The sequence below is a fragment of the Bos javanicus genome, chromosome 4, assembly GCF_032452875.1.
Source record: "Bos javanicus breed banteng chromosome 4, ARS-OSU_banteng_1.0, whole genome shotgun sequence".
In the NCBI taxonomy this organism is placed as follows: domain Eukaryota; kingdom Metazoa; phylum Chordata; class Mammalia; order Artiodactyla; family Bovidae; genus Bos; species Bos javanicus.
Window position 1 is genome coordinate 15,650,442 of NC_083871.1, and position 288,358 is coordinate 15,938,799.

General features: G+C 41.1%; 2 protein-coding genes across 6 annotated transcripts; one reads left to right on the forward strand and one right to left on the reverse strand.

The window, feature by feature from the left end:
- Nucleotides 1-48,509: 48,509 nt before the first annotated feature.
- On the reverse strand, nt 48,510-198,102 carry ASNS (asparagine synthetase (glutamine-hydrolyzing)). 2 transcript variants are annotated; one of them, XM_061413520.1, is made up of 13 exons: nt 197,805-198,102; nt 196,930-197,007; nt 64,974-65,243; nt 58,934-59,171; nt 55,669-55,854; nt 55,309-55,410; nt 54,295-54,422; nt 52,979-53,105; nt 51,579-51,685; nt 50,994-51,094; nt 49,615-49,696; nt 49,371-49,526; nt 48,510-48,846 (listed from the first exon to the last, which is right to left on the reverse strand). In XM_061413520.1, the coding sequence occupies exons 3-13, from the start codon at nt 65,220-65,222 to the stop codon at nt 48,637-48,639; spliced, it is 1,686 nt and encodes a 561-aa protein (XP_061269504.1). In that variant the 5' UTR covers nt 65,223-65,243; nt 196,930-197,007; nt 197,805-198,102; the 3' UTR covers nt 48,510-48,636. The 2 variants fall into 2 exon arrangements, with proteins under 2 accessions (XP_061269504.1, XP_061269503.1); XM_061413519.1 differs by lacking the exons at nt 196,930-197,007; nt 197,805-198,102 and adding an exon at nt 70,205-70,350 and having other exon boundaries at nt 64,974-65,245.
- Nucleotides 198,103-198,193: 91 nt separating this feature from the next.
- Nucleotides 198,194-242,563, forward strand: C1GALT1 (core 1 synthase, glycoprotein-N-acetylgalactosamine 3-beta-galactosyltransferase 1). Of its 4 annotated transcripts, none has more exons than XM_061413521.1 (5): nt 198,349-198,559; nt 199,015-199,109; nt 230,393-230,629; nt 234,220-234,887; nt 241,737-242,563. In XM_061413521.1, exons 3-5 carry the CDS (start codon nt 230,410-230,412, stop codon nt 241,953-241,955), a joined length of 1,107 nt encoding a protein of 368 aa, XP_061269505.1. In that variant the 5' UTR covers nt 198,349-198,559; nt 199,015-199,109; nt 230,393-230,409; the 3' UTR covers nt 241,956-242,563. The 4 variants fall into 4 exon arrangements, with proteins under 4 accessions (XP_061269508.1, XP_061269505.1, XP_061269506.1 ...); XM_061413523.1 differs by lacking the exon at nt 198,349-198,559 and adding an exon at nt 201,850-201,928 and having other exon boundaries at nt 199,094-199,109; XM_061413522.1 differs by lacking the exon at nt 199,015-199,109 and having other exon boundaries at nt 198,466-198,559.
- The last annotated feature ends 45,795 nt before the right edge of the window (nt 242,564-288,358 follow it).

Here is a 288,358-nt window from a genome sequence, read left to right on the forward strand (position 1 = left end):
CCTGTGAGATGAGTGCAATTGTGAGGTAGTCTGAGCATTCTTTGGCATTTCATTTCTTTGGGATTGGAATGAAAACTGACCTTTTCCAGTCCTGTGCCTACTGCTGAGTGAAAACGTTGCTGACATATTGAGTTAGCACTTTCACAGCATCATCTTTCAGGATTTGAAACAGCTCAACTGGAATTCCATCACCTCCACTGGCTTTGTTCGTAGTGATGCTTCCTGAGGCTCACTGAACTTCACATTCCAGGATGTCCGGCTCTAGGTGAGTGATCACACCATCGTGATTATCTGGGTCGTGAAGATCTTTTTTGTACAATTCATCTGTGTATTCTTGCCACCTCTTCTTAATATCTTCTGCTTCTGTTAGGTCCATACCATTTCTGTCCTTTATCGAGCCCATCTTTGCATGAAATGTTCCCTTGGTATCTCTAATTTTCTTGAAGACATCTCTAGTCTTTCCCATTCTGTTGTTTTCCTCTATTTCTTTGCACTGATCACTGAGGAAGGCTTTCTTATCTCTCCTTGCTATTCTTTGGAACTCTGCATTCAGATGCCTATATCTTTCCTTTTCTCCTTTGCTTTTGGCTTCTCTTCTTTTCACAGCTATTTGTAAGGCCTCCCCAGACAGCCATTTTGCTTTTTTGCATTTCTTTTCTATGGGGATTGGTCTTGATCTCTGTCTCCTGTACAGTGTCACGAACCTCAGTCCATAGTTCATCAGGCACTCTTATCTATCAGATCTAGTCCCTTAAATCGATTTCTCATTTCCACTGTATAATCATAAGGGATTTGATTTAGGTCATACCTGAATGGTCTAGTGGTTTTCCCTACTTTCTTCAATTTAAGTCTGAATTTGGCAGTAAGGAGTTCATGATCTGAGCCACAGACAGCTCCTGGTCTTGTTTTAGCATATTCAAAAGCAGAGACACTATTTTGCCAACAAAAGTCCGTCTAGTCAAGGCTATGGTTTTTCCAGTGATCATGTACGGATGTGAGAGTTGGACTGTGAAGAAGGCTGAGCGCCGAAGAATTGATGCTTTTGAACTGTGGTGTTGGAGAAGACTCTTGAGAGTCCCTTGGACTGCCAGGAGATCCAACCAGTCCATTCTGAAGGAGATCAGCCCTGGGATTTCTTTGGAAGGACTGATGCTAAAGCTGAAACTCCAGTACTTTGGTGAAGAGTTGACTCATTGGAAAAGACTCTGATGCTGGGAAGGATTGGGGGCAGGAGGAGAAGGGGATGACAGAGGATGAGATGGCTGGATGGCATCACTGACTCGATGGAGTCAGTCTGAGTGAACTCCGGGTGTTGGTGATGGACAGGGAGGCCTGGTGTGCTGCGATTCATGGGGTCACAAAGAGTCAGACAGGACTGAGCGACTGAACTGAACTGAACTGATACATAAGGGAAACATGCTTATAATTTGTTTTTCTTTTATTACAAAAGATCTCAAGCAAGAACTTAGAAGTATAGAGGAAAAATTATTTTTCCTCCCTTACACTATTAATTCAGTTAAAATGTCAACAAAACTTCATGTGTTAAAGATGCATCAGTTCAGTCACTCAGTCCTGTACAATTCTTTGCGACCCCATGGACTGCACGCCAGGCTTCCCTGTCCATCACCAACTCCCTAAGCTTGCTCAAACTCATGTCCATCAAGTCAGTGATGCCATAATGATGATGCATAATGAAACATTTAAAGATTGTTAAATGGAAGCATATTGTATTTTGAGATTTTATTTGAGCAAAAATTGATGGGCATCAGGCAAAGCCGAACCAAAAGTTGTTAGGAGCACTCCACAAACAGGCCATCAGGGGGACTTTTATAGAGAAAAGGTGGAAGCAAAGTAGGAAAATTATTGCTTGGCTACAGCCTAAAGCCTCATTGGCTGCCTGTGATTGGTTGTCCTTCAGTTTCAATGTTGTAACTTGAGGCTCTGACAGACTTACACTTTGGTTTGCTTATTTAGACCTCCACAGCCTTAAAGTCACCTCAGTCTACTGGTCTCACTTAATTAATTCTACCTGGTGAAACAATACGATGTCATGGACTTGTTTTAGAAACTTAAGAGAGGGAAAGTGAAAGTAAAGTCACTCAGTCGTGTCCGACTCTGTGACCCCATGGACTGTAGCCTACCAGGCTTCTCTGTCCATGAGATTTTCCAGGCAAGGGTACTGGAGTGGGTTGCCATTTCCTTCTCCAGGGGATCTTCTCAACCCAGGGATCGAACCCAGGCCTCCCGCATTGTAGGCAGACGCTTTACCATCTGAGCAAGGGGAAATAAATGAAATAAAATGAGCAAATTTTGATGAAACTGCACTTAAATTTTTCCAGGGCTTTTTGATTTTGTTTTTATTTGATTTTTTGCATTCTTCAGTTACCATCAACTGGCCTGGCCAGTCCTCTGGGTGTTACTGTAGGTATTACTGAAGAGTAAGCATAATTGACTCAGCCAAGCTGTAGGCTACTGGCTTAGGAACAAAGTTTGGCTCTCCTTGGGTTTACTCTCCACTTGCCTTGAATGCAAGGGGCTGGGAGGAGTGATTTATAAGGCAGAGAGTCTGAGCACTGTGGCCTGCCCCTTGGGGGCGGGGGCAGGTTTTGAAGACTAAGGCACCTTCAGGGAGGAGATGCAGCTGAGGGGAAGCTAACACACTGATTAGCAACTTCAGGGCTACCTTCGTAAGTGTGGGAGGAGCCAATCTTTGAAGGGTCAGCTTTGCATACTCTATTTCAATTTCGAAAATAACATATTTTTGACACATAAACCTGTACTAATAAGTTCCAAATCTATCTGGCTACCGTCTCCTTTGCCAGCTCATTGTGACAGGGAGTGAATGGGGATCAGGAGTTACTATCATTTCTTTATAGCTGAGGCAAGTGGCAGTGATACACACAAGGCACAGAGCAGATGGTTCTGGGAGAAGTAAGTAAATTGCTGTTGATTTCTGTAAATTAACTAGACTGCATCTTTGGGGAATTGTGTTACATTGGAGGCAATTTTCAAAATAACTAATAATCATCTCTTAAGACCATGCCCCCGTCTAAAAAATTTTCTTTTACGACTCTTCTATGGAAAATCTGGACTTCCCTGGTGGCTCAGCAGTAAAGAATCTGCCTGCCAATGCAGGAGACACAGGTTTGATCTCTGGGATGGGCACATCCCATGGAGAAGGAAATGGCAATCTATTCTAGTATTCTTGCCTAGGAAATAATACCATGGACAGAGGAGCCTTGCAGAGTATAATCTATAGAGTAGGACATGACTTAGCGACTGAACAACATGGAACATCTACACCATCAGCATCTGTGGATATTGGAATAGTAAGAAATAGGTTGGAAAGTCAGAGAATATCCTCCCTACATAGGCCCTAAGAAGCAGGCTGAGGAGTTGGTGACTTTGCTGAAATGGTGGACCAAGAAGGCAAAGTTCATAAAAGAGAAAGATGAATTGAGAAAGATTGCTGAAAGCTGGGACATCAACCAGAAGGTTCAGCAATAAAGGCCTGATCTTCAAAAGCAGCAGTGAAAACACAGGGGAGGCAAAATATCTGACAGATATTCCAAAGTGAGAAATTATTATTTTGATGACCCTGGAGTTAAGCAGTGAGGGAGAATTAAAAAATCAAAGATGGCCTGGAAGTTTCTGATTTGGAAAAACTAAATTGTAATGATACTCCATACAGATGTGGAATTAAGAAGGGGAGCCACAGTGGAGGGAACGCAGTCACTCGGTCTCTGATCAGCAAGAGTTGAAAGTAGAGTAAGACAGACACCTTGAAGGAACAACTCTGTACATATCATATCTATGTGTCCAATTCTCTAATTCCTTTATATACATGTATTGAATTTTGGAAAATGTAGAATTCTAGAAGTTCAGACAATTTTCACCCTTTTAAGAGGATAATTCTGGGCCCAGAAAACTAATATTGAAGTGAATTTATTAATAGAGGGTTAGACACTGGGTGGGCTGAGAGTTTAAAATCTCTTGAAAAAGTGAAAATGTTAGTTGCTTAGTTGTATCTGACTCTTTGCAACCCCATGAACTGTAGCCTGCCAGGTTCCTCTGTCCATGAAATTCTCCAGGCAAGAATACTGGAGTGGGTTGCCATTCCCTTCTCCAGGAGATTTTCCAGACCCAGGGATCAAACCCAGATCTGCATTGCTGGCAGATTCTTTACCATCTGAGCCACTAGGGAAGTCCTTACTATCTCTTTAAGGCTATTGAATCATTCTTGCATTTATTTCATATCACTGACTATGAAAGCTTTACCAGCTGTCTAATAATCTGAGCCATAAGAAATTTAATAAAATTTATTTTGCTTTAAATTATAGTCATCGTGAAGTGTTTTAATTACCCATGGATAAAATTCAACTGGTAATGAGAGGTTTGGAATATACAAATTTGACAGTCAAGTGATTACCATAGTTGGTGCTATCGCCTTCAGAGAAAATAGCAATCTCATTTCATTTGGAAGCCGGTGCATCATATTTCAGCGTGTCAGTATCTTCAATCAGTGATCATCCAAGCCAACTGTAGGCTATTTCCCAAAAGAAATGGCTCTAAATGTACACCTAGCTCTCTAATTTTGTAAACATATATATCTTGTTGCAATTTGACCATCATGTAAAAGTTAACTCCTTAAAATGGAGAATGGAGCCCTCCTTAACCTAGTAGTTTTTAATCTTGCTGTACAGTGGAATGACTTGAAGAACATTTTTAAAAAGCATATTGATTTATAGCTCCTACCTCCTCATTTCATGCTAACTGGTCTGGAGTATGATCTGAAGAACAAGTTTTAGATTCTCTTCAGGTAATTCTAATGTACATTTGAAAACATCTGCTGTTTTCCTAAATATCCTTGAAAGTTAAGTTTTCTTTATACTTTTTAAACAATTTCTTGAAATTATGAAAGCATTAATTAGAATATACACTGATGGGAGGAGGAAAAATTCCAGAGAGAATAAAAAACCATTGCAAAGACCAAAAAAGGTAGTTTTCTAGGAAGCAGGAGGGCACTTTAGGGAGAAAATTGTTATTTGGGGAAATTGTTTAAAGACTTTTAGAAGGGCAAGGTGAGAACCAATGACTTTGTGTAGGAAATGAGTCATTCCAAAAAATGGAATTTTTTGGTATCTAATATGGTGGGGGGAAAAAAAAAAGACATTTCCTTTTGACAGATTGTCTATTTCCTATTGTTTCGTCATTTGATTGACTGGCAAATAGGTTTGATTTTCTTAAAATGATCATTTTGTTGATTCTTCTGGCAACTGAAAAATGGTTGGCTGGTTGGTTGGTTTGGGGAGGAGCAAAAGAAGAAACTGGGAGACAGTTTTATGCCCTTCATATGATGCCATTAGGCTAGATCCTAGGATCCAGAGAGAAATAACCAAGGAACAGCTTCTTTGGTAGGGTTTGGTTACTGGAGCTTTCAAGCAGCAATGTCAAGTAACTTTCTTTTCCATGTTGGGATTTCCCTCTTGATTCTCCACCTAAGTCTTTGTAATGCTTTGCTAATAATCACAAATACTAGCTCTCTATTGGTGTGATCTTAAAGAATGAAGAAAGAAAGCTGTGTTCATATTTATCATGAACTGGAACAACCTGTACCAGCAGAAATGAACCATCAAGTCAGGAAAAAAGCTGTTGGATGATAGGTGACAAGCAGGAATCCTATAGGGACTTCATTGCAATTTTCTGCAATTACACAGGAAGAAATACTGAGATGTTTTATTTAGAGATGAAAGGAGTAAACAACTTCAGAAAGCTTAGGAAACTGAGAGATGTATGCCTTCATCTAAGGTGACCTAGTTCCGGATAATTCTAAATGTATTGCAGTGGAGAATTCTGGCACTGTTCAATATCCATGTTTTTTCTCCTCTTCTTGAGAACATCTCTAACCAGTATTTCTTGCCCTCCTTACTATTAGGTTGGGTCATGTGACAGAGTTCCAGATGATGGAAAGTGAGTAGAAATAATTAAAGCACTTACAGGCTTGACTTCTTGAACTTCTCATAGAATCTTCCATATTCTTTCTCTTTACTTACTAAGTAGCTGAAAGCAGAGGAGAAGGCAATGGCACCCCACTCCAGTACTCTTGCCTGGAAACTCCCATGGACCGAGGAGCCTGGTAGGCGGCAGCCCACGGGGTCGCGAAGAGTCGGACACGACTGAGCAACTTCACTTTCACTTTTCACTTTCATGCACTGGAGAAGGAAATGGCAACCCACTCCAGTGTTCTTGCCTGGAGAATCTCAGGGATGAAGGAGCCTGGTGGGCTGCCGTCTGTGGGGTCGCACAGAGTCGAACACGACTGAAGCGACTTAGCAGCAGCAGCAGCAGCTGAAAGCAGAATTTTTTTTTTTTAAGACATTTTTTTTTAATTTTATTTTATTTTTAAACTTTACATAATTGTATTAGTTTTGCAAAATATCAAAATGAATCCATCACAGGTATACATGTGCTCCCCATCCTGAACCCTCCTCCCTCCTCCCTCCCCATACCATCCCTCTGGGTCGTCCCAGTGCACTAGCCCCAAGCATCCAGTATCGTGCATTGAACCTGGACTGGCATCTCGTTTCTTACATGATATTTTACATGTTTCAATGCCATTCTCCCAAATCTTCCCACCCTCTCCCTCTCCCACAGAGTCCATAAGACTGTTCCATACATCAGTGTCTCTTTTGCTGTCTCATACACAGGGTTATTGTTAGCATCTTTCTAAATTCCATATATATGCCTTAGTATACTGTATTGGTGTTTTTCCTTCTGGCTTACTTCACTCTGTATAATAGGCTCCAGTTTCATCCACCTCATTAGAACTGATTCAAATGAATTCTTTTTAATGGCTGAGTAATACTCCATTGTGTATATGTACCACAGCTTTCTTATCCATTCCTCTGCTGATGGACATCTAGGTTGCTTCCATGTCCTGGCTATTATAAACAGTGCTGCAATGAACATTGGGGTACACGTGTCTCTTTCCCTTCTGGTTTCCTCAGTGTGTATGCCCAGCAGTGGGATTGCTGGATCATAAGGCAGTTCTATTTCCAGTTTTTTAAGGAATCTCCACACTATTCTCCATAGTGGCTGTACTAGTTTGCATTCCCACCAACAGGGTAAGAGGGTTCACTTTTCTCCACACCCTTTCCAACATTTATTATTTGTAGACTTTTGGATCGCAGCCATTCTGACTGGTGTGAAATGGTACCTCATAGTGGTTTTGATTTGCATTTCTCTGATAATGAGTGATGTTGAGCATCTTTTCATGTGTTTGTTAGCCATCTGTATGTCTTCTTTGGAGAAATGTCTATTTAGTTCTTTGGCCCATTTTTTGATTGGGTCATTTATTTTTCTGGAGTTGAGCTGTAGGAGTTGCTTGTATATTTTTGAGATTAGTTGTTTGTCGGTTGCTTCATTTGCTATTATTTTCTCCCATTCTGAAGGCTGTCTTTTCACCTTGCTAATAGTTTCCTTTGATGTGCAGAAGCTTTTAAGGTTAATTAGGTCCCATTTGTTTATTTTTGCTTTTATTTCCGATATTCTGGGAGGTGGGTCATAGAGGATCCTGCTGTGATGTATGTCAGAGAGTGTTTTGCCTATGTTCTCCTCTAGGAGTTTTATAGTTTCTGGTCTTATGTTTAGATCTTTAATCCATTTTGAGTTTATTTTTGTGTATGGTGTTAGAAAGTGTTCTAGTTTCATTCTTTTACAAGTGGTTGACCAGTTTTCCCAGCACCACTTGTTAAAGAGATTGTCTTTAATCCATTGTATATTCTTGCCTCCTTTGTCAAAGATGAGGTGTCCATATGTGCATGGATTTATCTCTGGGCTTTCTATTTTGTTCCATTGATCTATATTTCTGTCTTTGTGCCAGTACCATACTGTCTTGATAACTGTGGCTTTGTAGTAGAGCCTGAAGTCAGGTAGGTTGATTCCTCCAGTTCCATTCTTCTTTCTCAAGATTGCTTTGGCTATTCGAGGTTGGTATAGAAATTTGAGAATACCTTGGAGGATAACAGAACCACCAAATAAAACAGTCTAGGTACCTGAATCATCACAGGAAAAGCTGCCCATCAAACACTCTTTGGACTGTGAAAAAGATCAAAACATTTATTTTGTTAAGCCACAGACATCTGAGTGTTTGTTTGTTACAACAGCTAGCAACTAGTTGTACTTAACTTGACAACATACTGAGTAACTATCCAAGGTCAAAGAACCACATTCTGGGACTTCCCTGGTGGTCCAGTGGTTGGGAGTCTGCCTTCCAACGCAGAGGACAGATCTAATCCTGTATTAGTTCCTGGACACCTATTAGTCCCTGGTCAGGAAACTAAGATTCCACATTGCTACTGGGCAAGTGTGCGCACGCTGCAACTAAAGAATCTGTGAGCCGAACTACTGAGCCTGTGCACTTGAGAGCCCAGCACCGCAGCAAGAAACCCTTGCACCACAACTGGAGAAAGCCCACGTGCCCTAGTGAAGACCTAGCACAGTTACAATTTTAAAATAAGAATAATAAAACCTACATTAAAAAAAGAAAAAGAATTCCATTCTGTACAGTCATCCACCAAAACAAACACACCCTCAATATGTTTAAAAGAATTCAAACCATAAGAAGTATTACTCTCGAAAAACAAAAGTGTGTTTTCTGACCACAATGGAATTAAATTAGGAAGTCAACAACAGAAAGAAATCTGGAAAACTACTAAATATTTGAAAGCTAAATAACACCCATCTAAAAAACCCATGGTCAAAGAAGAAATCGAAAGCAAAATTCAAAAGTATTTTGAACAGACTGAAAATGAAGACACAGGATTTCCAAGTTTATGTATTAATATTAAAGCAAAACTTTGGGAAATTTGTGGTCTATTATGATTCATTCTTTAGTAGATCTATATCCCATCTCTTCAGTTCTATCCCTTTTTTCCTCGTTTTCTTTCTGCCCATATGAAGATGGAAACTATGATTTCATCTTATATGCATATTCCATGACTGTACATAACTGAAACCAGCCCTTCTGTTTAAATTCCCTATATTATACTTTCAAAAGTCAAGTTATAGTCACTGACCATGAAAAAATAATTCTGGTCACGTTCCCACTCCTCCTTTATCATTTTGATGAAGATCTGCCTTTTGAGCCGACCTGCACATGATTCCTACTCATTTCCCTTGACCATTTTAGTCGACTCTTTTTCAGACTTCCGTAGCTCCATTGTGTCCTCCTCATGACCTTAGAATTGCATATATTATCCAAAAGATTATGTAAGAGGAAGATTATATGTTCAGATTTTTTTCCGTTGCCTTTTGGTAATTCCTTCTATTTGGACAGCACTGCTGTCCGCATTTCAGAATGTGACTTGCCAATATCATCAAGGTACAATCAACTGTTACTGCTATATCTTGTTCTGGAGATAAAACAGAGTGCAAAGTTTATCATGTTTTGCATATCTTTGGAATCAAATTTTCCAAGATACATTACTGGATTTGGCCACAATAATCAAATCCTGCTCTGAAACGCTTTTGTCACTGTTCAATGTTTTGCATAATCCAGTGAAATATGTTAATTTAATGTCTTTTGTGTTTCATGTCTAGTCACCTAATATTTTAAATGACATCACGTTAAATATATAAATCAACTCTCTTCTTCAAAGGCAGCATGTAAATCTTACTAATTTTTATTAGAACACAATAAACTGCCATTAATATAGCACTTTAGAACTGCTAAGTAAAACCAACACCTTTTATTTAGAATGACAAGTTAATAATCACTGCCATCTGCAGGCAACCAAAAAAATCTGGTTTATACCAACCTGTTTGATCAAAAGCAATTTTAAATGAACAAAATAATTATATTTCCAGGGAATAATACACTTACAGATAAAAACAGACTTGGTTATTTACTGCCCTCCACTTTTGCATTGGAACAAACAGCACCCAGAGGAAACAGAAGACTAACCTTGAGCAAAAAGCAATTGCACTGGCCACTCTGAGGTCACAGTCCTTACTGGCAAACATAGAATGAGAGACAAGATGAGATATGAAGGGGAATAGACGTGTCCTTTAATAGCATTCTTTTGCAGCATCACTACTCTCAGTTGACAAATTCAGTTCATTTGTCTCAGCTTCCTCTGCAACTCTTTCTGAGCAAATCAGCAGTATAACTTCCTTGATAAGCCCAAATGATAAGCAGTCTTATGCAGAATATCTGCATGCCCATACTCAACACAAACCTGTGTTACTTATTATTAGAGCATGAAATTGATGTGCTCCAATTCATTAAGCTTGCATATATAAACATAGTGTGGAGAAAATACATCAACTGAAAACATGTTTTTGTATAGTGTTTTCTTCAAGTATTTTTATGAAGTATTTTAATCAGTATTTTTGTTTAAGACAGTTGGGTGATAGTCTAACTCTGTGATTCTCAATGGCAGCTGCTATTGGCATTCAGGAAGAACAAGTCTTCGTTATGCTGTGCATTGCAGGATGTTTAGTACTTCTGGGCCCCATCCACTGAGTGTCAGTAGAATGTTCCCGTCATATGAGAATCAAAATGTTCCCACATATTTCAAAATGGGCCCTAGGGCAACAACAACCTTGCCATCTTTCCCAATAAAGAACATTTTGGAAATGTTTCTCACTACAGTTGATGGACTTCGTAAGTACTTTCCCTGTTGTATGGTCAATGATTCTTTAGAGAAATTTTAAACCAAAGATAAAAAGGAAAGTTAAATCTGGAGGATAATTTGTACAGGAACCTAAGAATACTCATCTCTGCTTCTACCTTTTGTTAAATAATGCCTAAGAGAGGGTCTAAATTTAGGAATCTTAAAATGTTAAATTTTATATGACCTAAAAAGAAGAAGAAAACAAATGACAATCCAGAAGCATATGCAAGGCATAATAACTGTAATACATAAAGATCCCCTGTCGTGAATGAAAGCCTTGTCATGGAGAAGGGGCTTGCATAACTCAATGAAGCTATGAGCCATGCCGTGCAGGGCCACCCAAGACAGATGGGTCACTGTGAAGAGTTCTGACAAAACGTGGTCCACTGGAAAAGGAAATGGCAACTCACTCCAGTATTCTTGCCTGGAGAACTTCATTAACCGTATAAAACGGCAAAAATATATGAAACTAGAAGATGACCCCCATGTTGGAAGGTATGCTACTGGGAAAGAGCAGAGGCCAATTACTAATAGCTCCAGAAAGAATGAAGCAGCTGGGCAAAAGTGGAAACAGCAATCAGTTTTGGATGTGTCTGGTGGTGAAAATGAAGTCCGATGCTGTAAAGAATATTGCATAGAAACTTGGAATGTTAGGTCCATGAATCAAGGTAAATTGGATGTGGTCAATCAGGAGATGGCAAGAGTAAACTTCAACATCTTAGGAATCAGTGAACTAAAATGGACAGGAGTGGGCAAATTTAACTCCAGTGACCATTATATCTACTACTGTGAGCAAGAACCCCTTAGAAGAAATGGCATAGCCCTCATAGTCAACAAAAGAGTCCAAAATGCAGTACTTGGATGCAACTTCAAAAACAACACAACAATCTCCATTTGTTTCCAAGGCAAACCATTCAACATCACAGTAATCCTTTGTCTATACCTCAACCTCTTCTTAATATCTTCTGCTTCCGTTAGGTCCATACCATTTCTGTCCTTTATCGAGCCCATCTTTGCATGAAATGATCCCTTGGTATCTCTAATTTTCTTGAAGAGATCTCTAGACTTTCCCATTCTGTTGTTTTCCTCTATTTCTTTGCATTGATCACTGAGGAAGGCTTTCTTATCTCTTCTTGCTATTCTTTGGAACTCTGCATTCAGATGCTTGTATCTTTCCTTTTCTCCTTTGCTTTTCACTTCTCTTCTTTTCACAGATATTTGTAAGGCATCCCCAGACAGCCATTTTGCTTTTTAGCATTTCTTTTCCATGGGGTTGGTCTTGATCCCTGTCTCCTGTACAATGTCATGAACCTCCATCCATAGTTCATCAGGCACTCTATCAGATCTAGGCCCTTAAATCTATTTCTCACTTCCACTGTATAATCATAAGGGATTTGATTGAGGTCATACCTGAATGGTCTAGTGGTTTTCCCTACTTTCTTCAATTTCAGTCTGAATTTGGCAATAAGGAGTTCATGATCTGAGCCACAGTCAGCTCCTGGTCTTGTTTTTGTTGACTGTATAGAGCTTCTCCATCTTTGGCTGCAAAGAATATAATCAATCTGATTTTGGTGTTGACCATCTGGTGATGTCCATGAGTAGCGTCTTCTCTTGTGTTGTTGGAAGAGGGTGTTTGCTATGACCAGTACATTTTCTTGGCAAAACTCTATCAGTCTTTGCCCTGCTTCATTCCGTATTCCAAGGCCAAATTTGCCTGTTACTCCAGGTATTTCTTGACTTCCTACTTTTGCATTCCAGTCCCCTATAATGAAAAGGACATCTTTTTTGGGTGTTAGTTCTAAAAGGTCTTGTAGGTCTTCATAGAACCATTCAACTTCAGCTTCTTCAGCATTACTGGTTGGGGCATAGACTTGGATTACTGTGATATTGAATGGTTTGCCTTGGAAATGAACAGAGATCATTCTGTCATTTTTGAGATTGCATCCAAGTACTGCATTTCAGACCCTTTTGTTGACCATGATGGCTACTCCATTTCTTCTAAAGGATTCCTGCCCGCAGTAGTAGATATAATGGTCATCTGAGTTAAATTCATCCATTCCAGTCCATTTTAGTTCACTGATTCCTAGAATGTCCATGTTCACTCTTGCCATCTCCTATTTGACTACTTCCAATTTGCCTTGATTCATGGACCTGACATTCCAGGTTCCTATGCAATATTGCTCTTTACAGCATTGGACCTTGCTTCTATCACCAGTCACATCCACAGCTGGGTATTCTTTTTGCTTTGGCTCCATCCCTTCATTCTTTCTGGAGTTATTTCTCCACTGATCTCCAGTAGCATATTGAGCATCTACTGACCTGGGGAGTTCCTCTTTCAGTATCCTATCATTTTGCCTTTTCATACTGTTCATGGGGTTCTCAAGGCAAGAATACTGAAGTGGTTTGTCATTCCCTTCTCCAGTGGACCACATTCTGTCAGACATCTCCACCATGATCCACCCATCTTGGGTGGCCCCACGAGCATGGCTTAGTTTCATTGAGTTAGACAAGGCTGTGGTCGGTGTGATTAGATTGACTAGTTTTCTGTGATTATGGTTTCAGTGTGTCTGCCCTCTGATGCCCTCTTGCAACACCTACCGTCTTACTTAGGTTTCTCTTACCTTGGGCATGGGGTATCTCTTCACAGCTGCTCCAGCGAAGCGCAGCTGTTGCTCCTTACCTTGGATGAGGGGTATCTCCTCACCGCCGCCCTTCCTGACCTTCAATGTGGGATAGCTCCTCTAGGCCCTCCTGCGCCCATGCAGCCACCGCTCCTTGGACATGGGGTTGCTCCTTCCGGCTGCTGTCCCTGGCCTCAGGCATGGGGTGGCAAGAATACACAGAAGAACTGTACAAAAAAAGATCTTCAAGACCAAGATAATCTCGATGTGATCACTCACCTAGAGCCAGACATCCTGGAATGTGAAGTCAAGTGGGCCTTAGAAAGCATCACTATGAACAAAGCTAGTGGAGGTGATGGAATTCCAGTTGAGCTATTTCAAATCCTGAAAGGTGATGCTGTGAAAGTGCTAACTCAATATGCCAGCAAATTTGGAAAACTCAGCAGTGGTCATAGGACTGGAAAAGGTCAGTTTTCATTCCAATCCTAAAGAAAGGCAATGCCAAAGAATGCTCCAACTACCGCACAATTGCACTCATCTCACATGCTAGTAAAGTAATGCTCAAAATTCTCCAAGCCAGGCTTCAGCAATACGTGAACCGTGAACTTCCAGATGTTCGAGCTTGTTTTAGAAAAGGCAGAGGAACCAGAGATCAAATTGCCAACATCTGCTGCATCATCGAAAAAACAAGAGAGTTCCAGAAAAACATCTACTTCTTATTTATTGACTATGCCAAAGCCTTTGACTGTGTGGATCACAGTGAACTGTGGAAAATTCTGAAAAAGATGGGAATCCCAGACCACCTGACCTGCCTCTTGAGAAACCTGTATGCAGGTCAGGAAGCAACAGTTAGAACTGGACATGGAACAACAGACTGGTTACAAATAGGAGAGTACGTCAAGGCTGTATATTGTCACCCTGCTTATTTAACTTCTATGCAGAGTATATCATGAGAAACACTGGGCTGGAAGAAGCACAAGCTGGAATCAAGTTTGCCGGGAGAAATATCAATAACCTCAGATATGCAGATGACACCACCATTATGGCAGAAAGTGAAGAGGAACTAAAAAGCCTCTTGATGAAAGTGAAAGATGAGAATGACAAAGTTGGCTTAAAGCTCAACATTCAGAAAACGAAGATCATGGCATCTGGTCCCATCACTTCATGGGAAATAGATGGAGAAACAGTGGAAATGGTGTCAGACTTTATTTTTGGGGGCTCCAAAATCACTTCAGATGGTGGCTGCAGCCATGAAATTAAAAGACGCTTACTCCTTGGAAGAAAAGTTATGACCAACCTGGATAGCATAGTGAAAAGCAGAGACATTACTTTGCCAACAAAAGTCCGTCTAGTCAAGGCTATGGTTTTTCCAGGGGTCATGTATGGATGTGAGAGTTGGACTGTAAAGAAAGCTGAGTGCTGAAGAATTGATGCTTTTGAAGTGTGGTGTTGGAGAAGACTCTTGAGAGCCCCTTGGAGTACAAGGAGATCCAAACAGTCCATTCTGAAGGAGATCAGTCCTGGGATTTCTTTGGAAGGAATGATGCTGAAGCTGAAACTCCAGTACTTTGGCCACCTCATGCAAAGAGTTGACTCATTGGAAAAGACTCTGATGCTGGGAGGGATTGGGGGCAGGAGAAGAAGGGGACGACAGAGGATGAGATGGCTGGATGGCATCACTGACTCGATGGACGTGAGTCTGGGTGAACTCCGGGAGTTGGTGATGGACAGGGAGGCCTGGCGTGCTGCGATTCATGGGGTCGCAAAGAGTCGGACACAACTGAGCAACTGAACTGAACTAAACTGATACCTCAACCACTGATGCTAAAGAAGCTGAAGTTGACTGGTTCTATGAAGACCTACAACACGTTCTATAACTCACACACACACAAAAAAAAGATGTCCTTTTCATCATAGGGAATTGGAATACAAAAACAGAAATTCGAGAGATACCCAGAATAACTGGAAAGTTTGACCTTGGAGTACAATATGAAGCAGGGCAAAGGCTAAGAGAGTTTTGTTAAAATAACATGCTGGTCATGGTAAATACCCTTTCCAACAACCCAAGAGATGACCCTAAACATGGACATTACCAGATGGTCAACACTGAAATCAGATTGATGATGTTTTTTGCAGCCAAAAATGGAACATCTCTATATTGTCAGCAAAAACAAGATCTGGAACTGACTGTGGCTCAGACCATGAGCCCTGTATTGCAAAATTCAGGCTTGAATTGCAGAAAGCAGGGAAAACCACTAGGTCATTCAGGTATGACCTGAATCAAATCCCTTATGATTAGACAGTGGAAGTGACAAATACAGTCAAGGGATTTGATCTGGTAGACAGAGTGCCTGAATAACTATGAACAGAGGTCCATGACATTGTACAAAAGGCAGTGACAAAAATCATCCCAAAGAAAAAGAAATGCAAGAAGGCAAAGTTGTTATCTGAGGAAGCTTTACAAATAGCTGATAAAAGAAGAGAAGAGAAAGGCAAGGAAGAAAAGGAAAGATATACCCAACTGAATGCAGAGCTCCAGATAATAGTAAGGAGAGATGAGAAGGCCTTTTTAAATGAAAAATGCAAAGAAATAGAGGAAGACAGTAGAATGGGAAAGACTAGAGATCTCTTCAATAAAATTAGAGATATCAAGGGAACATTTCATGTGAGGAGGGGCACAATAAAGGACAGAAACTGTAAGAAGCAGTTTCTAACAGAAGCAGAAGAGATTAACAAGACTTGACAAGAATACACAGAAGAACTATATAAGAAAGGTCTCGATGCCCTGGATAACCATGATGGTGTGGTCACCTGGAGTGTGAAGTCAAGCAGGCCTTAGGTAGCATTACTATGAACAAAGCTAGTGGGTTGTCATGCCCTCCTCCAGTATATGCAGAGTGCATCATGCGAAATGCCAGGCTGGATGAATCACAAGCTGGAATCAAGACTGCTGGGGGAAATATCAACAATTCCAGATATGCAGATGATATCACTCTAACAGCAGAAAGTGAAGAACTAAAGAGCCTCTTGATGAAGGTGAAAGAGGAGAGTGAAAAAGCTGGCTTGAAACTCATCCTTAAAAAAAACTATGATCATGGCATCTAGTCACATAACTTCATGGAAAATAGAAGGGGAAAAAGTGAAAGCAGTGGCAGACTTTATTTTCTTGGGCCCCAAAACTACTGCAGACAGTGACTGCAGCCATAAAATTAAAATACCCTTTGCTCTTCGGAAGGAAAGCTATGACAAACAGTGTATTAAAAAAGCAGAGACATCACTTTGCCAACAAAGGTCCATATTAGTCAAAGCTATGGTTTTTCCAGTAGTCATGCAGGGATGTCCGAGTCTGACCATAAAGAAGGCTGAGTGCCTAAGAACTGATGCTTTCAAATCATGGTGCTGAAAAAGATTCTTGAGAGTCCCTTGGACTGCATGGAGATCAAACCAGTCCATCCTAAAGGAAATCAACTCTGAATATTCATTGGAAGGACTGATGCTGAAGCTGAAGCTCCAATACTTTGGCTACCTGATGTGAAGAGCTGACTGATTGGAAAAGACTCTGATGTTGTGAAAGACTGAAGGCAAAAGAAGAAGGGGACGGCACAGGATAAGATGGTTAGGTAGAATCATGGATTCAACGGACATGAATTTGAGCAAACTCCAGGGGATAGTGGAGGACAGAGGAGCCACAAAGAGTCCGACATGACTTAGCGACAGAACAACATGAAGAATCCCTACTTATCAATAAGAAAAAACTAATGCCCAATGGAAAACTGAACAGGAAAAATCAGCAAGCAAATTCAAATGTAAAAAACGGTTAACAATATAAAAAAAACATATTCAGCTTGTTAATAATCTAGTTAGCATAAGCCATATAAATTAAAACAAAAAGTATCATTTTAAAGTATTATTATTATAATGTTGAAAACTTTATTTAAATGAAAACAATATTGGAGGATTCAAAGGCATGCGCAAATAGAGACCAAAATTAATGTAGTCCCTATGGAGGAAATTTGTGATAGCTATGAAAACTTGAAAAATTTGCAGTTCATTTCATTTATCAATCCAAAGACACTGATGTATAGAATAGGCTTATGGACTCTGTGGGAGAGGGAGAGGGTGGGAAGATTTGGGAGAATGGCATTGAAACATGTGAAATGTCATGTATGAAACAAGATGCCAGTCCAGGTTCAATGCACGATGCTGGATGCTTGGGGCTGGTGCACTGAGACGACCCAGAGGGATGGTATGGGGAGGGAGGAGGGAGGAGGGTTCAGGATGGGGAACACATGTATAATTTTTTTTAATTAAAATTGAATAAAAAAATAATAATAATAATAAAAAAATAAATAAATAAATGAGGAATGCAACTGTGGTTATGAGTAAAGATTTGGCTACAGAGTTGCTTCTTGAATCATTATTTTTATAGTAACAAAGTAAATACAATTTACATTCTCAAAAGAAGGAAAATTAGATTAAAAGCTATTGAATAGCTAAAAATAAAATATGAACTAAAACTAATGCCTTTGAAAAACATTTAAAGTATGGAAAATAATCTTGGTACATTGTAAAGTAGAAATATTAGGATACAAAAAACGTATAATACCTTTTTTGGAAACATATAAGTGTGTGCATATACAAAATATAGAGACATATATATTTATAAGGAAGCATAAAGGCAGAGAAACAGAGGTGCTATATTTCCTTTGTAGAGAGAGATTTTCTATCTGGTTTTCTTTTGCAAACTCAAAACCTGGCATGGTGCCTGGAACATAGAGTATGTATTAAGTGTAGACCAAGTCAATAATATATATAAATGCATGATTAATAAGATTATGAAAACATTCACTAAAATGTTTATTAGTTATTGGGGCTGAGTGTCATAATTTTTTTCTTTTTTCTCTTTGCCTCTCCTTTTTTTCTCGGTTTTAGTCAATGAATATGTGTTTCTTTTAAGCTTAAAAAAAAAAGTGTAAAAAGTCACAGGGAAAGCCTTTCTTAGGAATAAATTTTTAGATTTGAAAAGGAAAGGTGTCCACATATTCTGTAGGAACTTGGCTTCTATTTATTGTGATCAGCTGTTTCTTAGCCATAATTTGAATTAATTCAGTAGGGATTCCCTGGTAGCTCAATTGGTAAAGAATCTGCCTGCAGTGCAGGAGACCTCAGTTTGATTCCTGGCAGAGAAGGGATAGGCTACCCACTCCAATATTCTTGGGCTTACCTTGCGACTTAGCTGGTAAAGAATCCACCTGCAATGCTGAAGACCTGGGTTCAATCCCTGGGTTGGGAAGATGCCCTGGAGAAGGGAAAGGCTACCCACTCCAGTAGTCTGGCCTGGAGAATTCCAAGGACTGGATATTTGGGGTCACAAAGAGTCAATTCAAGTGTATACACACCTGCTGTGGAAAAAAAAAAAAAGTTTCCCCACCCCTTCCTCCCCTGCTGCTCCACAGACTTTGGAAGTAAGACAGTAAATTTCCGAATCATCCCACCCAGCATGGGAGGAGGGACAGGGAAACTAGGGACACTTAAGGAGCAAGATTCTATTGCCAGCTGCATCCTAATTCTGAAGTGGTGAAAACACTACAGATAAGGATGTTAGTTAGGCTCTTCGATGTTTATGAAAGCTGGATGAGTTGCAAGCTAGAATCAAGGTAGGTGGGAGAATACCACTCTAAAGGCAGAAAGCACAGAGGAACTAAAGAGCCTCTTGGTGAGAGTGAAGGAAGAGAGTGAAAGAGCCGGCTTAAAACTAAATAATTAAAAAAAAAAAAAAAACTAAGATCATGGCATCTGGCCCATTACTTCATGGGAAAATGTGGAAGTACAGACAGATTTCCTCTTCTTGGGCTTTGAAATCACTGCAGATGGTGACTGCAACCATGAAATCAGAAGATGTCTGCTTCTTGGCAGGAAAGCTATGACAAACCTAGACAGCATGCTGAAGAGCAGAAACATTACTCTGCCGACAAAGGCCCAGGTAGTCAAGGCTATCATCTTCCCAGTGGTCACCTACAGCTGTGAGAGCAGAACTATAAAGAAGGTGGAAGACCAAAGAACTGATGCCTTTGAACTATGGTACAGGAGAAGACTCCCTAAGGAGATTAAATCAGTCAATCTTAAGGGAAATCAACCCTGAATACTCTTAGGAAGGAGTATTCAGCGAATACTGAAGTTGAAACTCCAGTATATTGGTCATCTGATGTGAACAGCTGACTCGTTGGAAAAGTCCCTGATGCTGGGAAAGACTGAGGGCAGAAGGAGGAAGAGGACATCAAAGGATGAGATGGTTGGATGGCATCACCGATGCAACGGACATGAACTTGTCAAACTTTGGGGGATGACGAGGGACAGAGAGGCCTTGCCTGTTGCAGTCCACGGGGTCGCAAAGAGTCGGACCCGACTGGGCAACTGAACAACATGGTCAATTTTGTAGTTATCATGTGAGGGACAGTTTTGTTGCTTTTAAAAAGTTGTAACACTCAATTCCTGTGTAATTTCTCTGTTACACTCGATTCCCTTGCCTAGAAAAGGCAATGACCTACTACCACAAAGAGGCAAGAGTGCCACCTAGTGGCACTTTATTAAACAAGCACATGGCTTTCAGGTACTGGAAGGAACTTGAGAAAATCAGAGTGTATTTAATAAGGTGGAGGATGGCTCTGTGACCTAACATCCCTTATCAGCTTCAGTGCACTGAACTGCAAAGCCTCCTTCCTGCTGAGAAATGGAATATTTCCTGCCGTATCAGTAAACAAGGATGTCACAGTCAGGGATTGCAGCCCTCCTATTTGAGCTGGTGACCCCTAAGGGAACTCAGGCAGGAAAAGAATACCTGCTGTCTAGCACCATCAGTAAGGACTGCAGCCACTTCCTACAGTGAGCCCTGAAGAAAGGAAGCTCAGGATATGAAAACACAGGATACTGACCCCAGAAAACACAGGATACTGACCCCATGAAAAGAATGATTTCAGTGACCCCAGACTCTTGCATCTTCTTATATATAGGAAAGTGCTAAATTCCTTAACTTGGGATATCTGACTTCCTTTAATTAACAATAATCTATTGATGTTCATACCACCACCCCTTTGTTACAAAACTTTTATATAACTTGCCTCCTCAGAGCAGTTCTCTCCCAGTTACTTGAGACACTGTATCTAGGGTTTAGAAATCTTAAAAATTTCCAGTGAATAATACATAACTCTGAACTTTTAGGTTGCATGTATTTTTTCTGTTGACATTACCTAGGATTTTAGGATTTTATATTTCGTAAATTTGACAGTTCTGGTCAGCATGGGAAAGATATCGTTCTGAATTGCCAATTATCACTACCATGAAGAGATATAAGGTTCAAATATAAGGTTCTTCTGGAGAGTGACCATTGATCTCTCACCAGTAAGCCTAAAGGAAATCAACCCTGAATCTTCACTGGAAGGACTGATGCTGAAGCTGAAGCTCCAATACTTTGGAGCTGATGCGAAGAGACAACTCACTGGAAAAGACCCTGATGCTGGGGAAGATTGAAAGCAAAAGGAGAAGAGGGTGGAAGAGGATGAGATGGTCCGATAGCATCACAGACCCAGTGGACATGAGTTTGAGCAAACTCCGGGAGATAGTGAAGGACAGGGAAGCCTGGCATGCTGCAGTCCATGGGGTCGCAAAGAGTCAGACACAATTTAGTGACTGAACCACAACAAAGCATGTTTTAGAAGAAACCAAAATCATCTGGTTTCAGGGAACTAGTCTCCTCTCTGCATTCACTTATTCAATCATGTAATGAACATTTATTGGGTACCTCTAATTTCCAGGAACTTCCAGCCACTAAGAAGATAAAGATGAATAAGGTACATTTTCCAGCTGGGAAGAAGCTCAAAATCTATCATGGGCTCCTAAGCTGGATGATGCTGTTCACTCAGGAGTACCACACCTTCCCCTTCACGGTCTACTCTCAGAATCCCCTACACTGGGATGAGGAGCTGCCTATCAGAGAAAAGTTGCAGGAGATTTGGAAGGTGAAAAGGGAAAAGAAGCTGTGTTCTGTACTGGCAGCTGCATCAGGACTCATGAGAGAATGAGAGGTTCACAGTAGCTCCCTAGGGTACTCTTGGGGACCACCTTGTGGCTGCTGCACCCTGAGATTGTGAGAGTGCTTCTGCAGCAGCTCCCTGGTGAGGTTCTAAGAACCATCTGCACTGATACTTCATGTGTAGCCCAATCATGCCAGGACTTCTTGAATGCCATGGGAAGGGAATTTGGACTTTACCTACTAGGACAATGGTCTTTACATTTTTGAATGTCCATACCATCCACAAAAAAAAAAAATAGAACATGCTACATGGATATATTTAATTAATGTACTGACATGTTGCACGTTTTGTAATGGTGTACAAAAACAGAAATTTTAAAGGGAAATTTTTGAATAGAAATCCTGTTCTCCTTGTATCCCAATAGGTCATCTTGGGCTTCCCTGGTGGCTCAGATGGTAAAGAATCAGCCTGCAATGCTGGAGACCCAGGTTCAATCCCTGAGTTGGAAAGATCCCCTTGGAGAAGGTAATGGCAACCCACTCCGGTATTCTTGCCTGGAAAATTCCATGGACAGAGGAGCCTGGAAGGTTACAATATAAGGGGTCACAAAGACTGGGATACAACTGAGTGACTAACATTAACTATAGGTCAAAGAATAGCAAGGAGAGATAAGAAAGCCTTCTTCAACAATCAATGCAAAGAAATAGAGGAAAACAACAGAATGGGAAAGACTAGAGATCTCTTCAAGAAAATTAGAGATACCAAGGGAACATTTCATGCAAAGATGGGCTCGATAAAGGACAGAAATGGTATGGACCTAACAGAAGCAGAAGATATTAAGAAGAGATGGCAAGAATACACAGAAGAGCTGTACAAAAAAGATCTTCAAGACAAAGATAATCACGATGGTGTGATCACTGACCTAGAGCCAGACATCCTGGAATGTGAAGTCAAGTGGGCCTTAGAAAGCATCACTACGAACAAAGCCAGTGGAGGTGATGGAATTCCAGTTGAGCTATTTCAAATCCTGAAAGATGATGCTGTGAAAGTGCTGCACTCAATATGTCAGCAAACCTGGAAAACTCAGCAGTGGCCACAGGACTGGAAAAGATCAGTTTTCATTCCAATCCCAAAGAAAGGAGATGCCAAAGAATGCTCAAACTACCGCACAATTGCACTCATCTCACACGCTAGTAACTGCTAAGTCACTTCAGTCGTGTCCGACTCTGTGCAACCCCATAGACGGCAGCCCACCAGGCTCCCCCATCCCTGGGATTCTCCAGGCAAGAACACTGGAGTGGGTTGCCCTTTCCTTCTCCAGTGCATGAAAGTGAAAAGTGAAAGTGAAGTCGCTCAGTCGTGTCCGAGTCTTAGCGACCCCATGGACTGCAGCCCACCAGGCTACTCCATCCATGGGATTTTCCAGGCAAGAGTACTGGAGTCAGGTGCCATTGCCTTCTCCAAGCCAGGCTTCAGCAATATGTGAACCGTGAACTTCCTGATGTTCAAGCTGGTTTTAGAAAAGGCAGAGGAACCAGAGATCAAATTGCCAACATCCGCTGGATCATGGAAAAAGCAAGAGAGTTCCAGAAAAAACATCTATTTCTGCTTTATTGACTATGCCAAAGCCTTTGACTGTGTGGATCACAATAAACTGGAAAATTCTGAAAGAGATGGGCATACCAGACCACCTGATCTGCCTCTTGAGAAATTTGTATGCAGGTCAGGAAGCAACAGTTAGAACTGGACATGGAACAACAGACTGGTTCCAAATAGGAAAAGGAGTATGTCAAGGCCGTATATTGTCACCCTGTTTATTTAACTCTGGACTGGAAGAAACACAAGCTGGAATCAAGATTGCCAGGAGAAATATCAATAACCTCAGATATGCAGATGACACCACCCTTACAGCAGAAAGGTGGAACTAAAAAGCCTCTTGATGAAGGTGAAAGAGGAGAGTGAAAAAGTTGGCTTAAAGCTCAACATTCAGAAAACAAAGACCATGGCATCTGGTCCCATCACTTCATGGGAAATAGATGGGGAAACAGTGGAAACAATGTCAGACTTTATTTTGGGGGGCTCCAAAATCACTACAGATGGTGACTGCAGCCATGAAATTAAAAGACACTTACTCCTTGGAAGGAAAGTTATGACCAACCTAAATAGCATATTCAAAAGCAGAGACATTACTTTGCCAACAAAGGTTCGTCTAGTCAAGGCTATGGTTTTCCCTGTGGTCATGTATGGATGTGAGATTTGGACTGTGAAGAAAGCTGAGCGCCAAAGAATTGATGCTTTTGAACTGTGGTGTTGGAGAAGACTCTTGAGAGTCCCTTGGACTGCAAGGAGATCCAACCAGTCCATTCTGAAGGAGATTAGCCCTGGGATTTCTTTGGAAGGAATGATGCTAAAGCTGAAACTCCAGTACTGTGGCCACCTCATGCGAAGAGTTGACTCACTGGAAAAGACTCTGATGCTGGGAGGGATTGGGGGCAGGAGGAGAAGGGGACGACAGAGGATGAGATGGCTGGATGGCATCACCGACTCAATGGACATGAGTCTGGGTAAACTCCGGGAGTTGGTGATGGACAGGGAGGCCTGGCGTGCTGTGATTCATGGGGTCGCAAAGAGTTGGAACACGACTGAGTGACTGAACTGAACCTTGCATCCTGCCTTAGGTGACATGTGCCACTTTGGGGCCAAGGAGGCAGAGAGGAAGGTTGGTCAGCTATGCATATCAGGCTTGTGATCCCATTAGACTTCTCCTCTCTTGGCCAATGATGTGCAGCAGTCCCTCTCTGCTAGCATGGCTCTCCAATGCCTGCCCTTGAGAAAGGAGGGGGCAGAGACTGCAGATGTACTCTGTCCCCTCTTTTGAGGGCATCTTGTCTATGACAATGCACATGTGTGCACATGTGTGCACATGCATGCGCACACACGTGCACAGACACACACACACACACACACACACACAGAGTCAAGCAGCTCTTTACCAGGATTTCCTGTGATAAAGCCTCAACAGTACTGTTGTAGGAGATAGGGATGGAAAAATTGATCTTTCAACCTACTCCCCCACCAATAAAACACGTAACACTCTTACAGCTTAAGAAAGCACTGACATCACCACCTAAACCTTCCGGACTGACTGTTCGAACATCCCCTCGACCACTGAAAACACCCTGTGTGCATTTGATTTCTGTGCTTCACGCTTCTCTTCCCTCCCCACTACCTCCAGGTCTCACCTCCCAGTGCCTCTGTTTTGCTAGACTGGTACTGTTTTCTCAAAAGTAAGCAAGTCCCAAATCTTGCTCCACTCCATGTGTGAGTGGAGACTCCACATGAGACTCCTACCTCACTCTTCTGCTCAGTTTTGCCACTAAGCAGAGGGGTGTGGGAAGACTTTGAACCTAAGAGAGAGCAGAAGATAATTAGGTAATTTAACTCCCATCTGCATTTTGTTTTCTCTGGTTATCCCGTCAAGTCTGAAAAAGAAAGTCTCAGACATCTCTCACAATAAGCATGAATCTGTTATCCATAGAGCCACGGGTTTCAGGTTGGAAATTGTCAGCTCCACAGCTAACATCACCTGGACCTTACTAACATGTGTGGGGACTGGGCAAGCATACAAATATTGTACAGAGATGCAGGGACTAAACGCAGAACATGTGGTGGTGGAGATGCCTAATAGTTAGATAGGGCTCTGAGATGGAACCTAGCGTCATCACTTTAAGAGTCACACCATCCAATGAGGCTTCAATTCTAGTAGCAAACAAGAAGGGCTGGAAAGGGCCTTCCCTGGAGGTCCAGTGGTTAAGACTCCATGCTCCCAATGCAGGTGTCCAGGTTCGATCCCTGGCAGAGAACTAGATCCTGTAACTCTAAGAACCAGAACAGCCAAATAAAATAGACAAACAGACAAAACAGAAGTGAGAATGAGACTGACCCTACCTCTTTTGCTCTGGTCCTTTATTCCACTAAAGTGTTCACGTTTCTGCAAAAGAGAGACATATGTCTTTTGAATGAACACACAATGATAGGTAAATCAGTCAATACCTGTACTGTTACCGAGTCCAAACTCACTCTGCTCACTGCAAGATAAGTCAATGAATCTGAGACGATATGTTGGGATCAGGAAGGAACTTTATTCAGGAGCTGGCTGATCACGAAGATGGCAGGCTAGAGCCTCAAAATAACCATCTTGTTGGGGCCTGGTTGCTGGGTTCTTTTATGGATCAGAGATGGTGGGGGAGGTGAGGAAACAAAGTAAAAAGACAATTCAATCCTTGCAAATGTCCCCTAGAATGGCAAGTCTCAGGCAGGGGAATGTGTTAGTTTCACTTCCTTACAGTCCTTCATAGTTGGTAGGCTCAGGCCATCTCCCTGAGGCAGACCATCCTGTATGCTTATAATAACAAAAGCAGAAAAATAAGGGCTAAAGTCACAGAAGCTAATCCAGTGTAAGTTCAAAATTAACCTTCCCGGTTGCACGAAGAGCCGACTATTTCCAAGATCCCAAATTAGGCTCCATACTGTGTTTACAGTTAAATAGCTATGGTGGCTGTCCACCGGGAATTTAAAATGTGCAGAAAGAGACAACAGAAGCAAGACACCTTATATTGCAGGGTCATATATTCATACAACCTTTATTCTCTACTGAGTAGACTAGGGGAGAGAAAACTTCCTTCTACCCCAGAACTTCTAGATTCTGTGGCTGGTCTAGGAACTGAACTGATGTAAGGCATGCATGCGTGCTAAGTCGCTTCAGTTGTGTCTGACTCTGGGAGACCCTATGGACTGCAGCCTGCCAGGCTCCTCTGTCCATGGGATTCTCCAGGCAAGAATACTGGAGTGGGCTGCCATACCCTTCTCCAGGGGATCTTCCTGAGATAGGGATCAAACCCACATCTCTTGTGATGTAAGGCAGATTAACAGAAAAAACATACAAATTTTATTTTACATGTTTAGGAGAGTCTCCACAAGAAAATGAAGACCCAAAAAGCAAATAGGCTCAAGTACCTTTTTAAAAAATTTTACTGAAATATAGTTGACTTACAATGGTGCATTAGTTTCTCTGTACAGCAAAATGACTCAGTTATACATATATGAACACTCTTTTTTCATATTCTTTTCCATTCTGGCTGTTAATATAGTTCCCTGTGCTATACAGTAGGACCTTGTTTATCCATCCTGTATATGCTAGCTTGCGTCTGCTAATCCCAAGCTCCCAAGTATTTATATATTAGGTTGAGAAGAGTAGTAATTGTGAAAAAAAAAAAAGAAGATGTATGAGGAGAGCAAAGAAGATGAGTTATTTTAACAGTGTGTTTCTACAGTCGACCCCCACCCCATATTTCTGGGGTCTGCCCACAGATTCAACCAACCATGGATTAAAATTCAGAACCCACAGATTTGGAAGGATAACTGTACCACACCATTGTATACAAGGGATTTGAGCATCCGCAGATCTTGTTAGCAGTGGGCGTTCTGGAACCAGTCTGCCAGGTGAGGGCAGAGACCAAGGTTTGACTGGGAGACTTCTCTTGCCTCACTCTGTCTCTGGTGATAGGACTGTTTCCTTCCTCCTGCTATGAGGAGGCCATCACCACAGGGGAGTTTTAGCTCCTGTTTCCAGGAAGAAAAGAGGAGGTCAGAGTGTCCTTGCTCTTGCTGTTTCTCAAGTGCACCGAATGCAAAATCATCCTCATACCGAAGTGACATATTTGGGGATGGCATGCTCTGCCACCCAGCACTCCCTCCCTTTGAAATTTCCCCAAGAAGCCTCACAGTCCAGAAGCTGAGTGGGAAGGTTGTTTCGTATCTCACTGAACTAGTCTCTTAGGCCTGTGTAGGTCAGTTCAGTTAAACAGTTGTGCGTTACTTCAGGAGGTAGTGGTTTGAGTGCAAGTTGGGGAGGTCCATCTAAATTAGGTCTTTCTCTAAAGGTAGAGTCCTGACAGGGGGACAGTCTTCTCACCCACTCCCTACTGCTCGGGTCACTTCCGGTGCTGCCTTCCATGCTTCAGCCCCCAAACTGAGGGGATGGGAATGGCAACCCACTCCAGTATTCCTGCCTGGAAAATTCCATGGACAGAGGCGCCTGGTGGGCTACAGTCCATGGAGTTGCAAGGAGTCAGACACGACTGAGCGATTTTCACGTTGAGTTCAGAGGAGAGAGAGCTGGTGCTCTGGAGCTGGCCAAACATAGGCAATGAGGCTTTAGTCCCAGGAGAGGGTGGCCAGGCTGCAGGAATGGGCACTACCCCAGAGATTTGAAGAGCTCAAGTGGAAGTACACTCTGACCAGCAGCACACTGTTTCAGGAAGACAGGGTTACACTCAGAATGCCCTGGGGTGGGGAGGCGCTTTCCCCCAACTTGATACCTCACGGGGCAATAGATGCTGGAGGGAGTGTGTCTTTCCCACCGGGGATGCAATGGAATAAAAAGAAAATAAAAATTCTAAGAAGAAAACAAAAATAAATCAGGCCTTTCTCTGGTGTGGGTAATCAGGCATTTAATGAGGGATATTTCTATGGAAAAAAAACAAGTCGCTCTGTCATGTCTGACTCTTAGCAGCCACAAGGACTAGCCTGCCAGGCTCCCCTGTCCATGAAATTTCCCAGGCAAGAAGATGGGAGTAAGTTGCCATTTCCTTCTCCAGGGGATCTTCCTGACCCAGGGATCGAACCTGGATCTCGTACATTGCAGGTGGATTCTTTACCATTTGAGCCACCAGGGAAGCCCATTTCTATGGAAACAAAAGTTTTCATGATTAGAAGAAACTATAAACTCTGTTTTGAGTTCAGAGCACAGCCAGTTGAGAAGATTTTTAGGTATTGGGCTTGAAGCTTCTTCAGATGTAGAGTGAGGACACAGGACAGGCAGCGTCAATTTGAAGAATTTTTTTTGTTTCAGTTTGAATGTTCCCAGTGATAGCATCAGGTGTTCTGGTGAACTTTCTGAGAGGCCTACACAGCAGGAAGCATGAAAGTTGTCCATGCATCACTGGCTTTAGCAATTTCTTTAAAGTTTATATCAAGCCATCCAGTATCACCTTGCTGGACTTCAGGAAAAAGGAAGTTTTTTTTTTTTTTTTAATTTTCAGTGATATCAAGTCTAGAAAGTACAAGGAAAATTGGAAACATTAACCACTGGCAAAATAGCAAAAGCCAGTTTAGCAAAAGGAAGAAAAGTTCTACAAGGGTATGCTATAGTTTCCATTGAAACATGAAATTTTGCCCTATAATTACTCCCATTTTTTCCAAAGATCTTCAGTGAGACTAATTTGTTTGCAAAGTAAGTCTAGTCTCATTAAAGCTGGCCTGATTATTTACAAAGTGCAGCAAGAATGGTGATTTATCACATAGGCTTTTTAAAAGTCTGCTTTGTGAAAACTTTAATAAGGAATCTCAGATTGAACTTTTATAAGGTTCTTAAGGCTAAGAAGCTACATCAGGACCAAGCCACCAGACTTTACCTTCAGCACCTACAGATTCATATGAATTTCTCTCTCTTCAAGGATCACATGATAACCTAAACTTCCTAGGTCTGCCAGGAAGAGACCTTGTTTACAAATCCATTAGGCTGGCACCCTGTAAGCCAAGTACCAGGCCAATATTCCAAGAGGGTTTTGTTAGCATTGGCTCCATGAAATCAATCTTAGTTTCTTATATCTGTATGGTCATATATGATTCTGTGCCCATCATTCTTAAATATGGCATTCCAGTCAAAGCCTTTGTAATATAACTGATGTTTCCAATTGTAAGCTGTGATAAGGAAAACATTCTTGTTGAACTTATGCAAATCACTATATTTCCATGAAAATGAGAATATTCAATAAGACTTTCTGATTTCTAAAGAAATCCCTAGGGAGAAAAATGTTTTATTTTGTTTACAAAGATATAACCTACCAAATTGTTGTAAGTTATAGATTGCTTAAGAGAAAAGAGAGAAAAGATTTCCGCAAACAGAAAATTAAAGAAATGACAATGTTTCAAATAAAATACCATTAAAAATTATAATCATCCTTATCAGTTCACTTTGTCCCATGTAATTAACTTGTTCTGCTTTACCTTAGATTAGATCCATTAGTTTATTAGTATTCTTAAAAAGTTAATCCAGTCTCAGTGGTATGATTTTAAGGTTATCAGAAACCTGTACTTAAAGGGCTTGTCAGAGTCCTTTCCATTCATCTCTCTGAAGATGGAGCGCTTTTGCCTATAGTTGATTGCAAAAGCTTTTGGATAAACCTTAGAGTAATCTGGTGGCTCAGTGGTAAAGAATCCGCCTGCAATGCAGAAGACGAAGTTTTGATCCCTGGGTCGGGAAGATTCCCTGGAGGAGAAAATGGCAACCCACTCCAATGTTCTTGCCTGAAGAATCCCATGGACAGAGGTGCCTGGCGGGCTACAGTCCATAGGGTCACAAAGAGTTAGACACGGCTGAGCAACTGAACACACATAACACACAGAGGAAAACAATAACTGTGAATGACAAAAGACACAAAAACAGGGATGGCTAAAGACCTAGTCAGAGAACTTGATATAATGCAATTGACAAAGCAATTTGATTCTTTCTTTGGCATACAACGTTATAACTGGAATTATGACTGATTAAAAAGAGAGTAAGGACATTGACAAAATTCTAGGAATTTACATACAGTTCAATTTATATAATTTATGAAACATTTATATTGGTAACATATACCCATTCAAATAGAAATACGTAATATCACTTCTTATTTGACAATATTTCTTACATATACCACTTCTTTAGCCAGTCATCTCTCTACTGATGGACATTTAGGTTGCTCTCGTACCATGGCAATTACAAAATATGCTGCTACGAACATTGGGGTGCATGAATCTTTGGGCATTTTTACTTTGGTTTTTTAACACATACCCAGGAGTGAAATTTCTGGGTCCTATGGTAGTTCTATTCTGGAAAGCTCCATATTGTTTTCTAGAGTGGCTACTCCAATTTACATACAACCCCACCAGCAACGTGTAAGGGTACCCTTTCCTCCATACCCTCTCTAGCATATTATTACTTACAGCCTTTTTATGATGGCCATTTTGACTTGTCCGAGGTGATACTCTATTGTAGTCTTGATCTGCATTTCTCTAATAATTAGCGGTGTTGAGCATCTTGTGCTTTTCTACCATCTGTATGTCTTCTTTGGAGAAGTGGCTATTTTTTTTTTATATTGAGCTGCATGAGCTGTTTATTTATTTATTAATCCTTTGTTGGTTGCTTCATTTACTCAGTCCCCTCAGTCCCCAGGAAGGATCTCTGCCCATGTCTGCCCATGTAATCCCCCTCACCTTCTGAGTCCCCTCCCAGGGGCACAAGTCCTGACCTAATCACTTCTCTTCCATTCCTGCCCAATTCCCTCTGCATCTTTCTTACAGCCTTGGTTTTATAGAAATCTTTCTGCCTGTCTCCAGTCAGTTTTCAGTGATCATCACTCCACATGTAGTGTTTTTTTTTTTTAATTTTTCTTAAAATTTATTTGGCTGTCCCTGGTCTTCGCTGCAGCATTCCAAGTCTTAGTTGCAGCGTGTGGGGTCTAGTTCCCCGACCAGGGATCGAATCCAGGTCTCCTGCATTGGGAGCACAATCTTAGTGACTGGACCTCCAGGGAAGTCCCACCACATGTAGATGTATTTTTGATGTGTTAATGGGGAAAGTGAGCTCCATGTCCTCCTACTCCACCATCTTGATCTCCCCTCAAGAAAACTTAATATAAGCATTTATTATTTTTAAACCAATTAACACAGAGCTGTTCTATGAACTAGTTTTAGCAAAACATCCAGAGGTAATATACATACATACATACCTACATGTACATGGTTAGTAAATTCTGTTTCTGTATTTTTACCTAACTCGTATAAGTTGGCCTCATCTTTGCATTATTATCATATAATCTGAATTTCAGTTTTTGGCAGATGTAACAAAGTTAAGGCTACCTATTCAACGATAAGAAGTTAAAACTTCTTACCAATGTTCATGGAGAAGATTTTTAGAATATTTATTTGCCTTTGACAGGTAATTTTATGGAGGCTGTGGACTAAGATTTCAGCAGGGGACCCTGTGAAATACTATGTACTAGTTTTTGTTTTTTTTTAATAGACTTTTCCCTCTCTTTCTTTTTTTTTAAAGTCTGGAATATTTACATTCAAAGATGAGGTAATATTTATATCTCCAAAGGACTAAGAAACGAGATACACAGTTTTTCTCTAAGAAAGAATTCAAAGGCATACCTGCCTATAATGAGAAATTTAGGGTAATTACTATTTTTTTTTCTTTTTTTTTTAAGTTTTAGTCCTGTGAATGTTTTGTGTGGTAGGGGCCCAGAATATGGAAAGGCCTAGAGTTGGTGGAGTTGTTTAGAGAAAGGGCATATTAATTAATGTTGTCGTTTTTGATTCTTGTTCTAAAGTCTGTTCTCTGCCTCCCAGTCTTAACAAGGGAGTCTTAAATCAGTCAAGGCATTCTCTTGTATCTTTTTCTCTTTTCAGTCCTTTTTTTGTTTTTCTTTTTCCTCCTCCCATAGGTACCGATAGTTATTTGTCTAGGATGAAAACTCTAAGAATCGTTTTAGATATAAAAGTCCAAATCTTCAAAGGCATATCTATCTCAGTGTGACTCCAAACCAATAAGCCTTTTTTTATGGCTTAAATATGGATTCACAAGACATCCCCAAAGTTGCAAAAGATGCAGCCCTACCCAAGATCCAGAATTACTCCCAAAGATAGTCTCAGGAAGTAAATGTCTTTGTTGTTTCAGGCAGTAAGAATAGTAGTTGTGAAAACTTCTCTCTGATTCTGCCATGATCATGAGATGCCTCCATTTACAGACCTGTTAATCTGTGATATCAGGTAGACAATACTGAGATGAGGCTTTCTAAGAACTAAAAAGGCAACTCAGACAGTAAAGAATCTGCCTGCAATGCAGGGGACCCAGGTTCAACCCCTGGGTCAGGAAGATCCTGTGGAGAAGGGAATGGGAACCCACTCAGTGTTCTTGCCTGGTGAATCGCGTGGACAGAGGAGCTTGGCAGGCTAGAGTCAAAGAGTCAAAGAATCAGACATTACTAAACAACTTTCACTTTACTTTTTCCCAAGAACTAACAAGGCAACTAAGGTAGAGAGAGTTGACATGACTAGACAAAGAAATTTTTGGTTATTTCGTGTCCAGGGCTCCTAGCCAGCTGTCTGATGACCTGATACAAGAATGACAACATATGCCACCAGAACTCAGAAAGAAAGAATATTTTCACCGGTCACAAAACCAACTTTTAGGTCAGTCCAATCTTGACACCAATTTCCAGTGTCAGGGTTTTATCCCCACACCTCCAACAAATTTTCCAGTTCCCTTCAGACATCAACTGGGTGTTCCACAAATTTAACTCAATTCTGACACTAGCTAGGTGTAGTCAGTACATCAGATCCTACCGATCATGAACTCAGTCCCACAGACTGCACCCCGAATCCAGGTTGTTATCTGTGCTTCTAACTGATCTGCTGTAATTCAGAAGTTCCAATAACTGGTTTCCTACTTCACAGAACTCAGGAAATCAGTTTACTTACTAGATTACCAGTTTATTACTTAGGATATCAAAGAATATGAATCAACAGCAAGATGAAGAGATACACATGGTGTGGTCTTGAAGGCAAGAACTCTCTCCCTGTGGAGTTTGGGGCCTGACATGTGGATGCATTCTGGCTCACCAGTGCAAAACCTCTGTGAACCTCGTCATCCTTTGGGGGTTTTCAGTTCAGTTCAGTCACTCAGTCATGTCCGACTCTTTGCGACCCCATGAATCGTAGCACGCCAGGCCTCCCTGTCCATTACCAACTCGTGGAGTTCACTCAAACTCATGTCCATCGAGTCAGTGATGCCATCCAGCCATCTCATCCTCTGTCGTCCCCTTCTCCTCATGCCCTCAATCCCTCCCAGCATCAGAGTCTTTTCCAATGAGTCCACTCTTCGCATCAGGTGACCAAAGTATTGGAGTTTCAGCTTTAGCATCAGTCCTTCCAATGAACACCCAGGACTGGTCTCCTTTAGGATGGACTGGTTGGATCTCCTTGCAGTTCAAGGGACTCTCAAGAGTCTTCTCCAGCACCACAGTTCAAAAGCATCAATTCTTGGGGGCTCAGCTTTCTTCACAGTCCAACTCTCACATCCGTACATGACCACTGGAAAAACCACAGCCTTGACTAGATGGACCTTTGTTGGCAAAGCAATGTCTCTGCTCTTTAATATGCTATCTAGGTTGGTCATAACTTTCCTTCCAAGGAGTAAGTGTCTTTTAATTTCATGGCTGCAGTCACCATCTGCAGAGATTTTGGAGCCCAAAAATAAAGTCTGACACTGTTTCCACTGTTTCCCCATCTATTTCCCATGAAGTGATGAGACTGGATGCCGTGATCTTTGTTTTCTGAATGTTGAGCTTTAAGCCAACTTTTTCACTCTCCTCTTTCATTTTCATCAAGAGACTTTTTAATTCCTCTTCACTTCTGCCATAAGGGTGGTGTCATCTGCATATCTGAGGTTATTGATATTTCTCCCGGCAAACTTTATTCCAGCTTGTGTTTCTTCCAGTCCAGCGTTTCTCATGATGTACTCTGCATATAAGTTAAATAAGCAGGGTGACAATATACAGCCTTGATGTACTCTTTTTCCTATTTGGAACCAGTCTGTTGTTCCATGTCCAGTTCTAACTGTTGCTTCCTGACCTGCATATAGGTTTCTCAAGAGGCAGATCAGGTGGTCTGGCGTTCCCATCTCTTTCAGAATTTTCCACAGTTTATTGTGATCCACACAGTCAAAGGCTTTGGCATAGTCAATAAAGCAGAAATAGATGTTTTTCTGGAACTCTCTTGCTTTTTCGATGGAGGCTTCATTCCATAGGCATGACTGATTAATCATCGGTCATTGACAGCTGATTCAACCACTGGCCCCTCTCCCATCCCTGGTGGTTGAGGGGTGGGACTGAAACTTCCAACCCTCAAATCACATGGTTGGTTCCTCTGGAAACCAGCTCCCTCCATTATGTGTTTTTTTAAAGTCACCTCATTAATGCAAACTCAGACATAGTTGAAAGGGGTATGTTATAAATACTGACACATTTATTACCCTTATTGATTGGGAAATTCCAAGGGTTTTAGGAGATCTGTACCAGAAACAAGGAAAAGACCAGCTACATATATTTGATTTCTGTATTATAAATCATATTATCACAGGCATTTAAATGAGAGAAAAGGAGACTGTCATGATTTTCTCATTTATGACAAAGATACAAAAGACAAAGACAAAGGAAAACAATGACTATTTCTGGGAGTCTAAGAATCAATAATCAATGGGTAGGTGCCTAAAAACAAATTCAAACGAGTCACAGTCCAAAGAACCAACTCTCAGAAATGTTTTCTCCTGCCAATATGAATTTGGGAAGGATGGAACAAAGAGAAATTTTTACCACCAAAGTAGAAAGACTCAGTGCTTACATACTTGGGTTGAGCAAAGTATGAAAGTGAAAGTGTTAGCCACTCTGTCCGACTCTTTGAGACCCCATGGACTGTAGCCTGCCAGGCCCCTGTGTCCATGGAATTCTCCACGCAAGGAAACTGGAGTGGGTAGCCCATCCCTTCTCCAGGGGATCTTCCTGATCCAGGAATCGAACTGGGGTCTCCTGCATTGTAGGTGGATTCTTTACCAGATGAGCTACCAGGGAAGCCCCAAAAGGGGATGCTATGTCTCCATGGACTGGGAAACGAACCTGGGCCTCCCACATGGCAGGTAAGAATTCTACCACTGAACCACCCGTGCACCAAAGGGTAGTAATTATGAAAAAAAAAAATAACAAAGATATAATGAGACTAAAAGAAGATGAATTATTTTAACAAAATCTGTACAGATTTCTCCTGACCTGGACTGTCACTGGTGATAAGACTTTTTCTCTTGATGTGTTACTGAAAGGCTTCCCTGGTGGTTCAATGGTAAAGAATCCACCCTATCAATGCAGGAGCCATGGGTTTGATCCCTGGGTCAGGAAGATTCCCTGGAGATGGAAACGGCTACCCACTCCAGTATTCTTGCCTGGAGAATCCCATAGACAGGGAGCCTGGTAGGCTGCAATCCATGCAATCAGACACATCAGACACGACTTAGTGACTAAACAACAAAGTGTTACCAAACGGCAAATCCATGTGCCCAACACACAGTGAGGCCAAACAACAAAACACCATTAATACTATTATTGGACTTTCAGTAACCACTGCCTGGTAAAGCATAGGGAATAACGGCCTGCAGCAATGGCCGCATGAAACAGAGAAAGGTATGCTGAGGCCCCTGCAAGGAGATGGGTTGCCTCATGCCTTAGAAACCCCAAATTCCCAGAAAGCTCTCAGTGAAGCCCTTTTCTAGGAAAGGTGAGGGTGGGTGTGGTGAGTTGCTGGAAATGTCTTGTCAGATCCTGTGTTCCTCAGGCCAGGTCATGGTCAGGTAACGTGTTCCTGTCAATCTCCATCAAACAAATGTTATTCTCTGTCCTGACAAGAAAGGGCCAAGTCCCCAGGCACAACTGTCACCCTCCAAGGTCCAGTCCTGGCTGAAAGGAGGCAGATCTCTGCTCCATCAGGGCCAAGTCCCCGGACCCCACCCAGCCATCATAACTGAGGGAGCCAGGCACCCAGGACCCAACTGCCCTTTGGTCCCCTCGGGCCACCAGAGTGCCAGGGCTGGGCCTGCAGACTGTGTCCCTGGCAGATGGCCACTGTCATTAGATCACAGGTGGGGACAGGGGAGAGGTTCACCACCACCTCAAGGCCTGGGCCCACCCAGTGGGCAGTTTTGGTGAGGGCTCTTGAGCCCAGCAGGACACAGCTCCAGACTGTTTCCCTGGGCCCCCCAGGTCAGCTGCCTGCCTGAGGCCATGTGAACAGGAAGGTCCGGGGGGAAAAGGCAGAGATCCACCTCTTATCTGACTCTCTGTCTGCCACCCACCATTCCGCTAACTGTTGCCTGAAATGGACCACAAACATCAACTGACTGAGAGTTGCTCGCCTCGGGGAGAGGTCAACTGCAGCGCTGACCAATGGTTGAGCAACACCATTAGTGCTGGCTCATTGACAGTTGCTCGCCTCGGGGAGGGGCCCATTGCGGTGCAGACTAATCGCTGACCGTTCGTGGTCTGTAGATAACTGTTGCCTGGTAACTGGGGCACAGTGGTAAGGGCACTCACCAAGGGCTGTGTGCTAAGGGATGCACAGGCTCTATTACATAGCTCTAATAGCTCTAATAGAGCTCTATGTGCTCTATTACAACCAACGTAAGAAAGCAGCTTTTAATAGGGAATATTATCTTGTAGGGGCTTCCCTGGTGGCTCAGACAGTAAAGAATCTGCCTTCAATGCTGCAGACCTGGGTTTGATCCCTGGGTGGGGAAGATCCCCTGGAGAAGGAAATAGCAACCCACTCCAGTATTTTTCCCTGGAGAATCCCATGGACAGAGGAGCTTGGTGGGCTACATTCCAGGGGGTCACAGAGCAGGACACAACATAATGACTAAAACAACAAGAACAATTATCTCTCATTGGGAAAGACCTTCATGCTGGGAAAGATTGAACGCAAAAGGAGAAGGGGGTGGCAGAGGAGGAGATGGTTAGATAGCACCACCGACTCAACGGACATAAATTTGAGCAAACTCCTGGAGATAGTGGAGGACGGAGGAGCCTGACGGGCTACAGTCCATGGGGTAACAAAGAGTCAGACACAGTTTAGTGACTGAACAACAACAACTCAGGAAGAATAAAGGGGTGTCAGAGTGTTCTTGTTCCTGATTTTTTTCAAGTACCTTTAGCTCAAAATATCCTTATGTCAAAGTGACATATTTTAAAGTTGCATGTTCCCCATCCTTCAGTAGCATGATCCTGGCACAAGGACGCCCTTAATACAGATTGTTGAAGAATGACTGAATGGATGAGTAAAATAAAGCTGAAAAAAATTCCTTCTTGTAGTCAACAATGTGCTGCCCTTTATATTAAGGAAAGGAGTTGGAGGGCCATTTGATTTGTTTTGCATTATTTTATATAGATTAAAGTACAGATTAATTTTTACAGATTCATAAAGTTTTTACAGATTACATATCCCATAGATAGGATATGTTTTGTTTGGGCTGAAATTATTAAACATTTTAATCAGCACTTTACGATGAAATTCCCTCCAGTTTATTGAGATACAATTTATATTGTATTAGTTCATAGTATACAACATAATGACCTGATATGCAGATATTTCTTGACTTACAATGGGGTTACATCCTGATAAATCTATTGTAAGTTGAAAATATTCAAAGCGAAAAATACATATAATACACCTAACCTACCGAACAGCACAGCTTATCCTGCATGTGTGAGCGCTAAGTTGCTTCAACTCTTTGTGACCCTATAGACTGAGGCCCACCGAGGTTCCTCTGTCCATGGGGATTCTACAGGCAAGAATACTGGAGTGGGTTGCCATGCCCTCCTCCAGACGATCTTCCCGATTCAGGAACTGAACTCAGGTCTCTTACATCTCTTGCACTGGCAGGCGGGTTCTTCACCACTAAGGCTACCTGGGAAGTCCCACAGTTTAGCCTCGCCTACATCAAACACTTACAGGGCATTTACATTAGCCTGCAGTTGGGCAAAATCATCTAATACAAAGCCTATTTTATGACTGTTGAATATCTCATGTAATTAATTGAATACTGTGCTGAGAGTGAAAAACAATTGTTATGGGTACAGAATCATTGTACCCTCATGGTTGTATAGCTAACTGCCAGCTTCTCACTGTATGAGAGAGTACCACGCTGCATGTTGTTAGTTTATGAAAAGAGCAAACTCCAAAATTTAAAGTATGGTTTCTACTGGATGATATGGCTTTTACACCATCATAAAGTTGAAAAATCGTTAAGTTGGAGCCATTTGTGTATATATTGCAAAACCATTACCACAATAAATTTGGGTAACATCAATAACTTCACATAGTAACAAAAGTTTTTCTTATTGTTGTGTTGAGGATTTTTAAGATCTACTCTTAGCAACTTTCAAATAAATGGTACACTATTGTTAATTATAGACATCATGCTGTACATTACACCCCTGGAATTTATTCACCTTATAACTGGAAATTTGTAGCCGTTGACTACCTTCATTCATTGTGTCCACTCCCAAGCCCTGCCTCTGGCAACCATCAACCTGTTTTCTGAGTTCAGTTTTTATTAAATTCCACATATAAGTGACAATGCAGTATTTGATTTTCCTGACTTGTTCCAGTTTACATAATGCTCTCAAGGCCCATCTATTTTGACATAAATGACAGGATTTCCCTTCCTTGTTATGGATGAGTAACAGTCCATTGTGTCTGTGTGTACATGTATGAATATGAACGGATGGATTAAAAACTGTGACATATACAGCTGTTTCTGTGCTTGACTATTATAAATAATGCTACAATGGACACAGAGGTGTGGCTGCTTCTTCCAGACAGTGATTTTATTTCCACTGGATGTCCAATTAGAAGTGGAATTGCTGGATCATATGGTAGTTCTTTTTAAATTTTTTAATGATTTTATTTATTTATTTTTGGCTGTGTTGGGTCTTCATTGCTACTCTGGCTTTTCTCTAGTAGCGGTGCATGGGTTTCTCATTGTGGTGGCTTCTCTTGTTGCAGAGCACAGGCTCTAGGGCGCTCAGACTTCAGTAGTTGTGGCACATGGGCTCCATAGTTGCAGCTCACCAGCTCTAGAGCACAGGCTTAAGAGTGGTGGCACACAGGCTTAGCTGCTCACACAGGCATGTGGGATCTTCCTGGACCAGGGATCAAACCCATGTCTCCTGCATTGGCAGGCAGAGTCTTTACCACTGAACCATCAGGGAAGCCCTTAAAAACCAATTTACAGCCCACCAACAGTGCACAGGGGTTTCCTTTTCTCCATATCTTTTCCAACACCTGTCTTTTGATGACAGTCATTCTAACAGGTATGAGGTGAGAGCTCATTGTGATTCCTACTTGCATTTCCTGGCTATTAGTGATGTTAAACACCTTCTTGTGCGCCTGTTGGCCATCTGTATATCTTCTTCGGAAAAATATCTATTCAGATTCTCACCCATTTTTAATTGGATTGCTTATTTGTTTGTTAATGCATTGTATGAGTTCCTCGCATATTTTGAATATTAACTTCTTATCATATATATGATTTGCAAATACTCATCCATTACACAGATAATACTTTGTTGATTTTTTTTTAACTCGGTAGAAGATTTTTAGTTAAATGTAGTCCTATGTATCTATTTATCCAAGAAATCATTGCAAGATCAATGTCAAAGATCTTTTTCCCTATGCTTTCTTCTAGTTTTACTGTTTCAAGAGATCTAACATTTAAGGCTTCAATTTAAGATCTTCATTGCCTCTCAAAGCTTTGTGATTGTCTAAGCAGACTCCTTTGTTCTTAGTGGCTCCCAATAGTAGATGGTGATCCAAGACCTGTCAGTGTCCCAAAGCGGGAGGATCTCAGTCAGCACCTCAGTTCAGGCAGATTGGATGTCAGACTTTCATGCAGCAAATTTTAAAGTATGCAAATATATCTCTTTCGGCGGGGAAGACTGGGTCTGTCTGATGCCTTTGTATCAAGCCCTGGGGGTATAGCTGGGTTAAGAACTATTTCTTTATTTGCTACAGTTCCACTAAACTCACAAATGCAGGACCCACTGGCTACCAGAGACAGGCAATCAAGGACAGCATCCCCTGGATCGCAGGCGCAGAAGCCTGGACACCAGACATGTGCACAAGTTCTTTTCAAGGAAACACCAGCTGCCTAGAGTGGGCAGAGGTGGCCTCCACGTTGTAGGATCCTAAATATGTGCTAAATTAGGAGCCTGACCTACAGGCTGCAGCTTTTTAAAAAATAGGCAAATATACTGCTTTCCAGGGCAAGACTGGAAGATGAGTGTTGTGTCTACTCTGTGTGCTGAGCCCTGGTAGGGGTACCCTTGAGGAGCCCTGTTGTTGTTTACTCATCAAGTCACATCCGACTCTCTGCAACCCCGTGGACTGTAGCCTGCCAGGCTCCTCTGTCCATGGGATTTTCCAGGCATGAATACTGGAGTGGGTTGCCATTTCCTTCTCCAGGGGATCTTCCTGACCCAGGGATTGAATCCAGGGATCACATCTCTCTTGCATTGGCAGGCTGGTTCTTTACCACTAGCACCACCTGGAAGCCTACCATCTTAAAACAAGAGATATGTTTAAACTGATCATTAAAAATAAAAAATTTCTGGATTCTCTTACAATGTGAATGCCAATGTTGCCCAGGCCTGCTCAGGCTGGCTCCACCAATTACACCTGCCTGGTTTCTATTTATTTCAGTTGTACTGTGATATAATTGACATACAACACTGTTTATGTTTAATATTTACAGCACAATGACTTGACATACATAATATTATAAAATAATTACCATAAAATTTTAGTTAACATCCATCACCTTACATAGTTACAAAGAAAAAATTTGTTTTCCTTACGATGAAAATTCCCAGGTTTTACTCTCTTAGCAACTTTTCCTCTCAGCTATTAAGTGTGCAATTTCTGGTTGGGTGATGGTATATGACATATATCACACGTACAGTATAACAAAGATGTTTACAAGGTTATCACCTGGGGTTGTGGATTTAATCTATGGCCACAGAAGATGCCTGCTGCATGTGTGAACATGCGCGCACACATACATACAATTCAGCAGCTGAAATTGAAGGAAAATCCACCCCGCCCCCCAAATCTTGTGGAACATTTTAGCTGAATATGGTCTTGCCCCATCTTGTGGCCATTTGAGAACCACACAACCCAGACCACCCCTGTACCTAATACAGCAGAATGTAGCTCGCTCTGGGGATAACAACTGGCATTCCTGTACCAAATACAGTAGAACATGGCTCCATCTGGGGATAACAACTGGATTGATATAATGTTGTGTTCAATGGGTTTCAGCAAAAATCCCAAATCAGTAGCCCATAAAATTTGATCTGATCAACTGATGCATAGCTTCAAAAAACCTGCCACTTAACCCAATTATGAGTCATTCTTTTATACTGTGTTTTCTTCCCACTCCTAGAAACAGACCAAGACAAATCCAGGGCTCTCCCCTAAACTTCCACTTTCAAATCTCTGGCTCCTGAACTTCTAACATCCTCACTAAAACCTCTGCTGATGAGCTTAACCCCATAAATTATAAAGGATGATGACCATTGTATTGGGGGGCTCATCAAGTTTCTATGGGTCATATATCCCCAAATAAAAATCGCCTTAAAAAAAAAAATCGCCTTGTTAGTATACAAGTCTGTTCTTTGGCATCCATTATAATCAACAGACAATTTCATTGGCCACGAGTTAACCACCTTCTCTTTCAATGTCTGTGCTGCTCGTACATTCCATTTCTTCATCCATAAAATCCAGCAGCAATAGTGGGTACCTCTCAGGGTTGTTATAGAGACCTACCATGGTTTTAGATCAGGGCTAGGCTCACAGTGAGTCACCAGTACAGGTCAGGTGGTGTTATGGGTAAAGAGTGCTCAGTACAAGGTTTTGTCTTTTAGCTGAATTAGAATAAACTGACATGAGGCAGAGCTCGCTAGTGTGGATGATCATACAAATGATGGTTTGTGTACATCTGATTGCTCAAAAGGCAGATAAAAGCAGATAGGGGTTGTCCACGTTCTTTCTTACCTTTGGATATGAGAGATCTTACCTTTTAAGAACACACTTTGTACAGGTATGTTTAGGATGGTGGATCAAAGAGGAGGGAGATAGAAGGTTTAGGGGAAAAAAATACATACATAGCTTATAATGGCCTGAAACTGCTCACTTATTACCTATAACAAACTATGGAGCTTCTGTGCTGGGGTTTATTTCATGAAAAGAAGCTGTCCTCTCTCAAATTTGGTATGAACGTCTGTCCACATCACTGCATCTGAGAAACTCATGAAACTGGAGAGAAAACTGTGTGTCTCGGCTGCCACCTTGTGGTTCCTGTGCTGTTAGCCTTCAGAAGGGAGGAGGAAACCGCAGCCCGCTCCAGCGTTCTAGCCTGGAGAGCCCCAGGGACAGAGGAGCCTGGTCTATGGGGTCGCACAGAGTCGGACACGACTGACGCGATTCAGCAGCAGCACCAGCAGCCTTCAGAAATGAAATATTTGATACAGCAACAACCAATTTCTAAAATAAACTAACGATCGAAGTACGAATTTTTCCTTAGCATTACTAAAGATTCTCCAAGTTGCAAAGAGGACTATAAATTAATTTCTGACCTCCATTTACTGGCTAGCTAGGGTCTGAGATTAGGTAAGAGTTCACATAAGACCTAAATCACATAAAATCTACATTGAACTAAGCAGTGTGTGTTTCTTTGTGTTCATTACAAAATTTCTTCAAATTTTTTAAAAAGAAATTCTCTCATGCTTAAATTAGTAGATATGTTAAATAACTTACAAGCTATCCATTAAATGGAATATATAATCCCATTTGAAATACAGAATTAGAGAACAATTATGGAAGTTTGCCATGCACACAATTATATTCTATACTCTAAGTCTTTGAAGGGTAACACAGACAAGGGGTTAAGCTCAAAGGTCCTAAAATTCTGGAACCTGGGATCAAATAAACTCACTCCGACTAGCAGTTAGCTACACTAACCGGGGCGTATAACCTAACACCTCAGCACCACTCTCATCTAGAGAACGTGGACGAGCTCCATAGCACACACCTCACAGGGCCGTAGTGAAGATTGATTATAGCTTTAAAAGCAGTCTCTGACATTCAGAAAAGATGACCTTTGGTTCTGGGTAAGCAAAATTAGGACAGCATGAGTTAATGTTATTGCTAGAAGTCAGCTTCCCCTCCTGAAAGCACTCCCCACCTGCACCTATACTCAGGCAGCAATTTCCTCAGCTCTCTCGCCCCTGCCTCCTTCTGCCAGCACACTGTTGTCTTGGCTGCTGATGATCCTTGAGGGGCAATTTTCTGCTGGAGCCTCTGGGTAAGAGCACTCAAAATGATGAGCAGAGGCTCAGAATTGCTGCCCACCAGGCTTTGCTGTATGTCTCCCATTACACCCTTTTCAAATAGTATATATGTTTTGCTATTCTGTTACTGCTCTTCTGTTATATACTGAACAGATGGGGAACAGGTAACTTTTCTTGTAAGTTCATGAGGAGGTGCCACCTTGCACTTCAGTCTGTCACCCAGTAATCCTCAACTCTGGGCTTGTGGCCAGGATAAGGTGGAATTTTTGGTTGTCACTCTTGAAAGAGGGATGAGTATATTTTGTGTGTAGTAATGACAGTGAACTGAGTATTTGGTGACTGAAGGGTGGATTTGAGGAGTTGTTAGTACTGTTCAAAAATATTTGACTTCCCTTTCTGGCAGGTGCAACCTTGAAGTTAGGAGTAGCCGCATAATTTGCTTTGACCTGTGAAAAAGCGATGTGTCCCTGCAGGGTGGAAGACCTAAGCTGTGGCCCATGATTCACCAGTCTTTATCCCCTGCTTTGCTGTTCATGGAAGTGTTAGTCTTATTGTGTTTCCATCAACTGGATCCCAGGGTGATATGACCCTTCAACACTGAGCAGAACCCACCAGAGGCCCAGATTAACATACAGTTTGAGCAATAAATAACATTTGTTATTGAAATGCACTGAAAATTTGGATTGTTTTCTCATCATCTAACCCTTTATAGAAAATGATTATCATCACTGTGCTGCCCTGGAAGTAACCCAGCTCTCCCTGCTCTTGCTCCCAACTCAAGCCCAAGGAGGCCCTCTCCCCTAGTTCCTAATTCACAACAGAGAGTCAGGCTGTAGTTCAAGCTGGCAATGGGAGGATCGTCAGGAAAGAACACCACAAAGCCTCTGGAGCCAATCTGTCTGGCTAACTTGGGACTTCATCACTTAGTAATTATCTGAATGATTTTGGCAAGTGACGTACGTGTGCGTGTGTGTGTGTGTGTGTGTACACACATGTGCACTCAGTTGCTTAGTTGTGTAAGACTCTTTGTGGTCCCATGGACTGTAGTTCACCAGGCTCCTCTGTCCATGGGATTTTCCAGGCAAGAGAACTGGAGTGGGTTTCCATTTCCTGCTCCAGGGGATCTTCCCTACCCAGGGATCAAATCCTCCTCTCCTGTCTCCGGCATTGCCAGGTGGATTCTTTACCACTAGCGCCACCTGGGAAGCCCTGGGGAAGTGACTTAACCTTTGTCAAATAGAGATAATGGGGCTTACCTGTTCCAGCTACTCTGTCTGTGTAGGAAAACTTCTCAAAATGTAATGGTGTCCAATGTCCATTTACTGGGCTCACGGACTGATCAGTCAGGAATTTGGACAGAGCACAGCATAGATGGCTTATTTCTGCTCCCCACAACTGAGGTCTCAGCTGGCAGGCTCAGACTAGGAGCCGAAATCATCTGGAGGTTCACTCACCCCACATCTGGTGGACTCTGACTGAGATGTTGGCTGGGACAGCCCTAACTCTTATACGCAGCCTCTCCATGTGGCCAGGATTGCTTACAACACACATCTAGAGAGAAAAAGCAGAGGCGAAATGCCTTGTGTGACCTCGCCTCAGAAGTCACTTACTAACTGGTTCCACTAGTCAAGGCACTCATAACATTTTGCCCAGGCTCATGATGATGGGAAAAAGACTGCCTCCTGAGAGGCACAGCAAGGCTCTGGCAGTCTGTGGGACTAGAATACTGCTGTGGCCACTTTCAGAAAATAAAATCTTCCCCACTTCCTCAGAGTGAAGGGTAACTCACTGAGCGAGTTAATGCAATCAAGTATTAATACTAGACCAGTTGGTAGGTATGTGTCTGATGTTGTGGTTTATCCACTGCACAGATTTGAGCCATATGAACTGCCTCCCTGTGGCTGCCTTTTCCTCCTATGAGGACCCTCCTCCAAGGACCCATCAGACTTCAGACCAAACTAAGGCAACCTCTCACATATGTATGTATGAGAATGTATATATATATTTACATTTTCATATATGCATACATATACACATATATGTGTGTGTGTGTGTGTATATATATATATATACACACACACACACACACAGAGAAATCTGTATGCAGGTTAAGAAGCTACAGTTAAAACTAGACATGGAACAATGGACTGGTTCCTAATTGGAAAAGGAGTATGTCAAGGCTGTATGTTGTCACCCTGCTTATTTAACTTATATGCAGAGTACATCATGAGAAATGCTGGGCTGGATGAAGCATAAGTTGGAATTAAGATTGCCGGGAGAAAAATCAATAACCTCAGATATGCAGATGACACCACCCTTATGGCAGAAAGCAAAGAAGAACTAAAAAGCCTCTTGATGAAAGTGAAAGAGGAGAGTGAAAAATTTGGCTTAAAACGCAACATTCAGAAAACTAATATCATGGCATCTGGTCCCATCACTTCATGGCAAAGCGATGGGGAAACATTGGAAACAGAGACAGACTTCATTTTCTTGGGCTCCAAAATCACTGCAGATGGTGACTGCAGTCATGAAATTACGAGGCTTGCTCCTTGGAAGTAAAGTTATGACCAACCTAGACAGTATATTCAAAAGCAGAGACATTACTTTTCTAACAAAGGTCCATCTAGTCAAAACTTTGGTTTTTCCAAAGGTCATGTATGGATGTGAGAGTTGGACTATAAAGAAAGCTGAGCGCTGAAGAATCGATGCTTTTGAACTGTGGTGTTGGAAAAGACTCTTGAGAGTCCCTTGGACTGCAAGGAGATCCAATTGGTCCATCGTAGAGGAAATCAGTCCTGAATATTCATTGGAAGGACTGAGGCTGAAGCTGAAACTCCAATACTTTGGCCACCTGATGCAAAGAGCTGACTCATTTGTAAAAACCCTGATGCTGGGAAAGACTGAAGGCAGGAGAAGGGGACGACAGAGGATGAGATGGTTCGATGGCATCACCGACTGGATGGACATGAGTTTGAGTAAGCTTTGGGAGTTGGTGATGGACAAGGAAGCCTGGTGTACCGCAGTCCACGGAATCATGAAGAGTTGGACACAACCGAGTGACTGAACTGAACTGCATAATCCAGTGTGTGTGTGTGTGTGTGTGTGTGTGTGTGTGTGTTATACCACGTCTTTATCCATTCATCTGTTGATGGGCATTTAGTTTGTCTCCATGTTTTGGCTATTGTAAATAGTGCTGCTTTGAACATTAGGATGCATGTATATTTTTGAATTAGAGTTTTCTTCAAATACATGCCCTGGAGTGGGATCGCTGGATCATATGGCAACTATTTTTCACTGAAGAACCTCCATACTGTTCTCCATAGTGGCTGTACCAATTTGCATTCCCACCAACCCACCAAAAGGGTTTCCTTTCCTTCACACTCTCTCTAGCATCTGTTATTTGTAGACTTTAACACTGGCCATTCTGACCAGTGTGAGGTGATATCTCATTGCAGTTTTAATTTGCATTTCTCTAATAATTAACAGTATTGCCCATTAGCCATCTGAATGTCTTCTTTGGAGAAATATCTATTTATATCTTCTGTGCATTTTTCAATTGGGTTGTTATTTTGGAAATTAGGCCATTGACCATTGCATCATTTGCAAACATTTTCTCCCATTCCATAGGTCATCTTTTCATTTTATGGTTTTCTTTGCTGTACGAAAAGCTTGTGTGTTTGATTAGGTCCCACTTGTTTCTTTTTGCTTTTACTTCTATTACCTTGGGAGACTGACCTAAGATGACATGGGTACGATTTATGTCAAAGTATATTTAAAGACTGTAAAATAAGCGAAGGTCTATAGCTCACCTTAAACAGTGTCCAGTTTCCAACTTACTGGCTAAACTCCTGGCCTACGCCCTCTTCCCATCAAGCATTCCTGTATATATGTGTGCACCAGGAGTTTCCCCTCCAAAAATTTCTAATAACTAAACTCATCTTTAAAATAGATTTCACAATCCTGTCCCTAAACAACCAATGAGCATTCAAATGAAAATCGACCTGTTCATTGTTACATTTTCTCTTCCTCCAACTGGGTTCAGAATGCTTTTCCCTTTTATGAGAAATACGTGGCTCTAGAACAGGGCTTGGTAAACTATGGCCTATGGGCTGAATCTAGCCCACTGCTTCTTTTTCTAAGTTTTAATAGAACACGGCCATGACCATATGTGTGCCTATCGTGGCCTTGCCCCCGAGTTTCCATACCATCTGTGGCTGCTTTTACACCATAATGGCAGAGCTGAACAGCTCCAACAGAGGTCTGTAAGTCCTAAAACATTTACTGTCTAGCCCTGAAAAAGCCTGCTGACTCCCAATTTACAATAGTTCCAGAAAAGATGTCCGATCAACAGAATAAGATGTAAATTACTATCCAAGGATGAAAAACGTTGCCTGATGTGTCAGCAAACAAAGGATATTGCAGCCATTAAGCTATCAGCCACCCACCACCCAACTGGACACCCTGAGGGGTTCAGGATGGAGAAAAGCAGGATACTGGCCCTTGACAGTTGAGGGGCACATCAAAGGAATCATTTCAATGAGGCCAGACTCTTGCATCTCCCCATACCTGGAAAAGTGCTAAATTCATTAACTTGAGATGCCTGGATTTCTCTACTCGTCATCTGTTGATATGTTAGACTACTTGGCCTTTGTGGCAAAAACTCCTGTATATCCCACCTCTTCCCTTACCTCTTTAGAGTGGTCACTCAGAGCCATCTGAGAGGCTGTCGTCTTAAGTCAGAGACTCCACCTAATAAAACATAATTCTCAACTTTTAGGCTGTGCAGTTTGCAGTCAACCTATTTTACAAAACAGAGCTGTCCAAGTCTTACAAGTTACTCACCTCTCCAGAGTGTAACTAGCCAGCTGTTGGGAATGCAGAGAGAACTAAGGGAGGAAGCCAGAGGAGGACCACACTCAGATGAGGCGAGGACCATAAGGATGCCCTACTGGCATGAGACCCAGAAGTCCTCTACAGGAGAGGGTGTGTGAGGTCTCCCAGCCATCAGATGGTTTCCCCTCTCCTATCTCACTCTCTACCTTCCTGTGATACAGTAAAAGCTGTTCAGTTTCTAGCTACCTCTGGTCACGGGGCTGTATGAATATAAATGACTACAGCAAAGTCTCGGATTTAAGACTTTTATTTTTTCACACCCAGGCAAGCCTGGGCGGTTGGCCCTTCCTGCCCTCAAGATCCCTACCCTTCACAAGGAGAAGAAATGATTACTTTGACTCCAGGGCTCAGTGAGTGCCTAAGCTTTGGCAGCGGCCTTGTAATGGGTCAGAGTGCGGGCAGAAGGGTCCGTGGCGTTGGTCCACCTGGGCATCCAGTAATGGGGCAGCCAGTCGGCACGGCCCGGGTAGTGGTTTTCAAAGATCTGACGGTAGTAATAGCCTTCTTTTGTTTTGGGGGTATTGATGGGAAATTTCTGGGCTGCGCTTGCCATCGCTGCATCATCAACCTGTAAGAGTAACAGGATAGAAGCGAAATGGCCTTACAATGGCACAGAAATGTATGTACTTAATCTGGTTTCACAAAAACAAAAATCAAACAAACAAAAAAAAAGAAAGAAAAGACATCTCTGAATACTGAGAGACTCTTAATCCTTCAGAAAATGTTAAAATACCCTAATGCACATAGCTGCAGTGACCTTTAAGGAACATTCACATGCATAGTTCTCCAAAGTGGTGGCTCTAAGTGTTTGATTCTTTTGTGCGTAAGTCTGGCACCCAACAGGCTCCCCAAAATGTGTAAGATACAAGCCAGAGAGGACCACTAAGTCTCCTCTCTCTATTCTAGATGCTACTTATAATCCTTCATACTACTTAATTTTTACAGAATTCTTGAAATTTAAAAGAAGTATTATTTATAGGGAATCCCTTCTACAGTCACAAAACATTTAAATTAAATACAAAATGAACAGTGATTACAACTTTGCATCCAATTGTCTTATTCCAGGAAATATACTTTTAAAAGATATGATACCTGATGTTCAATATAGTCCTGTAAAATCCTAAACCAGGAATTTTTAACTGAGGTTATTCCATCACTGAAGGCTTCTTTTGGTCGCCAGAGAATCTCTTTAGGTATCAGATTGGAGTCCTCAAATGTCTCTCTCAGGAGATGCTTTTCTATCCCATTCTGACATGAAAATGAAAGGAGTATCAGTAAAAGTTCTAAATATGACCAGTATCAATGGACCGTTTTTACCTTAAGTTGATTTACCCACCTTGGGAACTCTCATATCTGGTGGCAGAGACAAGTAGTAGGAAGAAAAGCGATGATCCAAGAAAGGGACTCTCAATTCAAGGCTTAAAAAGGAAAAGAAAATCTAAACCAAAATGGATCTTTAGTGCCTGTCAGTTTCGATTCTGATTTGGTTTCCTAGGAATTCATCCAGCCTCTAAATGATGTTAAGATCATAAAGTCATTTTTACAGTCCTACATAACTGCCCTACATTAAATGCACGAGTACAAAAACCTTCACTCAAAATATGTATTGTCTAGGGAGTGAACAAACTACTGGAGAATAATTACTTTCACTTTCCCTTCTGTAATCTATTAAATATCTCAAAAAGCAGAAAAAGAATTATGAGTGATCTGAACATTAAGAATGGACTTTGCCTAGACTTTACTGAGTTATAGTTTTCTCTAGGTGAGACTATCTATTGTAACGCCAATCTGTGGCTATTACCCTATCTACCTGTCCTAACCAGGGTTCAAAGAACAGATGATGTGACCTCTGATGAAAAACACCATGGACCACTGATTTATACTGAATATAAGTTATTAATCAATTAGTAATAAAAATGTCTGAATTCAGTTCACTCTCCAACCTCTTATTTTCTAACTAAGTGTGATTTGGTAGAAGCAACCAAAAAAGATTGTATCACATACAGTTGTTATTGCTGTTTAGTCACCAAGCTGTGCCTGACTCTTGCGACCCGTGGACTGTACCCAACCAAGCTTCTCTGTTCATGGGATTTCCCAGGCAAGAACGCCGGAGTAGCATGTTGCCATTTCCTTCTCCACAGATCTTTCTGACCCAGGGATTGAACCTGCCACTCCAGCACTGGGCAGGGGGATTCTTTACCACTGAGTCATCAGGGAAGTCCCATCACATATGGTTAAGAGTCTTTAAATGACCAGCTTTAAAGAGTGCTAACTCTCAATAATCAGAAATGATACCAAAGAGACCTACTTTATAAGCTAATCAAACCTCTTGCATCTTCACTTCCCTCTCCCCTACATGGTCCCCATAGCATCAAACAGACATGGCAAGCAAGCACTAAGGGCTCACTAAACTACATGAAGCTGTATAAGCCTTATTTCTCTTAAAAAGACCCAAAAGAGCTGCAAGCGCCTTTCCTCTCAGCTGCCCAGAAGAGGGCAGAATGTTCTGTTTTCAAGACAGAAACTCCACCTGAAACCACCTATCCGTGTACTCTCAGCCTGACAACAGCACTCTGATTCAGCTTACTCCCTCTGCACTGAGACAAGCTTCATCTTTTCTATAAAAGGCATACTTCACAGCATATACTAAATGAAAAGAAAGCCTTTTGTTTTTTGAGGTTATTTTTATAATCACTTCCTAAAACATCAAGATACCCATGGGCTGCAGTAGTTCGATCTGCTCGGAGAACATCAAACAAGTAGAGTTCCCTTAGAAGCCGCTCACTCTCCTCCTCAGCTTTCTCCGGGGAAGGAGCCTGTTTACAAACAGAGCTGAAGTTAAAAATACACCCTTCAAGCTTTGCTTTTGGAAATGAAATTTCTTATTTCTTATTCTTGCACACAACTCCAACTCTAAAGGTGGGTAAGACAAAAAACCACCAAAGCTTAGGGAAGAAAGTAAATGCTTTATAAAGCATGCCTTCCCTCACTCCAAGACTGCTAGAACCAATAGATAAAATGACAGGTTCACATTGTCCAAAGCCCATAAGACAACAGGGGACTAAGAAATACCAGAAATGTGATTCTTATGTTAACTAGTTTTTAAAAAATGGGTATTATCTGACACAATTAAGACTTCTTTCTTGCCCAAACAAATACAGACAGTATCAGATTTTCTCGAACACCTCACAAAATATTCCAAGTGTTACTGTTTTATCAAAAAAAAACAATAGAAAATGGTCAAATAATTCATACTTTTCTTCCCCTAGGACCAATATCCTTCCATTTGAGAATGCATACCTTGTGAAAATATATATAACCCTGAGTAAGTTCATCTGAACCTTCTCCAGAGAAGATCACCACGCTATCTGTGTTCTTCCGAATGTACTTAGAAATTAAGTACATACCTTAAACAAGAGACAGAAATTATTGTTAATGTCCACATAACCCTCTACCAAAAATGCCTCTTATTTGGTTTCTGAAAACGGCGGCAAGCTTTGCTACTAGATTAGACTCTGTTATGTGAAGTAGTTTGCAAAATAATGACTTTTATCTACAGTGCAACCCACTTATATGTATTTAATCTAAAAGTTGTACTGCTGTGATGACATAGCCCTGTCATAATTTTATATATAGGTTTTTAAATATTCCTGCTTTCAGACCAAGAATGTCTATCTGAAAATTTTGCTAAACAATGTTAAAAATGCTAAAAAAATTCTGCTGAACAATGACTCAAATGTCTTAAATTTGATAACTCTCACACTAGTATCACTACATGAAAATAATAAGTTGGGGTTTTGGTAGCTTAATTTTAATTTGGGGCTTCTTCCGTCATACTCCCCATTCAGCGTATTTCAAATACAGCAAAGCATGTTAAAAGATGCTGGTTGGTCCTGCTCCATGGCCCTGTAAACTAGTATTTTTCTTGGGTTTTTTCATTATCACCTTCCTAGTGATACTTTTTAGAGCTTTTCCCTAATCTCCTTCACCAATGAAATGTTAGTACCAGAAATACTGTATATCTGTCTAAGTACTTTGGAAAGCCAGAAACCACTGTAATAGCTAAGCTTTTTACCCTTCAAGAAATCATTTTTACTCCTTTGGGAGAGACAGCACCCCAGTGATGTTATTGCAAAGTTTAAAGCATGAGAATGCAGGCTCTAAACTTTGCAATGGAATCCTATTGGATTCTGAGTTCCTTAAGAGAGAGGTGTGTCTAAGCCAATAGCATTTAGAGGCTCAGCAATATTTGGCCAGTCCGATGTGGCGTACAATTATGATCTTAGTATGCACCCACAGGGTAAAGCAAGTATTTATTCCTAGACAATAATAGTTATTGATGGACTATTTACCAAAATCTATCTAAAACAAGGATTCTTTACAGAAACTAGTTAGAATGTATAGTCCAACAAACTTTTATACAGAAAAACAGGGGGTAAGAAGGTACAGAAAACTATGCATCAACTCTTGGAAGAAATATAAATAGTGATACCAAAATGTGGAGGTTTAACTATATATTCTTAATTCTTAAGGAATTAAGGAGTTCTTAAATCGTTTCGTCTTCAACAACTGCTGACACAGGAATTTGACCTGAGTTCATTCATGAGTATTGTTCTTTAAACAACTGCTTGAAATAGTAGTTTTTAAACCTTACACTCTTTTCAGTATTAAAATCTTTGGGGGATCATAAAATACCTTACCTACTGAAGCACGGACTGTTGTAATATCATAAGTTTCCAAGGAAAATATGACTTCATCCAGGACCTGAATGCCTTCCTCAGAGTTAAAGAGGACTTCATGGTGTTCGCTCCCAATATGATTTGCCACCTGATTACATAAAGAAATATGCATATGCCTGTTTTTTTAAGAAAAGGACTACTCTTTCAAGAAAAAGCTGTGGTTTTTTTCAGCCATTTCATATAGTATGTGGGATATTAGGTCCCCGACCAGGGACCAACCAAGCTCATGACCCTTGCACTGGAAGCTCAGTCTTAACTACTAGACCACCAGGGAAGTTCCAGAAAAGGAAAACTCTCGAAAATAAAACAGTAGTTCATAACACATCATGAATTAACAATGGTGGAAAACAAGTAAGACAAGCTAAGAGGAAATGATCTCACAGGCCACCACAGCACGGGGAAATGATTCTCCAGGCCACTGCATACAAGCCCCATTAGTCTGGCTCCCCGGTGTCCCCCAGTGTCTGCCCTCCACTGACCACAAGAGGTGGACATCCCATCTGCCCTTCTCACTCCGAGACTTCACCCTAACAAGCATGGCCTCCACTCCCCTCGTGCTGATTTTATCGCCTGTTGGCCCTCCTGCAATGCCTCATTTTACATCTAGAATGCTATTTCTAACTTAAGGCCCCTCCCCCTCATTCAGTTTTCTCTGGCTCTTGCGGATTCATTCAGCATCAGTCAACTGGCTTTCAGACAACTCTTGGTCTCTCTCATCTACTCTGGAAGTTCCATCAGAATGGGAACAAGGTCTACCACACACTGAATGTGTACAATGTTCTCTCTGCCCACAGTCCTAAACACAGTATCTTATAAAGAAAATGAAAAGCAACAAGAACAGCTAACATTCTAAGTACTTACTACACGCTAGGTTCTATCCCACACACTTTATATGAACTATGTAATTTTCACCTTGAAACTGTGCCACAGTAGATATGAGCACTCCCATTACATAAGTGTGGGATTGTGTGCTAAAGTGAAGATTTGAAACCAACAATCAGGCTCCAAAGCCTTCAGCCTTAACCACTCTACCCATGCCCTTACTCTTCAAAGGACAGGATTACCATCATTGGGTTTTATGAGGACTGTGTGGCCCATAGAAGATAAAAGTACCCAAAATACAGTGTACAGCACAAGTGATTTTCAATATGCGTTTCATTCCATTTAATATATTTAATTCAAAACAATTACCTAAGTCAATACAGCAACAAAGTATAGAACCATCAATAATTAACAAGTCTGTCTTAACTACCTAACAGGAAGAGGCAGTGTCTTACCTTTCTAGCAGCTAGTAAATCGGGACTGTCTTCCATGCCAATCGCAAATGTCTGGAGAGGGTACTGAACTTGGGCCTCTTTTAGCTGCTTCAACAGAGTGGCAGCAACCAAACTGGAATCCAAGCCACCTATGAGCAAGACAGAAAGTGTGGTGGTTATGGGCCTTACCTAAGAGAGGAGCAGAGATTATTTATATTCCTCCTAAGCACCAAGATTAGAGTTTTGCCTTTAAAATTCCCAAGTTTTATAAACTGAAAATCAACTTGAGTAAGAAAAATCTAACAGTTAACCTGTCATAATGGTAACAGTACTTAAATTGGTTAAAAGCCACTATGCCAAAGAATTGATGCTTTTGAACTGTGGTGCTAGAGAAGACTCTTCAGAGTCCCTTGGACAGGAAGGAAATCAAACTAGTCAATCCTAAAGGAAATCAACCCTGAATATTCACTGGAAGGACTGATGCTGAAGCTCCAATACTTTGGCCACCTGACGCAAAGAGCTGACTCACTGGAAAAGACCCTGATGCTGGGAAAGACTGAGGGCAAGAGGAGAAGAGGGTAACAAAGAATGAGATGGTTGGATGGCATCATGGACTCAATAGACATGAGTATGAGCAAACTCCGGGAGACAGTGAAGGACAGGGGAAGCCTGGTGCGCTGCAGTCTATGGGGCTGCAAAGAGTTGGACACCACTTAGTGAGTGACTGAACAACAAAAAACACTACACATCCTAGGGCTTACATCCAGACTGTGGAGTAGGAGGACATGAACTTTCTCAAACATGTTTACTAGCTCACTCATGCCAATACAATTATAGTATAACTTTATGTTCCTGTGTTATTTTGAATATTGAAAGCAACTTACAGAAAACGTTTTCATCCTATAATGGAGGAAAGGTTGAATCAATAGTAAGTATTTTAAGTAAGTATTTTATAGTCTAAGCCTCCAGGATAGTTATAAATCATTTAAATTACATATGCATGAAATGTAATTAGATTTTTTAAGCTGACTTCACCTGATAAAAGGCAGCCAATCCTTCTGTCCGTCATCAAACGTTTCTTAACGGCATTGTCAAAAAGAATCCGGAGGTTGCTCTTCACAGTTTCTATCTCAAAACCTATTAACACATAAAGGAAATGAAACAGCTGCAGAAAGGTCTGGGCTGAATTATTTATTGAAACAGGTATGCAACCATCCACCTCCATCACGATGGCATTTGCTCAACAGTGAAGCAGGCCAAATTTCAGTGTGTCATCACCTCCAAGTTAAAAAGGAAACAGATTTGCAAACTGATGTCATTTCAATGATGTGAGAGTACAGCTTTCCTTTAGGGGCGAGAGGTGGGGAACAGGTGGATGGGCATCTGCTCTCTCACCTGGGAAGAGTTTCTCCACGCCGTCATACAGGGCATGCAGAGGCTCGTCTCTACAGTGATGGTGCTTCACCATTTCCACCGACGCCACTTTGCCATTTGGCTTTAGGTCCAAAACTTCATAATGTCCTGGCAGAAAAGGCTCCACTTTTAAAAAAGGAGTCATGGAGTGCTTCAAGTTAACCAGTCCTACAAAACCAGAAAGATAAATTTATTCAAATGAGGATAATACTTCATAGTAACTTTCATGTCTAAATTCCTCTTTATTTTCTTTTTAATACAAATACAATGTCCACTGCATAAGCAAAATAGGAAAAATATAATTACCTCAAACCCTACTAGAAAGGTAATAGTGTACAGAGATGTACAGAAAAATTAAACTGATTTCTAATAATTTAAGGCAATAGGAAAACCTCCAATGTTTAATTTCTTCTCCCTAGCTGGAATTTCTGATTTTAAAAAATCTATTTTCTTTACTAAGCAAACAAAAGATACATTTATTAAACAAAAAGATGGACTTGAAATTTAATTTTATGATATCCTGGCAGTCATTTGTCATCCCTGAGGTATTTTTTAAAAAACAGCTATGGTTCTCAGTCCTTTAATAAGCAAAATGATCCACTGTTAAGGTACTTTAAATTCAGATATCCCTTATGTAGTTATTATAAACTGTGTGTGAGTTAAATGTTATAATTTAAATTTTCTAAGTTCTCACAGGAAGTAATCAACTTGACATCACGATTTTGATTTTAAAAAAAAGTTTTATTGTAAATAGTAACAGCCTATCCACACAGAATACTTACGATGTACAATTTGAGTTTGTTAACCCAAGAATCTACTGTGTAGTATGGAATTCAAACAGCAAATGAGATCCAGATCCTACCACCCACCAGCAGACCTCAAGTGAGGCACACGGCCCCTGCGGAAGTTGAGGAGCAATTACGATTTAAAGCACCGCAACCAAATGAGTTTTAGATAGTCTATTCTGGAAGCACTGAGAGAGGAAAACTGCTGTAGTACCCTAGATGAGACCTGTTGTTTAGAAAAGGGCAGTTAAAGATGTAAAAAAAACTTACAAGTCTAGAAATCTCAGAGGGTAAACTGGATGTGAGATTATATTCCGTATCAAGGTTATCAGAGACAAATGGAAGTAAGGAGTCTCCTTTTCCCTTGTGTTCTCTTTGCTGGGCTTCCCTAACAGCACTTTGGGTAAATAATGTGTGTACTTGTTCTTTCTCGTATGATTACATCAAGTGAGAAAGGATTTAAACAATGAAGCAAAAAAGCAGACGAGGAGGTAGATCACAGTTTAGCATGTCATTGCTGTCTAGCTAGGACATAAATGATGACTGTCTTCCTCAACTTTACTGTCAAAAAATGATAAATATGATGTACAAGTATTTTCTTCCATTCTGTGGGTTGAGTTTTCACTTTCCTGATGGTGTCCTTAGAAGTACAAGAATGTTTAATTTTGATGAAACCCAATGTATCTATTTTTCCCTTGTTGTTTGTGCTTTTGGTGTCATATCAAAGAACTCTTTGCAAAATTGAAAGTCATGAAGATTTACCCCATGCTTTCTCCTGAGTTTTATAGTTTTAGTGCTTACTAAAGTTTTAGTTTTACTATCAAGTTTCAGTGCTTACTTTAGTGATCAAATTTTAGAGTTTGATCTGCTTTGATTTTTATAAATGGTGTGAGGTAATGGTTTAACTGTTTTTTTTTGCATATGTCAACTTGTCCCAACATCATTTGTTGAAAAGACTATTCTTTGTCCACTGAATGGTCCTAGTACCCTCACTGACAATCAGTTGCCTGCAGATGTACGGATGCACTTCTGGACTCTCAGCTCTATGGTCTGTACGTCTCTCTTTCTGCTAGTACAATACTGTCCTGATTACCCTTGCTTTGCAGTACATTTTTAAGTCAGGAAGGGAGAGTCCTCCTACTTTATTCTTTTTCAAGATTGCTTTGGTTATTCTGAAGCCTTTGCAATTCCCTATGCATTTCAGAGTCAGCTTGTCAATTTCTACAAAGTAATCACCTGGGATACTGACAGAGATCATGTTGAATCTGTAGATCCATTAGGGGAGTCTGTGCCAACTTAACAATGCTAAGTTTTCAATCCGTGATCATGGGATGCTTTCCAATTTCTCTAGATCTTCTTTCAACAACGTTTTACAGTTTTCAGCATACAGTTTTGTACTTTTGTTACATTTATTCCAAGTATTTTATTCTTTTTAATGCTATTTATAAACATAGAGTAAATCATGTGATCCCTCCTAGGTATATGCCCAAGAAAAATGAAACCACACAACAACTTGTACCCAAATATGTAGAGAAACATTATTCATAAAAGCCAACTGTCCATCAACTGACAAAAGGATAAACATGGGATGAACAGAACGTGGTATATCCAGGTAATGGAATATCTTCAGGTCATAAAAAGTAAATAAAAAGACGTAAATACTGATAACATGCTACAACATAGGCAAACCTTGGAAACATTATGCCAAGTGAAAGAAGCCAGTAATGAAATACCAGGCCACACAGGGTATGACTCCACTGGTATGTAATGGCCAGAATAGGGAAATCCACAAAGACGGACTGACTGGCTGGAACTGGGGGTGCGGAAGGAGGAAGGAAGACGGGGACAGGAAGCTTAATGCTTAATGAATATAAAGGGATGGGGAGTGACAGCTTAAGAGTACAAGGCTTAGTTTTGAGATGACTTAAAAAAAAAAAAAATTCTAAATTGACTAGTTTTGGTTGCAGATATCTATGAACATACTAAAAACCACTGGTATCCTTCCAATGGATGAATTGTATGGCATGTAAATTATACCCCAATAAAGCTGTTTAAAAAGCGCTGAACAAAAATGACTTTGTGGGACAGCCTGGCACAGTACCACAGTGCAGTAACTACAGGGCTGGCCAACCTTACTGTCACCACATGACACAGGAAAACTCGAAAACACACACGGGATCAAACCAGACACAGAACCTATTAGCACAACAAAAATTACATGACTTTACTACAGACCTATCCTGTAAGGATTACAGAGTTTTAAGTGCCAAAAAGGAGACTCCAGCTCCGTGGTTTAAAAAAAAAAAGGAGGCCTAGAAAATCCATGACTAACACAGTCACTTGTAAAAAAATTGGGTTGCCCCATTTGTATATATGGATTGGATTAGATTTGTAAATACAGTCTAGAAGAAAACACAGAATCGGGACAATAATGAAAAACCACAGAAAAATTCTATCATTACCTTTAGCTTCTGAACACACGGCCAAAAATCCATCTTCTGTCATGGCTTTAAACAAAGGTCTCACCCCATAGGTATCTCTGCCCAAGAACACTTTCTTATTGGCAGTATCCAGTAAAATAAATGCAAATACTCCATCCAACATACAAACTGTTTGTTCAATTCCTCCTTTGTCATAAAGATGAAGGATTATTTCACCATCCACTTTGGTCTGGTATTCAAATTCAAAATGGTGTTGCAGCTTAAGGAAACAATAGCAAAATGAAAATGTTAGAATCCTGTGCTTTCACTAATTTTTTTTTATTGCAAAGTTGCTTCAGCATTTTTGTGCTCTATAATTTTGTGTATCTTAGTGATGTGATTTAAAAGAATCATGGCATTATCAAAATACAGCTTGTTTGAACTCAGAATCAAATTGTAACATAAAGCTAAGCCCATGAAAACTTTAGGTGCATTCTGATAAATAGAAGACATAGGTAATGTATCCCTGTATTATATGGAGGGATGGAAATGGATATTATGTACATACTATATATGTAATACATGCATGGTTGTTGTTGCTTAGTCTCTAAGTCATGTCCAACTCTTCTGTGACCCCATGGACTGTAGCCCACCAGGCTCATCTGTCCATGGGATTTCCAAGGCTAGAATAGTGGAGTGGGTTGCCATGCCCTTCTCGAGGGGATCTTCCTATCCCAGGGATTAAACCTGCATCTCCTGCATTGGCAGAATTCTTTATTGCTGAGCCACCAGGGAAGCCCAATACATGTGTATTTACATAAATAGGTAAGTTAAGTAAATAGATTGTCCAGGTGTCATGACACAAAAAATGTGTCCTCTGAAACACTTCCTATGAAAACAGAAAGCAAAAGGACAAACACATTTGACACTATTTCCTGATGGACAATTGTGCAACGATGATGGAGACAAATGGTCCAAAACAAAGTTGCTGGCCCTGGGGAGGTCTACAGCATCCCATTCTTCTGCATTAGGCATTAAAGCTACTTCTCAGGGACGGACAGAATGATGATACTGAAGCTTTATTGATCCACCTCCTCCTGGGGAACAACAAAGATACCATCACACCCACCACATGCAGAGAGGGTTTCATTAAATCAGGCCCAAACTCCCGCGGCTCTCCATTACCACTGGTAAATTGTGAGGCTGCAAAGTTCTCAGTGTGTCCCTCTTTGTACTTACTCATATTTTTGGCTGATAATAGAGAAGAGGTTCATATAAACAAAATCAAATGGAAATGCTGGGTAGATTTGAACACTTAAAACATGTTTTTAAAATTTAAGAAGTCTCTATGCTTGTATGACCTGAAAAGCAGGCTTCACAACCACACTCACTTTGTAATTTCTTAACCTTTTGCCTAAAAGCTCAGAACTGTCCAAAGATGGGCTCTGGCCACTTTCAGTGACCCCAGAGTCACCTCTTGGTCGCCTCTCCCCACTCTGAGAGACTGTCCGTGGTGATCTCTGTCACAAGGAGGTAGGGGTTGCAGAGGGTCTTCTGGTGACCCTTCTGGGCTTAAGTACCTGCAGGATAAATGAGCCTACAACACTCGACGACTTTTAGCCAGCAACAGCTTCCAACCTACCCTCCATGACCACCCCATCACCATGGCTCTTTGGCCTAAAGCTCACAGGTAGTTTTTTGGTTAATGATTCACATGTACACTGCCCACTCTCTTGAAGCTCCCAGTACCCTGCCACCATCCAGAAATCACACCGCCGTTTGACATGCTGGCTGCAGCTTTCTAAAGCGCTTCCCTCCACGACAGGGCCTCCTCTCTGCCCAGCCTGCACTCATATTCTTCTCTCTGATGGGTCTCCATCTACTCCCGACACACTCCTGGCTATATTTTGCAGTAAATTCTATTTTTATCAAAAAAGGGGGACTTTGAAGCTTACGCTGAAGAATTTTTCACATAAGCCTAAAATGTCGGTTCTACTCTTTAGACAGATTTTAGCTGTTTGCATTGGATAACCTGAACGATGGGTAGAAGCAATGGAACTCCTCTGCTTCTGAACATACAACATACTTGGCTAATTTAGAAGAAAAAATGTTTTCAAAATATTTAACTTTTTAACAACGTAGTCACAAAATACGCAAAAGCAGCTATGTTGTTCAAGGAAAACTAGGCATTTCCTATCTCATTTAAGGGGAAAGTCAGGCCACTACTGCTATGATACAACTTAGCATTCTTACATATATGGTACTAACTTGGCTTAGAAAGGAAGTTTTTTTTGGTTTTCGTTTGTTTGGTTTTGTGGCCACACCTCTCGCATGTGGGATCTTAGTTCCTGGACCAAGGACCAAACCCACAGCCCCTGCAGTGGAACCACGGAGTCTTAAACACTGGACCACCAGGGACTTCCCAGTAAGGAAGTTCTAACTGCCTCCTTCCTCTAGTCCCACTAGTTTGAAAGTCCATTTTTACCTTTCCTGTTCCATTTCACTTCCAAACACCAGGAAAATGATGTCTGGTGTACAGTAGGCCTTAATTAAATATAAGAGAAGAAAGTGAAAGTGAAAGTGAAGTCACTCAGTCGTGTCTGACTCTTTGCGACCCCATGAACTGTAAGCTACCACGCTCCTCCGTCCATGGGATTTTCCAGGCAAGAGTACTAGAGTGGGTTGCCATTGCCTTCTCCAGAGGATCTTCCCAACCCAGGGATCGAACCCAGGTCTCCCACACTGTAGGCGGACGCTTTACCATCTGAGCCACCAGGGAAGTCCAAATACAAGAAAGGAACTTGTTAAATAACTATCTGTGTGTGTGTTTGTATGTGCAGTGGGCAATAGCCCGTTGTGCTCAGCTGTTCAGTTGTGTCTGACTCTGTGCAACCCCATGGAATGCAGCCTGCCAGGATCCTCTGCCCATGGAATTTTCCAGGCAAGAATACTGGAGTTGGGTGCCATTTCCTACTCCAGGAGATCTTCCCAACCCAAGAATCAAACCCACATCTCTTGCGTCTCCTGCTTTGGCAGGTGGATTCTTTACCACTAGCGCCACCTGGGAAGCCTTGAATAATTGTAATGATTCTTCAAATGAGAAGCATTTTCCTTGAAGTATTCCTATAAGTGAACTAAGTGGACAATAAACAATGGCTAAAGCCATATGACCAGAGGATGACTAAAATATAAATCCCTACTCATGAATGAAAGTCCATCCTATAGGAAATCAGTCCTGAATATTCATTGGAGGGACTGATGCTGAAGCTGAAACCCCAATACTTTGGCCACCTGATTCAAAGAACTGGCTCATTTGAAAAGACCCTAATGCTGGAAAAGATTGAATGTGGGAAGAGAAGGGGACGACAGAGGATGAGATGGTTGGATGGCATCACCCACTCGATGGACATGAGTTTGAGTAAATTCCAGGACCTGGTGATGGACAGGGAGGCCTGGCATGCTGCAGTTCATGGGGTCGCAAAGAGTCAGCCACGACTAAGTGACTGAACTGACTGACTCATGAATGACAGGAACATACCAAGAAGGCTCAAAAAGTACCAAGAAACATCACAACCAAATGTATAAACCTTGAATGCAATCTGAATCAAACCAAAACACAGCTATAAATATCAATATATTCTTGGAACACCTGGTGAAATTTACTATGAACTAAATATTAGAGGGTATTATGGATTCTCAGGAGTTATATAATAGTATTGGTATAAAGTAGAAGAATGTCCTTCTTAGGAGATAAATGCTTACACATTTTAAAGTGCCACAGTATTTGTTGCTGTTGATGTTTAGTCTCTTAGTCATGTCTGAGTCTTTTGTGACCCTATGATCTGTAGTCCACCAGGTTCCTCTGTCTGTGGGGTATCCCAGGGAAGAATACTGGAGTGGGTTGCCATTCCCTTCTCCAGGGGATCTTCCTGACCCAGGGATTGAACCCACGTCACCTGCATTAGCAGGCAGATTCTATACCACCTATGCTATGCTAAGTCACTTCAGTCGTTTTCGACTCTGTGCAACCCCACAGACGGCAGCCCACCAGGCTCCCCCGTCCCTGGGATTCTCCAGGCAAGAACACTGGAGTGGGCTGCCATTTCCTTCTGCAGGGGATCTTCCTGACCCAGGGATTGAACCCATGTCACCTGCATTAGCGGCAGATTCTGTACCACCTAGGTATACTCTAAAGTGATTAAGCCCAGAATTGAACGTCTGTGTAGTACGGACAGAGAGATGAAGCCAAAAAGGCAAAGCGTTAGCAGTTATTCAATCCAGGTGCTCTATATTCTGTTATTTTCTATAAATGTGAAATTTTCAAAATTAACAGTTGCGGAGGCAAGCAACAAAAAATAACTTGCCCATTTTAGATCCAAAATTTTCTTATGAAACCCTAGCCCCAAATAATTCCATATTGCAATGCTCTTAGCAAATGTGGCTTCCTCGGGTCAGAATTTTCACACCCTCACCATTCTCATTCTAAGAGTACACTTTCACCAGATTAAAAGCTGTTCCAATTTTAGTGCTTCCTTCTTGCACTCTACTGCATCTGGCTACCTGTCTGACCCTTGGCTCTGATTACGACAATTACACAACAGCACTTTAAGGGCAATCTGAAATGAAATGTTTTCTGTTTTATGCTCACAGTAAACAAGCCTTTTCCACATGCAAATTTCCAAGCCCAGGTGAAACAAAGCCAGCTATTCGGGAGCCATCATCTACTTCCTCTCCAGGAAGTGCAGAGGAGCTGGGAGGATGGGTGAGTGGGCCACTGGCCACTTTTGCCATCTCTAATGGTAAACAAGGAATTAGTATGTGAGAGATAAAGAAAGCAGGATTGGCCCCAGAGAGCTAGATGCATACCGGAAGAAATGATTTCAGCAAGCCTGGACACTTGCATCTTCCCATACATAGAAGATCCCTAAATCTCCTCATGTGAGAGATTTTGTTTTCTCTTAACAGTAATCTTTTATTATTCAGATTACCTGCCTCTTTCTGCAAACTTTTATATAGCCTGGCTCCTCCCCCACCTCCTCAGGATTGGCTCTCTAGGGGTCACCAGAGATACTGTCCTAACATTCCCACAGAATAAAACATAACTCTCAACTTTTAGGTTGCGCGTATTTTTTTAGTCGACAGCAGGATCACCCACAAGATATTACATTCTATCCCTGCCTTAAAATCTTCAAATCTCATTGCTCTTAGAATTACGTTCTACCGTCTTACCAAGTCCTGCTTGCTCTGGTCCTGCCTGACCTCTCCAAGCCCATCTGGCCCACCTGCCCCTTGTTCACTTATGAACATCCCAGGGCTCTACACATGCTGTTCGCTCTGCACAAAATGCTCTTCCCAGCCCTGCTAGTTCATCCTTGTCCATTAGGTCTGAGTTTAAATGACAGTTCCTCAAGAGGCCTTCTCTGACAAACCTGTACTGAAACTGATCTCCCATACCCATCAACTCCAAATTCCTTTTTTCATAAAGCTTAGTATATGTATGGGGCTTTTCTGGTGGCTCAGCTGGTAAAGAACCCGCCAACCAATGCAGGACATGTGAGATTCGGGTTTAATCCCTGGGTCAGGACAATCCCCTGGAGAAGGAAATGGCAACCTGCTCCAGTATTCCTGCCTGGAAAATTCCATGGACAGAGGAACCTGGTGGGCTACCGCCCATGGGGTCACAAAGAGTTGGACATGACTGAACACACAAGAACACAAGTATATGCACAATGATTTTTTTTGTCTGCTCCTTAATAGGAATACACTCCAGTAGTATGCAGACCTACCTCTCATATTTATTACTGTAGCCCTGGTGCCTAACACAGGTATTCAAATTAATAATAGGGAAAAAAAAGATTTTTTAAGAGTTAAAAACCTGAAATGGAATCCTCATTTATTTTTTGGTGACCAAGTCATTCTACCTCTGTGCATCTGTGCCCTGTCTATATATAATTGGAGCAAGTGAGAATGAACATGGGAAGTGGTTGAAAAGTAAAAAACATTAAACAAAATAAAATTATTATAATCAACTATCTCTGAGGCTTAATCACATCCAGATACCTTCTGGTTTTATTCTGTTTACCTTCTTGTGGTTGTAGATTTCACCGTTGTAACAGAGCCACAAGTAAGGATATTTCTTCACTCGAATTGGCTGCATTCCAAACAGCTGGTCAACTACCGCCAACCGGTGAAATCCAAAGCAGCAATTGGTGTACCCATTAACATTTTCAAAACGGAATGCATCCGGACCCCTGTGTGCAATCTTCATAGCACTCAGACACTGAACAGAAAGGCAGTCATCGCTGCCAAAGAGCGCCCAAATGCCACACATGGTGCGATGAAGCTCCAGGCTCTCTATGGAGACAAAAGCAGATCAATTAAATAGTCAACATCCAACTCAAGTCTGCATTCAATCTCGATTCCCAAAACTTGCATAAGCCACTTCAAAGCGTGAAATGTTATCTTATCCAGAGCAATCTACCAGTAGATTGGCAGGCACAGAGGGTAAGAGAATGATTTTTAATCTACTTACAAGTATTCAGAAAAGATGAATGACCTTTACATCCAGCCGGCTATTAATATACAGCAGTTTAGCCCCTAGTCAAAGCCTGCTTCCCTCTGACATTTTGATTTGGTCAGCTAGAGCTAGCAGTGTTCAGGCCACGTTCTGTTTTCTATCCTAGGTTTACACCCAAGACACAGATACACATGCAGACTGGCTCCAGCCCACCCAGAGATCCTAGTCTACTCTCTTCATCCCAGAATCCCAAAAGCTCTGAAAAATCCAAGAGATGCTCCAGCATACTACAATTGCCTCTTAGGTCTTAAGAATAAATGCATCTCCTTTCTTTTATTTTTTATTCAATATTTTGGGCTGCGCCACAGGCATGCAGGATCTTGGTTCCCCCACTGCAGACTGCAGCCATGAAATTAAGAGACGCTTGTTCCTTCAAAGAATAGCTGACAAACCTAGAAAGCATATTAAAAAGCAGAAACATCAGTTTGCTGACAAAGGTCCGTATAATCAAAGTTTTTCCAGTAGTCATGTACAGAAGTGAGAGTTGGACCATAAAGAAGGCTGAATGCTGAAGAATTGATGCTTTTGAATTGTGGTGTTGGAGAAGACTCCTGAGAGTCCCTTGGACTGCAAGCAGATCCAACCAGTCCATCCTAAAGGAGATCAGTCCTGGGTGTTCATTGGAAGGACTGATGCTGAAGCTGAAGCTCTAATACTTCGGCCATCTGATGCAAAGAGCCAACTCACTGGAAAAGACTCTGATGCTGGGAAAGTTTGAGGGCAGGAGAAGAGGGCAACAGAGGATGAGATGGTTGGATGGCATCATCAACTCAATGGACATGAGTTTGAGCAAACTCCTAGAGACAGTGAAGGACCAGAAAGCCTGGTGTGCTGCAGTCCATGGGGTCACCAAGAGTTGGACAGGACTGAACACCTGAACAACAACTAAAACCAGAGATCAAACCCACACCCTGTGCAGTCAGTCTGGGAGTCTTAACTGCCAGGGACTGCCAGGCAAGTCCCCTAAATGCATCTCTTTACCTGTTCAGTTCAGTCGCTCAGTCGGGTCTGACTCTTTACGCCCCCATGGACCGCAGTACGCCAGGCTTCCCTGTCCATTACCAACTCCCAGAGCTTCCTCAAACTCATGTCCATCAAGACAGTGATGCCATCCAACCATCTCATCCCCTGTCATCCCCTTCTCCTCCCACCTTCAATCTTTCCCAGCATCAGGGTCTTTTCAAATGAGTCAGTTCTTCGCATCAGGTGGCCAAAGTATTGGAGTTTCCGCTTCAACATCAGTCCTTCCAATGAATATTCAGGATTGATTTCCTTTAGGATGGACTGGTTGGAGCTCTCCTTGCAGTCCAAGGGACTTAAGAGTCTTCTCCAACACCACAGTTCAAAAGCATCAGTTCTTTGTCCAACTCTCACATCCATACATGACTACTGGAAAAACCATAGCTTTGACTAGACGGACTTTTATTGGCAGAGTAATGTCTCTGCTTTTTAATATGCTGTCTAGGTTGGTCGTAACAGACATTTAATAGGTAGAAAAGATGACTGTACATACTGCCTAAGTGTAATATTAACATACCTAGATATTATAAACATTTCATTACTTCTACCTTACCGCCAAGTGATTTATTCAAATATTATCAAAGAAATTGTAAAAAGAGAAGAGAACGCACTATTATCTGATATCTCTCACATCCATACTCTCACATCCATACATGACTACTGGAAAAACCATAGCTTTGACTAGACGGACTTTTATTGGCAGAGTAATGTCTCTGCTTTTTAATATGCTGTCTAGGTTGGTCGTAACAGACATTTAATAGGTAGAAAAGATGACTGTACATACTGCCTAAGTGTAATATTAACATACCTAGATATTATAAACATTTCATTACTTCTACCTTACCGCCAAGTGATTTATTCAAATATTATCAAAGAAATTGTAAAAAGAGAAGAGAACGCACTATTATCTGATATCCTAGCTTAATGACAAAAGAAGCTTTTTTAAGTTGACAGAGATACAAAATGTTCACCATGAAAATGTTCTAAAGGACCAAAATGTTCTTAAACACTTCTGTCTGAAAGCCACCATGGTCAGAAAGAAAGCAAAGTAGCCCGGACAAATAGAGCAGTATCTCTGATAAACAGCGTGGCAGCCTGGACAAACAGAGCAGTATCTCTGATAAACAACATGGCTTGTCTTTGTAGGCCAAGAAGCAAGTAAGTACTTCCTATACAAATACAAATGTTAATTACTTTTCTATTCAAATTCAGTTCTTAGCTGTAAAAATAGAGACATTTTATTTGGATGCAGTCAACTCCAAACAGTTACTTTACTTAGGTAAAAATCTAGAACTCTTGGAAACTATTTTGGTATTTTTTTGATGCAAATTTGTAGCAAATGCCTTGATAAATGTCATCAAAAAGTATATAAATATTCAAGTTACATTAATCACTTGGAACAACCGTCTGAAGACATTTCATTCATGTTAAAATGAACCACAGTAGGTGGGACAAACAGAGCAGTATCTCTGAAAAACAACGCGGTTCATCTTCGCAAGGCCAGAAGAACCATGGCCTTGTTAGGTCCTTCTCATGAGACCAGACCAAATACATGGAAAGCTGTATTAAAACAACCTGGAAAGAAGTATCACACGTTCTATGTGGACCCTTCCAGGCATTTGACCAAATGCCCATAATCAGATACAGGAACACCTTTGAGACACTGTCAGTTTGGTTGTTGTAATAAAGCAAGTCACGTGAACCTTTTGGTTTCCCAGTGCATATAAAAGTTTTATTTACACTATACTGTAGTCTATTTATTAAATGTGCAATAGCATGATGTCTAGCAATGTACATACTATAATTTAAAAATATTGCTAAAAAAAATGCTAACCATCATCTGAATCTTCAGCAAGTAGCAAGCTTTTTGCAACAGAAACTTCAAAGATCACTTGTCACAGATTTCGGTAATAAAATTTGAAGTTACCAAAATGCGACAGACAACACGAGCAAATGCTGTTGGGAAACATGGTGCCTATGCAGACTTGCCATGCACCTTCAATTTGAAGAAAAAAAAGCAGTACCTGCAAAGCACAACTAACCAGGTATGCTTGGATTTATTTTGAGATTTACTGGGAAAATTCAGTGTGATTTAAGTGAGTTGACTATCAATAAGCCATCTACCTCTGACTCTATACCAATGAAAAATAGGCTCTGAAAGTGCTTTGAAAATCACATGAGGTCATTAGTGAATCATTTCCCTAAGTCTTCTTAACACTATTTGGTGAATCCCACTAATTGTGCTATAGCAATACACTTAAGCACTCAATTGGAGGGAAAAGAGGGATGACAAATGACTGCAAAGCACACGTTTCTTCAGCAGGAAAAGCAAATTAAAACTATCACCAATTATTGATATTGGGATCTGTTTTACTTGCAAACATCCTACTTGGCAAGGCTTTTTCCCACTGCTGTTACCTGTTTCCAGTAATTTTCCATATTTCCTCATAAAAGTCTAAAGCAGTGCTGTCCAATGGAAATGTAAGCCACATATGTAATGCTTAATAAACTAGTAGCTCCATTAAAAGAGAAAAAAATTAAATTTTAAATAGATTTTAATACAATGTACTGAAAATAGTATTACTATTACTGCAACATGTAAAATCAGTACAAAAATACTGACAGGATATTTTACATTGCTTTTCTCTATTAAACCTCAATCCGGATTAGCCAGCATTTCCCGTTTTCAATACTCACATGTGGCTAATTGTTACTGAATAGGAGTGTTGTTTCAGCACATTTACTTAAACCAATACTTTAAGTGCTATGGTGAAGTTTAAGATCTCAGCAACTAACTCCTGCCTTCAAGACCTACTAAGTTACCTCTAATGAATCTTACAATATTGCGATCAATCAATGAAAAAGCTGAGTTACTGGTGCTCTTAAATTATTTGTCAAGCACCATGGGCAACAGACGGTTAGGAAATAATGTAGGCCACAGGGTGGGGGGCGGCGGGTGGGGGGGAGTGTTCCTTCACTCAAAATAATAACATTAATTTGAAGCCGTTCCTATAAAACAGATAACCATTGAGCCATGCCAGATTTTTTTTTTTGTTTTTGTTTGCCTTTTCCCTGACCGCGCCACCTGTCATCCCAAACCGATCTCTTCTGGGCAGGATTTGCTTAGCAAGTCACTTGTTGAGTCTTGCAACAAGAGGTCGGGGGAGGGGTAGCTAAGAGAAACCGAGTGGAAACCGGAGGTAAGGAGTATCCGAGGCCGTGACAGCTCAGCAGACTCCATGCAGGATCAGAGCCTAGGGAACGCGTGGCCCCGCGACTCCCAGCTGCACTCGGACCACGTGCTCCCTCCAGCCCATCAAGGGCAGGACCCTGGAAATGCAGAAATTTCCGCAGGTTTCGACGCAATATAATAACAATAACTTTAAAAAAAAAAGAAAGAAAGAAAGAAAGAAATTTACAGGCGCCAACTTAAACCGCCGCCGCCGCCTCTCCGGAGCGGCAGGGCCGCGACTCTGAGGGTCACGCGACCCCTCTCTTCCAGACCAGCGGAGGTCTTCCCACCCCAGCTGGCTCCCAGGTGCGCAACAATCGGCCCCGCCTCCCCGGCCTGGCTGGAGCTGCAGCATCCCGGGGTGCCGGGATCCGCGTCTGCCCACCCTTCGGGCGGGCCATGCTGCCGCACATCTTCCTACCTCTCCCGGGGCGGCCCTGCGGCACGCTGCAAGGGCGCCGCGACCCGCGGCTGCCGGGCCTACCTGGGCTCCGGTGGGGCGGGTGGGCTGGAAGGGCCCAGCTGCGGCTTGCAGGTTGCGGGTTTTCCTCTCACCCCTCACTTTATACCCTCCCAGCTCCTGTAATGCTTGCGGGAAGTTTCATCACTTCTGGAAAGACCAACCAACGCGCAGGGGCGTGGCCCGCGGGGCGTGAAGACGCTGTAGCCTGGCCAGGACAGGATGCAGAGCGATGGAGGCGGAGGAACGGCTCCCGCGTCTTAAAGCGTTAGTGCCTCTGCTGAAGGATAACCTCAGAGGTCTGGCCAGGTACGCCACTGACACGTAGGATGGCCTTACCTGCTGTTCTGACAATTCATTAAACTTTCGTACCTGGTTTGTTCTTAGCGAAATCATCAGTAACTGATTGCAATATGCCTTCTGCAGCGTATCTTCCTCATGTCCTCAATTGCCAAATGTTTAACACTTTATTTCTTCCTTACTATAAGACAGCATCTGATACATAGCTGTGGATACACATATATTTGCTAAATTAATAAATACTGAGGCAGATGGCTGAAAGGGTCTCCACCTTTTATTAAATGCAAGTTAGATTTCTTTAGGTTCTTCTACCTCAGACAGAGTTACATTTCTCCTCCCTCTGAGCATATGCTCAGTGTATTTGTCTTGTGACGGATTGTCAGACGTCTTATGGGGTTGTATTGGCGCTCAACCAGATTGTCACCTTGTTGGCTATGTCGACTTCTTCACCTTTTGAGTCCCAGGACCGGCTCAGTGGATACGTGTACTCGATTTGATTCAATTACTCATTACATTTGATCGTCGACAAGTTACGCTTTCTGGAAAAAGACTGAGTTCCATTCCAGTCTGAATTTTATGACTTATATAGTAATATGATCATTAGATACCTTCTATAACCTCTTTACATTTCCATCTTTAAAATAAGCAAATGAGAGACTACTAGAGGTCCTTCCAAATCCTGAAATTTTTAAGTACTAAAGTGATGAGAGTTCTAAAGAGTTATAGAACCCAAGGAGGGAAATCAATTTTTTCATCCCCACATTATCAACTATCTCATCAAAAAAACCCCATAGCATTGCAATCTGGTTATTTTTACATTAGACCCAGTTAGAAGAATATTATCCAAATTTACACACCTAATAGTTGTGGATCCAGGCTGTGAAGCCATGTTTGTCTGGATCCCCATGCCTTTTTCTTTTCATCACATCTGCCTGTGGAACAGAATGACAAGAAGATCTGGGTTATACTGGAAATGCTGACAGAGGAGAAAAGGGCTAATATAGCCTCTGTTATTTTTGCTAAACATGAATGATTTCTGTTCAGGACAAAATATATTTTCTATATTTCATCCCCATTCCTATATTGGAGAATTACCCTAAAATTAGACTTTTTCCTATTTATTATCTGCATGGAGACTCGCCATTTTAAAGGCACTGTTGAACTTCTAACAGTACTGCCCTCAAATTTATTATGCAGAACCGGGAAAGACATTCCCTCAGAAAAATACATTTAAGGCCTAATATTTCTTTGTAAGATTCAAGTCATGTTGATACATAAAACCAAAATAGATGAGTGGTCCCTAAACCTTTTAAGTACAAAGATTCCTTATAGAATTTTGTTTAAAAAGGTGTTCTTGACCTGCCCCCACAAGAAGGTAGAGCACTTTCAGTGTCTCTTTGATAGAGAAAACGCGCTGTGATAAAAATAAACGAGGCCCCATGACTTCATAACACTCTATGGTACATGTGTGTTTTATTGGTCACATCAGCACCAAAATAAATTAAGAAATAGTAAACTTACATGTGCAGAGACATACTGAGATCAGACTACAGTCAATGCTTGTCGAGGATACAGGTTTGATATCCTCATGTAATACATTCCCAACTAGTTCAGTAATTGCCAAGGATATAAATTCCCTAAGAACAGAGCATGTAGTAGACACAAGTTGATGGCAAAGATGTTAGAGGACTAAGTTCTTTATTTCCCTAAACTTTTCAGCATCAAATAGACTTTGCTATGTCCTATTCTGTATACTACAGGTTTCTCAGGTGGCTTAGTGTAAAGAATCCTCCTGCCAATGCAGGAGACTTAAGAAACTCAGGTTCAATACCTGGGTTGGGAAGATCCCTTGGAGTAGGAAAAGGCAACCCACTCCAGTATTCTTGCCTAGAAAATCCCATGGACAGAGGAGCCTGGTGGGCTACAGTCCATGTGGTTGCAGAGTCAGACTGACTGAGCAACTGAGTACACACACATACCCTATATATTAGTACTATCTCAAACCTAAGGACAATTTGGAAAGTAGGTTTTCTACCCACATTTTACAATGTAAAAATATGAGAAATTGAGGGATTTAGCCACACACATACTGTTTGAATTGAATCATAAAGAATTGAATCATAATAGTATAAATCCCATTTCCCTTTCCACCTCATCTAGGTAGCAGAAGACAGATATCATTTGATATGTTACCTGGTGTGGTTGGTGGTACTGTACTGGATGTCTTTTGCTTGTCCCTTCAGAGCCACTTTCAAGCTTATGCCCTGGCTTCCCTGCCCTCCTCTTTCACTGGGAGTGGCTAAATGGTTCTACTTCAAGGAGCTGCAGAGGGTGGGAAGGAGAAGGTCATCTCTTTTCCTGCCTCACCCACCACAGAGCTCCTCTCCTGCAGCTCCTGTGTGCTGACCGCTTTTCCTCCTTACCGGCAGATTCCAGGCGCTGCTACCTCCTCACCTCCTTCAGGCCTAGCCCTGAGGTGCCGAGCCATCCTGCTTTCCCAAACCCTGTCCACACTTCTGATCAGTCCTAACTGGAGTGTGCCATCTGCTTCCTATCACAGCCTGACCCCACACATCGGTCTTAAGTCATAACACTGAGTTTGTGGTGGATTAGACTACAGTGGAAGCTTCCCAGATGGCTCAGCCATAAAGAACCCGCCTGCCAATGCAAGGGACATGGGTTCTATCCCTGGGTGGGGAAGATCCTCTGGAGAAGGAAATGGCAATCCACTCCAATATTCTGAGAAATCCCACGGACAGGGGAGCCTGGTGGGTTACAGTCCATAGGGTCACAAAGAGTTAGACTTAGCAACTAAACATCAACAACAAACTAGCGTGGAAAATGATTCATATTCTCTCAATTATCCAATGCAAATGAAAACTAAATTATGTTGGCCTGTTTTCCCATGTCTCATCTCATTCTGAGATAATGATCTTATCTCATTCTGAGATAATGATCTTATCTCATTCTGAGATAATGATCTTATCTCATTATCGAATACTGAAATCTCATGCTAAAAGCTGCCAGGGAGCATTTAAAATTATTTGACCTTCAGTCCCTAAGAAATCAGAATAAAAACCTCCTCTGTCAAGTAAAACCTGTATGCCTGTTCCCCATCCCCAAAATGTAATTGGCAACACAAGACTGTATTTGTTAAGCCTTGAGAGCATTAATTAAAATAAAGTCTTTAAATATCTTTTAAATATCTACTAAATTGTTTTTGCTCAATCTTTTTGTAGGTAGGTCCATTTTCTAGAATTTAAAAACTATATAATTGTTAGACAATTACATGATAGTACCTGTCCTTGAGTATGTAATTGACTAAGAAAAAGTACATGATAATAAAAAGCTTCATTGATGTTAATAACACCTTAAAGTAAATTCCTGTTGAATTTAGTAATGGTGAGTTGCAGTGGAATAAGTGAGAAGAATAGAATGTTCTCCACTCTCTATAATCAACCGGATGAAGCTTTCCTTGTGGTCCTCAGGAAAATGAATCCTTCCTTCCTATGGCTCGCACTTGACTTACAGTTGATGTTCCAGCCTTATAATGTTGGTAACTGAATAGAGGTATGAGTCTCCTAGCTAGCTGTGAGTTCCTAACAGTCCCATCAAAGCATGTTAATGATGCTAGGTTAGGAAACTAGAATATTGAAGTCTATTCACAAGTATACAAATAGTTTATGTCTCTTGATCTTCTTGGGTTTCCACATCTGTAAAATAATGATGCTGAAATAAACAAACTTTGGTGTTTCTTCTACTCTTACAATTCTGTTAAAATTAAACAGACATGAGCTATTTACAGCATTCCAGTGTAGGAGTTCAGATCAGTAAGTGTTAATTTTTCATCTAAGAAACCCTTACATTTACCTTTCAAATAAGATTTCCCCTTATTTAAAGATAATTGAGAATCAGAGATAGGACAGGACTTGGTATCACAGAGTTATCAGGATTTGAACTCAAAGGGATCCCAACCCAGAATCCCTTGTCCACAACCTTGGCCTCTTGTCTGGGAGACTGATCTATATAAGAAGATTATCCTTTTTATTTCAGGGTCCAAGTGAGATCCAGGTTGTGCTGTGTTAAAATATAGCATATTATCAAGTATAATCTCTTTTCCGATCTTCACATGCATTTTTTATTGGAAGCTAACGGCAACCCACTCCAGTACTCTTACCTGGAGAATCCCAGGGATGGAGGAGCCTGGTAGGCTGCCATCTATGGGGTCGGTCAGAGTCCGACACAACTGAAGCAACTTAGCAGCAGCAGCAGCAGCAGCAACAAAGGAGCAGAGTCACTTTTAAAATTGTTTTAGTTCAGCTATTAAGGCTGTAGAGATAGTTCCTTCTACTCCTGTTTTGAAAAGACTCTGGAATAGGTGTCCTCATCCTTCTCTGTTCCCACTTGCCCATCCCCACTCGGTCACTCACATTTTACCCAACTCTATGATGTAAAATCAATATCCCCTATATGCAGGATCCCCAGCCAGAGAACAGCTCTAGCTGAGAATATTAATCAAAACAAGAGTTTCACATGAGAATAATCTTGTTGTATGTAGTTCTAAACAAGAATGTCTTTTTTAATGTCAAAATATTGAGCAGTTTATACATATAACAATTGTTGTATGTCAGCCTTCCGTTGATTGAGAAATATGTGATAAGCCACTTAAAATTCAGTGAAGACTTTGAAACTCATTTTGTGTTCTTCAGCATGTAAGAGTGTCCTCATATATCATATATTAATAATTGATCATGTGCGTTCTTGATGCCTCTGATAGGCGAGAGTGGCAAGGGCAAGTATAGAGTGATGTTGTAAATAGAATGGAAAGGACAATGGAGGTGACAAGGGTCATGAGACGTTCATGAGTGCAATGAAATGATCAGATTGACTTTTTCAAGAGCTAACCTCAACAACTGTGGGGAGAACCAACTGCAATGGGGAGCCTACCAGCAGGAAGTCAATGAGAAAGCAGAGGAGAATGTCAGCGGCACTGGGATGCAGAACCTGATGGATGTGGAGACAGTGGGTATGAGGGAGAGGGAGAGGGAAAATCCAGAACAGTCTAAATTTGGGCACTTGATTGAAAGAGAAACCACAATAGGAAATAAGGAATATCAGAGGAGGAAATATTAGAACAGGTGCATCTACAGGGGAGGGAAGAGGTTGGGATATGTTTAGGTTAGTACCTATTAAGATAGAAATGCCTGCATGCATGCTAAGTTACTTTAGTCTTGTCCAACTCTTTGTGACCTAATGGACTGGAGCCCACCAGGCTTCTCTGTCCATGGGATTCTCCAGGCAAGAATACTGGAGCAGTGGCCTGAGCTATGTCCATTAGGCAGTTGGATGGATATGCCAGTTTAAAACTAGGGAGATCTGAGTTAGACTTTTAGATGACAATAAAGCATAGTAAAGTACAACAGCTTTAGAGTCAGACAGACAGTAAGTTCAATCAAAGCTCTGCCATTTGCTAACTCCCTGGGATTGGGGCAAGATTGAGCCTTATTGAGCAAAAACTTGCCCATTTGAAAATGAGGATAGTAATATTCAGAGGAGTTTTTAGTGTGGGTGGAAGGCAGACAAGGCAGATAAAGAAATTAGCAAAGTGCCTGACACATAATAGTGAAATCTCAGTAAATGTTAGATGCTATTATTATTACATAGGTTATTGAACCACGAATAGAGGTAAAAACTGAAACCAAAGGATTGGATGTGATAATTGTGGGAGGGAGTCCATGAGAGACAACGCTCAAAGGCAAGGCCTTGGAGATGCCAACACTGAAGAGGCGGGCAGGGCAGGAGCAGGCGAAACGGACTGAGAAGGTGTAGAGGTTAGGGAAAGGAGAGTCAGGAGAGAGTGCTGGCCTGAAGGCTGACGGAAGAGCTGCAACAAGTAGGAGGAGGGGTCAAAATCATCGCATTAAGGAGTTATGGAGCAGAAAATTAACCATTAGCTCTCTTAATGAGGACGTTGCTGTTGACCTGAACAAACAGTGCTTTGAAGGAAGGGTAGAGGCAGTTCACTGAAACAGCATTCAGCAGTCCTAGGAGTCTAAAGCTTAATGACTAAAAATAGACATGTAATTATAAGAATATGTAATCCAGCTTAAAACCAGGAAGGGGCTAAATAGTAGTATTAACACAGCTGAAATGGTTCTCTCCAGGAACTTTTCCCTCAGTGTGTGATCACGCTATTATTTCTCTCACCTTACAAACAGCAACAAATTCTTGACTCTGTAATTCTATTTCTCTGTCTACTGCTCCATCTCTCTTTTTAACCTCACAGCAAAATTCTTCCAATGGCTGAAATTGCCCATCTCCAACTTTCTTCTACACTCACTCCAAAAGGACTTCTCTCCCATATGCCACAAAAATTACTATTGTCTGAGAGTCACCAGTACCCTGACATTTCAAAGTCCAAGGGTCATTTCTTAGTCCTCACCTTAGTTGACCTTTTAGCAACATTTGAGAGTCAATCATTGTCCTTTAAATGCTTAGCTTTCAGGATTCATATTCTCTTCATTTCCCTCTCTTTTTACTAGGCACTATGTCTGCTTTGCTGGTTCTTTATCATCATCTTGATTCCTTAATACCAGAGAGCCCTACAGTTTAGTCCTTGGACACCCTTATTATTATTTTCTTAATCCACAGTCATTATTCACTCAGTAATCTAACCTAGTATCATGACTTTAAAAATATTTGCATGCTGATCCCCAAATTTATATTGTAAACTTAGATCTTTCCAGAAATTCCAGAGTACTATATCCATCTTCATTTCAGCATTTCCACTTGAAATATTTTAAAAACTGTACATTTTTGAGCTGTGTATCAACTAAATCAATGCTTGTTAACCCCTTCAAGCATGTGGAACTCTTCCTAACTTAAATTTTAAACAAGTCACATGAGAGTAGTTGTAATTGGCTATCCATTGACAGCAAAATGTATAAAGAAACAACCGACTATGACACATTAAGTTTATATTTCATTCACCATTATATTCACTTGAAAAACATTTTATAGATGTATCAATTACATTACTTGTAGACAATGAAACAGCGGCATCCACATTCACTAATTCCTTGCTATAAAATTACCGAACTCCCCAGATCTGTGCCCCACAAGTTGAAAAACACAACTGGATTACCAACTAATTCATAAACATATCCAAATGTGGATACCTTCAAGGCAGAGCTTACTACTTAAATCGTATCAACAGAAAGGTTGACACTTGGGTGTCCCAGGTGGTACAGTGGTAAAGAATCTGCCTGCCAATGCATGAGATGCAGGAGATGTGCGTGAGATCCCTGCGTTGGGAAGAGCCCCTGGTGAAGCAAATGACAACCCACTCCAGTATTCTTGCCTGGGAAATTCCATGGGACAAAGGAGCCTGGCAGGCTATATAGTTCATGGGTTCCAAAGAGTCAGACACAATTAAGCAACTAAGCACATAGCCTAGCTGTCTGATTCCTTGTTTCTCTTCATTTCAATACAACTACTTATAGGGATTCTCTTTACAAGCATTGGGGCTTCCCTGATAGCTCAGTTGGTAAAGAATCTGCCTGCAACACAGGAGACCCCAGTTCAATTCCTGGGTCAGGAATATCTGCTGGAGAACAGATAGGCTACCCACTCCAGTATTCTTGGCCTGGAAAATCCCCCTGTATAGTCCGTGGGGTCACAAAGAGTTGGACGCAACTGAGCGACTTTCATTTACAAGCATTACAATTCAGAATGCGAAAAACAGAAATCTTCCTGTTTAACCCTCTCATCTTCAGTCTTCTCTCATGATTTCCTGAAAGTATCACCAGCATCTGCTCACATCCGAAATACAGTTCAAAGGTCAAATAGCAGAAGATAAAATTTGAAAATACCCAATACACCATTAAATTGCCATGGTTTTGCTTTGTGATATTTTGACTGCAATTTAAAACTCACTTCCCTTTGTGTAAGTCAATAAAAGAATGATTAACATGGTAAAAGACACTTCTTAAAAAAATTAAGAAGGCAGTAAGATGTAGGATGGAACTGTAGTGTGGAGAGACTAAAAGCAAGGAGACTAGTTTGGAGGTGACAGGTAATGGAAGCAGCAGTACAAACATCTCCCAGCTAAATTCCACAGGATTTGGAGCCAAGAGGATAAGGAAAATGAAGGAGCAGAAGGATTCCAGGATGACTCCCAAATGTCTATCTTTGTGTGAATGGTGACATATTAACAATATCTGAAATACAAGAAGGGGAGATTTGAGAGAATGTAGGTTCAGTTTGTTCATGTCAAAGTCAAAGTTTCTGGTAGGCATCTAGGTGATGACCCAACAGAAAGCTGAACATAAGTATCAAGTTCATCATTGTATTAACAGCATGCATCAAAACCATCTACCAAGATTTTTTATTCAGTAACAGTGAAAAAGGACAAAGAGCATCTCTATTTAAAACACTTTCATTGATGTCTCTGTAGTGCCCTAAAGGTGAAAAGCCCTGGTCTCCAGTCTAAGACCAAAACTGGGGTTGGTATTATATTGGGTGGCGTATGGTAAGTTTAAAACGATAGTTTGTAGTCATATCTAAGACCAAATCCCAGATCTTTCAAGCTGTGATTTGAACGAAGAATGTAACATTTTGGAGTAAAACAGGAATACTATTAAGAGCCTTTCAAGGTTGTTATAAGATTTAAGTGAGATTAAAAAATATGAAGAAATAAAAACAGTTCTCAACATATAATTGCTCAAAAAATGGTACATTTTAAGAGTCGTAAGATTGCTTTGAGAACAGAATTAATCATCCTGGGAGGACAAAAGAGGTGGGAAATAAAGGGCAGGCCTTAGAAATGCCAACATTTTAGGAGTAAGGAGAAGAATGATCAAGCAAGAGGCGAGGCCAGAGGAAATCCATGCAGAGTAGTAAACTAGACGCAGTGGAGAAAACTGTTTCAATAGTCATGGGACAGGCCAATAGCATCAATTTCAGGAGTCAGGAAGACTAAAATAAAAAGTATATCGTAGGACTGGAAGAGGAGGAATTCACTGGGGACCGAACAACAATTCTGGTAGAACTGTGAATCTGATGAGTCCTCTTGACTACACCCTTAGAGATGGCACCTGAAGCTGATCTCTAAACAGGCTTGGGACCAGACTTTGGTTTTAGTTTCTGGTTGATTTTTCATGTAAGGTGGTTGTCAGAGCACCTAAGGGACAGAGGACTTGAACTTTATCAACCTAACAGAAAAGAGTGAATATATGATTCTATGTCTCTTGGTACACATGGTAGAATGTGACCTAAGGATACCTTTCATTAATACCCAGGTCAAGATTTTTCAGAAACTATAATTTTCTACCAAAACCATTCATTAGGGTAATCTTTGGGGCTTCCCTGGTGGCTCAGATGGTAAAGAATCTGCCTGCAATGCAAGAGACCTGGTTTGATCCCTAGGTTGAGAAGATCCCCTGGAGAAGGGAATCACTACCCACCCCACTGTTCTTGCCTGGAGAATCCCATGGACAAAGGAGCCTCGCAGGCTACAGTCCATGGGGTTGCAAAGAGTTACAGACAACTGAGCAACTAACACTTTCAGACTTTCAGGGTGATCTTTGGCTTTGGCCTGCTGTGTATTCCCTCCTTTTCTGTGGTGCAGTTTTGAGATGCAGCAAAAAGAAGAGAAGCAAAAGGCAAAGGAGAAAAGGAAAGATATACCCAACTGAATGCAGAGTTCCAAAGAATAGAAAGGAGAGATAAGAAAGCCTTCCTCAGTTATCAATGTGAAGAAACAGAGGAAAACAATAGAATGGGAAAGACTAGAGATCTCTTCAAGAAAATTAGAATACCAAGGGAATATTTCATGCAAAGATGGGCACATTAAAGGGCAGGAATGGTATGGACCTAACAGAAGCAGAAGATATGAAAAAGAGGTGGCAAGAATACACAGAACTACACAAAAAAGATCTTAATGACCCTGATAACCACGATGGTGTGATCACTCACCTAGAGACAGACATCCTGGAATGTGAAATCAAGTGGGCCTTAGGAAGCATCACTATTAAAAAAACTAGTGAAGGTGATGGAATTCCAGTTGAGCTATTTCAAATCCTAAAATACGATGCTGTGAAAGTGCTGCACTCAATATGCCAGCAAACCTGGAAAACTCAGCAGTGGCCACAGGATTGGAAAAGGTCAGTTTTCATTCCAATCCCAAACAAAGGCAATGCCAAGAATGTTCAAACTACCACACAATTGCACTCATCTCACATACTAGCAAAGTCAAAGTGAAAGTGACTGAGCCATGTCTGATTCTTTATGACCCCAGTCCATGGAATTCTTGAGGCCAGAATACTGGAATGGGTAGACTTTCCCTTCTCCAGGGGATCTCCCCAACCCAGGGATCAAACCCAGGTATCCTGCATTGCAGGCATATTCTTTACTACTAGCTGAGCCACAAGAGAAGGCCAAGAATACTGGAGTGGGTAGCCTACCCTTTCTCCAATGGATCTTCCCAACCCAGGAATTGAACTGGGGTCTCCTGCGTTGCAGGTGGATTCTTTACCAATTGAGCTATCAGGGAAGCCCCATGCCAGCAAAGTAATGCTCAAAATTCTCCAAGTGAAGCTTCAACAGTATGTGAACCGAGAACTTACAGATGTTTAAGCTGGATTTACAAAAGGCAGAGGAACCAGAGATCAAATTGCCAACATCTGCTGGATCACTGAAAAAGCAAGAGAATTCCATAAAAACATCTACTTCTGCTTTATTGACTATACCAAAGCCTTTGTGTGGATCATAACAAACTATGGACAATTCTTAAGAGATGGAAATACCAGACTATCTTACCTGCCTCATGAGAAATCTATATACAGATCAAGAAGCAACAGAACCAGACATAGAACAATGGACTGGTTGAAAATTGGGAAAGGAGTACATCGAGGCTGTATATTGTCACCCTGCTTATTTAACTTATATGCAGAGTATATCATGAGAAATGCCGGGCTGGATGAAGCACAAGCTGGAATCAAGATTGCCGGGAGAAATATCAATAACCTCAGATATGCAGATGACACCACTGTTACGGCAGAAAGCGAAGAGAAACTAAAGAGCCTCTTGATGAAAGTTAATGAAGAGAGTGAAAAAGTTGGCTTTAAACTCAACATTCATAAAACTAAGATCACGGCATCTGGTCCCATCACTTCATGGCGAATAGATGGGGAAACAATAGAAACAGTGACAGACTTTATTTTGGGGGGCTCCAAAATCACTGCAGATGGTGACTGCAGCCATGAAATTAAAAGATACTTGCTCCTTGGAGGAAAAGTTATGACCAACCTAGACAGCATATTAAAAAGCAGAGACATTACTTTGCTGTCTAGTCAAAGCTATGGTTTTTCCAGTAGTCATATATGGATGTGAGAGTTGAACTGTAAAGAAAGCTAAGTGCTGAAGAATTGATGCTTTTGAACTGTGGTGTTGGAGAAGACTCTTGAGAGTCCCTTGGACTGCAAGGAGATCCAACCAGTCCATCCTAAAGGAAAACAGTCCTGAATATTCATTGGAAGGACTGATGCTGAAACTGAAACTCCAATACTTTGGCCACCTGATACGAAGAGCTGACTCACTGGAAAAGACCCTGATGCTGGGAAAGATTGAAGCCAGGAGAAGGGGACGACAAAGGATAAGATGGTTGGATTGCATCACCAACTGGATGGACATGAGTTTGAGCAAGCTCTGTAAGTTGGGGATGAACAAGAAGCCTGGTGTGCTGCAGTCTGTGGGGGTCTCAAAGAGTCGGACCCGACTGAGCAACTGAACTGAACTGAAAGTCTGATTATAAATTCAGAGTGTGTGTTTTATTTTATACAATGTGCTAGCTTTATTCATGCCTGACTTTTTGTAACCCCATGGGACTGTACCCACCAAGCTCCTCTGTCCAGGGGATTCTCCACTGGAGTGGGTTGCCATTTCCTTCTCCAGGGTATCTTCCCAACCTAGAGATTGAACTCGCATCTCTTACATCTCCTGCATTAGCAAGTGGATTCTTTTCCACTAGGGCCACCTGGAAAGCCACAACAATTTGGTGTAATTTGGGAGGTGATGTGAGACAAAGGGGAGAAGGCAATGGCACCCACGCCAGTACTGCTGCCCGGAAAATGCCATGGATGGAGGAGCCTGGTAGGCTGCAGTCCATGGGGTCACTGAGAGTCAGACACGACTGAGCGACTTCACTTTCACTTTTGCCTTTCATGCATTGGAGAAGGAAATGGCAACCCACTCCAGTGTTCTTGCCTGGAGAATCCCAGGGATGGAAAAGCCTGGTAGGCTGCAGTCCATGGGGTGGCACAGAGTCAGACACGACTGAAGCAACTTAGCAGCAGCAGCAGCAGTGAGACAAAGACCTTGAAAATGGCAAAGGTGAAGCCCAGGGTGGGGACATGTGAGTTCAGGGTAGGATTTTTTGGCGCTTTACTTTAGGTTCTCTCCTAAGTCTCCTCTGCATGTCCCCTTAGCAATACTATGAGTAAACTCTATCCTTGCAGAGTTTTCTGTTCAAAAAGACTTTGTTTGGGGGGAGGATTATAAACTGAATCTGTCTAGTTATTCTTCCTGCTTCTTAGCTTTGCTATATGATCCCTTCAAAATGGGTGTTCTGTTTCTTGATGTTTATCTAGCTCAATTTTCTTCAGTTTTCTTCAATCCAAGGTTTAAGAAGGTCTCACCCCTGCCAGGTGCGTGTAAAATCATCATTGTCTCGGGATTATAGCAGAAACTCTCAAAATACAGTCTTCAATGAGATAAAAACTATTTTCTTAGTAATACTAAGACACAATCTGACTCATTCTCTCATCAATGTACAGAGTATGAACTATTTATTGATATAGTTTCAGATTCCACACTACAACCAACCTTTAGAAACTATATTTGTCAAGTCTGGTGTAGTATCAAAGAATAATTTCCACCAGTATCTCAAAAGGCCACTAAAATACTCCTCCCTTTCCATCTACATATCTGCATGATTCTCTTCATATACTTAGGCCAAACAACACGTCACAGTAGACTGAGAAGAGAAGCAGACATGAGAGTTCAACTGTCTCCTAAGCTAGATACAAAAGAGATTTGTAAAATATATAAACAATGCTGTTTTTAATCACTATTTTGTAGAGGGGAAATTAAAAGTATCTCTCATAAAATTATGATTTATGTTAATATATAAAATTTTATTGTCATTCTAAAATGAACCAAGAATCCATTTTTTAAAAATCCTCAGTTCTAACTTTTTATACCATAAATATTGATAGATATATTCCACCTAAAAAAAAAAAAATCACCTAAATAGATACACCTATATCTGTATCTTTGAGCCAAACTGTTAGAACACAGTTGCAAGTCAGAATTAATAAAAATCCAGGGCTAAAATTGATTTTTTTTTCCCCCAAAGATCTGCCACACTTGTTACTTGGAATTTGCCTGGCTTATTGCTCTTATAAAACAGGGAGCTTCTACATTGTTTACATCTCTTTTAGGAGGAATTATAAATTGTTGTTATTTGATTTCCAACCTTCTGCCCACCATGCTTTAACTGTATACTGTTTTTCTCTTCTTTTGCCCAGATGATGTCAAATACAATACCTGAAAAAGACATTTTACTCCAGATACATGTTAAATTAATGATGGGTAGGATAATTTTTAATCACTCCTCAGCAGGTTCTCTAAAGCCTTCTTTTTGATCCTCAGGCAAATCCCTGTTCCCTCTGTGTACCATAGACCAAAAGAACGTTTAAATCCTGAATTAAAAACTCTGGGTAAAGTCCAGGTATGAATAAGCTTGAAGACTTCCTCTAGATGACTGGTATGCAGCCAGTGCTATGAATTTCTGGCAGTCACTCCAGATAAAGAAAATATTTTTATTCATCATGGTATCCAGCAGTACCAGCCCAAAATCCAGAATTAAGAAGATTCTCACTTGTATGTTCCATTCAATCCCTTCAACATTTTATTACCATTTGATTGAACGTCAATTTTCTATTACTAGGGATAGACAATACTAAGCTAGGAGAAGACTCCTCAGGGTCATCCCAATTATATAACAATTGTATGATGTGTCCAATAGACCTAGCATGGCCTCTTGGTATTTTCATGTTTGTGGAATAATGGGCTAGGCTAAATAAGAGTTGGGGCTCTTCCTGGTGGCTCAGCGGTAAAGAATCTGCCTGCCAATGCCTGCCAATGCAGGAGACGTGGGTTCAATTCCTGGGTTGGGAAGATCATCTGGCTAAGGAAATGGCAACCCACTCCAGTATTCTGGCCTGGAAATCCCATGGACAGAGGAGCCTGGCAGGCTATAGTCCATGGGATCACAAGAAGTCAAACACAACTTAGTGACTAAACAACAACAACAAGTAAGGGTTAAGTTTCCTCCAGCCTTAGAATTTTGAGCACTAAATGGAAGTGCACTATTTGGGCACATGGTACCATAGAAAAATAAATCAATATTTGTTAATTTTTTCAAGTTTAATGCTATCTTATTTAAACTCCCAATAACCTTACAAAATAGGCTCTGTTCCCGTGTGGAAGGTAAGGAAACTGAGGTGTAATATTTGGTGAGTTTGTATACAATTTTTAATCCAAGTAAGTCCAAGTCCAGAGCTCAGTCTCCTCTCTCACCACCCTTTATCAACACTGGTGATCAATACTTGTCAATTTTAGGTAATGGACCTACAAATTGAAAGTCAAAGAAAAAAGTTTTATGTTCTTTTGTGGTTCACAGTCTTGGCTATGGATGAATACTATAAAGAAAGTGAAAGTGAAGTCGCTCAGTTGTATCCGACTCTTTGCTACCCCATAGAATGTAGCCCACCAGGCTCCTCTGTCCATGGGATTTTCCAGGCAAGGGCACTGGAGTGGGTTGCCATTTCCTTCTCCAGGGGATCTTCCCAACCCAGGGATCGAACTCTGGTCTCCTGCATTGCAAGCAGACGCTTTACCATCTGAGCCACTAGGGAAGCCCCTAGAACAGTAGATGCTGGGATCTTAACCTCAAACAATGAATCCAGAGTTCTAGAGAGGAGCCCAGACATGGGTAATTTCAAATTTTCTCTCCTGACACATATGGGTATTGAAGTGAGAATAACCGATCTGTGTTCAGAACATTTAGGAATAAGAACTTGCAAAGCACTACAAAAATGACAGCTGTTGCTCAATATGGTGGAATTCTGCACATTTTTTCCTTTCTGTTTTCATATGTTTTATTACAACATTCTTTGTATACTAAACTTGGAAAATATTAGCTATGCATGCATGGGTGCTCAGTCACTTAGGTCATGTCTGACTCTTTGAGACCCCATGGACTGCAGCCCATCAGATTCCTCTGTCCATGTGATTATCCTGGCAAGAATATTGGAGTGGGTTGCCATTTCCCCCTCCAGAAATATTAACTATAATTGCTTATAAGAAAAACAAATGCCTTCTGAATGGAGACCAAATAGCAAGAGAGACAGTGCCTGGACAGGGAGACGGAGAGGGAGCTGTGATGAATGTGGACAGAGAAATGTCATCACAGGGAAGCCCTTTGTCCTGCCACCCCTCCTCCAACTCTGTCCAATCCCAGCCCACAACCAAGCGTTCACCTTGGCACCTATGTGAGGAAGAGCAGTGGGGCTGTGAACTCTGCAAGGCCAAGTGTGCCCTTGACAGATATGGGCACTGTGTGTGATGAGAGGGAGCAGGAGGGATCCTGCTCCCTGCTCTCCCTTTTGAAACTCCCATCTCCTTTAAGCCACTCAACAACCTTACAAAGTCAATATTTATATTAAGGCAAGGATCTAGAAAAATTGGAACCTGCAGACATTTGGTGGGAATGTAAAATGGTTCAGCCACAGTGGAAAACATTTTGGTAGTTCTTCAAAAAGTTAATTATCGAGTTACCGTCTGACCCGGCTATGTACTCCCCCAAACTGAAAACAGGTACTCAGAGAAGTACATATACAAGAATGTTCATAGTAACATTGTTCACAGAAGCCAAAATGTGAAAACAGATCAAATGTCCTTCAATGGGTGAATGAATAAACAAACTGTGGTATATACATGCAACAGAATATAGGTGCAAATTTAGGTACAAATTGGAATGAAGTACTGATACACATTACAACATGAATGCACCTCAGAAGCACTATGCATAAGTGAAAGAAGCCAAACAAAGGTCACATACTATATCATCCAATTATATAAAATATTCTAAATAGACAAATTCACTTAGAATGCAGAAGAGTGATGGCCAGATATTCAGGAGAGGAGTGGGAAGAAACTGCTTAAAGGGTAAGAGGTCTAACTTTGGAGTGAGGGAAATATTTTAGAATCAATATGTGTGGGGGTTGCAAAACGTTGTAAAGAAAAATAATAAAAATAATTTAAATTAAAAAATAATAACTGTGGGAAAGAAAATACAAATTATAACAGTATGAAGTGTGGGATATTTGATCAATTAATTTGGCTATTATGAATGTAATATAATGATATTTTTTTAAAGAATCAATGTTTATTTTACAAATAAAATGAGTACATTTTCTATAGAGTTGAAACTGAAAACGTTATGCTCAGAGCTTCCCTGCTGGCTGAGTGGTAAAGAATCCACTGGCCACTGCAGAGGACATGGGTTCAGTTTCTGATTCAGGAGGATCCTGCATGCTGAGGAGCAACTGGGCCCATGCACCACAACTATTGAACTTATGCTCTAAGACTGGGAATCGCAACTACTGAGCACATGTGCCACAACTACTGAAGCTCAAGCACCCTAGAGCCTGTCCTCTGCAACAAGAGAAGCCACCGCGATGAGAAGCCCATGCACCACAGCTGGAGAGTAGCTCTCACTCGCCACAACTAGAGAAAAGCCCCTGCAGCAATAAAGACCCAGCACAGCCAAAAATCAATCAATCAATAAAATAAATGTTAAAAAAAATGTTATGCTCTACAGATTAAAGGAACAGAATAGAGAGCCCAGAAGTAAACACACACACCTACAGACAATTAATCTTTGATAAAAGAGGGAAGAATATACAATGGGGAAAAGACAGTCTGTTCAGTACATGGTGCTGGGAGAGTGGACAGCTGCATGTATCGTGCATTGAACCTGGACTGCATGTAAATTAATGAAGTTAGAACACTCCCTCAGACCATACAAACAATAAACTCAAAATGGCTTAAAGACTTAAATATAAACATGATACCATAAAACTCCTAGAAGAAAATATAGACAAAACATTCTCTGACATAAATTGTACCAATGCTTTCTTAGAGCAGTCTCCCAAGGCAATAGAGATGAAAACAAACAAATGGAACCTAAGCAAACTTACAAGTCTTTGTACAGCAAAGGAAATCACAAACAAAACAAAAAGACAGCCTACAGACTGAGATCAATTATTTGCAAATGATGTGACTGACAAGGGCTTAATTTCCAAAATATATAAACAGCTCCTACAATTCAACAACAACAAGAAAAAAACAACCCAATACAAAAATTGGCAGGAGACCGAAATAAACATTTCTCCAGAGAAGACATACAGATGATCAATAGGCATGAAAAGATGCTCAGCATTGCTAATTATTAGAGAAATGCAAATCAAAATGAGATACCACTTTACACAGTCATAATGGGCATCTTTTTTTTTTTTTTAATGAAACAAAGATGAATATTTTTAATGATAAAACAATTCACAAAGAAGATAGACATCATAATCCATTAGACACTTAATGACAAAGAAACAAAGATACATAAATCAAAAATCAGAAGAAATTATAATGGGCATCTTAAAAAGTCTAAAAATAATAAATGCTGGAGAGGGTGCAGACAAAAGAGAACCCTCCTATAGTATTGGTGGGAGTGCAAATTGGTGCAACCACTATGGAAAACAGTATGCAGGTTCCTCAAAAAATTAAAAGTAGAGCTGTCATATGACCTAACAATCTACTCCTGGGTATATATCCAGACAAAACTTAATTTGAAAAGCTATATGTACCCCTATGCTCATAGCTGGAGAAGGCAATGGCCACCCACTCCAGTACTCTTGCCTGGAGAATCCCAGGGATGGCGGAGCCTAGTGGGCTGCCGTCTATGGGGTTGCACAGAGTCGGACACAACTGAAGCGACTTAGCAGCAGCAGCAGCAGCAGCATGCTCATAGCAGGACTATTTACAATAGCCAAGACATTAAACAACCTAAAATGTCCATCAACAGATGAATAAACATACGGTGCACATAAACAATGGAATATTACTCAGTCATTAAAAAGAATGAAATAATGCCATTTGCAGCAACATGGATGGACCTAGAGATGATCGTACTAAGGGAAGTAAGTCCGAGAGCAAAAGACAACACCATATGATATCACTTATATATGTAATCTAAAATACAGCCAAAAAAAAAGAGCACAAATCAACCTATCTATGAAACAGACACAGAGTCTCAGATATAGATCACCAAGCCTTGTGGTTGCCAAGAGGAGAGAAGGTGGGAGAGGATGGACTGGGAGTTTGGAATTAGCAGATATAAATTATCACATATATTCACTAGAATGGATAAAAAACAAGGTTCTACTGTATAGCACAGGGAATTGTATTCAATATCCTGTGATAAACCATAATGGAAAAGAATATGAAAAATAACACATATATATATGTACAACTGAGTCACTTTGCTGTACAGCAGAAATTAAACAGCACTATAAATTAACGATACTTCAATAAAAATTTAAAAAAAACTAAAAATAGAGCCACCAATCAGCAAGCCCACTCCAGGACACATATCCAGAAGGGCCAAGAGCTCTACTTCGAAAAGATACATACACCTCAATGTTCAAAGCGGCACTATTTTCAATAGCCAAGATACAGAAACAGTCTATCAATAGATGAATGGGATAAAGAATGGATACATATACATGTATATACATACAGTGGAATACCACTCAGCCTTAAAAAAAAATGAAGTAATGCCATTTGAAGAAACTTGGATAGACTTCAGGATTATCATACTAAGTAAAGTAAGTCAGAGAAATACAAACATCATGACATCACTTATATGTGGAATCTAAAATATTATACAAATGAGCTTATTTATAAAACAGAAACAGGCTGACAGACATAAGACATAGTTATGGTTACCAAAGGGGAAGGGTGCGGGAAGTATAAATTAGGAGCTCGGGATTTGCAGACACAAACTAATATATATAAAACAGATAAATAACAAGGTCCTACTGTGTATCACAGGGAACTATATTTAATATCCTATAGTAAATCATAATGAGAAAGAATATAAAAATACATTTATATAAACTGAATCACTTTGCTGTTCACCAGAAACTCACACCACATCATAAATCAACTGTACTTTAACTAAAAAAAGAAAAAAAAATTTTTTTAATGCTATGCTGCTTTCTGGACAAAATTGTACTTACTTTCTCACCTCTCAATCTGGTGTTTGATATAACAAGAGGATAGTGAACCCAAAAGATGGCTCAATAAGAATGAGAAATGTCTGGGGAAAAAATACTCTATCTCTTTTTATAGGCAGAGAAAAACAACTGATGCTCAACAGAAATTAAATAGTCTTGCAAGGACATCAAACCAGAGAAAGTTCAATTTAGTTTTGTCCAAATCTGGAGCCCATTCTCCTTCTACCACAAGAAGCTTCTATGATGATGGAAGACTGGTATATTACCTACATCACTGATAACTTAGAGGTACTAATCAAAGACAGATGGCTTTAGTATAAAAACAATAAATACTCTGTCTTTTAAAAATTAAAAACAAAAGAAAACTATACATGCCTATCTTTTCCAAACTCAACTCCATTTACAATTTGGTGACCCAGCTAGAAGAATTTTTCAATATTTTTCGATACTTTAAGTGAGCCATGGAAGACTCAGAGAAGAATCCTTACCTTTCAAGTAAAGGCCAGGGCTAGTCATCCTCTTTCAGATTTACTGTGCGGTACTTGTTTGTCTAAACAAATGCACTCTGGCCCAGCCCAGAGAGTGTTAGGTATAATAATTAAGATTTTTTTTAAATGCTGATAAAGTTGCTACAGCTCTATGAAAGGTTGTTGCTGAACCACAAAAGACGCTGGGATTCTTGGCCTCCAGAGGAAAAGAGTTCAATCTGGGGCCAGAGACAAGGCTTGATCGCTCAGAGCTTTTGTGTAATAAAGTTTTACTAAAGTATAAAAGAGATAGAGAAAGCTTCTAACATAGAAACCAGAAGGGGGCAGAAAGAGTGCCCCCACACTAGTGTTAGCAATGGAGTTATATACTTTTTAATTACTTATTACAGTGAATCAAAAGAATGTCTGGAGGTTGTAGAGACCTTACTAGACCCACTCCCATAATTTACTTTTTAAGATTACAGGATTAGCCAGAAAGTTTTTTTCAGAAACTGTCCTCAAGCAGGATACATTATTGTTACATAATCCTAAGGAATGTAGACGGAAAAAAAATTTGTCCTTTCCCCTCCTTGAGAATTCCAGACCCTTCTCTCCTTGTGGACCTCCGGACTTCTTATCAATCTGCCTAGGAATTGACTCTCTCATCTATTGTATCAGTATTTCTCAGTCATGCCAGTTTATAGATCAATTTTCTAACAGCACAAAATTACAAGGACTCTTTCCAGATATAAATCATAGCAGCTATTTTCTTGGTAATCATTGCTGAGAATATATATGAAAGAGTGATGTTAGAAATACTTTAAATTCCTATCATACTCAACATAAAGGTACACAGTTGTTTTTCAGAGATTATTACTCAGTCTACAAACAATACGAGAGCAATAATCATGAGCCCATGATTCACAGATTAGAAAACAATGAACTAGATTCCCAGGGCAGGTCTGAGCCTCCAGATATGGGTCCATATAAAGATTTTCAAGTGCTCTAAGAGTCCCTTGGACTGCAAGGAGATCCAACCAGTCCATCCTAAAGGAGACCCTTTAGGATGAGTGTTCATCAGAAGGACTGATGTTGAAGCTGAAACTCCAATACTTTGGCCACCTGACGTGAAGAACTGACCCATTGGAAAAGACCTTGATTCTGGGAAAAATTGAAGGCAGGAGGAGAAGGGGACGACAGAGGATGAGATGGTTGGATGGCATCACCGACTCAACGGACATGAATTTGAGTAAACTCTGGGAGTTGCTGATGGACAGGGGGGCCTAGCGTGTTCGATCCATGGGGTCGCAAAGAGTTGAACACGACTGAGCAACTGAACTGGACTGAACTGAAGTACTTTTGCCTTCATGGATCCTTACCTTTATAAAAATATTGACATTTATATTTTCCAATTGTGTTGATGCACAGACAAGTCTATTAATACTACATGTTAAACTATTTTCTTTGTTACACCTGAACCTAACACAACATTATAAATCAATTGCCAAAAAAAAAAAAAAAACCAGAGCATCTCTCCAGAAGACCTAGGATACCTCAGTTAAGAAGTTGAACTGAAAATCAGAAAAGCGTTTAAAAAAAAATATTTTCTTTGAACTCAATGTTCACTTTTTCCTGACTGTAAAAGAAACGAAAACATTTTCATTGTGGGTTCCTTAGCACTGTGCCTCAAGGAGAAGGCAGACCTGCCCAGGTAGTGTCCATGGCAAGAACTCACAAATGATAGTCATATTTGTTATCTCACCTTTTCAATCTAGGGTCTAACAGAATTTCTTTTTTTAGTATTTGAAATGCAGGTTTGCGAATGTAAACTTCTGATCCTTAATTTTCCACTCTGTCGGTTGCCTCTCAACTCCTCAGTGTACTCATTGCTTTCAACCCATTTGACGGGTTAAAAAAAAACAAAACAGGATACAATATTCAAGAAGATACTTTCTAATTTCCAGATACAGTAGTATATTGCCATATTTATTTTCTGTCATTTTAGACAAATTAGGACAGTACCTCTTGGTCTCATGTGCATCCTATACAAGCTCATAGCAGAATTATAACACAGTCCTTCATAGATGCATTGTGTTTTAAGATAAATATCTCTGGAAGCAGTGGGAAGGAGAGCTAGAGTGTGAACTGTTGGGAAGCAGGGAACAATGAGAAGGCGGAGATGATGCTGCATCTGCAGGGATGATGCATTTACAGGGTAAGCTCTGTAGGAAGTGGTACCAACCGCATGAGAAGATGAGGGAAAGGGAGCAGGTGGGATGGTTCCCCTCAAATGGAACAAGTCTCATTCATGGGCTCACCCTCTAACACAGCTTCCAAGTTTACAAATACTCTCAGCCATGCCCTCTGGGCTTCCCAGGTGGTGCTAGTAGTGAAGAAAGAACCTGCCTGCCAATGCAGTAGACGTAAGAGACACAGGTTCTATCCCTGGCGGGGAAGATTCCCTGGAGGAGGGCAGAGTGACCCACTCCAGTATCTTTGCCTAAAAAATCCCATGGACAGAGTAGCATGGTGAGCTACAGTCCATGAGGTTGCAGAGTCAGACACGACTGAGCAATTTAGCATGCACGCAGCCACATGCCCTCTCTGGCATATGCCACACATAGCTGGCCCCCAAGTCCTCTGGTGCCCAGGTCAGAGTACCCATGTATCACTGTGGCTCCTGGTGCATTCTATCTCCTAACCAACCTTCTGCTACTCGTTTTCCCATATGCCATTTGGCTCTCTGCACTGCTCCCAAAATTATCTTTCAGAAAAAAAACAATCAATTGAACTCTGCCACTTTGCTTTGAAACTTCCTTGACTCCATTTTGCCTGAAGAATAAATTCCAAATCTTCTTGTTATATCCCCAAGGCCCTTAACAACTGGTCCAACCTCCCTGGAAGTTAGCTATTTCTCACACACATATGAGTGATTATTTTTCAGATGGATATAGATGCTGTTGATATGAAGAAAATAAAATCTCATTTCAAAGCTTTACTGAACTCATGTTGGTTTTATTCATGTACTTTTCAATCAATGGAATACAAAATCATATAACTGTTATCATGTGGAGTTGTAATTTTCTTATATTTAAAAAAAAATCATACTTTAAAAGTTGAGAGTCAACATATCTTATTTTTTTTAAGTCATTTTTCAACTTTCATCACTTATTCAACTTCAAGGGCAGGGCGTTCCAAGGATGTGGTCTTTGACAACAATGGTATATACGGGCTAAAAAATAAATTTGGTTTTGTATTTGTGTGAGCATATTCACTTTCACTTTTCCTTTTCATGCATTGGAGAAGGAAATGAAAACTCACTCCAGTGTTCTTGCCTGGAGAATCCCAGGGACGGGGGAGCCTGGTGGGCTGCCGTCTATGGGGTTGCACAGAGTCGGACACGACTGAAGTGACTTAGCAGCAGCAGCAGTAGCAGCAGCATACTTAATGTAATTGGAGAAGGAAATGGCAACCCACTCCAGTGTTCTTGCCTGAAGAATCCCAGGGACAGGGGAGCCTGGTGGGCTGCCGTCTATGGGGTCCCACAGAGTCGGACACGACTGAAGCGACTCAGCAGCAGCAGCAGCAGCATGTGTGTGTAGTGTGGGTGACAATGGGTGGTGGAAAGGAGATTAGTCTAGGGCTTACATAAATAGATCAGATATTGTACTTTATTTTCAGTAATTCAATTAAAACAAGCCTGGCTCCCTTGGTAGGCTTTGATAAGGGAACTGGAGTAAAGGCATCCCAATTATAGTATAGTACAATTTAAGCTTCCATAATGTCCTGTCATAAAAAGTAAAGATGAAAACTGTTATCCTCCTCACGAAGTCACTAGCTCTTCAGCATCATCAGGATGCCATCCTGTACGGAAGGATCTCTCATTCAGTTCAGTCGCCAGTCGTGTCCGACTCTTTGCGATCCCATGGACTGCAGCAGGCCAGGCTTCCCTGGGCATCACCAACTCCTAGAGCTCACTCAAACTCATGTCCATTGAGTCAGTGAGGCCATCCAACCATCTCATCCTCTGTCGTCCCCTTCTCCCACCTTCAATCTTTCCCAGCATCAGGGTCTTTTCAAATAAGTCAGTTCTTCACATCAAGTGGTCAAAGTGTTGGCGTTTCAGCTTCAGCATCAGTCCTTCCAATGAATATTCAGGACTGATTTCCTTTAGGATGGACCAGTTGGATCTCCTTGCAGTCCAAGGGACTCTCAAGAGTCTTCTCCAACACCACAGTTCAAAAGCATCAATTCTTCGGCGCTCAGTTTTCCTCACAGTCCAACTCTCACATCCATACATGACTATTGGAAAAACCATAGCTTTGACGAGATGGACTTTGTTGGCAAGGTAATGTCTCTGCTTTTTAATCTGCTGTCTACATTGGTCATGGCTTTTCTTCCAAGGAGCAAGCATCTTTTAATTTCATGGCTGCAGTCATCCTCTGCAGTGATTTTGGAGCCCCAAAAACAAAGTCTTTCACTGTTTTCATTGTTTCCCCATCTATTTGCCATGAAGTGATGGGGCTGGATGCCATGATCTTAGCTTTCTGAATGTTGAGTTCTAAGCCAACTTTTTTACTCTCCTCTTTCACGTTCATCAAGAGGCTCTTTATTTCTTCTTCACTTTCTGCCATAACGGTGGTGTCATCTGCATATCTGAGGTTATTGATATTTCTCCCAGCAATCTTGATTCCAGTTAGTGCTTCATCCAGCCCAGCATTTTACATGATGTACTCTGCATATAAGTTAAATAAGCAGGGGAACATACTCCTTGATGTACTCCTTTTCCTATTTGGAATCAGACTTCTGTTCCATGTCCAGTTCTAACTGTTACTTCCTGACCTGCATATAGATTTCTCAGGAGGTAGGTCAGGTGGTTTGGTATTCCCATCTCTTGAAGAATTTTCCATAGTTTGCTGTGATTCACCCAGTCAAAGGCTTTAGAGTAGTCAATAAGGCAGAAGTAGATGTTTTTCTGGAACTCTCTTGCTTTTTTGACAATTCAATGGATGTTGACAATTTGATTTCTGGTTCCTCTGCCTTTTCTAAATCCAGCTTGAACATCTGGAAGTTCATGGTTAACATACAGTTGAAGCCTGGCTTGGAGAATTTTGAGCATTACTTTGCTAGCATGTGAGATGAGTGCAATTGTGCCGTAGTTTGAACATTCTTTGTCATTGCCTTTCTTTGGGATTGGAATGAAAACTGACCTTTTCCAGTCCTGTAGCCACTGCTGAGTTTTCCAAATTTGCTGGCATATTGAGTGCAGCACTTTCACAGCATCATCTTTCAGGATTTGAAAGAGCTCAACTGGAATTCCATCACCTCCACTAGCTTTGTTCATAGTGATGCTTCCTAAGGCCCACTTGACTTTGCATTCCAGGATGTCTGGCTCTAGAATCAGAAAGTGGTGACTAGAAGTAGATTCCGGATTTAAACGGATTTAGCTTCAAATCCTGGCAACACTGTTGGTAGCTCCATGACCTTGAACAAGTGACTTAGAGCTCTGAGTCTAATTTCTTCCTCTATGACACAAATAACTGGTCCATTGTGCAACATTATGACTTTAAATGAAATTAAGTTGTTCTTGTAGATATTAATGTCTTCTTTTCTTTCCCTGTTGCTAAAATTACCATGCTCCCAAATATCTCATATATGTTTAAGTCTTCATCCTGTGTCTGGAAAGATCCTTAGAGCCTATTTAGACAACCTTACTTAGTCCTCAGATACAGAACCCAGGTCAAGAGGTCAAGTAAGTTTCCTGTCATAGTATGGTAAAGTGATAATATTTGGAATAACCACAAAGCTAAATAAGGATAAAGTAAATAAAAAGCTTTTGAGAGTTGCTAAAGTTATCAAGGCCATCAGAAGAGAAACAAACAAACAAAAACCCCACACATGTGTATCAGGGAAAGGATTTTCTCCAAAAATACATGTCAGAATCAGGAAGAAAGAAAGCAGACACCAAACATCCCCCTGCCCTTGTGCCTACTGTTGTCGGAGATGGTTATCTCAATGTCTCTCACTTTCTGCAGGTCTTGCAAACAGATTCACTGACTGCCTTTGCATTAGCTATCTTCAAAAACACTTGTGTAGTGAACAGTCTTGGGAAAGAAAGATTGTTCCTCCCTCTAGAGCAAAGGGAGATTTTGCTTGCTAACTTCCTTCCCACTATAAAATAAGACTCAGGTTCTCTAAGCCTGTGGCTCCTCTCTGTAACACAACTTACTCTATGCATGCGTAGCTGTCACCTAGCCCTCTTCACTACCCTGTGGGAATTTGGGTTTAGGGAACTGCTGCAAAAAAATGCTGAGAGTTGACTACTGCTAGTACCCGTAATTAAATCCTTTGTCTCTGATCCAGAGGCATCATATCTTCTGCCAGCATCCATGAAATTGTCTGGTGAACTTGTTAGTTTGCAAGTAGGGGCAAAATCGCAGACCCTTCATAGGTCTGGACATTCGCTAAGTATAATCAACAATCAGTGCTGTCTTTGAGTCCTTGAAGAAGAAACTTTATAATAGGCTCCCCTGACTACCTCATGCAGACCCCTAGCAACTATGGCAGACCCAGAAATAGTAATAATAACCACTCTTTTAGTGTATGGAAACTCTTAATGCTCTCATTAAAATCCCCTTGGGATCTCTTCTAGCAGCTCCATATTCTAATCCCCCAATTTCTGAGGGTCTTGCCACTAACAGCAGGTACCTGTCACCTCCAGAGGCTTGATTTGGGCACCAGAGCAACCTTGCCTGTGCAGAGCATAGAAAGTAGCTGGGCAGGGTGGTGGTGGGGAGTTATATTTATTCCTGGAAACCCTGAAGATAACAATTGACTGAAGAAGAAGTAGGGGAATCCTGATCATTTTCCTCACGGGTGGACAAACTGTGGGTATAATTTATGTTCCAGAACTTCCTGTGGGATCAGGAGGAGACTGATACTTACCCTGAAATAGCATCTTTGCCTGGCTTCTTTTCCTTCCCTGTCCTGCCTCCCCACTGCCTTCTTGGTTTCTCTTTGGAACACATCCTTTATAAATAAACAGCAAATGCTTGGTCTGAGGTCTGCTTCTAGGATAACCAATCTAAGATAGCTAGGATTCTCAACTCTGGCTGTATATTAGAATCAACGGGGGGAATTTTTAAACCATCGATATCCTGCCCTAGACAAAGATCCCCCAATGATTCTAAAGTTCAGCACTGATTTAGGCCAGTTGATGGCCTTTGGGTAGTTTGATTTCACCCTTTGTTATATTCCCAGCATTCAAATAGGCCTAGCAGAAATCCCATCTAGGAAACTGCCCAGCCCAGGAAATCCTCCAATCTGAAAACTTGGCAGCAACAGACCTACTTCAGGCAGCAGAAAAATGATATTGCTCCTTGGCAACCCCACTGGCATCTGGGGGAGTTCTGAGATCAGAAGGGCCTAGAGGGCTTCTTGAGGAAAAGTTTATACAGCTGGCAAACAAAAGCAGGCCACTAGTTCCTGCCACCCTGAAAAGACCACTGCTGTCCATGTATGGCTGCAAATCCACTTTATAGGGCTACCATGACACCACAGCCATAGAGAGTCTCGTCTCAACAATACCCCTTGACTCCTATCAGCAGGCAGCCGAAGGGTGCTGTGGTAGTTAAATTTTATTTGTCAACTTGGCTAAACCATAACACCCAGTCATTTGATCAAACAGTCTAGAGATTTGATGTGAAGCAGTGTTGTAGGTGTAACTAATTTCTACAATCAGTTGACTAAGTAAAGCACATTACTTTTGATGATGTATTAATAGGTGGGCCTTGTCCAGTTAGTTGAAGGCCTTAGAAGCAAAAACAGATTTCTGGAGACTTCTGCCTCAAGATTCAAGATAGAAATCTTGCCTATTTTTAGGCAATATGAGTTTCTTGCACATTAGTCTGCCCCATCAATTTTAGACTTGTCATTCTCCCACATAATTGCATGAGCCAATACTTTAAGATAAATCTATTTACAATAAATACACAAATCTATTGGTTCTGTTTCTCTAGAGGACCCTGACTGATACATGATGTTCCACCATCTTCAGTATCAAAGGCTCCAGGAAAACATGACTATGGCCTTGATTTTAGCCAACTCTTCAGTCACATTCAACCTAGTTGAACTCAACCTAACCAAGTCAAGGATTCTACTTCCAGCTGCCAAGTATATCCCTACCATTCTCTCTCTCTCCAGTGCCCAACTGCAGCCAAGTTCTCTTCTACATTCTCTTTACACAGGTAGCTGATTACATAGCTTGGCTACCTATCTAGCCCCGCTGGAACACGCCTAGAGCCAATCTCCACCTTCCCTCACACAGAACAGCCACTAACCCCAAACTACATTTTCTCTCTGCCATCTCTTAACACCCCTTTCCTCCTGGAACCACTGACACAATCCAGTGCTTAGCAAACTTCCAGCCATATGCAGGTGCTCAAAAAAAAAAAAAAAAATCTAATGCAGGAAAGGTGGTCATTTACAAGCCCAGGAGCTCCAAGAGGATTTTTGAGAACTCTACTGGTGGACGAAAGAAAGTCAGAAAGTCCGTCTGCTTCCTCCCACAAGTGGTGGATCACTGGCATCTCAGTGGAATGCTGTACTGTTGGGCTCAACTCCTCCACACCTGGGTGTGCTCACTGGAGCACAGGTCAAGATTCACCTCCAGGCCAACTGTTTCTGCTAAGGGGAGAGGTGTCTAGGGCTTCCCTAATGGCTCAGTGGTAAATGACTGCCAATGCAGGAGACACAGGTTCGATCCCTAGTCCAGGAAGATGCCACATGCTGAGGAGCAGCTGAGCCTGCACGCCACAACTACTGAGCCTGCGCTCCAGAGCCCAGGAGCCTCAACTACTGAAGCCAGAGTACCCTAGAATCCGTGTTCTGCAACAAGAGAAGCCGTGCACTGCAACTACAGAGTAGCCCCCTCTCATCACAACTAGAAAAAAGTCCATGTAGCATTGAAGACCCAGGGAAGCCAAAAGTAAATAAATAAATAAATATATATATATATATATATATATATATATATATATATATATATATATTTTTAACGAAGGGGAAAGGAGTCTTAATCTAGAACAGGTAAATGGGCAAGAACACTCATACCTTGTCTTGGCCATCATCCCATCCACCTCCTGTCCCTGTTCTGGTCTCCTTAGTACCAGACATCTTTGGTCTACATACACAAGGATTCTCACTTTTGTCTCCTGTTTGGCCAGCCTTCTGCACCCAGCTTTGTTCTCTCACAAGTTCTCGCTTTGAGATTCTTGACTCTGGAATCAGAGATACACATTTTGGAATCCTGACTTTATCACTTACAAACTAGGTGACAGTAAACCTTGCTTGGTTCCTCACCTGTCAGGTGGAAGCCACCTAACAACCTTCCAGACTGCTGTAGGTTTAGAGGTCATCAAAGAACTAGTGAGATCTAGCAGAACATCTGACATGGCAAGAGCTTTTAAAACGTCAGCCATTATTACCACCACTGGGGCTTCCCAGGTGGCGCTAGTGGTAAAGAACTCGGCTGCCAATGCAGAAGACATAAGATATGGGTTCGATCCCTGGGTCCGGAAGATCTCCTAGAGGAGGGCCTGGCAACCCACTCCAGTATTCTTGCCTGGAGAATCCCATGGAGAGAGGAACCTGGCAGGCTGCAGTCCATAGGGTCACAAAGAGTGGGACATGACTGAAGTGACTTAGCACACATTATTATCATTATTGGGCAAAAGTTAATATTTAACATCCAGGCACCACCACAATTATTTTTTTAAAGACATTTTACACGTGGGTCAGAATAGCCTGCCCACCCTCCAGACTAGAGAACATAAGCAAAAGACTTTCCAACTACTCCCATAAGTTTGCACAAACTTAAGAGGGGAAATATTAAAAAATAAAACCCACTACTTAAGCTCCTTATATTTTGAAATTTCAATTTTCCTAGCCATTTATTATCTGTAAGCTTCACTCCATATGTGAAAGGAGCTGGTTTTTCAGCTTCCCCTTTTGGTAGCTCAAAAAATAACATTTCATGAGAACTGTTTTTTCATAGAAAACTGAATTAATTTCTGTGACTCTCAGCCCTAAATCTACATTATAAGTAATTTGTATACAGCTTTATAAAATGTTCTCACACTTGATCTCCAACCAAAGAGTTCCACTTCTATGGATCTCTGTGTGGCCCGGATGATTACATCTTTTAAAAGCCCTGCTGCAGATTCTGACGACTAACTGACTTTGGACACCACTGACCTACTCTCTGATTACATTAATAGATAACTCAAAGCTGTACAGAGGATGTGATGCATAAATAGATGCGGGCTTGTACCAAAGGGGCTGAGGGCAGCCCTCAGCTGTTCTCAGCCTGCTCTCTGCCCGTCCCTCCTGCTCCAGGTTCTGCTTGTCTGGATACCTTAGTGCTGACTGCAAATTATCCCATTCCTGCAAGATCCTGGCAGACCGACCTTAAAGAGGCGGAGCCTCTGCAGCCACTAGATAGATGCTCCCTCAGACCAGCAGTCCAGAGAAAAAAGGGGCTGGGGAGGAGGGAGCTGTGTGCAGAAAAGAAGAAAGGAGCAGAGGAAAAGGGAGAGGGTGAGGGGTAAAGCTGCATCTATGCATCTGGCCATAGGAAAAGAAACGTGACCAAACAAGACGGGTTTCCACAGACAACAACAAGCCCCTCCCAGCCATTCAGAGATTGCCTGGTTCTCTGCACCGTACATAATGCTGCTTTTGCTTTTGTTCACATCTATTTTAGAGGAAATTATTGCCTAGCATTGTCATTTCCCCTGCATCTTATATATGTCCTCACTCCATGATTGGACATTATTAGTAGGTTCTCTCTCCTGTTCTCAGATGTGGTAGCAGGACGCAGCAGCTCACTGGAGCAGATGTGTTGCTCCGCAGATCTGTGTCGCATTAATGACTGGTGCACTGGCGGACTGCCCTCCCCGTTACCGCCCCCACACTCTACTTCGTCTCCAGGCAGAAATGCATCTCTCCTTCCTCTGGGTCCGCAGCACTTGGTATTATTCTAGTCTAATCTGTCCTACAGATGTTGGATTATGTCTGTGTCACCGCTGCCAGGCCATGAGCACCTCAGGAAAGCTGGCTGCTTTGTCCACCAGCTCTCAGCACAGCACTGGCATTAAGTAGGCTCTTGAATGCCTGCTACATCCACTCCAATTTTCTACCTCCATCTTATTTCATTGGCATCTGGTTTCTTCATCACTTGGAATGAAATCAATGAACGGGTAAAAATACAGGGCAGGGACCCATCGTGCAGCTCCTTTCTGATGTCACTGCAGACAACCTATAGGACCTGTCTTGAATTTCCGTATCTGTTCATCAACTGGCCACAGGCAGCTCCAAGGACACTTCCAGAGGTTGAAGCACTAAACACAGGAGACAGCTAGAAGCATGGCACTGAAGAAAGCAAATGGACCTGTATAATTCCCTGCAGATCAATCCTAGTTCACAGAAACCTTGCCATTGTGTATTTCATTCCCATTTGAAGAACAAAAAAGAGCATCTCGGGGCTTTGATTTGTTCAAGGTCAGAGGGCATGCTTAGGACTGGAACTCAAACATGTTTGAAGCCTCAGGCCACTCTCCCCACACGGTTTCATCACTGGGAGACTGACCACACAAGACAGTGTCTTGGGGGCATTGCTGAAGAACTATGACTTCATTAGGATGGAAAATAGCTTCTATCCTCCCTTTTATCACAGGTTGTAATAGAAGACAGAGTTTCACAGTATTACATTTCTCACTAAATCATGCCCTTTTCCAACTCTGCCTTTATTCCCCTATTGGAGCAAGGTCATTTAAAATTTTTTATTTGAATTATTGAGAAGAAAAAAATCATTCCCTGCTTTTTATAGGCTTTAGGGCATGTATTCCTTCACCATCCTAACTTATAATCTTTCCCAGTACTCCCTTTCAATACACAGAAAAATAAAATTTTCAGTCCAAGTATACCCTTGAAATTTAGAGTCCATATCTTTCTAATAACTTAGCCTAAAAGAGTTTCTTGAAATAAACTCTGAATCCTGGAAGACATATTTCATGAGAATTTATCTAGTTGGTTTCCCAATATTTATAATATGAGAATATCTTCCCTACCAAATATAAAAATACATCTCTGCCTGATAATAGTTGTGTTTAAAGTATTCATTGATTGAAAAAACAGTCAAAATGATAAAAATTCAAAATGAATTCAGTCAAGTTGGGAAATGTTTGTATTTTCTGCATCTCTATGGCATCTATAATCCATCTGCAAAGTAATCACTAGTACATGCGTGAAAAATAGCTGACTGCAAGATAGGCCAGGCCAATCATCAAGGGCCTTGTGTGGCATACCAAGGAGATTAAGATTTATTTTGCAGGCAAAATGGAATCAAAAGAAGTTTTAAAGCAAACTGACAGGACCAGATCGATTTTTTTCAGAAGATAATTTTGGCAGCAGTGCATGTACATGTGTGTTCAGTTGCTTCAGTCATGTCCAGCTCTTTGCAACTTTAAGATGGACTGTAGCCCGCCAGGCTCCTCTGTCCATGGGATTTTCCAGGCAAGAATGCTGGACTGGGTTGCCTTTCCCTCCTCCAGGGACTCTTCCCAACCCAGGGATTGAACCCACGTCACCTGCTTTACAGGTGGATTCTTTACCACTGAACCACCAGGGATGCCCTTTTGGCAGCAGTACAGACAGCCAATTATGAAATGGCAAGAACAGTGCCAGGAGTTCAGGGAGGAAGTGGAAAATGACATTGGAGCCACAGTGATGGGAGATGCCTCTGACCTCAACATTAGAGGACTTAGTAAGCCAGTAATGCAGGAGATGGAGGTCTTTAGAATAAAAATCTTTGAGATTTTTTTTACCTGGAAAATAATAAGGAATACCAGAGGAGGTGTGTACTTTTTGAATGGGGTTGGGGTTGGAATTGGTGGAATGGCACATGAGATTGAATGGAGTTATATGTATTAAGCTTGAAATAATAGGGTACATTTAAGTAATGGCTCTCCTGCATGCCACTGGATATTCAAGTCTTATAATGAGGAGATCTGAGCTGGATCTTTAGGCAGCTATAAATGGTAGTTGTTATGACAGTAACTTATAAGTCAGATAGCCCTTGGTTCAAATCCACTTATTTACGGGCTTGAGCAAAATCTTAAACTTCTGAGCCTTAGCTTCCTCACTGGAAAATTGGGATAATGCCCATATCAAGGGTTTCTTACCAGAGATTGTAGGATCATAATTTTTTAAATTAAAGACTACATATATTAGTAACTCTTGTAGGCTTCCCTGGTGGCTCAGACAGTAAAGAATCCACCTACAATGCAGGAGACCCGGGTTCGATCCCTGGGTTGGGAAGATCCCCTGGAGGAGGGCATGGCAACCCACTCCACTATTCTTGCCTGGAGAATTCCATGGACAGAGTGGGCTACAGTCCATAGGGGTCACAAAGAATTGGACACGAGTGAACAACTAACACACACACTTGAATGGCATATGGTAGCAGTATATGCCAACTATACTATTGTTATGCATACAGTATATACATTTATATACTGTATATATATATTATATATACAGTATTATATATACAGTATATATTGTTATGTATACAGTATACATAATGATACTGGCTCAACATGTAGCCAGTATTGTTATGTAGATTGCAAGTCACCAGACGAGTGGCACTATCTCCTGAAATAGTGGAATTTTTCTTGCAGAGCAAGAGAGAAAAATAAAAAGGAGGGCCCTAGTGATACCACGCTAGAGAAAAAACCAAAGGAAGGCACTGACAAAAAGGCTGAGAAAGCAAGAAGGAAATCAGGAAAGAGGGTGGCTCAGCAATCATCGGAGGAAAGAGCTTCAACAAGAAGGAGGTGGTCTGATTCCTGAAGATTAGGACCAAATGTTCATCTTGAATTAATAAGGAAACCACAGTGCCCTGAAGAGTGATGTGAAGAATGGCAACTGACTGGGACAGTATTCAAGTGCTTCTAGAACTATGAGAGGTGAATTATCAAAGCCATTATATAACTGCGAGACAGAGAACATAATCTGGATTAAAAATGAGAGCATAACTAACAGAATAGACATTGCCTAAAAAATGATGCATCTATTTGACAAACTGGGAGCAGTTAATGTCTGCTGCTAAAGTTTCCACTATGGATGCAAGAGAAAAAGTAATTCTTGTGAATTATTATACTGTACAGCTGTAATTTTTATAATGTCGTATGTCAACTACATGTCAATAAAAATAAACAACTGAAATAAGTTTTAGAAAAGAATCTTGTAAAGAGTAAAGAGCCTGTTTTACTCCAAAAAAGGAATAAAAATTTTGAGTTAAAGAAAACCGTTCCAACAAAAAATGTCCAAATAATCCCCTCATTCATCTAACAAATACAATCCATCAATAACTGCTATTAGCTCTATTTTCAAAATCAACCCCAAATTCAACCTCTTCTATGGTGGCTAACTCCTTTGTTAATTCAGCTAAATCAGAGCTGCATTTCCCAGAATTCTCTTCCCTGTGTGGATGTGGGTTAATTTTGATGTAAGAGAAAACTGCATGAGATTTCACCCTTCAAAGCAAAACAGCATCACTGAGATCTAAGGTCACTATAGGGCACCCTGCAGCAGTTCACTTTGTTGCTACTGACTTGTCAGTGTACCTTGTTGGAGCCTGAAGCTCCTCTAGCTCCCTTCATTATGTCCTCTTCTGTCTTCTCCATGCCTTGGACCTGCTGAAGGAAGGTCACCTGCATCATAAAGTTGGAAGCACTGAGAGACAGATGTGATCCCAGTTTGTTCCCAGTCTCCCCTGCTTCACAGTCAGCTTTTGTTCCCAACTCCTGGACCTACTGATTTCAGTGGCCTCAGGCCTCCACCAGACACAAAGGCACCAGTTTTCCAGAAAGTGCTCCGTCCCTTACCACAACTGCATAAGGTCTAAGCCCGGCTTCCCAGGTGGCACTAGTAGTAAAGAATCACCTCCCAAAGCAGGAGACATAAGAGACATTGGTTTGATCCCTGGGTCAGAAGATTCCCCTGGAGAAGGGAATGGTTATCTACTCCAGTATTCTTGCCTGAAGAATCCTATGGACACGGAGCCTGGTGGGCTATAGTCCATGGGGTCGCAGAGTCAGACACAACTGAGTGACTAACACTTTCACTTTTTCACTTTCAAATCCTATAATAGATCCCATATTTCATACTATTCACAGTGGTTGTTTCCCTGATTGAACCCTCACTGATACAGAAATTGATGCTAAAAGTGATTCCAGGAAACAGAAACTTAAGGATGGTTCTCTAAGTTAGCTTTGGGTTATCTGGAACTGATTTCCTAATACAGTTAGGCAGGCAACAGTAGAGGAGACAGTAGTAGCTTATGATATGCAAAAGAATTACTTGAAGTATCACCTGGAGACATCAAAGTGATAATGTGTAATCAACTGTTAATAGAAGGCAAGGATTTGAGTGAATTCATTGCTACCAATGAAGATTTTTAGTGAAAGTAAAAATATTTGTGAGTCAATGAGTGCTTCTAAGTGTACTGAAGAATGTGTGGGGAAAAAACTGATGCACTTAAGGATTTATAACTGTCCTGAAAGATAAGGATATCCTGGACGATAAGACCAAGGTTTCCAAAAACCAAACATGAAATTTAATCCTGTGGGTGGCTGAATTACAACACAAGTTGAATTCTCAATTTTGCAGGGTTTCTTATGTTAAGGTTAGGACATCGATTGAGAAGAAATATGACTTCAAATTTGGGACAGGAATATGGGAGCAGATTTCAATGAATCTGGGGACCTTGGAACCCCTAAATTCTTACTGATCCTCATTTGCCAGTAGAAGCAGCCCTTCCTCCTACCACAGTCTGAGGACATCAGTTATCTCCCATCAGAAGAACCCATGTCTTCCTGTGAGGTGGTCACCTAGCATCAAACAGTTGATCTTCTTCGAAGATCATGCCTCTCATTACTTCTAGACCAGTATCCAGACTCAGTCCCAGCAGGGCCCAGGAGGTAAGCCGCGAAGCGTGATTCACAAGAAGGTCAATGCACACCTCAAGAGCTGCAATACTTTGTCAGTATATACTGAAAGAGCCTCAGTAATGTGCAAAAGAGTGGATTTTAAATTGTACAGGATCTGGGAAGAAGAAATGCAGTGTTGGACCCACTGAAATTAGTTAAGTGCGCTAAGCAGAGATTCTGAAATTAGTGTGTTAGCTTGAGCAGTTACAAATGATCCTAAACCTGGAGTGAAAAGGACTTTACAGTAAATGAACCTGAAGTTTCATAAGCTTCTTGGTATAATGATCAAGGGATCCAAAGGCTTTGGAAAAAATGACATGCTTAAGTGGATTTATTATGCACTACTTGTTCAGATATCTCTAACTATGTCCCCAGAATGGTTCAGAGGATACTCCTTCCACTACAGCTTTGAGAAAGGCACTGGGGAAGGAATTACAGCTTCTATAAGGAGTGCTATGGTGGCTGTTCTCTAAAGGTTAGAAATGAGATGGGGAAGTGCTGCTATTAGACTGGAGTCTCTGAATTCAACAAGGATAATAAGATTCTGGGGTGGTAGGAGCCAACTGGTAGCATTTAATCACATTGTTTATTTCAAATCCTAAAAGATAATGTTGTTAAAGTGCTCAATATGTCAGCAAGTTTGGAAAACTCAGCAGTGGCCACAGGACTGGAAAGGGTCAGTTTTCATCCCAATCCCAAAGAAAGACAATGTCAAAGAATGTTAAAACTACCGCACAGTTGCACTCATCTCACATGCTAGCAAAGTAATGCTCAAAATTCTCCAAGCTAGGCTTTGACAGTATGTGAACCGAGAACTTCCAGATGTTCAAGCTGGATTTAGAAAAGGCAGAGGAACCAGAGATGAAATTGCTAACATCCGCTGGATCACAGAAAAAGCAAGAGAATTTCAGAAAAACATCTACTTCTGCTTCACTGACTATGCTAAAGCCTTAGACTTTACTCAAAAGTAGTCATGTATGGATAACCTTTTTTTTTTCACCAGTACTCATGCATGGATGTGAGACTTGGACTATAGAAAAATGAACACTGAAGAATTGATGCTTTTGAACTCTGATGTTGGAGAAGACTCTTGAGAGTGCCTTAGACTACAAGGAGATCCAACCAGTTCATCCTAAAGGAATTCAACCCTGAATATTCATTGGAAGGACTGATGCTGAAGCTGAAGTTCCAATATTTTGGCCACCTGATATGAAAAACTGACTCACTAGAAAGGACCCTGATGCTGGAAAAGATTGAAGGCAGGAGGAAAAGGGGATGACAGAGGATGAGATGGTTGGATGGCATCACTGATGTGATGGACATGAGTCTGAATAGGCTCCGGGAGTTGGTGATGGACAAGGAAGCCTGGCCTGCTGCAGTCCATGGGGTCGCAAAGAGTCAAACATGACTGAGTGACTGAACTGAACTTAAAGCCTTTCACTGTGTGAATCACAACAAACTATGGAAAGTTCTTAAAGAGATGGGAATACCAAACGACCTTACCTGCCTCCTGAGAAACCTGTATACAGGTCCAGATGTAACAGTTAGAACCGGACGTGGAACAACAAATTGGTTCCAAATTGGGAAAGGAGTACGTCAAGGCTGTATATTGTCACCCTGCTTATTTAACTTATATGCAGAGTATGTCATGCAAAATGCCAGGCTGGATGAAGTACAAGCTGGAATCAAGATGCCAGGAGAAATATCAATAACCTCAGATATGCAGATGACACCATCCTTATTGCAGAAAGTGAAGAAGAACTAAAGAGCCTCCTGATGAAAGTAAAAAAAGGAAAATGAAAAAGCCAGCTTAAAATTCAACATTAAAAAAGCTAAGATCATGGCATCCAGTCCCATCACTTCATGGCAAATAGATGGGGAAGCAATGGAAACAGTGACCGACTTTATTTTCTGGGCCTCCAAAATCATTGTAGATGGTGACTGCAGCCATGAAATTAAAAGACACTAGCTCCTTGGAAGAAAAGCTGTGACCAACCTAGACAGCATATTAAAAAGCAGAGACATTACTTTGCCAACAAAGGTCCATATAGTCAAAGCTATGGTTTTTCCAGTAGTCATGTATGGATGTGAGAGTTGGACCATGAAGAAGGCTGAGTGCTGAAGAATTGATGCTTTTGAACTGTGGTGTTGGAGAAGACTCTTGAGAGTTCCTTGAACAGCAAGGAGATCAAACCAGTCAATTTCTAAAGGAAATCAGTCCTGAATATTCATTGGAAGGACTGACGCTGAAGCTGAAGCTCCAATACTTTGGCCACCTCAAGCGAAGAGGCGACTCATTAGAAAAGACCCTGACACTAGAAAAGATTGAGACAGGAGGAGAAGGGGACAACAGAGGACGGAATGGTTGGATGGTATCACCAGCTCAATGGACATGAGTTTGAGCAAACTCTGGGAGATGGTGAAGCACCAGGAAGCCTGGTGTGCTGCACTTCATGCGGTCGCAAAGAGTCAGACACAACTGAGCAACTGAACAACAACAAAATCACAGAAGACAAGTAAGATATAGGCAAAGAATTGAAAGAAATCAAAAGAGTCTGAGCCATGGAGACCTTTGACTTTTGATAGTTGATCGTAATGTCCATAGGACTGAAATAGGTGATGGCCCTTTTAATGTCCAATTTGTTTAGAGTAAGTATTGGTGGCAAAAAGAAGTCATACCTGAGTCAGAAATAAAGAATTGTGGACCCTCAACCAATTACCAGACTTAAGCCAGTTCATGGGCCCAAAGCCCCTCGGAAGAAAGGAAGACAGGAGTCTCCTTGAGGAACACTTACTAGACAACCAAAAGACATACAATGCTCCTGAGCTTCACAGAGTGCAGCTGAGGATGTGAGATCATAGTGTGGGGAATGAAAGTGAGAACTTCTTCCTACCTTGAAAGAAAGCCCAGAGGTAGGAGGAAAGAAACGGTGTCCCAGGTGGTTCAGCGGTAAAGAATCTGCCTGCCAATCCAGGAGAGGTAGGAGACATGGGTTCAGTCCCTGGGTAGGGAAGATCCCCTACAGGAGGAAATGGCAACCCACTCCACTGTTCTTGCCTGGGAAATCCCATGGATAGAGAAGCCTAGTAGGGTACCCAGTCCATAGGGTCACAAAGAGTTGGACACACGACTGAGGGACTCCCTACCCCACCCCCAAGGAGCATTGTTAGACCTCTTTTTTTCTCCCTCCCCTACAAAATGTTAATAATCACACCTACTCCGGCCCTTGGTTAGGGCCACAAAACACTGTAATAGGTGCACTTTGCTGCCTCCTTGTGGACAATATCACCCTCAAGGAGTGCAGGATCTGAGATCTGTTCACTCATTCCAACCAAAGAGCTCCCAGGCCTGGTGTATAGACCACATGCTTAGACCCTTTTCTCCAGCCTGAAACGTGACAGCCCAAGTGTCAGTCAGAGAGAACACCGTCTTTAGAATCACACAAACGAAGTTAAGCCCAACCTCTGCTATTTACAGGTTTTGGGACCTCCAGCAAATTTTCCCCTCGTTTATCCTAAGCATCCCAACTGCTAAATGAAATTTAAATATTCACACTGAAAAATTGTTGTGAGGTATACAGGTAAAGAGAAATGACTGAAAAGCATAAATTATAATGTCCAGCACAGGGCAAGTGTTTGATAAATGGTCCTAACATGATTTGGCAGTTGCCCTTTGCAGCTTCATTGCTGTTGTTCAGTCGCTAAGTCCTGTCTGACTCTTTGCAACCCCAGGGACTGCAGAACATCAGGTTTCCCTGTCTTTCACTATCTCCCAGAGCTTGCTCACACTCATGTCCATTGAGTCGGTGATGCCATCCAACCATCTCATCCTCTGTCATCCCTTTTCCTCCTGCCCTCAATCTTTCCCAGCATCAGGGTCTTTTCAAATGAGTCAGGTGGCCAAAGTATTGGAACTTCAGCATCAGTCCTTCCAATCAATATTCAGGGTTGATTTCCTTTAGAGATTGACTGGTTTGATCCCCTGGGTGTTCAAGGAACTCGCAAGAGTCTTCTCCAACACCACAGTTCAAAAGCATCAGTTCTTCAGTGGTCAGCCTTCTTCACAGTCCAACTCTCACACCCATACATGACTACTGGAAAAACCACAGCTTTGACTAGACGGACCTTTGTCGGCAAAGAGATGTTCTCTGCTTTTTAATAATACATTGTCTAGGTTTGTCATAGCTTTCTTCCAAGGAGCATGAGTCTTTTAATTTCATGGTTGCAGTCACTGTCCACCGTGACTTTGGAGCCCAAGAAATAAAATCTGCCACTGTTTCCACTTTTTCCCTTTCTATTTGTTATGAAATGAGGGGAGTGTTGAGATCAGATCCTTTGCACTTGGCTCCAGTAGCACCTCAATGAGCTGACCAAAGATCAGATGTCTGTCATCAGGTCCTGGTGTGGGAAGGAGAAAGACACACCTTCTCTGGAGCATCTGCCTGAGAACCAGTCAGTTCTAAGAGTATTACTGGAGAGGGATGGGGAGCTGAGAGGGATTTATAAGTGGATCTTTAAGTGTAAAGCCTGCAGCCAAGGCCACTGCCATCAATTCAGAATACTGACCCAGAGTCTTCACCTCATCATTACCCTTGACATCTACCTCCGAGGATAGTTCTGGGTAACCCAGATCTACCCCCTACGCCCACCCCCTGACTTCTCAAGTCAATTCCCCACTGGAACCCCTGACTAGAGGTCCATTTATAGCAACATGTCCAACCTCCTCACCATACGGCTCCTCCCCATCCCACCAAACAATACTAGCCTCCACTCTCCTATTTATCAAAGAAATTCTCCATCTTCTCAGACTACTCATCACCTAGACTGCAACCTTTTCCCCCAGGGCACAATCCCTATTTTGAGGAGTCTCATTCAAGCTGGGTACGTTATTCGTCTCCTGTCCAGTGTCCAGACACAATCAGAAGGAGTAAATCAGTCCTTTTGCCTTCCACTCTACAGATATCATGGCTGCTATTCTCCAAAGAAAACAGCACCCTTTCAAAATCTCAATTTCCTCTTCTACCAATTCTCAGGTCTCTCCACTCCTCCGAGACACCCTGACTTAATCCACTGCTTAGCATAGTGATTTAAAAGGCCTAGATAAATATCTGTTGCCTCTTTCTCCATCGCAGGCATCAGAAACACCCACTTCCCAGAGTATGTGACTCTGTCACAAGGGGCTGTGTGACCTTCCTATAAGTGGTCTTGCCTCCCTGAGCCTAAACTCCTGCACCCATCAAATGGCAGTAACAGAAATACCTCTAGAGATAGTATTAATAAGAGGATTAGGGACTTCCCAGGTGGTGCAATGGTAAAGAATCCACCTGCCTATGCAGGAGACGCAAAGGCCACGGGTTCCATCCATCAGTTGGGAAGATCCCCTGGAGGAGGAAATGGCTGTCTACTCCAGTATTCTTGCCTGGGAAATCCCATGCACAGAGGAGCCTGGTGGGCTACAGTCCATCACGTCGCAAAGAGTTGGTTACGACTCAGCACACCTGCACACACAGACACCCAGTAGAGGGCCTGGCTCCCACTTGGGGCCTCTCTTGTGAGAGACTTCCCTGAAAAGATGGTTGCCCTGGTGATGTCCAAAGAACAGGTGGCTTCCCTGGGAGGGGAAATAGTTTCCAGCCTCCTTTTTTATCTCAAGATACAAGTGAGGGCTAAGCTGTATAAAAGAGACCCTCTAGTCTCTTCATCTCTCCAAACTATACTGAGAATACTTGGAAAATATATCATGTGTTATATCAAATATATATATATATATATATATATATATATATATATGTATCTGACTGAATCACTTTGCTGTACACCTGACACTAACACAATATTATGTCAACTATATTTTAATTAAAAAAAAGATTTTTTTAAGTAAAAAACAAAGTGTGTGCATGAATGCTAAGTTACTTCAGTCATGTTCGACTCTTCGAGACCCTATGAACAGAAGCCCACCAGGCTCCTCTCTACATGGAATTCTCCAGGCAAGAATACTGGAGTGGGTTGCCATGCCCTCTTTCAGGCGATCCTCCTGACCCTGGGATCAAACCCACGTCTCTTTTGTCCCCTGAATTGGCAGGCGGGTTCTTTACCACTAGTGCCTCCTGGGAAGCCCATTAGAGTACAGACTTGTTACTAAAGAATTATTATTACTTTTTCCTGACTTTAACCCCTTCCCATAGTTGATTCCACTATCAGGGTCAAAGGTTTCTTAAAGATTCTACCACATAAGAAAAAAATCCATCAAGCATTTAGTATTTTAACAACCGAAACAATATTTTATAATTATAAATAATATAATATATAATATAAATTATAAATTTATAAATTATTTTTAGCCATTTCCATCATTTCAGCTTATCCCTTGCAAAGAGAAAGGTAATGTCTTATAATTTTCCTACTAAGTCAGCATATGAAAATGAAAATGAAAATTCTATCAAAAGTGCATTTGATATTGCTATGGTTCTCAGCCTTAATGAGTTCTCAAAATCTACCTGTAGGTTATTTTAAACACAAAGATGCTTGTTTGGGGCCATAACAAATGTGCTGCTAAGAACATCTTATACTTGTCTTTGGGAGCACATATATATCCATCTCTGTAGAGTAATCTGAGACTAGAGTTGCTAAATCATTGGAGAACAGAATTGCTAAATCATTTGTAGATCTACCAAGTAAAGTGTTAGTTGCTCGGTTGTGCCTGACTCTTAGTGACCCCATGGACTGTAGCCCACCAGGCTCCTCCATCCATGGGATTTCCCAGGCAAGAGCACTGGAGTGGATTTCCATTTTCTTCTCCAGGGGATCTTCCTTACCCAGGAATTGAACCCAAGTCTCCCGCATTGCAGGCAGATTCTCTACCAGCTGAGCCACCAGGGATCCCAAAGAGTTCCTAAAATGGTTGTACAAATCGACACTCAGGTGAACAGTGTGTGAGAATCAAACTGTCCTGTATCCTCACCACCACTTGGTACTCTGTCCTTTACAGTTTAACCATTTCAGTGATTATTTTAATTTCCACATCCTGAACCACTCATGAAGTTGAGCATGTGTTTATTGGTTATTTGTGTATTTTCTTTTGAGATGTGTCAAGTATTTTTTCGAGTTGGCTTTCTACTAATTCATATGTATTATGCATGTATATATATTATATTCAGGGTACACATTTGTTTTCTGTGTGTGTGTGTGTGTGTATGGAGAATATTTTTCTTTACATCTCATTCTCTTAATGGTGACTTTTGTTGACTAGAAGTTCTTAAGTTTAATAGATCTCAATTGTTGCTGTTTTGTCGCTCAGTCATATTTGACTCTTCATGACTCTGTGGACTGTAGCATGCCAGGCTTCCCTGTCCTTCACCATCTCCTGGAGCTTGCTCAAACTCTTGTCTCAAATATAAGAGATATCAAATACCAGTTGTTAACTAGTTAGGTGCTCATCAATAGTAAAATGGATAAATAAACTGAGATTTATTCACAGAATGAAATACTATACAAGACTGAGAATGAATGAATCAGAACTATCTGCAGCAATATGGATGACTCTCACACAGCACTGAGGGAGAGAAGCTAAACACAAGAGTATGTATTTAGTTTGGTTTTTTTTTTTTTTAATTCCAAAAGCAAAATAATTCCATATGTTAGTCAGGATATTGATAACTTTGGCTGGACTTTAATAACTTTGGCTGGGGTACAAACGGCTCCCTTGAGCTGCTGGTGATAATCTGCTTCTTGATCCGAGTGCTGGTTACCCAAGTTTGGTCAATTCATAAAAATTCACGTTTATGACATGGTATGTTCACTTCAATAAAAAGTTAATAAAAATAGAGGTTCATGTGCCTGAGGCCTAGGCCTAGACGGCCCAGATGTCCATGTTTCTAGTGATTCAGGTGGCAGACAGGGCCAAGGACCTTTAATCAAAACTCTGACCACAAATGGGCTTCCCAGGTAGCTCAGTGGTAAAGAATCTGCCTGCCAATGCGGGAGCTGCAGGAGACAGTGGTTCATTCCCTGGGTCGGGAAGATCCCCTAGAGTAAGAAATGGCACCCCATTCCAGTACTCTTGCCTGGAAAATCCCATGGACGGAAGAGCCTGGTAGGCTACAGTCTGTGGGGTCGCAAAGAGTCAGACATGACTGAGCGACTTCACCTTCACCACCTTGCTGCAGATATAAGGACTAGAAGTCCCATTTCTTGAAAAATGTGTTTGTTGGACACATTTCAATGATAGGGTTATAGGGAGCATTTGAAATGCTAGTAATAGGAAAAAAATTCTTTAATATTTTGTTAATAATTTTTACATATATTTGTATCCATCCCTGGTGGCTCAGACAGGAATGCAGGAGACCAGGTTCAATCCCTGGGTCAGGAAGAGCCGCTGGAGAAGGGAATGACAAACCATTCCAGTATTCTTACCTGGAGAATTCCATGGGCAGAGAAGCCTGGTGGGCCACAGTCCATGGGGTTGCAGAGAGTTGGACATGACTGAGCAACTAACACTCAATATATTCATGGAACCACAAATGACTAGTGTGACTGAAAAGCTGAATTTTAGGTTTTATGTAATCTGCATTATCTTAAATTTAATAGCCACAGGCAGCTAGTGGTCGCCACAGTGTACAGCACAGATGTAGAACACTTCTTTCATCACAGTAAGCTCCACTGAACTGCCTGGTCTGGTCTGATCCCCTCCTATCTTCGTCCTTACTTCCTGGATTTCAGTGTTGCTGGCTGACCTTCTGTTCCTCACCCACTTTCAGCTCCTTTTTCCCCAAGAGTGTCTGCACAGGTTGGTCTTTCTGTCTAGGTCTTGTTGCTTGTTGATCTTCACATGGCAGCCTTGTCTCAGCTTCAATGTCACCTCTGCAGAAAGGCTTCCCCTTTCACCCAAATGAAAGATTCCCTTTTATGTTGTTGTCAAACAAAGCATTTCTAGTTAGATAAAAACATTTTCCATATGGTTTGTTTACTTCCTTATTGCCTGCGCCCCTTTTGGCATGTTATTTCCCCAAGTGCAGGAACCTTGAATGTCCAGTGTAGGTGGAGGACTTAAGCTTTAAACAGTAAGAGGCAGAAATCAACACAACACTGTAAAGCAATCATCCTCCAATAAAAATAAATAAATAAATAAGAGGCAAGGCTGGTAAATATGAACCTGCTGGGGATAAAGGGATTTGAGAACCTAGGAAACCTAGGAAGAAGCTGCTGAAGAGGATTTAACTATAACTAAGGGGGTCTCTCGGAGAAGGCAATGGCAACCCACTCTGGTACTCCTGCCTGGAGAATCCCGTGGATGGAGGAGCCTGGAAGGCTGTAGTCCATGGGGTCGCTGAGGGTCGGATACGACTGAGTGACTTTACTTTCACTTTTCCCTTTCATGCATTGGAGAAGGAAATGGCAACCCACTCCAGTGTTCTTGCCTAGAGAATCCCAGGGACGGCGGAGCCTGGTGGGCTGCTGTCTATGGGGTCACACAGAGTCAGACTAGCAGCAGCAGCAGCAGCAAGGGGGTCTCTGAGCACCACTGAGGATCCATGAGGGAGTGGAAATTATCAACATTTGCGGTGCAATCTGTAGTATGACTTTTCTCCAGTAAGAGGAACAGCCTAGATAGATATGCTTATCACATGTAACCCTCACAACAGCCTCTGAGGTGTGCTAAAGTGTCCCCACTTTACAATGATAAAACTAAAAGGCAGAGAGATTTAGTAACCTACCTAAGACCATGAAGCTAATAAGTGAAGAAGCTAGGATTTGAACACTGGCATTCAGAACCCAGAGCCAGCGCTCTTAGCCACATCATCAAACTGCCTCCTTCCTTATTAGAGTAGCATGTGGTGGGTATTTCATTAAAAATGTGATAAATGTCCATTGCAGGGCTACAGGATTTCCCATTCCATCCAAAATGGCAATTCAGGCATAAGAAACAAGATGAGACAGATAACAGTAACATTTGAATAAACTTATATAAGTCAAACTTTTGCCCACAAACAATACATATCATGTAAAGAAAGAAAGTGAAATTGTTCAGTCATGTCTGACTCTTTGTGACCCCATGGACTGTAGCCTACCAGGCTCCTCCGTCCATGGGATTTTCCAGGCAAGAGTACTGCAGTGAGGTGCCATTTCCTTCTCCAAGGGATCTTTCTGACCCAAGGATTGAACCCAGGTCTCCTGCATTGCAGGCAGACACTTCACCGTTTGAGCCACCAGGGAAGCCACCATATCATGTCAGAATGCATACAAAAAACAGACATTAAATACTTTAGAATGTTTAGATCAAAAAAAAGTTACAGAAAAACAGGGAGTAAATAAATAAAACAAGAGAAGAGCCTTGCATGGACATATAGAACTGGGCATTCTGCCTGAGGCTGGGGAGACCAGGGGCTGCCAGGGTCATCTCACCAGAGAGGAGGACCCAGGTCAAAAGCTTCCCCCTCCCCTCCACAGTCTCTCACAATTCTGACTTCAGAGGGCTTAGGGTGACATGGAGAAGATTTCAATACATACTGAACTGCTTATAAATATAGATATTTTTTACTATTACTAGCAGTTGTCACTCAAAAATATGAATGGCCTTCAAATCAAAAGATGATAAATAAAGATATTATATCCTTGATGGTTCTCATCTTTAGAAAAACTCAAATATGTTTTCATATTTTAGGAATCCACAGCTCTGAAGCATGGCCCAGCATTCCAACGTGTGTGTGTGTGTGTGTGTGTGTGGGAGGCGGGGGCGGTTAATATTAAAAGCAATCCTGAGATGATCTGCATGACCAGCCACACTTGGGAAGCATTGCACTGTGCCTGAGAAACTACCCATCTCTTAGTCAGAAAATAGAAGAGAGAGACATTCCAAGCATGAACAATGACAGTGCAGCATGGAAAGTCCTGGTAGCTTCTGGAAAAAGTCATCTACTAGAGCTCCAGTTTGTGGAGATAAGTGGTGGAAGCACAAGTGATGGGGTCAGATCCCACATGTGGGGGAAGATCCCACATGCCATTGAGCAACTAAGCCTGGCGCCATAGCTACTGAGCCTGCACTCTAGAGCCTGCAAGTTGTAACTACTGGAGCCCGAGTGCCTAGAGCCTGTGCTCTGCAACAAGAGAAGCCACTGCAGTGAGGAGTCCCTGCACCACAAAGAAGAGTGGTCCCCAATCTCCACAACTAGAGAAAAGCCCATGCAAGAATGAAGACCCAGCACCACCAAAAGTAAATAATTTTTTTTTTTTTTTTAAGGGAAGGCAGTCGTGTAGACTTGCTGTCTAACACATCAGGGAGGTGCAGGATAATGCTAATGTTTCTGCCATTAGAGACTGGGCAGGAGGTGGTCTCAGTGTACAAACTCTACATGGATAAGATCAGGAGGAACAGGCCACTGAGCCATCCCAGAAATAAATCAAACTCTTCCTGTTTTGAATCATGTAAACCAGAATGTGGATGTTTAAACTGTTGTGTTCATTTCATCCCAACTCCACACCTAGGCTGGAAGCCTGGGAGGAAGGAATAACAGTTGTGGCTTATTTATTCCAAATACAAACACTGTGTACAAGCAGCTGGGCTTGCTCAGTGTCTTGTGTTGGATAATCTAATTTCACCTTTGGGTTCCCTGGGTCTGTCTGGTTTCTGTGTAATTGTTTAGCGAATCTGCCACCCTCTTTAAGCCCTGAATCAGCTTGGTAAATATCACTGACCCACCAGATTACATCATTGGTCATGCTGGTTTTGAGCATCTATATCCCTTTATGTCTTAGTACTTTCTCCCTTCTGCCTAGATCATTCCCTTCTCATTGGCTTTTTTTTGCTACCTTTTTTTTTTTTTTTTTGCTACCCTTTTTTTTTTTTGCCTCAGTTTTGCTGGATATTATAAAAGCAACAGTTTTGATTTCTTGTATAAAGTACTGTTCTAATAAGCATGTTACAGTTCAGCTCAGCACCCTCTACAATGGTGCCTGAGGGAGCCTGCTGGGAAAATGTGTAATAAACCAGCAAAGAGATGATGAGACATTGGTAAGGAGGGGTCAGGAAATGAGAAAAAGGGAAGAGGCCCAAGAATTCACATGGAGACTGCAAATAAATGCATTGAGGGGAGAGGCCAAAGATATTTAAAAGACTGGAGATCACTATTCAGTGATTCAGATTCCCTGGTGGCTCAGGGGTAAAAATTCCACTTGCCAATGCAGGATATGCTGGTTCAATCCCTGGGTCAGGAAGATCCCCTGGAGGTGAAATGGTAACCCACTCCAGTATTCCTGCCTGAGAAATCTCACAGACAGAGGAGCCTGGCAGGCTACAGTCCACGGGGTTGCAAGAGTCAGACACAACTTAGTGACTGAACAACAAATTTAGGAAAGAAGATGTGACAGAATATTGAATAATTATCACTGGGAGCAGAGATGCGGGTCAAGCAAATATTTTCACTCAATTTTAGTATGGTAGAAATAGTCAACATGGCTGAAAACCTGAAAAGATTTCAAAAGAAACAGTTACTGGAGCACCTCTGCCTACCTTAACCTCTGTATAGAATTCTCTCTGGTTCAGTAACACACCAGACTTCAGAGAAGTTGCTCTTTGCTCTTAAGTTTAGGATCCCAAACTGTCCGGCCTCTCCTGCTAAGAATCCTACCTTCTCCTGAAAATAGCAGTACAAACCAATAGAGTATTTAATTTACATTATATGCAAAAAATACAGAGTCCAGAATACAGCAATGGAAGAAGGAAAATGAAATCAATGAGGGTTGATGCCATTAGGGTTAACATCAGACGCACAGAACTGTGTCCAAATCTAGCATAATTTTTTTGCTACCCTTTTATTTAAAAGGGTTTGATTTATGCACCCTTTTCCCCATCTGGGACATTGATTTGCACAGGCATATACTATATACTATTTTATCTTTGTGTCTCTAGTAACAAATGGTGTACCTAGCACAGAAAAGGCACTGAACACATATTTGATAAAGGAATGTGGTTATTTTCTTGACAAAATAATAATCATCGAAACTCTCAACTGAAAAAAAAAAAGGAAATCATTCTGAGAATCATCACCTTAGAGACTTAAAGACTTTGAGAGTCTGTACACTGTGTCCCTCGTATCCTACTACACCTGGCTTATAAATTGGCTTATAGGCTTTCTCTCCAGTTGCAGAGAGAAATTATTCCAGAAAATCTCTCTGGTATACTCCCCACTTACCCCAGATCCACTACTTCTGCTGCTACGTCCGGCTGTCCAGACTCAGAGCTCAGTACCTCTGACCTGGAGAGATGCTCTGCACGCCTTCAGGTTTCATGACTGAGAAAATTTCCCCTGTGGTTCATGAGACCTCTTCTTTCCACCTGGCTCTTATCCCTCCTGCTGCCCAGTGATTATGACTTTATTAGGATCCAGAAATATCCTCAGGATAATAAAATCAACTCTTAGAGTGCCAAGTCAAAATGGCAACAAATACAAGATGAACTGAATTAATAGAGACACTTACGGTCACTTGGGCTTCCCTGGTGGCTCAGACAGTAAAGAATCTGCCTGCAATGCAGGAGACTCTGGTTCAATCCCTGGGCCAGGAAGATCCCTGGAGAAGGGAATGGCTAACCACTCAAGTATTTTTGCCTGGAGAATTACATAGACAGAGGATGGTCACATGAGTAAATGTGATCCTTCAGGGGGTGGGTGGTCTCTGACATGGCTGTTCATGGCAATCCCCTGGGAAATCTATGACTCCTGACTCCTGGTTCCCATCTCCATGGATTCTGATGTGATTTTTCTGCAATGAGGCCTGGAAGTCAGAATATTTTTAAAGAATTCCAGGTGATTCCTGTGTACAATTTTTAAATCACTGCTTTGGGTTGAAAACCAAACCAGTGCCATTTCCCCGCCACATTGCAAAGAACAGGCATTACTAAATGAGAATCAAACAAATCCTTAGCAGTGTGTCCTAGTCTCTTGACCCAGTATATCATCGCATCTGTATAAGGGTTACTAAATGCCTGTGCACTGGCTTAGGTGACATGTTAGAAACGACCTTGCAGGACTTCCCTAATGGCCTGGTGGTTGACAGTACACCTTCCAACATGGGGAATGCCAGTTTGATCCCTGGTCAGGGAACGAGAATGCTGTGTGCCACAACCAGGACCCGATGCAGCCAAAAATAAATAACTAAATATAAATAAGAATTAAAATAAAACACTTTGCTGGTAAAATGAGCTAAGTTGGCTGGATAGGTTTCAGACTTGTTAACATAAACCAAAAATTGTAAAATGTTACTCCATAAGGATTGATTCTTCTCTCTAGTGTGAGAACCAGGGGTGAATTTTTTTCCCTTCTTTTTATCTTACCTGAAGGCTGAAAGCTGTCTCCTCAGGGTGTGGGCCAGGATGCCCCACTCCCCAGAATTAAGGCTTGGCATTCTCTGATCCTTACATCTGCCTGGCACTGGCTGTTTTCGGAGATGCTTATCTGGAGAGAGATGGGCTGCAGCCCTCAACTGATGGGACAAACGTTAGCCTCTGGGTCTGACTCATGCTTGAAACATGCAGAGGGAGCCCAGAAGCATGCAGGCCTCCTTCCTCAGCTGTTCCTTAAACAGCTGACAGGGAAGATCACAGACACAACAGCTGAGGAAGCGTGTGGACTCAGCTTCCATTCCTAAGGCCCAGGGCATGGCCCAGCCCTGGGGCTGGCATCTTCTGACTTAATTCCTGCGTGATCTGTCCCTCTCTCTAAACTCAAAGGGCCAGCTCATACTTGGTGCCAAAAGCAAAGCTTCAATTTCTGGGAGAAAACAGGGGGAGAGGGGATAAGAGCAGGTTATTAAACAGAGTGTTAACAATGTGGTGCAAACTCTACTGTGTGCAGTTTAAATAAGCTGCATGTGTATGGCTTTCTTTCATTAAGCCCATTATTCTAGTTCTCTTCGGAGGCTCCTCAGAATCTTCCACCTGGAGAGTCTTGGTCTGAGGCCCATCTCAGGGTGGAACTTGGAGAAGAATGCTCACTAACTGTCCACAACTTGAACCCTCCCTGACCTGTGATTCCAAATGGATTCTGCCACAGCGCCGGTCATACAGCCCCTATGGGGTGGGGCTGGGGGACTGTCATTTAAGAAGACTCCTGGCTCCTCTCCCTGGAACATTTGCAGAGATATTCTGATCTCCTGTCCACCTGCTGGTGAAAGGGGAGCGGACATCCATTATCGGCTGGAACTGCAGCTTGAATAGAGTCAGAGACAGGCCAAAATAAGCAGGCAGGCTGGGAAAGCCGACACATTCTCTAGTTTTTACAAATATTTATTTACTTGTTTATTTGGCTGGGTTGTGTCTTGGGATCTTTCCTTACTGCCATACTGACTCTCTAGTTGTGACTCATAGGCTTAGCTGCTCTGAGGAATGCGGGATCTTAGTTCCCCAACCAGGGATTGAACTCGGGTCCCCTGCATTGTCACAAGGTGGATTCTTAACCACTGGACCACCAGGGAGGTCCCACATATTCTCTATTGACAGGACTACATCACAGAAGTTTGAGAGAAAGCTCACGGTGGGGCTTGTAGGGACTTGTAAAAGGAGAGGGTAAGCCTGTGAGCAACGCACTCCTCCTCCACATCTTGAACAGGCCCCAGCCGGCCTGTGTAGAGATAGTGATGAATTGGTCTCCTTGGCAATGGAAAGTGCTGACCCCGCAGGGCTAAAACAGGCGCCTGCGAGCCTAGAAGGAGTTTATTGCTCCCACCTCTAGTGAATGCCCGTGCCAGACAGACACATGTCCTCCCACTCCTCCTCATTGCTGTCATCTGCTGCCTTCAGGTCACTCTCCATCTCTGAGTGAAAGCCTCTTCATTCCAAATTCTGAGAGATTTCAGCCTCTGTGAAGATAGCTAGTGAGCAACTTTACTTCCCGATACTGACTGTCCTTTGCTGCACTGCATTTCAACCCCCTAATAAAGGAGCCTGACCTGGATTTTAATATCCTGGAAATGCCCCAACACAGAAATTCTAAACCCCAATCATTTGTTCTCAAATCACTTCCTATATATTTTCTGCTCTCCATCTTTACACTTATCTTTTCTTTTGGAAGAAAAGTTATGACAAAAGTTATGAAAAGTTAAGACAGTGTGTTAAACAACAGAGCTATCACTTTGCTGACAAAGGTCTGTCTAGTCAAAGTTATGTTTTTTCCAGTAGTCATCTATGGATGTGAGAGTTGGACCAGAAAGAAGGCTGAGTGCTGAAGAATTGATGCTTTCAAACTGTGGTGTTGGAGAAGACTCTTGAGAGTCCCTTGGACAGCAAGGAGATCAAACCAGTCAATCCTAAAAGAAATCAATCCTGAATATTCATTGGAAGGACTGATGCTAAAACTAAAGCGCCAATACTTTGGCCACCTGATGTGAAGAGCTGACTCACTGGAAAAGACTCTGATGCTGGGAAAGATTGATGGCAGGAGAAGTGGGTGACAGAGGATGAGATGATTGGATGGCATCATTGACTCAATGGACATGAATTTGAGCAAACTCCAGGAGATAGTGAAGGACAGGGAAGCCTGGCATGCTACAGTCCATGGGGTCACAAAAGGTCAGACACAACTTACTGCCTGAACAACAATCTTCACCCTCTAGATCTGTTCACAAAACCCCTCTAATTCCTTGATGTGTTCTCTCCTTCCCATCTTGCAGGACCCTCTTGGCCTCATCTACAACGACTCAGCTGAGATCCACGTGTTCTGAATTACTATCTCAAAATTCACCATCTACATTCTCTGACTCGAAACTCTGGTGTTGCTGCTGCCATGCAGAATGGCAACAATGCGACAACACACTTACTTCTGGCTTCCAAGCTCAGCTGAGCCCTCAGCACGGTTTGCCAACTTTCTGTTGTTCCAGCATCTTCATCCCATCTTCTCAATGACTCTTCATTCCTACTTTATCCACAAAACTGGCACCAGCAGCAAAAGGGGCAATATCCGACTTCCTTTTACTCACACACTGCAAACTCGTTCTCCAGCTCTGCTCAGCTCTTGCCTTGGTTGGCATGGTCTTTCTCCCCTCACCCCCACTGAGTGCCTTGCCCTGTCTCCTTCCTGTTCCCTCTGGAAGTGGCCTCATCAATCATTCTCCTGTTTTTCTTTACCTTCAATGTCTCCTCTCTACCAACCCCTCCCCTTGTCTACAGACCTGTTGGCTTTCCTCTCAACCTAATGTCCTACCCCTGACCCAGTGTACGCCATCTGGGCAAGCTGTGGGCCACAGAAAGCCTATCTTTGCAAATAAAATCTGACTGGAATATAGCCATGCTTATCTGTTTATATATTATCCAAAGCTGCTTTTGTGCTGAACAATAGAATAGTTGAAGAGTCATGACAGAGATCATCTGGCCAGCCAAGCCAAAAAGATCTGCTCTGTGGCCCTTTAAAGAAAAGATCACTTACTCCTCTATCCTCACCATGCTCTTCCTTCCCTCCTGGCCACTCCTCAATCCATGGTAATTTTGTCTGCTTCTGTGGTTTACTTAATCTTCTTACTCTTCCCTTCCTCAGGTCACTCCAGTGACTCACCATCTACTCATTGAAAGGCAGGGGAGAGTCTCTCATTCCTTAGTCATTCCTCTGCTGCAGTGGACATTTGGAGATCACACCCTTCTTGAAATTCTAGGGAATGATCCCAGATATAAATGCCCAGAGAAGCCAGGCAGGACACCTTAATGAACGAAATGGCCACCTCAAGATATGAGCCTGTGGGGTCCTGGACAGCCCGTCACCACAGCAAAAGGGCTGCTTCTGTGCAGCTGTGAGGAATCTGGGCCCTACATAGCCAGATATTCCAGTGCTTCATGGACAGCTAAGCATGCAGATTTTACGAGGCATCACTCGACCCTTAGAAGTTGGCAACAATTAAAATATTACAAACCCTGAGGAGCCAAACAAAGTGAAACTTTTGGCCAATTTGGCCTCAAGGCTGTGGATGAGTTCCCCTGGTTCCATGATTGAACTTTCTTGTTCTCTTGGGGAATCTTGATTCTTTGCTTCTGGAGGTTCTCTGGGAGCCAGCATGCCTCTGCCCTCTCATATGGGAATGAGACCCTCATCCCCAGCTGTGGGTCTTTTCTTGCTACAGAGTTTCTTGGGTGAAATTCCAAATCTCTCTCTCACTCTCTATCCTGTGCACCTGCTTCTGACTCCCATCTCCAAATGGCAAGTGGACTGCTCCACCTGGAAGTCCTACAGACACTTCAAACTCCACTTTAGCCCCACACCACCCTCAACCCCTGCCCTCTGCCAAGCCAACACTTATTTGGAAATGGACTCGGGTTTCCCCCAACAAAGCTGTCCTCCCCTCCATCTTTCCATCAGGACTGAGGTGCCTCTCACTGTGTCTTCAGAATATTTTGGTAACTATACTTTATACAAAGTATTAACAGTATTACAATTAATACTGTCTCTGTATCTGTCTTACCTGCCTACAGTACAGCCTCTCAGTGGGCACCAGCTGTCACATTAATCTTTGTATTCCCAGCTTCTAGCTAAGTGCTAACATATAGTAAGTTCCTAGTAAATGTTTATGAGATTGTTAAAAATCCTTCAAGCTAGGTTTCAATAGTACATGACCTGAGAACTTCCATATGTACAAGTAGGATTTAGAAAAGGCAGAGGAAACAGACATCAAATTGCCAACATTCGTCGGATCACAGTGAAGGCAAGGGAATTCCAGAAAAACATCTACTTCTGCTTCCCTGACTACACGAAAGCCTTTGATTGTGTGGATCACAACAAACTGTGGAACATTCTTAAAGAGATGAGAATACCAGACCACCTGACCTGTCCCCTGAGAAACCTGTATGCAGGTCAAAAAACAATAGTTAGAACCTTACATGGAACAACTGACTGGTTCCAAATTGGGAAAGGAGTCCGACAAGGCTGTATATTGTCACCCTGTTTATTTAACTTATATGCAGAGTGTGTGCATGCTCAGTCACTTCAGTAGTGTCCAACTCTTTGCAACCCCATGGACTGTAGCCTTCCAGGCTCCTCTGTCCACATCATTCTCCAGGCAAGAATACTGGAGTGGGTTGCCATGCCCTCCTCCAGTATATGCAGAGTACATCATGCAAAATGCCAGGTTGGATGAATCACAAGCTGGAATCAAGACTGCTGGGAGAAATATCAACAAGTGGTATGTAGATGATACCACTCTAATGGCAGAAAGCAAAAAGGAACTAAAGAGTCTCTTGATGAAGTTGAAAGAGGAGAGTGAAAAAGGTGGCTTAAAACTCAACATTCAAAAAACTAAGATCATGGCATCCTGTCCCATCACTTCATGCCAAATAGATGGAGAAAAAGTGGAAACAGTGGCAGATTTTATTTTCTTGGGCTCCAAAATCACTTCAGATGATGACTGTAGACACGAAATAAAGATTCTTGCTCCTTGGGAAAAAAGCTATGACAAACCCAGACAGTGTATTAAAAAGCAAAGACATCACTTTACCAACAAAGGTCCATCTAGTCAAAGGTATGTTTTTTCCAGTAGTCATGTACAGATATGACAGTTGCACCATAAAGAAGGCTGAACCCCAAAGAATTGATGCTTTTGAACTGTGGTGCTGGAGAAGACTCTGGAGAGTCCCTTGGACTGCCAAGAGATCAAACCAGCCAATCCTAAAGGAAATCAACCCTGAATATTCATTGGAAGGACTGATGCTGAAGCTCCAATACTTTGGCCATCTGATGTGAAGAGCCGACTCGTTGGAAAAGACAATGATGCTGGGAAAGACTGCAGGCAAAAGGAGAAGGGAGCAGCAGAGGAGGAGATGGTTATATAGCATCACCGACTCAGTGGACATGAATCTGAGGAAACTCTGGGAGACAGTGAAGGACATGCTCAGTCCATGAGGTCACAGAGAGTCTAACATGATTTAGTGACCAAACAACAACAACCATAAATGTTTGGCAAATTAATACACAAACAAACAAAATACAAGAAAAAGATGCACTAAGAATTTAAATTGCCAAGTTTTCTATGTCTTCAGAACATTTTTACTAGTGCAATTTTTGTTTTATGGTGTCTTTGATATGCAACTAGTATTACTGTTGACATGTTAGTATTTTATCAGAGAAGAATGCAATTTTCCCCTAATTATGATTTTTAAAAGCATTCATTTTCATGCCAAGGGAAAACTTTGTTATATCCAGCAATTAAAAGAAAAATAGTAAAATGTAATAAATTGAAGTTAATAAAGTAGACTGCCAAATGTCTGTTAGGGAAATTAAATAAACAGTCTTGTTTAGGCTCAGAGACAAAGCAGAACAGTCCTCTGAACTTGCTTCTAATCTGCCTGGACACTGCCCTGATATGAGTGGCTTGAGTGGCTGCCTACTGTGAGTGCAAGCCTTGCAGCACCATAGATAAGATGGTGGAACATTCCTGAGATTGTTGAGCCCCTGGAGGGGAGCTGGCCAACCAAGCCCTAAGCTTAACAACATTTCAAGTTTTAAGACAAAATAAACAGCATTAACATGAAACCATCACAACAAACTATGGAGAATTCTTAAAGAGATGGGAATACCAGACCACCTGACCTGCCACCTGAGAAACCTATATGCAGGTCAGGAAGCAACATGAGAACTGGACATGGAACAACAGACTGGTTCCAAATAGGAAAAGGAGTACGTCAAGGCTGTATATTGTTACCCTGCTTATTTAACTTATATGCAGAGTACATCATGAGAAACGCTGGGCTGGAAGAAGCACAAGCTGGAATCAAGATTGCCGGGAGAAATATCAATAATCTCAGATATGTAGATGACACCATTCTTATGGCAGAAGGTAAAGAAGAACTAAAGAGCCTCTTGATGAAAGTAAAAGAGGAGAGTAGAAAATGTTGGCTTAAAACCCAACATTCAGAAAACAAAGATCATGGCATCTGGTCCCATCACTTCATGGCAAATAGATGGGGAAGCAATGGAAACAGTGACAGACTATTTTGGGGGCTCCAAAATCACTGCAGATGGTGACTGCAGCCATGAAATTAAAAGATGCTTGCTCCTTGGAAGGAAAGTTATGACCAACCTAGACAGCATATTAAAAAGCAGAGACATTACTTTGCCAACAAAGGCCCGTCTAGTCAAAGCTATGGTTTTTCCAGGAGTCATAGTTAGACTATAGTCTAACCCATAGTTAGACCATTGAGAGTTAGACTATAAAGAAAGACGAGTGCCAAAGAATTGATGCTTTAGAACTGTGATGTTGGAGAAGACTCTTGAGAGTCCCTTGGACTGCAAGGAGATCCAACCTGTCCATGCTAAAGGAAATCAGTCCTGAATATTCATTGGAAGGACTGATGCTGAAGCTGAAACTCCAATACTTTGGCCACCTGATGCAAAGAACTGACTCATTGGAAAAGATCCTGATGCTGGGAAAGATTGAAGGCAGGTGGAGAAGGGGACGACAGAGGATGAGATGGTTGGATGGCATCACCGATGCGATAGACAGGAGTTTGAGTAGGCTCTGGGAGTTGGTGATGGACAGGGAAGCCTGGCATGCTGCAGTTCATGGGGTTGCAAAGAGTTGGACATGACCGAGCGACTGAAGTGAACTGAACATGAAACCAGAGCTGCAATTTGCTCACAGATTGATGATGATATCAGTTTATATCCTAGGATTATAAGCAGGAACTCAGTCTTTGAAGTCCCACCCACAGAGCTGATGCACTGCCTGGAACCTTTTCCCAATTAGGACTCCAGATGTGCTGTGTCACGGACTTCCCAGTGCTGTTCAAGTCTGGATGTTGGTCAAAACCCAATTTGGTGATGTATCCTCTGCTGTTTCTATTTCTTTTTTCTTTTAGTATTAGTATACTGAAAGTAAGCCAGATAATCTTCTAATAAATACTGGTATTATTTATTTGTATATAACAAGTGGATCATTTTGTTAACAAATCCTTTGAATCTGAGACAAAAGTGAAAACTTTCAACAAAACAATATTGTAAACAAAACAGTGTGATGACAGATCTCTGCTAATAAGTGTGAGATTTACTGGGAGAATTTACTAACACACATGACAGAAAAAGTAGTTTCTTGATCTTAAAATATTGTTATATGGAATGATAGCTAACAATGAAACAACAAAAATTTCTCTCAAGCAAATATAGAAGGCAGTGATGCCAGCTCTCTGGAGGGATTCGTAATACCCTATCAAGTACTTGATTTTGTGACATTTAAGAATCCTGTGAGCTATATCTCTTGTGAAAGGTGGTGGGAGCAGGTCAGGGTGAAAATGTTGAATTAATACAGCTTATTTTCATCCATGGTCGTATCATTACTGCTTGCAATTAAAATATTGAAATAAAGTTCTCCTTTTCTACCAATAGGTGGCAATATTGTTTTGGGACAAAAAAAAAAAATGACACCTTACAGTTGTTTTTTTTAAAGACTTCTAGATCTATGCTTTCACGCATTGGAGAAGGCAATGGCAACCTACTCCAGTGCTCTTGCCTAGAGAATCCCAGGGACGGGGGAGCCTAGTGGGCTGCCGTCTATGGAGTCGCATAGAGTTGGACACGACTGAAGTGACTTAGCAGCAGCAGCAGCAGATCTATGCTTGATCTTTATTTTATTCCAGAACTCTAGGCTTCGGAGTGCCCAGTACAAATAGCAGTGGAGTAAACAAGGCGCAAACATGATATTTGAAGGAAGCTGAAGAGTTTACCAGTATCACCCCTTCATTTAGAACCAACTTGTCTTTGGAAGAAATGCACACTGATTCCTCTCCCCTTTTCCATCAAGTAAACTTAGAGTGACAATTGAGGCAGAAAAATAGGCACCATGTTGCAAGTGGTCAATCTGCTTCTCTGAGAACCTCCAGACTGGGTTACGTTCAAATCACTAACCTTCTCCCCAGCCTGGCAAGAACCTATTCTGAATATGTATTCACATAAGCCTCTTCTTTACACTGATCATTGGGATGGGACTGGAGAAAGGTATACAAATTTGTTGATGCTCTATTAGTTTTTTAATTCATTCATGTTTATGAGCTTAGGTAACCATCATACTGTTTAAGATATAGAACATTTCCAGCACATCAGAAGGTTTCCTATGCTCTCTTTAGTTTTTAAAATAAGGAAGAAATTTTATTTCTCAAATACTCGAAACAAAACAAACAAACAAACAAACAAAAAACGCCTCACAAGGCAGAGGAGCTGAAGGGAGGGAGGGGTTGTTCTACTTTATACATTGATCTGGGTCTCTTTGTAGCCTTGAATAGAAACTCTGCGGTAGACACACTTTGGAACGTGTATTCAGTGCATGGATGGGATGGAAGATATCAAGTCACAGTAAGGATGTGGAGCGACGAGAAGAGTGCATCAGTGGTGGGTGTGTACAGTGAGGCAATGACTTGTGTGTGTATCTGTGTATGTGCACCTATTACCAAAAGGTGTATACTAGAATGTTCAAAGTAGCAAATAGGCTATCAACAGTAGAATGCATGCTGACTTGTGGTATATTTTCACAATGAAACACTATACAGCCACAAGAATGAATCATCCACAAATACTATAACAACATGAATGAATCTCACAAACATAATATTAGGGGAAAGATATGAAAGATATGGATATGAAAGAGTATATACTCTTAAAAAGCAGTTGTGATCATGCTTTGATGACATTCAAAATTAATCTGTGTCCTGACCTGTTGACCGCTGTTAGCCTTGGATGGGAGTGGGGATGGGAGAAAGGGTTTCCTAGGTGCTGGTGACATTCTGGTTCTCGGCGTCACAAGTGTGTTCACCTTATGAAACTTCATCAACCTGTACACTTACTTTTAGGAAATATTGGGTTGACTAAAAAGTTCGTTCAGGTTTTTTGTACCATCTTACAGAAAAATCCAAACAAACTTTTTGGCCAATTCATGTAAATTATACTCTAATTAAAGTTTTAAAATATTAAACTCTAATCAAGTACAGATAAAAGGCACATCCACCTGGAATGACAATGCAATCGGATGAAGGAAATCACATTTCAGTTAGGTCCTCAAACATGATAAGCCTTCCCAGGTAGAGATGGAGAACAGGCATTCTGGGGGGAAAAAAAAAGGAATACTTTAATCAAAAACATGGAGGTTTAAAAGAGTAAGGAACATTTGCAAAATGACAAAATTGGCCAAAGAATAAGATTGGTATAAGAAAGAAGCAAGGTCTTAAATAGCAGATCTTGCTTCTTTCTTGTAATAACCCACTTGATTAGCATTTCTTCTCTTTTTTTCCCCTCTTTCTTATTTTTTAAATTATGAAACTATGGTAACACATTTACCAGACTTGGAAAATACAGACCAAGGTTACATATAGTTCCACTATATATTACAATTAATTTTTAAGTAGATAACATTTTTAGTTGGAGTTTCAATATCAAACTCTCAAAAGTTAATTGAATACACAGAGAAGTAAAAGGATATAGTAGATTTGAAAAGCACTATGAACCAATTCAACATGATTAAGATTTATACAATTTTCACACAACAGTAGGATACAAATTCTATTCAAGTTCCCATAGACTATAAACTAGGAGATGCTGGAGCATATCCAGGGACATAAAACAAAGTGCAAAACTTCCATGGTCTAAAGATACTGAAATACAGAGTCTGTTATTTTACCACTGTGGAATTATATTAGAAGTCAATATCAGAAGATATTTTAAGATAATCCACATGTTCTCAAGGGCAAGCATTACTTGACTCTTTAAGGGACTTAAACACTGAAGGACTTTTCAGGGATTCTCCCAAAGGCAAAATTCTTTGCAAAGTAATTTGACATGTTCAAGTCAAAGAGGCTGTGCAGTCCTGTGTGTGCAAAATAAATGGCCTTGGTTAGGTCACCTTGTGGAATGTCTCCCGGAACTCCAGTGCCTTCCTGCATTGTCCTTGGGTTTTTTTTGTGTGTGTGTTTTTGTTTTCTGTATTCTACACTTTGCCTTTAAATAAAGAAACAGGAAAAAAGTCTCACAACTAGACTGAGGGAGTCTAAAGAATTTGGTCTTACTGGAAAACATAGTGAAGTTTTTGTTTTATTTTTGTTTTTTAAGGGAAAAGCACAATGATCACATGGAGAAGGCGATGGCACCCCACTCCAGTACTCTTGCCTGGAAAATCCCATGGACGGAGGAGCTTGGTAGGCTGCAGACCATGGGGCCACTAAGAGTCAGACACGACTGAGTGACTTCACTTTCACTTTTCACTTTCATGCATTGGAGAAGGAAATGGCAACCCACTCCAGTGTTCTTGCCTGGAGAATCCAGGGATGGGGGAGCCTGGTGGGCTGCCGTCTATGGGGTCACACAGAGTCGGACACGACTGAAGTGACGTAGCAGCAGTTAGCAGCACAATGATCACATCTACACTTATCAATTTCCCTAATGGCTCAGATGGTAAAGAATCTGCCTGCAATGCAGGAAACCCAGGTTCAGTCCCTGGGTTGGGAAGATCCCCTGGAAAATGGAATGGCTACCCACTCCAGTATTCTTGCCTGGAAAAACCCATGAACAGAGGAGCCTGGTGGGCTATAGTCCAGGGCATTGAAAAGAGTTAGACACAACTGAGTGACTAACACTTCACTCTTTGGGAAGCTGGATGTGCAGGATGCAGAAGAGGAAGGCGTAATTACAGGCTGTAGAGATGTCACTTGAGTGCATGAGACCCCTGTGCCCACCCACCTCTTTATTCTAGCCTTTCACCTAACCTTAACCTTTTACAAGCCAGTCATCCCATCACTTGCAGCTCCTCCAACCAAATCCAGCCTCCTGGCTTTGCACCTGGGGCTCCAACCCCTTGCAAGAGCTTTTCTCTGCCCCCTCACTAAGCTCACCCTGAAAATGAGCCATTTCTCCTCCCAGCAGCACTTCCAGAAGCTTTGTGTGTGAAAGTTGTCAGTCGTGTGCGACTCTTTGTGATCCCATAGACTGTAGCCTGCGAGGCTCCTCTGTCCATGGAATTCTCCAGGCCAGAATACCAGAGTGGGGAGCTGTTCCCTTCCCCAGGGGATCTTCCCAACCCAGGGACTGAACCCAGGTTTCCTGCACTGCAGGCAGATTCTTTACCGTCTGAGCCACCAGGGAAGCCCCAAAATCATTATGGACCAGGCAGTGCCAACCGAGCACTGGGGAGAGACTGGTCAGTCGTGTCTGACTCTTTGTGACTGTGTGGACTGTAGCCCACCAGGTTCCTCTGTCCATGGAAGTTTCCAGGCAAGAATACTGGAGTAGGTTGCCATACCCTTCTCCAGAGGATCTTCCTGACTCAGGAATTGAACCCAGGTCTCCTGCATTGCAGGCAAATTATTTACTATCTGAGCCACTAGGGAAGATCCTCCAGAAGCTTTGCCATAGAACAAATCAAAGTCTCCAAGTACAAAATTTTGTCTTCAGGATCAAAGAATGTGTGTAGAAACCAAATACGGAAAGTAAGATGAAAACACTTTCAACTGTCAAATCATGTACAGATTCTGAAGGAAAATTAAAACCCTATTAATTTTTAAAATTAATTTTCCAACAATGAAGTTTCAGTCCTGGACCTCATCACTTTCAGTAGTTCCTCTGGGGTCCTGAGAAACCACAGACACTTGTAGTCATGTCCATACTGAAAAACCACCAGGGGTTACCCCAGAAGGTAACCACAGCCCAATTTTGCGTTGGTACACAATGTTGCACAACATGCTGCCCCTCTTCCCTGCCACACCACCAACCACAAGGCGCTTCCTGGTTATTGGCAAGAAATTAGAGATTGAGAATTGCGTCATTGGGTCTACTTTTACCGGCCCCAGTTGTGAAATGTTTGAAGAAAGTGAATAAGGGCTAAAGAGAACCATCTGGATGTTTTCCAAGGTTCAAAAGGAAACAGGAAAACTCAAGTAATTCACATCCTTTACACCTTTTATGCTGAACACACCATTAAGCATTAAGTATAGTCATCTACAAGTGTAAATATTGGCCGAGGTGACATACATGCCAGGCAGTGGCAGGTTAAAAGCACAAATATTTGTAGAAGGGTTTCAGTGCCAGGACCCAACCCTGGTGAAGAGGAATGGAAGCCAGCTGATGGCTCAGCCTTGAGCCGGCAGAGTGAGGTGACTGATAAGCCTGCGGTTTCCAGACAAAGGGCAGGAAGGGGACTGCTCATCTGGAAACTCATGGGACAATGGTGCTCACCGGAATATCGATATTTTAAAAGTTTAAAAATTCGGAGGCTCTATCCCTATCTTCACTTGTAGATAGATTTCACTGATCTAAGGAAAGTCCCCCATGTCAGGTTTTTAACACGTCATTCTAAGGTGCAGCAAAGTTTAAGAATTACTGAAAGAGCAGGAAGGCAGGGGAGTTAAACCTGTGGGGTGAGTTCAGGGTTGCAATTGTGAGCACTGCATTCTCACTGCAACCCACTCCTTTCCACCCCACCCACACTCACCCAACAACCACCAGCTGAGTCTGATGTCTCCTGAGTCGGGCCCCTGGAAGATTCATCTTTATGCTCTCCAACCCCAGCTCTCAACCCGGCACAACTCTCTAAATCAATCAATCACCAGGTTCTCTCTAGTCTGTATCTAAACTCTCAAATCTGCCTTCTTTCCACCTCCATTGCTGCTGCCTTATTCTGGGCAATTGTTGAGCGCCCACAACTCTTTAGGTGCAAGCTATACGCACTGCATTGGTGGATAAAACAGACACAGTCTTTGCCCTGTGCGGCTTACAGCCTAATGGGGGAGAAAGACTATAATCAGGTAAGTGATCAAAATAGTTTAAGAAGAGAAATCTAAGCACTGAGAAGGAAACAGGTAGGGTGCAATGACAGGGTAGGGGAGGTAGAGGAATGTGACTAGACAGGGTGGGTTGGAAGGGGCTTCCACGAGGGTCACATATATTCTTTCTAACCCCTCACATCATAAATAACCTTGATCCCATTCCCTTTCACTCCATCTCATACACAACCACCAGAGTAAATGCTGTAAAAGCCCAGACACTTTAGTTAGGTTTTGTAGCCTCTTTACAACCCATCTCCTACCTACCATGCCAGGATCACATGCCCCTGAGGCTCTAACCCCCTCACGCCACTAGCAGCTACAGGATCACCATGGTCTTTCTTTTTTAAAAAAATAATTTTATGTATTTATCTTTGACTGTGCTGGGTCCTCACTGATGCTCAGGCTTTTCTCTAGATGCAGTGAGTGGGGCTTCTCTCTAATTGCAGTGCGGGGCTTCTCACTGTGGTGCCTTCTCTGGTTGTGGAGCACAGGCTCTAGGGCGCATGGGCTCCATAGTTGCAGCCCCTGGGCTCCAGACTACAAGCTCAATAGTTGTGGCGCACGGGTTTAGTTGCTCCGCGGCATGTGGGATCTTCCTGGATCAGGGATCGAACCCGTGTCTCCTGCACTGGCAGGCGGATTCTTTACCACTGAGCCACCAGGGAAGCCCACCATGGTCTTTCCAACCCACAGTGTACACCACTGCCCTGCCAAGAATGCCCTTTCCATCTGGCTTGTTCCTATTTGCTTTTGAGAACACGTCTTACGTCATCTCCTACAAGAAGCTGCATGGGACCTTCCCTGGTTTGAGGGGAGCTTCCATTTTCCTGGGGTTCCAGGGCACTTCATGTTTACATGAAGCACAGCACTCTTCACTGTGTGACGTGACTGAAGTTTTCCTGGTCTGCTCCTTCTCTGACTTGGAGTATCTTCAGGACAGAGACTGTATCTCGCTCCTGTTTCCTGTGCCTGGCACAGCACTTGGCAATTTAAGACACAGTCAATTTGAACGTATGCACGGAGCGCCCTTTGGATACTTTTAGGCTCTTTGCTGGTCCTGCTAGGTCTCAACAGGACACAGGGTGACCAGTTGTCCCAGTTTGCTTACTGGCACTGAAGCCAGAAGTTGGAGTGTATTTTCTATCTCCGTTACATTTTTTCCACATAACAATAACACAATATTCTCTACATTGTTTTTAAAATCATTGATACCATCTAAATCAAACAGCTGACAGAGGATCATGTTAGAAAACTTTGAAAAAAAAAAAAAAGAAAACTTTGAAAAACACAGATAAACAAAAAGAAATCACTTAAATCCCATCTCCAACTACAATCGTTATTAACATCATAGCAGGCATCCTTCCAGACATGTTCCCACACAGTCATCACATATGAATACGTCCAGGCATGATGTGTACACAGGCACTGTACTCTCCCCTACAGTCCCACTGCCCTGACTGCAGTATTACACAAAAGGGACTACTTATTTGCTGCTTAGAGTGGTTTAAAACACAGTTGCTAAAAAACTGTGGTTTAAACACAGTTGAGGTCTTTTACACTTTATCAGTTACTTAAATCAGAACATGTTACTTTCACTTTGGACCGTGTGTTCTCTACCTTGGGCTTCCCTGGTGGCTCAGTGGTAAAGAATCCACTTGCCAGTGAAGGAAACACGGGTTTGATCCCTGGGCCAGGAAGATCCCCTGGAGAAGGAAATGGTAACCCACTTCAATATTCTTGCCTGGGAAATCCCACGGACAGAGGAGCCTGGGAGGCTACAGTCCATGGGGTGGCAAAAAGAGTCAGACATGACTGAGCGACTAAAGCACGCATGCACTCTGGACCTTTATTATAGCCTCAGTATTTTCAAGCCCTCTGTGAGCTAGTCCTATCCACCCTGAAGTCTTTCGAAACCATTTCTATCTGGAGTCCTCAATCTTCCCGCTCCAATGTGGGCTGGGTTCTCTGTGGGCTGCTGCCCAGCAACCATCCTGGGACTTTATGTCTCTGCTTCCTGTGTCCCCAATCTTCCTTTTCCTTAGATTACTCTCTCTTATTGCTGAAATCCACCTCAAGCAACTTTTTAAGGAAAGGTGTGTTAGAGGAAAAATTATAATTCTTGAATATTTGAAAATGCCCTTCCCTCTTTCCCCCAAATTCAATCGATAGTTTGGTAAAGCATAGCAATAATCTGGATTTTAAAATTTCCCCAGACAACTTTGAAAGCCTTTCTCCATATTTTCCTTAGCATCTCAAGCTGCTGGTAAGTTTGAAGGAGTTAATGATAATTATTCTTTGTAAGTCTTACATTTTCTCTGTCTTCCCACCCGCCTCACCTCAGGTTTTAAGGTGTCTCTTGCAGTTCTCTGGAGAAGGCAATGGCACCCCACTCCAGTATTCTTGCCTGGAAAATCCCATGGATGGAGGAGCCTGGAAGGCTGCAGTCCATGGGGTCGATGTGGGTCGGGCACGACTGAGCGACTTCACTTTCAATTTTCACTTTCCTGCATTGGAGAAGGAAATGACAACCCACTCCAATGTTTTTGCCTGGAGAATCCCAAGGACGGGGGAGCCTGGTGGGCTGCCGTCTATGGGGTTGCACAGAGTCGGACATGACTGAAGTGACTTAGCAGTAGCAGTTGCAGTTCTCTGTGTAATTTCTAGATACAACACAGTGTATACTTTATGGAGGTTGACAGAGTAATGCTTCCCACCCCCTCCCAAAAATGTCCATGTTCTAATCCTAGAACCTGAGAATTCATTCTCTCATATAGCAAAAGGGATTTGGCAGACATGATTAAGGTTATCTACCTAGAGATGGGGAGATTATCCTGGCTTATCTGGCTGGGCCCAATTTAATTACATGTGTCCTTAAAAGTAAAGAGACTTTCCCCACTGGGTCAGAGCTGGGACAGAAGAAGGAAGAGATGTGAAGTGTGAGAGGGACTTGAGCCATCATAGCTGGTTTGAGGACAGTGGATGAAGACCCTGAGCCAAAGACCACAAGTGGACTCTGGATCTGCCCTGGGCTGACAGACAGCAAGAAAATGAAGCCCTCAGACATACCTGAAAGGAACTGAATGTCCCGGAAATGGAGATAAACAGGAAACAGATTCTCCCTTAAAGCCTCTAGAAAGACACACAGACCAGAGGACACCTTGATTTTAATCCAGTGAGAGCCACACTAAACTATGACCTGTAGAGTTTAAAGTAATAAGTCTGTGTGTGCTTTAAATATATGTAAAGTCTCTAAAGTTTATGGTAATTTGTTATAGCAGCAACAGAAAACCAGTACATTCATATTTTGGTAAGTGCTGCCAAATTTTCCTTCGAAAAGGCTGACTTTATTTATACTTATGCCAATAGTTGAAGAGAAAACTCTTGTTCAAAACCTTCACCGACATAAGATATTTTCAATATCTTAATCTTTCCAAGCTGATTCTGAAAAAGTTCATTTTTATTTGTTATCCTCTAATTTTGTATACAAGGTTAAACATCTTTTATGTATTTGTTAAACATGTTTTGTTTTGCTTGGAATTACACTGTTCTTTTTTTTAGTCACTAGATTTCTGAAATTTCAAACTGTTATGACTATGTGTACAAAAACATATGCTGTTAGGTATGTACTAGTGGAGACAGAAATGGCAACCCATTCCAATATTCTTGCCCGGATAACCCCATGGATAGAGGAGCTTGGCGGGCTACAGCCCATGGGGTCACAAAGAGTCTGACATGACTGAGCACACTGGATAACCCCATGGATAGAGGAGCTTGGCGGGCTACAGTCCATGGGGTCACAAAAGTCTGACATGACTGAGCACACTGGATAACCCCATGGATAGAGGAGCTTGGCGGGCTACAGCCCATGGGTCACAAAGAGTCTGACATGACTGAGCACACTGATAACCCCATGGATAGAGGAGCTTGCGGGCTACAGCCCATGGGGTCACAAAGAGTCTGACATGACTGAGCACACTGGATAACCCCATGGATAGAGGAGCTTGGCGGGCTACAGTCCATGGGGTCACAAAGAGTCTGACATGACTGAGCACACTGATAACCCCATGGATAGAGGAGCTTGCGGGCTACAGCCCATGGGGTCACAAAGAGTCTGACATGACTGAGCACACTGGATAACCCCATGGATAGAGGAGCTTGGCGGGCTACAGCCCATGGGTCACAAAGAGTCTGACATGACTGAGCACACTGGATAACCCCATGATAGAGGAGCTTGGCGGGCTACAGCCCATGGGGTCACAAAGAGTCTGACATGACTGAGCACACTGGATAACCCCATGGATAGAGGAGCTTGGCGGGCTACAGCCCATGGGGTCACAAAGAGTCTGACATGACTGAGCACTGGATAACCCCATGGATAGAGGAGCTTGGCGGGCTACAGTCCATGGGGTCACAAGAGTCTGACATGACTGAGCACACTGGATAACCCCATGGATAGAGGAGCTTGGCGGGCTACAGCCCATGGGGTCACAAAGAGTCTGACATGACTGAGCACACTGATAACCCCATGGATAGAGGAGCTGGCGGGCTACAGCCCATGGGGTCACAAAGAGTCTGACATGACTGAGCACACTGATAACCCCATGGATAGAGGAGCTTGGCGGGCTACAGCCCATGGGTCACAAAGAGTCTGACATGACTGAGCACACTGGATAACCCCATGGATAGAGGAGCTTGGCGGGCTACAGCCCATGGGGTCACAAAGAGTCTGACATGACTGAGCACACTGGATAACCCCATGGATAGAGGAGCTTGGCGGGCTACAGCCCATGGGGTCACAAAGAGTCTGACATGACTGAGCACACTGGATAACCCCATGGATAGAGGAGCTTGGCGGGCTACAGCCCATGGGGTCACAAAGAGTCTGACATGACTGAGCACACTGGATAACCCCATGGATAGAGGAGCTTGGCGGGCTACAGCCCATGGGGTCACAAAGAGTCTGACATGACTGAGCACACTGGATAACCCCATGGATAGAGGAGCTTGGCGGGCTACAGCCCATGGGGTCACAAAGAGTCTGACATGACTGAGCACACTGGATAACCCCATGGATAGAGGAGCTTGGCGGGCTACAGCCCATGGGGTCACAAAGAGTCTGACATGACTGAGCACACATACAGCAGGTATGTACTAGATACTTAATGATTTGCATCTCCTTTCTGCTGTGGAAATTATGCTGCCTATTAAACTAGGTGCCAGAATCTGCTAGCTGCCTAAGTCAATACCAATATCCTCTTCCTTAGTAGGAGTACCGTAATTATTATGCGATCAGATTGCTGCCCAAAATAAAAGACTACATTTCTTAGCTTTCCTTGCAGGTAGGTTTGGCAAAAGAGATGTAAGCAAAAATATGGGAAAGCTGCTTAAAGATAGCTGACACTGCAACAACCCCCACTCCTTTAAAAAAAAAAAAAAATGGTTCTTGTTTGACTTTGATTCAGACACAATGGCTAAAGTTCCAGCAGCATCTTGGACTGTGAGGGGCCTTGAGAACAGAGAGAATCTACTAGATGGTAGAATAGGAAAGTAACACGCTAACATTCCTGGTGACCCACTGAAGTCACCAATCACCTCAGAGCTATCTACTTCTTTTATACAAGTGAGAAACTTCTACGTTGTCAATCTCTGACTTTTTAAGTGATTTTCTGTTGTTTGATACAGCAAATCTGATCCTAATACATGATCCCAGCACTCACTGATCTGCTATGTCTTTTATATTTTACCTCTTATGCCTTTTACCTTTTATGCCTTTTATATTTATCTTTTATAGTTTACCTTTTGTTTTTGACATCTCAGACGCTACCAACTGGAAAATCTCTCCTATTCTAAAGTGTACCTCTGTTCCCTGAATTTTTTTTTTTTTCTTCGTGTTAGTGATACCCGGGTTTTTCTTTTCATGTTAGAGACCTTCATCTGATATCTGTTGATCCTTGGTTGCTGTTCACATTAAGATTTAGGCAATAATGGGACAAACTAACAACAGATGCCTCCTGATTAGATGCACTGAGAAAAGTCTCTTCCTTTTGGGATTTGCTGCCAGTAGTGTAGAGCCTGAATTTAATCATAAGGAAACATTAGACAAACCAGAACTGAGTGACATTTTACAAAATAACTGAAGAGTAATCTTAGATGTCAATACCATGAAACACAAAGGCTATGAAGTTGGTCATCACTGAAAGAGATAAAAAGAGACATAGCAGCTGAATGCAATGTGATGGAAATTTCTATTGCTAATAGGAACATTTTTTTAATTGGCAAAATCTGAATAAGATCAACAACTAGATAATAGTATTTTGTCAGTGTTAACTTTCTGATTTTTAATCAATTTCCTGTACTTGTATAAGAATATTTTAAGGAAATACACATTGGAGTATTTAATATTTTAAGGAAATATACATTAATGGAAATACACCTTAAAAAATGAGGCATCATGTCTGACTAATTGAACAGTTCAGGGAAAAAACGAAATGTTTGTATGTCTATCTACCTATCTATTTGTCAAGAAAAAAGAAAGTAAAAAGTAAACATATTAACATATTAATACTACAGGAAACTGGATATAATGTATATGAGAATTATTTCCTCTAACTTTTCTGTAAATCTAAAATTATGCCAAAGTAAAAATTTTTTAAAATATATTACAGTAGAAAGACTCTAGGAGCTATTTATAGGTGGGCTAGTTAATGGGAGGTAAAGTTTGTGCAGGCATGAAGCCAGCTGTAACTGTACTTGTGCTAATTCACTTCAGTTGTGTCGACTCTTGGCGACCCCATGAACTGTAGCCCGCCAGGCTCCTCTGTCCATGGAATTCTCCAGGCAAGAATACTGGACTAGGTTGCTACACCCTCCTCCAGGAGATCTTCCAACCGAGGGATAGAACCCACGTCTCCTGCAGTGCAGGCAGATTCTTTACCTACTGAGTCCTGTAACTCTAGGAACATTTAAATGCCAGAATAAGGAGGCATTTACCCTGGGAATGTTTTCTAGTCATCTGCCCTAGTTTTTCCTAGGCAGTTTGTTAAGACTATTTGAACCCTCCAATTTTTCGCCTGGGGTTAATGGCTGTCTACAGACCCTTTCAGTCCAATTTCTCAGTCCCATCCCCTATTGTATCTGTTGTCAAGGTCTAGAGCCTGTCTGGGCTTCTTCCAGATGGTCGGCACCCTAGCGTGTTCTAGGCTATGGCCTCCTCTACTCAGCCTCATCAATCAACCCTCATTAATCCATTTTACATTTTCCAGAAAGTTCTTGAAATCTCTTGTCTACCAACAACTCCCCCCACCCCATTTCTCTCATTGTGCTATTTTTTTGTTTTCATTTTTTAATATATTTTTCTTCCTAGGCATGTGCTTCTTCAGCCATCTCAAATGAGAATTCTTTGGACAATTTAATGTTAATTTTAATCTAAAACTTATTACTCAAGGAACATACTGGGGATGAGGGATGGGGAGGAATATCTGGCAATCTCCTTTAGCTTTTCCACATCTGATATTGTTATAAGCTTTCTCCGATCACTACAGATCATGCTGAACTCTCAGCCCTTGGCATTTGTCATACTATTTACTTGATAATTTAGTCAAGTTACATTATTTATTTATTTCATATGAATTGTCTTCTATAATGTCATCTTATAGATTTAGGTTTGCTAAGGCCAAATACAATGTATTCCTTTCTATATACTTTGAGTGAAATAAGGATATGCCCAGAAGAACAAGGAAACCACCACATCACATGCAATCTCTCCACCTCCCAGTCATGGCTGACTGGACCAGGTTGTCAGCTCATCACAACAGGCAGCCAATCCACTGGTTGATCAGAGACTTGAACAGATGACCTGGACCAATCAGATTCCCTTCATCATGAATTCAAACCATAAAACACAGAAGTTGTTGCTAGTCCATGGTGAGTACTGGACTGACAAAGCCATGCCAGCTCAGTGACTGAGGCAGCCATTTGCAAAATGATGAGTAAGAAAATGAGAGATGAAAATGAGACAGATATGGAGAAGCTGAGACTAAGTGAGAGAGAATGTACCTGTTTTAAACAACTTTCTAGTTTATGTGAAGCCCATTTGTATAGAATTCTGTAACATTATATATTTCTATAACTTACAGAAATATCTGTACTATTGACTTATATCTTTCTTTCTAATAACGAAGCTTTTTTGAGTGGGAATCTCTTGTAACTAAAAAGCAAAAAGTGTTAATTTCCTGGTTTTGTTTTTTAAAATATGTTGTTCAGTTGCTCAGTCATGTCTGATTCTTTGTGACCCTATGGACTGCAGCACACCAGGCTTCCCTGTCCTTCACTATCTCCCAGAGTTTGCTCAAACTCATGTTCATTGAGTCCGTGATGCCATCCAACCATCTCATCCTCTGTCACCTATTTCTCCTGCCATCAATCTTTCGCAGCATCAGGTTCTTTTCCAGTGAGTTGGCTCTTCGCATCAGGTAGCCAAAGTAATGGAGCTTCAGCATCAGTCCTTCCAATGAATATTCAGGGTTGATTTCCTTCAGGATTAACTGGTATGATCTCCTTGCAGTCCAAGGGACTCTCAAGAGTCTTCTCTATCACCACAGTTTGAAAGCATCAATTCTTCAGTGCTCAGCCTTCTTATGATCCAACTCTCACATCCATACATGACTACTGGAAAAATTATCTTTGACTAGATGGACTTTTGTTGGAAAAGTGAAGTCTCTGCTTTTAAATACTCTTTCTAGGTTTGCTATAGCTTGTCTTCCAAGGAGCAAGCACCTTTTAATTTCATGGCTGCAGTCACCATCCACAGTGCTTTGGAGCCCAGGAAAATAATGTCTGTCATTGCTTCCCCATCTATTTGTCATGAAGTGATGGGACTGGATGCCATGACCTGAGTTCTTTGAATGCTGAGTTTTAAGCTGCTTTTTCACTTTCCTCTTTCATCAAGAGGCTCTTTAGTTCCTCTTCTCTTTCTGCCATTAGTGTGGGGGTTAAAATATAAAGAACAAGGCTATTGTTGGCTGAAAAAAAATGCACACCTAAACATTGGGAGCTATATTTTATCTGGGTGACAAAACTGAGAACTTATGACCAGAAGTAGCCTCTCAGATGGCTCTGATAGACTGCTCCAAAGAGTTAAGAGAGAAGCCAGGATATATAGGAGTTTTGCAATAGTCTGAACATCAAAAGATTACTGTTAATTAAAGAAAACCAGAGAGTTCCCTGGTGATCTAGTGGTTAAGACTCCGCACTTTCACTGCCGGGGGTGTGGGTCAGAACCCCAGTTAGGGAATTAAGATCCTGCACGCTGCGAGGCAAGGTCAAAAAAAATAAACTAGGTATCTCAAGTTAATGAATTTAGTGTTTTTCTGTGTATAGGAAGATGCGAGAATATGGGCTCACTCAAGTCATTCCTTTGATGTGCACCTTAACAATCTAGGGCTAGTATCCGGCTTTTCTCTATTCTGAATCCCTCAGGGCACATGCCTCTTAAGAAACCTGTATGCAGGTCAGGAAGCAACAGTTAGAACTGGACATGGAAAAACAGACTGGTTCCAAATAGGAAAAGGAGTACGCTAAGGCTGTATATTGTCACCCTGCTTATTTAACTTCTATGCAGAGTACATCATGAGAAACGCGGGACTGGAGGAAGCACAAGCTGGAATCAAGATTGCCGGGAGAAATATCAATAACTTCAGATATGCAGATGACACCACCCTTATGGCAGAAAGTGAAGAGGAACTCATAAGCCTGTTGATTAAAGTGAAAGTGGAGAGGGAAAAAGTTGGCTTAAAGCTCAACATTCAGAAAACGAAGATCATGGCATCCAGTCCCATCACTTCATGGCAAATAAATGGGAACAGTGGAAACAGTGTCAGACTTTATTTTTGGGGCTCCAAAATCACTGCAGATGGTGATTGCAGCCATGAAATTAAAAGACGCTGGCTCCTTGGAAGGAAACTTATGACCAACCTAGACAGCATATTCAAAAGCAGAGACATTACTTTGTCAACAAGGTCCGTCTAGTCAAGGCTATGGTTTTTCCAGTAGTCATGTATGGATGTGAGAATTGGGCTGTAAAGAAAGCTGAGCGCCTAAGAATTGATGCTTTTGAACTATGGTGTTGGAGAAGACTCTTGAGAGTCCCTTGGACTGCAAGGAGATCCAACCAATCCATCCTAAAGGAGATCAGTCCTGGATGTTCATTGGAAGGACTGATGTTGAAGCTGAAACTCCAATACTTTGGCCACCTGATGCAAAGAGCTGACTCATTGGAAAAGACCCCAATGCTGGGAAAGATTGAGAGCAGGAGGAGAGGGGGACGACAGAGGATGAGATGGTTGGATGGCATCACCGACTCAATGGACATGGGTTTGGGTGGACTCCGGCAGTTGGTGACGGACAGGGAGGCCTGGGATGCTGCGATTCATGGGGTCGCAAAGAGTCAGACACGACTGAGCGACTGAAATGAACTGAACTGAACTGACAATGATAGCTGGTTTGTTGGTTACAACATCCTTTATTTACTGATATGGCAGGCAATATTTTTTAATCATATTATACATAAAAATTTACATCTCAATCAGTACACAAATTAAAATGTCAGAGAATTAGATGCTTTATTTTTAAAAATCCTGATAGAATGTAGCATCTTTCTCATTAATCTTTGACAATCTAATTCCACCGCTGTAGTAAAAATTTCTTCTGGGGAAACTCAGTTTAACTGTTTCAAAAGTCAAGAGAACAGGCACGAAATTTCCATTGTAAGCTCTCCTGTAAGAGGTCTTGCCAAGAACTTATTAAGGAAACCCAGTGCTTTCTCTGCTCCCTTCATCTGCCCCTCTTCATCTTTCTTTAGAGGCAGCAGGAGAAAGACCTAGTACCTTCAATATGTTCCTACATTTGCTCTTGTGAAATTATTATCTTACTTCAGTACTATTCTCTATATGCATCTGACCTTTAAAGCTAGAGTTGATTCTTGTTTTCATATCACATGGATCAGATATATCATGGGCTTTTGAAAAAAAAAAATGTATATAGTTACAGGAATACCCATTCAGAAGGAAATTATTTCACACACTTAAATCCTAACTTCATGATAGTTCTGCAAAGTGAGTTCCCAAATGCAGGGACCATGTCTTTTGAGTCCTTTCTACCTTCCCTCCAAAAAGAAAAAAAAAAGTGATTTAGAGCTGTGTAACCTTCAGCTATCCAATACATGTTAGTTGAATTGAATCATTTCAATTACAAAAAGAAAATTTTATTAAACCTTTGTGCCAAGTTTCAAGATGAAAATACATTTAAAGCAAAGTTAGGAAATGACACTAAAATTTTGAGTTGCAGAAGTCAGCAATTAAGAGTAATGTTCCAAAATAAGCACTGCCCATCTCCTGTGAATAAGCAGTTTATTTTGGCAAGGGCAGAAGCTTGCCTTGGGTGGATACATAATGATCCCACGCCACGGCTGCTCTCTCCAGACCAGTTAGAGATTTATTTCTCAGGCAGCGACATAACTGATTGCTAAAGCTAAAACAAATCTGTTCCATATCATTCTCAAACACCCATTTTTTTCTACTTTAAAATAGTTTACGCTCATTAAAAAAATTTTAACAAGTATGACAAAGTTGGAAAAATAATTATCCAGAGCACCATCATTTATACAGATCCACACTTTTTTTTCCATGTGTAATGCAAAGAATTTTATTACATCTGTTATTTTCTCCCAGTTTTACTGAGATATAATTAACATACTGCTACTGCTAAGTCACTTCAGTCGTGTCTGACTCTGTGTGACCCCATAGACGGCAGCCCACCAGGCTCCCCCGTCCCTGGGATTCTCCAGGCAAGAACACTGGAATGAGTTGCCATTTCCTTCTCCAATGCATGAAAGTGAAAAGTGAAAGGGAAGTTGCTCAGTCATGTCCGACTCTGCGACCCCATGGACTGCAGCCCACCAAGGCTCCTCCATCCATGGGATTTTCCAGGCAAGAGTACTGGAGTGGGGTGCCATTGCCTTCTCCAATAATTAACATAGAGCACTGTATACGTCTAAGGTGTACAGCATAATGATTTGACTTACATATATCATGAAATGATGACTACAATAAGTTTAGTGAACATCCATCATCTCATATAGATGCAAAAGAAGAAAAAAAAATTTTTTTTATTTTTCTTGTGATGAGAGCTCAGGATTTACTCTTTTAACAACTTCTGTATATAACATGGGCTCCCCTGGTGGCTCGGACAATAAAGAATCTGCCTATAATGCAGGAGATAAGGGTTCAGTCCCTGGGTTGGGAAGATCCATGGAGAAAGGAATGGCAACCCATTCCAGTATTCTTGCCTAGAGAATCCCATGGATAGAGGAGCCTGGTGGGCTACAGTCCATGGGGTCACAATGAGTTAGACATGACTGAACCTGGGGTTTACTCCCTTAACAACTTTTGTGTATAACACACAGAAATATTAATTATATTTATCATGTTATATATTACCAAACAGATCCACTCCTAACATATTCTTCTTGCTACTTTCTTCTGATAGACCAAAAAACCATGTATGTTAATTGCTTTTTGCATAGAACAATAAGCCAATCTGTATAAAATATGAGTTATTTATGATCTAAGTGGTAATACACCAGTTGTCTGTGAGTTCTCCCAAACTTTCTTTTGTGCTCTAAGGAGTTCTGCTGAAGGAAACACATTATCCCCAATCACAGTGTGTTTGGGTACATCTATGTTGGATAAGCAGGAAGAAACATTTGAATTTCACTGTGCCTAGGAACCATCTGTAGGTCTTTTTAAAATGCAGAGTCAGAATTTTATTTTTAATTGAAGTATAGTTGATTTACAGTGTTGGACCCAACTCTGCTGTACAGCGAAGTGTAGAGTCAGCATTGTAAACAAGCTTCGAGGTGATTAGCAGAAGATGCTAATTCATGGACATACTTTTAGCAGCAAGATCCTAATATAACCTGGGACATAAGAGAACTGATGGAAGAAGAAATTTTTGCCTGCACACATCTATCCACCATTAAGCCATTGCCACATCCCCGATCCATTTCTGGGAAAACATGGGACTATTTCTCATACCTGGAAAGTTTCCCATAGGCTGAGGGTGGAGTAAGGACATTTATTGCCATGCAAGTTAAAATATTGAGCAACCATTGTGAATCCTCAGCACTGGAAGCCTTGCAGAGTTCACAAAGTATCTACTCATCTCTTTTCCCTTGGTAGTAACATATATGATATCTGGGCACAGGGCCTCCTAGAAAAAGGCTATACTTCTTAGCCTCCCTTGCAGCTGAATGTGACCACATTACCAACTCCCAGACAATGGTATCTAAACAGAAGGGTGTGTAATCCATGGTTTGAGAATGGCAACAAATCAAATGAAATTAAAAGATTTTATTTGTTCTAGTTATGATAATCTATAGCCCAGTTACAGTCAACTAAAATTTTAAAGGAAAGTGCATACTCCAGAGGTTGTTGCTAATGTTCCAACTGAAAAAACCATATCCTGGAAGTGACTACTCCAAGTGTTTCTGTCATCTAAATCTGGATCAACACCAGATTCTCTGGTAATGTTCTCCATGAATTTCAGAAATGGGGTTTTCACTTCAGTTCAGTTGCTCAGCCGTGTCCAACTCTTTGGGACCCCATGGACTGCAGCACACCAGGCTTCCCTGTCCATCACCAACTCCCGGAACTTGCTCAAACTCATGTCCATCGAGTTGGTGACACGATCCAATCATCTCATCCTTTGTTGTCCCCTTCTCCTCCTGCCCTCAATCTTTCCCAGAATCAGGGTCTTTTCCAATGAGTCAGTTCTTCGCATCAGATGGCCAAAGTATTGGAACGTTAGCTTCCAATGAATATTCAGGACCTATTTCCTTTAGGATTGACTGGTTTGATCTCCTTGCAGTCCAAGGGACTCTCAAGAGTCTTCTCCAACACCACAGTTCAAAAGCATCAATTCTTCAGCGCTAAGCTTTCTTTATGGTCCAACTCTCACATCCATATTTAACCACTGGAAAAACCATACTTTGACTAGATGGACCTTTGTGGGCAAAGGAATGTTTCTGCTTTTTAGTATGCTGTCTAGGTTTGCTATAGCTTTTCTTCCAAGGAGCAAGCATCTTTTAATTTCATGGCTGCAGTCACCATGTGCAGTGATTTTGGAGGCCAAGAAAATAAAGTTTGTAACTGTTTCCATTGTTTCTCCATCTATTTGCCATGAAGTGATGGAACCGATGCCATGATCCTCGTTTTCTGAATGTTGAGTTTTAAGCCAGCTTTTTCAATTACTTCCTCTTTCACCTTCATCAATAGGCTCTTTAGTTCATCTTTGCTTTCTGCCATAAGGGTGGTGTCATCTGCATATCTGAGGTTATTGACATTTCTCCTGACAACGTTGATTCCAGCTTGTGCTTCATCTAGTCCAGCATTTCGCATGATATTCTCTGCATATAAATTAAATAAGCAGAGTGACAATATACAGTCCTGATGTACTCCTTTCCCAATTTGGAACTAGTCCGTTGTTCCATGTCCGGTTCTAACTATTGCTTCTTAACCTGCATACAGGTTTCTCTGGAAGCAGGTAAGGTGGTCTGATATTCCCATCTCTTGAAGAATTTTCTGCAGTTTGTTGTGATCCACACAGTTAAAGGCTTTGGTATAGTCAATAAAAGCAGTAGATGTTTTTCTGGAACTCTCTTGCTTTTTCTATGATCCAACAGATATCAGCAATTTAAAAGTCTACTAACCAGTATACTGAATGCCAGAAAGGAATTCTCATTGGTTAACATAAAGATACTTAAAATATCAGCTTGGTCTCTAAAATCTTTTGGAGACCCTCTGCATCCTTGTAAGAATAAAGTAAAAGAATGCAATGTTTGAACCTTTAGAAATGGTGCCTAAGGCTTGATTTCTAAACAAGGTCAGGTTTTTGGTTTTAAAACTGTCTCATATCCGTGGCTGCATGGGTGCAGGAGGGCCGAGAGGAGCTACTCCAAGGTCAGGAGGGGCAGCCATGAGGAGATACCCCTCGTCCAAGGTAAAGAGCAGCGGCCGCGCTGTGCTGGAGCAGCCGTGGTTTCTTACGTCCAAGGTAAGAGAAACCTAAGTAAGACGGTAGGTGTTGCGAGAGGGCATCGGAGGGCAGACACACTGAAACCATAATCACAGAAAACTAGTCAATCTAATCATATGGACCACAGCCCTGTCTAACTAAATGAAACTAAGCCATGCTGTGAGGGGCCACACAAGATGGGTCATGGTGGAGAGGTCTGACAGAATGTGGTCCACTGGAGAAGGGAATGGCAAACCACTTCAGTATTCTTGCCTTGAGAACCCCATGATCAATATGAAAAGGCAAAATGATAGGATACTTAAAGAGGAACTCCCCAGGTCAGTAGATGCCCAATATGCTACTGGAGATCAGTGGAGAAATAACTCCAGAAAGAATGAAGGGATGGAGCCAAAGCAAAAATAATACCCAGTTGTGAATGTGACTGGTGATAGAAGCAAGATCCGATGCTGTAAAGAGCAATATTGCACAGGAACCTGGAATGTTAGGTCCATGAATCAAGTCAAATTGGAAGTGGTCAAACAGGAGATGGCAAGAGTGAATGTTGACATTCTAGAAATCAGCGAACTAAAATGGACTGGAATGGGTGATTTAACTCAGATGACCATTATATCTACTGCTGTGGGCAGGAATCCCTTAGAAGACATGGAGTAGCCTTCATGGGGAACAAAAGAGTCTGAAATGCAGTACTTGGATGCAATCTCAAAAACGACAGAATGATCTCTGTTCATTTCCAAGGCAATTCAATATCACAGTAATCCAAGTCTATGCCTCAACCAGTAATGCTGAAGAAGCTGAAGTTGAACAGTTCTATGAAGACCTACAAGACCTTTTAGAACTAACACCCAAAAAAGATGTCCTTTTCATTATAGGGGACTGGAATGCAAAAGTAAGAAGTCAAGAAATACCTGAGGTAACAGGCAAATTTGGCCTTGGAGTACAGAATGAAACAGGGAAAAGGCTAAGAGAGTTTTGCCAAGAGAATGCACTGGTCATAGCAAACACCCTCTTCCAACAACACAAGAGAAGACTCTATACATGGACATCACCAGATGGTCAACACCAAAATCAGATTGATTATATTCTTTGCAGTAAAAAATGGAGAAACTCTATACAGTCAGCAAAAACAAGACCTGGAGCTGACTGTGGCTCAGACCATGAACTCCTTATTGCCAAATTCAGACTTAAATTGAAGAAAGTAGGGAAAACACCAGACCATTCAGGTATGACCTAAATCAAATCCCTTATGATTATACAGTGGAAGTAAGAAATAGATTTAAGGGACCAGATCTGATAGACAGAGTGCCTGATGAACTATGGAATGAGGTTCGTGACATTGTACAGGAGACAGGCATCAAGACCATTCCCATGGAAAAGAAATGCAAAAAAGCAAAATGGCTGTCTGGGGAGGCCTTACAAATAGCTGTGAAAAGAAGAGAAGCGAAAAGCAAAGGAGAAAAGGAAAGATATAAGCATCTGAATGCAGAGTTCCAAAGAATAGCAAGGAGAGATAAGAAAGCCTTCTTTAGCGATCAATGCAAAGAAATAGAGGAAAACAACAGAATGGGAAAGACTAGAGATCTCTTCTAGAAAATGAGAGATACCCAGGGAACATTTCATGCAAAGATGGGCTCGATAAAGGACAGAAATGGTATGGACCTAACAGAAGCAGAAGATATTAAGAAGAGGTGGCAAGAATACACAGAAGAACTGTACAAAGAAGATCTTCACAACCAAGGTAATCACGATGGTGTGATGACTGACCTAGAGCCAGACATCCTGGAATGTGAAGTCAAGTGGGCCTTAGAAAGCATCACTACAAACAAAGCCAGTGGAGATGATGGAATTCCAGTTGAGCTATTTCAAATCCTGAAAGATGATGCTGTGAAAGTGCTGCACTCAATATGCCAGCAAATTTGGGAAACTCAGCAGTGGCCACAGGACTGGAAAAGGTCAGTTTTCATTCTAATCCCAAAGAAAGGCAATGCCAAAGAATGCTCAAACTACCACACAATTGCACTCATCTCACACGCTAGTAAAGTAATGCTCAAAATTCTCCAAGCCAGGCTTCAGCAGTACGTGAACCATGAACTTCCAGATGTTCAAGCTGATTTTAGAAAAGGCAGAGGAACCAGAGATCAAATTGCCAACATCGGCTGGATCATCGAAAAAGCAAGAGAGTTCCAGAAACACATCTATTTCTGCTTATTGACTATGCCAAAGCCTTTGACTGTGTGGATCACAATAAACTGTGGAAAATTCTGAAAGAGATGGGAATACCAGACCACCTGACCTGCCTCTTGAGAAACCAATACGCAGGTCAGGAAGCAACCGTTAGAACTGGACATGGAATAACAGACTGGTTCTAAATAGGAAAAGGAGTACATCAAGGCTGCATATTGTCACCCTGCTTATTTAACTTATATGCAGAGTACATCATGAGAAATGCTGCCCTGGAAGAAGCACAAGCTGGAATCAAAATTGCTGGGAGAAATATCAGTATTTCTCAGATATGCAGATGACACCACCCTTATGGCAGAAAGTGAAGAGGAACTAAAAAGCCTCTTGATGAAAGTGAAAGAGGAGAGTGAATAAGTTGGCGTAAAGCTCAACATTCAGAAAACTAAGATCATGGCATCCGGTCCCATCAGTTCATGGGAAATAGATGGGAAACAGTGGAAACAGTGGCTGACTTTATTTTTAGGGGCTCCAAAATCACTGTAGATGGTGATCCCAGCCATGAAATTAAAAGACGCTTACTCCTTGGAAGGAAAGTTATGACCAACCTAGATAGCATATTGGGCTTCCCTGGTGGCTCAGAGGTTAAAGCGTCTGCCTGCAATGCAGGAGACCTGGGTTTGATCCCTGGGTTGGGAAGATCCCCTGGAGAAGGAAATGGCAACTGACTCCAGTATTCTTGCCTGGAGAATCCCATGGATAGAGGAGCCTGATGGGCTACAGTCCATGGGCTTGCAAAGAGTCGGACACGACTGAGTGACTTCACTCATTTCACTCAGATAGAATATTAAGAAGCAGAGACATTACTTTGCCAACAAAGATCCATCTTGTCAAGGCTATAGTTTTTCCAGTGGTCATGTGTGGATGTGAGAGTGGACTGTGAAGAAAGCTGAGCGCCGGAAAATTGATGCTTTTGAACTGTGGTGTTGGAGAAGACTTCTGAGAGTCCCTTGGACTGCAAGGAGATCCAATCCATCCATTCTAAAGGAGATCAGTCCTGGGTGTTCTTTGGAAGGACTGATGCTAAAGCTGAAACTCCAGTACTTTGGCCACCTCATGCAAAGAGTTGACTCATTGGAAAAGACTCTGATGCTGGGAGGGATTGGGGGCAGGAGAAGAAGGGGACGACAGAGGATGAGATGGCTGGATGGCATCACCGACTCAATGGATGTGAGTTTGAGTGAACTCTGGGAGTTGGTGATGCACAGGCAGATCTGGTTTGCTGCAATTCATGGGGTCGCAAAGAGTCGGACAGGACCAAGGGACTGAACTGACTGATATCAGCTCTCTAGATAACATTCCAGCTTCTGGAATGTTGTCATGCTTGCCTTGATTGAACTTTTCACTATTGTTGAGATTGGAGATTAGAGGAGATATGAGTAGAGATTTAGTTGAATTGACTGTGCTGTCTTCAGTTGGTCAGTTGTGTCCAACTCTTTGCAACCCCATGGACTGTAGCCTGCCTGTCCATGGGATTATCCAGGCAGAATACTGGAGTGGGTGGCCATGCCTTCTCCAGGGGATCTTTTAATGCAGGGCTGGAACTCAGGTCTCCCGCACTGCAGGTGGATTCTTTACCATCTGAGTCACCAGGGAAGCTTAGATAACAGAAACTATTATGCTTGTTTATAAGTAAATGTTGTTAATAGATGTCTTTGTTTGTGGCAGAATTTGTTTTGAAACTTGCTTTCATAACATCTGGTAGGAAAGTTGACAAAGTGACCGTTTTTATTGTTCTCTACCAAGTTACTCTTTATCAAAAAGTCCATAAGTATCATGCAGAACTCAACTAGCTTGTGTCAATTTACGGTAAAGAGCAAGAAGGAGACAAAGAGCTGGATTTCCTTAAGTCCATGGAGCCACCATAGAACTCTGGACCTCTCTCCTCCAGCGGTGTTTTTATGCCAGAGAAATATATTTCCAACTTGTGTCAGACGCTAGCTATCAGCTTGTATTTTCTGCTAGTCATGTAAGAAACCTGTCCTGATAATCCTGTACATTCCAGTCACCATCCCAGGAAGACACTTCCCAGGACACCTTTCCTGATTTCCCTTCCCTTCCCCGTCCTTGTCTCTTCTGTATTTAGGATTAGCTCCAGCATCACCCTCCACCCTCTACTTTCAAATACTTTGTACTCCTCTTCAAGCTCTTCTGAGAATACTCAAGAAGGGTGCTTTGTGACATTGTTGCTTTGGTGGGGGCCTCACTCACCATTACTGTTTGAAGAAAAGAAGTTTCTAATCTTAACAGTTTCCTGATGACAGATATATCAGAAGGCAGGCATTTTGCCCTTAGACTCCATATCTTAGCACATATGATTTTAATACACTATTGATCAGGGGATTTTTGGAGAAACTAATACCTGTGGCCATCAATTTGTTATGCAAGTGAATATTGAAACGTCTCTGGTCAATAATGTTTGGGGAACAAAAGATATGGGCTTCCCTGATGGCACAGTGGTAAAGAATTTACCTGCCAATGCTGGAGATGTGGGTTCAGTCCCTGGGTAGGGAAGATCCCCGGAGAAGGGAATGGCAACCCACTCCAGTATTCTTGCCTGGGACATCCTACAGACAGAGGAGCCTGGAGGGTTACAGCTCATGCGGTCACAAAAGAATCAGACACGACTAAGCAACTAAACAACAACAAAAGATGTATTAATACATTCCTAGTTAATAATGTGTTAAAAATAAAAATGATCAATTGTTTGGGATCAAATTTAACCAAAAACTTGTATAACACAGTATGGAATATATTTCCATTTTTTTAACTTATTTTCTTTATTTCATGCTTTGTGTTTATACCATTTTTTTTAAAAGAGTGGTTTTTTAAGATTACAAATACCTCAAGACTAAATAATACTCAGATTACAGAACATGACTCAGTTAGAATGCCTTTTGTTCCTATTATTATTATTTATCCTTCTCTTCATTCTTCTCTCCCCACTTCTCCAATAAAATCAGAAAAGGAGCTAAATTAAAGGCTTCATACTCCTAAGACCTCTTTAACTTCCTACACAGCAGAATACCATAATTTGGATTCTTTGGAGACTTCCTCTTCATGCAAAGTCCCGTCTGTGATGGAACCAGTACAACACGATGATTTAGCCCACATTCTAGCATCAGTGTGAGTTTAAATTCTGGCACTAGTTATGTGCAGTTATGTGCCCTTAGGCAGACAACTTAACCATTCTATACCTCAGTTTCCTCATCTAAAAAATGGAAATAAAAATAATGCCTCTCAAGATTAACATAAAGATTAAACAAAACAATAAAGAACTTAGTATAGTGGTTGGCAAGTAGTAAACATTTAATAGTATTTATTTATTCAACAACTAATGTGTGCTATTTAAAATACTATTTAACATTGTATCAAATTGGACCCTGAGGCAGAGTGAGTCCCTAACATTAAGGAATTTGTAGGCTGGTGGGAGAAATGAAACATGCAAAGTAGCTAACTGTAACAGAAATGGATATTAAGATAACCAGATAAATTACTTATTGTAAATATTCATTAAAGATGGCTGCAAATCCTTTGTTATCCTGCTATTGGATCTAATTCACTTCTCTTTCAAGTCTGCATTGGTCTTAGTAATTTGCTTAAATAATAGTGTAACCAAAGCAATGCTGTAGGATCTTGCTCTGCTCTTTTAGAATGTTTGCCCCAAGGGAAGCCAGCCATTATGCAAGAAGCCCAAATGTCTGGAATCATCAAGCTGTAAGTCAGCCCAAGACAGTGATCTGGAACACGCACACAGAGCACCAGGCCTGGCTGTTCCAGCCATCTATAAATGAAAAATATTGCCTGCCATATAGCAAGCAAAGGGTGCTGCGGCCATCAAGCCATCACATTACAGCCACCCCTGACAGTGTACCCTGAAGAAACTCAAGATAAGTAAACACAGGCTACCAACCCCAGATAACTGAGGGGTGTGTCAAAGGAAAGATTTCAGTCAGCCCAGGCTTGCATCTTCCCATACATAGAAAAACAGTGAACTCATTAACTTGAGATATCTGTGTGCATGTGTGTTAATCGCTCAGTCATGTCTGACTCTGCAACCCCACAGACCGTAACCCACCAGGCTCCTCTGTCCGTGGGATTTTCTAGGCAAGAATACTGGAGTGGGTTGCCATTTCCTTCCCCATTAGATATTTGGTTTTCTTTAATTAACAGTAATTTTTTAATGTTCCAACTACCTGGTCTTTGCTGCAAAAACTCCTATATATCCTGATTCCACACCCCCTTGCCTCTTCAGAGCAGTCTCTCAGAGTGATCTGAGAGTTCTGTCTCTCAGGCTTGAAGTCCTCAAAGTAAAATATAATTCTCACCTTTTAGGTTGTGCTTTTCTTTTTTCAGTCAACACATCCCAGTCCAGGAATCAGACATGAGTACAAAAAAACCTGTCCTGGCAGCATCTTGGTAGCCCCAGGAAGGTCAATATGCAGAAGAACCCAGTAGTCAGATACCACCAGCCAGATTTGAGTCCTCCATCCTGTGGTCCCAGTAAAGTCCCCCAAGCGAACTAACCAGATACAGCGTTAGATAAGCCATATAAACTCTCTTTGCTACAGATGACTTACTTTTTATTTTTTTGAAGTGAATGTCTTCTTTTTTTATTTTCAATTGCTCTGGGTCTTGCTGTGTGCAAGCTTTCTTTAGCTGTCGGAAGCAGGGGCTACTCTTCACTGCAGTGCACGGGCTTCTCACTGTGGTGGCTTCTCTTGAGGAGCACAGGCTCTAGGGTGCATGGGCTTCAGGAGTTGCAGCACATGGGCTCAGGACAGTTCCTGGGCCCTAGTAGTTTTTGTTCAGTTGCTAAGTCGTGTTAAACTCTGCGACCCCAGGGATCGCAGCACGTCAGGCTTCCCTGTCCTTCACAATCTCCTGGAGTTTGCTCAAACCCATGTCCATTGAGTCAGTGATACCCTCCAACCATCCCATCCTCTGTCACCCCCTTCTCATCCTACCCTCAATCTTTCCCAGCATCAGGGTATTTTCCAATGAGTCAGCTCTTTGCATCAGGTGGCCAAAGGACTGGAGCCCTAGAGCTCGGGCTCAGGAGTTGGGATGCACAGGCTTAGTTGCCCTGTGGCATGTGAAATCTTCCTGGACCAGGGATTGAACCCATGTCCCCTGCATTGGTAGGCAGATTCTTATCCACTGTATCACCAGGGAAGTTCAGATGACTTATTTCTAATGGGATTACAAGAGTCACCTTTTTTATGCCTCTGTACATGTTTGAATGAGAAAAACAGTGTGTGCAGAGAAGAGTTAGCATAGCAGGCCTGAGACTGTTATCCTTAGAAAGGTCTGCTTGAAAGATCAGCCCTTCGCGGGCATCTGGGAACTTAGCCAGTAAACAGTTCCCTATACTGACAGAAAACTTTCCCTAAATGACAAAGGCAGCTCAGTAGGTCTAGACTGTGCAGTGATATGCTTTATACTAAATATCTGCCTTCATTCTAGGATCTGGAATTTGGGTATGCAGTGGGCAGAGAGTGCTTATTGACCAGCCCCCAGTAAAAACTTGAGCACCAAGTCACTAAAGAGCTGCCCCAGATGATACTTTGCACGTCTGGTCACAACTCACTGCTGAAGGAAGGAAGCCACTGCACTGGGAGAGGACTAAGAAGCTAACACCTGGTTTCCTCCCAACTTTATCCCAAGCACTTTTTCCTTTTTGTGATTTTACTTTGTATCTTTATTTTTTTATTTTTAAATTTGAATCCGCCACAGGTATACAATTTACATGTTTCATTGCCATTAAGACTGTTCTATACATCAGTGTCTCTATAGGCTCCAGTTTCATCCACCTCATTAGAACTGATTCAAATGTATTCTTTTTAATGGCTGAGTAATACTCCATTGTGTATATGTACCACAGCTTTCTTATCCATTCATCTGCTGATGGACATCTAGGTTGCTTCCACATCTTGGCTATTATAAACAGTGCGATTGCTGGATCATAAGGCAGTTCTATTTCCAGTTTTTTAAGGAATCTCCACACTGTTCTCCATAGTGGCTGTACTCCCCAATACATGGCGTTTTAGAAATTATGAAACACATATTGAAGAGTCATTCAACTTTTTCATAAAAGGCTAGGCATCCCTCCTAACTAGTTCATGTCCTCCTTCTTTCTCCCTCCTTCCAAGGATACACATATTGAATCTTCTTCCCACCCAAGTCCATAGCAGTATGTGGGCAGAAACACACTGCTGGAGGGGACAGTTTTAGCTCTTCGGCCCTAGAAAGCTGCTTAACTACTTATCTTGCACACAAATATAACAGTGGTTCACCTGACTTCCCTGGTGGCTCAGACGGTAAAGCGTCTGCCTGCAATACGGGAGACCGGGGTTCCATCCCTGGGTCAGGAAGATGTCCTGGAGAAGGAAATAGCACCCCACTCCAGTACTCTTGCCTGGAAAATCCCATGGACAGAGGAGCCCGGTAGGCTGTAGTCCATGGGGTCGCAAAAGTTGGACATGACTGAGAGACTTCACTTCTTCTTCTTCACCTGCCTTTTCCTTTTTATCCAATTGTGTTTGCCTTGTGTGGGTGGAGTATAAGAGCTTTTATCTTATTAGGCTGAAGATCCCATGGAAATTTCTTTTAAAATATTTACCCAAAGACTGAACTGGTGATAAAAAGCATTTTCTTTGCAGTTAGAGAGCAAGACTTCAATGGCAACCCACTCCAGTGTTCTTGCCTGGAGAATCCCAGGGATGGGGGAGCCTGGTCGGCTGCCGTCTATGGGGTCGCATAGAGTCGGACACGACTGAAGCGACTTAGTAGCAGCAGCAGCAGTCACTAAAGTACTGGCATTACAGCATCAGCAAGATTTTTATCTGCCACACAAAATCTATACAGTGTATCCTGCAATGCAGCATATCCATCTCACATTGTTATAATATGGGTGGCTTATTTTCAGATGATCTTTCTGGTAAACTTTCTGATTATATTTTGACAAGGCTGAGCATCATTTTTTTAATCGCAGAGAGTGACAAGAGCTTAGCCACTGTGACAACCAAAGTTATTGGATTTGGCTCTAGAAATCAACTAAGCATGGGAGAGTTGAAGAATTCAAATAAAAAGCCAGCAAACCACTGAATATTATGTGATAAGCCCTTTAAATCATGTGTAGACACAGGACTGAGAATTAGGAGCCCAAGTTCTAATCTGCTTTCTGTTCTAAAGCTGACCTTGATAAATAATTCATCTTTACTGGACCTCTATTATACCAGCTGTAAAATGAGAGGGTTCAAGTGAAACATTTTTTCAATCCCAAACATTCTACAGTTCAATGATAACATAAAGCCTGGGATACATGCCAGATGAGAGGGCACAAATGTATTTTGTAGGAAAGAGAGGTTCCTGGAGGCTAATATAGGACATTTTAATTAGTCAGAAAAAGAGAGTCACTTCTCTTGGTGGACAGAACTGGAGTGAAGGTACAGGGACAGAATCTACTGTGAGGGATCTTAGAGAAATTTCAATGTGAAATAACAATGTGATTAGTAATAGTTAGCCACTTGGAGTATTTACTAAGATGAAAAATATCATTTCATTTAATTCCCACAGAGGAGCCTGGTGGGCTGCAGTCCATGGGGTCGCTAGGAGTTGGGCATGACAGAGCGACTTCACTTTCACTTTTCACTTTCACTTTTCACTTTCCTGCATTGGGGAAGGAAATGGCAAGCCACTCCAGTGTTCTTGCCTGGAGAATCCCAGGGATGGGGGAGCCTGGTGGGCTGCCGTCTATGGGGTCGCACAGAGTCGGACACGACTGATGCAACTTAGCAGCAGCAGCAGCATAATAGTTCTAGGTATGATTATTCCCATTTTAGAGAAAAGAAAACTGAGGAAGATTCAGAGTTTTCATGAGGTCACACAGCAAGTGGCAGAATCAGAATGTGATGCAACCTGGTATTTCAAAGAAGAGCTTCTAATTGCTCTTAGGCAGTCACAGGTAGCAGTTGGCGACAAAACTCCCCACAGAAGCACTACAGTTTAAGTGCAATTGACTGGAAAATGAGCATAAAAAGAAAATAATAAGCCACCATCAAGAAGAATGATAACTACCGTTCCTGGAGCGCCATTTGTGTGTTGTTCCTTTATTAACTCTAACCTTTCCAGGGGGCTTCCCTGGTGGCTCAGTGGTAAAGAATCCACCTGCAATGCAGGAGACGTGGGTTTAATCCCTGGGTTGGGAAGATCCTCTGGAGAAGGAAATGGCAACCCACTCCAGTGTTCTTGCCTGGAGAATGCTATGGACGGAGGAGCCTGGTGGGCTACAGTCCACGGGGTCACAAAAGAGTCAGACACGACTGAACAACTAAACAAAAACGACAACGACCCTAATATGTGCCTTTTGTTTTTATTTCTGTTTTAAATGTCCATTTTACAATTAAGAAATCTGGGTTCATTTCAACTTGCAATAGCTTAAGAGCTGTTAGGTGGGTGGGTTGGGATTCAACCCTGAGTTTGTCTAACTTCAAGAATCCTACTTATTCCACTATGCCAGGCTGTATTATTGGCAAGAGAGAAAAAAATTGCAAATATTAAAAACAGCTGCATCCTACTGTATGCTTTCATTTATACGAAATTCTAGAACAGGGAAAACAGGTCTATGGAGACAGAAAGCAGGTCACTGGTTGCTTAGCAAAGGAAAGCAGGGGTTAACTGCAGAGACCAAAAGACATTTTTGGAATGCTGGCAAAATTTTACATCATGATTATGGTACTGATTACATATGTGCTATGTTTGTTAAAACTCATTGAACGTACACTTAAGTGCATTTTATGCAGATTGTACCTCAATAAAGTTGATTTTGTAAAAAAAAAAAAAAAAAAACCCAAGTGAATCTAGTACTGGGTACTCCAGACAAGCTGGGGCCGCTGGCCTCACCTGTCTTTTCACATGCATGGGATCACTGTTTGCATATGAAACCTGAGCTCCTTTTTCGTGGCTCTGCTGTGTCCTGCTGCTTTGGGTGGGCTCTTTAGTCACAGCACGTGGGGGCTACTCTCTGGTTGCGGTGCACAGGCTTCCCATCATGGTGGTTTCCTTGTGAAGTATGGGCTCTAAGGGATAGACTCAGTAGTTGCAGTGCCCAGGCTCTAGAGCACAGGCTCAGCAGTGGTGGCACGTGGGCTTAGCCGCTCCTCAGCATGCGGGATCTTCCCGACTAGGGGTCAGACTGGTGTCTTATGAATTGGCTGGCGGAGTCTTCACCACTGAGCCACCAGGGAAGCCTGAAACATGAGCTCTTAACATCCATTCCAACCACCTTCTGGATACCTTCTGGTATTGCAAAGGCTGAAAAGCTCAAAATTACATTTCTATGACTCCTTCACAGCTAATGTTCAGAGTGTGCGTTAAATATACTCAAAAGAGACTAGGAAGGCAGGAGTGAGTCCAGAGCCACCTGCCTGCTCTGTTTGTTTCTGCTACTGAGTGGGGTCATGCAGGCATCGGGTTTTTATGCAACAGCATCTCAATGTCCAGAGTTCAGCTTCAGGAGTGTTACAAATTAACAGCTGCAAGGATGACAGTGTCTTCACAATCCTCAGACTCCAGCTATAGCAATGTGACCAAGAATTCAATAGCTTCCCTGAGAGACTCTTGATTTCACACATTTATGACTGGAAGGGGTGACAGCTCCCCTGGCAAATCATTTTGATGTTTATCTCCTGGTAGTAATTTCCAGTGGTTCAGTTTAGAGGCTATTCCTCATGTTCTCCAACAACTTTGCAAGCACCTAATTACCTATATTAAGTCCCTTTCTACTTATAATTGTGGGAATGATTTCTGTTTCCCTCAGACTACACACTGACACTACCGTGAAAGATGGTGTGGGTTTATTCAGGCAACCCAGTAACTTATGTGATTACCAGCATCATCAGATTGATGCAAGGTTTACTGAGTACTGCCTTTTTGCCAGAATGAATTCAATAAAGCACAGGTTGAGGACAGCTTTATTCTTCTCCCCATTCTACTCAAAACTCTACGGATTGATCTGTCTGCTCCTCCATGAATGAAATGAGGCAGATCTCCTCACTTTTTAAGCCATTCTTAGATCTTAAAAAGTCCTCCAATTCATTTCAGCCTCCTGAATCGCCTCATTTCACTCATTAAAATGTCCAATTCAAGGTTGTTAACATGTAACCCAGTGCTCTCATCTAATTTAAAACTTGTTTATGCCCCCAGCTTGAGCTTCCTTTGGCCTGTCAATCTGAGGAAGAGAACATGGTTGACTTCTGCTCCAATTCTCTCTAAAATGTTTCTTCATCTCCCTCCTCCTTTCCATGTCCCCTCCTTTACTAGACTACCCAGGTTCCTCTGGAGTTGGAATGTCATTATGTGACATGTGAGTATGACATTATGAGTATGTCATTACTTGCTCAGTCATGTCTGACTCTTTGACTCCATGGACTGTAGCCTGCCAGGCTCCTCTGTCCATGGAATTCTCCAGGCAAGAATACTGGAGTGGGTTGCCACTTCCTTCTCCAGGGGATATTCCTGACCCAGGGATCAAACCTGGGTCTCCTGCATTACAGGCAGATTCTTTACTGTCTCAGCCACCAGGGAAGCTCCAGGAATGTCACTGGGAAGAGGTGCAACTACTCTCTAGAAGTCTAGATATGACCCAGCACTGGAGCCCTCTGGACATGGCAGATTCTCAGTGCTAATTCTTTGTACTGACATAGCTCCCTCAGAGAGCCCTCACTGCCGCCTTCTAACATCCAACCAGCTTCCTTCTAGGCTGCCCAGTGAGGAATCCTCCTCAGTTTCTACATCCAGTGGTATACTCTAACTGCTTTTTGCTGAGGGAAGCTTAGCAGAAAGCCTTCTTGGACAGTCTTTCCAAATGATTCCCACATAGCTCCATCTTGCCAGTCCATGGAACACATGAGAAATTTTCCCTCTTCATTGTTCTATCAGTGGGGGAGCATCTGGGTGCCTGCATCCATAGCCTTTCACATTTAATTCCCAAAAGTGAAGTAAGTGAATTTGCTCAGTCCTGTCCAACTCTTTGCGACCCCATGGACTGTAGCCTACCAGGCTCCTCTGTCCATGGGATTTTACAGGCAAGAATACTGGAGTGGGTTGCCATTTCCTTCTCCAGGAGATCTTCCTGACCTAGGGATGGAACCCAGGTCTCCTGCATTTTAGGCAGATGCTTTACTGTCTGAGCCACCAGGGAAGTCCAATTCCCAAAGCATGAGTCAAACATTAGTTCCTACTTCGCTCAAGCTCTCTGAAGGCTTCCTATCTCCCTCCTTGAGATGAGAGGAAAATACTCCCCTCCCCTCCTACATGAGAAGCAGGAGAATAGCTCTTTAAAAAACAATTTTTCTCTTTCTGACCTTTTCAACTACGACTTCTCTGCCAGTAGAGATAGGTGATTGCCCACGTCAGTGCTCAGTCTCAAACTCTCTCAGACTTTCTCTAGCCTTGCATAGGTGGCTCAGCAAGTCAGTTTAGAATGTGGAGGTATTTTGCAATTTTTTGATTTTGGTTTTACAAGTCATGAATATTTGGTCTTCATGGCCAAAACTGAAGCAGGATATTCTTTAATTATCACAGAAACCCTCTTATAAGGTAATGATTAAAGCTTCTGTTTCAAACAAAAAAACAGAGAATCAAATGGCAGAAAATGGAATTCCAGCACAAATAGGTATGACTGTAAGGGCTTTGTGGTTAGCCATTATCATTATGTTTGACGCTGTAAACACTGAATAATGTGCCCCCAGGACCATGGTTGGATGGCATCACCAACGCAATGGACATGAGTTTGAGCAAACTCTGGGAGCTGGTGATGGACAGGGAAGGCTGGCAAGCTGCAGTCCATGGGGTCACGAAGAAGAATACGGAGTGGGTTGTAATTCATTTCTCCAGGGGATCTTCCTGATCCAGGGGTGGAACTTGTCCGAGCCACCAGGGAAGCCCAGGGAAGGAAGTTGTTGCAGTGTGATTTGTCAAGATAAAGTCATATTAGACTAGGGTAGGCCTCTATTCCAATATGATTGCTGTCCTTGTAAAAAGCGGGAAATCTGAACACAGAAAGGCACAAGGGGAGAAAGTCATGAAAGACAGGAGTTAAGCTGTCACAAGCAAAGGAACTACCAGAAGCTAGGAGAGAGGTCTAGAACAGATTCTTCTCTAGCGCCCACAGAGGGAGCATGCCCCTGCTGCCACTTTGATACTGGGCTGTGAGTCTCCAAGCTAGGGGACAATAAATCTAGTTTTCAAGCCATTCAGTTTGTGGCAGTTTGTTATGCCAGCCCTAGAAAACTAATACTGAGAAGGCAATGGCACCCCACTCCAGTACTTTTGCCTAGAAAATCCCATGGACAGAGGAGTCTGGTGTGCTGCAGTCCATGGGGTCGCTAGAGTCGGACACAACTGAGCGACTTCACTTTCACTTCTCACTTTCACGCATTGGAGAAGGAAATGGCAACCCACTCCAGTGTTCTTGCCTGGAGAATCCCAGGGACGGGAAAGCCTGGTGGGCTGCCATCTATAGGTCGCACAGAGTTGGACACGACTGAAGTGACTTAGCAACAGCAGCAGCAGAAAACTAATAAAACAGCTATGTGACAGCCACGGAAATATGACTGAAATTCCAGTTGAAATAAGTCCTGGGAGAAAACACCTGAGCAGCTAAGAGAAGGAAAGGTATTGGAGCAGCAGAGTGGGGCCTGCTATTTTTCCGTGCTGGATGACAGAAAATTGTGTTGGTCGTTAGGAACCTTTGGATGGGCCGCTAAGTAGAAAGCTCCTAAATTAATCTCACTTTCCTAATAGAGAAGGACTGCTAAATTTACCTTAAAAAAATTTAACCAAACAAATCTCCAACCAGAATTTTATATAACTGTTTCTGGAAAAGTTTAAGGAAATTTGGAAGGGGGCCAAATAGGAAGTAGTACCTGTATCTGAATGTACAGAACTAGGAATGAATGAAAAGGCAGTGCATTATAAGCTTACGTTGAATAGTTAATGCTCTTGCTGGCTTTGAGAAGTATTGAGATACTAGGACACTTTAACAAAATTCACTTATATATACATGGGGCCTTCAGATAAACAAACAATTATAAAGATTTTCAAATTGTAATTCATGCAGAAAGTGGGGACATATTTGCATGTTCCACACAAGACCCACACAAACACACTATCATTTTAGAGATTTTAGGTATTGAGCTTTGATTTCCAACAAAAATTGGCTCAAGTAGCATAGATATGCAATTAGATATTAATAAAAATACCTCAAAAATCTCAGTGGCTTATCACAATAAATGTTTGTTTTTCATTCATATCCCAGTCCAATGTGCATCAGATGGTCCTCCTGCAGCTTGTAGCTATGCCATCTGGAATGCTTGGCCTCCACTGAGGGGAGGTGGGTGATAGAGAGGGTACCCTGGCTCTTAATTGCCTCAGTCCAGAAGACACACACACCAACTTTGCTCATGGGTCACTGGCCAGAACAAATCACATGGCCTGGAGGCTGGCTAATGCAGGAGAACACCTGGAATATTGGGGGGGATACTCTTTGTCTCTGCCACAAAACTACACAGGGAATGAGGGTGTAAATTACACTAACTCCCAATGTTTGTTAGCTGATAAATTCAATGAGAATCTGATCTCATTAATATTAACAAGCGGGCACTCCAATGCCTTCCTATCTATATGCAAATCATTATAGCCTGGCTTGATTGCTAAAATTAGTAATGCTCAAAGGCTCCCCATTAATCTGGTAGCTCCCAGAGGAGTACCTCATGTGTGACCCCTCTCCACTGAACTAAATCGCTCCACGTATAAAACTAAAAAGGCAGTAAGAGCTCTGAGGGGCAGCCTAGTGAGAGAAGAAAGCAGTTAGCAGTGCAGAACCTGGAAAAAAAGTAAAAAGATTGAGGAGAGGGTCTCAACACAGAGAGGGAGGCCCAGCCAGATGGCAGCTGACAGGAGCCCTGGAGAAAATGGTGGCTAGTGATTTATCCCCCAGATCAGGACAATGATCATTAGTATCCAAGTTTCGGTCATTCTCATGACTGAATTCTTTCCTGAGCTGTAGTCCTGGCTACAGCTCAAAGGCTACAGCCTTGTTGCTGTTCAGTCACTCAGTCGTATCTGACTCTCTGCAACCCCCTGGACTGCAGCACCCCAGGCTCCTGTCCTCCACTATCTCCTGGAGTTTGCTCAAATTCATGTCCGTTGAGTCAGTGATGTTATTTAACCATCTCATCCTCTGCCACTACCACCTAAATGATACTACAAGTCTGCTACCCTAGAGAAAGGGACAGGCCTTGGGAATTAACGAGGGCTGGAATAACTATGGAGACCCTGATCCCACATTTTCTAGAGCAAACTCACTAAATATAAGTGAACTTAACATTTTACAAAAACTCACATCTCAGATCATATGTCCCAATTATTTTATTAAAAAAAAAAACAACAACTGTATTCTGTGAAGCAATTATCCTTCAATAAAACATAAATTTTTTAAAATAAAATTAAAAAAAAATACTGTCACTGTGGAATATCAGTCCCATAGAAAAATAGAAAAGAAAGAACTTTTCTGTGGGAAAGCCCCATGGAGAGCAGCTGACAGCACAGATTTGAAAGCAGGTACAGAAAGTAGGTAAGTTAGTATAAAAACTGACTTACAAAAAGCTTTCACATCTTCTTGCCAACAATGCTTAACAGAGAAAAAAAAAATCTTTCTATATTTTCACTATATTGTATTTGCATCAGTAAATCCTAGAGAAACACCAAAGAAGCTGGAAAACAAACAAAAAAAAGCTACCGGGGCCAGAAAAGAGGGGAAACAGGCAGACAAAGTCGAGGTAGGAGTGAGAATTTTCACTATGTACCTTCTATACTGTTTGATTTTTAAACCATCTGAATATGTTATCTATTGAAGACTGTAAAAGCAATTAGGAGAAAAAGAGAAGTCGTCCAACTGCCACAGCCTTGTGCACAGCTGCTGTGGGAAAACGAAAGAACTGAAGCAGCATTCTTGAGTGAGGCAGTGTAGAAAGTGGGCAGGAGCCACAGAAGAACGTGGACAGTAGCCACTGTCAGCATAAGCGGGGAAGGGGAACAAGGGGGCCCGGGAGCTGCTGACTCAACTCCCCTTTCCCTAAAGCTCCAGGGTTATTCATAGGGAAAAGATGTTGGGCTTTCATGTAATGTGGAGTGGGAGCTGGACACTTGGAAAAACTTGACCCAAGAGGAAACGGTGGCTCTAGAAGAATGGGAGGACTTGGGGACATCCAGGTGGCAGACACTTGGATTATACCAGCATGACATTCAAGGCCCTTGACAATGTGACCTGATCCTTTCTGGGTCTCACTTCTCTCCTGTACTGGGGTACTCCTCTCCTTAAGGACCAGTCCTCACTAAATGTAGCAATAGGTAACTAAAGCACCCACGAGGCACCTTGACTCCCCAGAAGCAAGGGCACTGAGGTTCCAGCCTACAGTGGGTTTGGGGGATAATAGTTCTTACCTTTAATCAGGTAATCATGGTAATGATAAAGCAGGTAATTTGGCTGATGCTCACATTCCCTTGTGGCTCAGCTGGTAAATAATCTACCTGCAATGTGGGAGACCTGGGTTCGTTCCCTGGATTGGGAAGATCCCCTGGAAAAGGGAAAGGCTACCCACTCCAGTATTCTGGCCTGGAGAATTCCATGGACTGTATAGTCCATGGGGTAGCAAAGAGTCGGACATAACTGAGTGACTTTTACTTTCATTTTCAGTCTGGTTGGTAAAAACTGACTTACAAACAGCAAGATGTTTCTAATACTCTACTAGGAAAGTATACAGTTTCTGTGAGGACACAAGTGAGGAGTGATCAGCTGTACCCAGGGAAGATCAGGAAATGAGGCTTCATGGTCAAGGTAGAGCTTGAGTCAAGTCCTGGAAGTGAATGGACAAGCCAGGAGGTGGGGAGACAAGGAAGGCACTCCTGGTAAAGTGATCTGTGCACAGGCTCAGAGGGATGACACAAGATGGGATTTGAACTGTGTGCTGTGCAAGTGACTCCACATGGTTAAAAAGGTAAAGAAAGGCGGTGTTGAGAATTGCAGCCAGAGAAGCAAAAGACTGTGCCACAGTCTTGATCCTAGACACCAGGGTGTTAATAAGGGTGAACCAGAGACCCTGCAGATATTTGCTAACAGTAGTGAGGACTGATTTGGTCTGCTGGAGGGATGTGAGACTGGAAGTTGGTGAGATGAGTTAGACCATTGCCAAAGAGAGAAGAAAGCTGGAGAAACCTGAAATGAGGCATTCACATTATACCTTACCATTCTGCTGTGATGGCGTTACCTGTGAGGCCCCGAGCAAGTTTCTTCACATCTCTGAAATTTCCATTGGCCAAATTACCTGCTTTATTATTACCATGATTACTTGATTAAAGGTAGAACTATTTATCCCCCAAACCCACTGTAGGCTGGAACCTCAGTGCCCTTGCTTCTGGGGAGTCAAGGTGCCTCGTGGGTGCTTTAGTTACCTATTGCTACATGATGATAAACTATCCTGAAACCGAATGGCTTAAAACAGCAATCATGAATCTGGGAGTTGTCTGGGTGGTTCTCCTGGCGGTCTCACTGGGGCTCCCTCATACGGCTGTATCAGCTGGTGGCAAGGCTGTCCTAGGAGGTGGAAGGTGGTAGCTTTATCCTCCCATCTGGGGTCTTGGCAGGGCTGATCGGAATGCTGGGACTTAAATTTCTCCACATGGACTCTCACTGTTCCATTATCTAATCCAAGCTTTGAATGTGGTGGCTGACTTCCAAGGCAGTGAAAATGGAAGCTCAGGACCTCATAAGTTCCAAGGATTTATTGCTATGAAACAAACTATCCCAAAACATCTCAACCATTTATTTGACTGATTTGCTTATGATTGTGCAATCTGGGCCCTTTTAACTCTGCTCCACATGGTACTGGTTGGGGCAGCTCAACAACAGCTACAGGACTCAGGGTGGAGGTTTGGCTCATGGGACTGACACCCCAGCTGGGGTGACTGAATGGCAGGAGACTGATGGGGTTTCTTTCTCTCCACTCCCTCTCTCATCATTCAGTAATCTAGTCTCGGTTTCTTTACACGGAAGCCAGATCCCAAGAGGGCAGAAAAGGCTCTGCAAAGTCTTTTAAGGTCTAAGCCTGTAAGTCACATCACAACATTGTCAGCACATTCTACTGGTCAAAGCATGTCACGAGGCCAGTCTAAACTCAAGGTGAAAGAAGCAGACACAGCCTCTGGATGGCAGGATTGGAAAAGCTGAACTGTAAAATGGCATGTGAAAGGGGAAGAGTTAGCTGGCTCTCTGGAAGTGACCTACCTCAGTGGGAAAGCACTAGTTTGGGAGATGTACACACGGGGCTACAGATTCTCATTCTACCACTCCTTAACTAATGCCTCTCAAATTTAGTGAACTGGTATTTAGCCCAATGTCTGGACTGTCTTTCCAACTACCCACCCCACCACTCCCACCCTTTGAGCGCAGTTGTTTAGGATCCACCACTAGATCTGAACCCCCTAATAGAAAGATTCTGGGGTAACCATCGCTCTATAGAGAATTTAGCATGATGCCTGGCATGAGTAGCAGAGGAAAGGACTCAGGAAGTATGTAATTCAAGTGTGTTGAATTAGTAATAATAAATAAATAACAAGCAACAACATTAGCTATTTACCATATACCAGGGACTGTTCTTAACACTCTAGATGTATTGATGGTTCATTTAGGTCTTTCAGCTCTATGAGGCAGGCACTATTAGATTAGGCACTTTCAGATTAGGAATCTGGGGCACAAAAGGCTAAAGAGTTTGCTCAAGATTATGGAGCTAGTATGAGCTGGCCTAGGCTTGGAGTCACGTAATCTGGCTCCAGAGCCTTGCTCTGAAACACCAGGTTTTGCTGCCTTTGTGAGAGTGCAAAATGCAGTGAAGACAGGATTGAAAACTGAATAAACAACAAACTTGAAAAGGTATAATATCCCAGATAGCAATCATATAGAAGCATCACAGTATGCTGGTAGAGCTTCTATGCTTCTATATGATTGACAGATTTTATTTTCTTGGGCTAGAAAATCACTGTGGATGGTGACTGTAGCCATGAAATTAAGACACTTGCTCCTTGGAAGAAAGGCTATAATAAATCCAGACAAGATTATTAAAAAGCAGAGACATCACTTTGCCAACATAGTCAAAGCTATGGTTTTTCCAGTAGTCATGTATGGATGTGAGAGTTGAACCATAAAGAACACTGAGAGCCAAAGAATTGATGCTTTTGAACTGTAGTGCTGGAGAAGACTCTTGAGAGTCCCTTGGACTGCAAGGAGTTGAAACCAGTCAACCCTAAAGGAAATCAACCCTGAATATTCATTGGAAGGACTGATGCTAAAGCTGAAGCTCCAATACTTTGGCTACCTGATGTGAAGAGCTGACTCACTGGAAAAGACCCTGATGCTACAAAAGACTTTAGGGCAGGAGGAGAAGGGAGCAACAGAGGATGAGATGGTTGGATGGTACTGTTGCAGAAACCAGTACTTGAGAAACCAAGCACCACACTCAGAGAGTTGGAGAAATCAGGTTTATTACATCGGCGGGCCCAGAGAACTTAACACTCCAAGCTCTGAGCCCAAAAGAAAGGATTACAGAGTTTTTATAAACAGACTATAGTAGGCAACACTAGCTGTTAATAGGCTGGTTTAAATTTAGGGGTTTCGCACGCTCAGGAACAGCAGTCAAGATGAGGAAGAGGAGGCCTGACCTTTACACAGACAGGCATGATTGAGCAGGTTTGCAGGGGCAGGGAAGTTGCAAAGAGCAGGACAAGGGTAAATGAGATAAGCTCCAGTTCCTAGTATTGTAAGTCCCCACTTTCTGGGACTACGTGACCTACGTGATCCGGACTTTGCAAGGAGCAAGCTGAGTTACAGAGGCAGAAGGAGCAGGAGGTTATATAAAATTTTAACTTTTCCTCTTCAGTATCACCAACTCAATGGACATGAAATTGAGCACACTCCAGGAGATAGTGAAGGATAGGGAAGGCTGGTGTGCTGCAGTCCACAGAGTCACAAAGAGTTCGACACAACTGAGTGACTGAACAACAACAACAAAGAGTGTAGAGTCTTGAGTCAGATAGACATTGACTGATTTAAATTTCGGCTCCTCCAAGTAATACTCTACCACTTTCAGTGGGATACTCTCCAAGTCTCAGTTTTCTTATCTGAAAAATAAATCTAAGAATATTACCTATCTTATAGGACTGTGCTGCTGCTGCTGCTGCTGCTGCTAAGTCGCTTCAGTCGTGTCCGACTCTGTGCAACCCCATAGACGGCAGCCCACCAGGCTCCCCTGTCCCTGGGATTCTCCAGGCAAGAATACTGGAGTGGGTTGCCATTTCCCTCTCCAATTACAGGACTGTGGTGAGGCTTGAAAAGAGATAGGGCAAACACAATCGTCATCTCAGTGTTTGTATATCATGAAGTGAAAGTCACTCAGTCATGTCTGACTCTTTGCGACTGTATAGTCCATGGAATTCTCCAGGCCAGAATACTGGAGTGGGTTCCCAGTATTCTGGGATGGTTCCAGTAGCCATTCCCTTCTCCAGGGGACCTTCCCAACCCAGGGACTGAACCCAGGTCTCACAAATTGCAGGAGGATCATGAAGGTCCAGTGAATATTCAGCATTAAGCAAAAGATAAGGAAGAGGGAAATGGAACAGTAAGGCAATACTCAAAAAAATTAGGGAGGCTACAGGTATACTTTGATAAAATTCCACCCCTCCCAAAGTATTTTTTCTTTGTTTAACTTTTTATTGACACAAAAATCCTAGGAAGTCAAAAGAGGAAAAGTAATTAAAATTCATCATTAGAAAGCCAAAGGACTTCCATGGTCCAGTGGTTGACTCCATACTCCCAATGCAGGGGGCCCAGGTTTGATTCCTGGTCAGGGAACTACATTCCACATGCTGCGACTAAGAGTCTGCATACCGCAACCAAAGATCTTCTATGTAACAATGAAGATCAAAGACCCAGCATGGCTCAACTAAGACCCGGCACCGCTAAGTCGCTTCAGTCGTGTCTGACTCTGTGCGACCCCATAGATGGCAGCCCACCAGGCTCCCCGGTCCCTGGGATTCTCCAGGCAAGAACACTGGAGTGGGCCACCATTTCCTTCTCCAATGCGTGAAAGTGAAAAGTGAAAGTGAAGGCGCTCAGTCCTGTCCGACTCTTAGCGACCCCATGGACTGCAGCCTACCAGGCTCCTCCGTCCATGGGATTTTCCAGGCAAGAGTACTGGAGTGGGGTGCCATTGCCTTCTCCAAGACCCGGCACGGCCAAATAAATAATTTTTTTTTTCAAAAAGTCAAAAGAAATTTAAACATTAAAAATATTATTTGAGTTTAAAAATGTTATTGTTTCATCAAGAATGCTGTATTGATCTTTTGAAAGAGGTGCGTGCTAAGTTGCTTTAGTCAGGTCCGATTCTTTATGACCCTATGGACCATAGCTTGTCAGGCTCCTTTGTCTATGGGACTCGCCAGGCAAGAATACTGGAATGAGTTGCCATGCCCTCCTCCAAGGGATCTTCCCTAGCCAAGGATCGAACCCGCATCTCTTACGTCTCCTGGCAGGTGTGTTAGGGTTCTTTAACACTAGCACCACCCGGGAAGCCCCTGGAAGAGGTAGATTATATCAAAAAAGTTTTTAAGGGGCAACTACAAGAAAAAAAAAAGTTTAGGCAAAATAGTAAAGCACTCTACATCTCAAGAGTCAAGAGGGCTATTCAAAGAGCAAAACACCGAAAATGACTGGTCTATAAGAAAGGAAAAGAAAGAAAACCACAGCATACTATAAAGGTTAACATCTGTTTTTTGTTGTTTTTTTTTTTAATTTTATTTTTAAACTTTACAATATTGTATTAGTTTTGCCAAATATCGAAATGAATCCGCCACAGGTATACCCGCGTTCCCCATCCTGAACCCTCCTCCCTCCCCTACCCTCCCTCTGGGTCATCCCAGTGCACCAGCCCCAAGCATCCAGTACCGTGCATCGAACCTGGACTGGCGACTCATTTCATACATGATATTATACATGTTTCAATGCTATTCTCCCAAATCTCCCCACCCTCTCCCTTTCCCACAGAGTCCATAAGACTGATCTATACATCGGTGTCTTTTTTGCAGTCTCGTACACAGGGTTATTGTTATCATCTTTCTAAATTCCATATATATGCGTTAGTATACTGTATTGGTGTTTTTCTTTCTGGCTTACTTCACTCTGTATAATAGGTTCCAGTTTCATCCATCTCATTAGAACTGATTCAAATGTATTCTTTTTAATGGCTGAGTAATACTCCATTGTGTATATGTACCACAGCTGTCTTATCCATTCATCTGCTGATGGGCATCTAGGTTGCTTCCATGTCCTGGCTATTATAAACAGTGCTGCAATGAACATTGGGGTACACGTGTCTCTTTCCCTTCTGGTTTCCTCAGTGTGTATGCCCAGCAGTGGGATTGCTTAAAAGCTTCTGCACAACAAAGGAAACTATTAGCAAGGTGAAAAGGCAGCCTTCAGAATGGGAGAAAATAATAGCAAATGAAGCAATGGACAAACAACTAATCTCAAAAATATATAAGCAACTCCTACAGCTCAACTCCAGAAAAATAAATGACCCAATCAAAAAATGGGCCAAAGAACTAAATAGACATTTCTCCAAAGAAGACATACAGATGGCTAACAAACACATGAAAAGATGCTCAACATCACTCATTATCAGAGAAATGCAAATCAAAACCACAATGAGGTACCATTTCACACCAGTCAGAATGGCTGCGATCCAAAAGTCTACAAGCAATAAATGCTGGAGAGGGTGTGGAGAAAAGGGAACTCTCTTACACTGTTGGTGGGAATGCAAACTAGTACAGCCACTATGGAGAACAGTGTGGAGATTCCTTAAAAAACTGGAAATAGAACTGCCTTATGATCTAACATCCGTTTTTAAATTGAGATTTAGGGACACCGTAAAGAAAACCAGTACATAAGCACTAAGTGATGAAATGTTTGAAACCTGTTAACTCGGGTTTTCTTAAAAGTTCATGCTAGCTAAGTTGAATAAACCTGTAATTGATATCTGATGAAAGAAGACACCGCCATGCTCCCTGGGGTTTTCTACATAATTTTTTTTTTTTTTTTGCTGGGGTGGGGGGCACACCTCAATGAATCCTTTACTAGAAAATTAGCAAACAACGTCTGTACAAATAGAAAATGATGCATCTTAAATTTTATTGGCAAAGACGACAGTGGAGAGAACGCTCCTAGAATTCTGCTTCATCCTTCCTTCGCCCTTCCTTCCTCCCCTCCTTGAGGCCAGGGCCGGGGAAGAAGAATCTGAGTGACAGCAGTGCAGGTAGGCAGGAGGTGACTGGAAGCTTCTGAGGCTGCTGCTTCCTGGTTTCTATCGCACAGAGACGCAGCCAAAAGAGGGTTTGTTTTCCATGTAGAAATCAGAGGGTTTTGTTCCTTCATACTATAAATACAAATTTAAGTAGATTATAAAACTGCACAAATCTTTCACAAAAGGACTTTCATAAAAGAACCGGCTCTACAAGATTCTACAAGACCAGAGATGCCACAAGGTAGATAATGCTCCTCTTTTACTTCACACGCTCACTGTGCAGCTCTGCAGGGTATAAACGATGCAGCAGTATAAGCACTTTTTGGAAAAGCAGCAGAAAAACACAGTATTTTAGGTATAAAAGCCCAAGAAAGTTTAGAAAGAGGAGAAAAAATAATATACAAAGCTACTTGACTTTCATTGACTAAAACAATGAGGTTGATTTATTCAATCACTCTTTCAGCAAATATTTGTGAAATATGTAGTATGTGTCACGCACTGTTCTAGACACTGGGGAGAGAGAAATAAACAAGATAAAGTTCCTGTTCTCTTGGGCTTTTCATTCTAATGTAGCAAAACAAACAATAAACAGAAGATACATAAAAAGTGTTTGAGTTCTACGAAGAAAGAAAATTCAGCATAAAGAAAGGGAGAGAGAGATTATGAATCTGTTTAGGTTTTATCCTCCCACTTTTAAAGGTCCACCCCCAGACCAAGAACCTGGCTTATAGTAAGTACTCAATAAATCTTTTTAAAAAAATATTTATTGGTTATTTTTCTGTGCTGGGTTTTTGTTACTGCATGTGGGCTTTCTCTAGCTGTGGTGTGTGGGCTTCTCGTTGCTGCGGCTTCTCTTGTGGCATGTGAGGTCTAGGGCACACAGACTGCAATAGTTGCAGCATGCGGGCTCGGTAGTTGCAGCACTTGGGCCCGACGGCATGAGGAGTTCCCCTGAACCAGGGATCAAACACGTGTCCCCTGCACTGGCAGGCGGACTCCCAACCACTGGACCACCGGGAAAGTCCTCAACATACCTTTGCTGAAGGACCTCCAGAGCTGTCGGTGGTTCCTGGTGAGCACAAATCCCTAGGGTGTTTGCTGGTGAGCATTCTACAATGTGACAGGTCACAGGGATCAGAGCAACTGAAGAAATTTCAAAGGAGGCATAAAACTTCTAGGGCCCTTCTCATGTGGTTCCTGCCTGGTGAAGCCACCCCTCTGCCCCCAAGAGTGACCCCAGGAACACAGGGAAGGGCAGGCCTCCTCATCTGGCCACCACATGGGGTGTGAAACAATACTCTCTCACAAAAGGTGTTCTCAATGTGCACTTCCTGGGCCTCAACTAATCCCCAGGACACCCCACCCACACTCCTTTAGGCCCTTGGGCACAAAAGATCTCCTACTTCTCTGAAAGCAGAATTATATTACCTTTGAGTAAGAGCCCAGAATTTCGAAAAGCCAGTTTATCTTCCCTGCAGGGTAAAAGGGCTGGAACTTAGAAACCCTGAAGGACAAAGACTTTCTTGATGCACCCTCAACACTGAGTGTGTTGTTTGTGTACGAATACCTACCATTCTACCATTCCTCACCTGCTTACCTGCCCCTCCTTTTTTCAGTGGGCCATCACCTTGCTAATCCTGTTGTTTGAACACTGGCAGAAATTAAAATGTTGCTGGAACTCAAAATAATGTAACTGAATCAGGGCTTTTACGGAAACAAAAACGAGACAAGGCCAAGGCCCTAAAGAAGACAGTGTTTAATCAATTATAAATTATATAGCTATGCCATTTGTATTTTGTCACCCTGCTTATTTAACTTATACTCAGAGTACATCATGAGAAACACTGGGCCGGAGGAAGCACAAGTTGCAATCAAGATTGCTGGGAGAAATATCTATAACTTCAGATATGCAGATGACACCACCCTTACGGCAGAAAGTGAAGAGGAACTAAAGAGCCTCTTGATGAAAGTGAAAGAGGAGAGTGAAAAAGTTGGCTTAAAACTCAACATTCAGAAAACGAAGATCATGGCATCCGGTCCCATCACTTCATGGCAAATAGATGGGGAAACAGTGGCTGACTTTATTTTTCCGGGCTCCAAAATCACTGCAGATGGTGACTGCAGCCATGAAATTAAAAGATGCTTACTCCTTGGAAGGAAAGTTATGACCAACTTAGATAGCATATTAAAAAGCAGAGACATTACTTTGTCAACAAAGGTCTGTCTAGTCAAGGCTATGGTTTTTCCAGTGGTCATGTATGGATGTGAGAGTTGGACTGTGAAGCTGAGCACCTAAGAATTGATGCTTTTGAACTATGGTGTTGGAGAAGACTCTTGAGAGTCCCTTGGACTGCAAGGAGATCCAACCAGTCCATCCTAAAGGAGATCAGTCTCTGGGTGTTCACTGGAAGGACTGATGTCGAAGCTGAAACTCCAATACTTTGGCTACCTGATGCAAAGAGCTGACTGATTTGAAAAGACCCTGATGCTGGGAAAGATTGAGGGCAGGAGGAGAAGGGGACAACAGAGGATGAGATGGTTGGATGGCATCACCAACTCAATGGACATGGGTTTGGGTGGACTCCGGGAGTTGGTGATGGACAGGAAGGCCTGGCATGCTGCAGTTCATGGGGTTGCAAAGAGTCGGACATGACTGAGCAACTGAACTGAACTGATGCCATTTGGTTTTAGAAAAGAAAAATGAAAGTGAAGTCGTTCAGTTGTGTCTGACTCTTTGGGACCCCATGGACTGTAGCCTACCAGGCTCCTCCATCCATGGAATTTTCCAGGCAAGAGTACTGGAGAGGGTTGCCATTTCCTTCTCCAGGGGATCTTCCTGACCCAGGGATCGAACCCGGGTCTCCCTCATTGCAGCCAGATGCTTTACCATCTGAGCCACCAGGGAGAAGGGAATAGCTACCCACTCCAGTATTCTTGCCTGGAGAAGAGCCTGGTGGGCTATGGGGTTGCAGAGTTGTACATGACTAAGCAGCACACATGTATGCATACTAAATGCCATAGGAGTGTATATACCTAGATGGAGGCTTATAGCCACAAATCTATACACTGATTTTTTTAAATTTTCATGTCAGTTGAAGGGTACAACATCAATGGGATTTTTACTAATTAAAGAATCAATCATTTCTATTTTTAAAAATAGATACTATTATTAAAATGCTCATTGCACTAAAATATATTTTTAGTGATGGTTCTGAGAGAAGTTTGGAGACAGAAGTACCACATTTATAATAAAGAGCAAAATGAGCTGACCGAATTGTTAAAATCTGCAAAGGTGATACTTGGCTGACCAAGAAACAAGAGCATTTCCATGTTCAAGAACCAATATAAGTTGATTAAAGGTAATCAAATGAGCTAATGGTTATGTTAAATAATAAGTCAGAAAATGACTCAAGGTCAAGTGCATAGAAAAAAATGGTTCCAAGAAAAGTAACTGCCTAAGGCAAAATAAAAAAATGGGATAACAGGGGCTTATCTACATAATAGCAATATAGTATTAGTTAGAAAAATATCATCTCTGCTATTCAAATACAGAAGTAAAACAAATTTGATACTACTGTTATGCATATCTCTGGAAGGAAAGATGTAAATCTAAACTCATGCAAATTTAAATATACATAATATAGATGGAAACTAACATTTGAGGGTTTTTTAATACCAGGCATATTCATTATCCTATTTCACCTCCCTCAAAACACAATGAGATGGACATTAACTAATCCATTTTACATGCACTGAAATTATCTCACAGACAGGTTTTGTAATGGACCCAAATTATAAAACTAGCAAGTATTGGTAATGGAATTCAAATCCAGGTCTGCCCAATTTCAAAACCCTTATTTATTACACTTCATGTCCCAGTTCTTTTATGAGCTCAATTAAACAGGCCCTGGCATGTGAGACTCAAGCAAGGGCTCTAGGAGCCTGGGGTGGAGTGGAAGAGCACTGCACTTGGGGCTGTGGAGTCAAGAGCCCAAGATATCACACAACAACAACAACAATAGTGATAATTATACACTAGACTCCGAGACAGAATGAAGAGTCAAGAAGAAAGTGCAAAAATTTATCAAAAAGATGCCAACCAGTGTTACCAAGAGATCCTGGTCTCTTTGGACACTCTTCCTTTCAAAAACCCCCAGAAAAGGAGGGGGGAGGGGTTTAACACCCAGAGGAGTGACATGGGATGGAAGGAAAATGTATATCATACTCAGTGAGTGTGTGTTGGGGTGTGTGTGTGTGTGTGTGTGTGTGTGTGTGTGTGTATGACTTCCTCTCCAGTATAAAAACACTCCTTTTGGTATGGCAATATTAAAAACTAGTCAGATGTTCTATGATGGTACTCATCACATTTTTTGACCCCTAAAAGTTACACTAACAATAATACAGCTAACATTTACAAAGGGATGGACAGATGCCAATATCTGCACTACAGAGATGTTTATGCATTATCTCACGATGTTCTCACAACCATCCTATGATTTACCTACTCTTCTTTTTTAAATCTTAGGATAATTGCTTTACAATATTGTGTTGGTTTCTGCCATATATCAACATGAATCAGCAACAGGTTTACATATGTCCTCTCCTTCTTGAACCTCCCTCACATCCACCCCCTTAGGTCGTCACACAGCACCAGGCTGAGCTCCGGGAGTTGCACAGCAGCTTCCCCCTGGCCATCTATTTTACACGTGGTAAAGTACATGTTTCGGTGATCCTCCCTCAATTTGCCCACCCTCTCCATGCCCCATCTGTGTCCACAAGTCTGCTCTGTATTTCTGATTTCTAGGGCAGCCCTGCATTTTTCTAGATTCCACAGATATGCATTATATATGATATTTGCCTTTCCCTTTTTGACTTTGACTGAGGTACTCTTTGTTTTTCACATTTCATGAGAAAACTGAGATTTAGAGAAGTGAAATAACCTTCTTAAATGAATCAGTGGCTACTGACAGAGCTGGGAATTCAATCCAAGCAGTCTACTATTCAGACACTTACTGCTATTGGTAAAATTTTAAGTTATTAGTATCAACTATCTAAAACTAATCCATTTGTACTTGTTCAATAACTGGACACATAATACACATTAAAATTCACACTAGGCACTTCCCTAGCAGTCCAGTGGTTAAGACTCTGCACTTCCAATACCAGGGGCTCAGGTTCAATCCCTAGTCAAGGAACTAAGGAACACATGCCACAAGGCCAAAAAAGAAAAAAAAAGAAAGAAAATAATTGCTGGATATTTAAAATATATTAAAAAAATATTCAAACAAAATATTTTTGGCCTCTATCTCTCTATCACAAAATCAAGAAAGTTATTTCCTCCTCAAGGGGTTTACTTAGGATTGGGGATATATTTAACATAACAAAATAGGAAAATCTGCTCTGTCAGCAGAAGCTCTTCTAGCCACGATCTTATCTGTTTTTGTGTCACATACGCAACACCTGTCTCTGCCCCTCTGCTACACGGTGCCTCCTGTCACCGTATCTCTTACGCATGGCTACAGATGTGGCCCCCTAGCTCTGTTGGAGAGGGTGCCAACAATACAATATGGAGATGCCAAAATTGGATGTGGCCCTGGGGAAGAGAGAGGCCAAACATATTTGCCTCCAATTTACTTACCATAGCCACTTTTTCCCTCAGCACTCAGCGGTTCTCCCCCACTCTCATTTCCTCTCTTTTTCCCCACCCAATGAAAACCCCCATCTGATGATACTACCTTCAGGTTTCTGGAGGTACCAAGGAGCTATCACTAATCAGTTTGGCAAGTTTAAGATTTATATCAACCAAATATAAAGGGAGAATAAATTAGAGACAGACAAAAGTTAAACTATTTATTGTTTGTGCTCGGTCCTGTCTGACTTTTGTGACCCCATGGACTACAGCCCACCATGGAATTTTCCAGGCAAGGATGCTGGAGTTGGTTGCTATTTCCTTCTCCAGGGGATCTTTCTGACCCAGGGACTGTCTCCTGCATTGCAGGCGAATACACTATCACTGCGCCACCTGGGAAGCTCTATTTACGTTAAAGGACTTGAAATTATCCAATGCTCAAGAAAGTAAAATGGAACGTAAAGATGAGGCTTTGAGTGAATTTTCCCCATTTTTCTATAATAAATTGTTGTACATTTTTAAAGTTAATGAAAAACAATTGTGGCCCAGTTTTCATGTTTCCCTAACTGTCCTAAGCTGTATGTATGAATATTTGAGTTTATCTTTCCTTTAAAAGAGACTTTGATCTTTGTGCCTGAATGTCCAAAGAGTTTTTCTTTACTGTCCAATCTTACCAGAATATTGGTATTGACAACTCTGGGTTCATTTTCTAAGGTTAACGGTGTGCTCTTTCAATGTAGATGTTCATTTTTTATAATTTTAAGAAAATCTTGCCCTATGGAATTTTGTATGTTTTGTTCCATTGCTTTCATTTTCCTCCTGCAATATAAATGGGACTTATGTTGGATCTTCTTTTCCTGTCTTCTGTATTCTTTTTTCTATTGAATCTCTTTTCTTTCTTTTTAATTTCTGAGTTTCCTAATTCTATTGTACTACATGCTGTTCTTTTGTAGTTTTTATTGTTTTCTTGAGTTCTTTTAGATAATTGTTATATTATTTAGTTTTTAGCTGCTTTTTGATTGTATATTTTTCTGAAATGCATTATTTAGTCCATTTTTTAAAAATTAGTATATTTATTGTTCAACAATATTCTTTTCTGTTGTTCATGTATAAATAATTTGAGTGTGCTGTGCTTTTAGAAAATGGTTCCCTTGTAGGGGATTGAGAGATACCAAGGTACCTTTCCTACTTTTACTGCTTGAGAGCTCTCTCTTCTATTGTTATCACAAAGAAATAGAAATATAGAGAGACAGATACACAAATATATATTCAAATAGCCTCTCTGTGTAGTTATTCCCATTTTCTGAGATCTGCCTTCTGTGGAGTCCTACATCTCCCCACTATATGTGATCCTTTTCTCTCCCTTTGCCCTCAGAGTTCCTGTCCTGATCAATTTGAATCCTTCTCACAGCAGCATTTTCCTTAGGAAAGGAGTTTCATTATATATTTCTGTCTTCAGCATTTCAGTCACCTCAGTATCTTCTGATCTCTTCACAGTCCCTCAGTGTGGAGCTGTGTTCCTTTTATTCCACTCATGCATAACTGGAATCTGGAACCTTCTCCTTTCACTGCATTTCAGTCTCCTCAGTATCTTCTGATCTCTCCCTCAGTGTAGAGCTGTGCTCCTTTTATTCCACTCGTGCATAACTGGAGTCTGGAGCCTTCTCCTTTCACTGCATTTCAGTCACCTCAGTATCTTCTGATCTCCTCAGTGTAGAGCTGTGCTCCTTTTATTCCACTCATCCATTACTGGAGTCTGGAGCCTTCTCCTTTTCACTGCTATTCTCATAACATTCACTTGCTGAAAATCCTATTCATGGAGGGACTCTCTCTTTTTGAGGACTTGTTGGCAACTGCTGTATTGCAGCGTTTACAGAACCATTAAAACTCTTTCTCCTGTACTAGCTCTGCACAGCTACTAAACCTAGGCGTGTTCTGCATTGATCCTGCTTCATTTGTGGTTTGGGTGAGACAACACTCGCTGGTGTTCTGAGGTTAGTGTGGATGTTTTTGGTTGGTCTTCTGGAGGATACTGTGAATATAATTTTTCTTTTGCTATTCTAATTATTTAGTATGTTTTTAGGAAGAGATCACAAAAATTAAAAAGCTTTACCATCGTGATTTTGCCCTGACCTAAAGTCAAGACGGGCTTATTTTTAAATCAAGGAAACAGTTACTGATTCTGCATCATTCTGTTATCTTGACTGGCTTCTAAGAATACAGTTACTTCCAATGGAGTTTCTGTTCAACTTAGCTGAATATTTATTAGCTTCACTAAAGATATTCCTTCGAAGTATAATCAGCCTCTATCTCAGAGTTGCCTGACTCTAATATTGCTTTCCTTTTCCTCACCAACTCTCTTCAAACTATAGCTTCCTTCATTAGCTAGCCTCAGTTAGAATATAGACATATGTGTTCTGAACAATTTCTTCAATCAAAGAGATTCTTTTTCCTTTAAAATTAGACTTCATTTGAGAACTTCCTTATGCTAAAATTATTGTATTTTCCTCCTAGGCATGTTTCAAATTGTTCTTTATATTGCAGTAGCTTCAGTCAGAATGCTTTCTTTAATGTTCAGAGGACTCACTAAATTGAAAATGGCTTCCTCAAGTTAATATTGCTGAACTTTGCAGTACATTCCTTCCAAATGAAAACTGGCATATTCAAGCCTGCTACCCTCACACTGCTGGAAATGACATATTTCTCTGATGAACAGAGGAAAATTACTACATTTCTCTGCAATTTTGTAGATTCTTCTCTGTTCTTAAGAACTTATTAGAATGCCCCCTTCCTTTTCTCTAAAGAAATGAAATTAAATGGGGTTGAGGGGTGGCAGTGGGGAGACTGGTCTCTAGTCTCTAGGAATCTACCACAGGGCTCTGTACTTAACCTCCTTCAGTTTAATCCAGTCAACATTCAACCTTTCACGAGTACCTCCTGTGTGCTACATTTTGTGTTAAGTAGAAAAGATAAGAAATTATCCTCCAAGGGGGCACTGGAGTTAGATGCGGGTTAGAACCCGCACCTCTTGTTCACTAGCAGGTGACCTGAATTAGCTGTTTGATCCCACTGAGTTCAATTTCCATTATCTGAGTGTAATGAGTCCCACACGATATAGGTGTCGTAAAAATTTACACATACATAAATACATACACAAATGTATACATATGTATATATTTGTATATTTATAGACATATACATGTACATATATAATTCTTAAAACAGCTATAATAATGTTGGAAATAGGTATGTATGTAGTAGGCAGTACTCAATAAATGTTTCTTCCTTTTGGACAATGTTACAATGCACTTGTAATTTGAAAATGTTTCTTCCCCCTTTACCTCTGCAAACACAAAATGAATTAAAATGGACTATGTTTTAAGATACTCCTATCTCAAATTGTGTGATATTTGTAAAATGTATTGAGACAACCAGCAGGGTTCTTGGTATGAGGTCATAAACTCCTAAGGGGTTCAGAGAGTTTTTGCACCTTCTGAAATTGCATGCAAATTGGGTATATTTGTAAGTTACACATTTTTGAAGGGAGGCAATTCATTGCTATCACCAGATTTTTAATGGGATTGAGAAACAAAGGTCAAGAATCATGAGGGTGGTTATAAAAATCATGGCTGGGATTCACAACAGACTGTATATTTTTGGAAGTCACACACAGTCTACAGTTTTGTATAAAAAAGTTTCCTTTTTTATAATGCTTTGCACAGAGCCAGAAAGAGTTCAGAATGTAAACTTTAAAAAAAAAAAAAAAGATCCTAATAGTGACAATGTTTTCTCTACTAGGAGTGGGAGGTATAAAAATTGGGGCTGAAAAATAAGAGGCAGCCCAAGTACTGAGAGCAGTAAAAGACCAGAAAGCAAAGAAAAAGAAGAGAAAAACTAAAAATCCATCCCCCCCCCACCCCAAACAGAGGAGAAGGAGCTGGGGAGGAGGAAAGATTTATAGACTGGAAGAGAAACAGCAATGCAAAGAAGAGAGAGAAAGGAAGTGGTCTGTTCATTGGACTTTCCTTCCCCAATAATCTCAAGGCGAACGCTCCTTAGAGATCCAGTAGAAAAAGACGTTTCACAGACTGAATGAAGGGGCATGAAGTTCTAATTTTAGCTTGATTTGATCATGATGCCTTTGCCAAGCCATTGTTTTACCACCTGCATTTTCTTTATCCGCAACATCTAGATGGTTAATGTTATTAATAGTAAGCCAGAAGAAGTCCCCTATCTCTGTGTGAGCTGTATTTCAAGAATTCATTTTAAGGTGATCCAACTCAAATATGGATGCATTTTCCTCAAGAAACAGTGTTTAAGCAGTATCACAACCATTCACATAAACACACAGCATATAATGGATGAAAAAGGGAACAAGCCTTTCAGTCAGCTGGGAGCCTGGTAGGCTGGAGCACAGCTTTTTTCATTTCCTTTCTCATACTCCAGGGAGCTCTGTACTCACTCGTGTTAATAAATTGGGGGATATGTCTGCACTTCAAAGATAAAACCCAGCAACACCATAAAAGCCCATTTGCACATGAGAAGCAAAATGAGTTAAATTTCCTCACCTTTATTCCATGCTTCAGCTCTTTCCTGCCTGACATGTGTGTGCTTCTTGCCACTAGGCACACTCCACATTTTACAGTGGTGGTGTTTAATCGCTAAGTTGTGTCTGACACTTTTGAGACCCCATGGACTTTAGTCCACCAGGGTCCTCTGTCCACAGGATTTCCCAGACAAGAATACTGGAGTGGGTTACCATCTCCTTCTCCAGGGGATCTTCCCAACACAGGGACCAAACCCACATGTCCTGCGTTAGCAAGTGGACTCTTGACCACTGAGCCACTCCACCGTTTATATTGAGTACAAATTTCAGTCTCTTCACAGAATGGAGTTCTGGTTCTTCTGAACTCTAGAAGTTTCTTTCTATTCTGTGTTTGTATACCATCCTCAATTCCCATTGAGATCTTTCAGGCTTCAACTATAAAGTGCTATCTGCTCACCAGCCTCCCCTTTCCATCCTCAACCCCTACCCCCACCATTCCCCACCCCCCCATCATTTATGGCCCTAACCAAAGTCTAATATATAAGGGAACAGGGAATGCAATCTTGACTGATAATGCTCTAATACATATATTAAGTGGCTGAAACAGAGCAGAGAGAGAGACAAAATGCTGTGCTATTTCTTTTGAGAAATGAGGAAAGAAAGACTCCTATTCTTAGTCTGGAAGTAGAAAGATGGATATAGAGACAGAAGGGGAGGAAAACAAAGATGGTCTTATGTGTCTGCTAACCTGGATCCACTCAGTAAGAGAGACTGTAAATCCAGTTCAAAATTGAGATAAAGTACTTGACTCTAAATTGGCTCTAAAGGATGGACTTATACATGCAACTCATTCTAGAGACGAAAAGGATGAAAAAGAGAGCATGTGTCCAAGGACACATCCAAAGATGTACAGTAGATGCAGGGATTGTATCAGAGAAATTAGTTCCTGAGAACAAGGTTAACAGATAACAGAAGGAAGGCAGAATTCTTTCCTTCTGTTTGGGCAGAATTGCCTCCATATACATACATGGCACTAATCAGAAGTAGTTAATATTGAGAGAAAAATAATGAGCCATAATATACAATCAATTTAAATAGAATTTAAGCTACCATAAGGTTAGGACAAAATAATGGGCAGTAACTTCCATTTTTGTAAGAGTTTAATCATTACTATTTCTGCACTGTCAGGTGTGCAGACAATGTTACAATAGATTGAGTCTGAATTATTTGTGAGTAGACTATTAGCCAAGAGGACTAATAGAACAAGTGTTCTGTCGACATGCACCCACTCTCAATAGAGAAAAACTCAAATTCCAAGAAATAGTTGCTCTTATTTTTGGAGGGTCATCCTAATCCATAGACTCACAAGGCTTTAAACACCGTGGGGTGCGCTGCAGGGAGGAATACTTTGGAAATCACTTCATTCAACTCCTCTACTTTCAAAACATTGCCTCTTGGATGAAAATCACTTATGTATATTTCAGTGTAGAAATCTTTATAGTGACTATCTTTGTTTGCTAATAAAATATGTAGCAATAAACTACAGTATTTGTCGTAAAGATATTTCCTTTCAAAAACCTTTGGTCAGTCCACTTATCATCATTATTATACTTTTTTATAAAAATAGCTAGCATTTATTGTGGAGAAGGCAATGGCACCCCACTCCAGTACTTTTGCATAGAAAATCCCATGGACAGAGGAGCCTGGTGGGCTGCAGTCCATGGGGTCGCTAGAGTCGGACACGACTGAGCGACTTCACTTTCCCTTTTCACTTTCATGCATTGGAGAAGGAAATGGCAACCCGCTCCAGTGTTCTTGCTTGGAGAATCCCAGGGACGGGGGAGCCTGGTGGGCTGCTGTCTATGGGGTCGCACAGAGTTGGACACGACTAAAGTGACACAGCAGCAGCAGCAGCAGTAGCATTTATTGGGTACTTGAATATTGCAGGCCCTTTGCAAATATCCTCTCATTTAAACAACATAATAACTCTAAAAAATGGGCATCATTGTTTCCCTTTTACAGTGGAGGATCATGAGGCTCAGAAAGCAGCTGTTAAGTCTCAAAGCCAGGATTAAAGCACCTTTTACCTAATCTCCAGTATCTATCATGGGGCTTCCCAGGTAGCACTAGTGGTAAAGAACCCACTTGTCAATGCAGTAGGTGTAAGAGATGCGGGTTCAATCCCTGGGTCAGGAGGATCCCCTGGAAAAGAACATGGCAACCCACTCTAGTATTCTTGCCTGGAGAATCCCATGGACAAGGAGCCTGGTGGGCTACAGTCCACAGGGTCTCAGAGTCTGACACAACTGAGCAACTTAGCACTCAGTATCTATCAGGTTGTATCACCATGGAAACATTTTTAAAAAAGATACCAGAAAGATAGGAAAACATGAATACTGTCCATACTTACTTTAGTAGGTGATTTTTCAAGTTTCCTTAAAAGATGTGCACAATCCCTATTCTCACTGCAGCACTATTTACAACAGTCAGGGCATGAAAGCAACCTTAATGTCTACTGACAGAAGAATGGCTAAAGAAGATGCGGTACAAATACACAATGGAACAGTACTCCTCCATAAAAAAAGAAATAATGCCATTTGCAGCAACATGGATGAACCTAGAGACTGTCATACTGTCATACTGAGTGAAGTCAGAGAAAGACAAATATATGATATCACTTACATGTAGAATTTAAAAAGAGGCTACAAATGAATTTAGCTACAAAACAGAAATAGAGTTACAGATGAAGAAAATGAACGTATGGTTACTGGGGGGTATGGGGAGGTTAAACTGGAAGATCGGGATTGACACACTACTATTAATATCTATGAAATAAATAAGGACCTATTGTACAGCACAGGGAGTTCAATACTCTGTAATGGTCTTTATGGGAAGAGTGAATATATGTATTAAACATATATATGTGTGTGTGTGTGTGTGTACATATAGTGATGGTTTAGTTGCTAAGTCATGTCTGACTCTTGTGACCCCATGAACTGCAGACCACCAAGCTCCTCTGCCCATGGGATTTCCCAGACCAGAACACTGGAGTGTGTCATGTATAACAGATTCATTTTTCTGTACACCTGAATTAATACAACATTGAAAATCAACTGCTGCTGCTAAGTCACTTCAGTCATTTCCAACTCTGTGTGACCCTATAGACGGCAGCCCACCAGGCTCCCCCGTCCCTGGGATTCTCCAGGCAAGAACACTGGAGTGGGTTGCCATTGCCTTCTCCAATGCATGAAAGTGAAAAGTGAAAGTGAAAGTGAAGTCGTGTCCGACTCTTCTCGACCCCATGGACTACAGCCTACCAGGCTCCTCTGCCCATGGGATTTTCCAGGCAAGAGTACTGGAGTGGGGTGCCATTGTATGCAAATACCTTGATGTTTACCCTAAGGCAAAGACAGTTATAAAGAAGCCTGGCATACTGAAAGTATTTCAGAATTCTACCTCTGATTAAATATAAACAACCCAAAGCTTCAGTAATTGTCCAAATCACACTGAACAGCATGATGAAATGATTATGGGTTCATCTGTGATAACTGACAGCACTGGCTCCTTGGATCTATTTCTCCTTATTTCTCATGTGGAGCACCGAGGTTAATGCTTGAAGAGGTGACTCCAGGTAAACAGAAGTCATTCACAATTGTATTATCTATGAACCAGAGACATTTAAAAAGAAGCTTGAATTTCTAGAGGGTTGAGAAATAGCTCTCCTCTTGCTTTAGGTTTTGTCATAGGCTGAGTTCCATATATAGCTTATTAGGGAGTGCTTTTGAGGTCAGTGCCTGTGAAATAGAAAAAAAGAAATAAGACTGGACAGAAGGAGAAACTATACCATGACGCAATCTTAACAGAGGCCTTAGTCAATCCGGCGGGGAACTCTGACGACAGAACGGCTCTAGACAACATTATATGTTGAGGTTGGGAGGCTGGGCTTTTATACCCCTGTGCTAATCAGTCACCGGATGTGGGTGCCCTGAAAGAAGGCATGATCTTGACTTGAGGCAGGTACCTGCATCTGAGGCAATTCTCTGAGAGGGCTGACACCTGATGGCTATCTGTTGGCAGCACTCCCAATAGCTGGGGGAATAAGCCTTTCAGTCCTGAAGGAAGACCAAAGCAATGCACACCATGCCCACCTCAGGTGTGCTGCCTTTGATCACACGCACAGTGTTGTTTTTATTATTTAAGACGTCTAGAGTGGGTCACCATAAAACGCCCCAGGAATGCCCCAGCTTGGTGAGGATTAACCTTGCCTGTCAACTCTATTGGGCACTTAGGTATTTCCTTTAGACCAGAGACATTCACTAGAAGGACCAAACAGTGTCTAAGAAGTTACAACTTAGTCAGGCTGCTGTTTTTCTGTGAGCAGGACAAGAAGTCACAGTAATCAGTTAGAAAAAATGACCAGATACCTGAAAGACAGCAGCCGGGTCAAGACAGAGAGACCAGGTTGTGCCCACTCATCTGTGTAAGAGGATGGGCAACCCTTGTACAAGCGGATCTGGGACTAAATAAAGATCTTCTATGGGCTGCATTTAGTCAAAAGGCTGTAGTTTGCTGACACCTCATTTAAAAGATCAATGTTAAAAACATAGGTAAAACGTAGGTAGAGTCAAGGAATCTGAATGGTTTCATTTGCATTCAACACCAGAAGATTTTTATCTGTGACCTTGGGCAAGATCCTAAAACTCCCTGTGTCTCAGTATCTTCATCTATTAAATTAACATAATAATAGTGCCTGAGTTATAGGGTTAGGAGTATGTGAGAGTGCAAGTTCAACACTTGTTTGGCATGTATCAAGTTCAGCAAGTAATTTTTGGAATTGTTATTATTGTTATATTTATTACCATATCAAGTTTAGTATTTACGTTAAGCCACTATTAGCCTAAATTTTGGAGGCAGAAAAATAAGAAAACAGTTCATGTGAGTGGTTAAAATTTTAAAACAATAATCAAGAGAAAAGTTGTATGAGGATTCTTTGTACTATTCTTGCAACTTTGTAAAATCTGAAATTACACCAAAATAAAAATTGGAAAGACTTTGACCTACTTTGCTGGGATTATTTGGGATAGAAGTAGGCATCTAGGAGACTTGATTATTTTTATGCTGCTTCAGTTCAGTTCAGTCGCTCAGTCGCGTCCGACTCTTTGCGACCCCATGAATCGTAACACGCCAGGCCTCCCTATCCATCACCAACTCCCGGAGTTCACTCAAACTCACGTCCATCGGGTCGGTGATGCCATCCAGCCATCTCATCCTCTGTCGTCCCCTCCTCCTCCTGTCCCCTTCTCCTCCTGCCCCAGCGTCAGAGTCTTTTCCAATGAGTCAACTCTTCGCATGAGGTGGCCAAAAAGTTTTATGTAATTCCACTCATTTTATCCCTTTAGTTGTTTGTCTATGTTTTCTATTAGTTCTTTGAGCATGTTTCAGGACAGTGGTTTTAAAATCTCTGTCCAGTAATTCCAATGTCTGGACTTCCTCAGAGATCAGTTCAGTTCAGTCGCTCAGTCATGTCTGACTCTTTGCAACACCACGGACTGCAGAACACCAGGCTGCCCTGTCAGTCACAAACTCCCAGAGCTTGCTCACACTCATGTCCATCAAGTGGGTGATGCCATCCAACCTTCTCATCCTCTGTGGTTCCCTTCTCTTCCTGCCTTCAGTCTTTCTACCAATTTATTTCATTCCTTAGAAATAGCCATACTTTCCTGTTTCTTTGTATGTTTTATTTATTTATTTTTTTAATGAAAACAGGAAATTTTACTATTGTAGTATGTACTTGGGACTTCCCTGGTGGCTAGAGGGTAAGGAATCCGCCTGCAATGCAGGAGAGCTGGGTTCAATCCCTGGGTTGGGAAGATCCCCCGGAGAAGGCAAGGCTACCCACTCCAGTATTCTTGCCTGGAGAATTCCACGGTCAGAGGAGCCTGGGAGGCTACAGTTCAGGGGGTCACAAAGAGTTGGATACAACTGAGCAACTTCCACTCACTCACAGTATGTACTTGGAAGGAAGGTTCTCTCCTTTTCACAAGGCTTGCTACTTTTTGGTTGCTGAAAGGCTGTAGCAGTCAGATTATTCAATGCTGATCCCAAACTATTAAAAGACTATATTCTTTGTCAATGTGGTCACTGAAGTCTGTTTCTTAGCTTGTGTTCAGCTAGTGTTTTGATAGAAATGTCTTTGAACGCTGGGAACCTCCGAGTCTTGGCAAATTGGCACTGATCTTCAACTTGCCAGGCTTGCACTGTGCCCAAGGATGAGCCCAAGAAAAAGCTGAGGGTCTTCTCGGGTGTTTTTTGAGCATGTGTCTTATCCAGGGCACATACATGGTTTTCTAAATTCCCCCATTTACAAAGTTGCTTTTATTTTTAACAACGTTTAAAAAATATTTATTTTTATTTATTTGGCTGTGCTGGGTCTTAGTTATAGCATGTAGGATCTTTAATCTTGGTTGCAGTATGTGGGATTTAGTTCCCTGACCAGAGATCCAACCCAAGCCCCCTGCATTGGGAATGAGGAGCCTTAGCCCCTGGATCACTAGGGAAGTCCCCATAGTTGCTTTTAAATGTCCTAATTTCCCAAAGAAACTCTCCCCAGCTTTTACCGTAGCCAATCCACTATATGTTTCAACTATAATTTCTGACCCAAGTGTCTGAAGATTTTTCATTTGGCTTGCAGTATTTTCAAGCTTTCTCCTGAGTTCTGAGTGGAAGACCAAGCGTCGTCCTTTAGGCTGCTCCCTGTATTACTCTGCTTGGGCTGCTATAACAAAATAGCACAGCCTGGATGCCTTAGATAACAGACACTTCTCATAGTTCTGGAGGCTGGAAAGTCCAAAATCAAGGTTCCTGTCAATTCAGTTTGTCTTCTTACTGTGTCCTCACATGATGAGGAGACAGGCAGACAGCTTTGGAGTCCCTTATTCTTACAAAGGTACTAGCATACAGGATGACAGTCTCACTGTTATTACTTCATTTAACCTCTACCATGGGGTTCCCAGGTGGTGCAATGGCAAAGAATCCACCTGACAGTACAGGAGATGCAAGAGATGCGGGTTCGATCCCTGAGTCAGGAAGATCCCCTGGAGGAGGAAATGGCAACCCACTCCAGTTTTCTTGCCTGGAAAACCTCATGGACAGAGGAGCCTGGCGGGCTATAGTCCATGGGGTCGAGAAGAGTCGGACAGGACTGCGTGCGTACACATACGTGAAGGGGCAGTGGTAGTGGAAGGACAAATAAACCACCACAAAACCTTCCTATTATTTTGAAGTGCCTCTTTCTTGATTCAGTGCTCATGTGGTGGCTGTAAATGTTCAACTGCTTTCTAAAGCTGTCACAAAACTGATGGTTTCTGCTTATTTTTCAATGTTCTGTGGAAGAATGGGAGTGGGAAGCTTCCTACTCTGCCATTTTGCTCTTTTCACTCAAAAGACTGAAATTTTGCATGCTTTTCAAAGATTTATGTTTTCCTCAGGCCAAAGCTTTCAAAAGGCTTTTTACTTATAAATGAAAAGAATGATTCAGATCACTCTTAAATGAAGTGATGAAATGTGTTTTAAAGAATGGAAAAATTATCCACTCAAACTAACTTAACAACAAAAACGTGTAACTTAATATAAGAATACAATGTTGGTATTCTTGGATCTCAAGAGCAATTGGGCCATTAGTGGGATGGAGGTCATGGGAAATCTGAGAAGCTAGAAAATGAGTCTCCTCCCTTTCTTTCTCTGTCTCTGTGACAGCACCAAAGCTCAGGGTCGTTTCTCAGATAGTCTGCTTCATTTCTCTCTCCATCTGTAATGGGTTCCCCTAACTTGGGTTCACATGTTTGGGTTAGAAGCCCCCGTTTGTGTTGTAGTTTCAGTGTTCAATACAGAGCAACTAAAACTTCTCTTCCAATTCCAAATCCTCAGAGGAAAGGATCTGATTGAGTCAGATTCCTTCAAGGATCAAACTCTATCCAATCAAGAAGGGACAAGGGTCCTATAGTGTGTGTGTGTATATATATGCATGGTTAGAGAGACCAAACCTCTAAATGGGAATCGGAGGAAAAGCAAGAGAGTTCTTCTCAATGGATGATGGGCAGAAACCCAACAAAGTATCTATCCAACCCATTCCTAGATCTAAAAACCTTTAAATACAACTTAAGAGAAAGAAGAAAAAAAATTGTGCCACTTTACATAGCTAAAAATTGTCAGTTTTTTACACTAACAGAGGTAATGAACACATTTATAAATAATGTACTGCTTAGGGATTTTAAAGCATCACCTACTTCATTTACAACAAATGTTTTCTGCTTTTGTTGAGCCACCAGGGAAAATAATTAAGGCATATTCTGATGCTTATTCCAGGGAACTAGAGCAACACAGGATAACCCCAGGGAGCCCAATCTTCTAAGCTGAGACTATTTCTCCGGTTCCTCAGTGCACACGTGGCAGACTCTGCTTTCAAGCTAATAACTTGTGAGTCATGCTGAGTCCTCTTCCCTTGAGGTTAAAAGTATTTCCTAGACTTTGCTTTTTTCCTTATCTCCTCCTCTATTCTCCACCTTTATCCCCTTCACATGTCAGTCAATTCAGAAAATAACACTAGCCTTTCCAACTGTCTCAAAATCTTGGTTGATTTTGTGCACATGTAGCTGCAAGGAATAAAAACTGTTTGGAAAATGTTCTCTTGGGTTCCACAGAATGAAAATACTGTGTCCTAGCAGGAATTTTTAATGAAATGAGAAGCTCCATTGAAAAGCATGCTGTCTCCAGAGGAGGAAGCTCTGTCTCTTTTTTCTTGGGTTCTTCTCCCTATTCAAGTTAATAAAGATGGTAGGTAGTTGGGGTCATCTACAACCAAAAATACTCTGCTATCTAGTTGAGTCTGTAGTTTCATCTAATTTACAGTTATAGCTGAATAGCAGAAAACACAACAAACCTGGAAGTTTGGACAATTCACCATTACATTATCAAGACTTGAATCTTACACTTAAGTCTTGTCTTACTCATCCTCATATATTTACCTCTGGACTTAGCCACATCACCAAATTGTGCATTGTCTGTAATTGTATAATGTCTACCTCTGATGTTCCATTTTATAATGCTTTCCCTTTTGTGCCCAAGGCCTCCTCTCTGAAAGAGAAAGACATGTTTTCTACTATTTATTTTCTTGCTGTTGGGTGCAATTTTGCTCTAGAATAAAAGCTTAGACTCAAACTAAATTATTGGTTAAATGTATGTTTATTACTAAGTATGTTTAACTACCACTGTTACCATAAAGAGGGACACACACCCAACCACAATTACAAATTAATTCTTGAAAAGAGAAAGGAGCCAGTCATAATTATGTATTCTTTTTAACCCGCAATAAAATTTCAACAAGGTAATAAAATGAGATCTGACATATAATAACTTACCATCCTGCTATACTCTTAAATCCTAACTTCTTACTATGAACAATACTAATATTTTACAAAGTGTTAGTCACTCAGTCGTGTCCAACACTTTGCGACCCCATGGACTGTAGCCTGCCAGGCTCCTCTGTCCGTGGAATTCGCCAGGCAAGAATACTGGAGTGGGTAGCCATTCCCTTCTCCAGGGATCTTCCTGACCCACGGATTGAAATGCTATCTCTTGCATTGCAGGTGGATTCTTTACCATCTGAGCCACCAGTAAAAGTAGTTATTACTTCTTAAAAGAAAAGTTTTCATGGTACACACTCCTAAAATATTTAACTTATGAATCTAATGCAATTAAAAGAATGATATAATCCCTGTCACATATAATCCCACTGACTACCTTTTGAGGCCAGTCAGGATTACTTTCTCCAATTTATCAATAGGAAAGTTGAGATTTAGAGGGCTTTGATAACTTGCTACTCAGCTAATTACTGAGAACCTTAACTGAAAAAGAACAGATTGTTCCTAAACCAGAAGAGAAGGTTGCACAGAAGAAAAAGATATCCCAGAAGAAATTGAAGAAACAAAAACTTATGGCCCAGGAACAAATGGTGCAAAAAATAAATGCAAATAATAGTAAAAAAAAAAAAACAAAACTGGGAGCATCATTCACATCTCAAGAGTTCTACTGCACTATTCATTATATGTTTCTTCCAGGACTGTCATTGTTCAGATTTCAATAAGATTCACAACTCATCTCCCTGTGATCATGTCAGAAAAGCCTTACACAATACAGGTGTCAGGGGTCAAAAATAATACAAGCATGGTATGTTACCCTTTAAGTGAAAAAGATACTACATTATACTTCATTCAGTTGTTTTACTCATTCAAAACAACAAATAATCAAATACCTAGATTGTGCTAGGTAGGCTCCACTATATCCAGCTTTTTAGTAGTTACTTTTGCTGCACATGGCTTACAACAACAAACATTTATTATTTTACACTTCCTGCAGACTTGAATTTGGGAGTGGCTAAACTAAGTGATTCTGGCTCATGGACTCTCTTCAGGTACAATAATGATACTGACAAAGGATGTAGTTATCTGAAGGCTTGGCTAGGCTGAAGGGATCTGCTCTCAAATTCACTCACATGGCTGTTTTCAGGAGTTCTCAGTTCCTCACTGAATATTGGCTGGAAGCCTTAGTTATTCACAACATGGGCCTCTCTCTAAGTTGCTGAGTGTCCTTACGACATGACAATTACCTTTCCCCAGTGAGCAATCCCAGAGAGAGCAAGAAGAAAGCTGGCACATATATAGTCTCCACTTAGAAGTCACATTACAACATTTCTACATTCTCTTTATGAGAACAAGTCACTAAGTACAGTCCAAACTCTAGGTGAGGGGAATTAAGCTCAATTTTTGAAAGAAGAAGTATCAAAGAACTTGTGAACATATTTTAAAACTACTATACCAGTAGTTTTAATTTAATTTATAATTCAATTCAATTTATATTAAATTCTAAATAATTTAATCTATAGTTTTAGAAGTTTAGTTGCTCAATTGTGTCTGACTCTCTGCGACCCCATGGACTGTAGCCTACCAGGATCCTCCGTCCATGGGACTTTTCAGGCAAAAGTACTGGAGTGGGTTGCCATTTCCTTCTCCAGAGGATGTTCCTGACCCAGGGATCGACTCCAGGTCTTCCACACTGTAGGCAGACGCTTCTACCGTCTGAGCCATCAAGGAAGTCCATTTAATCTATACATTATTATATAAATATAATTTATAGAATGTAATCTAATTATTACTAAAGAGTTGTTAATCTAATTGTAATATTTGGATATTTAAAGGAAAACTAAGTTTATTAGAGAGTGGGTTTTTGTTGTTGCTTGTTTCCATTTTGTGTTCCCATTTTCATCTTACCCTGTTTATTAAAAAATTCTACCTATAGTGCTAAATAATGACTTTTCCTATCTTTTTATGCCAATTAGGAATTTTATTCAGTGCTTATAACAAAAACAACAAAAGCCTTAAAGAGAACGGATTTATTTTCCTTCACATAACAACAAACCCCTTCATATAACAACAAACCCAGAAGTGAGCAGACCAGGGCTGATAAGCTGACCCTTCAAAGCAATCACAAACCAGTTCCTCTGGCTATGCTATTATTTTGTTACTGTGGTTGAAATAGGGCTGCTCCACATCTAGCATCATATCACTGTTCCAGGTAAGATAAAGGACAGGTATAGGTCCAATGGCTAACAGGAAATTTCTTCCGTAAAACTTTGAGCCTCTCCTAGCAACATCTGCTTTCATTCTGCTGACAGGTCACATGGGAAAACATGGCTTATAGGAGCCTGCGTAAACAAGTATTTTTAACTGGACACAGTCACCCTGAAAAACAGTCAGAGTTCTGCAAGTAATAGAGAAAGGATTTTGTATAGAATCAAATCAACTATCAGTCTCTATCACCTTGCTCCAAGGAGCTGTGACACACATTACTGAAACACACCCAGATAGATAAACATACCGTTCAAGGTTAATCTGTGTTTCAAATGGGAGAATATGGTCATTTTGTGTCTCACATATAAATTATATTTTTCAAAGTAACCACAACTTTCTTTTTTTCTAGTTGATAATGAAGAAAAATTGGCTGACATTAATGTCACTTCAAGGAATTTATTCAAGAAGACAGCAGTACAGTTGTGCAAAGGTACATGCATTAAGAAACTCATCACAGAGTTGTTTAAAATAGTAAACATTTGGGGAAAAAACCAGAAATGAATCAATAGAATACAGGTTAGATAAACAGTGGTACATCCACTTCACACTATGCAACTTTTAAAAATGATGTTATTCATGATATATTGTTCATGAAAAAAGAACTGTGTACAAAATAAAATCCAGTGTATCATACACTGTATTTCTATACATTTATATATTTTTATTCTTAGAGACGTCTGGAGTATAACATGAATTTTTAAAAATTGTTATCTCTGAATTATGGCATTTGGAAATTTTTTATATTTGTTTCAATAAGTGTACATTGCTTTCATGAAAATAATAGCTATTTTCAATAATACCTAGAAGGGTAGGAGGGGCCTGATTTGATCTGGTAGTTCTATCAACATATCTTCTTGCCACTAAGAAAATTATCTTAGACATGCTGTAGCTGAGCTTACCCTTGGAAGGGTTTCCTATATTTGCTCACTGGAAAAAGATTATTCCTTATTCCTTATAAATTTTAATAAAATTAAAATAAGAATCCTGAGGCATTTTGTTGTATTTTGCTTTCTATTTGGTACACTTTGACCTCGAAGGGTCTCTTTTCCCTGTCTCACAGTGGCTGTGGAAGGCAAAGGGGGTGAGGCTGAGCAATAATTACATACAAGTTGGGGAAGAGAGAAGAGATGGAGGTGAGGATCCAACAGAGCACTAACCTGGATATCACATACTTGCACTTCTCTTCCAAAACAGGCTTCTCAGTTTACCTTTCTGACCTCAGTTTTCTCATCTGAAAAAATGAGAGGTTTGGATAAGAATCTAGATGTTTTAAAGTTCTTCCCGAAGATTCTTTCGGATCTATTAATGATATATCCTGGTAAACTACACTAAAGCTGAATCTAAACAAATAAAAAGGGAACAAGGACTTCCCTGGTGGCTCAGACGGTAAAGCGTCTGTCTACAATGAGGGAGACCCGGGTTCAATCTCTGGGTTGGGAAGATCCCCTGGAGAAGGAAATGGCAATCTACTCCAGTACTATTGCCTGGAAAATCCCATGGACAGAGGAGCCTGGTAGGCTACAGTCCATGGGATCGCAAAGAGTCGGACAAGACTGAGCGACTTCACTTTCAACAACAATACTTTAGTTACATTGTTTACTATTCCTCTCCGGCGTGGTAAGTAACTTGCCAAGGTTACACAGCTAATAGGTGGCGGGAATCAAGATTCCAGCCCAGAGGCCAAGGCACTAAAGAACTGCCTAGGAAGCAGGGTAGTTTTCTCACCCTCAAACTAGGCTTTGTTAGATAACACCAGTAAAGTCAAGACTTGATCTTACCTCCTGACTGCTGTGGGACTGCCTCAATCGCTTGAGCGCTCCTAGCTCTATAATCCAAAAACAGTTTTCTGATACAAAGTCCCTTTGCCAAGTAAAGGTGAGACGGTGAGGTTTTGGAGAGCTCCGAAGAAACTCTTCCGGCCCACTGCCTGACAGCAGTGAAGTAATTACGGAACCAAAGACCATGTGTGCCTTCAGGAGGCTTTGTGGTATAATTAATTGGGTTCTCAGCCCCTGCTCATTCACATACCTGGTTACCCAACACTCGTTTGCGTACCTCATCTTGCGTATTTCCTCTCCTTAAGGCCAGAGAGGTACTGAGTTAAGAGAATCGGGAGGAGGGGATAACAGGGGTAAAAAGAACGGTTTAAAAGCAGGCTAGAGGCCATAAGACTCCTGAAAGGGAAGAGCCTGTTTCTTGGACAAAGGTCCCAAAGGTATTCGCAGCCCTGGTCCCTGATGTTTCACTGCTTTGGGCCCTCTCAAGATCCGGAAGCTAATGCAAGACCCTATAGCACCGCGATGAAGGTGGAGGCCGCCACGGAGGTGCCGCAAGTGGGCTGTGACTACCCCTCATAGAAGATCCGACTTCCCAGACCCCTTCGCACAAGGGCGGGGCGTGAGCTCAGCCGCCAATCCCCGCGCCCGCACGTCGCCGTAGCCCCGCCCCACCCTGCCCCCTCTCGCTCCGCCCTTCCCTGGGGCTGGTGCGGCGGCGATGACGTCAGCGCTAGGGGACCCCTGGGTGGCGGCTGCGCCGTCGGCGGCCCGCGGCCGGAACGCGCTGCGGGGAGGGGCGGAGCGAGCGGGCGGGAGCTTGCGCTGGGCCCGCCTCGGCCGCCGCCGCCGCCGCTGCCGGGGAATAATCTGGGCGGCAGCGGGCGGCCCCGGCCAGCAGCCACGAGCCACTTCTGCGGCTGCCGAGCAGAGCGAAGGTCGCCGGTCTCGTGTCGTCCCCCTCTCCGCCCCCCAGGAGGGGCGAGAGGGAGCCGAAGCTGATGTCAGGTACGGCCGGCGGAGGCGCCCTCAGGCTGTAGGTCCAAGGTCTCGGGTCCCCTCGCCCTTCCCTCTGGGAGAGTGAATGTAGGGGGAGCGTGGAGGGTGGAACCCCACCCCTGGGGCCGCCAAACAGGTGTCTCGGAGTCGCTGCCCAGTCTGGGGACGTGCGGGCTCCTGAGGGAGGCGCGGGGCACTTCCTGCTCCCGGCGTCTCCGCGAGCTGCCAGTGGGGCCGCCTGCCCGCCGGGCCGCTATTTTGTTGACTTGTAACCTCCTGTTAGTCGCAGGTCCTTCCCTTCGCTCTCTGGTGCCCCTCGCCTCTTCGCGCGCCGCCTGCCGTCGGGTGGCGACGGTGAGGCGCGGGCTGCGCTCCGGACCGCGCGGCTGGACCACTTAGCGGTCCTGCCCCGCCGGGCCCTCCCCCCGCGGAGCTGCGGGCGCTCAGGTGTGGGCACCTTCCAGGAGAGCCGCCGGGCTGCCGCGTCGCGCCAGCGCCCAGCGAGCCGGAGCCTTGCGCAAGTGCTGGGGGACTTCCTCTGAGCTCTCTGGATCATCAGGTTTGTCTGGCTGATTTGTTCTTGTTAAATTCCCCTGCCCCTGACAGAATAAGCTAGGCAGGTGTGTTGCGGCATTGCTCCGTGAAGGACGCGGGACGAGTGTTTTCCTTCCCGCCTTCCTCTCCCACCAAATGGGATTAATAGATGCTGACAAAATTGACTTTACAGCTTTTAATTTGGGTACATTGTCTGCTCAGAAAATGAACGAAATGTAGGGGTGGGGATTTATTCTTGCCCAGCACTTACCCTCTCTATTATTATTTTCAAAAGACTGGAACTTAAACATCACACGCCTTGGAAAAGTTGACTGGATTTATAGCCTAGTTCTCTCAGTGCCTTGTAGTTATTGTGGTATATCGTTTTAGAGCTTTTCAGATTGAACAGTATTATCCTAACCATGAATTGGTTTCATCGTGGTTTTAAAACTTAGTTAAAAAGTTAGAACTTTAATGCAATAGAGTGAGTGATTAGGCCAATGTGAAACGGACAGAAATGTGTTCATTTACCAGAAATTGGGCACTGAATATAGATAGCTCTGCCTAGGTAACTTCAAGTTATTTAATTCTGGTGTTAGTTTAGAGGGTGGGAATCTGAGTACTTAGGAGGTAAAACTAACTTTTTACACTTTTATCAGATAAATGTCAAATGAGCCTTATGTACATGATGTGTGTTCTAAGTATTGTGTATAGTAATTGAATTTATTTCATTTTCTGCCGGCCTTAGTGTATATTAATGTACAGTTTAATTGAATGTAAAGTTTCAAGCTACCAAACAGTTAACTCTTTTTACCATATGTTAAGTAAAACAGTGATTTAGTAAGGAAAGTATGACTCACTTAAAATTCTTCACAGGAAAAGTGTGTGGTTTTTTAGTTATGGTGGAGAACCATTTAAGATGTTTCTCTTAAATTTCCCTGAAATTTGTGTTTTTCTGTATCTTTTTACTTTGGGTTCAGCATTTTAAAAATATTTTGTGGGTACTATTCATTTAAAGATAGATATGCTTTTTGGGGGGTATTGTTTGTACTAGTCTGTGTTTCTGAGTAAGTTCAGTATCCAGAAATTATTAGACTATCACAAAGTCATTTAGGAGTGCATATCAATTAATGGTCACCTAGTCATAGAAATAGAAAAGTGTGTCTTTTAGGTATATGCAGTACTACTATTTGTGTATTGACTTGTGCTCACTAACATAAAAATTGCATTATACAACTTATACACTCCATGGACCATGGTGATTTTAGAGTCTCAGTGTGGAGAAATCATTGATTGGAATTCTTGTGACAGTGCACCTATAAACATTAAATGGAAAATGGACAGCTTGATGCTGAAATTTAATTCTGATTCACTTAAAATTTTAAGCTTCCCGATATTTATTGAGATTTTAGTAAAGAGGCTAGTATACAAACTATAGCAAAGTGAAAGGAATATGGCAAAATTCTTTTTAAAATAAGGGGGTGGGGGGATGCATAATTCTTCCATGAAAGAGAAGTTAGCATTTTATCTTGAAATCTAAATGAGTATCAAATATATACTTAAATTTTCATTTTATAGCTAATTCAGATGTCCTACAGGAAAATGCAGGCCAAAATCTATAATGTGTGAAAATCAGAATCGTCCCTTAAAGAAAAAAATACAAAGAAGCTGTTATATGTGAAATAGGGTAGCCTGTAGGAAGGTAGAAGAAACCAAAAAGAAAATCCAAGTGATCTAGACTCTGTAGTGTGAGCTACCTGGCACATTGAAGAGACATGTTGAGGGCAGAGAGAGGTGATATTTAATTAGGGAGATTCTGAAACAGGAAATCTGATTAGTTCACAATGAAAGCTACATGTTAAAATATTTAAATTGGTGCAAGTTGGATAATTGGCAGATTTGAAACTATATGCAACTTGATAGAGTCATTTGCATTTTTGGTCATTGTGTTAGCTTCCGAGGGCTGCTATAACAAAGTACAACACACTGAGTTATTTAAAACAACAGAACTTTATCATTTCACAGTTTTGGAGGTTACAGGTCTGAAATCAAGGTGTTGACAGGGCCGTGCTCTACCTTCTGGGGAATTTTATCTGTTCTGTGCCTCTTAGCTTTGTGTGTCACTGGCACTCCTTAGCTTGAAGTTATATTACGCAAGCCTCTGCCTCTGTTGTCACATGGCATTCTCCCTGTATGTCTCTCCCTTAATGTGGTGTTCTCCCCTTTTTGTAAGGACTTCAGGCATATTGAATTAGAGTCCACCCTGCTGCATGCGTGTTAAGTCGCTTCAGTCGTGTCCAACTCTTTGCGACCCTTTAGACTATAGCCCACGAGGCTCCTCTGTCCATGAGATTCTCCAGGCAGGATGACTGAAGTTGGTTGCCATGCCCTCCTCCAGGGGATCTTCCCAACCCAGGGACTGAACTGGCATCTCTTAACATCTGCATTGGCAGGCGAGTTCTTTTACCACTAGCACCACCCGGAAAGTCTTTGGCACCATAAAGCAGACCAAATCAGAGAGGGCATTGAGAACAGGCTAAATTCATTTACCTATCTCAGTACCTACTATATACTAGGTCATAGAAATAAAACAATGACTGCTGCTAGGTAGGCAAAAATCTCTGTCCTCATGGAACTTATGTTCTAAAACCTTGGTTCTCGAACTGTGGTCCTTGGAACCTCTGCATCACCTGGGAACTTGTCAGAAATGCAAATTTTTAGGCTCTCTTCCGCAGACTTGTTGATTCAGAAATTCTTTTAACAAGCTTTTCAGGTGATTCTGGTGTAGACTCAGGTTTGAGAACCACTGATCAAGATGGAGAAAAGAGACAATAATCAAGATGAGTAAGTAAAATATGTAATATATTAGATGTTAATAGGTGCTGTCAGTAAAAGTAGGGTGGCTCAGGAAGACATGCCCCCCACCCCCCCACCAGGAGTAAAGGCCGGAAGGAGTTGGGGAGTAAGCCATGTGAGTATCTGGGTGAGTTGTGTTCCCAACAGAGAACAGCAAGTATAAGGACACTCAGGTATTTGAGGAACAGCAGAGAGTCCAAAGTTAGAACACAGCAAGGAGCAGATAGTAATAGGTTCAGTTTTTGAAATTTCTATTTGTTCCTTTTTAACCTGCAAAAACCAAATACTAGGAAAGCAAGAGAAAAGTGCGGGAGTAGGATGCCAGGTTGAACCTAGTTGTCTGTGTAAGAATAGACTAGTATATAATCTAGATATATTTTATACATTCATTTGGCACTATGTGAAGACATTTGAATGACAACTAGGGGGAGTGCTACTGATGTCTAGTGAGTATGGGCCTAGGATGCTGTTGAACATCTTACAGTGAACAGGGCACCCCCCACAACAGAGAGTTACCCAGCTCAGAATGTCAGTTATGTCAGGTTAAGCAACATTGGCTTAATGGGATTTACAGAGGTTGGGGCATGGATAGCAGAGGAAGGGTGTGTTGTATAGATGGAAAAGACAGTGGGAATAGAGGAGCTCAATGCATTGAGTGTTTATTGAACTGTAAATAGTTCAGAATTACTGAAACATAAATTATAAGCAGGGGAGAAATTGGGGGGGTGCATACTGTACCTATATGGTAATGCAATTCTTTGAAAGCAAAGTTATGAAACAGTAGGAAAGCTAATATATTATTAATTTTATATTAAGCATCACTCACCTTAAGGGTAGACTAGTATTTATATTTTATGTATTCGTTACATAACTTTGTATTAATGTTTTTCAATATTTATAGCCTACACAGTTCATTTGCAAATTTTTCAAATTGTCACTAATCTCCAAAGAAGTTTTCAAGTATTTTTATTCAAAAATATCTGCATAAAAGTGAACCCAGCCAGTTCAAATCCATGTTGTTCAAGGGTCAACTATAGTTACCTTTGATGAGAACCTGGGGTAGAGATAGGAATGAAAATATACTCTTTTCTGTGTGTATGTGTGTGTATGTATATATGTACATGTGTGTATATGTATGTTTAATCTATGTTTTCAGTTTGGGTTTGTTTGTTTCCTGTATATTAGCAATACTTTACTAACAAAAAATTGTAGTTGCCAAATGTGCCAAGATTTTCCTAATTAGTGCAAATCAATCATTGTTCTTAACATCTACAGCGTATTCTCTGGTAGAGATGTACCATATATTTTTTTTTAAACTAGCTCCTCATCAACAAACATCTGTGGCTATGGCTGCCATGAATATCTTTGCACAGTTCTGTGTTTGTATCCATAAGAAAAATTTCTGATCATGAAATGATGTGTCAAGGCACACTTGAAAAAGTTTACAGATACTGTCAAACTGCTCTTCTAAAAAGACAGTAAGTATGTGTATTCTGAGGAACATCAGAGGAGCGTCAGTTTTCTCTCATGTCTGTGTCAATACTGGCTGTTACTAAGCTTAACATTTTTTGCCATTCTGATAGGTTAAGAATAGTATCTCTTCATTTGAGGTTTACATTTCTGTAATATGAGTGAAATGTGAACATCCTTGACCATTGTATTTTTTTTTCATTCAAATCCTTTACTTTTTTTTAACTGTTGTTACATTAAGTCAATTATCTTTTTCATGATGGTTTTTGTTATTTTTTGCTGTACAGATTTTTTTAAACATTTTATACAAAACGTACATTTGAACTAGCAGTTTCACTGCCAGTTAATTAAATGAATAACCTCATACACTTTTACTATATTTTTACCTTTTGGGATTTGAAAAAAATCTCGGTTCATGATATAAAAATGTAAAAAAGATGTTTTCTTCTTGTTCTGTTTGAATTTCATTTTTTTTAAGTATTGAAATCTTAGAAACAGAATTTGAAAGAAATAGGTGGAGATCCAGATGGTTGCTTTTTTATCTTTTCCCCAAAAGATTATTATTTCAATATCCTTTCTTGAATAAGCCATCTTTTTCTTGATTTGAAATGCTATGTGTACTATGCATTAAATTTCCATATGTACTTGCTTTTTGTTGTTGTTTTTTTTTTTTTTTTTTTTTAACGAACTCTATTTCAGTCTGATAAGGACCACCAGGGATATATATCTTTAGGCTAACAAAGTGAGGTTAATTAACTTGCTGCTGAGAAGGAGATCACACACCAGAGGAACTGCCAGAAGGGATAGTGTTATTATAGGATTCTGGGGAGGGGTAGAGTTTAGACAAAATTTAAATGAAGCAATATTTGATAAGTTTAAAGCACAGCAAGACTGTGTACCGGGTTAATTAACATCAGGCTTGGGCTGAGAAACAGACTTAAGAGTCCCGTTTCCTTGGAGACTACAAAGTTAAGATGAATGTGTGGAATGTTGTATCTGGGAAACCCTTATCTGAAGCTCCGGGTTGGAAATTGAGGCTGCTTCTGATTAATGATTCATCATCCATGCAAGAGTGGGGTGTTCCAGTCTCACTGATACACTTTCAAATAATTCTGACAGTCTGTAGAGAAAAAAGGTTTCACAGCAGTATGTCTTTAGTATGAATTAATAGAAGCATTAAAAACATTTTTTCCAATCCACAGGTATACTGATGTGCCTGTTCAGCCAGAATATCAAATTGTTTTAATTACTCTACCACATGTTATACTCACATGATTATTTTTCCAAATAACATATAAAATAATTTTTACCACATTATTTAATTTTTAAAAATCTTGTGTCTTAAGTAGATCTGCCTAGATTTAGTCCACCCTCACACCCCTTTCCCAGGTATACGCCATTTTTTATGTGGACCATTTGTAAAGTCTTTATTGAAATTGTTGCAGTATTGCTTCTGCTGTATGGCTTTTGGGGTTTTGGCCACCAGGCATATGGGATCTTAGCTCCCCAACCAGGGATTGAACCTACACTCTCTGCATTGGGAAGCAAAGTCTTAACCACTGGATCACTAGGGAAGTCCTTACTCACACGTTTATTTTTCCAGACTTTTCAGTTACATTATTTAACTTTTAAATATCTTATATTTTAGTTGGGACAGTATTATATATATATATAATTTACCATCTTAACCATTTTTAAGTGTACAATTCAGTGATGTTAAGTACATTTAACTTGTGCCAACCATGACCACCATCTTCCAGAGTTCTCATCTTATAAAACTGAAAATTCATACCCATTAAATAGTAGCTCCGCTTTCTCCTCTCCTACCGTTCCCTGGAAATCACCATTCTACTTTCTGTCTATGATTTTAGCTAAGTTTCTCATATAAGTGAGATTATTACATAGTATTTGTCTTTTTGTGACTGGCTTCTTTCATTTAGCATAATATGCTAAAGGCTCATCCATGTTGTAGCATATGTCAAAATTTCCTTACTTTAAAAGGCTGAATAATATTCTGTCACATATATATAACATATTTTGCATATCCATTCAATCATTTGGGTTGCTTCCACGTATTAGCTATTATGACAGTGCTGCTATAAAAATGGGTATACAGATATCTTTTTGAGACCCTGCTTTGAATTCTTTTGAGCATATACCCAGAAATGGAATTGTTGGATCATGTGGTAATTCTATTTTAATTTTTTCCACATGCTCTTTCCTGCAGTTGATATACTATTCTGCATTCCCATTGCTGCTGCTGCTAAATCGTAGCAGTCATGTCCGACTCTGTGCACCCCATCGACGGCAGCCCATCAGGCTCTGCCGTCCCTGGGATTCTCCAGGCAAGAACACTGGAGTGGGTTGCCATTTCCTTCTCCACATTCCCACTAGTAGCACACAAACATTTTCATTTCTCCACATCCTCACCAACACTTGTTATTTTCCTTTTCCTTTTGATAGTCGCTATCGTTAGTGGATGTGAAGCCGTATCTCATTGTGGTTTTGGTTAGCATTTCCCTAATGGTAAGTGATGTTGAGCATTTTATTTCCTGCTCAACGTGTTCATGCCTATTGGCATTTGTGTATCTTCTTTGGAGAAGTTATCTATTCAAGACCTTTGCCCATTTTTGAATTGTGTTTTTGTTGTCATTGTTAAGTTTTAGGAGTCCTGTATATATTCTGGATATTAATCCCTTACCAGATACATTTGCAAATATATTCTCCCACTCTTTGGATTCCCTTCTTACTCTATAGATAATACCTTTTGATGCACAAATGTTTTAAGTTTTTATAAAGCCAAGTTTGACTGCCTTTTCTTTTGTTGCATGCACTTTTGATGTCATATCCAAAAAATAATTGCCAACTCCAGTGTTGTGAAGCTTTTGTCTTATGTTTCCTTCTAAGAGTTTTATACATTTAGGGCTTAGTTTAGGTCTTTGATCCATTTTGAGTTAATTTTTGTATATGGTGTAAAGTAGGGGTCCCACTTCATTCTTCAGTGTGTGGATATACAGTTTTCTCAGTACCTTTTGTTTAACAGACTGTCCTTTGTCCAGTGAATAGACTTGGTCCTCTTGTCAAAAATCTTTTGACCATGAATGTGAGGGTTTATTTCTGGGCTCTCTGTTTTGTTCCACTGGGCTGTGTGTCAGTGTCACCCTGTTTTGATCACTGTAGCTTTTTGGTACGTTTTGAAATTAGAAACTATGTGTCTTCCAGTTTTATTCTTCAAGATTGTTTTGGCTCTGTGAGGTACTTTGACATCCCATATAAATTCTATGATGGGTAATTCTGTTTCTTAAAAAAGCAACATTGGATTTTGATACAAATTGCATTGAACTTATAGATCACTTTAAATAGTATTGATAGCTTAACAATATTAAATCTTCCAGTCCATGAACACGGGATGTCTTTCTGTTTGTGTCTTCTTTAATTTCTGCTGAAGATGCAAAAAATATTAATGTTCTCATTGAAAAGTAACAAAAAAGGTATTTTCACTTTTGATCTTCTGAATCTGAAATTGGAATAGTTTTTAAAATAAAAGTGAAGGCTATTTGTTAATATTTTCTATTTCTGTAGTTTTAATAAATTACTAATAGAAAATATTTTAGTCTATCTCTCAGATAATATGTACTTCTATTATAATTTGTACAAGCTGAATACACATCAAAGAAAATAATATATAGTTCATGCTATATGTCTAGTTCATAAACTTTGGATTATATAAGTGTATAAAAGTGTCAAGTGATGGGACTATATGATTTATTAGATTGGTGCAAAAGTAATTGCAATTTTTGCATTGTTAAAATTTGCCATTTGATATTGGAATACATCCTGAATAAATGTGGTTATTTATTCAGAGAAATGTGCGTTTCTCACTTTATGTTTTTTTGCTGATGACTTATTACTTACTGTTTATTTTATATTTATTTTGGACTATAGAAATGTTAAACAAAATGCAAATTTGAACGATTTTCTTATTTGAGTTCAAAATGGGTCGTAAAGCAGCAGAGACTGCTCACAGCATCAACACATTTGGGCTGGGAACTGCTAACAAACGTACAGTGCAGTGGTGGTTCAAGAGGTTTTGCAAAGGAGACGAGAACCTTGAAGATGACGAGCATAGTGACTTGCCATCAGAAGTTGACAGTGACCAACTGAGAGCATCATCGAAGCTGATCTTACAACTACACGAGAAGCTGCTGAAGAACTCAATGTCAGCTATTCTATGGTTCTGCATTTGAAGCAAATTGGAAAGGTGAAAAAGCTCAATAAGTGGGTGTCTCATGAGCTGACCAAAAATCAAAAAAATTGTTGTTTTGAAGTGTTGTCTTCTCTTATTCTATGCAACAGCAAACCATTTCTCAATCAGATTGTGTTGTGTGGTGAAAAATGAATTTTATATGACAACCAGTAACAACCAACTAGTGATTTTAACCGAGAAGAAGCTCCAAAGCATTTCCCAAAGTCAGACTTGCACCAAGAAAAGGGCATGGTCACTGTTTGGTGGTCTGCTGCTGGTCTGATCCACTACAGATTTCTGAATCCTAGAGAAACCATTACATGTGAGAAGTATGCTCAGCAAATCAGTGAGAAGTACCAAAACTTGCAGTGCCTGCAGCAGGCATGGGTCAACAAAAAGTGCTGCATTCTTCTCCACAACACCCAACTGCTCGTCGCACAACCAGTACTTCAGGAGTTGAACCAGTTGGGCTACCGCCACATTCACCTGACGTCTTGCCAACCAACTACCACTTCTTCAAGCATCTTGACAACTGTTTGCAGGAAAAATGCTTCCACAAGCAGCAGGATGCAGAAAATGTGTTCCAAGAGTTCCTCGAATTCCAAGACATGGATTTTTATGCCATAGGAGTGAACAAACTTACTTCTTGTTGGCAAAAATGTGTTGATTGTAATGGTTCCTATTTTGATTAATAAATAATGTGTTTGAGCCTAGTTATAATGATTTAAAATTCAGTCTGAAACTGTAATTACATTTGCACCAACCTAGTATTTAGTAAATTAGGTAGTATAGATGAAGATACCTATTTGGAAAAGATAATTTCAACTACACAGTCTTCCCTGGTGACTCAGTGGTAAATAATATGCCTGCCAATGCCAGAGATGTGGGTTCAATCCCTGGGTCAGGAGGATACTCTGGAGAAGGAAATGGCAACTCACTCTAGTATTCTTGCCTAGAAAAATCCCATGGCAGAGGAGCCTGGCAGGCTATAGTCCATGGAGTCACAAAGAATTGGACATGACTTAGCAACTAAACAACAACAACTTCAACTGTGCCTCCCACATACACACACTTAGAAGAGACATTTGTTTGCATTTTATAAGCCAGGCAATGTGTTAGATACGAGGAGATAGGGATAAAAGAGTCATAGCTGTTGTTCTTGAAGAATGTATAGTCTAGAGGAAAGAGATGCACATACATACTATGGATGCACATACATACTACAGATGCACATATATACTATGATGCAGTGTAAGTATATAGCACGAGATGTGAATGAAGGAACAAGAAAACATTTGATGGAAGAGCACTTAATTTGATCATGGGCAATGGGTAAGACTGGTCATGAAAAGTACTGAAACCAAGGTAACCATGAAAGATAATCCTGCATTTATCTGGTAGACATAACTGAGGCAAGCATTCCAGGCAGAAAGAATAGAAAGCCCAAAGTCATCCATATGAAAGACCATGGCAGATTGGAGGATGTCTGAATATAGGCTTTAGGTAAACTAGAGCTAGATCTTGTCCACCAAGTAAGCAGTATGGGCATGATCCTGTGGCATTGGGAAGCATTTTTTAAAGAATAAGACTGCTATGTGAAACCTTTATTAGTTGTTGGGAAAGAGCAATAAAAGAGCTGAGCCCAAAGGAAAATTGTCAAGGAATGGAGGGAGAAAAGTGTCCACAGAGTATAAAATAGATGTGGAAATATAATCAGGTTTGTGGACTTGGGGCATGAATAAGGACATGCCCTCTCAGTTCAAATCAGCTGATATTTTTTGTACCACTGTCTTGTGAAAAGCATCATAGTCAGCAACTCTGAGAGGTAGGAAGCTATTTCTTGCCTTCTGGGAGTTTACATTCTGTAAACATGAGAAAATATACCAGTGACTGAATCCTTAGTTCCTAGGATAGTATTTGACAAATTGAAAGGTACTCAGTCAGTAGTGCCTCCCAAAGATTTCGTAAAACCTCACGGTCATGTTGTGTAAATCTCAAAGTGTAATTCTATGTTTAAAAAAATGTTTCCACCAGTTCTAGGTTAAATGATCAAAATGTGAGAATGCCTTTTGCTGTTCTGTGAGTTTCACAAATATTTTTTGCATCCTTAGTGATTTCTGTAATACCCAAAGTTAGTGCTATATTATACTGCTTTATATCAAATTGAAGAAAGAGAGAAGGGGAAAGAGTGCCATACAGATTTCTTTTCACATCTGCTCTGCTTATTGACTAACCTTCAGACTGGGATTTCCAAGCCTGAGTATAACTACCAGTAACTCAAAGAGAATTAAATCTAAACCCAATGAAAAGAGCATCGAACTAAGAAAAAAAGGCTTACTGTAAACATTACTCTTTGAGTCAAGAAGGAAAGTTGAATACAGCATCTTCCTTTTTGAGTTTTATTCACCCAGAAATCAGAACTCTTAAGTCTCTATTTATTTCATGATGTAGCAAGCTACCAGCCACCATTCAGTATTTTTGGAGAGAAATAATTTTTTTCAAAATGATGCAGTAACTAATTCTCAAAGTGTGATCCAGGAAAAGTGAAGTCCTTTATATTGTTTTAGGAGGTTGATAAAGTCAGTCTCTTTATACTAATATCAATATATTATTTGCTTTTCTTCAGTCATTCTCATATAAGTTTGCAGTCTGGTTTTTTAAGTAGCTACATAATATATGATATTGCAGCAAATTGAATGCAGAAGGAGATATGGAGTTCCAGATCCACGTGTCTTGTATTAAACCACATGCTGAGATTTGCAAAATATTAAGCAATGCTACTCTTCTCAATAAGTTTTTTAGAAAATATATTTTTTTCTCATAAAATAAGTTGTAAGCAGGTAGTTGTAAATATAACTTATAAAACAGGTAGTGGATTTGTCACTACTATTCATGAGTTAATATATATTCTCATTTTAATTTTTAATACAAATCTAATCAATAAATGTAACCCACATAAAAGCTGTTTGAGATCTTCCATGATGCAGAGTTTAAAGGGATCTTGAGACTAAATTTTTTGAGAACTGCGCAAGTAATGTATGAGCTTGCCTGATGGCTCAGATGGTGATGAATCTGCCCCATGGTTTGGGAAGATCCCTTGGAGAAGGGAATGGCTATCACTCCGGTATTCATGTTCATCTCACTCAATTTGGAAAAATTTTGGAAAGAAAATAGTCTTGGTTACCACTAATTCCACCACTGAAATTAGAAATTAGAGTTGAAATTAGAAATGAGAAAATTTTAACATTTTGGTATATATATATATTTGCTTTATTTTAGGATAGATTTTTTTAAAGCACAAAACTATAATAATATTATATATAAAACTTTGCAGCCTTTTTTCACTTGCATGCTAACTGTATTTCCGTGTTATGTAATTTGAAAAGTTTCAGTTCAGTTCAGTTCAGGTGCTCAGTCGTGTCCAACTTTTTGTGACCCCATGAATCGCAGCACGCCAGGCCTCCCTGCCCATCACCAACTTTCAGAGTTCACTCAAACTCATGTCCGTCGAGTCAGTGATGCCATCCAGCCATCTCATCCTCTGTCGTCCCCTTCTTCTCCTGCCTCCAATCCCTCCCAGCATCAGGGTCTTTTCCAGTGAGTCAACTCTTCGCATGAGGTGGCCCAAGTATTGGAGTTTCAGCTTCAGCATCAGTCCTTCCAGTGAACACCCAGGACTGATCTCCTTTAGGATGGACTGGTTGGATCTCCTTGCAGTCCAAGGGACTCTCAAGAGTCTTCTCCAACACCACAGTTCAAAAGCATCAATTCTTCAGCGCTCAGCTTTCTTCACAGTCCAACTCTCACATCCATACATGACCACTGGAAAAACCATAGCCTTGACTAGACGGACCTTTGTTGGCAAAGTAATGTCTCTGCTTTTTAATATGTTATCTAGGTTGGTCAGAACTTTCTTCCAGGGAGCAAGCGTCTTTTAATTTCATGGCTACAATGACCATCTGCAGTGATTTGGAGCCCAAAAACTAAAGTCAGCCACTGTTTCCCCATCTATTTCCCATGAAGTGATGGGACCAGATGCCATGATCTTTGTTTTCTGAATGTTGAGCTTTAAGCCATCTTTTTCACTCTCCTCTTTCACTTTCATCAAGAGGCTTTTTAGTTCCTCTTCACTTTCTGACATAAGGGTGGTGTCATCTGCATATCTGAGGTTATTGATATTTCTCCCAGCAATCTTAATTCCAGCTTGTGCTTCTTCCAGCCCAGCGTTTCTCATGATGAACCAGTCTGTTGTTGTTCCATGTCCAGTTCTAACGGTTGCTTCCTGACCTGCATATAAGTTTCTCAAGAGGAAGATCAGGTGGTCTGGTATTCCCATCTCTTTCGAAATTTTCCACAGTTTATTGTGATCCACACAGTCAAAGGCTTTGGCATAGTCAGTAAAGCAGAAATAGATGTTTTTCTGAAACTCTCTTCGTTTTTCCATGATCCAGCAGATGTTGGCAATTTGATCTCTGGTTCCTCTGCCTTTCCTAAAACCAGCTTGAACATATGGAAGTTCATGGTTCACATATTGCTGAAGCCTGGCTTGGAGAATTTTGAGCATTACTTTACTAGCATATGAGATGAGTACAATTTTGTGGTAGTTTGAGCATTCTTTGGCATTGCCTTTCTTTGGGATTGGAATGAAAACTGACCTTTTCCAGTCCTGTGGCCACTGCTGAGTTTTCCAAATTTGCTGGCATATTGAGTGCAGCACTTTCACAGCATCATCTTTTAGGATTTGAAATAGCTCAGCTGGAATTCCATCACCTCCACTGGCTTTGTTCGTAGTGATGCTTTCTAAGTTCCACTTGACTTCACATTCCAGGCTATCTGGCTCTAGGTGAGTGATCACACCATCGTGACTATCTGGGTCGTGAAGATCTTTTTTGTACAGTTCTTCTGTGTATTCTTGCCACCTCTTCTTAATATCTTCTGCTTCTGTTAGGTCCATACCATTTCTGTCCTTTATTGAGCCCATCTTTGCATGAAATGTTCCCTGTGTATCTCTAATTTTTTTGAAGAGATCTCTAGTCTTTCCTATTCTATTGTTTTCCTCTATTTCTTTGCATTGATCTCTGAGGAAGGCTTTCTTATCTCTTCTTGCTATTCTTTGGAACTCTGCATTCAGATGCTTATATCTTTCCTTTTCTCCTTTGCTTTTCACTTCTCTTCTTTTCACAGCTATTTGTAAGGCCTCCCCAGACAGCCATTTTGCTTTTTTGCATTTCTTTTTCTTTGGGATGGTCTTGATCCCTGTCTCCTGTACAATGTCGCAAACCTCCGTCCATAGTTATCAGGCACTCTGTCTATCAGACTGGTCCCTTAAATCTATTTCTCACTTCCACTGTATAATCATAAGGGATTTGGTTTGTACAGGCATTGTTTAAATGCTTTTTTATATTTTATTAAAATGATTTCCTTCAATTATATTACGTGTTCAGCTACTAAGCTACAGTTTGAAGACATAGAGGGAATACGCTATAGAAAATTTTAAGTTGTCTTGAGTTTTTAATGATACCAGATCAGGTCACTTGGCAAAATATCAAAAAAGTATCAGGAATTTATGTAACTCTTTTAACCTATATCATGCTAGGGAAAGATTAAATCAATGAATTTAAATCACTTAGAACAGTATTCTTTGCATTGAATCATCATTCAGTGTTACCTATTTTTATTTGCTAGATCATATTTTATTATAGATTTGGCTTTTATTTTTAATGTTGTATTTCAGATATACAGATGACCAACTGAATGTTTCCCAGGTTGCAGACCTGCATCTCTTCAGTGATGCTCTTTCATCATTTCTGCATCAGTTCCCTACTAATGCTTTAAAATAGATAGTGTGATACACTGGATATTTGACCTGACCAAGCCTGTCATGTATTTAAAATACCTTCACTTATCCTTCATTCTTATTGGATGGTTTGGCAGAGAATAAAATTGTAGGTTCAAAATCATTTCTTCTCTGAATTTTTAGGGAGTTTCTCCATTACGTTCAGCTTTCAACATTGCTGTTTGAAAGTTCAAAACCATTGAACTCCTGATCTATGTGACCTTTTGCCCCTTTCTATGAAAGTTTACAGAATGGTTTTGTTGACTCAATTGTTGTGAAATTTTATTATAATGTATCTTTATGGGTCTTTTCTTATTCACTGTGCTGGGTATTACTGAATCTTTTCAGTCTGAAAATTTCCTTGAAATGTTTGGTTGTTGGTATCATCCTCTGTCTTTTCTACATCTATAATCATTAGTTATCAGTTTTCTTGTTTTCCTATTACCTGGCCGTTTTGCTCACTTTTAGGGTTATTTTCTTAACTTTTTCCTATAGCTGTTGTATTGAGGTTTTTGATTTTCTTATATCTTAATTTTTTGAAGTACTTCTCTTATTTTTTTATTTTTTTGGTACAGACCATGTTGAAGTCTTTATTGTGTTTGTTACAGTATTGCTTCTGTTTTATGTTTCAGTTTTTTGGCTGAGAGGCATGTGAGATCTTAGCTTCCTGACCAGGGATCGAACCTGCACCCTCTGTATTGGAAGGCAAAGTCTCAACTACTAGACTGCCAGGAAAGTCCCTTGCACTTTTTATTGTCAGGAAGAAAAATTTTAAGGTGGTGTCTTGTTCTTATTTCAAGAATATGATGGCATGATTAAGTTTTCATGTCATTACATGGTCCTTTTCAAGTTACTTTAAATTTGACTATGTTAATTTTTTTCTTTCATATTACAGGTTTTCTTTAAAATATCTGGTGACTCTTAACTGGCTATTTATGTTTTAGAGTAGATACTTAAAAGACAACTGAAATCTCTATACATGTCATTTTGCAATAAGGAATTCATGCACTGAGCCATAGTCAGCTCCCGGTTTTGTTTTTGCTGACAGTATACAGCTTCTCTGTCTTTGGCTGCAAAGAATATAATCAGTCTGATTTCAGTATTGACCATCTGGTGATGTCCATGTGTAGAGTCTTCTCTTGTGTTGTTGGAAGACGGTATTTGCTATGACCAGTGCAGTCTCTTGGCAAAACTCTGTTAGCCTTTGCCCTGCTTCATTTTGTACTCCAAGGCCAAATTTGCCTGTTACTCCAGGTATCTGTAGACTTCTTGCTTTTCCATTCCAGCCCCCTATAATGAAAAGGACATCTTTTTGAGGTGTTAGTTCTAGAAGGTCTTGTAAGTCTTCATAGAACCGTTCACCTTTAGCTTCTTCAGCATTACTGGTCGGCGCACAGACTTGAATTACTGTGATATTGAATGGTTGTCTTGGAAACAAACAGAGATCATTCTGTCATTTTTGAGATTGCACCCAAGTAATGCATCTTGGACTTTTTTGTTGACTATGAGGGCTACTCCATTTCTTCTAAGGGATTCTTGCAAACAGTAGTAGATATAATGGTCATCTGAATTAAATTCGCCCATTCCTCCTTACTGTAAAATTCAGATTTAAATTGAAGAAAGTAGGGAAAACCACTAGACCACTCAGGTATGACCTATATCAAATCCCTTATGATTATACAGTGGAAGTGACAAATAGATTCAAGGGATTAGATCTGATAGACAGAGTGCCTGAAGAACTATGGATGGAGGTTCCTGACATTGTAGAGGAAGCAGTTTCCAAAACCATCCCCAAGAAGAAGAAATGCAAAAAGGCAAAATAGTTGTCTGAGGAGGCCTTACAAATAGCTGAGAAAGGAAGAGAAGCTAAAGGTAAAGGAGAAAAGAAAAGATATACCCATTTGAATGCAGATTTCCAGCGAAAACCAAGGATAGATAAGAAGGGCTTCCTCAGTGATCTATGCAAAGAAACAGAGGAAAACAATAGAATGGGAAAGACTAGAGATCTCTTTAAGACAATTAGAGATACCAAGGGAACATTTCAAAGATGGGCACAGTAAAGGATGTATTAAATGTTAGGTCTGTATGCACCTGACAGAGGCAGATGTTAAGAAGAGGTACAAGAATACACAGAAGAACTGTACAGTAAGGATCTTCATGACAAAGGAGGCGAGAATATACACTGGGGCAAAGACAGCCTCTTCAATAAATGGTGCTGGGAAAACTGGACAGCTACACGTAAAAGAAGGAAATTAGAACACTTCCTAACACCATACACAAAGATAAACTCAAAGTGCATTAAAGACCTAAATGCAAGACCAGAAACACTCTTAGAGGAAAACAGAGGCAGAACACTCGATGACATAAGTCAAAGCAAGATCCTCTATGACCCACCTCCTAGAGTAACATGTAAAAACAAAAGTAAACAAGTGGGACCTGATTAAACTTAAAAGCTTTTGCACAGCAAAGCAAACTATATACAAGGTGAAAAGACATCCCTCAGAATGGGAGAAAATCATAGCAAATGGAACAACTGACAAAGGATTAATTTCCAAAATATACTAGCAGCTCATACAACTCAATACCAGGAACACAAACAACGCAATCAAAAAGTGGGGAAAAGACCTAAACAGACATTTCTCTAAAGAAGACATACAGATGGCTAACAAACACATGAAAAGATGCTCGACACTGCTTATTAGAGAAATGCCAGTCCATTTAACATTCATTGTAAAGCTAGTTTGGTGGTACTGAATTCTCTTAAATTTTGCTTGTCTGAAAAGCTTTTGATTTCTCCATCAATTTTGAATGAGATCCTTGCTGGGTACAGTAATCTTGGTTGCAGGTTTTTCCCTTTCAGTACTTTAAATATATCCTGCCATTCCCTTCTGACCTGCAGAGTTTCTGCTGAAAGATCAGCTGTTAAGCATATGGGGTTTCCCTTGTATGTTACTGTTGCTTCTCCCTTGCTGCTTTTAATATTCTTTCTTTGTGTTTAGCCTTTGTTCATTTGATTAGTGTGTGTTTTGGTGTGTTTCTGCTTGGCTTTGTCCTGTATGGGACTCTTTGTGCCTCTTGGACTTGATTGATTATTTCCTTTTCCATGTTGGGGAAATTTTCAACTGTAATCTCTTCAAAAATTTTCTCATACCCTTTCTTCTTCTCATCTTCTGGGACCCCTATTATTCGAAAGCTGGTGCATTTCATATTGTCCCAGAGGTCTCTGAAACTGTCCTCAGTTCTTTTCATTCTTTTTACTTTATTCTGCTCTTCAGAAGTTATTTCCACCATTTTATCTTACAGCTCACTGATTGATTCTTCTGCTTCAGATATTCTGCTGTTGATTCCTTCTAGAGTATTTTTAATTTCAGTAATTGTGTTGTTTGTCTCTGCATGTTTATTCTGTAATTCTTCTAGATCTTTTTAAATTGATTCCTGAATTTTATCCATTTTGCTTTCCAGGTTTTTGATCATCTTTACTGTTATTATTCTGAATTCTTTTTCAGGTAGTTTGCCTATTTCCTCTTCATTTATTTGGACTTCTGTGTTTCTAGTTTGTTCCTTCATTTGTGTAGTATTTCTCTGCCTTTTCATTTTTTTTTTTTAAACTTATGTGTTTGAGGTCTCCTTTTCCCAGGCTTCAAGGTTGAATTCTTTCTTCCTTTTTGATTTCTCCCCTCTAAAATTGATCCAGTGGTTTGTGTAAGTTTCTCACAGGGTGAGATTTGTGCTGCGTTTTTGTTTGTTTTTCCTCTGATGGGAAAGGCTGAGTGAGGTGGTAATCCTGTCTGCTGATGATTGGGTTTGTAGTTTTGTTTTGTTTGTTGTTTAGATGAGGCATCCTACATGGGGTGCTACTGGTGGTTGGGTGATGCTGGGTCTTGTATTATAGTGGTTTCCTTTGTATGAGTTCTCACTATTTGATACCCGCCTAGGGTTAATTCTCTGGTAGTATAGGGTCTTGGAGTCAGTGCTCCCACTGCAGAGGCTCAGGGCTTGATCTCTGGTCAGGAACGAAGATTCCACAAGTGATTTGTTATGGCATTAAGTGAAGAAGTGAAGTCGCTCAGTCGTGTCTGACTCTTTGCGACCCCATGGACTGTAGCCCACCAGGCTGCTCCATCCATGGAATTTTCTAGGCAAGAGTACTGGAGTGGGTTGCCATTTCCTTCTCCAGGGGATCTTCCCAACCCAGGGATCGAACCCAGGTCTTCCACATTGCGGGCAAACAAATATCCAAAAACAAGAAACCAAAGATGAACCCCAGACAAATGGCAGTTACAAAATCAGGCAAATAATATCTAAAATAATGGAATATGCACATATACATAAACGCCCATGAGCAAAGTCAAAACAGTTCAACAAAAATAAAGTATAATAGATTGACCCGGTTAACAAACGAAGTTAAAAAAATTATATTTACCAGTTAAGAACAAAACTAACTAAAACACAAACTGAAAAACAAAACTAAAGCAAGGTGCCAAGTGAGGAATAAAGCAATGAAAACAAAACTAACAAATATGTTGAGAGGAAAGGAAAGAAAAGAAAGAAAGAATAGATATGCAAATTAAATAGAAGTAGATAAAGACAATTTACCTATATTAAAAAATTAACTGCAAGGGGAAAAGAACAGTAGGAAAAGCAAACAAAGGAATAAATGTAGAAAAATAATAATCGTTTAAAAAAATTAAAATTAAAAAGGGGGGGAAAAAATTCCCCAGAACTGCAAAAGCCTGATAAAGAGGCAGAGGTTTATAATACCAATAAAAAATGTGACTGAGAAAAAAAGGAAAAAACTTGGTTAGATTTCGTAGTGCCAATAAAATTGACAACTACAACTGGCGGGGGGGGAGGGGGGCGGCAGCAGGGAGAAGGAAAAATCCAAAAGAATCTACAGAACAAGTCAAAACATAAAAATAATAAATGTTTTTCCTGAGTCACTGCTGTCAGAGTCCTTTCCCTCTCTGGGAGTCCCAGTCCACCTCACCTCCCTAGGATGCCCTCCAACACTGTGCTGAGCTCTGGACCTGCTGTGGGTGCAGCTCAGATTCTAATCTGCTCCTACTCTGTGTTCTTGCCTCCAGTGTCCACAGCTATCAGAACTAGTGCTTTTTCTTTTGTGGGAGCTCTCAGTGACCTTTTATATATTCCACAGACACAGAGTCTGCCTAGTGATCGTGTGGATTTAATCTGCAGCTTGTACAGCTGGTGGTAGGGTTTTGGGTCTTCTTCCTTAGCCACACTGCCCCTGGATTTCAATTGTGGTTTTATTTCCACCTCTGCACGTGGGTCGTCCATTGGCGTTTGCTCCTGAGGCTGCCCTGGAGGACTTGGGTTTGCCTCTCTGAGGGCCAGGTGTGGAGGTGGCGCAGCTGCTGGGGTTGTAGGAGTTCTGGCAGCACCAGGTACTCAGGGAAGTTGGCAGCTAGGGCAGCAGGACATATATAGTGCTCTAGAAGGGTGCGGCAACCAGTATTGGCCAATACGCTCCAGTATTCTTGCCTGGAGAACCCCTCTCTGACAGAGAAGCCTGGCAGGCCACAGTCCACAGGGTTACAACGAATCAGACACTACCGAAGCAAACCTGTGAGCATAGGCACCAGACGTTTTTGCCTGTGGCAGCTCTGCCCCAGTGAGTGTTGAGTGTGAAGGTGGCGCAGCTGCTTGGCTTGCGCGGGCCCTGGTGGCGCCAAGTGTGCAGGGACATGACTGCCTCTGTCACAGGAGTTATGGCCCCATTAGAGTCTTTTTTCAAGCCTCTTGTAGCTGGCCATCAGAAGGCCTCTTTGGCCAGTTTTTCTCCATAGCTCCACCCATTCAGGCACTCAGAGGGCTCCCTTGCCTGGGGTCCTTTTCTGTTGTTCAGTGCATCAGGCACATAGAGGGGCCCCCGCCTGGGGTCCTACAGTGTAAATCAGTGTATCAGGCATTTGATGGGCCAGTTTCTCTATTGTTCAGCTGCCAGTGTTGGTGTGGGGGGATAGAGGCTATGGTGATGGCTCCACCCCCTGTGCATGACTCAGCAGGATCGCCTTGCTTCCATGGCTGCCCAGCTTTCCTTCACAGGCATTTCCCACCATAGTCTCCTCCCTCACATCCCACTCTCCGCAGTCAACAGCAGCCCTCCTCCTGGGATTGCTCCACAATCCCTAAACTCCATCTCCCAGCCACTGCAGCATCTAGGGTATGTATGGCTGTGGCAAGGACTGTCTGATTCCAGGGTATGTATGGCAGCAGCAAGGACTGTCTGATTCTCATTCCATTAAGGCTGCCACAGATCAGCTGTTTCCCTCTCAGCCTTACATGTTTCTCCTCTGACTCAGCAAGTTGCCCCAGTGTGGGGATCGGACCCCTGCTTCAGTTCCCCCACCCCTGAGGGCAGGTCCAGTCCTACTCACACTTCTGTTTTCCCACTGGTTCCTTCGTCCTACTGAGTTTTGCACGGGTCTATATATTCTTTTCTGCTGGTCAGGTACTCCTGTCCATTCTCAGCTGGTGTTCTGCATGCTCTTCTGTGTCTGAAGGTTTATTCCTGATGTATCCATGGAGAAAGATGTATTCCACATCCACCTACTCCTCTGCCATCTTCTTCCTCCCCCTGGATTATATCTTTAAGTAGATAATGTACCAAGGATGTGTGGATACTAAGTCCTTTGCATATTTGAGAATGTCTTCCTGTTACATGGATTTTTGAATGACAATTTGCTGAATATTTAAGTCTATGGGCATGTTTTTCCCCTCAAAAATTTGGGAGTTTTGCACCATTTCTTTGACATACAAGGATACACAGGAGAAAGCTGCCTAATAATTTTTTCCTTGTATTTATGCCTGTTTTTTTCCATTTAACATGCTTGGTTTGTCCTGGATACTTAGAGTTTTGTTTTGTTTTGTTTTGCTGTAAGTGAAGTTCAGAATCTCTCAACACTGCCCCATCTATTTATATTACATTTTTCTTGGTTGTATGTGAGACCTTTAAATATTTTGATGCATGGCCTTCATTTCAGTGCATTTTCCTTTATACCTTTGACTTTGTTTTCGGTTTCATTTGTTATATTCTCTTTTGAGAAATAAGTTCTCTGTTGGCTCTTCCTTTCCCATCTTTTATAGCTCTCAGTTTCTCCATAATTGCTTCAATCCCTTCAGTCTCTAAAAAACTACAAAATAGTCCTAGTTAGCTTAAGATTTTCTTTTTTGTAGAGTAAGCATTCAGGTCTGTGCTTTTCCCTTGTCTTTGGCATCCTATGTTTATAAATTTTTTCCCACTACAAGGTTTTATGTAGGTTCCTTTTATTTCTGCTTTTTCATTTTTAAATAGAATCAATTCCAGGTAGCTTTGCTTAAAAATTATGTAGATGAAAATCTCTCTTTACCTTGTGTGTGTGTGTGCTCAGTTGCATCTGACTGTCTGTGACCCCGTGGACTGTAGCCCGCCAGGCTCCTCTGTCCTTGCGTTTCTCCAGGCAAGAATAGTGGAGTGGGTTACCATTTCCTACTCCAGGGGATCTTCCTGACCCAGGAATTGAACCTGCATCTCCTGTATCTCCTGCATTGGCAGGCAGATTCTTTACTACTGCGCCACTTGGGAAGCCCTTTATTACCTTTTACGTATAGATAATTGTTTTATTGCACCATTTGGATCTTTCCTTTAAATTTTGAGCTAGAGATCTGTGCTGCTGCTCGCTGACAGCTTCTGTTTCTAGTCATTTAGTTACCTGAGAGAGGTAAATTGGGGGACTGGGACCTTGGACAGCTGCAACTAGGAACTTTGTCTCTGACTTTTTAATTTTTTTTTTTTTTAAGACTCTAGGCAGTAGAGGGGCCTTACCAGATTGAAGGCATGTCGTTCAAATTTGTTGTTGCTTTCCATTCTGTCAGGATTAATAGTTCACCTTAAGAAGAGGCTGGGTTTGTTTTATGGGTCAGAATATTTTTCTCTGCATAGTTACCTTTGATCTATAGTGACTGGACATCATTTTACATTCTCATCAGCAGTATATAGTGATCTAGCTTTTCCACATCACCAACGTTTGATGGTATCACTGCTTTTTATTTTAGGCATCCTTGTGGGTAAGTAGAGATATCTCATTGTGGTTTTAATTTGCATTTTTCCTCCTGCTAAATGAAGTTGAACATTTTCTCATGTGCTTGTCATCTGTACATCCTCTTCAGTGAACTGTCTGTTCATGTCCTTTGCCTATTTTCTGACTAGATTGTTTTTTTATTTATTTATTTATTTGCTGTTTTAGGATTTTTTTAATATATTTTAAATGCTAGTTCTTTGTTAGTTATGTGATTTGTAAGTATTTTCTTCCAGTTTGTAGCTTATCTTTTCATTCTTTGAGTAGGGTCTTTTACAGAGCAAAAGTTTATCAATTTTTCCCTTTTATGAATTGTGCCTTTGGAGTCAAGTCTAAGAACTCTTTGCCTAGCTCTCAATCTCAAAGACTTTTCTTCTGCAACTATAAAAATTTTTCTCATGAAACTATAAAAATTTTATAGTTGCATGTTTTACATTTAAGTCCATGTTTTACATTTGTGGTTTATTGGTGGTTTAGTTGCTCAGTTGTGTCCGACTCTTGCGACCCCATGTACTATGGCCCGCCAGTCTCTTCTGTCCGTGGAATTCCTGGGGAAGAGTACTGGAGTGGGTTGCCATTTCCTTCTCTAGGGGATCTTCCCGACCCAGGGATTGAACTCGGTTCTCCTGCACTGCAGGCAGATTCTTTACCAACTGAGCTACCAGGGAAAGCTGCATGTTTTACATTTAAGTCCATAATCCATTTTGATTTCATTTTTATGTGATATATGAGATTTGGGTCAGGGTTTAATTTTTGCCTAGAAATATCCAGCACCATTTATCAAAAAGTTTATCTTTTCTCTATTTAGTTGCTTTTTGTATCTTTGTCAAATGTAAGTTGAGCATATTTAGGTGGTCTGTTTCTGGTTCTCTCTATTCTATTCCATTGATAGATCCACAAGTCTGTCCCTCCACCAGTACTGTAAAATTGATTTCAGTTCTTCCTTACTTGTTTTCAGTAGCTTTATGATGTCTTGAATTCAGGTTGACTGATTCTTCCTACTGTGAGAATCAGAGGGAGAATCAGAGAAAACATGAAAGTTTCAAATATAGCACCTCACATATAGTGTATTCACAAGTATTTATAATTGTGTCACTATATAAGATTCATCCCAGCTTTACAAGGAAAGTGTTTGGGGGGGAAAGTTTTTGAAAATCATTTTAATGTGGTTTGAAGGGAGAAATATGTTTTGAATATGTAAATGACACAAGTAAATATGATAATCCAGAACAGATTTATAAATACTAGACTGACAACCCTAGCAAGATATGATATAAAGTACTAAAATTTAAAAAAAAAACAAACACTGAAAGTCTAGGATTTTAGGGACTTTATTGTGAATTTCACCGACTTTCTTAAAGCCTTAAGAACTGGAGGAAGGATTTTCTCATGTAATAAAGGGCTTTGAAGTCTTGGTGAGAAGGACATTAGTGACCAATGGAGTGACTGAAAAGCAAGCATAGGAAAAGAGGAGCATTTATCTACAAGGATAAAAGATCAGTCTGCCCTCAGTTTCAGCACCAATGGGAAGACCATGAGTGATTTTTACAGAGTTTTAAGAAGAGAGACTGTACTCGGTCAAGTTGTACTTCATGTATAAAGGCAGTAATAAACATTCTCCAGCCTGCAGATGTTTAGAATATAGCACCAATGAGTGCCATTGTAAAAATTACTTGCTGAAACCCAGCCAACAAAAATGTGATATTAATGAAGAACTCACCTTTAGAGCAGCTGTGATAAAAGAACTATTAATGAGCATAGAATCCAATTTAAAATATATTTAAGATCAAGCAGTCATGGGAATTCCAGTGTAATTTATAGAATATAATCTATGTAAATTTTACAAAATAAAAGTAGTTCACAAAAACTGATTGCATTGGAAGAGTGTGTGTGTGTGTGTGTGTGTGTGTGTGTATGCTGATTTACACATTGCCAAAGCAAGAAATCAATCTAAATTTGAACTATGTATTAAAAATAAGGCCTCAGATTGCTTTATGTTTTTCATAATCTTTCTCTTTACTGGGATTGTTTAGAGGAGGGAGGTCACATCATACATGTTTAGCTGATGTTCAAAGTTAATTTAGATTCATTTAATTTTCCTTTTATTCTATAAATTCAAATCTAATTTAACATGTTAAATCTTTAAAGTAACATGACTAATATAATCCCAATTCTGTAAAATGATAGTACAGTGGTTAAGAGTCTGAACTCTTGTTTCCGATTGCTAGTATGACCCAGGGAAGCTTACTAATCTCTCTGTGTCTGAGTTCATCTGTAAAATGGGATTAATAGTCCCTAGTTCATGATTTGTAGGTGATCTATATAAAGCTGTTATCAGTACAGGGCTCAAATGTTAGGTATAATTACCTGTTCCTTTCATCTCTGTTATTCATAAAGATGTTATTCATGTGTGTAAGGGTACTCACCAAGTGTTAATGGTAATTGTTTCTAAGTGATGGGATTTGGGGCAGTTTCTTTCTCAGGTAGTTCTGTGTTTGCTTGATTTTTTTTTTTTTTTTTAAACCAGTAAAGAGCACAAAACTGTTCCTTAAAAAATGAAACTGAATTTCAGTTGTTCCAGCACTTTTGCATCTAAAATCTATATTTTTTAAGTCTCCTCAAATGATTCTGATTATGCATCAGATTTGGAAAGTGATTGGCATTGATAATTTCCCTGCACTGTGTTCTGTTTAGTATATATTGAAGCCCCTAGAAAGTGTGGTTTGAGTAAGCTATGTCTTCCTCCAGTGTGGTCTACTTCAGCACTCTTGTCAAGAATCTGAAGAGACGAGGGTGATGATTTTGGCCAAAAATTGGAGTGAGGCTTGGGGTACATTCCACTGACATGAAATAGCTCTTTTATGCCAGGAACAGGAAAGAAAAGTGAAGGTATACAGAAATTTAGTCATAAGACAGGAGCCCTTGAAAGGAAATGGGCTAAAAGCAGTAGGGATAAGTCAACCCGTGCCGGCTGAAACTTCTCTAGACAGGAAAGGGTAAGACTATGTCAGGCATCAAACAGCATCACAAAATATTTTAAAGTTAAAAACAAATTTCATAAAATCAAGAAGTTAACTTTCCTTCCATTCACCCCAGAACAGGTGTCTTTCTAAAAAAGTGCCACCTCAACTAAGAAAACCCTGTCTATAACATGTCACTAGCTTTCTACAAATAATACAACCTCCATGCTTCCAAAGTAGGCTTGTTTTGAAGCACAGAATCTTGGGAAATGGTTGGGTAACAGGTTAGTATTCATGCTTACTGGACCTCGATCAGCACTTCCTTCACTTCAGATAGTTGCTATGATGATAGAAATAAGAAATTTCTCTGGCCCTGCAGTCCTTACGTCCTCTTCTCAGTCACAGTGCTTCCTGTCTGAGTGTTACTATTATTGAATACCATTGTAACTATTGCTTTCCTGTACCTGGAGTGGTAGACTCTGCAGCCGTGGAAATTTCAATTGGATTTTTTCCCTTCTGAGGCTGTGACGTAATTATATTTGGTGTTAAGATAAGGAAAGTCACAGCCAGTACAAAAAGAAGAAAAAGTCAAAACTGTGTTAGAAGACAGAGTGTCAGTGGGAGAATCAGATAACATGGGGACTTGCTTGCAGTGTGACTCCTAGTCGATGTCTTGGCTTCTTAAGTGTCTGCTAGTGTTACCTCAGTAGCTTTCCTCCTGGTTCACCACTTCAGTATTACCCTGCCAGTCTTTCTATATTTACCATAAGAAATTTGGAGTTACGATACCTTTCACTTACTTCTCTCAGCTTGTTTTCAATTCATGGTGCTTTCAAATCACTAACCTCAATTGTAGGTCAGGTGTTAATGCACACTCCACATAATAGCAAACAGAATTGAACAGACATTTTAATATATAATCTCAGACCAAGATTCTGGCTACAGCAAAGTCTAAAGAACAGGGCTTCAAATAATCTAGAAAATTTTAGAGTTTCAAAAAGAAGCACTTAAAGCAGGAAAGGTATTTTTCCTGAAATAGTAGATTACACCTCTTGAAATCTGAATGGAGATAAAGACAGCAGGAAGGAGAATTTGAGGGCCCTGGCCCTCAGGGAAAACAGCAGGAAGACTGGACAAACTGATTTCTGCTTTCCTCTGGGAAATTAAATGGGGGAGTTGAGCAGGACATCTGTACTCATCTATACTTTATTCCCCATGAACTTAAAGTTACAGGTAAGATAAAGCAAAAGAAGTAAACAAGTGCCTGCTAGTTTCATATTGGTAATCTCCATCTCTGATATTGAGCAACTGTCTTCTCTACCTCCCCTTAGTGTCATTCTTTGCAAATTGGAATTACTATTCAAAAGAGGGCCTGAGATACAAGATAGAGAATAAGCATAGTATAGACCCAGGAATCAAACCAGGGTCTCCTGCATTGCAGGCAGATTCTTTACCATCTGAGCTATCAGGGAAGCCCATTGGAATAAAGATTTCCATATCAAACATACATACAGTAAATATGTATTAAATTGGATAAAACAAAAGGTCATATGAAAATATTTTTATATAAAGCTTTTCCTAATAAATATTAATATAGAAAAATATGTAAATCATAAATGCAGAATTTAATATCTTGAAGACAACATCATGTAGCCACTACTCATTTGTTTTATCTGATTATAAAATACTTTCTTTTTATAGGTGTTTGAATAACATATCTTTTCCCATCCTTTTGCTCTTAACTTTCTGTATGTATTTAATGTATGTCTCTTGTAAGCAGTATATACTTGGGTTTATTTTTCTTCTAGACTGGTAGGTAATCTTTATCTTTGAATTCGAATCTTAGTCTTTTTACGGTTAATGCCATTGCCAATAAACTTGTGTTTAAGTCAGTTATATTACTATTTGTTTTCTTTCTGTCTCATTTATTTTTATCCATTTCTTCCTTTTTTATTGCCTTGAAAATACCTTTGATTAAAGTATTAATCATTAAGTGTTGTTTTATTTTTTTCTGTTAGAGTTTTACTTACATATTTTTACTTTTTTTTAATGATTACAATAGTCCTTCTTTTATACTCTCCTAGTCTTTTACAGTCTGATATTAGCATTTTTACACAACAAAATGATTTTAGAACACTTAAACTCCTTGTAGCCTCACAATTTTTGTGCCAGTTTTATCATTTATTGTAATGATAATAGTAACAATGTCTTGTGGGAACATTTTAATGTTTTATCTAGCCAATGTTCATTTGGATTTACTTAGCAATATATATATGGAATCCCAGGTGGCACTAGTGGTAAAAAAAAAAACCTACCTGCCAAAACGGGAGATGCGTAAGAAACCTAGGTTCGATTCCTGAGTTGGGAAGATCCCCTGAAAAAAGGCATGACACGCCACTCCAGTATTCTTGCCTGGAGAATCCCATGGAGAGAGGAGCCTAGTTGGCTACAGCACGTAGGGTTGCAAACAGTCGCATACGCATCAATACATACAGTAACTTTTTATGGTTCACCCTTTCTTCTTACAATTCTGAATTTTCATCTAAAATTCTTTTCTTTCTGCCTGAAGTACTCCTTTTAGTATTTCTTTTAAGAATAAAGCTGATTTTTGTTTTTTAATCTTTTTCAGGTTTATTTTTGAAGGCTATTTTTGCTAGATATAGAATGCTTTCTTTGTCTTTGATTTTTGGCAGTTTTGCTGTGGTTTATCTTGGTATCATTTTCTTTGTAGGGGTGGGTGGGTGTGTGTGTGTGTGTGGGTGTGTGTGTGGGTGTGTGTGTTTTATGGAGCCTCCTGAATCTGAGAGTTGGTAGTCTTTTGTCTGTTTTGGGAAATGTTCAGTCATTTGTTCTTCACATGCTCTTTCTCATCAATCAGTTATCTTTTTTTCTTCAAAGATCCCAGTTAACACATATGTTAGACCTTTTTACTCTGTTTCTTATGTTTCTTTTGCTCAGTTCTTTACTGACCATCTTTGTCTCTTTTTGTACTTTAGTCTGTGTAATTTCTTCTGACCTGGCTTTCGACTTATTAATTTTTCTCTTTATCTGTGTTTTTTCTATACCTTCTATCTTTGTCTTGTCATTTAACTTATTGACTAACTAAAAGTTATTAGTAGGAAAATCTCTTACCTAAGTCTCCTGTGGGTCTGTTTCTATTTCCTACTATTTTCTGTCTTCATTCAAGGTTTTAAAAATTTACAAAAATTTATCACTATAAAAAATTATAGTGATAATTTGAAGTTCTCCATGATTTTTTACTTCTCCAGAAGACTTTTATGTTTTGCAGTTAGGCTAGGGCCAGATCACCCTAATCCGTCAGTGGTTAAGATGATTCCAACTTGGCTTCAATCCTGGTGAAAGTTGGCCTAATTTCTGCTCCATCCTTGTTCCTAGATTGTGGCTTTTCAGGGTCCAAATAAAAGCCTGGGTGTTTTCCAGAACCTCTTCTCTTAGGCAGATGTTGGGCTAAGTTTTTTCCTTACCTTCTTTGCCTTAGCTCTTCTTTTCTCTGTCAGAGTCAGTGGTTGTCTTGAGGAATGAAGCCACGCTAGATGTCCAGCCCTCCTTTCTTGGCTTCTTTCTATTTCCAGATCTTGCCTCCCCCAGCCCCCTGCAATTCTCACGGCCTTGATATCTTAGCACTGTCAGCAGATTTATATCTTTTTACATTTTGTTCAGTTTTGCTGGTTGTACTTAGGTTTAGTTTTTAAAAACCTAGCTGTTCTGGAAATATAACCACATGAAGTTGTTTGTTGTTCCAGTGGTGATCATTGGTTTGTTTATTTTATAAAATATTTCAAAACAATTTTTATTTTGATGGTCATATTTCCCAGACCCCTGCCTTCACTACACACGTCCATTGTCCTGTGCTGTTAGTGGGGAGTGGGTAAAGAGTCTGAAAAACGCAGTGGGAAGAGCGCTGACTTTTTAAGCAGACAGACTTGGGTTCAAGTCATAGCTTTTATCGATTGTGTCAGCCTGTGCGAGTTAGGTTTTTAAATGTTTCTGTTTTCTTTTTTAACGTTACTTATTCATTTTATGGCTGTTCTGGGTCTTTGTTGCTGCGTGAGGGCTTTCTCTAGTTGTGTTGAGTGGGGTCTCCTTTCTCGTTGTGGTGCATGGACTTCTCGTGGTGGTGGCTTCTCTTGTTGCAGAGCACAAACGCTGGGGTGTGCATGCTCCGGTACTTGCCGCACATAGGCTCGCTCAGTAGCTGTGGTGTGCAGGCTTCAGCAGCTGTGGCCCCTGGGCTTAGATGCCTTGAGGCATGTGGAATCTTCCCAGACCAGGCGTGGAACTTGTGTCCTCTGCATTAGCAGGCAGATTCTTAACCACCGGACCACCAGGGAAGTCCCAAATTTCTGTTCCTGTTCTCTTGTCTGCACAGTGGTCACAGTGAGAATGAAGAGTGAAATTAAAACTTTTTTCAAGTGGAATGAAGTGTGGACTGCATCTGGCATGTGGTCGATGCTTAGCAAACATTTAAAAATATTATCTTGGGGAGTTGGAAACTATAGATTTAGGACTGTTCTCATAGGAATTTATAAGTTCAACATGTAGTGATTTTTAGCAAACCCTTAAAATGGACCCGTTTGGTTGTCAGGCAGTTCAGCAGGCATTTATCCAGCAGCCACTGTTCCAGGCACCCTCCTTAATCCTAGTGATATGTGGAAGCTGTTCAGGGTCTTGCAGTCCAGTGGGATAACAGTGAACACCCTCAGCAGTGAGCAGAGGGCGGCCACATCCAGCGTTGCAGTGAACCCCAGGCATTGGGGCACAGGGGTTGGCAACCTTTGTCTTTAAAGGGCTAGATGAGGCTTTGTGGGATGAACTGCCGCTGCTGCCGCTACTCAGCTTTGCTGTTGTAGAGCAGAAGCAGCCGTTCTCCAGATTGGGCCTGGGTATGTTCCAGTTAAACTTCATTTACAAAATCAGGTGGCAGATAGGTTTGGCCTGAAGGTCCTGAAACAGTGCTGACTCTAGCCTTCACAAGCTAAGACTGTTTCTTATATTTTTAAAGGTGGTTTAAAAAGGAAGAAAGATAATATACAAAAGACCATCTGTGGTCCACAAATCCTTAAGTATTTTATTTCTTATTCTTTATAGAAAAAAATTGCTGACCCCTTATTAGAGTACATAGAGGAAAAAAGTATATATAAGTACTTTGATAGCAAAGAAAGAAAAAGAATGTGGCAGTCTGGCTTGGATCCATGGAGGATCTTGGTGAGAAGAATAGATAATTCTGTGTGCAAATAGAGACATATTTACCTGTGTCCCCCGCAACAATGGTCCTCCTAGTAGCTACTCATTTATTTTATCGAACTGTCCATAATGTGTGTTTCAGCAGCAAATAGAGGGATGAAAGTTAAATACTCTTAGAAATATTCTCCTTGTAAAGGAATTATCATTCCAAGATCAGGAAGATCTCCTGGAGAAGGAAATGGCAACCCACTCTAGTATCCTTGCCTGAGAAATGCTATGAACAGAAGAGCCTGGTGGGTTACAGTTCTGCTGCTGCTAAGTCACTTCAGTCGTGTCCAACTTTTGCGACCCATGGACTATAGCCCGCCAGCCTCCTCTGTCCATGGGATTCTCCAGGCAAGAACTCTGAAGTGAATTGTCATGCCCTCCTCAGGGGATCTTCCCGATGCAGGGATCAAACCTGCGTCTCTTCTGTCTCCTGCATCGGCAGGCAGGTTCTTTACCACCAGCGCCACCACAGTCCATAGGGTTGCAAAGCATTAGATGTGCCTTAGCAACTAAAACAATAACATCAGTAACATAGCTAACAGTTACCAGTCCTCTTGGTATGTGTATTACTTTATAATTTATAACACCGTAATAATTTGTTTCTTACAGAGATACATTTTCGGGAAATGGCCTCTAAATCTTGGCTGAATATTTTAACCTTCCTTTGTGGATCAGCAGTCGGATTTGTTTTATGCTCTCAGCTACTTAGTATTTTGTTCGAAGAACAGAAGGACATCCAGCCTAGTATTCTTCATAATGATCCTCACGCTAGGCATTCAGATGACAATGAACAGAATCATCTAGAAGGACAGATGAACTTCGATGCAGATGCCAGCCAACATAAAGGTGTGGTTTACTGTATTAAGGAGTAAATAGAAACTGTATTTTTCAATATGTTTAACTGTTGAGAGAATTAGAAAAAGTTGCTTACATGAATCTTGTTATATCACTGTATCTTTTGATGGAAATGAGCTTAACTCCAGATATTAAATGACAATTCTTGTTGAATTTATTTTTAAATAGTTCAGAAAATATAACTTGGAGAAAAGCAAAACTTTCAGATTAGATTTAGTTCTAAAACTTTTAATTTTGTTTTCATGGTTCATATCTGTGTCTGGTTTTTTCTGTTACCTTGTTTTAGCCTTGTTTTTTGCTTAGTGTTGTTTTCCTAGAGAAACTCAAGAGGTATATATAAATTTCGATTTACTGTTTATCAGTGTCTGACATAACTAGTCTTTTCTCCTTTTGAGAGGCATAAAACTGTTAGGGAAGTAGAAACCAGGCGTGTGTTACATCGATATGACGTGACTTCACTTTCCCCTGGTCCTCTGCCTCCGACCAGGTGTTCCCAACCGTGTCCTCTCCATGCCCCTTGAATGCTGCTTTGCTCTCAGCCTCTGTTCTTTGGCTCTTTCTTTGCCTGTGTGATGTAATCAGTCCTCATAATTTTAGTTTCCATCTGTTCCTTGCTGTCTTTCCCTTAACCTAGTTCCAGACAGTATGAGAAGGCATTCACAATTCAAAGGTCTCTGCAAATGGTGATTTATTTGACAGAAAATACAGTAGCTTGAAAAAAAGGTTGGAATTCTGGGATGCAACAGGGTCCCACATTAAGGGGTGTTTGTCTTATCTTTTTGGCAGTAAATTGCTTCTTTCCTACCTCTCAATCTAAGGTTGAGGGTGAGGTACACATCCTGGTTATCTTATAAACTAGCAAGTACATGCATACGATGACAAAGTGTCATGTGTGTGAGTGATTCTATGACAGTGGTTCCTCTCTGAGCAGCTGTGTTCTTACCATAGAGCAGTTTGATGGCTGTGCACTGGCTATGCACCGTTGCTCTAGGCTCTAGTTGTTCAGTGGGAGCCAGGCTTATCTACTGGTAGGCTGTTCTAGATCAGCCTCACTGCAGGCACATAAATTAGGACCTACTTGTCCTACTTGATGGTCTGCAAAATGTAGGTATGCTAAAGGTTTCTCACAGACTTAACATGTAAATCATACTCCTTCCTTTCCTTTACAATCCTAAAATGTTTTCTTCCTCCTATTTTTATATAACTCACTACTTTCTGCCTCAGTCATGGTAGGTGCTTTCCTCTGCTTACCAATCAATCCTGTTTCTCATAAATGTTGACAGTCTACTTCTTTGCCATTTTTTAGGTTACTTCTCTCAGTCTGTAGCATTCTTCCCCTAAATCAGACCTTCAGCTATATCCATGTACTTGCACTCAACCAAACTTCACCGTGTCCTTTGTCCTTTCTTCTGCTGAATTTCATTTAAAGACCTAATTTCTGCATTGTCTCTTATTTTTCCTGATAGTGCTTTATATCCCCTTCTTCTCTGTTCTAGCCAACTTCCCATTCACTATTCTGTAGTCTTTATCAGCCATTACTTTACCCCTCAGTTCATTGAAACCTTTACACATACCTCTGTTACAGCATCTCTTAATATACAGCGAGTATTGGTTTGCATGCCAAGTTCCCATGCTGGAATGAATTCTCCTGTGGCAAAATATGTGTTTTATTCATCTTTTTATCTCCTTTACCTGTGCATGCCCATCACAGAGTAATGAACGAATGAGTAATTGAAAGAATGAGAAACACTGTCTACCAGATTGCAACTGTAGGGAGAAGGATGTCTTGCTCTATGTGAAACATATTAAGGATTTCTGCTCCCACCACAGTCCTTCCCGCCCAGGATTTGGCATATATGTACAACTAGGAGATTGAACCCCTCCTCTGTATGAAAATATGAATGCTCTCTGCCTGAAAAGAGGGCAGTTTTGTCTGGTTTTGGATTGCAAATTCTTGATATTCAGAGGGACAATTAGAATATTTTCATGCCCTTCCGAGCATTTCCCTCTACTCGCTCTCAGTCAGTTAACTAGAAATGTATGCCTCCAGTTGTTAATTTTTCACAGGACTGAGCTTTTGTAACTGATTGACCTTAACTTCAAGGACATTTCCTCAGCTTGCTGCCTAGAGCGTTGCTACACAAAGTGCAATTTTGTAGAGTCATGCTGGTCTACAACTAGAAAAGTATGGACGTCAGAATTAAACAGTTAGGAACTTTTATGGTAATTGGATAATAATTTTGTGTAAATCTAAACATAAAAACTTAGGGCTTGTGTTTTTGTATTCATTTTTGAAATTTTATTTTATTATTCATTTTTGGCATGTTGCAAAAGTATAGGTCTCTGCTGCTGCTGCTGCTGCTAAGTCGCTTCAGTCGTGTCCGACTCTGTGCGACCCCATAGACGGCAGCCCACCAGGCTCCCCCGTCCCTGGGATTCTCCAGGCAAGAACACTGGAGTGGGTTGCCATTTCCTTCTCCAGTGCATGAAAGTGAAAAGGGAAAGTGAAGTCGCTCAGTCGTGTCCGACTGCTAGCGACCCCATGGACTGCAGCCTACCAGGCTCCTTTGTCCATGGGATTTTCCAGGCAAGAGTACTGGAGTGGGGTGCCATTGCCTTCTCCGATAAGTCTCTAACTACTGGAAATAAAAATTGATCCTTCACCAAGCACTGATCCGGAATCTCATAGTTGGAGCCTTTCTCTGGAGCAGTGTTACTCAAAATGTAGTCCTGGCCCAACAGCCTGTAAATTGTGTGTTAACCTGTCTGCATCCTGATTAGAAGCTTGCACCAGAAAGTAACTCAGTTAAGCTTACTGCTTAGTTAAATGGACTTTTTGGTAGAGTGTAGCAAGACTTCCTTGATGAAAGAAGTAAGGTGTTGCTTCACTTCTTTAATTGTTTGTTTTATTTTTGGCTGTGCTGGGTCTTCATTGCTGCGCATGGGCTTTCTCTAGTTGTGGCTCATGGGCTTAGTTGCCCTGAGGGATGTGGCATCTTCCTGGAGCACGGATTGAACCCATGTCCCCTGCATTGGCAGGCGGATTCTTGTCCTCTGCACCACCAGGGAAGCCCAATGTATTGCTTTATATTTTGGCATAAGCTCCCTGTTTCTTTGCAAACCAATACTATGAAAAACACTGCTCTTGACAATCTTGGAAATACTACCTCTGCTTGTTCTTCTGTTCTGTTTCTGGTGGATTTGCCCTTTGGAATGAGGTATGTTACTATAAGAAATGATCTCAGCTTTGCATTAACTCATCTTTTTCGAACTGGGGTAATCATGAAAATCTTTTTAAAACCACCTCAGGGTACTTGTAGAAATGCATAACACAAGATGTGGACTCCAAGATGAACTGCCGCTTCATTAGTCCGTGTTTCCTGCCCTTTGGAAGCTTATTCAGAGCAGTGAAAAATTCCTGTCAATGTTGTGTTTCTTTCAGCTCAATCACTAACAGTAGAGAGGTATATAGAAGTGGGAGGGGAGTCTTTTGAAATTATTCAAGAAAATGTCTTCTTTGGTATAATTTTTTTTGAATTTACAACTATGTAAATTAACTTTAAGCAATTTTTGTTTAATAGATGAGAACACTGACATCGCTGATAAGCTCTATCAGAAGGTTAAAATTCTTTGCTGGGTAATGACAGGGCCTCAAAATCTAGAGAAAAAGGCTAAACATGTCAAAGCCACATGGGCCCAGCGTTGTAATAAAGTGTTGTTTATGAGTTCAGAAGAAAACAAGGACTTCCCTGCTGTGGGATTAAAAACCAGAGAAGGCAGAGACCAACTGTACTGGAAAACAATTAAAGCCTTTCAGTATGTTCATGATCATTATTTAGAAGATGCTGATTGGTTTATGAAAGCAGATGATGATACTTATGTTATACTAGATAACTTGAGATGGCTTCTCTCAAAATACAACCCTGAAGAACCCATTTACTTTGGGAGAAGATTTAAGCCCTATGTAAAGCAGGGCTACATGAGTGGAGGAGCAGGATATGTACTGAGCAAAGAAGCTTTGAAGAGATTTGTTGAAGCATTTAAAACAGACAAATGTACGCACAGTTCCTCAATCGAAGATTTAGCACTGGGGAGATGCATGGAAATTATAAATGTAGAAGCGGGAGATTCCAGAGACACCACTGGAAAAGAAACTTTTCATCCTTTTGTACCAGAACACCACTTAATCAAGGGTTATCTGCCGAGAACCTTTTGGTACTGGAATTATAACTATTATCCTCCTGTAGAGGTAAGTTTAGAAATTTTATTACTGTATAAGTACTTTGACTTTTGTTTATTTAAAAAACTAATAATGTGATGTTCTTTAGTATCAGTAGCCAAGAATCTCCCTTAGTCTTTTTAATATAGAATGGAAGTATAACAGAGCAGATGAGAACAAAGGTGTTGGCAATAGTAATTCCAATAAATATTTGTATTGCTGCATGCCCAGCGCTAAGAAGATAGCAGTAAGTATTGTCAGGTTCCAATTCTTATGAACCTTACATTCTTGATGAGGATGCATACAGTAAACAGACGGACAAGTCCAGTTATAAAACGATTTTAGGAAGTGCAAGTGCCCTGGAGAACAGTGGAGCCAGGTAAGAGGATGGAGAGTGGCCCAGAGTTGGAAGGGATACTTCAGTTTGGGCAAATGAAGAAGGCTTTGCTAAAAGGGTAACTTTTGAACAGAAACCTGAGTGAGGTTAGAAAGCAGGCTATGGGAAGATCTGGGTAAAGAGCCTTCTCATCTTCAGGAACAATGCCTGAAAAGATTTTGAGGTTCACAAAGACCTAGGTTCAAATCCTGCTCTCCCACTTAATAGTTGAATGACCTTGGATGGCCAGAATTTGCCTAACCCCTGAGCCTGAGTTTCCTCATTTGTAAGACGGACCTGATCTACCTGTCTAATCCAGTGGTCGTCACGATACAGGACAGTGTCTGTCATACAGGGAGTACCTGAAGTCCTGGACCTCACTTGATACCTTAGCTTACGTTCCTGAGAATTTTATCTAAAATTATTAAATATTTCAAATGCACAGCTAAATATTTGCAGATATACTGTTTTGTACCCACCAACAACTGTGTACGCACACACAACACAACCAGCTTTACCAAATATTAGTCTTTGGCCCCATTTGCTTTAAAATTTTTTTTAAACAAAAAGGTATAGAGATAGGTGAGACCAGTGTCCTCTCCTCAATCCATTTCTCTTAGCTCCTTCCTGAGAATTAACCACTGTAATGAGTTTAGTATTCATCATTACCATGCATGTTTTTATGTTTTTCCTACATGTTTCTGTATTTGTAAATAATACATAGTATGTTGTTTTGCAGGTTTTTAGATAAGTAGAATTGTACCACAGGCATACTTGAACGTATGCTTTTTTCATGCAACATTAAAATTTATCAACATTAATATGTGTATCTGCTTCATTAATTTTAGACTGCTGTATAATAATCTAATACATGAATATACTATAACTTACCCATCCTCCTGCCTGTATATATTTAGTAAGCTATTGTCATTTTTTCACTATATGAGCATTACATCAATGATTGACTGGAGCCCAGGAATCACAGAGTCTAGCTTTTAGACTCAATTCTGTTATTGATTAATGTCTTGAGGCAAGTTACTGGTGCTGTTTACCTTTTCTCTGGCCCGGAGGTCCAATAATACACTTTATGGTACTGTTCTCTTCTTTATAAGCCTTTGTTTTCAAATCACCATCTAAAACAGTGGCTCTCAACCAGGGGCTCTTTTTTGCCTCCCAGAGGACATTTGGGAAAATCTAGAGACCTTTTTGATTGTTTACTTAGTGGTTGCTACTGCTGCTAAGTCACTTCAGTCGTGTCTGACTCTGTGCGACCCCATAGACGACAGCCCACCAGGCTCTCCTGTCCCTGGGATTCTCCAGGCAAGAACACTGGAGTGGGTTGCCATTTCCTTCTCCAATGCATGAAAGTGAAAAGTGAAAGTGAAGTCGCTCAGTCGTGTCCGACTCTACTGGCATCTAAAGCGTAGAAATCCACAAGATTGTAAACTTACTAGATGCTGAATATTCCACAGTGCACAGGACAGCCCCTCACAACAGAGAATTATCCAGCCCAAAATGTCAGTAGCACTGAAGTTTCAAACCTTGACTTGAAACATCTGACCTGAGCTTTTAAGTTTTCAGCTTTAAAAAGAAATTTTAAAGCAAATTACTACTTTTTCAGCTCTCAACCACCAGTGTGTTCCTGGTACTTACACAGAAGTAATAGCTAATCCTTAACAGTAAACCTACATTTAACAAGTGACAAAACAGACTCAAGAGAGTCACGTAACTTGACTATCCTGATGAGTAGCCTTAGCAGTATTTGCAATCCCTCTCTGATTTTAAAAGCTCTTATTATTTCTATCATGGCCACTGCTGTCTGATTAATCTTATATGTGCTCCCCAAAGGAGTGTAGAGTGTGTTAGAGTAAATATACTTTTGTTGGGATAAATTCCACTTGAATAAACAAACATTTTAAAGTTCAGTTTTATGTAATGAGGTTCTTTGAATCCATATGCTAGCATCTTACTGCTATTATAGATGCAAGAATTTCCTAAACTGTAAAACACATGTATTCCCAAGTCTGACTTTTGATAGTCTGTTTTGGTTTGGTTTTAGTGAGGTACTACTTGGGATGCTTTTTCAGTGCAAAGTTTTCTTAAGCTATCCAGGATTACTTGAGCTCTTCCTGTCTCAATTCTGCACCCCTACCGTACAAAAATATACTTAAACTCAAGAACTTTACAAATGCATAATAATGAAAACACCTAAATGCATGTAAGATTTCACTAAGAGTTTTTGATGTTGGATACACATAACAGTAATAGCAAAGGAGCATAATAATTGTTATTATTTTTAACCAGTAAGATATCCACTTTGCCTTTAAAAGTACTGCCAACAGTTCCCACCTGCAAATAAGGTATACCTAATAATATAGTTTATATTAACAAATATTTACAGAGCACGTATTTTATTTATTTTTAGTTGTATCATGGCTTTTTTTTTCTTTTGAACTTTTTGTTTTGCATTGGGATATAGCTGATTAACAGTGTTGTGATCATTTCAGGTGAACAGCAAAGGAACTCACCCATACGTGTACATATATCCATTCTCACCCAAACCCTTCTCCCATCCAGGCACATATCTTATTTAAATTGTACTAGCTTTTTAAATGGGTGGGAAATTTTACGTTTATTCTCTAAAAATTTATAAGTTATTTTAAAAACTGTAAAACAGACTTGTAAGTTCCAAAATTGACCCAGCCTAATTTTGCCTCTTCTCTCTCAGGAGGTTCTATATAAACCCAAAGTGAAACCACACTTCTGTTATTATTCATCATTTAATAAATTGTCTTCTCTCTAAGGGAGTTGCTGTTTGCAAAGCTGTCCTGAATCTCATACATACTTGCTTTCTTTCCTTAGTAGTCACTAAAAATACAGTGTGGGAAAGATTTGTCTATAATTCAACATTATAAAGCAGTTATACTCTAGTTTGTTTTTGTTTTTTTTTAAAAGAAGCTCCTAAAAAGAAAAAAAAAATTTATCTAGCAGGTTAGGGTGTGAAATACTGTAGTTAATCAAAAAGTTATGTTCTTACATTAGTTGTTCAGAACTTTTCATGCTGTTCCCTTTCACACTACCTTCTCACTTAGAAGTGAATCTGTTCCTAGGAATGAAATCTTTTCCCTAGGACTCCAGTCTGTTTCCTAGCAGTAGATTTTTTTTTTTTTTCACAAGAAAAAAGTCACAAGTCAGTCTTAATACAGCAGATTTAAAATATAGTGGATTTTCAAATATTAAAAAAACATTCCTCTATGTGTGAAATTGGAGAAGGCAATGGCACCCCACTCCAGTACTCTTGCCTGGAGAGTCCCATGGACAGAGGAGCCTGGTGGGCTGCAGTCCATGGGGTCGCTAGGAGTCAGACACGACTGAGCGACTTCACTTTCACTTTTCACTTTTCATGCTTTGGAGAAGGAAATGGCAACCCACTCCAGTGTTCTTGCCTGGAGAATCCCAGGGACGGGGAGCCTGGTGGGCTGCCGTCTATGGGGTCGCACAGAGTCGGACATGACTGAAGCGACTTAGCAGCAGCAGCAGCATGTGTGAAATTGCCTTTTTTATAGGTCAGAAATGATCAAATGTGGTTTTAGCATATTAATTCTTCAGTTTTATTTATATTACCTCTAATCCATTTGAAAATTAGTAGTGTATATGGTTGATGTAGAGAACTCCTGATTTTTCCAAATTGTTAACTAATTATTCCAGTGCCATTTATTAATAGTCTTTTGTTCACTGCTGATTTAAAAATACCTCCATTATTATCATTCACTATAGCATTACTTACAGGGGGGTCGATATCTGAGGTTTCAGTTCTGTTCCATCGTTCTATTTGGTTTTGGCTCAGTACCATATTGTTTTGAACCTTGTAGCTTTACAAAGTCTTCAAATTATTCATCTAAGACTGTGTCTTTTCTCCTTTATTGCTCCCTCTCTTTTTCTTTTAAATTGTTTTAGCAACTCTCAAATTTTATACTTGTGCATAAACTAATTACTTTAGGAACAGTGGATATCTTTGCCCATTATTTTTTAAATTTCCTTTTAGGTCCCTTAGTAAATTTTCATAGTTTTATTCAAGTAAATCTTTACTTCTTAAATATCTCCTTAGGTTTTTAGAATTTTTGTTACTCTTGTAACTGGTTTCTTTGCTTAACACTTTTAAACTAGTGTGTATATGTATATATGTATGAAAGCTTTTTTTCCCCTGCTGCTGCTGCTGCTAAGTCACTTCAGTCGTGTCCGACTCTGTGCAACCCCATAGATGGAAGCCCACCAGGCTCCCCCATCCCTGGGATTCTCCAGGCAAGCACACTGGAACGTCTTTAAAATCTGGCTCTGTTCCTGGATTTTTTTTTATTTCTGGTGATTTTTCACTCAACTCTGTTGAGTTTTGGGGGTATCCATGCTCTGATGCTGGGAGGGATTGGGGGCAAGAGGAGAAGGGGACGACAGAGGATGAGATGGCTGGATGGCATCATTGACTCGATGGACGTGAGTCTGAGTGAACTCCAGGAGTTGGTGATGCACAGGGAGGCTTGGCATGCTGTGATTCATGGGGTTGCAAAGAGTCGGACATGACTGAGCGACTGATCTGATCTGATCTGATGATCATATGCAAAGAACTAGGTACTTTGTTTCTAAGGATTATATCTTTTATTATATTGCCTTTTATTGCTTATAAATATTAACTAAATAAATAATAAATAAAAAACCGTTATCATTAAGCAGTTATCCTGGCCATCCAGTAAAAAAAAAAACAGCACAATGGAGTATAACATTATTACTACAGTAAATCTAAGCAAGATATTATTATAATATTTCAGAGTTATATAAAATTGCTTCCAGAGAGGATCCAGGAATTTAATATTAACCGCTTTTGTTCTAGTCTTTAGTTTACTATGCATTGGCCACTATAGTAGCCACTAACCACATATGACTATTGAGCATTTGGAGTATGACTACTGAAATTTAGATGTGCCCAGTAATAGAAGTCATACTTGATTTCAAGGACTTAGCACAAATAAAAAGAATGATTTCATCAATAATTTAGAAAATATTGATCACCTATCTAAATATTAAAATAATATAGATGTATTCAGTTAAAACATAAATTTATTTCACCTATTTCTTTCTACTTTTTAAGTATGACTGCTGCATTTTTTGGTCACATATATCTACTGAATAGAGCTGGTTTGATAATCACAAGTTGACTTATCTGTTTACTTTTCATATTTATTTCTACTTTTAAATTCCCTAAAAATGCAAAAAGTAGACACCAGATAATTTTTCAGTATCTACATGTTGGTCCAAGAAACCCATCTATTCAGTGTTTGTTTCAAAGGAGTTTAGAGAAAAGGCCAGAGAAAATACAGTGGATAATTTCTTAATATTTTTACTGCATTGTAAGCTGCATACTTCCAAACATGAATTATTAAATGTTTGATTTAATGGATCACTATGAATCTTCTCTGGGAACTTGCCTGACTGTTTTTCTCCGTGAGTCATTGCAAAGATGGTAGATGGTCTTAAGTTTTTTTGGAGTTATCTGAGTGAAACAGTCTCCAGATGCCAGTTTTGACCCCAGAATGACCTTGTGACTGACTGCTTAATTCTGGGACCAGTTTTTTAAATTCTGTTTTATTCTTTTTTTATTCTTTCCTGCTTTTGTATTTTTGTTGTTATTTTGTTTCTGTCTTCTTTGATTTAACTGCTCTCATGCCAGCTCAGAAATCTATGAGAATTATATAGCTGAACAAAAGTTTAACTGAAGGCCACCTGAATGTGATTATTCTGACAGTGTAAGCTAACATTTATTGAGTATTTACTACAGGTAAAGCATGGTACCAGCCATTTTATACACATTGTCTCCTTTAAGTAACATCTTTTTTTGCACCTCGGGAAATTGAAGCTAATAGAGATTAAGTAACTTGCCCCAGATTATACACTAGTAGGCAAAATATGGGCTCAAACCTAGCACTTCTTCTTAGCACTTCTTCTCTTAAATACCAGATTGTTTGGGTTAATGTATCAATGAAGTTTTAGCTTGCAGATACATTATGGGCAAGGCTTTGTAGTCACTGAATGTTCTAAAGGTATCTTTCTGAGGCTGAGCCAAGCAAAAATTTATAATGAGAAAATTATGAAGAGAAGGCAAAACTTGGAGAAATAGAACTTTGTCCTTTGTATAGCTGACTCTTTCATTTGAAGACTCACGGTTTTCTAGGTTTGGTTTTTTTGGAGGGACGCTAATCTATAGGGTATGAGAGAATTTTATTTCAGTTAGATATACTTCAGCAATTTCATGTTTGATTTTACATTGTTGGGAACTCTGAAAACGCTTGATTTCTTTCACGGGTCTAATAAAGCATGTAGCTGTGCTTTAGTTTGCCAGCTTTAATGCTTTGATTCTGTTAAAACTAGTGTTTCCTTTTTTATCCGCATGTTAATATTGTACGTAATAATATGCCATTTATTAATAATGCCTGTTTCTGCTACTTTTTTAGGGTCCTGGTTGCTGTTCCGATCTTGCAGTTTCTTTTCACTATGTTGATCCTACAACTATGTATGAGTTAGAATACCTCGTTTATCATCTTCGTCCGTATGGTTATTTATACAGATATCAACCTGCCTTACCTGAGAAGATGCTAAAGGAAGTAAGTCAGATATACAAAAATGAAGACACAAACGTAAATCAGGAGCCCTTGAAAGAAAAACATAAATGAACAGAGGTAAAATGCCTAGCATTGCACTGAAGAAGAACCTCTCCATTTCTGATCGAGAACACTGGAACCCCAGTGAGGAATTCTTTCCAAGTGAACGTTCCATGTTAGAAACCTTTCGTATGAATGACTGTAAACTGAAGCTTTAAGTGTGCTGTGAAGTCTGTTAAAATGTGTTTTGATACAGTAATATATATATGTATAAGAAAAACTTGTGTTTTTAAAATGGTGGCCAGGCAGAGGGACTAGAAGAGAGATTCGTTGCCTATTCCTGACCACATGTATTACTTTCACTGGGAAATTAAAAGTTAAATTTGCTAAAACTACACTGCACCATGTTAGTAACTCACACACGATGCTAAACAGATCTGCCTTAAAGAAAATTTAGAAGGAAATATTGTTGCTCAGTGTTGTCTGTAGACTCAGAACATGAGTTTATATTCGCAGTATGATATAAATGAACCAACCACCCCTGACACACACACGTACAGTTTTTGTCTAATGAAAATTTGCTGTGACTATTTATAATTGGTAGTATTTCTTCCAGAAGAAGGTAGAATAAGAATGGCACTTGTCCTTAAGTGCATTAATAAAACCACATTTTGAAATTATCATGGGCCTTGACTGTATTATATACTTCATTCTAATTAATAGTTAATCTTCTGTGGAGTCCCGTTGCCTCTTTTCTAAACGTGCTTAACCATTCTCAAATGCCATTCTCAACTATTGATATTTATTTACTGAAAGCATTAATAGCATTCTATAAACATGCATTTTAGAATATTTTATTCCTAGTTTTACCCGTTGTTAATTATGGGTAACTAATGAATAGTAAATTTAATGCTATTTGGAGATGCATTTCTTATAATAGTGCTATTCTCAGGAATCACTAAGTAACATTTTTAATTGATTATTTAAAACTTTGTCCAACTACATAATTATAGTTCCTTTCTTTCTCATTCTGTTGAGAGATGAGAACTTGTTTGTGCCTTGCATAACTTGTTTAAAGCAGAGATTTGAGATTCATTTTTCGGTTCTGAGGTGGCTGTTAGTTACACTGGCTAAGTAATTTGTAGGATTTTGAACAGAGTTAATTAAAAACATTAAAAAATGCAGAATGCTTAAACAAACTGAAATGTGTCAAATATTAAAAGACCAAATGCTTAATTTATGAATAACACCGAATTTTGATGCTGACTTCTTTGAGGATGATTGTTTTTGTCAGTGGACAGTTGGAATAGAGCAGAATACCCGTTCAAGACTGTCATCAAAAACACATAAATGTTTCATTCTAATTTTAACCCTCTATTTCATCTAACCCTCTATTTAAAGAATTTCTGGAAGGAAAGAAAATGTTAAATTTTAGTTGTTTTTAGCAAGTATCATCTGAGTGTATCATAACAGAATACACCTTCTATATGATTATCTTAAATGTTACAAATAATTTACATTTCTCTTATGTTTTATCATAATGCTAATTTTATGTGGCTGTCATGCCATTGATTCTGCTGCTTAGCTACATGGTTTATATTTATTGTGCCAAAATATGTCAAAACCAAGACCTCTTTGTGTTGTGTTTTTGAGAGGATGTTCATCCTAGTGGCTAATGATGGCATTACTCTGTCAACATAGTGAAAACTTACCCTAGTTTTTACCTATTAAATTGTTTTTTGTTATTTTCTTGGTGATATCAGCTGCCAGACTTTCAAGGCATTCTATTCTTTGAGCAACTCTTTACCTTGGTATGAATATGAATTTACTTTCAGTCCATATACGCTACTTTTCTGTACTAGAATTATAAATTGTTTACCATAAACATCCAAAAACCTTAAAATTGACTCATATGAAATCAGCATTATGATGAATCCTGAGGTCTGGAGTCGGACCACCTGGGTTTAAATTCTTGTTCCGTCACTGGTTTTGTAGCCTTGAGCAATTAACTTAATCTTAACTCTGTGCCTCAATTTCCTCATCTGTAGACTAGGGACAGGACAGGAATACTACCTACCTCACAGGACTTTTATGAGGATTAAATGAGTGACTATGTGTATGGGTTTTAAGAACACTGTTTGTCCCAGTGTATGGAGTGCTAAGTGTAAAGTTTTTTTTATTATTCTTTACCTTGGAGTGTATTTATTTTACATGAGTGAGAAATCTGCTTTAATGAAATCAGATATCAAAGGAAATATTGCATACATTTCTTATAATAAGTAATAGCTAGTTTTTATTTGATGCCTACTATACACCAGGTAATGTGCTTAGATACTCTGTGTTAATCCTCACAAATTGGGGGTTACTCCCATATTATAGATGAGAAAACTGAGGCTCAGAGAACTACAGTCATTTTTCCACTGTCAGAAAGTTAGTAAGTAACAGAGCTAAGGTTTATATTCAGAGCCTGTGTGTTCTTTGCACCCTGTCAGCCGTGAGGTTAATCATGTAACATTACTTCCATTTTTACTTAATGACATGTGACATCTGATACATTGGCCAGTAGTTGTCAAATTAACCAGCCAAATTGTCATAATGATTCTTTAAATTGTGGTTCATATACTTTTGCCTGGGAACTTGTTAAAATGGAGGTTTCAAGACCCCAATTCCAGAAATTTTGATTCTTTCTTGGGACCCAGAAGTATGCATTCTCCCAGATTCCCTTGGGCACCGGTTCTCAAAGTGGTCCCAACCCGCAGTGGCAGCATCACCTGGGAACTTGTCAGTAATGCGTCCTGGACCTCACCCCAGACCTGCTGAATTCTGAAACTCTAGTGGTGGAAGCAAATAATTATGTTTAAATAAGCCCTCCAATTCCCCACTAAACCTGGTGGATCATATGCAAATCATCCTTGTAACACACTGAGGATTACTTCCCCTTAAGTGTGGTTATCTTTCAAAATTTAGATACAGCATAGTATAATGTAGTTCTGTACTATGGATCTAATATAGAATCACACTATATTAGTAAAAGACTAAAGATAATATAAATATATTTAGTAAGAGACTAAAGATAATATAAAAGGTCAGTGAATCATTCGTTTGACAAAATCCTTTAGCTGCTTCAGGGTGACTAATATCAGGGCCCACAGTAAAATATGAAGTTTAGTAGTTTCATATTAGGGCAGAAAATGTTCAGTAATTACTAGTTAAGTACACATTAATTCATTAAAAGCATACCTAAATGAATGTCATCAAAAATGTCCACAATTAGTGGTAAAAAAAAATTTTCAATAGAGATAGTAAAGTACTATTATATAAAATGCAGAATGTTTTTCTGCTAATTCTATCAAAATTCATCACTTTCAAGGATCAGTCGACTGTCCTATAGGACGTAGTAAAGCAAAAAACTCTCCAAGTATTTAATAGAGCACATAAATCCAGATTTGATGAGGATAATGACTTAATCTCTTTTAAATGAAGGTTTTTGTCATCTGGGTAAATGACTTTAGTATGGTCTTAGAACAGGCTTCACTGTCTATTGTTCTTCAATAACAGTATACTTGTATTTCAAGTGGGAAGTTTGTAGATGATACAAAGCAGATTTTTTCCCAGAGTTCAGTTGTTTTCAAATACCTTGAACTTCGGAGGAGTTTCTGTTACATGTAAGAAGATTTGGAAATAAATGACTGACCAGTTTTTAATATTTTTAAAAGTATGGTAATTAAGCATTAAATTTGCTAATTGGTTATTTTCATAATTGTTTTAAGTATTAATTTTTCACTTCCTTGAGCCTGTTATACTGTATTATTACCAGATTGAGGCTTGAAAAATCCCTCATTTGATAGATTAGATGAAATCCACCCTTTTATTCATTTAAATTTTCATTTCTTTAGAATATTTTCCTTCTTTAGAATATTGAAAATTTCTACTTCTTTGTATTTATTGCCCATCTTTATTTCCTTGATAACTAACTTCCACTTTCTAACTACTCCTAATGCTGCCCTCACAAGATTAATTCAGCTATTCTTAGTGATTAGAGTTTGTATATATCACTTACATAATTTTATACCTATTGATATTGTTTCCCTATGAGATTGGAAGTAAAAATTTGTCTAAGAACAATGCCTGCTGGCTCTCAGGATACTTGACCTACTTAAAAGTCTACAATTTTAAACTAATTTTAGATATTCAATTAAATGAAGTAAAATTATTTTAAATTATTTGGATTCTTCCACTCCCCAACTTCCCTTTTTCTCAAAAAAAAACCCTCATTTGCCTCATTTCACTGCTTATTTATAGTAGGCTTCACAGAAGCGTACTTAAGAAATCTGGGGGACAACCTGTGGTTTATGTTGGACTAAATATAACCTCTATTAATTAAAAAGATGGCTTATGTTTATATATTGGAGTTGAAATAGAAATTTTAGTTCAGATTAGAATGAGAAATTTTATAAATTCTATTTAGAGAAACCAACTCTAAAACTAGTTTCACAGTTGAATAGGTCTCTGTTTCAACTCCTTTACCTCTCTAGTTTTTAGTTTATATCAGCAAAGTTTAAATAACTTTACAGGGCCCTGCAGCGATCCATATAAAGTATATTATTAGAGGGGAACTAATCTTACTGCTAAGCAGTGTGTTATATTGCCCAGAGAATGTTTGTGTTTTGGAATTTAAAAATTATGTAACATAATAGTATCATGAATGATTTTAAAATGTCTGGTGACTTGCTTATTTTAAGTGATCACCAATAAGTCAGAAAAAATGTATTTTTAAATGTTTTTTAAAGTGCCTTTTGAACATTTTTAAACAATGGATTTAAAAAACTGCATAAAATAAATTACCATTTTAAAGCTGCTTTATCTGATTATTTTTAACTGATGTAAAAGTTGTGGGAGAAACATTGTCTTTAACGTGTAGTTTTGGGGTTATTTTACCAAAAATATTAAGCAGTTTTCCCATCAAAGTTATTCAATTTAAATAGGCTTAAATAATTTTTACTGCAACATGTTATTTTTCTTTAAAGCAACAAAACATTCCACCTCTGATTTTGAATAATCTATATTAAAAAAAAACAGAAACACCTATGCTTTTGTCCAGGTAAGTGTGTATCTGTGTATGTATGTTTACAGGTATACATATATGTTATAGAAAGAACATATGAAAAGAAAAGATTGCTTTCCTATTTCTTGGTATGCTGTTATCTGTCATGTACACTTGAGAAATTTATTTATTCAGCTAATTATTTAATAATTGTGCCCAGAATGTAGTAGAAATACAGAGGTGAACCACATATATAAGGTTTCTGTTCCCATAGGGCCTTAATTCTACAGCGAGGCAATAAACAAAGTAGTAGATGAAGGAACACCATGGTTCAGAGTGGTGTTAGGAAAATGAAACTGTGATATGGTAGAAGAATTTTCTGGGTGTGGGGTCAGGGAACACCTCTGAAGAGGTAATCTTTGAGCTGACCTGAATGACAGACATTTTATATACTTCAAAGATATTTATATCTATGAAATTCTTTGTTCCTCCTATGTAAAAAAATAGTAATAATATTGTTTCCCACCTCTGCTTAATCATGCTTTGGGCATATGTGAAGGCTCACCTCCTTGTCTTTCCTCCTATTCCTGTAGCACTGGAATCATACTCCTTGTAACATTTAGAGTTGAATTTCATTGTTGCTGTCAGATTGTAGAGCAATGGTAAAATCTAGGCAGGAGTTTGAAAGAGAACTAATGATTCAGTTTCTTTCTTCAGTTTTATGCAAGGATATCATCCTTATAACTGTACTGTTCAGTGGACATGTGTTTGAGAGATAAGACTAGAAAGGTATGATTATTTTAATAGTTGAATTTTTTTCTTTAAACTATTATTTGTTACTTTTTCATACTGGTAAGATTTATGTAGTAATTTTATTTGATGAGATGAAGGTATATGCTTAGAATAATTAGGCATAGAAATGATTTGTTGTTCATAAAAATTAATGTTTGCAACCTACTCACCTGGTTGAATCTTCCTCACTTCTTGCCTTTGAATTTCTGGTTCTTTGAACCTTCCCCTGTTCTTTGCTTCTCTCATCCCATGTCTTTGCTTTTTTCTTTTCCTCCCATTGGTAGCAGTACTTTTGTTTCTTTCAGCCTTTTTTTTTTTTTTTTTTGCCCCCATTTCCTATCAGCAGATGTGTTTTAAAGATTTTTGTTTTTTAATCACGTGTTTTTTGGTGAATTTCAGTTCCCTCCCACCAGCTGAAGAAACTTCCCTAGAATCAACATAAAGGAGAAGGAAGAAATAATTTCCTAGAACTAGTAGAAAGGACTCAGAGAATACATGTCATCAGAATCCTAGAATTTTCTCTTTTGTATGGAAACGTTTCCTTCTAGAACCTACCTCTCCAAAAATATAGGTGCATTTTCTTTTTTTCAGTGTTTGAAAACCAGTGAGAATCTGCTTTCCTGTTTTTAACCCCAAATTGGTAGCATCTTGTCTGGCAAAAGTGGCGCACGAGGCTTTGAGTGGTGCTGTTCGTGGCACCCTTGTGGCACCCGTGGGCTAACCTGTGGCTCAAGTGGTAAGGAATCCACCTGCAGTGTGGGAGACCTGGGTTGGGGAGATCCCCTGGAGAAGGGAAAGGCTACCCACTCCAGTATTCTGGCCTGGAGACGACTATATAGTCCATGGGGTCACAAAGAGTCAGACACGACTGAGCGACTCTCACTTTCATCGTGGCAGAGGTATCCCTCCGGAACAGAACCACAAGTATTTTTCTATTTTATTTGAAACAGTGAGGCGAAAACTTCCCCTCTTGTTGGCTGTTGCCAGCTTCTCTGTGTGCTATCATCTTGTGCTGTGACTTCCACCTACCACCGTGTTTGGTCCTGAGGAAGGAACTTGTCCTCTCCCTTATGCAGCAGAGCAGAGGCCGGATGTTCCTGGATGTTCCAGAATAACAGAAGAAAGGGTGCAGAGAATAATTTATGAGAGCTGCCTAGAAGGATTGGGATCCTCTTGCCGCTCACCAGACTGTCTTTCCCTTGCCTTATTTCCAAAGCCCCAGCAGTAGCTGAACTACCCCCACTAGAAGCATTCCAGATACCGCTACGTTTTTATGGAGTGTCCACCAAATTGACATCTACCCTGGGTAAAATAAAGAAGCTCTTCCTTCACCCCAGGTTACAGCTCTCACACTTTACTTCCTGCTGGAGAATTGACTCCTCCCCTGGGAAACTGGTTGGGAAAAACATTCACTGTCTTCAGAGAAAATCCCGTCTTTACTCAGAAGAGTGTGGTCTGGATTTGTGCTCCCCATGTGGAAATACCCAGTAATCTGCAAAAGTGAAAGTCGCTCAGTCATGTTCAACTGTTTGTGACTCCATGGAATTCTCCAGGCCAGAATACTGGAATGGGTAGCTTTTCCCTTCTCCAGGGATCTTCCCAACCCAGGGATCAAACCGAGGTCTCCCACATTGCAAGCAGATTCTTTACCAGCTAAGCCACAAGGGAAGCCCAAGTCTTCAGAGGAAATCCCATCTTTACCCAGAGTGTGTCTGGATTTGTGATCCCCATGTGGAAATAGCCAGTAATCTGACTTCAGTGTATTTCGTGAAGTCTGTATGGTTCATTCTTAGGTAAATCCCATGTGGAGCAGCAACAGCCAAAGCCAGGTGAAGGCACGCCAGGCTCAGTCCTGTACCTGTTCTGTCTCACCGCAGTAAGGGTCTTAAACTGGTCTTAGGATCCAATTTCAGCTATATGCTCACTTCAGTATAATAGTCATCAACCTTGAAACTTAACAGAGGTTGCTTGATAACTTCATTTATATCATTTTCCTCTTTAAAAATTAGCCACTTTGAAATCTTCATCTTCTTTAAAGTGTCAAAATTTTAGAAGTGGAAGCAGAACAAAAGAATTGGGAAATAATGAGTGAATCACCTGTGTTTCCTTAGTGATCCTAAATTAGACATGTGCCCTGCTATTTCTGCAATCTGTAAGTAATAATGACATTTGGTGTTATTTTCCATCTGAGAGTCTCATAATTTTACTAAGTTAGACTTTCTTTTCATGTTTTATTGTCCTTACATGCTTAGGCTACTAAATCCTCAGATTTACCAGATGGAAAGCTGTTCAGAAGTCAAGTGACTCAACAAGTGAAGCAGAACTGAGTGGTGAAATTTAATCTGAGTCTGCAGTTTCAAAAAACACCAAGACCCAGTTTCCTTTACTGACTTAAAAGTGGGATGAAATGAAAAATTACTTGGTGCTCACAAATTATAAGATCACAAGTGACCTCATTTAGGGCTGATTATCTCATAATAATGTAAATAAATTTGCTCTCTAATAACTCTAGATCACCACATAGATTATTTGAAACTCACTTATCAGAGTATCTTTTCAAGAGTTTTCTTTTTTAACTGTTTGCATGTAGAACTTTTGATGTAGAATTACCCAGACTTCTTGCCATTACTGAAATCCAAATAAGCGAAGCAAGGGAAATAGAAGGTGTGAAAATATAAGGCAGTGATTTTACCCCAAAGCACAGTTATTATCATCAGTGAGTTTGTTTTTATTAATGAAATTAAAGTAGATTGGTCTACTTTGACACTGTTTTCTCCAGACTTCACCTTATGTGATAGGATAGAAAGATGTTAGTGATTTCCTCTAAAAGTGACTGTACTTCTCACACCTAAGAATTAAAAATTAACCTCACTCCATGGCATATCACATTAAAATCAGGAGCTGTCATGGTTACCTCTTCTTTCATCTTTCCATAGGTAATTCTTCCCAAGGTTCAGCCCAAGCTATTCTGTGTACAGAAGATCAGCAAACATTTGATTTATTTTGTTAGATTAATATAAGTCAGAGTCACACCCAGGCAGCTGGCGTGTGGTAATAGAGACTTCAGATCTCCTAATACCCTAATTCTAAGCCTGTCAATCAGTATTCTCTTCCACATAAGAAAGAATGACAACAAGAAACAATCCGGCTTCTAGAGTCAAGGCACACTAAGCTATAAGAAAAACTGGCATAATAGGATGGCTTGCTTTAGGGCTAGAGGAATGTTACCTTGCCCAAACCTCTTGGATTATAACCACAGCAGATGGGTGTGTTATAAGGTGTAATGAAGACACAATCTTAGATCCTTTAGTTGAGCAAATATTTATGGATGACTTACTCTCTGCAAGCCTCTGTCGGAGATAAAAAGATACATATAATTCGTGCTTTCTCAATCTTCAATGTCTTTCTAATTTTCAACTAAATACGTAATTCAATTTTCCCCCAATACTCTTTTTATTCTTGCAGTTCTTCGTGTAAGATTGTCTCCTGGACATCGCTTAATGCTCATACAGTTCCAACTAGTAATTTTATTTTTTGCTCTCAATTCATCTCCCCACTCTAAGATCAAGACCAGGGTGGTGAATGGGAGTGTTGATGAATAATTCCAATCAACTGTGCTGTCAAGCTGAAATCACATCAGGCATGTGACTTGAACATAGAGTCAAAATATATTCACAACTTCTGCACCTCTGGATTTTTCACCTTTTCATTCTTAGCTTTCAGTACCGTTTTTGGTAGGTGAAATTGAGGCTTTAAAAAGGCAAAATCAAAGCTCATAATGCAATTTTAAAATACAACAAATTTATTTTCCAGTCATATGTTAAACTGCCAGATCATTTGCCCATTCTGTCTTGAATTAAGCACAACACACACTTGCGTGCCTGTACACACACGCACACACTTTGGTGACCTCTGATGAACAATCTATTGTCAGGATTAATGGGACTTGTGAGGATCTGCTGCTGACGTGAGCGGAGCATGCAAAAAGGTAGATGGTAAGTGGCCTTGAGAGTCACACCTAGGGAGAGGGAACAGGGAAACTCTCCAGAAAGATCCCCTGGAGGGTTGGGGCAAGGCTGCCTGGCCCTTAGACACCAATACAGGTATCCCCCGCTTTAAAAGTTGCTCTCCTCCACTTTGCTTTTACAAAACACCTATATTAGTACCTGTTTCCCTGATAGCTCAGTTGGTAAAGAATCCAGCTGCAATGCAGGAGACCCTGTTTTGATTCCTGGGTCGGTAAGATCTGCTGGAGAAGGGATAGGCTACCCACTCCAGTATTCTTGGGCTCCCCTTGTGGCTCAGTTGGTAAAGAATCTGCCTGCAATGTGGGAGACCTGGGTTTGATCCCTGGGTTGGGAAGATCCCCTGGAGAAGGGAAAGGCTCCCCACTCCAGTAATCTGGCCTGGAGAATTCCATGGACTGTATAGCCCATGGGGCTGCAAAGAGTCAGACACGACTGAACGACTTTCACTTGCTGACACAAGAAATCCAAAGAAGATTTTCGTTTTTATGGAGAAGGTAAGAAAAGTGAGAATACCATTCCACAGCATTGATTTTGCTGCGATGGAGCCGTTACAGAGATGGAGCACACCCTCCTGAGGGGGGTACCGTGGCACCATCAAGCCCTTCCCCAGGGACTACCCTCAGCATCTCAGCATCACACCACCCTCATTTTGAACTGTGTCTGTGAGCATCTGTGCTCCATCTCAGTTTATTTTGTGCATCTGTTAGCACGATGTGTCCTAAGGTAATTGCTTGTTTGCTTTATGCCATTTCAGCTTATGAAAGCTTTCATAGGAATGCTGCACTTTCAGAGAGCCAGGAAACCTCTATTTAGCTGGTCACTGGATAAGGACTGCCCAAGGAAATGGCATGATTTTGGACAAGGTAGCTCTCTTCAGTTGAGGGTAATTCTTGGAACTTGATTGAGAACCATCAGCGGCCCACACTCCTAGCAGCTGGGGAATAACAGGTGCCTCAGACATGCAGGGGATATTGGACCCCACCTCACTACAGAATCTCAGTAAAAATCTGGCCATGAAAGCTCACCTGTGGCTTCTGACTTCAGTCCTTTATCATTTTGTTTTCTTTTGGCTCTTCAAGAGTATCCAGACCTTCCCACTCTCTCACCATTTGTGCTTTTTCAGTGCTTTAAAACATTCTCAGTTTAAAGACTGAGAGTGAAGCTAAAACAATACTTGCCCGGGAACTCTTCAGATTGCTCTGAACAACTCCCAGGTATGCTTTGCTCAAAAGAATACTGTTCTGAACCAATCTGGGTTTCTGAGAAAAGTGGATTGAGTAGGCAGGAAAGTTGGGAGCTGCCTGTGCAGTGTGGGCTAGGATGGTCATGGAGATTGCCCGGGGTCACTCAGTTCTGAAATTGTCTCCATTCATAACTATCTCTGAAACCCTGGTGTTCCTCACCCATCAGTGTCATTCACTTTGCCCTTAGGGCGAAGTGTTTGGTTTTGTTCATCACGTTGTGTCTGATTGGAATTTCCAGGCTTGGCTGCGTGATACCTCTGACACCTCGAGGTGAGGTCAGCCTGCTGTTCCTCTGTGTCCATGAAAGGGCACACATGTGAAGCTGACATCATTCCTGCCCTGGTTTTTACCTAATACATGAGCTAAATTATACCTGTTGGAGCTGTAGTAAAAGACATGAGAGGTACTAGCACTTACCTGGGGATTGCTGAATACCTGCTGAAAACACAATTGAAGAATGAATGAGGGCCTCTGGGGTAAAGGAGTGCTCAACTGTGAAACAGATGGGCAGTTACAGTAGATAGAATTTGTAAAATAGCCTCCCCTCTCCAAAAATGTCCCAGCCTAACCCCCAGAACCTGTGAATCTGAGGAAATAGCACTTCTGTGATTCTGTTGTGCTAAAGTATAGTTTGCCCTGCTGTGCTGTCACTCAGTCGTATCTGACTCTGTGACCCCATGGCCTGTACCCCGCCAGGCTCCTCTGTCCATGGGATTCTCCAGGCCAGTACTGGAGTCGGTTGCCACACCCTCCTCTAGGGGATCTTCCCAACCCAGGGATCCAACCCACATCGCCTGCATTGGCAGGCAGATTCTTTATCACTGAGCCGCCTGGGAAGCCCAAATCATAGTTGACTTTCTTAAAACAAGGAAATTATCTGGCATTATCCAGATGAACTCAGTGTAATCACAAGAGCCTTTAGGAATGGAGAGCTTTCTCCAACCAGAGTAGAAAAGGACGTCAGATCTGAAGCATGGATAAACCACCCTGTTGTTGCTTTGAAGCTAAGGGGGACCAGGTGAAAATAAATGTACACGTCCTCTAGCAGCAGAGCGAACCCCAGCTGACATCCAGCGAGAAAACGGGGTCTCAGTCCTCAGCTGCAAGGGCCTGAGTTGTGCTATCATCCTCAGTGAGCCTGAAGTGTATTTTTTACCCAAGCTGCCGGATAGGAGACCCCAAGCATGGAGCCTGTCGGGACTTCTGACCTACAGAACTGTGAGATTACAGATCGGTGCTGTTTTAAGATGATAAATGTGTGTTAATTTGTTACTGCAGCAACGGAGAGCTAGTACAGTAGCCAAAATCAACAAGTTCACTCCTCACTATTTTGTAAAGCCCTTGTTTCTTTGGAGAAAATTAGCATCTGCCTCTAAAACCAGTCTGCAGAAGGGGAGGGTAGCCTGAGATCCAAAGCGTATTATGCATCATTATGTGCTGACTTGAGCTGGAGCTTTATGTACCTGCCCTCCAAACACATATCCTATGTGGCAAATGCTGTTAGCATCCTAATACCATCATAGACTGCTGACTGGTATTCACAGAAACTAAGAGATGAGTCCAGTGAGCTCTCAATCCTGGTGCACACCAGAATCACCTCATGAGCTTTTGAAATTCCTGTGGCATAGTCCTGAGTCAGTGCAGTCCAGGCCTCTGGCACTTTTAATTTTTTTTTTTTTTTACTCAGTTTTAGTCACAGGGCTTATTATTTATTTGCTGTTTACTTGTCTTCCAATTTTATTGAAATGTACTTTAAATATAGCCCTGTATAAGTGGGGGCAGGAGGAGAAGGGGATGACAGAGGATGAGATGGATGGATGGCATCTCTGACTCGATGGACGTGACTCTCAGTGCACTCCTGGAGTTGGTGTTGGACAAGGAGGACTGGCGTGCTGTGATTCATGGGGTTGCAAAGAGTCGGACACGACTGAGCAACTGATCTGATCTGATCTGTATAAGTTGAAGGTATACAGTATAATAATTTGACTTCTATACATCATGAAATGAGTAAAATAAATTTAGTGAACATCCATCATCTCACATAGACTCAACATTAAAGAAATAGAAAAACAAAAGTTTTTCTTGTGTGAAAACTCTTAGGACTTTAACTTTCAGTTTTAACATATAGCTATGGCTATGGCTAAGTCACTTCGGTCGTGTCCGACTCTGTGCGACCCCATAGACGGCAGCCCACCAGGCTCCCCCATCCCTGGGATTCTCCAGGCAAGAACACTGGAGTGGGTTGCCATTTCCTTCTCCAATGCATGAAAGGGAAAAGTGAAAGTGAAGTCGCTCAGTCGTGTCCGACTCTTAGCGACCCCATGGACTGCAGCCTACCAGGCTCTTCCGCCCATGGGATTTCCAGGCAAGAGTACTGGAGTCGGGTGCCATTGCCGGTATCTTTATCATGTTGTACTTACATCCCTCAGTTCAGTTCAGTCGCTCAGTCGTGTCCAACTTTTTGTGACCCCATGAATCGCAGCACGCCAGGACTCCCTGTCCATCACCATCTCCCGGAGTTCACTCAAACCCACGTCCATCGAGTCAGTGATGCCATCCAGCCGTCTCATCCTCTGTCGTCCCCTTCTCCTCCTGCCCCCAATCCCTCCCAGCATCAGAATCTTTTCCAATGAGTCAACTCTTCACATGAGGTGGCCAAAGTACTGGAGTTTCAGCTTTAGCATCATTCCTTCCAAAGAACACCTAGGGCTGATCTCCTTTAGAATGAACTGGTTGGATCTCCTTGCAGTCTAAGGGACTCTCAAGAGTCTTCTCCAACACCACAGTTCAAAAGCATCAATTCTTTGGCCCTCAGCCTTCTTCACAGTCCAACTCTCACATCCATACATGACCACTGGAAAAACCATAGCCTTGACTAGACGGACCTTTGTTGGCAAAGTAATGTCTCTGCTTTTGAATACGCTATCTAGCTTGGTCATAACTTTCCTTCCAAGGAGTAAAAGTCTTTTAATTTCATGGCTGCAATTGCCATCTGCAGTAATTTTGGAGCCCCAAAAATAAAGTCTGACACTGTTTCCACTGTTTCCCCATCTATTTCCCATGAAGTGATGGGACCAGATGCCATGATCTTAGTTTTCTGACTGTTGAGCTTTAAGCCAGCTTTTTCCTTCACCTCTTTAACTTTCATCAAGAGGCTTTTGAGTTCCTCTTCACTTTCTGTCATAAGGGTGGTGTCATCTGCATATGAGGTTATTGATATTTCTCCCAGCAATCTTGATTTCAGCTTGTGCTTCTTCCAGCCCAGCATTTCTCATGATGTACTCTGCATATAAGTTAAATAAGCAGGGTGACAATATACAGCCTTGACGTAGTCCTTTTCCTATTTGGAACCAGTCTGTTGTTCCATGTCCAGTTCTAACTATTGCTTCCTGACCTGCATATAGGTTTCTCAAGAGGCAGGTCAGGTGGCCTGGTATTCCCATCTCTTTCAGAATTTTCCACAGTTTATTGTGATCCACACAGTCAAAGGCTTTGGTATAGTCAGTAAAGCAGAAATAGATGTTTTCCTGGAACTCTCTTGCTTTTTTGATGATCCAGCAGATGTTGGCAATTTGGTCTCTGAATGGTTATCTGCTCCACATTGGTGAGGACAGCCTTCTCCCTGATGAAGGGCTCCTTCCCATGGGCTGCCAGGAGAAGCACAGTGAAGCAGGACTGCAATGACATAGGCAAAGCTATCTACAGGCACCTGCCTTTCCTGTTCCTGAGAAGCTCCCTGACACCCCAACTGCCCCAACCACCCAGGCCCTTGTTTTTAATATTGTTGCTGGGCAAAATCTTGGTTTTCTCTGACCACCAAATAAAATATATGGAGACAGAGTTTGGAGGAAATAGAAAGGTGGCTTTAATCCTCAGCTGATGGAGAGGGAAACACAGTAGGCTCATGCCTCAAGAACTGTGTCCCCCCCACCACCACCCCGTGAGAAGTCTAGGGGCTTATATAAGATAAGGGCTCGCAGTCAGGAGTCAGTGATGAGGAACAAAGGTCTTGCATTGTTTTAAAGACAGTCATGGGCTGATGTCAGTAACCCAGTAATTGAGTCTGGCAGTTTGGTGGTCCTGTGGCCTTCTTTCTGATATGGAACTACAAAGGAAAGGGTGTTGTAATGCTAAACACCAGATACAGGATGCATTTAGCATAGAGTCAAAGGAAAATAGATGTGAAGTGTAGCTCCTGCAATGTTAAGGGGGCAGAAAAGCAAACTTAGTTACGGACATGCAGAGTTAGGAGCAATTAAAGTAAAAAGCTGGGAATGTTCAGGCCTGTTCACTGTCCTCTTTATCTTCTTTGTTCTCAGGAAAGGGAAAAAAAAAAACACTCATTCTTTTTTCCTTTTCACTGCAACAATATTACTTACTAGTTTCCTTTTTCAAAAGGTTAATACAGTGGCAATGGTTGAAGTTGGCTTTATCCACTACTTGAGTTTTAAATTATATTTACGGTAAGTGAGGGCCTACTGGCCTAAAACTATGAGATTAAGTCGTTTCTTGAATGAATGAGTTTGATGGGGTTCAGGGGAGACCACACCAAGATGTGCCACTCTGGCATGTGGATTATTTTGAGCTGAAAAGAAACAAGGCTCAAAAGATTCAGGAAGAACTGTTGAACTTCCCCTTTACTGCTTAAAGAATATAAAATAGAAGGCTTATTCCAGGAAGTAGCTCTCACCATAGATGACTATCGGAAAGTATGTACTCAGTGACACAGGGAAGAACCTGCTGCTGCTGCTAAGTCACTTCAGTCGTGTCCAACTCTGTGTGACCCCATAGACAGCAGCCCACTAGGCTCTGCCGTCCCTGGGATTCTCCAGGCAAGAACACTGGAGTGGGTTGCCATTCCCTTCTCCAATGCATGCAAGTGAAAAGTGAAAGTGAAGTCACTCAGTCGTGCCCAACTCTTAGCTAGCAAGGCCCTTTTGATCAAAGTCTTCTGTGTCACATTGTCTTTAGATGACTCAGCAAACATTTGTTTACAAAGCATTAATTCTTCTCATCTTCCTCTGAAATTGCCTTATTAACACGCATGGAGGGAAGCACTTAGGAATGTGTAATCCAGGATATTTGGTGGATAACTGTGTGCTCAGTCATGTCTGACTCTTTGTGACCCCATGGACTACACCTGCCAGGCTCGTCCATCCGTAGGAGTTCCCAGTCAAGAATACTGGAGTGGGTTGCCATTTCCTTTTCTAGGGGATTTTCCCAGTCCAGGGATCAAACCCACGGTTCTTGTGTCAATACATGGCGGGCAGGTTCTTTACCACTGAGCCACCTGGAACTTCCCCTCAAAGTCCCAAACCCCAGCCTCCCCTTCCAGAATTCAGAATGGTATGTATATGTATATATAGACTTTATCTTGCCTTGCTGTCTTTGAATTCTTCATGCTCTTGTGGTTTCCCTTTACACAAGTAATAAATTTAATTTTCTCCTGTTAATCTGCCTAATGTCATTTTCATTGCCAGCCAGAAGAACTGAGGAGGGGAAAGGGCAAAATTCTCCTCCCCCACAAGTTCACTGAGTACTAATTTCAGGCCAGCATTGCATGGAGATTGAGCCATCAGGAAGTTTAGAGAAATTACAGGGCATACAAAGAGGTAACATGAGATCTGATTCTATGTCCGATTAAAATTGTCAGTTATATGTGTATATGGTCTTTAAACCCTAACTCTCAACAGGCCTGGATCTGCAGTTGGCCCCACCAGGAAGAAGAGACACACACAGAGCTGGCCTACCTGGATGGCTAGAAACCTTAATAGCTAAAGCCTGAGAAATGCTGAGACCCTTTAGAGACAGTGGTAGTTTTCCAAAGAAAAGAATTCCTGAAACAATAGTGTTAGCTTTTGATGGACAGGTGTGAAAGTTTTGTTTAAACGTAAATCAACTATGTCCTGATTGAGGAAGGAAGTTTATCTATGACAAATAGCAAGTCTTCCTCTCGGGTCTGGGTGTCGACTGTTTGAGACTTTTGCAGTGCCTCTCCAGAGAGATTTAGGTGTTGGTGATACTCAATTGCATAAACACTTTCTGGATGAAACTATATCTCCTTAAGTAAGTAGTGCTGCCGCTGCTGCTAAGTCGCTTCAGTCGTGTCCAACTCTGTGCGACCCCATAGACGGCAGCCCACCAGGCTCCCCCGTCCCTGGGATTCTCCAGGCAAGAACACTGGAGTGGGGAAGTAAGTACTAGATACGTGAAAATATTAGCTTAACTGCTAAAGAATTTGCCAATCCTAAAATATGTACATTTCAAGGAAAGCATTTCCTTTAGAAATGCGACACAGAAATCATGTAACTGATGAGGTATGATAGGCAAGTATGTTGCAATATGCCTTAAGTGAATTTTTTAAATGCTTATTACTTTTTGAGGAGTTTATACATATGCATGGTAAAACTTTTTTTTTAAAGAAAAAGACAGCTCTCTTTTATCTTGCTTAGATTTAAAAAATGATTTGATAGGAAGAGGTCCAGTGCAATAGGCAGTACACACTCAAATAGTTTAAAAGGAGAAGCAAACAGAATGAATTTGGATACTAAATGAGTTTTAATCCATAGTTTGGAAAAGATGAAATGGGCAGAAGCTGTAACTTAGTCTGCAGAGAAGACATTTAGGAGAAGCAAAAGTTAATAATAGATTTTCAATGTATGTCTCAATATCTAGTACTAGACATCAGGTAACTGCCACATATTTACTTATTTGTTGCACAGTCACTCTGCATTATTTGTCCCAATTTACTGATGAGTCTGAGATTAAGCAATTTTCTTGGGTGTGAATCCCAGCTGTGCATCTTACTAAGTGGCTAGTCTTAAATTTATGAAAAGTTTTGAAACTTATTTTCCTCATCTGTAAAATAGTTGTTGTTTAGTCTCTAAGTCATGTCTAACCTTTTTGTGACCCCATGGACCGTAGCCTGCTAGATTGCTCTGTCCATGGGATGTCCTAAGTAAGAATACTGGAATGGGTTGCCGTTTCCTTCTCCAGGGGATCTTCCTGACCCAGGGATTGAACCCACATCACATACATTGACAGGCAGACTCTGCCACTGAGCCACCAGGGAAGCCCCATCTATATGATAGGGGTAAGCAATGTCATGAGCATGCGTGTAAGTTCCTTAGCATAGTGCCTTGGACATGCAGTGACGTGAAAGTCGCTCAGTCATGTCCGACTCTTAGTGACCCCACGGACTATACAATCTGTGAAATTCTCCAGGCAAGAATATTGGAGTGGGTAGCCCTTCCCTTCTCCAAGGGATCTTCCCCCAGTTCAACCCAGGGATCAAACCCTGGTTTCCTGCACTGTAGGTGGATTCTTGGACATACAAGAACTTAGCAATTCTTTTACTGTTATTGCTGTGTGCTTGAACCTCTCAGATCTATGCTGGGAAACAGCAAAACAGAAGGAGCCCCACTCTGGTTTCCTGTAATCTTGCTCTCAAGACCTAATTCTAAGATAAGGCATGTCAGTCGTCATCCTACATGACTTGAGTTTTATTTCTTAAGAGAGAAAATGGGTCCCAAGAATCTCATTTGCCAACAGAAGTAATTATAAGTCATTAACATTTTGCTCAGCCTCTGTGAATCGTGATCAGGTTACAAAGACATCTGATTATATTACAGAAAAAGAAAAGGAAGAAGAGAGAATGAGGCCTTCTACTCCCATTTCTTATCTGTGATTGCCTGAACCTCACATTCCCTCATGCTGTCCACAGTTACAAGGGCTTCTAGGCTTCTGTAAGGTGGATGGCTACATTTTTTTTTCTTAATAAACTCAATATTAACATGTGGCCACCCAGATAGAGGAGAAAACTTTCTGGGGTCCAGATGTTTTCAAAGCTAGATTAAGTAGAAGGTCAATGAGACAGCAGGCAGAGGCACTAATTGGTCAGGGGCAGCAGAACATTTCTGGAGATATAATAAGATTAAGAAAACTGTGCTGGGCAGAACTCACTTCAGGGAGAGTACTGTACATGTAGGAAAGGCTTTGTAGATGGATGAAGGTGAGAGCTCAGGACTCCAGCATCATTTGGAGTCACCCAGATATTCACTGAAACACCGAGTATAGGTTCAGTTAACCGAAGCTTCACTGCTTTGCTCCTGGGGTAGGAAGGATTGGAACCTGAGCTGGGTCCCACATTCTCTGCCCTTTTTCCATGAAAAGCTGGACTTCACCTCTAAAGAAGTATTGAACAGATATAGGGAGATAAAATTTAATATGGTAACCAGATACTCCTGGTCTTGGTTTATGAAATATTTCCAAATGGCATCTGGGAGGTGCTCATAGAACTTACACTGTATCTTTATGTTGTGTGTTACATTTCAATCTTTTACAACAGAGGTTGTTTTTTTTTTACTGGACCTCTTCCCCTTCTGGAGGAGGAAGCCATACCTGATGTCACCATCAAGAACAGAAATTAGCAGTCACGTTGGGATTCTCTGATCCCACATCTTGCCACTGCCCAATTCACCAATGTATGTAACTGAGTCTGGCAAAACTCTCTGCTATTATTTAGAATGTAAAACCTAAATGCCAGTAATAATGGGTGCAATGGTGACTTGACTTGCTTATATAAAGCTGTTCTGTCGTGGCTTCGTCTGTCTTGCCCTGTTGTGGGATATTTCTTGATGCAAGATAATGACATGCTGGTAGCAAAGAGGGATTTGCTTGAATAGTTAACCATTAGTTATTATGCTGATTGCAGTTTATTCCGTAGCAAAATTCCATATCTTTGTTCATTTTTTGTGCCACCTTATGTAGACACAAATAGGACTGGAACTGAAAGTCTCACTCAGCTTTACTTGGACATAGAGAGGGACAGAACTCAACAACTGCAATGTGTTCTGTGCACCCTGTTATTTCAAACACTGAAACTGTCTGGTCGTAAACATTGTTTTAATGTGAGAAGGTACACCTGGTTATCAAGCATGTGCAAGGGAATGATTTGATCATAGCAAAATCTATAGGACATGTGAGTTTGGGAAGCTCTGGATTCAAACATCCTAGTAAGTGGCAAGTTCATATGCCAAGGAAAATAGGCTCCTGTAATGGGTAAATTTCTGTGCATTGTATTGAGAGGGAATGGACCATGGAAGCTTCAACATGTTCCCTTGAATAATGATGAGATTTGTTTTAAAATTTATATAAAAAGCCAGGATATCTGGGGCAAGATATAGACAATGCAGAACCTATGAAAGGAGGTCTTAGTTTGACAAGCCATGTAATAGTAATGGCTGCAGTCAGCTGTTGGTATTTTTACAGTATGTAAGGGAGAGAGTGGAGGTGAAGACCCCTTTTGTTGTGTACTGTTTCAGTTAACTACGAGAGGAATCCATGTGTTCTATCTCATCTAAGATTTCTTTTTCGGCCATAAGCCAGAACTTCAGGGGTGTGGGTAAATTTGTCCTAATAGTAAATCCTGCTATGCTTGGTAAAATGTCAAGCTTTGCTCCCTATATAGAGAAAGGAGTAGCTATTTGTTTAATGCACAGTCATGCACTTGGGTGCAAGAAATGTCTGCAAAAAAGAAGAATGTTCTGGCTTCTATATTCAGTAACAAAAACCCCACTGGGCGGTAAAAAACAAATCGTTGCATCTTCTGTGATTTTTGTGAAGGAATTGGTAGGTGGCAGAGCATCCATCTCTATGTAGAAGTGAGGTGACTTCTCATGGCAGAATATTTATTTTGCAGTGGGGAAAATGATGAAAGGGAGCCAAGTACTTCTTTCTTTTCCCTCTCGGAGAGGGTGGCCTTCACCAGTTGACCTGAGTATCCATCTAATTGAAGATTGTGGGGGTGCACAGTCTTGGAGACTGGGATTTATTAAGAAGAGTAATTACTTACTTCTTTATAAGAAAGAAGAAATGTAAAAAAAATAGCAAAAAAAAACCCCAAAACACTTCACTTTGTCTTGTTCAGATTCTAGCATAAGAAATAAGATTATGCAGGAAAAAAAAATTTTAAGACTTCCAAGTCAGGCTGTTGAGATCTGAGAGAGGATTTTTCGGATGATCTCTGTTCTCTTTAATGGACAGCAGCACCAGCCCAGAGGAGCCAGCTTATGGAGTTCTCCTGTGGGCTAGAGAAGAAACCCGTGCTAACTGTGACACCAAAGCTCCAATACCTGCTGCCACATGGAAGAAGGTGTGTCATAAGGTCAGACAGCCCATCCATCGTTCTTCCCAGAGGATGGTGGGAAGAGGCAAGCTGGGTAGAGAAGGAGGACTAAGCAAACAAAAGCACCAGGATGATGTGTTCACACCCCCCCTCGCCTGCCCCACTCTCCAGCTTAGATGAGCAAGGAAATCGCAGAAGTAGAGAAGGCATAGATGTTCTTAACAATCTTACAGGCTGCTCTGCACCGTTCTGGGGAGAACCCACATGACTTGGCCGTGCAGGAGGGCAGGAGGAGGTTATGGTTTCCCCAACTGGTCTTGGTTCCCATGGGGTGTATCTGTAGGATACAGATGTCCTTATCCTTGAAAATCTTCGTACAAAAACTGTGAGAAGAATATATTGTTTTATATGGCTATATGTTTAATGTGTTCCTATTAATTCAGGCATCACCGATACAGTGAACACGAACTTGGGCTGAACTTCAGGAGATGGTGAGGGACAGGGAGGCCTGGCATGCTGCAGTCCATGCGGTCGCAGAGTCAGACATGACTGGGCAGCTGAACAACAACATTAGTTCAGGATTGTGGTGGACACTGAGTCTATTTCATTTATAATTATAATTATCTCAAAAGTTATTCCCTTTAAGGGTTTTGTAATATATGGTGTCAGTCAGTCAGTTATGTGATGTAAGAACATAATTTGAGGACAAATATACAAATTGCCTTTCAAAGATCTGGTACTTACATTTCAATGGCAACATAAGTCAACACAAAGCCACTGCCCTGATCTAAAAATGACTGAAACATGATGAAGGCATGTATTTGCCTTTCATTTTAGACCAGGTCTTACAGGATTTGATAAAATATAATGTGTGTTGAGGAGCAATTCAAAAAGCTAGGCATTACATAATCACTCTTGTTGCTATAAAACAAATGTGATAACTGTGTCTAAATTGTCAAAGTACATGGTGAATATAGTCTTTTCAAATAAACATTCTTATCATGAGCTTTTGGATCTTGAAGGCTCAGCGTGTCTGTGTCCAGTGTCTTAGCAAAGCATCATGTTTCCTTCCTGCCACTGTTTTTCCAGCTGACACTTCCTGTCTATCCATTTGTCAAGGATGACAACTTTCCTTTCTTCAGTGGCAACTGGTCTTATTTGAAAATATTGGTGCCTGTTCTCTCAGCCTCTCTCTCTTTACCATCCTCTTTTTTTTCTCCCCCCAGTTATTATACCTTCTCATTTTCCAAAGGGGCAGCAGATCCATTGGCAAGGTCTTTACCGTTAGAAGATGTAGGCAGTGTGGAAAATCCTCATGCATGTAGCATTTCATGAAAGTGTACGTTGGTTAGAGTGGTGCGATTAGAAAGGTTATCTGGATTCAAGGCCAGTTTTGCTGCCAAAAAACGGCCTGCTTCTCCCAAGACAGAAGTCTATCTTGGTCACATCCTCACGTCCCAAACTGTCCAGTTGACATGGATGAGCTTGCTTCTTGGGAGGCAAGTTGTTTGAAATTCTCCTGGACCACTGCAGCTTCTGTCTGCAGCTATGAGGTTCTTACTTTCCAACGTTACATTTTCTTTTCTGTACGTATCTGGGTGCATCTGACTGCCCACTTCAGCATCTCAGCCAGCCAGCCTTGCCTACCCCCAGCAAGTGCTCAAAGTAGATTCAGTATTTCATGTGTATACTCTTTTCACAATGTCATCAATAATTCAGCAGGCATTGCAGCACGTCTACAAAGGCTGCAAAGGCAAATATTTTCCAGTCTCCACCCTGCCGTGCTCCTGCCAGTCTGAGACTCTACACTCAGGGTTGGTTCTGACTAAGGCTCTGCCTTTTGGTCCAAGGATATAACCCCAATCAATAGCCAAACACCTACTTGAGAGCTGCCCCGCCCCCCACCCCCCACCACCCTTGTTGGTCAGCTTGTGCGCATTTTACAAATGCAAAATTTTACAAATGCAAGAATATCTGACTAATGCCTGATGTTTAATGAGGCACTTAGAAGAGGGTATACAGAAAATTATTTCTGGGTATGTTTTGATGAACAAAAGAGTTTTGGATCAGGAGCAGCTTCTGTTAGAGGTACCTAGAAAAAAAGGAGGGGAAAAAGTGAAGTAATAGGCATGGGCCAAAGGAGGCAGAGTTGGCAGGAAAAGAGGAGAGATTTTTTCAGTGAAATACTGGGAAGATAAAAGAAGATAATTGAAAGTAAGCCAGGGCCTATGAGCCTCAGTCCGTGGGAGTGTACAAGCAGAGAGAGGTACTGAAGAGCTGAGGAGATGGGAAGCAGGAGGGAGAGATCATTAGCTCCAGAGTTCCACATTCAGAAAGAAATTTGTAGCAAATATCACTGGTTATCCATGGGATTTCCCCCTTCTTCCAAATTAACAAAATGCTTGTTTGTTTAGAGCAGAAATACCATTGGTTAAAAACTCTAGTTTTCCTACAGAAAAAGACTCACAGACATAGAGAATGAACTTATGGTTGTTGGGGTTGGAATGAGGGAAAGAAAAGGGGAAAAGGATAATTGGGGAGTTTGGGATGGACATGTACACACTGCTATATTTTAAATGGGTAACCAACAAGGACCTACTGTATAGCATGTGGGACTCTGTTCAATGTTATGTGGCAGACTGGGCGAGAAAGGAGTTTGGGAGAGAGTGATTACATGTCTATGTAGGGCTAAGTCCCTTCACTGTGCATCTGAAACTTTCACAACATTGCTGTGATATTGGCTATACCCCAATACAAAATAAAAAGTTTAAAAAAATAAAAAACAGAAAAAAAAAACCAACTCTAGTCTTCCTAGATTCTCTTTCAACTGTGGGTGTGAGGTGGTACCAATGAGACATAAGTGAAACTCCCTACAGACTTTGGTTCTCCAATAAATGCAAAGCCTCCGGAAAGAAAGAATATCACTATTCCCGTTTGGTCTTCCTCCTTTCTGCCTTGTGAGTGGTCCTGATGCTGCAGAAACAGCAGTCATCCTACAATCACGAGGAAGAAAACCACATGACCAAGGATAGAAGTGACTCGTGCAAAAGATGGAAGTGGGAAGATTGTGGTTCTTGATGAAAACCTTGAGCCACTGCATTTTGGTTATTTGAAGCAGACTGCATTTCTAACAGAGTAAGGCTCAACAGTAACGAATCCACCTGTCAGCACAGGAGATGCAGGTCTGATTTCTGGGTCTGGAAGATCCCCTACAGAAGGAAATGGCAACCCACTCCAGTATTCTTGCCCGGAGAATCCCATGGACAGAGGAGCTACAATCCGTGGGATCCCAAGTCGAACATGACTGAATGAATAAGTAACAGCGGCAAGGTAAGAAGAGAGCCACCAAGAGGAGAAAAAACACTTCTTTATATTCTCTTGAATATGTTATCTGTGACAAAATTAAACAATTTTGTGTTTAATATTCCTGAAATAGTGAAAGAGGGACAGACAGTCAAATTTCCAGATATACAATTAAATGAAATAAAATTATTTGGATGCCATCACTCCTCAACTTCCCCTTTTCTCAAATTCTCTTTGTTGTTGTATTTTAGTACACCTAAAAATATAAGAGTTTTCCTAAATCGATGTACAGATGGTTCTACCAAGTTTTCTTATTTTTTCTGTATAAGGGTTTAAGTTCTTCCACTTAAGATAGTATTTCCTTGGGTATTTTCTTGTTTGTTTAGATTTTTGTTTTGTTTTTGGCCATCAAAAGGCATGAAGGGATCAAATCTGAGCCTCCTGCAGTGGAAGCACAGAGTCTTAGCCACTGGACAGCCAGGGAAATCCCTTCCTTAGGTGTTTTTAAGTAATATTATGTCTACATGGAGAAGAACTACTGTGTGCTAATCCTCTAGGACTTGGAGCCCAAGGATATACTCATGCCAACAATTATAGCCTTAGCGGCACAGGTTCTATTCTTCACAAAGCTTTTGGAGTTTGGGTGTAACCTCTCAGAAACTAAGTAATTAGCTGGCTAAGAAATGAACACCTCCATCAATGCCAGTTACCCTGAGGGTTCCTTAAACTCTTTGCTGTCTGGACAAATCCTAGAGATATACACCCTCGGCGAGTTGTGGAAAATTAATTACAGACTCCTGAGAACCTAAGAATAGGATGACAACCCAGTTGTTCTGACCCCTAAATCATACTGTTGGATAGATTCAGAGCACCTTGGATAAACCTAGTATTTATTTTTGATAATGCAACAAGTATGAACACATTTCTAAGAGAGTTCCTTTAGGAAATTTGATTATATATTTGTTACCCTAATATATAGTGGAAAAGGCTGCCTTTAAAATTTAGACAAATTGAAAAAAATGAAATTTCTTTGAATAAAAAATAAATGTATTTAAAGTATTCACATAATGTAAAGTGGGTAAAAGAAATTATCCAGAAGGAAAAAATGATCTGTTTAAACTACCTTTTTTAGAATTATATTCATTTCTTATTTCAAAATGCATTGGGTCAACCTAAGTACCATTTATTACATCAGAACAGCCAACACTGTTGTTACCCAGTTTGGAAGAAAGAACATGGATTTAAGGTCAATTCTACCTTAAGTAAAGCCATTTCCTTCCATTTTAATAGTTGAGATTTAAGAAAGAAAATGGACCCGATGGGGATTTGATCCCACAAACAGAAGATGAACACACTCCAAATGGCTGTGTAGTTCCAAGGAGACCTTCAGGTTTTTTATTCCAAGGACTGGCTCAATACTTCATTACACAGCAACTATGTTTGATCAGGCAAGACCTTCAAGTCTGAGCTCTTCTGTGGTCAGGGGAATGCTAATGACGGTCTGGCAGCTCAACACTGACTTTGGATATTTTCCCTAGCAACACTGGCCAGTTTTCCTTCTGTCTAGCAGTTGGTGTGGTACAAACTGGCAGTAGGTACAATGCCCACTATCTTCAGAGGATGCTGTTTCCAGCAAGCCTTCCTTTACAGTCATCTCTATAATGTATCTCTATTCCAGATCTCTCTAGAATGTATAGCCATTCAATTTTAATTTGCATTTGTTTGCAATATTGCTTTACATAACTCTTTTTGCTGCTTCACGAATCTATGTTTGATCTCCCCAAGGACGTCAAAGTGCCTGGAAGATCTGATTCTCTTTGACACAAAGAAGCGCCCCAGAGGCTATGCTTTTGATTTAGTTTTTAGTTCTGCAGGACAGCATTTCCACCTCAAGACTCTCCTACAGACTAGTAAGTGACTTATATTAATGAGTGGGAAGAAGTGAGAACCAAGACAATTCCCAATGCTGCTGCTGCTGCTAAGTCACTTCAGTCGTGTCTGACTCTGTGCGACCCCATAGACAGCAGCCCACGAGGCTCCTCCATCCCAATACCAGTCCCCAAAGAGGGGGAGGGTGCTAGACAAGGACTCTTTGCCTTTCAGTTGTAACTATCTCTTAGAAAGCATTATGGAGAGCTGGTCATCAACCAATATCAACCAATTACTCTTACCTTGGGGTAATATTCTCTTGCATATCTTGTAAGATATGCAATCATTATCAATCGCGATATATCCTCAGTTGGTAATAGGCTTCCCAGGTGGCTGCTAATGCAGGAGACACAGGTTCGATCCCTGGGTCAGTAAGATCCCCTGGAGTAGGAAATGGCAATTTGCTCCAGTATTCTTGCCTGGAAAATTCCATGGGCAGGGGAGCCTGGTGGGCTATAGTCCATGGGGTGACAAAGAGTCAGACATGACTGAGCAACAGAGCATGCACTCAGATGGTAACCTGGTAATGTTCCGGCTCAAGGCACAATCCTGAGCCTGTCCGCTCAGTCCATGCCCAAGTACTGGGGGCCTGGGGGGTTTGCTTCCTCTCCTCTACCCTCCTTGGAGTGTCCAGGCCCAAGTCTCAGAGAGCTGGTTACTCTGATTTTCAAAAAAGACAGTGGCCCAGAAGAATAGTTCCAATAGTGCTGAGTGATGCCTTGGGGTACGGCGGTGGGCATCGCCCCCACTGGAGCCTGCAAGCGGGGCACAGCCTACTGTACACGGGAAGGATGGTGGGTATCATGCTTTCTCAGCACAAGTATGTGTGGTGGTCACCAGAGTGGTGAGTCTGCCGGGAGTTATCTCCTGGTTGGTTGTGATAGTCAGCAGAGAAGAGTGTCTACACAAGGCTGCCCTGGGAGGGATGCGTTTAAAAGCTGAGCGCTTGTAGCAAAACAAAGGCCAAGTGGGTGGCATGTTGTACCAGGAAGTCCATCAAGGTGTAATGTGGGAAGTGGACTCAGGACTCGGGGCTTGACTAAATCCTAAAATCTGCTCATGGTGCTCCTGTTGCAGACAAGGCGTCGGAGTGAACCGGGCAGATAGTGAGACTATGAAGATGAATAAGAAGAGTGAACACAGCATGACTGAGCCTGAGTATAGGAGCAGTCAAGAATGTGTGGCTTGTGGTTATGGCAACGGTTCCCTGTAGATAGAGCAAGTGGATGAGAGGCCAGGGACGTGCAAACAAGTGAAATGTTGAAGACTTGGGTCAAGGGCATTGGGAAGATCAGTGCTACCAGGATGCTGGTTTTTTTACTCTTTAGAATGTCTATCTCCCTCCCCAACCCAGAAGGTGGGCTCCTTGACTTGTTCACCACAGCTCCGGGAACAGGTGATATACATGGCCCGTGTGCAATAAATATTTGTTGAATGCATGATTAATTAAACTAACTGATATTCCTTCTCTCATTATTGGGAAGAGGAAGAGTCAGCCAGCCCAAAAACCCATTCTGAATTTAGAAGCCATAGGAAGCCATGCATGCGTTCATGCTTGGTCACTCAGTCGTGGCCAACTCTTTGAGACTCCATGGACTAGCCTGCCAGGTTTCTCTGTCTATTGGATTTCCCAGGCAAGAATACTGAAGCTGGTTGCCATGTCCTCCTCCCGGGATAAGAAGCCAAGTATCCCCGAAAGCAGAGGAACAAACCTGTATATCTTCCCTTCTCTACCTTCCCTGTCCCCAGCACTACTCCCCTCTCCCACACCCAGACCTGCAAAAGATTTGGTCATGCTGAGTCCCAACACAGACCCTCAACATGATCCCACCTCCCACCCCACCTCCCAACTCTATTGTATCACATGGTGAGCCATCATCAGCTCCTCCTTATAGCTTTTCTCAGCTTCACTGATTCCTGGTAACTGGGAGTGATTCTTCTCAATACAGATGAAACCTAGGTGAAAAGCAGAGACACAGGACAGAGGTGGATGGGACCTTTCAGGAGGATGCTTTCTACCTTCATGAATTTCATCTGTTTTTAAACTGTGAGCCAGTCTTATTGATTTAATGCCTTGGCTTGGTACAACTCCATTCATCAAAGCTTCAGATTGGCACTCTCCCCTGGGCAGATGTACCATTGGTGGGTCAACTGATTTTGCAGGATTCCTTACTGTACTTGTACTCAGTTGTGTCCAACTCTTTGTGACCCCATGGACTGTAGCCAGCCAAGCTCCTCCGTTTGTGGAATTCTGCAGGCTGGAATACCGGAGTGGGTAGCCTACTGCTTCTTGAGTGGATCTTCTTGACCCAGGAGTCAAACCAGGGTCTCCTGCATTGCAGGCGGATTCTTTACCAGCTCAGCTACCAGGGAAGCCCATTGTACTTATGCAGCCCTCCTTTATTCAACTCATGCCTGGGACCTTTAGCACCTGGCTCACAGCCTTTTCTAAATTAAGGAGTGATAAATAACTCACTAGAGACTGCTTTATCCAAAAACATAGATTTAACAAATATGGAGAATCCACAGTATGTATGTCTTTGGTTTCCTGAGATCCCTTAGATAATATGGAATTCTTGAAAAATGTGAAGAGATTCTGACAACCTCAAAATCAAGATTCTATTAAATTGCTAGTATCCACCAGACTATAAATTTTCCAAACTACTCTGCTCTCCCCAAGCCCCGGGCCTCACCCAAACCTGCTCCCAGTCCTCCCCAGACAGACAGTGGCTGGATGAATGAAAGAGTTCATCAGTCAGCGTGACAGAAAGAATTTGAATAAATAGTCCCTATTTCCCTCAGTCTAGTAAAAGCAAACTAGCCTAATAAATATATATGTAAGTTTGATAGAATCTGTGATCTTGAGAATTTGGAAATCTGTGATTTCATTTCCCAGATACACAGAGTATATTATGGTTTAGCATCAAACTTTTTGCACAGATAGGAACTTCTTTGATAGGAATTTTCTTTGTTAATCAGTTTGGCATCCTCTCTGTACTTTGACTGTAGTATCCATGAATACTATTAATAAAAAACAGAAAGTGAAGGAAATAAATCAGCCCCACAGTGAGGCTGGGGACTGTGGTGCAAATGGAGGGGAGGAAGGAGTAATAGATACGACTATACATGTTTTTCCTTTTCATACTGTTCATGGGGTTCTCAAGGCAAGAATGCTGAAGTGGTTTGCCATTCCCTTCTCCAGTGGACCACATTTTGTCAGAACTCTCCACCATGACCTTTTCATCTTGGGTGGCCCTACACGGCATGGCTCATAGTTTCACTGAGTTAGACAAGGCTGTGGTCCACCCTTATGACAGAAAGTGAAGAAGAACTAAAGAGCCTCTTGATGAAAGTGAAAGAGGAGAGTGAAAAAGTTGGCTTAAAGCTCAACATTCATAAAATGAAGATCATGGCATCTGGTCCCACCACTTCATGGCAAATAGATGGGGAAACAGTGGAAACAGTGGCAGACTTTGTTTTCTTGGGCTCCAAAATCACTGCAGATGGTGACTGCAGCCATGAAATTAAAAGATGCTTGCTCTTTGGAAGAAAAGTTATAACCAACCTAGACAGCATATTAAAAAGCAGAGACATTACTTTGCCAACAAAGGTCCATCTAGTCAAGGCTATGGTTTTTCTAGTGGTCATGTATGGATGTAAGAGTTGGACTATAAAGAAAGCTGAGTACTGAAGAATCGATGCTTTTGAACTGTGGTGTTGGAGAAGACTCTTGAGAGTCCCTTGGACTGCAAGGAGATCCAACCAGTCCCTCCTAAAGGAAATCAGTCCTGAATATTCATTGAAAGGACTGATGTTGAAGCTGAAACTCCAATACTTTGGCCACCTGATGCAAAGAACTGACTCATTGGAAAAGACCCTAATGCTGGGAAAGATTGACGATGGGAGGAGAAGGGGACAACAGAGGATGAGATGGTTGGATGGTATCACCGACTCAATGGACATGAGTTTGTGTAAACTCCGGGAGTTGGTGATGGATAGGCAGGCCTGGCGTGCTGCAGTCCATAGGGTTGCAAAGAGTTAGACATGACTGAGCAACTGAACTGAACTGACATGTTTTGATTTGCAAGAGGGCTCTTGAATGTGAGTATCTCTTCTCTACTTGAGCCATCTTCTGTTGGTGCAGGGTGTTCCAAGCAATATGCCCATGGAAATTTCAAAGATGAATGCATCTTTGAACTGGAAGAAAAGATTCACTGGGTGTTGCTTTTTCACTTTCTCAGTTGAGGAGATAATCCTTTGGTGCTTTGCTTGGTCCTATCCCACTTTTTCTGGAGCTGTGGTTGAGGACTTGCCCATAATTATAAGATACTGGCTGTTGAAGCTGCTGTTTATGCCTGAACAACTGCTCAGAATACCACTGTAATTGCATGTCTCCCTTTCTGACTTCTTCAAAAATAGGGGTATGACTTGAATGTTTGGAAAAGGTTAGAAAAGTGCTAAGTGCTAAAAGGAAAAAATAAAAAGGGCTGAAAACTAGCCAGTATCTTATTATAGATTTATATTTTAAGATTATCCTTACTGTAGTAGTAATACCTTGAATTTATCAAATTCTATAGTGGTTTTAAAGGGCTTCCCTGGTGGCTTAGAGGGTAAAGAGTCTGCCACAATGCGGGAGACCCAGGTTTGATACCTGGGTTGGGAGGATCCCCTGGAGAAGGAAATGGCAACCCATTCTAGTACTCTTGCCTGGAAAATCCCATGGATGGAGAAGCCTGGTAGGGTACAGCCCATGGAGTTGCAAAGAGTTGGACACGACTGAGCAACTTCTCTCTCTTTCTTTCCTTATAGTAGTTTTAACCCTAATTATGCATATTTCCCCCCTGCCCATCTCCCTTGGAAATACTATGTAGATTTGATGGTTATCACTATAGCCCATTTGCAGATTAAAAAATAGAAGGGAAATGACTTGTCTTACTCTGTTTTCTCCCTGTGTTGGCCATCTCTGTGGAACTCTTCATCACCATGAATTCCATTGCCTCTTACTTATGGGTTCAGTTCAGTTCAGTTCAGTTCAGCCGCTCAGTCGTGTCTGACTCTTTGTGACCCCATGAATCACAGCATGCCAGGCTTCCTGTCCATCACCAACTCCCAGAGTTCACTCAGACTCACGTCCATCGAGTCAGTGATGCCATCCAGCCATCTCATCCTCTGTCGTCCCCTTCTCCTCCTGCCCCCAATCCCTCCCAGAATCAGTCTTTTCCAATGAGTCAACTCTTCACATGAGGTGGCCAAAGTACTGGAGTTTCAGCTTTAGCATCATTTCTTCCAAAGGAATCCCAGGGCTGATCTCCTTCAGAATGGACTGGTTGGATCTCCTTGCAGTCCAAGGGACTCTCAAGAGTCTTCTCCAACACCACAGTTCAAAAGCATCAATTCTTCAGTGCTCAGCTTTCTTCACAGTCCAACTCTCACATCCATGGGTAGAAGACTGAAAATCATTGTCTTCAGCTCAGACCTCTCTTTAGAGCTCAGTCCCCATGTATCCTACTGTACATTGTCCACAGATGTCTCACAAGTACCTAGAAATGAGTGTTTGAAATCTAAGCCCATCCTCTTCACTCCATTCTTGACCTTCATTTGTCCTGGTAAATGGCCCCACTACTCAGCCAGTTGGGCTCCCAGATGGTTCAGTGGTAAAGAATCCACCTGCCAATGCAGGAGATGTAAAAGACATGGGTCAAATCCCTGGATCGGGAAGATTCCCTGGAGAAGGAAATGGCAACCCACTCTAGTATTCTTTCATGGAAGATCCAATAGACAGAGGAGCCTGGCAGGCTATAATCCATGGGGTTGCAAAAGAGTCAGACACGACTGAGCAACTCAAACAACAACACCTCAGCCAGTCATCCAAGCCAGAATCCCAGACGTCACCCTCCGCATACACACTTTCTCTTCAATATTTTTTGTCCTACGTTTCCTCCTCCTCTTCCTGCCCATGCTTAGTTCAGCTCTTTGGAGTCTCTCCCATGGACTACTGACATTAGATTCTGATTGCTCTTCCTGCTTCCAGCCGAGACCCATCCAGTACATGGTTGACAGAGTGAGCTCTTTAATTGACACATCTGAACTCGTCACCCTCCTAATTAAAATCCTTACACAGTTTTCCATGGCCTACAGGATAACATTCAAATTACTTCATATGACACATATGATCTGGCCCTCCCCTATCTCTCTGGCATTGTAACCTTCAAGCCTTTTCATACACCCTATACTCATATTTATAGTTCACTGAAAGAGCGTATATACTTTGACTCATATCTAATGTAGACTGAAGCAACAAGAAAGCCTTATTTTTCCATTTATATACATTCATGAAATGACAAAATTATAGAAATGGAGAACAGGGTTAGTGCTTGCCAGGGTTAAGGATGGGGAGGAAGCAGGAAGGAAATGGAAGTGGCTAATAAAGTGGCAAATGAAGGCACCTTCTGGCCATGGAAATATTTTGTGGTTTGATGGTATCAAGGTGGATGTACTGGTTGTGATAATATAGTTTTGCAAGATGTTATTATTGGGAGAAAAATGGGTTAAGGATTAGTGGGATCTCTCTTGCTCTCTCTGTATTATTTCTTACAACTGCATATGAATTACAGCTTCAAAATAAAAATTTAATAAGAAATAACTTCCATAAACATTAAATGTGTTGGTTTGACTAAATAATTAGAGGACTACTGCAGAGTAAATCTCAGCACCACTGTTTACTAGCAACAGCACCGGAACTTATTAAGTACTGATGAGTTATGTAGCCTTAACCTTCTCAAGCCTCGGTTTTTCTCCCATAGATAGTGCATGCCTCCTGAGTTGTTTCAGTCGTGTCCAACTCTTTGTGACCCTATGGACTGTAGCCCTCCAGGCTCCTCTGTCCAGGGAACTCTCCAGGCAAGAATACTGAAGTCAGTTGCCATTTCCTCCTCCAGAGGATCTTCGTGACCCAGGGATCTAACCTGCATCTCTGACAGTCTCCTGCATTGGCAGGCAGGTTCTTTACCACTAGCACCACCTGACAAGCCCATATATACTGTGGGGGACAATAATATACCAAAACTTTCAAGTGATGTTCTGAGGTACCCTGGTATCCCAAATGCACAGGGGAGGAAAAATAATTTTCTTTGTATTTTTCTATGTTCTTGGCTGACCACCCCCCACTTTTAATAAAAGACATCACAGAAGAAAAAAATATATAATTAAATGTGTAGATTCAATTAATTAGGTACTTAATTAAGTTAATTAAATTAGTTAATTTAAATTTTTATTTTTAAAATTAGGTTGGAAATTAATATATTTAATTAATTGGTTATGGGGCCCCCACAAAGATATGAGACTCAAAAGACAGCCAGACATTGAAGCTTATAGACCATTCTGAGCTAAAGAAACGGAGAGGGTTCTGGCAATTCATCAAAAGGTAAGAAGAGGAAATGTTAGGTAAGCAAAAGTTGCCTGGCTATGCAGATAACTCTCTCAGGTGAAAAAGTTATTTCTGATAATAACTCTCTTTCTGGCACAGGCTCCCTTTCTAATGTAAACTTCACCTACAAAACAGAAAACAGTGACATCTACTCCCTTTTCAGAGCTCCTGTGTCTGCAGTTTCTAAAAAGAATCAGCTCAAAATAATCCTTATGCTAAAGAGGCATGTTTTGAGTGGCAGGTTCTGCCCCCATCACAAATGTGTGACAAGGATGCCAAGATCTTGGCTATAACCCCAGGGCTGCTTTCCTCTTGCTTTGGGCAGCCTCACTGGTTAACCTCTGAGGACTGCGGCAATTACCATTTTACATGTGGGTCATGACCTGGAAAAGGTCTTATGTATCTCAGGTGGTGCAGTGGTAGAGAATCTGCCTGCCAATACAAGAGATGCAAATTCAATCCATGGGTCGGGAAGATCCCCTGAGCAGGAAATGGTGACCCGTTCCAGTACTCCTGCCTGAAAAATTCCATGGACAGAGGAGACTGGTGGGCTACAGTCCATAGGGTCCCAAACAGTTGAACATGACTGAGCGACTGAGCACGTACATACAGAAAGCCAGCATAGGGTCTGGACTACAGGAGACACTAAAAAGTATGTTACCTACTGTTTTGTAAGTGGATGTCTTTCTCAAAGGAAGATAATAATATCTCGTATTTATAGGCATCTACTATGCATCAGGCAACTTATGTACCTTGGCACCTTATCTCCTGTAAACCTCACAATGATTTTATTGACAAAACAAAAGAAAAAAAGGCATAACCTAAAGTTGAGAATAATGGTTTATTCGGTGACCTTACTGAGGACTGTACCCTGGATACAGGCTATCAGTTAGTTCTGAGGAAGTGTTTCAAAGAGGTAAGGTTGGAGCCAAGATATATAGGAATTTTTGTCAGGAAAAAAAAGTGTAGTTGAACAACAAAAGATTACTGCTAATCACAAAAAAACAGACCTCTCAAGTTAATGATTTTACTGCTTTTCTAAATATGAGAAGACACAAGAGTCTGGGTTCATTGAACTTATTCCTTTGCTATGCATCTTATCCATCTAGGGCCAGTATCCTGGTGCTCTCCAGCCTGAAGCCCCCTCAGGGTGCACCGCTGTGGGTGGCTGCAGTGGTCAATGGCTTGATGGCAGGCAATGTTCCGTGCTTACTAAAATGACAGGCAACATTTTTTTGTCCATGGTTTTATGAGCTAAATAGTATTATATGGGAAGAAACAAAGCTCAGTTTATGAACTTATTCAATACCTCACAGTCAGTGAATGGTTGTTAACCCAGGAGTTTTCTTGTCAGGGCCCAAGTTCCTAACACGGAGTAAAGAACTCCTCTTGCTTGAGAGCCTCCATATTCTGCAAAGTCTAGTTAGTACTCATGTGAGTGAGGAGTTGGTCTTGATACCCACAGGAAAGTCAGTCTAAAGGTGTGACTCCGGGTAAGTCAGAGGCCCACAAGGTCTCATTTCTATTGTCAAATAAATCAGTGCAAACACTTGTGTAAAGTTAACACTTCAGAAACTATTAGTAACTAGTCTTGGAAAGTGTTAGTCGCTCAGTTGTGTCCAACTCTTTTTGTGACCCCATGGACTGTAGCCTGCCAGGCTCCTCTGTCCACAGAATTCTTCAGGCAAGAATACTGGAGTGGGTTGCCATTTCCTTCTCCAGGGAATCTTCCTGACCCAGAGATCGAATCTGGGTCTCCTGCATTGCAGGCAGATTCTTTACCATCTGAGCCATCAGGGAATCCCAACTAGTCTTTGGTATGAGGTAATTTTTCATATTCTCTGGAGAAGAAACTTAAGTTACCTCAGCTCTGGGACCTCTGTAAGGAAGGCAATCTGATGCTGTTTGCAGCCTCACAGCAGACAGAAACAAGCAGAGATGCAAAGACAGAACTCAGAGAGAGGAAATCTGGTGCTGTAGTGCTCCTTCACTATTTTTCCTAACAGACAGAATTCTCTTTTCAGATAGAATAGGACAAGGAAGCTGTGAAAACTTTATAAATATTTAGTCAAAGCAATTACCATTTCTTTCCATCCTTTTCAACAATCCTCAGTGCCTGGAACAGACTAACTGGCAGTTTTCTGAGAAATGACAGAGACTATTCTAGCTAAGTTAACAAGGCATTCTACCAAAAGGGAGCCCTGCACAGTCTTAAATTGGTAACAGCGAAATAAAATATAGTCATCAACTTAATGATGAGGACTCTCTGGAATCACCACATTACATTATGTGAACAATTTCCATATAACTAATGGTTGCCTTGGATAGAGAGTGTCGAAGTCAGCAGGCTTCTGGTTTCCCTGTAGGCAGAAAACATATTGCCAGACAGCTGTTTCACTAGCTATTGGTGATTTGACTCTCAACACACTAGTTCTTTTCCTTTGCAGTGAGTGCAATGCAATCTACTTTAAAACGACGAGTGATTTATTGAGCACTTACTTTGTGCAAAGCAATCTGTGAGGCCTGAGGAGAGAAACAAAAGTAAGTCTCAAGACTTTCAACAAGACAATAAAGAGAAATGATATCCGTGCACACATTAAGATAATCTACGGTAGAAAAGATAAATGAGCCAACACCTCTAGCCCAAGTGGAAAGCTTTGACTTGCATTGGAGATGACACTGGAAGGTAGGCAAGATTCAAAAGACAGGAGAAGGAATTTCCGAGAAAAGGGAACAGTCAGGGAAGAATGAATATGGTTGACAGAAATTTAAGGGATCAGGAACTGGTAGGGCTAGTCTTTCCAAAATAGCTGCCACTAGCCACCTCATGCGAAGAGTTGACTCATTGGAAAAGACTCTGATGCTGGGAGGGATTTGGGGCAGGAGGAGAAGGGGACGACAGAGGATGAGATGGCTGGATGGCATCACTGACTCGATGGACAAGAGTATGAGTGAACTCTGGGAGTTGGTGATGGACAGGGAGGCCTGGTGTGCTGCAATCCATGGGGTTGCAAAGAGTTGGACACGACTGAGTGACTGAACTGAACTGAACTGAGCCACCTGTGGCTCCTGAGCTCTGAGCTCTTTACTAGTCCAAACAGAAATGTGCTCTATGTGTAATATATACACCTCTATGTGTAATATGAACACGTAATTTTAAAAATCTCATTAATATTTTTATACCACGTCAACTGAAAGATATGTAAAAGTTGTGAGTCAAGTTTTATTCAGGGAACTTATTGAGGATGAGAGTCTGAGAGACAGCCTCTCAGATCACTCTGAGGAACTGCTCTGAAGAGATAAGGTTCAGGATGGGGAACACATGTATACCTGTGGCAGATTCATTTTGATATTTGGCAAAACTAATACAATTATGTAAAGTTTAAAAATAAAATTAAAAAAAAGAGATAAGGGAGGAGCCAAGATCTATATGAAGTTGTTGCTGGGAAAATTATGTAGTCAAATACCAAAAGGTTACTGCTAATCACAAAGAACAGGCATCTCAAGTTTTATTGCTTTTCTGAGTTTGTGAAGATGCAGGAATCTGGAGTCTGGAAATTTTTCTTAGGTACGTATCTTAACCATCCAAGGGCCAGTATATCCAAAGCATGATGGCTTCCCAGGGAGCTCAGTGGTAAAGAATCTGCTTTCCAACACAGGAGACTCTAGTTCAATCCCTAGGTCGAAAAGATCCCTTGCAGAAGGAAATAGCTACCCACTCCAGCATTCTTGCCTGGAAAATTCCATGGACAGAGGAGCCTGGCGGGCTACAGTCCATACAGTTGCAAAGAGTTGTACATGACTTAGAGATTAAACAACAACAACATATCCAAAGTATGGAATGGTTCCTATTTTTCTCCATCCTGAACTCCCTCAGAGCACACCATCTATAGGTAACTACAGAGGCTAATGGCTTGATCCCTCTAGGATCGGAATGGAAGACAACATTTTTTTCTTTAAAATTGTTTATATGTTGAAATAATATTTATGTATTTCCTTTTTCCTCTCGCCACCTTAAGTTCACTAGCTTGGGCCCTGCAAATTAGATAAAAGACAGATTAACAAGAGAAAAATGGAATTTTATTAACTTGTGCACCCCCCGTATACATAGAGTACTCAGTGACGAGTAAATCAAAGGGGTGGTTAAACATGGGCTTATTTCACATCTTAACAAAGAACAGTCAGTTTGTAGAGAAGTGACAAGACAAAGGAAAGGAGCTTTGAGCTTCTGTGTGTGTGCTAAGTTGCTTCAGTCGTGTCCGACTCTTTACTACCCTATGGACTATAGCCCACCAGGCTCCTCTGTCCATGGGATTCTCCAGGCAAGAATATTGGAGTGAGTTGCCATTTCCTCCTCCAGGGGATCTTCCTAACCCAGGGATTGAACCCGGGTCTTTTATGTCTCCTTCATTGGCAGGTGGGTTCCTTACCATTAGTGCCGCCTGGGAAGCCCTGGATTGAGCTTCTAAGGGTGGCAAATTGTGGGAAGACAAAAGTATGGAGAAACTAATGGAAGATAAGAATTGTTCTAGTGATGTTTGTGTAGATTCCCCTAGTGCCATCTCTGGGTTTATAAAATTCTAGAGTGGAAACGGCAACCCACTCCAGTGTTCTTGCCTGGAGAATCCCATGGATGGAGAAGCCTGGTAGGCTGCAGTCCATGGGGTCGCACAGAGTCAGACACGACTGAAGCGACTTAGCAGCAGTAGCAGCAGCAGAGTTTTCTAGGGAAAGGAATGAAGAATTGTTCTATTCTTTCTAGGAGAATTGTGGGGAGAGGAGGGAGAGTTTTTCTTGCATCTGCTTTTTTCCAAGTGCCCTCAATCAAAATAATCCTTAGGCCAGAGTGGCATATTTGAGGATGGTATACTCTCTGATCCCCTTCAAGATATATTGGATTAGATATAATGTATTATTAAAATTAGCTTCACTTTTTAAAAATGTTTTTTTTGATGTGGACCATTTTTAAAGTCTTTATTGAACTTGATACAATTTTGTGTTTTGGCAGGGGCGTGGGCTGCAAAGCATGTGGGATTTTAGCTCCCTGTCCAGGGATTAAACCAGCATCCCCTGTATTGCAAAGTGTCGTCTTAGCCACTGGACCACCAGGGAAGTCCCTCCTCTTTTTTTAAAAAAACTTTTTAAATGTGACTACTAAAAAGTTTGAATTATATTTGTGGCTAATACTATTTTCTACAGGATAGTGCTGGGTCAAATTATGGCACATTTTGAATATCAAAGTGTTTGAAAGGCACTTCTTGGCATTGTTTTTTGGCAATGGGAGGTGGATATGACACCATCAAGAAGGGACGGCATATGCTACTGTTGTGGTAATGTTATAACTGGAAATTGGGACCAGGGTTTTGAAAATGGCTGGAAAACAGCTGCTGTGTTTGCTTGTTTGAGTGGGTGGTTGTGATTTTGTTCATAATCAAAATAAATTACAGAGGCACTAATCATAGTTTTTCTGTGGTAAGTAAAAAAAAAAAAAAGGCAGTAACTCAAGAAAAACTTGAGATGATCTAGTATTGCATTTTCTCAATTTAGATTTGATAGTGATTAGCTATTGAATAAAATATTTTATTATGGACATTTTTGTAGGAAAAATAGCTATCACTGCTAGTCTGACTTTCTCAAGCCTGTAACTTCCATCTTATCCTTGAAAGGAGAGTTTTTTAATGAAATTCTTAGAAACTGAAGCTTGCTTAGGAACACAGTTATTGTGTTTTTTAATATACAGTCTGAAATTTAAGTGCTTCAGCATATGTGATATGTAGGTATATGTTTAAATTAGTTTTAATCATAAAGCATTCTAATCATAAATTCACACTTGAAAAGTGGGTTACCCATAAAAGATGCTATACCCTGGATGACATTTCTGCAAGAACTTCAAAAATTTCTCCCTGAATCTGCACTTAAGGGGATTTAAAGGGATAGTGTAACAGTGAAATGAATGATAAGGAGCCTGGCAGCCTAAAGCCTTGGGGAAAATTCCCAGATTCAGAACTCTGTCCTGCCTTCCTTCTCTTAATGGAGGTTTCTCTTGTCTGATCTGATTAGGAAGCTAGCTGATCTTCAGGCAGAATGTTTTCTCATTTTTCCTGGGAATTAACCTTTCCTGCAACAAGTTTGCTGGTGTTCCTAGGCGATCAAGGGGCTAGAATTTCATGGAACTTACAAAGCAAGTATGTGGGTTCGGGAGTTGATCTGTAATAGATGTTTGCACACGTGTCTTGGTTTGAGATGCATCTTCATGAGCGGTTATGGGAAGACCAGTAGCTCAGTGACCAGACATCTGGGTTTGGCTAGGAGAGTTCCAGTTTATACTTGCTGTCCAACTCTGATTACTAATAGCACCACTTTTCACTGTTAAATGTCTGAGTTTGAAGGATAAATTGTATGGTCACTCTTTGCAGGTGGTTCTAAAACATGTCTACAGATTCTCTGTAGTTCCTCCCAAACAGAGGTAGAGTCTATTTCTCCACTCCTCGACCACGGACTGGATTAGTGACAGGCTTTAAAGAGATACAGTAAGGCAGACATGATGCTGTGTTACTGGTGGCGGCCACAATAGGCACTTAGTACCTGTTGCCCTTGGGTCACTTACTCTGGGGGAAGCTAGCCGCTATACTGTAGTGAGCATTTTGTAAAAGAAGGAAAGTGAGATTCAGGTAAAGCAACTTGCCGAAATTCCCACAGCCAGCTGGTGGTAGAGCCAGCTCTCCATCTGTATCTGCCTCACTGCAAACCCACACTCTTAAAAGAACAAAATTATGCTCTGTTGCCTTGTGAAAAAGAATCCAGAAAAATGAAATAATAGGAAATTTGACAATAGGCCATGAGCAAATGCAGAAAGACTTTGTATGAAACAGATAGTAAACCTAAGGTTTTAAATGCTGTTTTTTTATTTTAAATTTATTTATTTTGTAATTGAAGGATAATTGCTTTATAGAATTGGGTTGGTTTCTGCCAAATATCAGTGTGAATCAGCCATAGGTATACATATGCCCGCTCTCTCTTGAACCTCCCTCCCACCTCCCTTCTCATCCCATTAAATGCTGTTTTTAAACCATATTTTTTTCAGAATGTACAATACATTCACGTGGTTCAAAAGATATGAATGTATTTCAGGGAAATCTCTCTCTCTCTCTCACCTCTGCTCCCAGCTGCCTAGTGCCTTCCCAACATTGCTAGTTTCTTGCATGTCTTTTCAGAAATAACTCTGAAATTGTACAAGGCCATATATGTGGCTGTATATATGTATACTCAGTATCACCATATTTTAACACAAATGATAGCACAGAATAGCACACATTTTGGGGTTTTTTGTTGCTGTTGTTTGTTTTTTAACCTAATACTGAAGTATGGATGTCATTAAAGTACATTAAAAATTACTGTTTTTATAGTTGCATTATATTCCAGTGAGTTGTGTAACATAACATGTAATGAATCTCCTTTGGATGTCATTTTAGTTATTTTCAATCCTTTTCTTATTTCAACAAAATGCTGTGATGAATAACCATGTAAACATGTCACCTGTAGATACAGGTTCTCAGCACCAAAGCCCAGCCCACTGCCCTGATGTGATGAAGGGCCACTGAGGGCATTATAGACCAAACCATTCACTAACTCTGTGAGGGGTACTGAGACTATTGGCTTCCTTTCTGTTACCCTAGGAGTGGGATGACAACAGAAGGGCAGAGTTAGTTTCTTTAAAAAAAAAAATTCTGTTAAATTCATAGATAATTATTTTCTAACTTGCTGTATCAGAAAATAGCTGATGAAGGAATTCCCTGGCGGTCATGGTTAGCACTCAGCTAACACTTTCACTGCCTAGGGTGGGGGTTTGATCCCTGGATGGAGAACGAAGATCCTGCAAGCCGCACAGCACGGCCAAAAAAGGCGAGAAAGAAAAACAGCTGATGAAATGATTTAAACTTGGCAGGACTATTAATTTTGGTATTCAACTCATTCTCATTTGTGTCCTAAGGAAATAGTGGGTGCCTTTTAATATAAATGGGCTTTCCTAGTGGCTCAGTAGTGAAGAATCTGCCTGCAAAGCAGGAGACTCAGGTTTGATCCCTGAGTCATTAAGACCCCCTGCAGGAGGAAATGGCAACCCACTTCAATATTCTTGCCTGGAGAATCCCATGGACAGAGGAACCTAGCGGGCTACAGTCCACAGGATCGCAAAGAGTCATACACGATAGAGCGACTAAACCACCATTTAATATGCATGCTATGCTAAGTCACTTGAGTCGTGTCCGACTCTGTGCGACCCCATAGACAGCAGCCCACCAGGGTCCTCTGTCCAAAAGGATTCTCCAGGCAAGAATACTGGAGTGGGTTGCCATTTCCTTCTTCATTTAATACAAATGATCTCACCATTTAATATAAATACTTTAAATCTTTTCCTGAAACTTCCCTCTTCCTCTTTCTGCCCCTCCCTTCCTCCGCCTCCTTTAGAAGTCCAGCTATCCAGGCCAAAAATCTGTCTTGCATGACAGGTCACTGATGAGAACCCAGATCCTCCAAATCCTCTAATAATAGCTGGCTTATTGGATGTGCTGGGCTTGGTAGGTACAAGCAGAGTACAGTGTTTTTCCTTCTCATCTCTCCTCCTGTAACCTGCATTGTAGATCCATTCTAGGGCTGCTCTGGAAGAAATCTCAGGCAAGTTTTGTCACCTTTCTGGTCCCTGTCATGTAATAAAAAGTCCAGTTCTGCTGACCTGGCTGCAGGGCAAGGGGGATGTAATGGAAGTCCCCCTCCCCACCCCCAACAGTCCTCTCCCCTACTGTGACTGATCTCACAGCAGCATCCTACCCAAATCCCAGCAATAATAGAAAGATACAAGGGTGGGAAGCTTCCTGTACTGGATGAAGCCAGGTTCCTCGGACCGGATCATGTTAACATGAGTAATTAATCAGAATAATTCCAAGAGCGTACAGCTGAATGCTAATCAAGCCTTCTTCCTGTTGCTGAAGGGACACAAATGGAGGGTGTTTCCATGGCAATTTGTAAAGCAAGAGGAGGTGAGAAGGATGGAGAGGAACTTCTGTATGTGATGTATGCCTCTCAGGGGGCACTTAGAATGAAAACGCTAGTGCAAGACTCATAAAAGGCATCTATTCTAGAGTGTTTTAAACCCTTACCAAAGGTGAGCGGGATGTTACCAACCAGGACTGATCAATTCACCAGTCACAGGTCATCAAAGAGGAGTGTTCCTACTGAGGAGTTTTAAGAAGTCACTTTTGTTTTTCAAGTAGAAAACCTGAGCTCCAAATGAGCCCATCCATGCTTTGAAAAATCTACATTATTTAACCTAGGGTCTCTTGTTTTCAGCAGTTTCAAAGTAAGTTGCTAATGAGATAGACGTTGGAGTTACTTTAATGCCCAAAAGGAACTTGCAATTCGAGCAGTAACTTGAAGGGACCTAGAGATATACTGCATTTAGGTTCACAAAACTGCTGACTTTTAATAGCAGATTTTCTATTCAACTAGAGAAATCTCTATAGAGGACTTTTTAAAATCCCTCGTCCCAATGCTTTCCACTGGGTAACCATAGTTTGTTTTCTATGCTTGTGAATCTGTCTCTGTTTCAAAAATAAGTTTATTTCTGTCATATAGACATTTTCATAGTATGATAATTTCTAGGTCTGCCCATGTTGCTGCAAATGATGTTATTTCATTTTTTTATAGCTGAGCAATATTCCATCATATATATGTACCACATCTTCTTTATCCATTCATTTGTCAGTGGACATTTAGGTTACCTCCATGTCTTGGCTATTGTAAATAGTGCTATGAACACTGGAGTGCATGCATCTTTTCCAATCAGAATTTTCATCTTTTCCAGATATATGCCCAAGAGTGGGATTGCTGAATCATATGGTAACTCTATTTTGAATTTTTTAAGGAACCTCCATACTGTTCTCTGTAGTTTTTACACTAATTGACACTCCTACCAACAAAGCAGAAAGGTTCCCTTTTCTCTACACCCTCTCTAGCTTTATTATTTGTAGACTTTTTGATGGTGGCCATTCTGACTGGTGTGAGGTGGTACCTCCTTGTAGTTTTGATTTGCATTTCTCTAATGATTAGTGAGGCTGAGCATCTTTTCACGAGCCTTTTGGCCATCTATATGTTTTCTTTGGAGAAATGTCTATTTAGGTCTTCTGCCCATTTTGTTCAAGTTGTTCGTTTGTTTGTTTGATATTGAGCTGTGTGAGCTGTGTGTATAATTTAGAAATTAAGCCCTTGTCAGTCATATCATTTGCAGATATTTTCTCCATAATGTGCGTGAAAGTTGTTCAGTTGTGTCCAACTCTTTGCTACCCCATGGAGTGTACAGTCCATGGAATTCTCCAGGCCAGAATACTGGAGTGGGTAGCCTTTCCCTTCTCCAGGGGATCTTCCCAACCCAGGGATCAAACCAAGGTCTACCGGATTGCAGGCAGATTCTTTACCAACTGAGTCACAAGGGAAGCCCATTTTCTCCATAGAGGATCTTTAAACATAAGTCATCACACATAACCACCCCCCTTAAACCCATTTCCCATAGCAAGTTGGCAAAAAGCAGGATACATAGGGATGTATTAAAAAAAAAAAAAAAACTCTGACTCTGAATGGCTGTTCAGGGTTTCCTTATAGGAAGTACACCATAAGCTAATTCTCTGGCAACATTAGCAAATTCTTATTTTGTTTGGACAGAAAAACCCCTAATTAATATAAAGCTTAAAAATGTATGAATTTGGTCTAACTTCTCACATTTTTAAGAGCACTTCGGTTATCACCATTAGATGAAACAACCATCTGAACTCCCTTATACTGAGTGTGTGACAATAATGAAATCACTGTAGTAAAAGCAGAGATATGCTCTTTACAAATATTAATGTCAAGAGTTAGATGTCTTCTAAGTTTTAATATACAAGAGACAGCTTGATGCTTCCCTGCTTCTTGCATGGAGTTTACTCTTGACTATTTTCATGAGAGTATCACAGAAAATTCACAGTAATGTTACCTTAGACTGTGTACATACTGGATCACCCTGTGTATGTAGAATACCTGCCTCTGTGCTACATGCTCAGTCGTGTCCAACTCTGCGACCCCATGGACTGTAGCCCGCCAGACTCCTCTGTCCACACGTTTCTCCAGGCAAGAACACTGGAGTGGGTTGCCATGCCCTCCTCCAGGGGAACCTTCCCAACCCAGGGATGGAATCTGCATCTCTCGTGTCTCCTGCATCTGCAGGCAGATTCTTTACCGCTGTGTCACCTGGGAAATACTGTTTAATAAATAAAACCATGCCGAGAAGGGCGACCTGTATTCCACATTAGCAAGTGGTTACTTTAGGTATAGGATCTTTAAAACACTTTCAGTAAACTAAGGTAAAAGAAGACACAGCTAAAATCTGTCCAAAAAAGGATAAAAGTCCAGCCCAGGGTACTAGTGAAACTGAAAAGACCCTTCCAGTTTAAAACCTCTCCCCTTGCCTGGGTCAGGCTGAGAAATGTGCCATAAGGAGGATAGTTTAGTTTTATGATTCTTCTTTAGGGTTTACCTTTTTTTCATGATGTGGTTACTGTTTTGGACCCCTCCAGGAATAGGGCTTCCCTTGTGGCTCAGCTAGGAAAGAATTTTCCTGCAATGTGGGAGACCTGGGTTCAATCCCTGGCTTGGGAAGATCCCCTGGAGAAGGGAAAGGCTACCTACTCCAGTATTCTGGCCTGGAGAATTCCATTCAGCCCATGGGGTCACAAAGAGCTGGACACAACTGAGTGACTTTTACTTCACAGGGATAGAGTACTAGAAGATTGGTGATGAGAGGGAATAGGCGCAAAATATTTAACTTGACAGCTGTGATCTTCATCAGCATCCCTGGAGCCAGATGAAAGTCAGAGCCAACTCTGAGTCTCATTGGTGCCCTGGGGGATGTTTGGAGAGGTCCTGTCACCCCTAGCAAGGATGAGTCTCACGTTGGCTTTTGGGGCTAAAGCACTACCTGTCTTCCTTCTTTTTTAAAAAAATCAATTTGTATTTGGCTGCACTGGGTCTTCGTTGCTGCACGTGGGCTGTCTCTAGCTGCGGCACGCAGGTTTCTTGTTGTGGTGGCTTCTCTTACTGTGGAGCACGGCTCTAGACATGCAGGTTTCAGTAGTCGTGGTGCATGCGTTTAGTTGCCCTGCTGCATGTGCAATCTTCCTGGACCAGGGACGGAATAAACCCCTGTACCCTGCATCGGCAGGTGGAGTCTCAACCACTGGACCACCAGGGAAATCCCCAGTGCTACCTTTCCTAGGTATCTGCCGTGTGCTCGTTTAGTTGTTAGAATCACTCCCCCCAACCCAGCCCCCTAGCAGGTTGCCTATTTGGATGGGGGTTCCTCTCCCAAGGGCTCTATCCAGCTGCCTCCCCGAGGTCCCCAGCTCACAGAACACTCTGAGTCATTTTTGCTCTGCCATCTGTAACAGCACAGACCATTCCTAAGCAACCATCTCTCCTCCTGCAGCTGCTGCCAGGCAAACCCAGCTCCTACCACTGCCTCTTGGCTCTCACTCCACAATGACTCTCAAATGTCAAG

Coding starts and splice junctions, on each gene's coding strand:
- C1GALT1 (XM_061413522.1), top strand. Junction 230,630..234,219: donor AGATGCCAGCCAACATAAAG/GTGTGGTTTACT, acceptor TTTGTTTAATAG/ATGAGAACACTGACATCGCT. Junction 234,888..241,736: donor ACTATTATCCTCCTGTAGAG/GTAAGTTTAGAA, acceptor CTACTTTTTTAG/GGTCCTGGTTGCTGTTCCGA.
- ASNS (XM_061413520.1), bottom strand. CDS start 65,222: ATGTGTGGCATTTGGGCGCTCTTTGGCAGCGATGACTGCCTTTCTGTT. Junction 59,172..64,973: donor AAATCTACAACCACAAGAAG/GTAAACAGAATA, acceptor TGTTTCCTTAAG/CTGCAACACCATTTTGAATT. Junction 51,686..52,978: donor AACAGTCCGTGCTTCAGTAG/GTAAGGTATTTT, acceptor CTCTTGTTTAAG/GTATGTACTTAATTTCTAAG.